The sequence below is a fragment of the Caloenas nicobarica genome, chromosome 1 (genome assembly GCF_036013445.1).
Source record: "Caloenas nicobarica isolate bCalNic1 chromosome 1, bCalNic1.hap1, whole genome shotgun sequence".
Classification (NCBI taxonomy): Eukaryota; Metazoa; Chordata; class Aves; order Columbiformes; family Columbidae; genus Caloenas; species Caloenas nicobarica.
The window spans coordinates 196,383,362-196,627,154 of NC_088245.1; the positions used below are offsets into that span (position 1 = coordinate 196,383,362).

General features: G+C 42.2%; 4 protein-coding genes across 13 annotated transcripts; 3 read left to right on the top strand and 1 right to left on the bottom strand.

The window, feature by feature from the left end:
• Window positions 1-26,459: 26,459 nt before the first annotated feature.
• Window positions 26,460-37,719, top strand: LOC135990709 (gap junction beta-6 protein). Of its 5 annotated transcripts, none has more exons than XM_065638699.1 (3): window positions 26,460-26,668; window positions 27,124-27,201; window positions 35,950-37,719. In XM_065638699.1, exon 3 carries the CDS (start codon window positions 35,972-35,974, stop codon window positions 36,761-36,763), a length of 792 nt encoding a protein of 263 aa, XP_065494771.1. In that variant the 5' UTR covers window positions 26,460-26,668; window positions 27,124-27,201; window positions 35,950-35,971; the 3' UTR covers window positions 36,764-37,719. The 5 variants fall into 5 exon arrangements, with proteins under 5 accessions (XP_065494771.1, XP_065494764.1, XP_065494780.1 ...); XM_065638692.1 differs by having other exon boundaries at window positions 27,127-27,201; XM_065638708.1 differs by lacking the exon at window positions 27,124-27,201.
• Window positions 37,720-58,928: 21,209 nt separating this feature from the next.
• LOC135994916 (gap junction beta-2 protein-like) lies at window positions 58,929-62,294 on the top strand. The gene is made up of 2 exons (XM_065645852.1): window positions 58,929-59,010; window positions 61,438-62,294. Exon 2 carries the CDS (start codon window positions 61,460-61,462, stop codon window positions 62,135-62,137), a length of 678 nt encoding a protein of 225 aa, XP_065501924.1. The 5' UTR covers window positions 58,929-59,010; window positions 61,438-61,459; the 3' UTR covers window positions 62,138-62,294.
• A 20,295-nt stretch (window positions 62,295-82,589) lies between these two features.
• Window positions 82,590-84,125, top strand: GJA3 (gap junction protein alpha 3). Its single transcript, XM_065634581.1, has one exon. It carries the CDS (start codon window positions 82,590-82,592, stop codon window positions 84,123-84,125), a length of 1,536 nt encoding a protein of 511 aa, XP_065490653.1.
• Window positions 84,126-128,451: 44,326 nt separating this feature from the next.
• ZMYM2 (zinc finger MYM-type containing 2) lies at window positions 128,452-221,235 on the bottom strand. Of its 6 annotated transcripts, XM_065657984.1 has the most exons (27): window positions 221,133-221,221; window positions 220,079-220,136; window positions 207,752-207,806; window positions 204,336-204,465; window positions 199,423-199,546; window positions 197,283-198,139; window positions 191,064-191,349; window positions 188,522-188,687; window positions 187,471-187,683; window positions 176,184-176,334; window positions 175,294-175,409; window positions 169,299-169,415; window positions 168,570-168,720; window positions 156,625-156,797; window positions 150,805-150,970; window positions 149,837-149,871; window positions 147,954-148,083; window positions 147,680-147,795; window positions 146,682-146,853; window positions 144,927-145,034; window positions 140,791-140,885; window positions 139,432-139,600; window positions 138,396-138,547; window positions 134,250-134,364; window positions 132,940-133,191; window positions 132,437-132,557; window positions 128,452-130,081 (listed from the first exon to the last, which is right to left on the bottom strand). In XM_065657984.1, the coding sequence occupies exons 6-27, from the start codon at window positions 198,130-198,132 to the stop codon at window positions 129,889-129,891; spliced, it is 4,047 nt and encodes a 1,348-aa protein (XP_065514056.1). In that variant the 5' UTR covers window positions 198,133-198,139; window positions 199,423-199,546; window positions 204,336-204,465; window positions 207,752-207,806; window positions 220,079-220,136; window positions 221,133-221,221; the 3' UTR covers window positions 128,452-129,888. The 6 variants fall into 6 exon arrangements, with proteins under 6 accessions (XP_065514056.1, XP_065514180.1, XP_065513996.1 ...); XM_065658108.1 differs by lacking the exons at window positions 204,336-204,465; window positions 207,752-207,806; window positions 220,079-220,136 and having other exon boundaries at window positions 197,283-197,376; window positions 197,641-198,139; window positions 199,453-199,546; window positions 221,133-221,235; XM_065657924.1 differs by lacking the exons at window positions 204,336-204,465; window positions 207,752-207,806.
• Window positions 221,236-243,793: the final 22,558 nt, after the last annotated feature.

Consider the following 243,793-nt stretch of genomic DNA (forward strand, 5'->3'; position numbering starts at 1 on the left):
AGCAGAGTGAACTTCAAGGAGAGCTGCTGGTAAGGGCACTGTTTCCACAAAATTCAGTGGACTTTTGAAATACATCAAACTGCTTTGTTTTCTAGTTTGATAGAAAATGGCATGACCTATTTTCTTAACATATATTCAAAGACATGCTCCATGGGGGTGCACATCCCTCAGCATTTTCCCTTCTCTCTATGATGTTTTTTGTTCCTTCAGCCAGGATGGATTGCCCTTCACCAAACACGGAAAGGGACGCTTGGATTAAAATGGCACTTAGCATGCATGAGATTTCTTCTTGAACCTGAGTGCGAAATGGAGATTTTAATGCGTGGCTTTGTAGACTTCTTCCAGCTACTTGTATTTCAGACCCATATTTGCAAGAAGTGGAGACGTGTAAGATGCAGAATCGTCCAGAAACTTGTTTTCCTTTTTCTATGAGTAAAATGCAGTCTAACATGGAAATGTCAAGAGCCCATACTTGCATGTGAATATAAGAAAGCTTTGTGCAGTAGCAGAGCTTACTTTTTTAAAAGATTCTACAAAACAGAGCTGTACATTTTCCCCAAATTGGATGTTTGCTCTGTTTAGCTTAAACCCAGACAACCCAAACTATTCTATGATCCTAAGACAACTGCTGTTATAGTGCTGCTTCCATAAGGGTCCGACACCTCCGTGTTGGCACAACAGATGGAGATGTTTTCCAACGGAAAACATCAAAAAGCCTCTGTAATTTAAAACATGGTGAAAGCCTTCCTTTGCATTTGTGATGTGCTTAAACTTTAACTTCAGGTCATGCAATAATTTTTCCAATATTGTAACAGTACATACTTTCCATGTGAAGCCACGGTTGCTTGTTCTTGGTCAGCTTTAACAGGTAATACACCTAAGGAATACAATAGAGGCATTTTTGCAGCCCAGGCATAATGTGATGAGAGTGGAAAATTGTCGGTGTCACTCTGATATTACTGAAGAAATGAGGTTGTCATTTAGCCAGGAGTTCCTGGGAACTGCCTCGATGCAACAGGTTCTTCTGAAAGGTAAATATTTTTTTTTTCTTCCTTGTCTTGCTCAATTTATACATAAATCAATTTATCACGATTAAATCAATTTATACATAGATTAAAACTGGCACCACTAGTGGGAATGGTTTACCGTTGCCTTGTGCTTCATGCCGGCAGCTGCCTCGGCGCCCACCGCGGCAGTTTCCTTGCAGCACAGACGAGCCCTTCACACGTGCATTGCTCCTGCGCGCAACAGCAGCGCTTGCACAGCAAAGTTACCGGTCAGCTTTACTCCCGCTTGTGTTGCTGTGGAGCTTGTATTCTCTTTTTAAGCTCTACTTAAAAACTTAATGAGGTGCAATCTGCCTACTGAGTTACTAGGCGTAATACAGAAAGTATTTCTGTGCAGTTAAAAACAAATTATGGGAATTACCGCTATAACACAAAGGTGGCAGGCCAAGAAGTGCGGCACTTTCTGCATTCCGCAGCACCTTACAACCACAAAACCAGATTTTCTGATATTACTCAGCAGTGTCATTTCAAACTCATGCAGTAATGGAGAGATGTAATTGTCTCATTTGAAACATTTGGGGTAGTGGAAATAGCGAATTGTGTAACCAGGCAATTTAACTGAATGGGCAGCACCTATGCCTGATCCGTATCGTATAGAAGCTTATGGAGTAGCACGAAGTAGCCTTGTGTAATTCTGTAAACCAGAAACACGTCTTGCATTTGCTTTTGGTTTTCCTTTTTTTACAAAGAAAAGTTAATTACAAATATCATCTCCCCCTGTCAAAATCTATATCTGTGCATAGTAAAGGGTGATTATAGAAGTCTGATCCATTTTTAAAATCTGAATATAGCTACAATTGCTGAAAGAGACATCATACTTCTCTAGCCTGTAGTTAACAAAACTGTTAAGGATATGACAGCATGAAAAATGTAAAATATAAATTTTATATCAAGATGCAGGTATTGTTTCTACTACTACAAATAAAAACATTTAATTAAGTAATAGCCTAAGCTAATGTTTTAATCTGATCTTAGTATCTGAATAGTTTATTATAAGGAAAACCATTAGATAGGGATTAACGCAATCTTATTTAATCATCAGTAAAAGTGAGGTATGTGTTTGTTAGTATTGTCCTGGTACACTGTACGAACAGCGCTTCCTGTTTCTGCATCTCGCTTTTGATTTCAAGTCTCTTCTTATAGAAATGCCAGTGCAGACTCCCCTGCCGGGGCCGCCTGGGAAGAGCGCTGCCCTGCCAGCTCATCGCACCTGCTGCCACAAACGCGTCACGGCAACTGGCCAGTTGCTGACTGTGTCCTCAGGTAATTACTGCCACGTCCACCCTGTTCGCAGTCCTGCCCCCATGCGTATGCAGAGCAAAAGAAAGTGTCATTTCCAGCTGCCGTCTTCTCTCCTGGGACCTGACGATGAGTTTGGTGAACGGACCTCCCTCTGACACCCAGCTCCTGGCTCTGCTGGTGCGGTTCAGGGAACGGGCAATGGGGTGGCCGTGCCCGCAGTCCTGGGTTTTGATCCATTTCTTACGCCTGATGGGTCTGTGTCAGCATCCTGCCTGGCTTGCCGCCCTCTTTCTGTAGCAAAGGAGGCCTGGTTGTAATGTTTAAATAGGCCAGTCTGCCCAGTCCAGCTCGCAGGAAGCCCCGCCACAGCCTGTTGCACAGCTGGAAATGGACGTTAATAGTTCATCCTCATTCACCTGTCTTCCAGGCTAGCAAGCTTGGACTACTCACCTGTAAAATCACCTATTTCCTTCCAAGATAATTTACCTGCAAAAGCTGAGTGAGGTCTCTCTGCCCTAGCACTGTGCTAGCTACATGATCCCTGCCGCAGCTTTTCCGATTTTCGCTGCTAGCTGGTAACCGCCAGCTGCCACCCATCTCATGGTGTTATTTCAGTGTGAGGAAAGCTTGAGAACTTGCCATGAGACAAATATCAACAGCACGTGGCTCTTTTGCCGAGATTTGCGTAGTTGTAGGAACTTCTTCAGGAGGTCAAATCAAAGGCTCAGAAACCTATATTATCATAATTAAAAGGCAGAGGTGACCACCACTGGATGGTAGAGCTGACAAGAAGGGCTTGCATAGGCTCATGGTCATGATTTATAAGTAATATGGCATAAACAACGGAGATAATTTGGAGGCTGTCTAATTAAGGCAGTGTTGAGAGACTTCTAGACCAGAACTGAATAAAGCTCAGCTGCCATGGGAAGACTGGTTTGTTTTTCATGAAGTCCGTAGATGTCTCTTACTTCTGGTAACACTCAGTGAGCTTCTTTTCAAGGGTGGCACTGCAACTGTGTTGCTCTGATTGCTTCTCATACCTCCTTTTTGAGTACATTTCCTCAAGAAGTTTCTCTGAGGGAAGCAAGACCTTGTATTTTCCAGCCCTTTTAAAATATATGGCCCTTTGCATAATTTCCAAGCTCATGTAGTGGTATGATTCTATATTGCACTTTGCTATATTTCTTCTTTTTCCTTTTTTTAAACCTTCCTTTGAATTGTCCGTTCACCATTTACCATCCACCTCTGTTGCGACATTACTCTCTCCTGATGACCATTTTCTTTATTACTGATATTTCTTAGCTGCTCAGAGGATCATTCATTTCAAAACTACAAATGTGGATTCATTGCTACTCAGATGTTGTACCAACCTCCCACTCCAGCCTCTAGAGGCCGGCTGAGTTTGTGGCGACCACTGATTTTTTTCGCTCAATAGATGGGATCCAAACACCAAGCTCTGGCCGTCTGGACCCTGCTTGGTCGCGGTTGACGTCTCGAGGGCCGGTTTTGGTCATTCCCCAGCAGCACATCGCAGTTCCCTGGCACAGCCACTCCTCCGACTCACATTCCTCCTGGGAGAGAGCCGTGTGCTGCTGGCCATGGAGAGCCGCACGCAGCCTTTTCCTAATCCTCTCTGTTGACGGGAATGCTTGGCTTCTCGGATTTAATCTCATGATACGTCCTGAGATGAAGCTGCACCCTGTTTTATGGCTGACCCAGTATTTTTCTGTCGCCTTGGTACCTGCTGAGATCATTGGCATCAACTGGTCTGTGAGCCTTAAACCAAAGTTATTGGCAGAAGGCCTTTTTGTACCACAGGGATTGTTATATTTGGAGCTACAAGGCACAGAGTGGAATAAGGACTCTGGTGGTCCCCGTAATGGGGGACATTATGTCCCCTTTTTAGGCTCCCAGGGCAGCTCTTCCAGCCCCTGGTTCCTGTTAGTCGCCTTTTCTAACTCCTGTGTCCTCCCGGAGCAGCAGAGACCCCGCTGCAGGGACGCACGTGGTGGCTGCACCGGGCTGCTGCCGCTGCCCTCGCTTCGTCACGGCTGATGCTGCAGCTTCTCTGAGCCGGCTCCCTCCAGCTCTCACTTTGTATTCTCCAGCCATGAGATACATTTTTGCTGTTTTCCAGACCTGTTCTGCAAATACCACCCTTCCAAACATGGTTTTCTCAGGGAATCCTTACTCTTTTTGTTACTTGAACTATTATTTTCACATGGTTTTTGCGGTATATCCTGCAGTTTCCCCTGGATAAAAGTACTTTTAGCAAATCTGTGACACCCGTTCCTCTTTTATATTCCTTTTGTGGGGAAATTATGAAATGCTTAATATGTCTTCTCCTTTTGTGAGTCTTTTTCTTGGTCTGGATGTGGGACCAGCTACGGTCACACGGACTTGACAGTATCCTCCATCCTTGGTCAAAATCCCCAGCTCGCACCCCTGGGAAAACCACAGTAGCTGGGTGGAGAAAGTATAGTCTCCACAACTAAATTACAAGCTGACTTAATTAAGGCAGACTTATTAGGGAGAATTTTTAAGGCAGATTTATTAGGGAGGTTTACGACAGTGTTTTCACCTTTGGCAACAGGCAGCACAGCAGCCAGCGCAGGGCTCGTTCACACCCTGAGCACGGCCCGGGACAGAGGAAGGCTGCCCTTGGTCATCCTCAGGTCTGTGCCAGCATCTCCTATCACTGCCCAGGGAGATGGGCAATGGTCCTGGGCCCCTCTCATTGTTTCTCTCTGCCATTTACTTACACATGGCGTGCCTTCTTCTAACAGCCCTTTTTTTTTTTTTAATATGTGGCATCATCTAGTTCCTGCCTTAATACCCCATCTTTTTTGTATGTTTGGTTTTTTTAAATCTATGCCTCTGTGGGGATCCTCGCTGTTTACCCTTTCAGACCCCCCTCGCTGCCCAACAGCATCCTTGCGTTGCTGCTTTCCCCCGGTGCAGCAGCCCTTGGGGGGGCCAGGCCATGGCTGGGTCACCCACCCGCGAACTGCTGCCAGGAGCCTGATCTGGGGGTGACAGCTCGGCAGAGGCTGTTTACTGAATCCACATTCTCAGCCCTGAGCATGGCAAGGTAAAAAAGCCTGGCTGGGGACAGAACCCTTGTCACCCTAAGACCGTGATAAACCAAGGAGATTTATCACCTGCTGCTCGTATTTCCATATCTCCTCCTTCTAATGCCCAGGATTTTGCCTGACTTATTTTAACTGTCCACTTGGTCGTGTGCTTTGTTTCTTTTTAGGGGCATGGAGACCATCTCACATACTTATCTACACTCTTGGGCTCACTGCTTATGAAATAGATTTAAAAATATTTTTCAAGCTTCCACATGATTGTGTGAAGTTCATCCTAGGTGAAAATATAAGCATCAAGAGAGTTTGATCCACGACTTAGATTTTTAAAACAACTCTTCCTAAGTGCAAATTAAGCAACTGAAAAAGCTATTTAGAACAGTTGCAAAGGTCTTTGAGTTCTTTTAGGGAAGGTTAAGATACACATCTCTTGGAGATGATGCAGATATAGTTAGTACAAAGCAGAAATCCTTCATCCCTACAAACATGCAAATTAAAAACAATTAAAATATACAGCATTGCCTAATGCTTAATGTAAGGATACACCCAGTGATCATGCAGCCAACAATTAGTTTATCTAACAAAAGAGACCAAGACAAAGACCAAGGAAAAGGTGGGGTGACACTTGATCACAGTAAGTAAAGGCTGGATCTGAGAAGGTGGTTTCCAAAGAGAGATTTTGAGAGAATTTGGGGTAATTAAAAGGAAAAAAAAAAATTAAAAAAAGCTCACTGTAAACCACAGGATAAATATTCGAAGAAGTGATCCAAGATAGCATGGTGGTGGGCATCACATAAAGATGCAAGCAAATGTGGTAAAGCTATGCAAGCAATACAATAAAATCATTCACAGAAAGGTATGAACAAGCCCGGGCTGTGAGGCATTGCCATTGCACAAAGTAATGAAGAAATCTCCAGGAGTGGATACTCACACCTTTTAGGAAGGGGAAGTCATGAAGGAAATGGGAAATAAAGTCAAGATACAGGAATGTAGGCCAATAACACTAGTCATAAGGGAACAAACACTGTGAAGGTGCAGGGAGTGTGGAAGGAGCACTCGAGTGAAGGACTGAACCATACAGTCCATCCCAACATAAGCACTCGTGTGTCGAAATAACCAGGGAGCCTGTGGGGAGGGATTGGTGTCAACACCGAGGCTGTGACAGATGGGGGAACAGAAGAGAGAAGCAGCTCCGGAGCAGGACATGTAGCACAACTAACGGGAAAAGGCCACTAAACATCAGAGAAGATCTCCAGAACCAGGCAGAGCGCAAAGAGGTACCGACTGGCAGGTTTTACCACACTACCCTAATTTTGTGGAGGGTCACCTCAGTGCTCCCTTAGGGATAGGATGGGAGTCAGTACTGAAAGAAGCCTTGGTGAAAGCAGCTGCCAGGGGATTCACACCAGCCGAAAGGCCGCGGTGAGCAAGGGAGGGCCGGGCAGGGAGCTGGGGATGCCATGGGCTGGTCGTGCTCATTCCTTGCAGGAGGCATCTGTTTCGGGATGCAGCACCTTACACGGAAAGCAATAAATCATCCTGACACTCAAATGGCAACACCGTCATAAAAAAATGATGTGATTGCAGTTTTCCATGAACTGGCAAAGCTTTAAGCCACTGTTTAAAGTCCAGCACGGGTGGCAGCCAAGGAGTTGTGGAGTTCCTGTGCTTTTTGCCATTTCTGTGAGCAAAGATTTGGCATTTTGGGCTGGGAGAGGTATTCCCATGGAAGATACGAATGCTGTTCCTTGGTCACTGCAGGTAACACAGTAAAAATAGCAGTCACATTTAAAATAGCAACAACACTCTTCATTGCCCTGCTAACATCTTTTTTGCCAGCCGGGATTTACAGCCTCCCATCTCTCCCATCTATGGCAAAAGGCAAAACGTTGCCATACAGCAGCAGGCATTAATAAAGAACAGGCAGATGCCATGTTTGCAGGAGCTGGATCGTGCACCACTCATTCCCTACTGTGTGATGGCAAATCGAGATGTGGCTCAGCCACCCACGTTGAACAGACAGTGGTACACAGAACCATTCTTTGAAACCTTTATTTGGTGTCAAACGTGTCCGATCCTGTGTGTGAGGGGTGGTATTCCACAGAGTGAGGATGACTGCAGCAGGCAGAAGGCTGGGTAAATTAGAGATGAAAGTTTGAAAAAGCCCTGCAGATTAAAAAAATTGGTTGTAACACAAAGAGAGTATGCTGTGAGATAAAGGTACATAATGGGCTACAGCTGAAAAGATTACAGAGGTGATACGTGAAGAATGTCCTGAATTAATCACTTCCTTTGTGTAGGTATTTATGTTTCGTGAATCATTATCGCTTAGCAACCTATGCTGTCCCTTTTTATTTTTTACAAACTTAAACTGTTTCCTGGGGGTATTATCTCTGTCTGGCTCAGCAAAATTAAAACAGTATCGCATTTAACGTTGTCTGTAAGTAGATGGAAATAGTTGGCTCTAGATGTGTTATGAATTGTGCTTACAGAATTAACGTGGTTTAGATCACAGAAAGTGAGGCATACTTGGTGTTCAACACTTTCTTATAGAGCAGTAATCCTTGTTTAGCTTTCTGGATCTTACCAAGTGCTTGTTCAAGCCAAGTTACAACTCTTGCCAAGAATATTTAATGTTGTGTTTCAGGCAATGACATGTAAACCAGGAAGGGCTGTGGTGGGATCGCTGGGTGCCCGCTCTGTACCACCCCCCCGCCTGCCAGAGACCCTGCTGGACCCTCGGTGCAGCGAAACATCACCGGGAGTTTTGGGCTCCTGAAAAAGCTCTCTGGACAGGGATTCTCCAGCCTCTCCCCACACTCCACACCTTGTACATCTTAGAAATGTTCCCTAATAGCCAGGCAAAACACCCTTTGTTGCAGAAGGAAAACTGATTTCTTCATGTCTTTGTGGGTAATAAAAAGTTATCATCTCCTCAAGAAGGTTTTTGTTTAGGATTGTTTCCATCTTTGTTCCTAATATTATATTCCTGAACTAAATGAGCCAAGTTCCCCAGTTTTTCCTTTTAAATCCTTTGGTCTATATCTCTCCTGACTCTTGTGCTCCTTGAACGCTCCTCACTTTGTCCAGGTCTGCAAGCACCGCGCCCAGACCAGGACCCAGCACTCCAGTAAAGTCATTCAAAGATCTCAGCTTATAGTAAATCTCACCAAATCGATGCTCACTTCTGTGTTGGAGGAGCGAAGGCAACACTTGTCTTCTCCCAGTCCTTCTCAGACCAATTTTCTGCCATCCCAGGGTGACCCACATGGGTGATCTCAGCCGACCTCCCGCCGGGCTGCGTGCACCCATTGCCCTTGCTCTCGCACGCTGTTATTTTCAGCCCTGTCTAGAAGAGCAGAGAGCGAATGGGTGGAGGGAAGGGAGTGGATAGTAAATGTGTTTGTCCTCCTCCCTGAAATCCGCTGCCTGGCGCTTGTGTCCGGCACAGAGGGAGCCCAGGCTGGGCTGCGAGTCGCCCTCGGCTCCCATTCCCTCCCCGAGCCGGGAGCTGCGCACCCCTGCCAGCTGCAAGCTACGGCCAAGGCCTCGGCCCCAAGCTTGTGGGGAAAATATCTTCCCTCGCTGTGCACACCCACTGCTGTTGCACAAACACGGCCCCATTTGGAGCAATGCTCCATTCCCGTTTTTCTGGCAGGGAAGCCCCGCGCTCCTCCGTGTCACCGCTGTCAGCAGACACCTCCAGCCGCCCTGCTGCACGGCCCAAGCAATGGCCTCGCCGTGAAGAATTTCGGCGTTAAAAATGAGTCGAAAAGTCTGAACAAAAACAGCAATCATGACGTTGAAATACCTGATGGAGAGCTGAGATAGTACGGGTCTGTGGTGTGGGCACTTACAAACCTGCAGAAAGCTACCATTCCTGCCCTGATTAATAGCAAGGAAAGCTTAACCATGCTGTGACATTTTACTGACAGCTGCATTAATGCCAGAGGTACAGAGCTGAAGGTAGAGGTGAAGTGAAGAACTGAGCATTAGATAGCTTTTAAGTGTTAAAAACAACATGTCTGCGGCCACAGCATTCCACTGAGAGCTCCCCTTAATGCCTGAGCCTCTCAAACCCACTCGCCATCCCTTGAGAGGTGCTCTCCACTGGTGCCTGTCCACACTCCAGCTGTGCGTGGGGCAGGACGGACCCCGGCCGGGCTGCGCTGGAGCAGCTGTGTGATCAGAAAGTGGTGCACACACCCTGGCACCGCTCCGGTACTGCCAGCTCAGGGACGACAACACCACACAACCAGGAGCCTTTTATTATCAATAACACTTTTTTATAGTTGTTATTAGCATTTTTTTTAATGAGTTCTTTTTATTAGAGCACTTGGCTACTTTAAGACGGCTTTTAGTTTCTTCTGTCCACACTCCGCAGGATTATAGATGTACTGTTGGAGCTGGTTTTGATTTGACTTTTTCTGATAGCAGGTGGTGTTTGCAGAGATTTTCACATACTCCAGGTGACCCTGTCAGCCCTGGCTTTTCAAAAATGGAATCTATCATCAGCCAATCCTTGTAAAATCCTGCAAACCCATGAACAGCACTGCACAGTCGTGCCTTAGCCTTTGCTTGGCATTTGTAAATAATTTGAGATGGTTCTGTTGAAGGTGCTGTGCAAGAAGAAGTGCCAGCTCTTGTGCTGCAGTGGTATTTACCAGTTATGTCTTTCCTGTGCAAAACCTAAGCCCCGGCCGTGCATGAAGGGGAGGGCAGACTCCTACCCGGCGTCTCTGACAGAGATGTCCTCTGCTCCTGCAAGAAGTGTCCTTCTCTCCCGTGCACGAGCGCTGCGGGGACCCACCAGGGTGGCATGTAGTGAAGCCTCCCTGGCGCAAACTGGGCCAGTCTGGGACCATCAGTCATCCGCTCTCCCGTGCAGTGAACAGACGTGTCTGACTGCCTTTATGTAAACCCCCCAAAAAAGGGCTGGCTGGTGCTGGGGGGCAGCCACTGCACCCACTGCCTGCCACTGCCCACCACCCCAGCACCCATCAGCTTTGATTGACTTTGAAGCCTGCCAAGAAAAGACAGAGGTGCCCATGGGTGAGGTGCAGGAGGAGCTGCTGGAACGGTGCCAGCCCTGAGCCAAAAAGCCCACCTGGAGCAAAAGGCCCCGTCCTGGCTGGTAGGGCTGACCCTCTCCTCCTGCCCTCCCCGCTGGGGCTGCACTGTTGGGATAGAGGCTCACCAGCAGTTTTGCTGTTGGAAGAGGTTGATGTGGGGCTCAGCCCCCCTCTGGGCCCCCAACCCACAGGCTCTGCCCCGTCTCGAGCCAAAGGTCTTGGTGTTTTTTTTAACAACTGTGTGGGATGTGGTTTGGTCTAATCACCTGTGCAGCCAGCAACCAAGTTGTTACCTTGACTTAACCTACAGGTAGAACGACTCTGGACATACTGCCAGCATATTTCATGGGTTTATGTCCACACCCCTGTGGCATATGTGCTCCAGTATCCCTCAGGTAGTCTTTCATAATCAGTTACGCTTCATCCTCTGCAATCAGATACGGTTATCTGAGCAACGGGAGAAATATTTACCAAAACTAAATTTAGAGGAGAAAATGGGGAAGGAAACAAAAGGGAGGAGAAAATAACTGAAAATGGAAACTCAATGTTATTTGAAATATGCACTAATGTTTGTTAGAAAATTAATTGGTTTCTCTTTTGCACATTGGCAGTTCTATATGTGAAGTTTTATCTCATGCAATATATTCTTTGCCTTCTGGTTTGCATGGTAATTTGATTTTTGAGATATTTGTTTCTTTCCTCTCCCACATGTTTAGCTCCTGGTGAGGGAGGTTGTTGGAATGTGACAAGCCAGGGATTTTGGAATTCCAGTTCTGGATAACATTTCTACATTTTTTTCTCTTCTTCAGTAAACATCCACTAATTCTTTCCCAGAGTTTCTTCTTATGGGATGTCACCTTAGCTATGATACACAAGGGATGGCTGAGATCTGGGTACAGATTGCTGAGCACGGAGACAACCGTATCTGCAGGTGACCAGCCCCAAATAACATTCACCTGCAGAAGCAGCCTGTTAGGCTGAGCAGCACCCGCTCCTCAGGACCTTTCAGTCAGGACCCTTAAGTCCTTGTATGAGAAAACAAGACCTTGGCTACTCCTGTGGCCAGGACTTTGGGCTGAGCAGCTCAGTGACCTTGTGTTCTTCTACCAAACTTTTTGGGGGTGGCTGACGACATAATCTATCCATGTGGTGTCCTGGTGGGAGCTAGGGGAGACAATGGAGGAGGTTCTATAACCAACAGCTTAGTAGACCATCACCACCTATCACCATCTCTGTGCACGAGCAGGCTGCTGTGAGGAAAGCTGCTCCTGGGGGCTGGCAGATGCTTTGTGCTTGCCTCTCCCCCCGGCTGGTCCCCTCCACACCCCACAATATCGCTTCCCCATGCCTGGTTTTCAGGAGGTGGTGTGTTGTGTTGTACCTGGCAGTTGGGTGGGATAAACCCCACTGCGGTCTCCTGCAACCGCACAGTGCAGGGTCGGACAGACAGTGACAGAATTCATCATCACATTTTTCTTGTAGCTAGAGAACAAAGAAAAGAGTGACAAAGCCTGAATGGTCTTGTGGAGATGACCTAAGGACACAAGTTTGCAGGTCACGGGCCTGTCTCCTGGTCTTGTGTTGACAGCTGCTTGATGCTAGGGCACTCAGGTTGTCTTCTCCATGCTCTGGTGTTCCTCACCTCTAAAAGGGAAATTTCTGTTTCCCTGACGGCAGATTCAGCTGGTTAATTCCGTGGGCTACTCTGAGCTCTGGAGATGGAAAGATGTACCAAAACTTGGTGGTGTTGCTGCTGGTACTGCCCACAGCCCTGCAGGATTCGAATGGGATTTCTGCTCACTGCAAAAGTTGCTCATCTGGCTCTTCTGGACGCACCCTGCCTTGTGACTGCCATCTCAGCGCTTAATGAAGGGGTTAATGGACATCTCCTCCTCCTCCCTGCTCAGCACAGTGGTAATGGCAGCCCGGGCCCTTCAGGGAGGGAGAGCATGAATGGATCTCATCAGGGATCTCCTTTACAACACTAAAACACATTCCTGAAATCACACTGTTGCCTTGTGAATATCTGATGTGGCACAGGTTACAGAGGCATCTTTGTGCACATGGAAAGTGTTAAAAAGTACCTACTTATTGTGTTGCAAAGGCCATGCATTGCAAACTTGGGAAAGTATGTTAGGCAGCATGAATTTTACCCTTAAGCAATAAGCAATATGTCAATTGCTTCTCAAAATTATTATCCCATGCTTGTTAGGATTTGTTTTTTCATTAAGTTCCTTCGCTACCTCCTCAGCCTGTGTACATCTGGCATGTGCTATTATTCTTTCAATTATTGCACATTTTCTACCAGGCCCACAGGGATCAGGATCCTCTCTACTAGGGTTTTTTTTCTCTTGGAGATTGCGATCTGCAGGACAAGGGCTCTCGAAGAGAACTGTGAGCACTCTGGAGCAGCCCAAAAGCAAGTAGCAGCTGCACCACCAGCCCCCAGCCCACCAATCCCAAGGTGAAAGCATCACCCTGACTTTGCAAGGGGGAAGAGGCTGAATCAAGGCGAGACTTAAGTAGTTTATGTAAAGTTTTCCTTCTTAAGAGTTCAGCCTCATGCCAGAGGGTCCCTCAAGGAAAAGCCCCAGAGAACGCTTGTCCTCAGGCTAGGAAACTGAGTGGGGAAGCCAAGAGGATGTGTGATTTCCCAAAAGGCTTTGGAAGACCTTCTACACATTCACAATGGTGCTGACAAGTGGGAGGCAATATGTGCCATGACAAAGCCACAGAGGCATGCAAAATGCAAGCTGGTCTGATCCCCACTCCTCCATGAGCTTTCCTGTATGCTGATGAGGTGGACTCAGAGGCACAGTGCTTAGCACAGAGAGGGCCTGAGAGCCCTCAGGGATGGGAGAGATCCTGACAGTACAAAGTGTGGGCTTTATTTGGATTGTATCTGCTGCAGAAAGGCTGTTTTCAGGACATTTTTTTATAAAAATTAGAAGAAAAGGAAAATAGAATAGGGTTCTTGAGGGAACAGCAGGAGTGGAAGGGTAGGTCTTGGACACCATTTGACCGAGCAAGACTCCAGGTAGCAAACCAGCAAGATGAGAAAATACTTTCTACCCCTGCTCATCTTGTGACATGGAGCAGAAGTTGCACAGGCTTTGGAGACACCAGTGTCCATCCAGCAACTGACCCAGCAACTGCCGATGCAAGCCACGGCTCTGCGTCCCAGGAGAAGCCAGGATCTCTCCTGGAGGTGAGACCCTCAAGCAGTCACAGCAGCCCAGGTCTTGGGCAGCTGGATAAGGCTGGTCCTGGGAGGGTACGGGCTGTGCTGGGAAACATCACAGAAGCACCTGGACAAACTGAAACCTTCTGGACATCTGTGCCCCATGGCTCTCCTTCCTGCTTGCATTTGGGATGCGGATTTTATGTACTGGGCTCATCTCTCATAAAGGCAGGGAAAGAGCAGTTATTTACCTCTGTCTTGTTCTCTGCTCTTGTTAATTTACTATATCATTTTGTTTTATAGGTAGGCAGTGACTTTTATTTTCTTGTTGGTGCAGTTATTTTACAGTTGAAAAAAGGGCAGAGCTGTACATGAAATACCAGGTAAAGAAGGAGTCCCTCACACTCAAGGCCCTGGCAATGGAAAACATAATGGAATAGAGAGAACTCCTTTGCTCACATAAAATACAGGAGGCTTTAACAAAAAAGTCTCAGGTTTCCCTTTTAAAAAGTCAGAATTTACTAGAGTCTCTTGAACTGAGAAAAATGCATCTATGGGAAAGGCGTGCCAGTAATAACAGGCCTGCACACACAGCCAGTGGTAAAAGAGAAACAAGCAGCAGTTTCCCCTGGGGGAAGGAGGATTTTGGAAGTTAAACAGAAATGTTTGTGGTTTTGAAGAGCTACAAGGCTTCCGAGGCACCCTGGCTTCCCTCTCTTGCCCTGAGCACCTCGAGGTGATGCATCGGCCCTATGGCACAGGCAAACAGCCCATCAAAGAGCTTAATTTCTGCTGCTCCATCTTCTGCAAGGAGACCAAGGAAACACCCAAGTGTGGACAGATTCTGCCCTCCAAAATTCCCAGTGACGATTATTTACATGTTCTTTCTGTGCAGGAGACCACTGGTATCTCTAGAGCTGAAGATTTTCTTTGTTAAATTTCAGGCAACTCACACAAAAATGAAGCAGTCTGAGTTAAATGTGAGTCATCCTTTACACACTGATCAACCCTCCCCTTCTCATTTCTGCATTTGAACTATTTTGTTAAACTTGCATTTAAGACCTTTCTGTGATGTGACTTTTGGCTTGATACCAAATATACATAATTATCCTGCTCTAATAACATCTATATTCTATAAGCACTCCTCCTGCAAATGTGCCATTTAATCTACACATGCATCAAAATCTGAGTCATTTCTTCTACACATTATTAAGTGTCCATTTTGGTTAAGACGGCAATAGTTGCCAATCCCATTTCATACCAGTCCTTCCCTTTTTTCTAATCTTTCTCTCCTCCTGGAAGAGGACTGCATAGATGACCAGAGCACAGTCTAATATGTCTTCGTGTCTGCCTCTCACTTGGCTTTCATATGGATTTCATCTCATGTCTTGTGTCAGGGATGCTCTGGTGGCCCCATTCAGTTGCTGGTCTCCCCTCTCACACATCTCTCCAGTTCCAGCTGAGATGAATGGCTGAAAATCTTGTGCAGAGAAGCTGAAGTCAATAGTTCAAAACAAAATTTCCTGGCTCTGTTTTCACTGCGTGGAGAAAAATATACAACCAAAGCAAATCTGGTTTCATGGCTAAGAGGCAAATCTTTCCTCCCCTGCAGCCATGGGAGACCCTCAACGTGGTGGAAACAGTTTTGCTGCACAGAGTAAGTGAAGAGCAGCGGGCAGCTTCCAAAGGGCCACCTTGCTTATTTTGTTCTACACAGCAAGGCGCGAAGACCCTGTGCTGGGAGGACACCCAGGAGGCTGGAGGTTTGCAACCATAGGAGATTGTGGCCAGGCCCTGTTATCTCTAAATCATACAAACTGCTGAGTGCCAGAATTGCAGAGATGTTAGCCAGTGCATGCTACAAAGGGGATGAGTGGCAAGACAAAGTAAGCAGGAGCCCATTAATTGCTGAACTGAAGGCTGGCAGAAATGGCAAGAGTCCTTCCTTGGGAGGCAAACTGGTTTGCTGGATGCCAAAAAAAGAGATTCTCCTGTAACCTAAATGTGTCTAGCATATACTCAATGTAGACCTTTAAGTGTCATGAGACAACAAGGCTTCCCACAACCTGAGTCAGCTCAGTAATCCCCACACTGCAGATTACCACCCAGACATGCACCCGAAGCAGCAGAAGAAATAGGAAATTGCGTCCCTCAGGAGCCATGAGTGTTCCACAGGCCTTCCTGCTGCTCCAGAATGTAATATCATCATGCAAAAAGAGGGTGCAACTGTCCTGCATTGCCCAACCTCCGCCCACTCAGCTGGTGTCTGCTTGGCTGTGCTGGTGGAGAAGAGAGAAGACAAGAGGGCTGGCTGGGCACTGGGACAGGGGGAGCGTGTTGGTGTGTTAGTCTGCGGTTAGTTAGGAGCAGCTGTGGCCTGGGGTCATTTTTGATGGGATGGGCTGTCCCCAGGTGTAATCCTGACTGCAGTGTCTGAGGAGGAGGCACTGGCTAAGCAGAGACCATCCCATTCTACTGAGAAGGTGGTAGATGAGAGGCACTTGTTGGCCGCTGAAAATCAATAGTGTTGGTTGAATCAAAACTCTTAGATAATACTAATGGGCTCAGCGGACGGACCAGAATAGTCACTGGCTGATCTCAGCACCCTCTCTCTGACAGTAGCCCACATGCTTTGGAGGATGGAGGACACCCCATGGGATTGCTGTAACGACCTCCTACATGGTGAGGGGTATATTTCTTACCTCTTCAGGTAGAATCTCATACAGGCCATGAAGTATGAGTTGTACCTGACCAAGTTAAAGAGAGGCTTTTAACTGGGACTGTTCTGATAAGACTGGCTCAACTACCCTGGCCCATCCACCTGGGGATCCTGACACTGAAGAAGATATTATCTCATTGACTTTGGTCAATGGGGACTGAGGATCATCACAGAGGGATGATAGACTCATAAAGGATGACAGAATCATAGAATCATTTGGGTTGGAAGGGACCTTCAAAAGTCATCTAGTCCAGTCCCCCTGCAATGAGCAGGGACATCTTCAACTAGATCAGGTAGCTCAGAGCCCCGTCCAGCCTGGCCTTGAATGTCTCCAGGGATGGGGCATCTACCACCTCTCTGGGCAACCTGTTCTGGTGTTTTACCACCCTCACTGTAAAAAATTTCCTCATGTCTAGCCTGAACCTACTCTCTTTTAGTTCAAAATCATTATCCCTTGTCATATCACTGCAGGCCCTGCTAAAAAGGGGTAAAAAGATCACTTCCTCCTTTCTCCTCCTGCCACGCCTGGCAGCCCAACTTAGTCATTCTCTTCTGAGAAGAAGAGAGGAGGTCTGTCAAGACCTTCATTAGTCGCCCCATCTGCGTAACTCCAGTCTTTCTAAATTTAGGCAAGTGTTGGGCCTGGGGACAACAGTGGTTGAGCTGGAAAATGCTGCTGGTTTTCTGCTCAGCCTGCACCGGTCTTGCAGACTCCACTTTACTCAGCTTGTGTAAGGAGTGTTTTCTTCTGAGATGCTTCTGTAAGCATGTGCTGGGAATGGCTCTTGTTCAAATCCAGCAGCTGACATAGCAAAATCTTGCACTCAGTTGTTGCAAATCTTAATTCAAAGTCACAATCCATTTGGAGTAACTCATGGAAACCCATTATTATTTTGCCACTGCTTGTTGAGCTGCTTAATCAAAATGCTTGTGAGAACAGGCAAAACCTCTTGCTGTTGGCCTAAAAGGTGGAAAGAGCAGTGACATGTCCCAAGCAAGAAGCAGCAAGATGTGTGGGAGGAAGGAAAGGATGGAGGAGGGTAAGAGCCATGAGACCCCCTGGAGCCTCAGTGACATGGACTTCGTTGTGGTTAAACCAAACACCTTCTTGAAAAGCTCTTACCTGCTCTCTCATTTTATTGGTAAGGTGCAAGTAAGGTAAGGGAGAAACATAATGTGATTGATTTTTTTTTTTTAATAGCTAGTAAGTCAAAAGCCCTTGCTGTGTTTTGGAAGCTCAGCACCCCCTGAGACAGAGACAACTCACTAGGCCTGGCCCAGCTGCTCGGAGAGAGCTCCAGGAGAGCCTGCTCCTTTTTCAGTCTGGAAGTCTGGGAACAGGCAACAAATTAATGGGGATTGTTTCCTTTAAGTCATGAGGAAAAATGTGAATTACTGTTAAGGTTTCCATTCTGCACTGGTAGGGAGTCATTGTTTCACTCTTTGGCCAAAGATGTTAAGGAGTATTTGGCATATGAGGACAGCGGTGACTTTGTGCATTTCTATCACATTGGCTTGAGACAGATGCCATTACTTATTTAGAGTTTGATTCTGCAAGAATGTAAGTAGGTCTTATGCAAATGGTCCCTTTGAATTATTTTGTGGATGTATGAAAACATGCACGTCAGACCCTTGGGTCCCCAGAGGTAGCAGGGAAAATGCCCACCTGGAGCTCTGAAGATTGACAGCAGTTTCATTATTTCCAATAGGAAGCTAAATAATAACATTTCTTAGATACAATCATTTACAAAGTAAAAATGTCAGTGTTACAGGTTATATTTGAAACAATTTTCTTATGACTGATTATACATCTGGAAGTGAATATGCAGCTGCAGTTACCAACTGATGGGGCAAAGTCAAAGTCCCGTATATATACTCTAACCATAATAATCCTTTTTGCCAACAGAAAGCATGGTCCTTCACACCTGAAACACATATAACAGTATAAAATATATATGAAAGCAGTGACACTGTGTAATTATGCAGTTTCCTATACAAAGCTATGGAAGAAGAGAGCAAAGCATGTGAAGGATCTTAGTCATTCAGGAACTTTGCTGCTAATTCGTTGCAGCTCTTTGGATTTCATAAGCTCCTGCACACGTCGTGTCTCTAAGGCTAAACTCAGTGGACCCTTGTCAGTTTACATCTAAGGTTTAATTTATAGAGTCTCTGTCCTGCTGAACGTGTTTCATTGTTCTTTGCACAGCTCCATAAAACATTGTAAACGTTTAATAGGAAATGGAGGTAAAAAAAAAGGCAAATCTTCAGAGGAAGACCAGGTTTTTGTGGTATGCCTGGATTTAAACGAAGAAACAAACTTAACAGCAGAGTCAATTATACTGTTAAGCAGGCATTCTTTATTTTATCAGTGCTGGGGAACACTGGGGATCATCCTCCGTAAGTGTTCCAACGACTGGATACTCTTGCATTCCTTATATTCACACAAATATTTCATATTCATTACAATTTTTGGAAATTTTGACATACATCTATACTAAGAAATAATTGATGATGTTTGTTATAATTGTTTAGTTTCTTACTTATAATACATCTGTTAATTACTAGTTAAATATAAGCTAAGCACTCTGCTTTTAAACAATGCATTACTTAATCTGCTCTCTCTCTTGTCATGCGGAAGGATCTAAAACTTGAAAAATATCCCCTCGTTTTGCAGCTGGTTAGAAAGCATTTGTCATGTCAACTGGTATACATTAATTTAGCAGCTTCCCTTCAGGATGTTGTGAAAGTAGAGGGTTATACATAAGTACTCTGACTGAGCCAGTAAGGAAAATGGGCAGTTCGTGTATTTATATATTATTTCCCAAATTGCTGTCTCTGACTGCCTGTCAAACGGAACAGATACGAATGGTTAAATCCCTTTGCCCAAACTCTGCTGTTAATCTATATCCAGCAGTGTTCACTTACTTCTTCCAGACATCGACTGCGTGTGGCTTCTTGGCTTTTGCTATGAGGGTATGTGTATGTGTAAGGAATGTGAGATGAAGCTAATTTAAATTTCTACAACCTACATAGAACCCCCTGACTTAACCTCTGAAATGCTGCCTCTATGAAATTCCCCAACAAGGCCCCTTTGGCTCCTTGGAAGTTGGCCTTCTTTCAGAAGAGTCTAACAATAACTCTCAAATTAGGAGTGTTCAACCACCCCTGTGCAGAGTCAGGGAAGATAATTATCAGCATGATTTAACTGGAAAAGTTTCAACTCTTTAACATACAGTGGTGACATTTACAGATGGTACTGTTAGTATGCATGGGAGAGACGGGGCATTTTGTTAATACTTATATCTAATGTATATGTTTGTCGGATATGGCCTTTTCTGATCGCCATAATAATGTTAACTAAAGGTTGGTGCCTTAATAGGTGTCCTGTGTTTATAAAAATCATCTGGCATAGATGTTACTAAGGAAAGACAGGAGGACGATGTGGTGGAAAAGGAAGTTGCTGCTGAAAATCGTTATCGCTGCTGCTGAGCATGAGGGGAGCTCCCATAGCTCTGGAGACATGGGGTGATGCCACACACCCACCCAGTGATCCCGACTCCCATCAGGGCAATCCACACATGATAATTACATCAACGATACCACTGAAAACCTCTGATAACCCTGCAGTGAAGTGACTTGCACAGATTTAGCTTCATTTGCAATTTCTGAAAGAAGTGCAGAGTTCTTGATATCAGTGTTTTCCCAAACTGCAAAAGTCTCTGAAGTGCAGGCTGAAACTGAAAAAGGGAACAACTTTAGGCTGTCGTTAACATTTTAGAAAAGGACAAAATATTTCACACCAGTAAAGGTAAAAGGCCATAAATACTTTGTTTATGTTAACCATCTATGCAGCTATTGTTCTTGCCACAGAGCTGCTTTGCAAACACAAATTGAAAGGCTGGTTCTACATTGAAGGGCAGTTGTCCCCATTTCTCTCCTTCTTAATGTGTGCTCCACACTATTAAAAGCCTCAAGCATCCATATTTTGCATGTATCAGCTCAGTGAATGGAACCACTAACAGAAAGATGCCTTATCAAATGCAGAAGATGAAAGATGTCAAGAGAGCCTGACACCCACTAATTCTAGAGATAACTTTAATGTTATTTTAATTACCATCATGGAAAATGCAATGAAGAATCTATGGCCCAGTCCTGTTCTCATGACATTTTATGAGAGGTTTGGCACCAGCTTTCATGAGAACAGGGCTGGGTGTCATACCTTCATATACTAGTAATGTGAGAGGGATTGCCAGTATCTGTATCATCTGTAAAGTCAGATGGCCTTTGTAAATCCAGCATATGAACCGAAGGCAACAACAGGAGGACCTGCAACAATGAACTCAAAGGGGGTCACTTATATAGGAGAGAGAATGGATGTTAGAGCACCAGGAATATGACTGTGTTGCATTAACTAGGGTATAAAGAAGCTGTGTATAGCACAGGTAGAGCTGATTTCACCTGTATGCACTGAATTGAGGTGGCCAAGGAGAAGCCTGGGCTCATGCTGATCATTAATGTAAATGCAGACTTACAACTTGACACACCTACTTCGAAAAACAGTAATTCTCTGCTTGCAGAAGTGTGTGTCTACTCCTAGCATTGACATCAAAGGGACAGTGGGCCAGAACAGGAGGGAAAAGAGGGCGAGATACAACCTATACCTCATTTTTTACTGAATGAAGACAAAGGGACATGCAGAGGGATAAGCCAAAGAGATCTGGGGAGACCAGGAAATGAACTGAGAGCCAGAGAGTGGAGGGCCAGTGAGAAACCTGAACCACGATCAGAACATTTGGGGTGAAAACAAAAGGCTAGGGTATAAGTTAAGGAGCAATCAGAGAATCTTTACAGTGGACATAGAAATCTCAAAGGAATGGATCCAGGGTAGGGAAGGAAGACCCAAGAGCCTAGATGATGCTAGGTAACATGCAATAAGGGGAGAGGCTTCTGGATGTTACGTTAAAGGAAAACTGGGTACAGGCAAGTAGTGGAAATGAAGGAAAAAGGAGAGCACCAAACGAGTGTTGCTGCCTGTGCAGGATTGCTAGGCAGAACACGACAAAAAAAATCCCACTGTAGGAAGTGCAATCTGGCACACATGGAGCAAGTGAAATGCGAAGCCTTTTGAGGAGCTCAGGAGCAGCTTTAGAGGAGTTGCAGCAGGGTGGGTTACCGTGGGATGCAGTGGTCAGAGCTCTGCAAGGAAAACTGGAGGCAGGTCCAGGGCTAAAGCCAGGGAGAAGCAGAGGGAAAGGAAGAGGAGGATTAGAGAATGAGCAAGAGAAGCTCCTTAGGCTGGGGAAGAGCTGCAGGAACAGAATGGAGAAGGAGGAAGGGAACAGAGGATGTGGCTAAAGGAGACCAGAGAGCAGGTCCCAGGAGAAGAGCATGTTGATAGAGGGGAAGGGGCAGAGGCAGCCAGCATGGGTTGGGAGCCATGAGCTGTGCTGGCAGCTGGCTGCAGGAGCCTGCTTATTCAGCAAGTCAGGCAGCAATTAATTAAATCAAGCCAGGCTGCAATCAGTCAGTTAAATCGGGTAACAATAACCCAATTAAACTGAACCGGGGAACAATGAAGTTATTACATCAAACCAGGGAACGATGAACTAATTAAATCAGCTGGAAGCCTCCATGGCTCCATCCAGATCCTGGGCTAGGTGCCACTGGAGCCAGGGACTCTTTCTGCAGCTGCCTGCTCCAGGAGAAACATCAGAACAGCAACTGCATATCACTGCTGACAGCCTTTCTGGTCCCCCTTTGCCCAGAGCGAAGAAGGACATGGCAGACTACAGCTGGTCGGATGAAATATTTGTAATAAACCAAAGGAGTGGGGAGATGGAAACTGTCAGCTTCCAAATTAGCAATAGTGTTGCAGAAATTACTGGGCTGCCTAAGGATGGAGAAAGCTCTGCCTCTCAAATCAAGCTGATGCTGGATATCCAGAGCTGTCAGCTTAAGAAATTAACTGACAGTGATTTAGTCTATTCTACCTAGCATGCAGGACAGGTACACTTTCCAATGGCATCCTGGAAGAGCATGTGCTAAAACAGCTGCTTATATCCATTTTGAGTTAATAAGTGTAAATTATCTGAATTGGCGTGAGCCAGTCTGGTCATGTACTGGCAGTGCTAGTACCATTTTCATCCCCTTTTGTTGGTCCCCCATGTCATTTGGGGTTGGGGTGGTTTTTTTTTGGTTCTTTCCTGTTTCTTCTTCTATCTCCACAAGCAGGGAACATCACTGAGCTTGCCAAGTTACCTCAGCAGGAAAGCAGCCAGTAGGTTTCACTTGGGATATTTAATGAATATCAGTTAACTGAAAATAAAAAAGGGAAGGTCTCATTGATGAGGACAACCTGAGGTCAAAAAGATAAGGGAGACAGCCACCTGCCCTATTATTCAAGGAAAGTGCAATCTTAACTGTTCCACAGGAGCATGTGTAAGGCCTGTACAGGTGGGAAAAAGTACTGTTTGTCACAGCAGTACTAATGCTTGAGGAGCTGTAATGGTTAATAAATAGCAATATTACATGAGCAACCTTTATGATACTACATGTTATCATTAAAGTAATTATATTGAAAAGGAAATGACTCTTCGGGTGTCATTTCTGGCTAGATGAGGTCCTGGGATTTGCCGAGAGTGTAAATCAAGGCCAACACAATCCCTGTAGGAATGCCGGCCAGTAAATTAAGCTGAAAATAAAAACTGAGGAAGAGCAGCTTCCTAAGCAGCATACAAGGATGAAGCTCGATCAGGGACTTTGTACATAGTATCAGTACCACATGCATGCCTGTTGTCCTCTGATAAATGTGCCACAGGAGACCGGGCGCTTGGAGACACACCTGCACAACAGCTTCACATAGAGGGACTGCGCTTAATTTTCTTTTTCCCCTCTGAACTGCTAAATAGCCAGAAGAGTGCCAACAGTCTAATTAGAGGTGTGAAGGTTTGGAAAGGAACCAGAAATTTTAGGGAAGAAAAACCTCCCACTTTCAGTCTTCACCACAAAGTTCGAGCAATGGTCTGCCATAGGAAAATGGAAAAGAAACTTCCTAGTGGTTTTATTTGTTTGTTTTCCTCCTTTTTTTATCCTTTCTGAAAAATAAGAAGACTGAGAAGTTGGGTTTGTTTTGTACAAATATTCAGTCTAACGAAATACGTGAAAAATCAGGTTAAAATTTCAGTCAAAAGTTCTAGTCATGTCAGACTCTGGTTTGATTAGACTGGTCAAGAGGAAAACTTGGACTACACCACTATTTTAAAAAGGGTCTTCGTGATTTAAATGCACTTACCGGATAGTCAGCCTTGCCTGTGATTATGACCTTATAGACGATGATCTGCGTTACTGAAGAGACTCGCCTTAAGCTAAAGTTAAGCTTTGTACCTAAAGCTACTCTTGGTTCTCAATATTAGGTTGTGACAACTATCTCTATTTTCCAAAAAATGTATTTACAAAGATGTTTATTTTGTATCTGCATTATCGTGAGAGTCATCTAGTAATACAGAATTCCTGAACCCTTTAACTTTAATTCTCCTTTTTGTTCATATGTCAGTAATACATGGTTTCTATGTTTATCCAACCATTTCTTCTCCCTTTCTACTTAAAAATTATGTCAACAAACAAAATATAATCCCGCACATTATAGTGCACAGCTGTGGCTATTACAGGAGGAGGGGTTGTCATCATTCAAAAGTAATCAATTTACATGTATTTATTTCACAGGTTTATTGAACAGTACTTCTTATATGCTGGCTAAGTAATATACAAAGTATTCCTCATTTGTAAAGGAATAAGTACTATTTTGCTCTGATTACTAAGTAGTCAATTACTAAATACATTTCATTTTTCTTCACGTAATTAAAGAGAAAACCCTGTGACTAAAAATAGGAAACCCTTTTTTCTGTTACTTAAATTTCCAGCATTGACACATCTCATTCTTTCTGTCCAGTGTCGCATCATTGCTTATAATCAAAGAGCACGCTGATGTTACCAGGTCAGAGAAGTAACATTCAATAGATGAAAAATACCCAGCAGAGGAGAACCCATCCCCTTGCTCCCCACCACCCATTCACCTGGTGCTCCCCACCACCCGTTCACCTGGTGCTCCCCACTGTGGTTCCAGCTAAAGAATGGTTTGTTCAACATTGTCTCATTTTTGAAACACAGAACATCACTGAAACGTTTTTCGTTGCTGCCAGAACTGGGCGTTCCTGCCTTGGGATAAACATCGGGGTTGGTCTCCAACCATAACACCCTTGCAAGGCAGTGCAGTGAAGACCTGGAGCAAGGCAGCTCGGAGAGGTCCACGCTGTACCCCTCCTGCAGCTTGTCTCCTTTAGGTAATTTCACAGCAAGAACCACAAGGGCTCGTCTCCACTAGTTTTTCATAATACTTTTCTTACTGTAAAAACCCCACTTTTTGGCAGCAAACAGCCTCGAAATGCTTGGCAAAACTTAAAATCCCCTGCTGCAGCTGAATATACCCAACATTTAAAGTATTTTGATCTTGGAATGACAGAGATGGGACATGTTTTACTTTTTCAAGGTCCCCGAATCAAGCTGGAAAGTGACTGGAGAGGGAACAACACATGTTCCAGATGTCTGTTCTAAAGCTTTTCTCACACTGGGAGGTGGGCTTCCCTTTTGCAAACTGCAGACGTGTGGCCAGGTCCGTAGCCACCTCCCTTCCTCATACACACCGTACACATGAACCTTGAACATCACCTGAGCACACGACTTCCCCTGAAGTCAGCGAACACAGGAAGACTCAGGCCTCAGGTATTTATGGCTTGTCTACCTCAGCGTAGCATCATATACCCTGGGCTTTGTCCTGCAGTTGCCACAGTGATCTGACTCCAGTTGCAGCAAGTGCTGAGTCCCCCATGGATGGGGTAAAGCTACTGAACGGTCCGAGAGATGAGCTGGCTCTGCTTGACCAGCAGGTTTGACTAGAGGCCTCCTGAGATCCCTTCCAATGTGAATTTTCCTGCGGTCCTCACATGCAGGTTCCAGGGATCCGACTGCAAGGTTAAGAAGGGGGGGTGGAGGAAAGACGAACACCACAGAGGCAGGGGCTAATATTTAAACCCCAACTGACGGCAGTCTCTTATCTTTCAAGTGTAAGATTGAGTTGCTCATGCTAGAAATTTCTACTTCTTCTTCCCGAGCATGAGATCAATTAAACCATTGACTTTTGCAAAAGACTTTCCCTGGTATTATTTTTATTCTAGAAAGCGGAGATAAAGGGCAGAAGAATTTAGCTGGAAATCATTTATGTTTAAGCCTTTATACTCTAAACAATCATGAACACACACATTTTTCATCCAAAGCCTGAGTAAATGTACTGTTGTTGTTGTGCTGTACGTTTTTACGTTTCCTTTGGAAATTTAGTTAAGAGAATTAGAAACCATTTATTTAGTTCGATGTGTGTGCGTGCAAGATGGAGAATTCCGTTTCGGGCACGGATTTTTGAACCCAAAGTAAATTGTTTCCTCAGCAACTCTATTCCTTAGAAACAAAAAAACTTTCCAAAATAGGTCTTTGCGCTGACAAGTATCTGCAACTCTGTGAAAGCCTGCGGGTTTGCAGGGCACTGCCGTAGCATTTCAATCACACTCGAAAATTAACCTCAAAAAGCCAGAAACTACTAGCTCTTCCTTCTGCCTTCGGCCAGTAATTCCTCAACAATTTTCAGGAGAAAAAGACGTGTTCGGGGGTTTGGGTTTTTTTTTAATCTCCCAAAGACCTTTTGAATACCTGGATTTGACAAGACGGGAACACGACCCTCTTATCTTAAATAGATATGCATTTCCTCTGCAAACCCCCCCCCCCACATCTGCAGTTATCTTCCCTTCCCCTCATGCTCTCCCCCTGCAACTTCAGACCGGCGGCGGGGGGCGGTGCGGGGGTGCGAGGAGGGTCCGACCCCGGCGCTTCCCGCCGCGCCAGCCGGGACGCCAGCCGGGACGCCAGCCGGGACGCCAGCCGGGACGCCAGCCGGGACGCCAGCCGCACGTCGGGGCGCTGCGACGAGCGCCCGGCGCCGGCTCCGCCCCGGGTTCGCCACCTCCTCCCCGGGCGGCCCGAGAGCCCGACGCGGGCGGAGGCGGGCGAGGGGCGGGTTAAAAGCGGCGGCAGGTGAATAGGGAGGGACCTTAAAGCGCTGGGGCGGCGGAGCTGGGACCGGCCGCTCCTCAGAGGCACCGCCGGAGCCTCATCGAGCCCGCCAGCCCGCCCGCGGTGCCTGGCCCGGCAGCCCCCGGCGGGGCTGAGCTCTCCCCGCGGCACTGCGGCGGCAGGTGAGGGGCGCGGCGGGAGTGGGGAGCCCGCGGCCGGGCCGGTGGGGGAAGCCGTTCCTGTGCGTCCTCCGTGCGGAGCGGGCCTGGCGGCGGTGGAAGGGGCGGGGGGCTCAGCCCGGCCCGCTGCCCCCTCTGCGGGCGCCGCCGCTGCTGCACTTGTTGCGCCCCAGCGTGGGGCCGGGGCGGCGGAGCCGGGCGCTCTGGCGGCGCTGCCCGCAGCGGCAGGGAGCGGGGCCGTGAGCGCTGCCCCCCCCCCTGCGCTGCCCCCGAGAGGGTTTACCCCGCCCGGCCTCGGAGCTCTGGGTTTCGCTTCCTGAGCTTAAGCATGAGGGGGAGCGCTTGAACCCCGCGATCAGTTTTAATAGGGAAGGAACGCTCTCGTTCTCTTACTTATGCAGTTAACTTCGAACAACCTCTTCTTTTTTTTATTTTTTTTTTAATTCACCTTCTCCCAGCAGCTCTCTGTAAGCACGTTATGTGAAGTACGCGACCAGCTAAAACACCAAGGAAAATCAAGGCCTCCGAAATTACAGGTAATTTGTGACACACCTATAGCTGTGAAGAGAGCAGCAGGAAGGTAAACAGCTTGCATCAGTAAAACTGACAGGTCCTGTGAGCGTCTGATCACACACTGGAAACATTCCTCAGAATTACGGGGAGAATAGGAAATGCGAGGCGTGAGTCAGAAATAAATGTATTTTTGAGTATCGGGGCTGGATAAGATCGCACAAGGAATTGAGTACTCAGGCCCTGAAATGAAACACGAGGTACAAGCTGGAGTAAGGGCAGGAGTGTTTGCTGAGCTCCTGTGGTAGCTGGTATTTGATTTTGTTCTGTGGCCTGCTGGCCATGGCTGGTTTTGCTGTCATTGGGCCTTCCTAGATTGTGTGTTACTCTTCCAATCTCTTGTGTTGAAGCATCTTTTTTTATTATTCTTTTCTTCCTTTCCCCCAATAGAATAATTAATTTATCTGTATTGTGTTCCATTACTTTTCACTATGTAGCCTGGAAATAAGAGAACAGGCAAAGGGTTGAAAGAAGGAAGTGGCCTTTTGTCTTAAGAATGCTCTTTTAAACCCAGTTTCTGTGACTTTGATCACTAAAAACATTTTATTGGCTGTGGCCTGTGTGAAATGATATGAGGGTTTGGCTCAGATCCTGTTTAGGATTACCGCAATGTACGTGTGCGCATGGAGTCAAGAGTATGTATATTTTTATCCTTGATTTTGTTAAAGAAGTTATATGTGGTTTCTAGTACCTCTTGCTCTCTGCTGTTCAGCCTGGAAACTCTGCTTGCCAGATGCTTGCCTTGAAGAGCCCCAGAGGAAAGGCAGCAGGCAGAAGGATGTCCATGTGGTTCTGTTAGATTTAACTTATAGGACAAAGCAATGGTGGGTCAAGCCTCAGTCTGGAAGGAGCATACACCTTCATGTAATTTTCCAGGTGGGATTTCCAATACATCTGCAGAACCATGAGGTTACACCTTTACTGTCGGGGTTTCTGGGAGACTTCAGTGCCCAGAATTTTCAGTCTCATAATTGGTAGAAGGACTACATATCACAGAGCTTAAAAATGGAACAATAAAAAGCCATGAATTAAAATATTCCTCTGGAGGAATTAATTTTGTCCTGACAGGGCTGGTTTTCTCAACTTGCTGAGGCTTGTGCCTCTGACTGTGTTGCTGTTTTGCATCCCTTGAAGCATAACCCAGGTAGATTATTTGGGCCGCCTCATTTATTTTGCGCAAAAAGTAATTGCACAGTGGAAAAAGGTATAGCAGACTATCTTGGTCGCTGGAAAAATAGCAACACTTTGAGATATACATACAAGTTCTTAATAAGTCATTGTGTAAGCTCAGGTGGTACCCGTGAGTAAAGAGGGTGCTTTACAAGTTGGTTCTTCTTGTTCATGTCAACAGTTCCAATGAAATCAGTGTTCCCAAAAGCTGCCTGAAACAGGAGCATGGGATGAATCTTTGTTTTTTCTCTTGACGTTTTTCCTTATTCTGTTCCTCGCTGGTTTCAATTGTTATTTAATGATGACTGAGTTATCTGAAAGGAGAACTGTGACTCTTGCCTGGCTAAACACCAGTTTGTAAGGAAAAGCCTGAAGTGATGATATGTGAGGAGAGATAACGTGCTTTCAAAACAGAAGGAATGTGGAAAAAGAGAAACACATCTCCTCTTGGTTGATAAAAGAAAGTTGAAAACTAATTCTATTTCTTATCTTGTACAAATGTTTCTTCCTGTAATAGTGTGTTTTTAAAGAGAAAAAAGTTGCTGTTGTCTTTACTTTTGGTGAGAGAAATTATAACAAAAACACACTCAAGGAAAAGCTGCACTGCTGTGTAATATCTTCGTGTTTATAAATTTAATTAGAATTTCCAAAAGGGTGCAAGTTCTGTCTGCATGTGAAAGAGTGACTTGCCAGTTTTGTAGGAAATGTTACATTGAAGTGGGAGAGGGCAGATTGGTAGAGGGGATGTAGACATTTGCCTAGGTCTGGGGGGAAAGAAATAAGAAATAATGGGTTAAAAAAACCACAAACAAACAAAAACCCCCCATAACAATGTCATAACTAGGAAGCTGCTGTTTTCATGACTGGGAGCAGGGCACAGTGTGTATAAAACTTTCTTTAAAAATATGAGAAATGGGGCACTTGCATCAGTGAAGACATAGTCTTCAGGAATGTGGCTTTCTTTCGAAGTGAGAAATTTAAAGTACATTTTGAAGGAAAGGTTTACAGGGGAGAATGGCTGAGAGGGGCCAGATTCTAACAGTACTTGTGCTGTCTTGTCACGCCTTCAAGTGTGACTGGCACTTCTGATTTCCTGTTTTCCACAGATAGTGAATTTTCTGTGGGGATGTTCTGGAGGATGGTAATCCTCCATTTACTGTTGTAGCCTAGTAAAATGGCTATGTGTATTTCCAAACGTGCTTCAAAAATTACTTAACTCATGTAGGGGCATGAATATGGGACAGTTGTAAAGGAGTCACCATGGGTAGAACTGAACCATTAATGCTGTTGATAGTTAACTAGCATACTTTTTTTAAACAATTAACTACATGCATATTGGATTCTAATGTGCTGCGTTAAAGGCTATCTCTTGAGTTTCACACTAGGTTTAATTAGAGCAAAGAATGCCTTCTGTTTTCATGAACTTGAGTAGAAGAAAAGTACAATGCTTGCAGTGTTCAGACCCGCAGCTCTCAGAGGTTTGCTGTTCCTGATTAGTCTTTGCCTGTTCTTGTGTCAAGTCAGATATACTGTAATTCCTCTGTCACGGCTCTTCTGTTCTCCAGTTTCCCCTGATCTGGAGATAGGTGTTCAGAACAAAGTTTAGGAGCTACTAGAGAGAATTGCGCAAGCTTCTGTGATTGTTAGACTGCTCTTTTGATCTTTATTCAACTTTTTAGGAAAGTAGATACTTCAGAGTGTTCCAGCTGCATGCTCCTTGAAGTTTCCAATATGCTGCTGTAAAATTGAAATAGCTGGAAGCTGCCTGTAATAGTGAAGTTAAAGGATTTTGCTTGCTAATGTCTGACTTCAAAGCTGTACCTTTTTACTTTTTGAACTCTGCTTTAAAGGTATAGCAATGTAGGGAGCTGTATTCTTTTTCAGGTATCAGGAATATCCTGGATGATTGAATTCAAGCTCTGTACCTCCAACTTCGAACTGGTACTTATCTGTTTTGGTCTACTGATAACAATGTATGAGTCTGTGAAGCCTGATTGTAGTGCAGCATTTTGGAACAGTCCTGTGAGATGGTGAGATTTTTGTTATCCCCTGTTTAATGTCTGGGAAACTGAGCCATGGGGCAGGCTGGCAAATTAGGTAGGAAGTCTCAGATAGTCAGCAAGTAATTGCTGTAGCCTGTATGCCAGCTTTTCTTGGTGAAATAAAAGGAAGGTGTCTTTGGAAGACGTTAACCTGTATTTATTAGTAGCTTCCTTGGTTTGGTTCTGTCAGTGCTGCTGTTCTTGTGATACAGCACCAAAACTAATTTGGCAATAGGAATGTCAAAATCTACACACTAGGGATTAAGAGCTTGCCGTTTTGCTTAGCGGTAAATTAGAGCCTAGGTTGACAGAGTGACAATACGCAGATTTGAAACTGCTGAAATCCAGATAGGATTTATCCACAAAGGATAAAGTGACTTTTGTCTTGGCAGACTGCTGATCTTGTGTCCGTATCTGGAGGCGCTACTGAAAGTGGTGGAGTGTCACACTGGACTGGTAACTCTTGGTACACCCTACACTAGAATTCTGATAGGAGTGGGAATGTTGTGTACACCTTCTACATTTCTATGTAATTCCAGAAGAATAAGTAAATTGGTATCCAATTTGTAGCTGTGGGGTGAAGGGTATAATCTTACTCTGAATTAATGTGTAAGTTAGCATACCATGGACCCCCTGTTTACTGGGACTCCTGGATGTTCCTGTAGTCTAAGCAAATATTGTAGCACTTCCTAACAACTATATTTTTTGCTTGATGATATCCTGTAGCAGCAAGTGCCATGCTGTATGTGTGAAAGGAATGTATCTTCTGTTGGTTTTACCTTCACTGTATTCTAGTTGTAGTTTGCTGAAATTGTGGATTTAACCATGGACTAATGATTTCCCAGTATAACAGTCTTTAACAGAGTCAAAAAAGCATCTGTTAACCCTCTGTACCTCATAAACACAGGCACTCAATGCTAATTGTCCCCACAGTGTTGTGAACTGCAGGGTTTTCACCCGCTTTGATTGCAGTTTAATGTAGGCTTACAGGAGCCAGCTTTGAAGTAGAAGGCAGTCTGGCCGGGGCAGCACAGAGTTCAAAACAATGCTGCCTGGAAGCTGAGAGCTACAGAAATAGAGAAAGCTGTAGGTTATTTTCTTGCTGCTGTCCAGCCTACTCGTGAAAAAACAATGAGAAACAAAACAACAACAAACCAAACCCAAACCAAAACACCTGCTTATGTACCTCTGTGTGTTGTGTGGCCATATAGAACCATTTTTCTCATAACTAACCTTTCAGTCAAGCATGGTGATCTTTTATGATCATTTTTAACTCCTGCTGTAACAGCCATATACTGTTGTGATCCTCTGATAGTTGAAATGGAACAGAAGGTTCAGCTGGTAGCAGAATTGGAAAGGCTTATTTTCATGCCCAGTTGCAATTTTTTTAAGGAAAATTTACCACTTAAAGCTAATACACTCCCGTGTTAGAATGGGTTCTAAACGCTCAGTTACTCAACTTCACTGATTTAAACTGTCTTCTGTTCTTCCAACCTTCCTGCTTTACTTCCCCCCCTTTACTTAAGCTTTCATGTTTTTAACTTGTGCTGTGCTGTACTTCTGAGACCAGCAAAGCATGTAAGTCCTTGACTGTCTATATACTATTATTTCTGTAGGCATTTACCCAGATTTGCTCACAGAAAATACTATCTGGACTGGCTCTGTGAAAATAAGAGTTGCCATCCATTAAAGGGAATTGGCTTTCCATCTTCTTTGGTCAGCAAGACAATTAATATTTTACTTGCTAGTATTAAAGGTCTTAAAAGCAAGTGTCTGGAAGAAAGATAGCCTATGATTGGGAGTCAACATACCAGCGTTTGAGTAAGTTAGGAGCAAATGAGCCATCGCATAAGTTCAGATAGCCCAAACTTGATGTCTAGCAGGAGTGATCTGCACTGATGCCTTAGTAGTGTGAAGGGCCATGCTCAGTTAACTTGAATTCTGCTTGGGTTGCTGTGTCTGTTTATTGGATAGAGGTGGGCACTTCAGCAATCTCGGAATTGCCTTCATTAGATCCTCTAAATTGTATTGATGAGATCTGTTTAAAGCCAGGTAGTAGGAAACATCCAGAGTATTTGGATGGCATTTAGGCTGCTTGAATATGGCCCTACAATCTTAACTGTGTCACCCTTCAGGGAGAACTTGGTCTGTGCCTGTATCAATCTCTGGAGTTTCCAGAAGTCATATGACTTTCCACCAGCATAAAAACAAGGCTGAGAGGCCATGAGGGTACAGCAAGAGGGTGCAAAGGTTGGTGACTAGCTCAGCAAGCAGCAGGAAGAATAGCGGATTGTGGCAGGAGGAGCCGAAGAGATAGCTGGAGGATTTGGAAAGGTAGGTGGGAATGGTGAAGGGGGAGGGTTTGGGCAGATATGAAAGACAAAGGCTTTTTTGGAAGGAGAGGAAGTGTCATGAGGAGACTCGAGGTGAAAGGCTGCCTCTCCCAAGTGTGTTGGCTTTTTCTGCTCTGGTACAGGTACAGCCATGCTTTTGCTAGCATTGAAGCACGATGTTTTGGCTTAGCAAGCTCAATATACTCTCGAAGGAGGTGGAGCAAGTCAGATGGAGGGTATACTTTCATGATATTGTCCTCAGCAATAAAGCTTTGTCAGCTCCTTTTCCCCACCGACTGCTCATTCTTACCCATGCTTTGCAGTTTGCAGCCTGTTTTTTAAATAAAGATGTGCTTTTCAGATGCTTTGTGGGGCTGTGCTATAAAGACAGATAAGGTTAAAAACAAAACACACATACTAGTACTGGGAATAACTTTTGAACAAGCCACAGAGTTTATAATGCACCTCTACAAAGTTGCAGGACATGGAGAACTGCAATGTGACCTCAGGAACAAATGGTGGTGGGCAAGTACCTTGAGCTAACTTTGCCACTGAAGACAAGCTACCCTTTACCTATACCCTGAAGCACTCAATTTGATTCCCCTTCTGCACAGGGAGTTGAGAAGGAGTAATTGCATGTGGAAGCAAATCCTTGTGGAGTTGTAACAGGCAGCAATACTGGTGTACAGTGAGGGGTGATGTGTAAGAAATGGCACTTATGGGGAGGGGGTACACAGGTCCCACTTAGGTCCCACTTCTCAGCCTTTCACACTGTAAGGAGTGACTGACAGGCAGGGAGAAGAAACGGTGAGAGAAGAAATGCAAGGATTCGGGTGGAATTAAAGCATGGGCGAATTATGTAATACTACAGTTTACATGGTGCCAGTCTTCCTCAGGCTTTATATTCAGGTGTGCATAAGTATTTCCAGTCATTAAACTTAGTTGTAATGTCATTTTACAAGTATTGTAATTGCAATATGTGTGTAATAGTAACAGAACACTAGTAAAAACACTAATAAGGTTGTAACTGTTCCTCTGTTTAACATGCAAGGATCTCCAAAGCAAATCCTGAAAGAAGGGCTGGTCTGATGAAAAATCAGATGGTAAATAAAAGGGGTGGAAACATTTAAAAATCTGGCTGGTATGTTTTGTAAGTATCTCTGGTATTAAGGGTCTTTCCTGTGCCCTCAGTTGTTAACCTACAGAGACTCTCTCTATATTTGTATGCTAATGAAAAATAAACATTCTTCTTAAAAAATAACCTAGCAGGATAGGAAGGTAACTCCGCTTCCAGGACTGCTTTCAGACAGATACAGAGGTAATAGTCCACATATATTTTGCATTCTGAAGGAGACTCAGGAAAAGTTCTCTCCACTCTGAAGAAAATCTTGGGTGCTCCCTTGGTTTTCACCTGCTGAAGTACAACCCCACAGTCAACCAGCATGGTCTGAGGGAAGTGCAGTTTAGGGAACCAGTGAAAGGAGATTACGCTTACGTTCCAGTAAGTCAAAGAAAAACAACAACAAAAATCACACACACAAAAAAAACCCCAACCAAACAAAAAGACCTCTTGCATTCATACAATGTGTCCTCATTTTCCCTGAGCTGTTGTGTACTTTTGACTGATGCTCTGTGTTATTGCATGTGACTTGCTGATTGTATGTAATTCTACTGTAAAGCAGAATACTTGTTGACATTACTCAGAATGGGAGTGTGACGTGGAAGGCAACTGCAGGGAAATGTCTTCATTTTCTTTATCATGCAATGTGACTCAGCTCAGAGTTAGGAAAATCTTAATTCTGCCATGTAGTGGATATGATGACCTTTGTGCCAGTGACCACTCTTCTCTGGAAACCTTGAAAATGTGATTTTTGCATATTGGTGCCCTGTGCTGTGAATGCCAAAGAAAAATGGTCTCTGAAATCTAAGTGAATTAAAAGTTGAGAAATTTCAGAGGAAAGAGGTCTGTGAACACTTAAAGCGTCCTGGCTCATAGGTATGAGAAATGCTGGTTTCCTGAATTCAGAGCAGCTTGCAAACTAACTTTCTGTAAATCTGCTTGAAGCGGAGGGATGAAGGGGGATGGAGTGAAATGCCTCTGAATGCTCTCTGTAAAAGGCAGCTGTTTGCAGAACCTGAGCGAACCTGGACAATTGTGATCCTTGTGAAGTATGTGGGAGACAAAGGTGAAATCCTTTAGTTAGGATTAAAGTCATTGTACTTTGAAACTTACCTTCTGGAAATGATATACTTCTGTTGAAAAGTCTCTGAACTGCTTCTGGCCTGTCTGCACTCCCAGCCTCTGAAATGTCTCCTGTATTCTAGGAGTAATGCAGTCTGTATTATAGTGGGGAAAAAAAAAATGACCTAACAGGCATTGACTATGAAGGAGTCTTTGTCTAGTTACTCTGGGCTCTCTTTGTAGTTAGTGGAGAGAAATGCAATTTTGGGATGAATCTTTAAGCAGTGATTTTAAACAGACAACTTGAGATGGATAATGACTAAGATTTCGCCTTCACCTCAAGCTATTGTGGAATTTGCTTCAACTAACAATATAGAGCCCTACAGTCACATTTTTTTAAAATTTGTGAATGTGTGTTATCCAGACCTGCTCATGGAAGGTGCAGAACATCAGCAACAGTTCCTCAAGGTCTGTCTTTATTGCTGGAGTGTACTCGTGAAAATGTTGTTTACACTCTAAAGTTAAGAATGGGCCAACTTGGCTTAATTTATATAAGAGTTCTAGCTAACACTTTTGTTTTTTTAACATAACGCCTACCTGAATTTTGGCTGATGTCATCTTCTATTCGTTGCTGTTATCAAACTACTAGAAGTTGCAGCTTCAATTTAAGGCTGTTTTCATCAATTTCCCTTCTCTGCTTTTCCTACTTGATGTAGCTCATAGCTGTTTTCAGTTGGCAAACACACACAGAAGTTGAATGAGTGTGATAACCATGTGTGTAATCAACTAATGAAATACTACCTGCTGATATGCAATTAGATTATTAGTTATGAGTGCTTATAGGTAAGCCCCCTTTGTCAACAAAATTTTACCACAGCCAATGTATATGCTGCGATTATATGATGTTGCCTTTATTTTATACCACGTGCTTGATGGTATTTTCTTGTCTTGATTAATCTTAGTTTTGTTTATTTTATATTGTCTTAGGTCGGACGACTAAAACGAGAGAATGGACTGGGGAGCTCTGCAAACCATTTTAGGAGGTGTAAATAAACACTCCACCAGCATCGGGAAGATATGGCTCACGGTCCTGTTCATCTTCCGTATCATGATCCTGGTTGTGGCTGCAGAGAGAGTCTGGGGGGATGAACAAGATGACTTTGTCTGCAACACTCTGCAACCTGGTTGCAAGAATGTTTGCTATGATCACTTCTTCCCCATCTCCCACATCAGACTCTGGGCCTTGCAGCTCATCTTTGTTTCCACACCTGCACTGCTGGTGGCCATGCACGTAGCTTACAGGAGGCATGAGAAGAAAAGGCAGTTCAGAAAGGGAGACCAGAAATGTGAATACAAGGACATCGAAGAGATCAGAAGACAGAGGTTTCGTATTGAGGGCTCCTTGTGGTGGACATACACCAGCAGCATCTTCTGCAGACTGGTCTTCGAAGCTGTCTTCATGTATGCGTTTTATTTCATGTACGATGGGTTCCGAATGCCTCGCTTAATGAAGTGTGATGCTTGGCCCTGCCCCAACGTAGTAGACTGCTTTGTTTCTCGACCTACTGAAAAGACGGTGTTTACTATTTTCATGATTGCTGTGTCCAGCATTTGCATTCTTTTAAATGTGGCTGAATTATGTTACTTACTGACAAAATTTTTCCTCAGACGGTCTAAAAAAGCTGGAAATCCAAAACATCACCCCAACCATGAGAATAAGGAAGAAACCAAACAAAATGAAATGAACGAGTTAATATCTGATAGCTGTCAGAACCCAGTTATAGGATTTTCAAGCAGTTAAGGTGGTGCCAATGCCCGTGTTCACTCTTTTTGGAGTGAATGGTTTTTGTTTAAAGGCTGCAAATGAAATTTGTTACATGAAACAATTTAAGTTGGGCAAGACTTTGTTACGTAGTGTCAGGTGTCAATTATGCATGTCTGAAAAAAGTGAGGGCAGCCTGAACATGTGAAAATTATGTGAGGTTTAAATAGGAAAGTATATCTTTCTATGAGTACCCTTACAAGCTGACTATGCCAAGTGAGAAACCCGCTAATACCTTCATGCTGACACAGCTCCTGAAAACTATGCAACAGCAATAAGAACAAAATTCTTTCCAAGCTAGGTATTCTAGTATTACAAAATGTTTTGTAATAGTGATAGTTTTTACTTGTGAACTGACAATTAAAATATTTTTCTAAACTCTTAAGATTCCATGTTACTTAAGGTGTCCTAGTATGCAACTGATGACATTTTTTCTTAACCAGGTGTATGCAGATGAGCCATGTAACACCATGTTCATAGGGAGGACACGGCAGCAGGCTACATATCTACAGCTTTGCAAGTGCTGCTTGAGACTGGACAGGTGGCTCAAGACACTTGTGTGCACGCTGCTGGCTGTAGGGGAGGTTGTGCGGGAGCCCACTGTGTGTGGTGTGGGTAACTGAGGTAGCTAGGTCCTGAGTGCAGAGTCATGCTACCACCAGTGTGAGAATATAGATACAGCCTAAATAGACTTGTTTTAAACATCTAGCAGACCTGGTGTTCTTCTGATCTTTCATTGCCTACTACCAGTTTTATGGCAACATACATAACTATATGTAAATGTTTATTTCTCTCATGTATTAGCTGTATTCCTTTATGCTCTATCACATCATGGAACTTTTTTTTTGTTTTGATTTGTTTGCTTTTTTTTGTGGTAGACTGATGGCACTGTTATGAAACTAGGGGCTCTTTGGTTTGAAGGACATGGAAAAATATCACTGGAAAAGGAACAAGTCTTCTGAATAAAAGGCAAACACTTTTCTCAATGAAGCGAGAGTCTATATGTGAATGCTAACGAGATCTTAAGCAGGACAAGCACTTAAGAAAAACTGTTTTCTGGCAGGCACTTTACATCCGAAGTGCACGTAGCCTACACATGCACCTCATTCCCAGCCAGAACACTGAGGCCCTAATTCTGTTGTCTGTACCCTAATGGAGGTACACACAAAACTTCAGTGCGCGGGCAGAGGGGTGTGCTGTTGAAAGCAGGGCAGCTTGAGGGCCAAAGGGGTGGGTGTACAAATCCCTAGCTGTAGTGTCTCATGTGTTTCCTATTTTGAGTCACTTCTCACCATGATAAAAATGTTACGGACATGCTGACCTCAGCAGAGTTACTTTTTTGTTGTTACACCAGGGCAAATGGATTAGCTTCATTGTTTTTTTCTATAACGGAGCTACTCTTTCAGGGGGTTTAACGATGAGCATGTTGTCCCTCTGAACAGAGGATACACTCAATGCAGTTTTCTTCCTGCTGTTAGATGTATCTCACTTTTTCTTGCAGGTGCCAGCACAGCTTTGTGTGTGTCCATGCTGCAAGTGGGGGTTGGCTGGTTATTTTGTGTGTGACCAGTGGGACCCTAACAGGCTGCAGGCACAAGCAGCAGGAGAGAGAAAATACCCAGAGTCAGCTCTGTCCATGCATGAGGGCCTGAGCTGAGCCCTGTCATTCATCTATTCTGCTGGCAAACTCCTGATCTTTCCTGCCTTTGCAGCACATTTTCTTTTTTAATTGCTATAGTCAAAAGAAATTGCTGCTAGTCTTCTGAATGTGTCTACCAGCAAGCTCAAGGAAAAAAAATACGAAAAACAGTATGAGTGTACTTGTATTGTTCTGTCTGGAGACTGAAAATACAAGCAGAAGTAGAAAGTGCTACAAAAGTTTGGCATTGTAGGTGTTGTTCCCAGTGGCCTCATCATGGCTTCCTCTCCAGGCTCCACATCTGACATGGCAATGGTTTAAACCTTTACTTAACGGAGCTGCTCCCTTAGGGTCAGGAAGGTGGGTGCTCAGACTGTTCCTCACTGAATTGCCCCACAGTCTGCCCAGGGGCAAACGGTGAGGGCTCAGGCCTCGCCTTGTGCTGGTCCTAGGGTGTGGAGACACAGCTGCTTACGTTCCAGACTTGTGCTTTGTGGAACAACTCAAGCTGTGGACTTTAATCCAGGGCATGCTGCAAATTGCAGGAATTTGAATGAAGATCAGCTAATAGTTATGCCTGATCGTGTCTCACCACCTTTAGTGATCGAATTGGAATAGCCCTATGTTGAATGTCAATAAACCTGGAAAACACCTTAAGGCAGGTATGTTCCTCAAATGGAAGAGGCGTAGTTTTTCTTGATCTATCATAAAGTGCAGCCTGTGAAACCCCACATGAGGATATGACAATAGCTCTCTATACGGTGTTTTCATTTCCTGCTTACAAGTTTTCCAACAGTATTTTTCTATTCCAGCAGCTGGATTTTTCTAGTCTGTTGTTATTTTAAGCCTGGATAAGTGGGCAAAGCTTAAATGAAGAAATTGGGCGTATGTGGTCCTTTGTGTGCCAGCACAGTGCTGTGCATGGCCATGCTGTAAATGGGTTTGGGCTGGCTGGACGTGTCCTGCATGGTAGCAGGACCTGGTGAGGTGCAGTCAAGTGACGCTGCCCCACTGCTGGAGTGTCCTGGCAGCCAGGAGGGTCAGGAGCAAATGTGCCAGTTCCTGTCCAGCCTATGCCAAGGGTGGCTGTTAATCAAAGAGCTGGAGCTTATCCAAGGCTTCACTAGTCGCTGACTCAGCAGGGAAGACCAGTGGTGACTGAGATGTGTTTGGCTGGGATGTTTCTCGTCACGCTTTGTGCAACTCTAATTACAGACGCTTCTTTACCTGAAACATCCCCTGACTTTTGTTACTGCCAAGGAAAAGTCCCTGGTGGTTTCAGTGCCCTCTTTAAATAATTCCTCATCTCCCCTTGTGTGAGGCTGAAGGAGATGGCATCAGGAGGAAATGGCAGCTTTCAGGGTCTTGTTTCTCAAGTCACCTTCCCACCGCCTGCGCCTGCCGTGGCCTGATCAGGGGACACTGCTGTGTTTGGTGGGGTGGTAGTTAAACCTTTCTGCAGAGACAAACTGAGCTGCTTGTCTGGGTTTCAGACCTCCTCCTGCATCCTTGCAAGCTGGCTGAGGCTGGTTGGGGCTGCTCTGACCTGCAGAGCGTGTCTGCTCCCAGCCCTCCTCTGCCCACTCTTCCTTGCTCCTGCTTTGTAGCATCCCCCGGGGAGAGGGTCTCCCCCCAGATCTCTGACCCACTGGTAACCGGGGGTTTGTACTACACTGGCACGGCCATCACCCTGCAGTAGTTCGGCCAGTTTCTCTGATGGCAGCCAGCTTAATTGTCCCTGCCCTGTCCTTGCTGCATTTCCTCACCCTCTGATTTCCCCTTTGTTATGCCTGGGGCAGAGATTGCTTAAATTGGCTGTGGTGCCAAACGATTAATCAGAGCCTCTGGAAAAACTCTCTTGCAAATTCTCTGCACCCCTGCCACCCTTGTGTCTCACTTCCCTATCAAACAGGCAGGAGCCCTGACCATACCCAGACACAGCAGCAGCAGTGTCCGCCAGACTCTGCTCCCATTACACACAGCAGCCCTTGACTCCAGCCCCACTGCACGCTTTCCTCCATCCCTCTCTCTTCTTCTCAGCCCACCCTCCTTGCAACTTTGGCTTTGTTTTTCCATTGACCTAAGCCCTTCCCAACAACCCTGCATGCCAAAGCACTGAAAGCAAATGAGACTAGCTGTGGGATGGTCTGAACCCACTCTCCTTTTGCATAGTTTGGCTGCCTACCTCTCCGCATGGACTGGAGCCGCAAGCTCTTTTCTGCCAGGTTGGTGTGAGTTCGGCTCCCCCAGCCCCTCTGCCAAGCAGAGACTGTGCTGGTGCATGTGGTGCTGGCCCAGCGCCTCCCCCACCCTCGCCCTGCGATGATGTGCTGGAAAGTGCTGCCACAGCCAACGCAAGGCGGACCTCTGCTCCCAATTGCTTGGGGTGTTTTTGTTTTACCTCTATTTCCTTTATGAATCAAGGCTTTATTACAGTGCTCCTGAAACAGATCTATTTCATAGAATAGTTCAGGTTGGAAAGGACCTTGAAAGCTCATCTAGTCCAACCGCCTGCAATGAGCGGGGACATCTTCAACTAGATCAGGTTGCTCAGAGCCTTGTCCAGCCTGCCCTTGAATGTCTCCAGGGATGGGGTGTCCCTGTTTCACCACCTTCATTGTAAACAGTTTTTTCTTCATATCTACCCTGAATCTCCCCTCTTTTAGTTTACAACCGTTACCCATTGTCCTATCGCAACAGGGTCAGCTAAAAAGTCTGTCTCCATCTTTCTTATAAGTCCCTTTTAAGTACTGAAAGGCCACAATAAGGTCTCCCCGGAGCCTTCTCTTCTCCAGGCTGAACAACCCAACTCTCTCAGCCTGTCCTCCCAGCAGAGCTGTTCCAGCCCTCTGATCATTTCTGTGGCTCCTCTGGCCCCTCTCCAACAGGTCCGTGTCTGTCCTGTACTGAGGGCTCTAGAGCTGGACACAGGACTCCAGGTGGGGTCTCACCAGAGCAGAGCAGAGGGGCAGAATCACCTCCCTTGACCTGCTGGCCACACTGCTTTTGATGCAGCCCGTGATACGATTGGCCTTCTGGGCTGCAAGTGCACATTGCCGGCTCATGTCCAGTCTCTCATCCACCAGTACCCCCGAGTCCTTCTCCACAAGGCTGCTCTCAATCCCTTCATCCTCCAGCCTGTATTGACACCAGGGGTTGCCTCAACCAAGGTGCAGGGCCTTGCACATGGCCTGGTTAAACCTCATGAAGTTCACATGGGCCCACTTCTTGAGTTTGTCCAGGTCCCTCTGGATGGCTTCCCATCCCTCAGGCGTGTCAACCACACCACTTAGCTTGGTGTCATTTGCAAACTAGCTGACAGTGCACTCGATCCCGCTGTTTACGTCATTGATGAATAGATTAAACAGTACTGGTCCCAGTACAGACCCCTAAGGGATACCACTTGTTACCAGTCTCCATCTGGATATTGACCCATTGACCACTACTGTCTGGGTGTGACCATCCAGACAGTTCCTCATCCACTGAACAGCCCACCCATCAAATCCACATCTCTCCAATTCAGACAGAAGGATGTTGTGGAGGACAGTGTCAAAGGCCTTACAGAAGTCCAGATAGATGACATCTGTAGCTCTTCCCTTGTCCAACTGATGTAGTTACTCTGTCGAAAAACCGCCATTAGGTTTGTCAGGCAGGACTTGCCCTTGGTGAAGCCATGTTGGCTGTCTTGAATTATCTCCATGTGCCTTAATGTAGCTTCTAGGGGGATCTTCCATGTTCCATGATCTTCCTAGGTACAGAGGTGAGGCTGACAGTCAGTAGTTCCCAGGGTCCTCCTTTCTACTCTTTTTAAAAACAGGTGAAATTTCTGTTCTTCATAAAATAGCATGCTCTGCCTTTCTGGTGCTTCCCATTGCCACTGTGGTGACTGTGGCATGGCAAGATGAGGAGGTGCCCAGCAGCCATCCTTGGAGAGTGGTCCCTGTTGTGTATATCTGAGTAATGATCGCTCACAGCTCAGCTTCCAGCTCATAGGCTGTGATTTACAGCAAAAGGAGTAGCTGGGGACCTGAGTTACAGGCGATCACACTGCTTCTTGCCTTTGTTACCTGATGCTCGCTGAGCTGCTCTCGCCATGGCGGGAAAGTAGAGGGGCAGGCATTTAAGAATTCTTCATGCACATTTTTATTTGTTTGGTACGCAATCATCACAGACAAATTTCTGCTGTGCTCTAGAAAGTGTGGCCTCTGAAGCCAGAGGGACTGTTGGATGTGAGATCTCACACCATACTGGCCACTGCTGTCCCCTCAGGCGGGCCTGTGGGCAGAGACCATGTCCACCTCAGCAGACTTTGTCACAGGGACTTCACAGCGTCGACCGCAGTGGCAGCACTACCCTTGTAGCAGCCTCTCCCCTGCCGGCGGCCCTGCGTACCCGTCTCCCTGCACAGCCCTGTATTGTCAGGCTTCTGTTTCTCAAGTTAGGCATGTAAAGGTCACTGGCCTCCTTTTCAACCTCCACAGGAGCCCAAAATTGGCCAGCTTCACAAAAAAATGGGGATGGGGTGCAAATAACACTTCTGCAACTTCCCACCTACCTGGCCCTGCGCCCTTGCTGCTAGTTGTGGAGCATGGCCGCTCGTCCAGCGTGCACACACAGCTGGGGGCTCAGGTGCGTTTGCACAGAAGCACCCAACGCTTTGTCTGACACACCAAGCAATGAGCGGGTGGGTCAGTGGGAGGAAGAGACAGGGAGAGGTTCTTGCAGAGCCCTGACTCAGCCGTCAAGTCCTAGCAAGAGCCCCAGTCAGCAACCTGCTTTGTCCCTGCCAAAAGGCATATGGACAGGAGCACCGCTCCCTGCGCCTTGTCACCACCCAGCTACCACCTGCCTGGGCCCCTGGGTCACCCGTCTATGCCAGAGTTTCTACCCCAGCCTCCCCTCAGCCTTCAATGCTGTGAAAACCATGTCGGCACTTTGTGCGAGCTTCCGAGTGTTTCAGGGCCGGATCCAAAGCTCCTCACTGTCACTCAGCAAATCCCTGTTGATCCAGCGCGCTTGGGCCAGGCCCATAGCAGGGTGTAACTCCTTAAAAACACCACAATACCACTCAGCCATTTTCCGCACAGCCCTCTTGCAACATCAGGTCCTGTTGCACACAGCAGCCATTACCTCCTCACAGCAGATCTACAAAATGGGTCAATAATTCCCCTGTGCCCACCCACGGCAGGCAGTGATGATGCCCTGGTGCCGTGCCAACAAAAGCACCCACGTGCGGTCACGCTCTCGCAACCATTTTGGCTGTTTCCAGTGATTTGATGGTGGCTGCAGAAAAGAGTTAATTACTTAAGAGAAGGAGGAAGAGAGCTCCCTAAAATGGTTTGACACTTAATAAATCCGAGGACCATTTTTTCTCCACTGGCTTGGATGTTGGGTAGCCATTTACTTGTGTATGAGCCCACAAATCAGAGGAGCTTGGGACAGCCGGGTCAGTAAAGCAGGAAGGTTTCACGCCCTACTGGCTCCTGACCTGCTGGGACTCCCAATCTGTGGGAATTAGGCTATTTTACTTCCTCCAGACCCGGGGCAGAGCTCGTTATGCTCTTAACTCCCCAGAGCAGCATGGTGCAGCCTCTGTGTTATCAAAACCATAGTGGAATCCTGGCTAATCTAATTTCTTCTGGCTTCTTAGACCACCCCCCCCCACCTTCTTATCTTTTACGTGATGGGTCCTCAGGCCGGGGACCCACCTCAGTGATGTCTTGGGGACATCTGGGAAATTTAGGCAATTGTTAAATAACAGTGACAACAATGACGGCAACATCATATAAAGCATGATGATGACCTCAAGAAGGAATCAGACTTTGTCCTTCGATGCCACTTACAGTATATGACAAGCCTGGAAAGAAAAGCAACTGTTGAACCCTGTGGCCCAGGTGAAATTCTCTGTGTGTCCCTGGGACTGAAATTCACAACAGTGAAACCCAGACCAGCTCTTGCAGCTTTTAGCTGGTCCTGAGCTACACAGGAGGGAGAATTTAATCCTGTTATTAGGGCTGATGGCTTGGGTTTAATAAAAACATGTCCCAGGTAGGCACACAGTATGTGCTTGGTTGGGGATAATAAAAAACAGTTAAAAGCATCCAACAGAGCTTTAATAGACTGAAAAAATGCCACACTCACAGTTACTCAGCTTCTGATTCCTTATCTCGTCAAAATTTAACTAATTCACCAGTCCTTGCAAAGTTTCCCAGTGCAGATAAAGCTTGAGCAGCGAGCAGGAGCGCTCATGTCTCACACACCACAGCCCCTGGATGGCTCCAACCCAGCAGTTCCTTGGACAAAGTGGGGAATAGTAATAATAATAATAATAATAATGGTCTGTATTAACAGAGATTAAATGCAGGAAAGAAAGAGAATTCCCAGCAAATGCTTTAAACTCTGGGTTGAACATTCAGTTTTATTTTGGCATCTCTAACAATTATTTATGTTTAAAGGGATATTTTCACAAGAAGAGGCTGAGAGAAGGCAAAATCATCAGATGATGAGAGAGAATCAGCTGAGATCAGAGAAGAATTAAGGCACTCTGGGGAAAGATCATTTTAGCAGTCACACAGTGGTAGGTGGAAAATAAAATGCACTTCAAGGAAAAATTTGAACTCCTCATCCAACTCCCTGGTTTCCAGTGTCCTGAACTGCTTTAGGAGCAAGAGCTCCTGGGCTGGCACTTTGGTGAGCTCTGCCCCATGCCTAGACGTGACAGAGAAAAAAAGCCCCAAATATTTAGGTGTATAAAGTAGGGAATTAATAATGAAATCGATTGTTGTGTCACCCGATCATGCTGGCGGGGGGGGTCTGGTTCAGCTATCTGCAGGGGGTCAGAGACACCAGGGGCTCCTCTCAAAGACATGTGTGGACCGCTAGCAAGGAGCTGGAAGATGTGCCCACACCCAGCATAGGTGATGGGTGATGGCCAGTGTCACCTTCCTATTTCATGGTCACTGTAAGGACAAAAAGGGACATCAGTAAGAGTAACTTTTTTACTTTTCACAGATACCTGAAACAAATAACCTGGAACCACACTGACCGTGGTATTTCACAGGGATTAGAGATGAAAGTGGAATACTACGTAACTCAGGTTTCCCACCTCACAACCAAGGGGGATAACCTTGACCCCAAGATTATTTTTGTGTTTACCCACCGCTTATTGCAAAACATAAAGTCATGCTGGAGCTTCCTCCAGAGGGAGAGCCTGACCCGCCAAACTGCTGCCCACACTTTCTCCATCCGGCATTTCCCCACTTCTTCCCCATGCCCAGATCAGGGAGGCTCCACCTACCTGACCCCTCCAAAGGGACACGGAAAAGAGGAGTGGTGGGTGAACTTGCAGGTCATAGTGGAAGATACCTGGTGAATCTAAGTGCCTGGAGGGCTGGGTAGCCACTGTGTGGGGGTTTTCTTTATTGCAGCTCTGAACGTGGGTGTCTGACATTTATTTAAATCCTATCAAGTACCTGAATAGTTTCTTGGAACTCTTCCCAAAACCTATCTAACCCCTTTATCACTGTGTAGGAAAACCTTGATTAGCAAAAGGATTTAACAGTCAAAGACACATCACAAACCCAAGGGAGCTCTTCAGACCTGCCACTGCCTCTGGAGCCTGACGCAAAGGAGGATACAGCTGCACATCCCCGGCCAGAATGATCTTGTGGCATCGTTTTGTTCACACATGATTGAACAGCTTAATTTGCTCCTCAGCAAGCTAAGTCTCACTCTTTTTTGTTGTTTTGGTTTGGTTTTGTTATGTTTTGTTTTGTTTAATGGTTCTTCACCAAAGAACTGGGAGGCATTATCCAATTGCCCACTGAAAAATTAATCACTGAAGAATTGCCACCTCTTTAACATGATTAAAAACCAGAAAATGAAAAACCAGCAAATGCATTTTTTCCTAATGGATCTGTTAGGAAGAATTCTGTTTTATTCCCCCCCACCCCACCCCAAACCAAGCAAAAAAAGTAATTATCGGAAGTGACAGATCATACAGACCAATCTGTAAATCTGAAGCAGAACCTAATTCACCTGGGTCATGCCTGAGGTGCATTTGTCTGACGTGGCATTCTTGAAAGATGAGGGCTATCTAGTTTTGCTTGGGATTTTTCTATAGCAGAAAGGCTGTTTGGATTAACTAAATTAATTTTATATTTATCTTGATAAATTCCTGGAAAATTCCTGTGGCTTCAATTAGTCTAAATCTTGTATACATTATTTTAGCTTGATTTGGTAAGCCATCAGCGCTGCTAAACAAATTTGAACACTGGATAAACTCTCAGCACTAGCTAAGCCCAGCAACACTGTCAGCTGTAGCCTAGATATATGTTATTTTTGTGATTAGTTATCAGTTGTGGAGGGAAGTTCTTAAATTCTCAACTGAAAAAGAACCCTGCTCAGGAGGTCACATTTCCCCTTGTGTGAACACATGTAATGTGATTCCTCAGGACACACTTCAGTGAGGCACCCTTGAGAAATTTCCCCCTCGCCCGCCAGCATGGCTGCAGGGTGCCCTCAGGACACCCCATCCTTTCTGCACCACAAACCCATGGTCATGAAGAAGGAGCCACTGATGTCCCCGAAGGATTTCATCAGCGTGCTGCAGACATGCCTGCATGTGCTTGGGCATGACCTGGCAGCTCACAAAACGCCTCCTTTTCTGATGGAGCTGGCTGGATAGTTGTCTGTCCCTCTGGCTACGTCTGTCTCCCAAGAAGGAGGAGACCCAGCCTTGTGTTTCCTTTAGACTGCAGGGTTCAATTGCACATCTCTCCTTCAATCCCACATCTCTCATTCAACCCCACATCTCCATCAATCCCACACCTCTCCTTCCCAACGCTGGCTGCCAGGTATGGAGGTAGGGGAGGAAGAAGAGACACTCTTCACTCCTGTGGTACACTGCACAGAAGGACAGAGAGCATGCAAGACAGGTTCTGATTCACCTGGTGGTTAAGATTGGCAGCTAGGAAAGTGTAACGCTACTTCTAAGTCATATTTGCAGCCTTTTATTTGGTGTTAAATATAAAATGCATAAACAATCCTGGGAGCAGAAACTCCAGATCCTCCTTCCCTTTCCCAGCTGAGTCCTTTTATCCTTAGGGAAAATTCTCCCACAGATTATCTCACTGTATCCCTGTGTCCTTTTGTCCTGCTGACTTCCGTTCTCCTCTGCCCAGCTGAATAAATTCTGTGGGAGAGGTGGAGACCAACAGCCAACCTGCAGCCTGGTGGTTATGGCATTGTGGGGGGAGTAGGGGACAGAGGTTTGAGTCCTCTCGGGTCAAAGAAAGTAAAAATCTCCAAATTTGGGCAGAGTTTGGGAAAAGCTAAGGATGTTTCTACATTAGCGTTCTAACTGGGGAGGGCAACATGTTGCTGAAGGGAATCCCCTGATCACCTCCACTCTGGTGTTTTGGTTCACACCCTCTCCTGGAGCGCAGCCCCTGTACCCCAGCTGCCCCAGCAGTCAGTCCACAGGGACTGGTCCAGAGCAAACCTTATTGACATGTATTTGACATGACTGCTGGATCCTCAGCACCAGCTGTTTCTACAGCCTGCTCTTGCTGGGCTGCAGTGGTTGCTGAGGTCTGCAGCTGTAGCCTCTGTCTGTAAATACCATATTGGAATGTTGTGTGCTGTAATATGGTGTAATGTGTTATAATGTAATGCAATGTAGACGTAGCCAAAAGTTATTCTGTAAGTTAAGCAAGTGTGAAGAAAAGAGAAGATCTTTGGTGCAGGATTCTGCATTTTACATTAAATAATCAGCACCAGCAGCTGCTCTCAGAAGAAAGTAAGCTGCTCAGCTTTTCGTGGGAAAAGCTGTGGGAGCCTCTTCCATGCCAAAGGAGCGGCTTCTGGGCTCCAAATGCAAAGGGATGGTCTAACCTCAGGAGAGAGAGGTGAGAGTACACCCCATCAGCATAGCTCACAAGCCCTCTCTGGCTGTCCTGGGGGGTGGAACAGAAATGTAATGCTTACCAGAAAGTCCTGGATTTCAGAAATCTGTCCTATAGGTTTTAGGGCTTATTGGAGAATATTTAGGCAACTTTTCCCATATCTTCCTTCACTCTCTGGAATCTCAAAGGGAGCACAAGTTGTTTTATTCCTGAAGCCAGTCTGTGGCTGCAACTCTGTCATAACGCTTATCAAATGAGCAAAAGGAAAAAAAGAAAAATTAATTTAGCTGGTTTTAGTGATCTTGCTGTGCTTTTTACATCAGCAGGCAGTGCCATTGCACTAGTGCTGGAAGTGTACTGAGTGCCATAGAAAATAAAAAAGAGAGGCAAATCCAATTAAGCAGACCAACTGGAGCTGTGCATAGCTAAAAGGACATGACCCATCTTGTTTTTTATGCCAACATTTGATGTCTCTGAGGTTATAGACATGCATGTATATTTTGCTGATTTACAGGCAAAATTCCTGTTCCCAGGATGTACAATAGGCTACATGGCAAGGCAACATGTCTTGACACAAGGAAGAATTACCTCACCTGAGATTGTGGGTTGCAATTTGGAAATAGTGTTTCGACAGCAATTGCAATCCCTGATGGGAACTGGAAACTCGGCACATTCTGATCTTGCCTGGAATTTCCTTGTAGCTTCACATAAATGCCATGGACCAGAATAATTTCCAGTAGATTATATCTCTTTTGAAATAATAGAAACTACTGCAAATGATTTATGATCACCCTTGCCTGACACTTTACCCATAACAATAAAATACCTAAGAGTGAAACATCTTGTGTGATTTAGGCCTGATTATTTTACATTTTTTCCACGAGCTAGACATGTACAGAGTTGCTGTAAGGTTGTTTTAATCCCATTTTTCTGTTGTCCAAACAAAACTCTTTATACGACTCAGGCCATCAGCCAGCCTGCATGGTACAAACGCTGGCAGAGCCACCACGTTCCCCTGCCAGTCCTAAGAGGCAAGTCCCATGGTGAATGTCTCCTGGCAGTGCCTGGTCCCATTTGGTTTTGAACCCCACAGCCTGTCGGTCACCAACACCTGAAATGTGCCTCTCTTCCCCTCCCTCTCCATTTCCTCTGAAAGCCCAGCATATTTGGGAACTGGCCTTTTCCTGCTTTTCACTTTTGCAAAAAGGCAGGCAGTACTATGAGCCAGGACAGCCCAACACTCAGTTCTCCCGTGCTGCCTTGACCAGAAAAGACACCCCAGTCCTTCACAGTGCCATACTGGGAAGCGGCTGCACACAGGTGAGAAATTGAGGTGTTGTCACCAGAGGAACTGTGAGCCCGGGGCTGTCACTGGGATGAGACAGAGCACCATGGACGAAAGCGAGTCTGCCAAAAGGGCTGGCAGCTACTCTGGGGCTCTCTTGGAGGACATCCTGGCACAGCTGTGGACAGCCTGTGTGACACACCAGAGTATGTGTGACACACCAGAGTATGCGTGACCCACCAGAGTGTGTGTGACTGCTGCGGAGCAGGGACACCGGAGGGTGCAGGACAGAGCTGCGGGCAAACGCATCCGTGGGCTGAGCCAAGAGGGGGATCTGGTGAGCAAGTCCCACCTAACACAGCACCACGTGCACTCTGTGCGGGGTTTGAGCATTGCCCCTCGAGGGTGCCCCAAATCCCTCCAACCTCTCTTTCTCCTTTTATGTAGCCAGATAAGAAAGTAATAGATTTACTCATTAAGAAGTCAGTTAATAGACGAACCACTTAGCAGTAGGCACATTTTGGTGCTGAGAAAGAATCTCAAGAGGGAGCACAACCTGTCAGAAATGTATTTATTAAGAAAAGAAATTATCTACCGACCCAGTAAAATACACCAGCAAGCCACCAAGTACTTGCTTAGCTGGAACACTTGACTTTTAGCAGTAAGTACTGAGAGTATATGAGTAATAAAAACATTGCAAAAGACAGTGGTTTTCTTGGCCATCCACCTTTCCCTGCCTGAAGCAAATCCCTTTATGGTGTACTTGAATAAAATGGAGAGCAGAGGCAGAAACATTCCTGACCCAAGGGAGTTTGTTTTATCTTCTCTTGGGTGCTGCTTGAAAGGGATATTTCTCATCTCTGCTGGAGTTTTCATAAACCTGAATGCATACATTGCTTAGGAACAATCTCAGTGGCATTTCTGAGGAGATGCTGTGTGGCTCTTTGTCATTTCTTGGCATGATGGCTCTGCTTCTTCTGTGTCTATAAGATCCCTTCCCACAAATCCCTGCAATTGCTGGGACTTCTGCAATTAACAGTATGATGACAAGAAAGGTGGAGAGACATTGGTACCTAGAACATTAACTTCCCCGGGGCTCCACCTCCCTTTGGAGTCAGAAATCACTGGCTCCTTCCTCATATTAATTTAGCAGCAATTACTGCTCCACTCCTGAATGATCTGGACCCTTTGGCTTTATCCAAGTCCAGCTGATTCAGTCTAAGTGTAGACTTGATAACCTCCTGAGCTGCTTTCCCTGGTTCTGTGCAGCTCAAAGGCACCTGCGGCTGCACAGAAATCCTGCAGATATCTTTCAGGGAACATCCTGGCAGTTCGCAGTTTATCTTTTCCTTTCAAGCCAGCCAATATGACTGTCTCCCCAAAGAGCCTGGAAGTCACCTTTCACTGTCTGACTCAGGGCGAGGGAACAGCCTTCTTTCTTTCTGGGGCTATTCTGCACACCAGGGACTTCTTGGCCCTCAACAAAAATAATTGCAGAAGTGAGACAAGTTCTTAATTTTTCCAGCCCGTGGCAGCTGCTCACAACAAGACTGGGGAGAGTGACAGGGCTGAAAAGACACTGTCCTTCAGGCAAGGAAAAGGGGCTATTAGGAATGTCAGGACTGGGAAGCACAAATGTAAATTTTTTAAGGATGTCAGGGAGAGCCTAAAATAGCAGACAGAAAATTCAGACTACCAGGGGAAGAGTTCCAGGGATTTCTTCGGCAGCAGCCTTGGTACCCCAAGGATACTGCCATGTTCAACAAGTTCTCCACCTCTTATTGCTCAAAGTCAGGGAAGAGCCAACATCATTATCCCTTTCCAACCTGTTACAGACAAGGGCTATGAAACTTTGATGAATAAAAAGCAACAACCACTTCACCCTTCCCACAGCTGTTTACAGTTATTTGTACTGTTATAAATTACTGATTATTAACGAACCACTGTTTCAGTCCCTAGCTGTTATCTCTAATTGTAGACCAAATTTATCAGTGAGGGTCATAAATCATAAGCATCGATCATTATCTAGCCCTTAAATATTAAAAGTCCATCTATTTATACTGAACAATTGTTTATCACCTGTAGAAATACAGCAAAGGAACATAGTAAAACTAGAAAAGTTTGGGCATGAAAAGGATCACACTTACTGGCCTATAAAAATTTTAGTCAACCGCAGAAGAATTACTTTAGTAAAAAGTTGGGGGGTTGTTTGTTTGTTTGGAGTTTTGTTTGTTTGATGTTAGCAAGGTATCTAATATTTCCTCTGGTTTTATGTGTGTGTTTATCAGGTTTTACATATCAGATACACTACCTGAGACTTGTGCTACTAGCCTAGGGTTTGCATATGCTGTAGAACTTGGAAGAGTCCTTCCAAGCAGCAATACCGTGCTGTAGTCCAGCCCCACCTCCCCCAGACTCGAGGGCAGCAGGACCTGCCTTTGACAGATGGAGATGCCCTCAGCTCAATAGCATTTTTGTGTACTTTGCTATTTGGTTTTGTGTCTGGCTGTTTCAGGTCAGCAGAATCACCCCAGCAAGCTGACTGCACTGCCCACTCTGCTGGTAACATTTCCCTCCTAGGTACAAGGTAGCGCATAGATCATCACTGGTATCTTTTCAAGTTTGTGCAACGCCAATGAGTAGACATTTAATGCTGTTTGGTTTCTAGCATAGACATTGATGAACTACATCTGTCACTCAAAAAACACTATTCACAAAGAGAGGGAGTGGATCTGGGCAGATACTGCTGTCTCACCTTTTTTGTGTTCTTTGAAGCGTGCGTGGCTTGTAGTTTCCCTGTTCAAACCCTGTTACTTTACATGGCAGGCTTCTGTTGACCTTCCCAGTATAGGTATAATCTGGGAATATACCCTTTTCCATTATATACTCAGTGGGCCTTGGGCAAACAGGTCTTCCTGAAACCTACTTCAGCTTCCTTTATTATTTCCTGTACAATGCACAGCCTCACAGTCTTGCATAATTTCTGTTGACTTTCCAGCTCCAAATTGTTGCCCATTGACTAACAGCAGTCAAGCTCGAGCATGCAGCTGCCTGCTTGGTTTTCTGTCATGATAAGAGCTCTCCTGATGTTGTCTCTGTACAGGGGCACTAGTGCCAGCTTCTCACGTAGTTTGGTGTGCTTCAGCGCCCAAGAACTCTGCAGATGCTGTAGATTTTCCCCGCTCAGCATCACCATCTTACCCTGTCACACTGTGCTCTTTTTTAATCTGCTCCACTGAATATAGATGGCCGCCAAAAATCAGCACATTTTGAGCATTCTCCAAACGATGTGCATAATCCCTTTGCAGAGTGCTAGATCATCTTCACCCCTCAGTGGCGATGGAGCCCTTGTTCTTGAATACCCACAAATACAAAACTGCTGGGCTTTGACATGGGAAGGAGCCATCTGATGGGATGAGTGACAAGTGCTGTTTGACAAGTAGTTGAATTGCCAGGAAAAAGGTCTAAAATTGTGGAATGCAGAAAAACTAGGGGATGAAGAAAGAAACAGTGAGCATTTGAGAATTTGACTTGGCCGCATTTCCTGGGACATTTCCCAGATGCATCCCATAGAGCTTCACAAGCCTGTTCCCAGGGGCACTGCTCCAGTGAGCAGCACTGGACTTGGGGATGCCACCTAAAGGGCCCAGGGGTTGCAGCTGACTAAGAGCACCACATGGACACAAGATCTCCAGGTCACAGCTGTAACCCACCACAGATCTGTTGGTGCAATGTGTTGGTGTGGACTTGACTGCAGCTTCTGGATGGAAAGCTCCTTTGTAATAGTCACTACCTTTTTTTTTTTTTTTTTTAACAGCATCACATTTTAACTTAATTCCCTTAGTTCCTCACGAATGTACCTTCCCAAACCCAGTTCAACTCCTTTGTCTCTGATTAGCTTAGCAAGAGGAAATGTTTCCCATTATGTATTTGCATGCAATAAATGACTTGGTTAATATGATGCATACATAGGTGCAACCAGGTCATTACTGAATCATCCTATTCTTGTTTTCAGTCTCATTCAGGACTTGCACTTGAGACCTCAGCAAACTCTGCTGGGTTAGTCACGTAGTCAGTGATTTGAATATTGACAAAAGAAACAAGCGAATATACTTTATTCAGATTGGATTAAAACAATGCAACATGTGAGTCCAGCCCACTTTCCTCAGAGTCGTCATACATCATTCTCAGATGCTGTCCACTCTCACCTCTGTCCCCTTTGAGCTCCTGTCACTAAGCACAACGACTCAGCAGAAATTTTAATTCCAATGCTTCCCTCTCATGTCTTCCCCTTCCCTCTGTGGGGTGTATAGGATCAGTCCTTCTCCCACTGTTGGCACCCAGTCTCTCTTCAGGCTTCACTGGCACTATCTTTTGTACTTTGCAGCCTTCATGGCTGCTCCATCAAAACTGCCTTTGGCAATTTCTGTCCCCAGGCTCGAGCATTGCCACTCATTGCCTCTCATTGGCTTCTTCCCATTCTTATCTGTGAATAAGTAAACTAGCGTGGGTTTCTTCTACACTCTGTGTGCCCCAAGAGATAAAGAAGAACAAAACCTCCTCAGATAAGCATCAAAGATTAAAGTGCTCTTGGCAAACCTGAGAAAACGTTGCTGGAATCCTACTAGTGCATTTACAGACATGTAATATGCATGAGAAAGGGTGGGAATTAGCCAAAAGAAAGGTCTGCCCCTAGCTCTGGCCTGTAGCCTACACCCCTCTCCTTTGGGGAGAGATTTTTTCTGAGGGACAGTGGAAAGCACCTTCCCGGAAAGCACCTTCCCAGAAGCAAAGTCATGACCCTCCTTTATAAACCCTCCTCTGCCTGTCTGTGCCTGGCCCTATGGTGCATCTTCATGATAGAGCTGTTGGCGAAATGGGACCCTCTCTGTGAAAAGGTACCATGAGACTCCGCTACTCTCTCCCAAAACATTTTTTGAGCAAGAGGTAGAAAATATGGGTTTTACTCACCAACTCTGATTTACCCATGAAAGGGTGTGAGTTTTTGTGCACCAGCAGAGCAAGGTTCTGTGGAGCTTAGGAGAATGGAGACCCGTGAGCTGCAAGGCCAGCCTGGGCAAGCTGTATCCTTCTCCAGAAGCCTCCTGAATTGTTTGAGCTGGGCAGTGAACATAAACAAAGGTTGATGTCTTCTGCACTGGCTTCTTTTTTTCAGTGATCTTAAACTGTCTGACAGAGAAGCTTTTAGAGAATGTAAGGAATATAGAATCAATGTCTGTGGCCAGAGAATTGAGAGTGACCTGCACCAACATTGACATAAACCAGGATCTTTGCAGCCCTTCCATTCAGTTGGGTTTAAAAAGCAAATTGAGTTCTGTTTTCACACTCAGACCAACCTCACATGCTCTCACCTTCCTCCTACAGCACTTAACCACAGTGGTATTTTTATCAAATTAACTTTTTACTACAAGAAAGCTGAAAGATGAGGAAGTAGCAAACAAAGTATTTATGTCAAACAATAAAAGTTTGTTCTTTGTAAATAAAATGTTCCTTGAAAATGACACACGAACCTATTTTTCTGTGCGGGGAGGTAGGAGGCAGAGTGTACTGAACATGGGGGCTGTGTAAGCTTTTAGAATTCTGTGTTGTGTAGGAGACATGGGAGCTACAGCTTTACAGATTTGAGCTCCTAAGACCATGTATTCATATTAGCCAGACCTCGCCAACAATGCCTCAGGCACTGTTCTGTAAAATGCAAATGCTTATTTTTTAATGACTGGGATGGCAATTAAAGTGAACATGAAAATAATGGCTGGGTACCTATTTCAGACACTAGTATGTGTGTAAAGATATCAAAGGACACAAAATGGTTTGCTCAAAGGCTAAACAAATATGGTATTTTTTGTCTCAGCATGACTAAAACAAGCATTTGAAAAGTAAACGCAGAAACAAACTGGTTACACATGCTGAGTCAAACCAGGAAGGTGCTTTTATTGCTGATGTTAGTGCAAAAATGTCAGGTGTAACACATGTTTAGCTCAGCCTCAAATAAATTAAAACTATTTCCAAAGTGCAATCTGAGTCTATAGCTGCATTTCCAGTTGATTAACAGCAATTGGGCATGACAAGTAGCAAGTAAGCTGCTAGGTGTTGAAAGAGCCTCATTTTAAGCAAAAATTATGAATAAGGAGGTTGCTACACATATGAATTAGCAAAAATCAAAATGCTTGTGAATAGCACATTATAAAAGTGATGCTTTCAAGTAGTCAAAACTACACCTGACCATGAGGAATAGCGGAAGATCTTATCCAGTGTAACTAGAAAATAAAATGGCACCTTAGCGTTTGCTAGGGCAAACTAATACAAAGTGAGAAAATTAACCCAAAGTACACCCATTCAAGCATGTGGGCATATATGTACCCAGGAAAGAATCTTGGAGTGACTATGAAAAAGCCAATTCATTGCTTTGAGGTCTCTGAAAAAATGAAAACAAGTAAATAGGAATGACTAGAAAATGATGGAGAGTGCAACAGAAGGCATTGCTCCATGCATATATAAACTGTGCAGGTACTTGGACTGCTCTTGGAAAAAAGACACAAAAAGTTGTGATGAGGGTAGTAAAGCCATATAACAGCTCCTGCATGGCATAGATTCAACAAATTAGGCCTTTCAGCACAGAATAAAAAGAATGGAGAGAGGATATGACAGAGTTGATGCATTTTTGGAGGAGATGAAGAGGTAAAGACAATTAGGTATTATTCCCAATGGTGAGGACTCAGGAATGTCCCACAAAATCATATAAGAGCAGGTTTTCAGTACATTAAATGTGTGGGGTTTTTTCTTTGTTTGTTTGCTGGTTGGTTTTTTTTTTTCCACCAAACTTAATTAGGCTATTGAGTTAATTAATCCAGGATCTTGTGGATTTTGAGATATGTATGGGATAAATATTAAGTATTTATATAATCTAGATACAGGTGATGTCAAAATATGGTTAGACAAAGCAGAAAGTGAAGCAAGGGTTATTAAAAGTATAGATCCAGACAGAGCCTCTGGAGGTGCCTGAGGGCTGTTGAATGAACGGATGCAGAACTAGTCTTTGAAAAGCTGTAAGACATTACTGGAAGATGATACAAAGATTTCTGCTGTCTTGAAATAAGCTAAAACCTGTTTCTGTGTTGAGAAAGCAACAACAGTATTTATTTTCCTATTTTTATGAAGCTTTTATTTTCACATTACTTCGCAATCCACAAGAATCAATATTTTGAACATATATACACACTTTGTAACATTCATCACCTTCAGTGCTACCAGAATAACCCTTCCTTGCACCTGAACCTTTCCAGATGCCAGAGTTGTTAATACTTGGCGCTCGCACCTCCTGCCAACTAGCCAGATGTGAAACAAAGCATAGCCTGCACCCTGGGTTTGTGCGCTGTTAGAATTCCTTGCTAGGATTCCTCTCTCATTCCCAAATAAAGCATTACATACTTCCTCACACGTACAAGCAAGCAAACAAAAATGAAGAAAAGTAAAGGCAGCACTCAGCTTTACCATAGGTTTTTTTGGTTATAAATGAAAACTGCTGTGGCAATACTGAGCAACATGAGCTGTGGATTTCTTTCAAGCATTTACATTTACTACTATCAGACTTGGGTATTTTCTAAACCATAGTTGATTCTTCCAGACATTTCTTCTTAGATTATTTAAAGATCTTAGATATCTGATTTCATTTTCTAAACCTCTGAGGGAAAAAACACATTCACTTTGCCATCTCTCAGATAAACATGCAAGTTCTAGTTACTCGTAATTGTTATCTATACAAATTACTAGATCAAGCTTCAGTTTTATTTAAATCCCTACTGATGAAAGCATTTCTACTTCCAGACACGTCTCATAAAACCACGCTCAGGACTAAGTGCAATATACGGGACAGATCTTTGCTTCAATATACGGAAAGAAACACACCATTTCCAGGAGTACTTCATATACTTAGAAAAGTTTTTATTATCTCACAAGTCCTATGCATGGCATTTCACGACCTTCTAGCTTTTCTACACACACTCTTTTACACAGCATTCTTTTCTGGTAGGATATTGGGTCACAGTGTTTTAAAAAGCAAAGACTCTTTATTGTGTTGCAATGAAGCATCATTTAATAGAAGTCGTTTTTGGTTGGATGTTTTGGGTGAAGCGCAGACTGTGTGAGCCTGCCAGCAATACCTGGTATACTTCACAAGCTAAGCCCAGGGTCAGTGCTGCAGTGCTGGTCCAAGTAATTCACACCTGACTGGCCATGGCGTCCATGCTCAGAAACTTTCCTTAAATATGGGATTTAAAGGATTATATAGCTAGAAGAGGCCTTTTAAATTTTTTTTTTTTTAATTGTCAACAGAGCTCGAGCTCAAGTTCCAGAAAAATAACACCTGGTGACTTTTCACACGGTGAGTAACTCTGATTCACTCTCTATACTTTCTACTAGATTATTTTATCTCACAAAAAAACAACTTTAACTCTCTTCTTTGAGCAGTAGCAGTGAAATCAAGGTTGTGCACACTAGTGAGAATACTAGAAAGGTTTCTTACAGCTGTAAGAATGCCCACAAGATTTCAAAAGGGAAAGCAACTGTCTTCTATCCTGTCCTTAGTTGTCAGCTGGCTGGCTACCAGTCTACAACTGGCTACCAAGATCATTCAATTGTTAGTATCAAACTAGCAGTTCGTTTATCTGCTCCTTGTCTTCCAAACTCAAGCCATCTAAGAAAGTCTCTGAGATTTCTTTCTCCAGCCTTGTCTCATGCTACAGAAAGTTCCCTGGAGTTGCATTTTGTCTGACCGAATTGGCTCACGGTGACGACTGGCCGAGCTGACACGACACAGAGGTGTTTTCGGAGGGACTCCCGGGACTGGATTTCCCCCCCGATACATGTTTTGTGCTGACGCTTGGGAATCAATCGCGGCGCGGGGCCGCACTTGCAGGGTACCGAGCCCGCTCTGCCCGATGCCCGTCCCTGGGCAGGACTCCGGGCAAGGACGTCCCGGACGAACCGGAGGGCGCTGCCCGCGGGGGCAGTGGGGGCTTTGGAGCCCCGCACCGTCCGCAGCAGCTCCCGCCCCGCTAGCACTGCAGGGCACAGCAGGGCACAGCAGAGCCCAGCGCCGGCGGCCCCAGCCCAGCCCAGCCCCTCGGTGGGGACGGGCTCCCCAGCCCCGCCCCGGGTCCCCGCCGCCTCCGCGGGCGGCCGGAGGAGCCCAGCACGATCAGAGGAGGGCGGGGGGCGGGTTAAAAGCGGCGGCAGGTGAATGGGGAGGGATCTTAAGCTTCGGGGTGGCGAGGCTGGGACCGGCTGCTCCGCAGGCACCGCCGGACCCGGGAGCGGAGCAGCGCGGAACAGCGCGGCGCGTAGGTTGCGTCCCGGGTACCCTGCCGAGCCGTGCCAGGTGAGCGGCCGGAGCGGCTCCCGTGTGCTGGGGCGGTGGGACCGGGGTTAAGCTGTGCGCCTCCTGGGCGGGTCGGGTTCGGGGAAGCGTGGCGGAGGGAAGCCCGGCCTGGGAGCGTCCCCGGCGGGGTTGGGATCGGGGCGGCCGCAGGTAGCGGAGCGGGGCGCTGCGGGGCCGGGGTCGTCACGCCGTGGCCCTGTCCTTCGGTTGCCTGCGAGGACCTGTCGGCGATGCAGCCGTGCTTGGGCTGGGACTGGCCGCCCTCAGCCCTGGGACTGGCTGAGGCTGCGGGGCTGCGGGTCGGGATGGGCGGCAGCCGGAGCTCTCCCGCAGCGCAGCCTGCTCCGGGGGGAGCCGTCGGGCCTCAAAGCCAAAACGGTGTCTGCTGACAGGATTCGATTGCAATCGGCCGTGGCGTTTCCGCGGCAAAAGGCTCGCTGCGGGCTGCGTGTCCGCCCCACGGTCCTGCCGCCCGGGAGCTCAGCGGGAGCGAAGCTGGTTGCGGAGGGAGGGATGGGCTGGGAGCTGCCTCAGAGCGTCCGGCTTGAAATCGCAAAGCGGAGATTTCGAGCGGTTCCCAACGCCTTGGTTCGCAGGGTGAGTGTCGCGGTAGGTTCACCCTGTGCCCACAGCCAATTTCAGTGTTTCTGTAGTGGCAGATGAGGAGGGAGAAACGTGGGGTTTTTGTGTGTGTGGGGTTTTTTTTCCCCAAAAAACTTGCAGCACTGGTTCAAAAGTGCTTTGCGAGCCCACACTGGGAGCCCAGGCTGTTCTTTCCACCAGGAAAGACACTAGAAATGCCTTCCTTCAGTCCTTATTAGCCCCTTGTGAAGGTTTCACTGACTTTATTTTAATGGCTATGCAACAGACATGAGGAAATTCTTAACAGAAAGGGTCAGGTATCTCATCATAGCCTAGAGTTAAGGTCACAGTAAAAACTTGCATAGAATGCTGCCAGTTTCAGCAGAGACAAAGCATGAGAAATCTAAGGAATTCCACCACCTTCTCGAAGCTCGGGTTTTTTTTAGGTTTTTTGGGTGGGTTTTCTTTTTTTTTGGCTTACCCGATTTCCCCTTCATCACAGTAAATCTGACCTCTCCCTCTTGCCTCAAGGCTTGTCTGTACAAGCTAGGCCCTTGTACCAAGGGTATCTGTTGGGGCACGTTGGTGCTTTAGTTGTGTTGTAACTACACCAGGGTAGAGAAGTTATTATGATTTTTTTTTTAATCTGTTGTGTGAGAATTCTCAGATTTGGAGAAGTTTGACCAGTGTGGTGTTGCAAGGTTCCATGCTCTCCCCACAGCACACAGCCTGCACCAAGAGGAGATGGAGCTCTTATCCCCAGGCCAGTGGCTCTCCCATGCAGCAAAGTTGAGCCCTAGCCCTGAGAAATGATGGACCAGCTATGCAAGTTCCCACCTCTGTTTTCAAAGTGTTTTCTCCAATTCAGTGTTAGTTTCTAAATGGCTGCAATCAGTGAAAGCTGAGCCCTGAGACTGAATTCTGACTTCAGCAAAACCTATGTTTAACTTTCAAAGGGGCAAAGAATGTGGATTTTCATTTTCAAGAGTAGGAGGGAAAAAGGAAAGCTGAAAGGGAGCTTCCCTGATGTTGCACCTCCTGTTTATTCTGCTGGGTGTGATAGCATCTAGAAAATCAACACACTCTTTAGCTGAGGGCTTTTTCCTCTATGGCTCTGCTTGTCTCCTTTCCGGAAGAGACAGCAATGAGTGTGGAAGGGCAGGCTCTGCAGTATCTTCTCCTTGGTTTGTGCCGTATATGAATACAGCCCTGACAGAACCGGCTTGAGGCTTCTCAGCAGTGTGGGCAAAATCAAATGCTGTACTTCTGAGGTGAAAGGCCTGCCAAGAAAGGGACATGTCTGAGCTACAGCAGAAAGCCTTGAAGGCTTATTGGAGGTGTCTAGGAGGACTGAGGCAAAGAAAGCACCAGCCCAGCCTTCTAGGGCTGGTGGCATTGGCAAAAAAATACTATGAAAACTAGAGAAGTCTCTACCATGTGTGGATGTGGCCTTAACTTGTGCAGTGATAATAATTTCTGTTGCTTTGGGAGATACACTTAGAGACAAAACACTGAAGAGAGTCAACCACAGAAAGGGAAATATCTCAGGAAATGGAAGGAGGGCATACAGGATGCATGGAGGAAATGTATTTGAAGATGTAACTTATTTACTGCCCAAAGCCTTGTTGAGAAATGTATCAAGGTATGCTTGTCCCATCGTAAAAACATGGAGAGAGTTTAATAAGCTGTTTGAATCCGTAAACATATGGGTGACATTAATGAAAGTGACTTGCATTTGCCAAGGGCTCTTGAGTGAGTACTAGGAAGTCCTCTCATTTGCAGAAGGTCTAGAATTGATTCTTTACCCTTTGAGAACTGACCATTTGGTGTGTTGTCATCCTGCAGGTAAAAGGGCACAGAACAGAAGATGGACTGGGGATCTCTGCAGGCCGTTTTAGGAGGCGTAAATAAACACTCCACCAGCATCGGGAAGATATGGCTCACAGTCCTGTTCATCTTCCGTATTATGATCTTGGTTGTGGCTGCAGAGAAAGTCTGGGGGGATGAACAACAAGATTTTGTCTGCAACACACTTCAGCCTGGGTGCAGAAATGTTTGCTATGATCACTTTTTCCCCATCTCTCACATCAGACTCTGGGCCCTGCAGCTCATCTTTGTTTCCACACCTGCGCTGCTGGTGGCCATGCACGTAGCTTACACCAGGCATGAGAAGAAAAGGCGGTTCAGAAACGGCGAGAAAATTGATATTGAAGAGTTGAAAAATGAAAAGATTCACATTCGAGGTGCCCTATGGTGGACATACACCAGCAGCATCTTCTTCCGGGTTGTCTTTGAAGCTGTCTTCATGTATGTATTCTATTACATGTACGATGGGTACCAGATGCCTCGCCTGGTGAAGTGTGACGCATGGCCCTGCCCCAATGTTGTGGATTGTTTTGTGTCTCGGCCCACTGAGAAAACCACATTTACTATTTTCATGCTTGCTGTGTCTGGGATCTGCATTACATTGAATCTGGCTGAGTTATGTTACCTAGTGATTAAAATTTGCATGAAAGAATCCAAGAAAACACCAGTTTTAAAGTAATTAACTGGTTTCAGGATTTTCTAGCTCCCCATTTCCCTCAAACTATCTTATGTGTCAGAAAAGAATCCACAATATTTTCACACTCAAGGAAAAGGATAAAAAAAGAAAGTTCATTCAGGTTTTAGAAATGATAGCCTCCCTGGGAAGCTGCCACTGAGGCGGGTTTTAAAGATCAAGAGCTAATTCAGTATTCCTGCATCTGCAAATAGAGAGAGCAGCCTTCTGGCAGCAGCTTTTCCAAGACAGGCCCACTTTTCAAAAAGTGGGAGTGGAAAGGCCCAGAGAAGGCTCAAGTGCCCAAAGAAGAGCCAGGAATCACAAATGCACTGTGTCATCCTCAGAGGCAAGTCAGTAACAAAGGGTTTCAGTCCAAAGTGGGGTGAAGGGTTTTTGTGGGGGAAGTTAAGGCTTGTGAAAGGGAAGACAGGGAGGTGATTGTGTTTATAGCAGGTGTCCTATTCTCTCAAATATTCTGGAGAACAAGGAAATGCAATATGGGTACTCCATGGCAATGCATGCTATTGGCTCTGCTGGGCACCTGTAATGGCTTTTATTTTTTTGTCTCCTCACCTGCACTGAGGAGCATCTCCTATAGGGTTGAGGGTGGTAAGTCTCAACTGCTTTTGAATGTCATTAGGTCGGTGCTGCCTCCCTCCACTCACAGGGGCTGCAGCAGTGGGAGGAATGAAGTTTGTTTTTTTCATTCTCTTGGTCAGGAGAAAAAAAAGGATTGTCACCTTTTAGAAGGTGGGGACAGACCAACTGTCTTCCTCCTTCTCTTGCTCCCCTCCAACACTTTGTGAAGGATCTCAATAAAGTAGATTTTATTTGACAGAGAGACTTTTACCACATGATTTTGCCTCCTTCAGCTGTGTACCTTTAAAGAGTTTTTTCCAGTAAAAGCCAAGAAAAATGGCTTTGTTTCATTCTGCTTGTTATCCAAAAGAAGTGCTTCAACACTTTACAGCATGATATGCAGTAGATTGCACCTACCAGTGCTCCTTCATCAGTCCCTTTTTCCTATCCAACCTGCACAGCTTTTCTTCAGGAAACCTCCCTATCTAAGGTACCTTTCAAGTGAGTCCATCAAACCACTCCCAGTCTCTCTGACATTCCACACTGTGAGGCCAAATCACCATTCCTCTTCTTACAGTAGGTCTAGCAGGAATTACACATAGCTTGCAGAGCTAAAATAGCAAAGGGACCTAATCAGAAATGAGGAGGAACTTGATATTTTTTTTGAAGTTTGCATTGCTGAGCTGTAAATTGCATATTACTAACATGAAGACCTATGTGAGTCAATGTGGTCTTGTCTCTCCAAAGTAGCCTCAAAACATGTTTTCTGCCTCACAGGCAGCTGCACCAGCACATACAGCAACACAGTTTATCTCCCAAGTGCCTGCCCACTGAACCCACTTCTAGAAAACTGGCTATTTCCCCTCCTTAGCTTTAAGAACAGACTTTTACCCAAAATGAATGCGTGCTATCTCAGCTTCTCAATTTGCATCCATCTCTTACTGCACATTTAAGTTTATCACTGATGGAGTAAACAAAGTGATGTTAAGATGTGTGACCCCTCACTGTGCACTGGAAGCGGAGCATGAACAGGACTCCATTGCTTGTGAGCTACACCCAGTGTTACCACTTGACTGCAGATGGAAAGCTGTCATCTAAGAGGGGAGCAAGAAAAACAAAACCACCATCCTCAGAAGCATGAACAAAAAGATGGAAAGTCGTTAATACTCAGCTGAATTGGAAACTTGGACTGTGAAAACATCCCTAATTCAGCTCTAAAGAACAAAGCTTGGCACATATCAGGTTTGTGCTTGGTAAAGTTCCTGTATTGTTCCATGTACGAGTATGAATAGAACAAACTATCTACACTCCCAGTGCTCTAGTATTACATTTCTTTTGTAACAACAGAATTTTTTTTTCTGAAATTATAAATAAAGCACTCATGTGGTGTCTGTTTTCTGTATTACTTGTATGTGCCGTGTATTACCTAATGTGTCTAATGAGAATCTGTTTACCATAGTGGAAAATGTATGCACCAACACTACATTTAATGACTACTGTAAGGATTCTAGCCTTCTGCTGCACGTTGTTTTTTCAATTGGTTATGTTCCTGTTACCCTGCAATCTTCATGAGCTAAAAGTGGAAGGTCACATATGTGACCCCTGCTAGAAATCAAATGTGCTGCCTAGGCCAGCCTTGTACTAGCAGAACTGCAGCTGGAAAAGGTTGGTGACAAATAATTTAACCATCTCCATAAGGAAGAACGTTTGTTTTTCCTGCCTGTTTTTGAGTTTAACCGTAACTTGGAATGCGATACACCAAAACTGGTTAACACTAACACAAGGAGGTTATCTTCAACTATCAGTTTGGCAACCAGATCATTACACAGGGAAAAAAAAAATAGAAATAGGGAAAGTGTTTGGAAGAGGCCAAAAGGGAGTTTTGATCCAGAACTGCAGCATCAGGTGATAACAGCTCTACCAGCACATATTTACTGAGATTTCTGTGTATATTAAATTTGACTAAATAGCTGCTTTGTAGGGAAAAAAAGTTCAGATACTTCATAGGAACATAGGAAGTGCACCTATTGACCTACAAATGAATTTCCTACAGATTAAAATCTAATGCTGTGTTGGAATTGTGTGTGTTCTTTCCTGAAACACACTATAAGTGTGTACATTTTTGGCACTTAGAATCATAGAATCATTTTGGTTGGAAGAGCCCCTCAAGATCATAGAGTCCAACTGTTAACCTAACACTGGCACTAAACCATGTCCCTGAGAACCTCATCTATGCATCTTTTAAACACCTCCAGGGATGGTGACTCAACCACTTCCCTGAGCAGCCTGTTCCAGTGATTCACAAGCCTTTCTATGAAGAAATTTTCCCTACTATCCAATCTAAACCTCCCCTGGAGCAACTTGAGGTCATTTCCTTGTGTCCTATCACTTGTTACTTGGGAGAAGAGACCAACACCCTCCATGCTATGACTTCTTTTCAGGTAGTTGTAGACAGCGATAAGGTCTCCCCTCAGCCTCCTTTTCTCCAGGCTAAACAGCCCCAGTTCCCTCAGCTGCTTCTTATCGGACTTGTGCTCCAGACCCCTCGCCAGCTTCGTTGCCCTTCTCTGAACTCTCTCCAGCACCTCGATGTCTTTCCTGTGGTGAGGGGCCCAAAACTGAACACAGGATTCAAGGTGCGGCCTCACCAGCACCGAGTACAAGGGGACGATCACTGCCCTGGTCCTGCTGGCCACACTATTCCTGATACAAGCCAGGATGCTGTTGGCCTTTTTGGCCACCTGGGCACACTGCTGGCTCACGTTCAGTCAGCTGTCGATCAACACCCCCAGATCCTTTTCCACCAGGCAGCTTTCCAGCCACTCTTCCCCAAGCCTGTAGCGCTGCCTGGGGTTGTTGTGACCCAAGTGCAGGACCTGGCACTTGGCCTTGTTGAACCTCATACAATTGGCCTCAGCCTGTTGATCCAGCCAATCCAGATCTCTCTGTAGAACCTTCCTACCCTCCAGCAGATCAACACTCCCACCCAACTTGGTGTCATCTGCAAACTTACTGAAGGTGCACTCAATCCTCTCCTCCAGATCACTGAGCAAGAGATTAAACAGAACTGGCCCCAACACGACAACCCCAGGTGTTCCCTGGGGAACACCACTCGTGACCAGCCACCAACTGGATTTGACTCCATTCACCCCAACTCTCTGGGCCCGGCCATCTAGCCAGTTCTTTACCCAGTGAAGAGTACACCTGTCCAAGCCATGAGCTGCCAGCTTCTCCAGGAGGATGCTGTGGGAAATAGCGTCAAAGGCTTTACTAAAGCCCAGATAGACAACGTCCATAACCTTTCCCTCATCCACTCAGCGGGTCACCTTGTCACAGAAGGGGATCAGGTTAGTCAATCAGGATCTGCCTTTCGTAAACCCATGCTGACTGGGCCTGATCCCCTGGTTGTCCTGTATGTGCTGTGTGATGGCACTCAGGATGATCTGCTCCATAACCTTCCCCTGCACCAAGGTCACACTGACAGGCCTGTATGGCCTTGGTTCCTGGACTCTTGTCAGAAAGATGATTGCCAAGAGTGTTGAAAACTGAAGCAGCAAATCTGAAGTGACTGTAAAGAGGCTGATTCCTCACTGTCCAGTGTCCAGTGTTACCAGGATATAAAGTGTGAAATGGCATAGTATCAGAACTGGGAAGTGTAGGAGTGAGACTGGCTAGGATTATTCCTTGATTGAAATCACCAGTAGAAATCATAATTGACTTCATCAAGCTAAACTGTCTTTCAAAACCTTGAAACCAAAACTACAAAAATGTTTGCCAGAAAGGGGGACAGAGGGAGAGGAAGCAAACTTCACTATCAATTCATTGACCCAGCCAGAGAAAAACCTCTAACTTCCATGGGAGAATGACTGATTTAAAAGGAAATCTGAAGTATAAATCTACATTTATGATTTCTGGATATAGAAGTACCTTTATTAAAGGTTTTCGTTAGTAGTAGTAGTAGTAGTAATAATAATAATAATAATAATAATAATAATATCCTTCATATGTTTTACAGTTATCATGAGCCAATGTACTGTGTTAGTTCCTATTTGACAGCAAGAATAAAAAAGACAAATTATATGGTCCATACAGAGAAGAACACTCCTCTACTATGGAGGTTCAATTCAAGCAACACTGTTAAAAGTTGCTTTATTTTATAAAAAAAAAGTTGCTTTATTTTATAAAAAGTGTACTGCAGCTAACAAGCATCAGCTAAGAGCACTTTACTACAAACTGAACTTGATGAAAATGAATCTCTTTTTTTCTGTGAGTGTAATTCCCTTCCCTGTAACTTAGGCTAATGTGTTTTAACAGGCAACAAAATCACACTCAAAGAATTGCACTATATTTTGTGGTCACCTTTTCTGATATTCAGGACAGCCACTACCCTGGGTGTTAATTACAGGTTTATTTGGATTTTCACCATCTTATTAGCTATACAGTAATTTGAATCTGTTTGTAGACAGTAGCAAGAGTAATGGTAACTGAGGTTTAATGAGCTAACACTAATGGTAATGATCTTCCAGATAATTCAGAAGGTAGACATACTTTTTTTCCCATCTGACTAACCCAGCTTTTCATTGTTATTTTCACAGAATGTATTCATCTTCTGTAAAGTGGGCCCAGCTGTGACCTGGGTATTTTCTCTCTAAGTCTTCCTAGGCACAAAAAAAAAAAAATCATTATAACTTCGGTTTGGAAATGTATTAAGCTTTAAGCAGCAGGCTTAGCTGAGGAAACAAGTCACATCTCTGACTTTCCACCTTTGACAATATAGCCTGCTATGGTTGGTCCCCCAGTACTACAATAGAGCTCAGCCTCAGAATTGGCCACATAATTGCACCTACCTTCTCCATTTTTCTGTCCATTAAGTCACTGCCACTAACTCAATGGCTATTTTACATCTGCTTGCTCTATGCTCAATTCATGTATCTGAATAAGCCATCTACTAAAAAATATCCTCTCCAAGAATATCACTAGGTAGCCAGACGGTTTCATAAGCCTTTCTGGTAAAGAAGTGAAATGGTATCAATATGACATACCGTTTAGGAAATTATGTTTTGAGTGAACTGATAGAGAACTTACACAGTTGAGTTGTGAATCGCTGCAGATTGTTGATGAATGTTTTGAACAGCCGTGCGTATTCTGCGTGCTGCTAATAACCAGCATTTCACTCATAGCCCAGCGCAGTACCCAGGATAATAAATACTCTGTGTGTGAATGCAGTCACACTGGTCTGAAGCAGGTGGCATTTTTTGGTGGACAAACTGTGCTGGGCAGGTTGACTTGCTCAGGCAAGGTGTATCTTTTCTGTTGTCTTGGCAATTATGGTAATACAGAATTGTCAGCTGGGAATGACAATAGCAGTCTTAAAGCTGTTTAAGTCGGGATCATGAAATTCAATTTAAAAGTGTTTTGCAGATCATCTTCTACTGAGGTTCAATCTTTAAGACAACACACAAAAATCCCTCCCACATCCCTAAGTGATCCACACATTAGCAGGAATGTTGCACCTCCTTTTGATGAGTGACTGGAAAACGTGCTGTTTGGTATCCAACTATCAGCACTTCTTTTGTCACAAGACTTCTTTCACTTGATTTGAAGGCATTATAGCAGTCCTAGTACACAGAGTTAACCCTGAATCTCGTTGTTTCTGAGTTTCCTCAACTAAAAGATAAAGGTGACAACTGTGTCATGTTTGCAGGGAGCAGAACAGTTTAATTAAGCATTGTTTGTTAAGATCACTGCAACAGATGCCAGGAAAAAAATTTATAATTATTGCGTGGTAAAGATTTCAAACCTATTTAATGTTGCATCATTAGTGTAATGTCTGCTTACAGTTAGTCATGTCCCTGCCCTAGATGTTGCATCCTTTCCGAGGGCTGAGTGTTTAATATACAGTTTAAATAGCTGCCACAATCGCTCCAGCACAAATAAGCAAAAACTATCTATACACTTAGCCACACACATGTGCACACAGACACAGAGGAACAAACTGACTAAACCATTATCTCACTTTTGTCTGATAGAACACTGAGACATTGCAACATGGATTTGTCAGGAATAATTTCTGCCTATGCCATGATAAAAGCTTTTGTGTATAAAAGTAAAATAGTTATTAATGACTCATTGTCAGAGTGTAAGGATCCACCAAATGGGATAAACTGTATGAACCTGGGAGGAGCTGCAGGTACATGGGAAGATAGGCTTAGAATTCAGTAAGATCTTTATCACCAGGAGAAATGGCAGTTTGAGAAGTGAGGAAGGTCTAAATGCTATTATTGTGAAACACTAAGCACTTGCAGAACTGTAGGATGGAGACCTGTTCTAAAAGAAAGAACAGTTTTGTAGATAAGAGCTGTAGTTTGTAGCAGATCTTCAGTGGAACATGAGTCAATAACATTGTTGACTTGGAAAAATATCATACTGGTATGTATTAAAGGTTTGTCAAAAATAGGATGTTTGAAATAGTGTTTCCACTCTTCTTAGCACCTGAAAGTCCTTATCTGGACCCCCACTTTGGGGCATCATCTGCCCAAAAAGCCCGTTTATCAGTTGGAGAAATCCAGGAGTCAGGAATAAAATGCAACCAAATGTCTAAAACAGGACCTATGTGGAAAGACTGAAAGAAGTGAGTTGGCCTGGAAAAGTCTGAGGAAAGACAGAACAGCACTTTTCAAATATGTAAAATATTGTGGCAAAGAAGATGAAGATGTTGCTTTTTACATCCACTTGCAATAGGACAAGAAATAATAGGCTTATGTTGCAAGGAGATGGAGGCTAGTTACCATAAAACCTCTCTGTGAAGAGGGCTAAGCATTGAGTTGGATGACAGACTTTCCATCACTGAAGACTGTTAAATGTCAACTCAGCCCAGCATCTGTTTAGGATGGTCTAGGCACAGGACTCTGCTCTAGGACAGAGGAAACTTCTGAAACCTCTGAGGAAGGGAACCCCAATTGAAAGAGTCAGTTGTACGGGTTCCTTTTGCTGAGCCAAAGCTCAGCTGCTGAATCAAAAACTTTTTCATATAAATTCAAGTCTACTTGTCAGTGCAGGGTCTATCCAGCATGATCTCTGTCAGCATGGTTCCTTTGTGCTTCTAACAATTGTGATAATACATTATTGTACCATAATAAATTCTTCCTGACAAAGCATATGAGGTGGCACTGTGAATAAATCAAATAGTAATTAATATAAATGAAGTTGGTGATGGTATTTATTTTTATGTTCTCCTCAGCACAGTGAATAAAAAGCTCCTCTGCCTCAGTTTTGTGTCTCACAAAACAGACATTCCTCCCAACAGGAGGAAGACCGAAACCCAAATCAATTTTCAGTTTTGCTGCCCAGTTAACTATGTATGCAAACATTGGTGGAGATCACTGAAGCCTGCTCTGCTTCCAGAAGAAGTTTCACAGCAACTGCATGACATTTTGTGTTACTAGTTTCTTTAATTTCAAAGGTAGACCATCATGTTGTGCAGCAGTTTGAATTTTGTAGAGAGCTTGTTTTTCCATTTCAAAGCAAGATATCCATGGCTGTTCCTTTCTGTGGAAGGCAGCCGGTATTTGCGGCCATTACAAATTCATCATGCATGTCAGCAAGGCATTTTCCTGGTAAAACATATTTGCTCTTATCATGAATACAATGAAAAGGAACATCCTTGTTTAGGAGCTTTGGTTGTGGTTTGGCACTGCGAATTGTTCACCGGTAGTACTAGTTTAAGGCGTTAACACTGATGTCATCCCTTCATGCTCATTCTTATCCTGCCTGTGTCTCTCTCCAACCTCACTCAACACAGTACCTCCACTCCAGGACCTTTACTGTGCCAGCACAGTTGTTTGCACAGCTGTGCTCAGCACTGCATTGGCTGACTGGTTTAGCTGATGAAAAACACAATGTTTTGCTTTGCTGGATTGTTTTTTAGCTAGATCAATTCCTTGATCTGGCTTACAGGCAGGCTACATCAACTTTTCTGCTGACGTGACTGTGGGGCATTAGGCCATGGTGTTGGGCAAGAAGAGCTGCAGGGAGCGAGTAGAAGGCGTGGAGGGAATGGCAACATGTTAAGTTGTATTTGCTGCTACACACACTGTAATTTCAAACCACAGCCTCTGGCTGTATTTTCATAAGTGACAGCTACTAGAAAGACAAAAGTCTTACCGCCTTTCCCTCTTTCGCTGCTGTGCCCTTCCCTGCTCCCTGCTCCTCTCTACTGGCCTTGCTTCTCACCCACTGGCCATCTTCTCCCTCATTCCGACACAATCTCTCAACCTTTGTATGAGTGGATTTAACTCACTAACTCAGGAGAGAACTATTTGAACTGTGCATTTTTATTTGTTCTCAGCCCAGTTAGCTTTCTGCCAGGTTTGTGGCAGGTACGAATGTATTTCAAATATTAGTATTTTTATCTCTTCTGATTTCTGCCAGTAAGCTGGAAAAAAAAGCATCACACCATGACAGAATGAAAAAACCTCACCATTCTTCTTAGGATTCTGCATGTCTTGTGTCTTTCTCCTCCTAAAAGATGCCTGGCTTGTACAGTTACCACTCTTCCTCTGATACATCTCACATGGAGCTTTTGCTTGCATGAAGATGGCCTGAAAGCATCTCACTGCTACCTATCCCAGAGCAGGCCAATTTTTTGTTGTATTAGGAGACTTCTCACAGTTTCCAAAGGATTTCTGAGAGGAAGCCTGTTCTGGTGGGTAAAATGCCAGCCTAGGATGTCAGTGCCATTCTCAGAACCATATAACCTACAATGAGTCACTAAGTTTTCCTGTGCCTCCATTCCTACAGACTAGCAGTCATAATAACTCTTCCTACAAACTAGAAATAAGAATAATTCTCCCTGTCACAAGTTCTTATTTGTTAATATGCTGCGTTCTCTGACATGCTTGTCAGTAGTGTCTAACAGAACACTAATCACTAGTTGTGACAATAATAATAATTACTATATAATCTGAGATTCAACTACTACTTCAGTCTTTTTATTACCATTTTATTTATTAGCGAATGAGTCCTAAAGTCTTTTGATTAATCCATGTAGAAAACAACTAGAGGAGAAAAGATTTTAACCTTAGTTTCAAACGCTGCCTCCTGAGGCAGCAGTATCTTTTCTTGGCATTTAAATATCTTTAGTGCCATCTTCTGTAGAGCAGCGGCATGTCAGGCTCAATTCTTTTGATTGACATACCACGCAGGGCCATGGCAAGCTGAAACCAAGGCATCTGTAGCTCTTTTTTTAGGCTGACCACAGGGACAGAACTGCTATCAGCACTGTGGAGCCACATACCACTTCGGCGTGACTTGTTTACAACTAAGGACATGTACGGCAGTTTAGGGGTCCTTCCACTAAGCTGTGTTTGGATGTACAGTTGTGGTAAGAGTGATCCTCTTTTGTATTTTGAAACAGATGCTTAAATTCAAAATAGCATTGGGTAAATCACTGTTTTGGACTAATACTGATCTGAAAAGGATTAATTTTCTTGCTGAGCAGCAGCTCAGGTTCAGACTAAGATCAAGATATATCCTTAACTTATGAGACCTTATAATTTCATAAAGCTTGGTGTCTTTTTTATCTTCTTTCTTTGTACCTTGCCATGCAAACCTGATTCTTCTGGTCTTAAAAATACCTGCCTGACTATTTTGTCTACACACTTCTTGAATTCAGTTTGTTTATGCACCAGCCAAATCAGACACTGCTAAACATCTATGTGTGGAACAGAGTTTGTCACCTTTGTGGAGGCTTGGATGGAAGACAGAAAATGGTACTGAAGATGATAATTAAAGGAAGGCTTAAAATTATGTAAATATGCATTTTAATGTAAAAATTTAAATGTTGCCTTAAGCTTTATGTTGCTTGTCTAGTGTTAATGATAATGGAGGGAACCCTTAAAACATGATAAGGACCTGGGGATTTGGAGAACACTAAAGTGGCATCTGGCCACTGGCAGTGCTGTGCACCTTTAAAGACAGAATCACAGAATCATTCGGGTTGGAAGAGACCCTCAAGATCATCAAGTCCAACCATAACCCCACCTAACTCTAGCACTAAACCATGTCCCTAAGAACCTCATCTAAACACCTTTTAAACACCCTCAGGGATGGTGACTCTGCCACTTCCCTGGGCAGCCTGTTCCAGTGCTTCCCAAATGACAGTGACAGTGAGGAAGCTGGCAGGATGGCTCTTCCATGGGAATCGCTCTCTCAGGATGTTCACATGAAGAGACACTTTTTAACACTATAGTTTAAATCTGAGCATATCTTCCTTCTGAATAGATTCCTCAGGGAGACAAGTCCTATTTTTTCTGTTTTCCCCTAACTTGGCGTTAGATCCTCCTATTCTAGTATGTGACTAACAAGTAGCTCTCCATACCTTCTTAACATGCTTTCATTTTTGTGCTTTCACCAGGATGTAATTGGTCCTTTATTTTTAAAGGTGCTTCCTTCAGTTTTCTCTCAGGGATTTTGTATCCTTGACTGTCTCACTTCCTATGAACGTCCCAGAGGGTTTTGTCAACAGCCCAAACCTCTTCTCGTAAGAACCCAGAAGGGTTATTGAAAAGGAAATTGTTAGCTGATGACTATGGTAGGCAGGTACTGCTTCAGATTAGAATTGTTTGAAATTTATTGAATTCTGTCTTAAAAACCTTCCGTGACAATACTGAAAGGCTACTCTAGAACCTCACTGCTCTCCTGACTCAGGATATTTTTCTTTCAAACAGGTGTCAAGGCCAGTTTATACAGATGGTGTGAAATGCCACTTGAAACCTTCCAGAGGCTGAAAAAGCAATCCTGGAAACACCTAGTGCTTCACGATATTAAACCTTTTGGACAGATGGTTGTAAATGAGAGATGTTTCTCTATCTCTCCCTAAAATCAAACCTTCTGCCCTTCAGCTGACCTGATGAGCCAAGGGAATTCACTGCATGAAGGAAGTTACAATGTCAGGAGTTACTGGGACTGCTGGGTTTCCTTCCCGTGCCGTAAAATGGTCCCTCACGCCCCACTGCTTCAGGATCCACACTGCAGTACTACTACACTGACAATCCTGGTACCACTGTGTTTTGGATATATCACCCATTTCTGAATAAAGTCATTTGTCCTTGTGCCACCACTAGTGCTTAGGTCAACAGAGATCTTCCTCCCTAGTGTTTTCAGCTGAAAAATTTCCAGGGAGCAACCAAGTGCTGCAAGGATACATGAACATGGGGATGGTCGGTTTTGGTTTGCCACCAGTCCTCTGCTACATACAGCTCATCAAAGTGTCTCGACATTTTTCTTGGGTGGTATTTTTACTAAACAGAGCAACAGAGAGCCTCGGGAATGACCTGAGGTGGTTAAGTTTTCAGCTCTCTGACTGTAGAGTAGCTATCAACAGAAACTCATGTTGTTGCTGAAGAGTCACTGAGTTATGCTTGTTTAAGTCATTCTGCCTAATGCTTTCCTTTCTCAGGGCAACACTAAAAACCACAAAATAAACTTTAACCAAAATGTAGGTGATAGTAATATTTTTGAGTACCGATGCTGAAAATATCAAGAGCCACCTTTAAATCATCATTTTGAAAATAGTTGCAACTGATCTGTTTTTTCAAATGGTCTGTGCACAACAGCTTGACAACTAATCTTGACTGAGCAGAGTCTGTGGGGAAAAAAAACTTTTCCAAAAGATTATCCATAACGTCTTCTTTTCCTGACATAGGCTCAGTCTCAGATATAAGCTCTCAAACTTTGAAGACACAGGCTTGTCATTCATAAAATTTGACAAGTGTCTTGACAAGCTACAAGGAGTTGATGCAATGCTCTGAAAACCAAAGGACCTGTCTGCACTGGGGGGCAGTAGCCTGTGCCTGTGAAGCAGCCCGGGTCGCGGGGCTGGCAGCTCTTTAGGGTTCTTCTGGTGAAGAACGTTTGGTTGCTTTTTGTTTGGTTTTGGTTTCGTTTTTAAACTTGGCTTTAAGACGCAGGAAAAAGCGGGACTCCCCGCTTTAAGATTCTCCGCTTTAGGATTCCCAGCCGGTGGGGCAGTCGCACCGGACCCGCCGCTGCGGCCAACCGCCCCGCCCAGCCGTTACAAGCCCGTCAACGGCCGGCGCGCGAGAGGCGCGCGCGGCCGCCGCTGGGCGGCGCTGCTCCGCCCTGGGCGGGAGCGGGAGCGGGAGCTGCGCGTTGTCCGTGCGGCGGCCCCGCGCCGGGCGGGGTGCGTGTTCCGCCGCCGCCACTGAAGTGCGGCACACGGTGCTCGGCGGCCGTGCCACGGGTACCGAGCGCCCCCCGGGCGGCCGGGACTGTTTCTGAGGGGGAGCAGCAGGCGGGGGCGGCGGGGCCGTGCAGGTGGCGGCTCCCGCCGCGCTGCCTTCGAGCAGGGCGGGCGAGAACCCCAGCGGGCAGGGCTTTCTTAAGCTTTTATCCTCTCAGAGGAAGAAACTGTTTACAATTTCTCAGGAAATCCCACCCTGGACCGCGAAGGGGGATGGATTGCCTGCACAGTGGCAACGTTTCAAAAGCCAGGGAGAGAAGGGCAAGCGCCCTGGCCGCTCCCCTCGGTGCTTCCCAGGGCTCCGGCCCGCCCCGCAGCCCCTCGGCAAGTGGGTGCGTGTGAAGCCGGCGGCTCAGCCCGCTGTGGGAGGCGGGCAAGGGGAGGGGAGAGAGGGAGGGACGGGTGCCCCGTGCCTGCCGGGGAGGCCGTCCGAGCTCCCCTGCCGCAGGCGGGCTGTGGCGGCCGTCCAGGGGCGCGCTGCCAGCCGAGGTAGCAGGTAGGGCGCTGGGCAGCGGCCCCCGGCAATCCCGCCCCGTCCCTGCGCTCCCCTCCGCCGCCTTTTTCCATAGCCCGGGCAAAGTTTGGGGGCTGCTTTTCCCCTCAGTTAAGTGAGCTATGCGCCAACACTGTCGGGACTCTTCTGAACGAGTTAAGCTTTTGCCTCTTAAAATAGCCTTGCTCCTGCAAAGCGTAAGTAGAGCGACCCGCGGCTGCGCCGCTCGGCAGGCGGCCCCGCAGCCCACCGAGGGGGCTCTGCCGGAGGGGCCGTGGCCGCGGGCGGACTCGGGAGGCGGGGGCTTGCCCGGGGCCTCTGCCGTGAGCGCTGACCCTCGGCGCTGGGCGCCAGGGAGGGGCAGGGCGAGGCAGAACTCCGCGCATCCTGCTGAGGAGGACTAGTAGGAAAGGCCCTACTGCTCCAAATACCTCTGTGAGGGACCCTGGTGTGAGTGTCCTCTGTTTAGCCCCACGGAGGGAACCGCCTGCAGGCAGCGGTGCTTGCAGATCGGACAGATAACTGAGCCTGGTGTGGCAGGGAAAAGTGCCCCAACCTCCCAAAATACCTCAGAAAATACAGTGGAGGGGGAAGCACCACATGTCGTTTGTGTCTGGGATTGTTGTGGCCCTTGCCCACCCAAGTGTGCATGCGTAGGGATATGTAATTTCTTCCTTAAGGGTTACCAGTAACATTTGAACATTAATGTGCATTTCAAGACAGTTTCACACCAGGAGTAAAGTTAAATCATAAATATAAAGCTGAGCCAGAATTGCTTTCACCCTAGTAAGTGGTGCCACACAGAATGATGGAGTTGACAAGTTTAACCCAGGATGGTTCGAGTGTTTTCTTGAGGTGAGCTATGAGTTACCTGGCCCTTACAAACGCTTTCTCTCAATAGTGGGGAAAATGGTTATGTAGCCTCCCTGCATTGACCGAGCTTTTATCTCACTCTGGTCATATCTTTGGTCTGAGAGTTACCAAGAACATGTCACTCTTTTGTTCACTTAGGACTCACAAGGGATGTAAGGTATTTAAGATGAATAAATATCCTTTGGAATTATTTGAAAGATATTTATAGCTTGATTAGGCAGAAGTTTGCCAATGTTATAAGCAAGAAAAGTTTCCTGTTTGGTTTTTTGTTGTTGTAGTGGGGGTTTTTTGTGTTTTTTGTTTGTTTGTTTGTTTCCCTGTAGGCAAAAACAATATCAGAAAAGTATTTGAGTTCATCACTGGATCACTGAAGGAATCACATAAGCCTGAGATTTTATTAGGAATCTTGAGTGCATGCTAAATCTTTTAAGACACTGGCGTAGATATGAAGAAGGAATTGAACTGAGTAGCCAGAGCTACTAGAGTTTCTCTTTAAGGGCGATTTAAAGGGAAAAGGGACATTTTAGAATTAAACTAGAAAGAGATTTAAATAGTTCCCATAAGACAAAAATATACTTTAAGAAGTTTGAGCAGCGTTTATAGCACCACCTCCTTGTAGTTACTGTAACTTGCCTGAAGTCCCCTCAGGCTGATACCTGTCGGGGTAACTGCTTCTCTGCAGTGAAAAGGGTGGGGGATCTTTGAATGCCAGAAGGGCTTGTCTTTCCTTTGTATCCCTGCAGTGGGGGGGGGCGGGACACTCCTTACTGCGCAGTTTTTAGATCTGTGTGGCTGATTGTATGTGGGCACCTGACAGATCTGTCTCATTCATGCTTCACTCACTCGGGATGTAGAGACTGTTGCCCTCATGTTTGACAGCTATTCCGTAGTCGCCTGGTAGTTCCACACCCTTCACACCTTTCAGAGTTTTACTGGTAAGTCACTGTCTTTTAATTCCAATGTAGAGCTCTAAGATGGCATTTGAGTATTCTGGGGGAGGAAAGGGGTTACTTTTTTTCCTGTTTTTCTCATGCAAGTAGCAAATCAGAGCAAAGGTTTGTTATGCCAGGGAACAGAGGATTTCAACAGGTGGAGTGTAGCTCTCCTCCTGGGCTCAGCCCTGCGCTCTTTGTGCTTTTCCATTACTCAGGCCAAACTTTCACTCAGAGTTTGAACCAAGTTAAGAAGAAGTCAAGAGAAGTTTTGCCTTGGATTTAAGGAAAAGGCTCCATAGCAGTAAAGTAAGTTTATGGTAATAACAAGATCATCTAAGGGCTTAATTTTTAACAAGTATTTAAAATACAATGAGAAGAATTATAGATGTGTCAGAAAGGATGACACTGTGAGCAAGAAGATATTTTTCAAGTCTTCATTTAAACAAGTTTATAAAGCGCATTATGAAACCTCAACCATTGTGTTTCATATATATGTACGTGGCCAAATACCATTAAGTTTCAATGGAAATTATAGGGGCTCATTCTGTCCCTCCACATCTGCCAGTTTGTATGGAATTACATGGTCATGCTGCAGACTTTGTGTGGGGTGACTACTTTTATCGGATTTAAATTAGCAGAGTTAAAAACCTGATAGCAATGGAGATTCCTAATTGTTTAGTGTAAAAACAAAGGAAATATTGCAAGTTTTCTTTTTTTAACAGCATTTTTTATCATACTGGTTTATAAAATCTGGATAATTTGGAAGATAAAAACCTAAATCCCGAGATCCTAGACTGTGACAAAAAATGAAAGAAAATGTGGACTGCATTTAAGAAATCTTATTCAGATAAGGACATGTTAGGTTTCTAAACAACTGCTGAAGGACATTTTTTAGATATGCCAGTCTAATAAAATCATAAATACACCAGGTATCATAATCAGTTGATGTATGTGACATAGCTGTGTAGTTATTTATCTATATGTATGTGTTCACATATATGTATATAAATACATAAATATATACATGTATGAGTAACATGAGAAATAAAACTATTATATGTTTCTATGAAAATATTAAAAATTAAAATATTGTATTTCACACACTTGATACATGGTGATGAACCTCTTTGGTGATGTCGTCAGGAACAGAAATAATAACTAGCAAGCTTATAGATGCCAGATGAGAATTATTTCTTCTCCGTAGAGGGATATGTATGACATTACAGCTTTTAAAATTTATTCTCTCTTTGCCTCGTTCTCTTTGTCACATACACACACCATCCACAAAGTGTATTTGTGCATGTACTAAACTTAATGGCACAACATTGATTCTTGAACAATGCCATGCCAGTTTTTATGAACTGCCCATTTTTCAATATTTGTTTCAGAGGGATTATTTTCTAAGCGACACAAACAATATACGACTCCCAGTTCTTAGAACATGATCCCAAGTTTCATGAAGTCCTTGCTTTCATACCGTTAGATTTCTTTCTGAGACATTTTCTGTTATTTGCTAGTGGATATTTCTGCATCAATGTTGTGAAATACAGAGGAAGATGATGATGTTTCATTTCTTAATCTGCATTTTTTCCAAGCACAGAAAGAAAAAATGTCTTCCTTCACAATCCATATGAAAGATTAGGGCTTAACAATTGCCTAGCTCTGTATTTCAGTAGCACTGGAAGTGGTACTGTGCAGCTGAAGTTCATGTAACACTACAAACGCAAGCTTGGAATTGCTCTCAGCTAAAATAGTGAGTTGTGGCTGTTCGAATTTAGATTTAGGTATTTTATTGTTTGACTTAATTATGACAACTTAAATATTGTGTGAGCCCTCTGGTTTTGTTTGGTGCCATTTAGTCATTATTTGTATCAAGGCACCCCTTTAAAATTGTTGATGCGATTTTTGGATGAGTTACGTTGGCTTAAGAAGTATTGACATCGAAGAAAAATATGGGATCTGGATTTCTGAGAACCCTTCAGCCGGCAGAGATATGGATCTTTGCATTGCCCTTGGGAATTATGTGCTTCCCGTATTTTTGTATTATGGGTAATACACATTTGTAGTTGAAGGCAATGATTGCTGCAATTCATACTAAGATGAACACTGACATTTTCACCTCTGTATAGTTAAGATGCTGTGAAGTATCCGCTCACTGCTTAATTTTTCTTTGTGTACAGGAAGAACTTTCAGACTCAGATATACGTAAATAAATCTTTTCATTAATGTAAGGATTAGGATAGCTTTTTAAAGTGTATCCTTTGAGAAATGTATCATGTCATGTCTTTGGTGTCCTGAATTATCTCAGCCTGGGCATTGCTGGCCTGTAGTAAAAAGAAAAAAACATCTTCAATGGTACTAGTCAATGGAGAATGACTGAGAGTAAATTAGATGGTATTATTTGTACTATTTCCTTTACTTTTTAGATTTTGCTTTGGTTTGTTTTTTCTTCTTCCGCTACTCAGTAGATAATTCTTCAGAAAAGCAAAAAAAATCCTACTTTCATTGTAGTCAACGTTGCCTGTTGATCTCAGTAAGAAATACACTACAGTGTGCCTATAGGCGAAAAAAAGAAAATAAAAAGATTGCTATAATACCTCTGTTCATGTTACAGTGCAGGGGTTATAATTTTTCATGAGAGCAGGTTGACAATTTTTTTAAACAATAGAAGGTAATATCTGTCTTCTTGAAGAACAATGTGTGGCCTCTTACGCTGTTGGAAGCAAGGGTAATGGCAGCTGTGCTGAAAATGGACCGTAATTAATGAGTTAAAGAAGATTTAATGTGCTAACTTTTACTGATTAATACATTTTCTATTACAAATATTAGTAACAAAAAACAGATCGTGACTTCGACTTCTTATTATCTGAGCTGCCTATTTTGCTTGATCTGGATAGAAGACAAAGAGTGAGTCAAAGAGAACTCAACTGAGAGGCACAGAACAGTGCAAAAGATAGCAGAGACATGAAATACTGGATTTAGCATTATGCTAAACTTCTTTAATCCATCAAACATCACATTATTCATTCTGCTGTTCCTACATAACAATCTTGACTACTCAAAATGAGAACATTCCCAAACAACAGTTTAATTCTGTCCAAAGATGGAACTAAACCAAGTATATCCTCAAATGATTTTGAGTAAAAAAGATACAAAATAACTTCATTATTGCCTGAAAAATTAATACTTCTCAAGGTTAAAATCACTTCATTGTCCAAAATAAGTAAACCTCATAGAATTAAGATCGAGGATTCAATTTTTAAATCATATAAACATATTAAATTAGGATTATAAAAATAAAGTATTCTAAAAAACATATTCAGTTTTGGGTTACTATTTTAAGGGGAAAAATACACTCCTTAAAAAAATCATAATATATTTCAAGAAAATGATTAAAAATTGTTTAGGACCAGGGTCATCACTACACAAAGTTGGTATTTCATTGTTAATATCATCATTTGCAGTTTATCATGCTATCCTGGAAAAGTAATCCAGTTATATTAAAGGGAATGTGGTTTTGTAAAATATCAAAGATCTGGGGTTTTTAGGGTTAGTTTTTGTTGAATTAACTTTGTGGGGATAAAAAGTGAATCAGTATTCTAGGATTTACAAAAGTGCAAAATACTCATGGGCGTGTTGTTGCTTTTTGTGTGAAAGCATGTTAATCACCAGCTACAGATATTTCATTGCCTCATAGTAAAATCAAGTTATAAAAAAACCCCACCTGAAATAACTTTGATTTCTTTAATTACCTTAACTAAAAGCCTGAAAGAAGTTCAGTATGGACTTTGGAAATGCTTCCTCTGGAAAAACAGTGACATCACTGTTGAAAATCACAGTTGATATAATAGCAAGAACAGTATGTTTTCTCAGTGTTATTTCCCACCTGTAATGATGAACACCTTTTCATACTGGGAACTGTGAGACATACAGGTATGTGGACGAGAAGTATAAGTTTAAAAATAAAGTGCAATTCAGTTATATTTATAAAATATTCTGAGATTTTTAAATGAGAGGATAATCGGTCTTTTCTGATAGCATTTTTGTAATGCAAATTGTTATATCTGAATTATAATTGTGATCAAAGTATTTCTGAAAGTATCAAAGTTATCTGAAAGTAAAGTTTTGTATTTTGTTTCAACTGGAGGTTGACATATAAGATATAGAAGTGTGTTCATTAGGAGAATGAAATGTACTTCTTACATATATTCTGATAGTCTTACATATCTTCCAATTAGGAGCAGGCCAAGGATAACGGAAGTGACATCAGCACGTAGTAGCTTGTTTCTCAACTGAACTTTTAAGCCTTTCCAAATCAGAAGTTGTGTCACTACCTAGAACTGGACATGGGAAGCCCATCATATATGAATTGGTGGAAACTACTGAGAATATATACTAGTTGCTTACCATAGAAATGAAGTCATAGGACATAACTTTATTTTTCCAAGATAATCTCTGTGCACCGTTGCTGAAGTGCCTTTGAGTGTTTTGGGTTTTTTAAAAAAATAAGGTTGCAGTACATGCAGCTCAGTAACAGCAGCTGGCAGGACCATAGGGGAGATGGCATAGAAACCTCTCAGAATTTCTATTTCCTCCCAATATCTCAAGTTATTAAAATAATTATTTCCTTTTAGAAATAAACCAACTCAAACATGAATAGGCTTTGAGAACATGCTTGTTGTTGATGTACATATTCTAAAATTAAAACTGTAAATTCCATAAGTTTGGAGTAATTGTTTTTCTGTGTTTGTACAGTATGAAAATAGCAGAGACCTGGGACATTACTAACCTCCTGAATGCTAGAGTAAATAAGTCCTGATAACAATAAAATTATTAGAGTTAGGCAAACTTTATATCACACACTGATACAAGTGCAGTCACATTAATAGCAGGAATATTCTGTTGAATTGAATTGATTTCCATCTGTTCTTTTCTAAAAATAGGCAAGAACCCTTAGAGACATCTCAGGTGCGGGAAACAGAGAAATCATTGCTTTAAAATATTTAAATCTTGTGGGACTTCTGGTTATGAATCTTTCTTGCCTGTCATTGTGTATAGACACTTGAACCTATATCAGCTAGGTGAAAGCACTAACCATCCCACTTCTGTGCTCACCAAACCTCCTGGCCGCACCATCACAGGGTTAGGGAGTTCTTCACATAGGTGTGCAATATTCTGCAATGGGAAGTGCACTTAAGAAATGTTATTTGTTGAGAATCAATCTGTTCTGCCCTGGCATTGTGTAATGATAAGATTTTTAAACATTGCTCTAATTGCTCTAATGTTCTTATTGTAGGTTAGAAATCTGAAACAATGGGTGACTGGAGCTTTCTGGGGAGACTGTTAGAGAATGCGCAGGAGCACTCCACGGTTATTGGCAAGGTTTGGCTGACAGTACTGTTTATCTTCAGGATACTGGTGCTGGGGGCAGCTGCTGAGGAGGTCTGGGGAGACGAGCAGTCAGACTTTACCTGCAACACTCAGCAGCCTGGTTGCGAAAATGTTTGCTATGACAAAGCCTTCCCCATTTCTCACATCCGATTCTGGGTGCTGCAGATCATTTTTGTCTCCACTCCAACCCTCATCTACTTGGGCCATGTGCTGCATATTGTACGCATGGAGGAAAAGAGGAAAGAGAAAGAAGAGCTGAAGAAGAAAGGAAATGTCAAAGACAGCAACTCCCCAGGAGCAGGAGCATCTGGCAGTGGTGGTGGAGGAGGCAGCAATAACATCAAGGATCCTGTTGGCAAAAAGGGGAAGGAAAAGCTGCCAATCCGTGATGAACGTGGTAGAATCCGTATGGGGGGCGCCCTGCTCCGTACATACGTCTTCAACATAATTTTCAAGACACTACTTGAGGTGGGCTTCATTGTGGGCCAGTACTTCTTATATGGCTTTGAGCTAAAGCCAGTCTACCAGTGCAGCCGCGCACCTTGCCCACACACTGTGGACTGCTTCATCTCAAGGCCCACTGAAAAGACCATCTTCATCATCTTCATGTTGGTGGTGGCCTCTGTCTCTCTGCTGCTGAACATGCTTGAGATATATCACTTGGGGTGGAAGAAGCTTAAGCAGGGCATGACAAGCCGCTACAGCCTTGAGATGCCTGTCGCAACAATGACACCAGTCGTGGTAACGGGGGAGTCCAAACCTGTTGCCCTGCCACCACCAGCACCACCCATGGTGGTCACAACGGCTGCAGCCCCCCCTGTTCTGCCTGATACCCGCACTGTCACACCACTGCTGGCCCCGGTGACCATGGCACCATACTATGCTGCAGCTGCTCCAAGACCACGGCCCCCCTCCAACACGACCTCCATGACCAGCTACCCTGTTTCTCCACCGGTTCCCGAGGAGAGGCACCGTGCTGTGACTCCCACGCCCATCTCCACTCCTGTCACCATTCCGACCCCCATCGCCACGCCCACGCCAGCAGTCATCAACTACTTCAACAGCAACAGCCATGCCCTGGCAGCCGAGCAGAACTGGGTCAACATGGCAGCGGAGCAGCAGGGGAAGGCGCCCTCCAGCTCGGACGGCTCCTCTACCCCCAGCAGTGTCCGGCATCCCCTTCCTGAGCAGCAAGAGCCGCTGGAGCAGCTACTCCCACCACCGGCTGCACCACCCATTGCTGCAGCCAACAGCCGCAGCAGCACCAGCCTGAGTGGGGCAAGTGGCAGTAAGTGGGGTGTGGAGGGTGAGGAGGAGCTGGCGGGGGAACAGCCCATCTCAGCTGCCTGCACCACTGTGGAGATGCATGAGCCGCCACTGCTCGTAGACACACGGCGCTTGAGCAGGGCCAGTAAGTCGAGCAGCTGCAGAGCCAGGTCAGACGACCTGGCCGTGTAGCGCAGTCGCCTCTGCTCAGAGGAGCAGGCGATGGAAGGCAGAGCGGGCAGGGGAGCTGCCCGGGGAGGCCAGGCCTGGCGTGGGTGGGAAGGCCTGGGTTTCAAACTTTGATGCTTGCTGTTTTCGCACTCTGTGAGTTGTAGTGGGGAAAAATATCAACATTTTCTAATAGGTCAGGGGTGGCCGAAGCGCAGCCCATGGGCCAGGGGACCAAATCCGCTTTCCTTCATGTCCATGGCAGATCTCCCAAGGGCAGCCACAGGGGAGGCCTGCACAGGTTACAGGTGGTGATGGTAGCTGGTCATGTGCCCTGAGGCTGACTTCCATCGGAGAAAAATGTTAATATCACTAGCGCCCCTGTGCCTGGCCATCATCTCCCTGTTGCCCTTGCCTTCACTTCCACCCTATTTCACATAAGCTCTACATGAGCGGAAGTGATGACTTATTTTCTTCCATTTAAATCTTACGTGGCCCTATGGCAAACATCAGGGTGGCATATTGCCTCTTGGCACCTGTCGTCTCTGCGGACCAACTTGCCATAATAAAAGTGACTCAGTCTCTTCCATATAACATGACTTAATGAAGCCTGTGTGCTCATGGCAAATTACCAGTGTGGTCCTCGGCTGGGCAAAGTTTAGGTGACCCCTGTAATAGATTTTTGAGCTTCATCTTCTATATTTTTTTTTTTTTACTCTTGACCTGTTAGGAAGTGTTTGGTTTGACCTTCTATTCAGTGTTTGCCCATCATGATCACACCATGTTTTTAAGCCCACAAATATGTTTGAGTATGTTTGATTATAATTTTAGATGACTTCTGAAATTGCTTAGAGGAGGACAGGAATTTAAAACACACCTCAGAAATTATTACACATTTCTCTTCAGAAGGCAAGGATTATTATTTCAATATATTGTGGCCCCATACGTTGCCCGTGGACAAACAATAGGATAAAGTACAGCTCTGCATTTTAGACTATTAGATATCAGCTTAAGTTTGTTGGAAAAATGCTTTTTAGAAGTAAAGTGGAGTGCATATTTTTAAGTATTTGAACATTTTGAGAATAATTTTGATCTGTAGGTTTAAAGTTACGTGACTCTGTACTTAATCATTTTAGTTTGATCTCTGATCTTACAAGAAAATGTAAGGGGAAAGAAAATTACTAATGGTAAAATTCCCCAAGCAACATTATTTCTTCTGGTCTTCTACCTTCTCCTTGAACAGCAATCTGTAGTGTCTTACAGGTCAGTGAAAACAGATTTAGACAGTGTTTTGTTGCAGAAAGGTGGCCAAAATATTGGGGCAACATGCTGGGCTGAAGGGTCTGTTCTGATCCCACTGAAGTCACTTGCAGAATTTCCGTTCAATTTAACAAGGAGCAAGATTTTGGGATGGATCTTGCAGGTCTTATTCAAGCAAAACTAACATTCACATGGAGTTTTGGGAGCCAGAAGGAATGTAGATTTGGGGCCTCAGATAAAGACATTAAAATCCTGCTTTTGAAAATTGTGTGTTTCCCTTAAAAATGGGTGGAAGAAATTACTGGATAATTTTGATTAAGGTGCAGCTTTCCTTACAACTCTCTCTGTCCTTCATTCCTTTGTGACAAGTACTCTCGCAGACATTAGTCAGAATTTTGAATGCCTAGTAAGGCTCGAGAGAGTTTGGGTACAAAGGAAGTGCAGGATTAGGCCCAACTTCTGTTCTAAGCAAAAGCCAAAAGAACTGAAGCTCGGAGTCAGTCCTGTTGCTGCTGTGAAATGGAAGTACTGTAGTTGGAGAAGAGCAGCCGAACACACTAGGATAGCCCTTTGCATCCTCAAAATATTTGGCCTGGCAGTGCAGTCCTTACTCAGGCAAAGCAGGATCACCCTGTAGCAAGTAGTTACAATTGCCAGTTACCTCTGCTGTTAAATGTTTTCCTGAATGTGTTTATTTTATTCAACAGTTAAGATATATTCCCACCACTCAAGATTAAACGTTTATTTTTAGCGCTTTCTGAGCAGACACGGAGAGTTTCTCATAATCAGAAGCACTGTTCTGCAGCCCTTGGGCATGTTGTCTCATGACTTCCTTGACCTGCTTGTGCTGAACCAGGGCAGGAGAAGTCTTGCTGCTGCCACTGATCTTGGGGCAGATGCTGCATTAAAAGTCAATGGACAGTGGTACAATAAAGATATTTTCTATTAGGTGTTTAGCTTCAAGCATGCTCTCGTGAATTTACTATGTTATAAGCCATAAAAACCTTTTCTGCAAGAAGGTTAAAAGCTAAATTCTGCTTTCTGTTGTATCCATGCAACTATGCTGTACTTCAGCTAAAGTTGATAAAGTTGCCTAGATGTAGACAAAGGCAGAGTTTAACACTCAAAATTTTTAGATTTATAGTAGCAGTTTTGTAAGTTTTGCTAAGTGCCAAGTAATTATATTGCTGAAATAATCCAGTAGGCATCTCTGTATTTTAGTACATCAAAATTCATGGGCTAAATTTTCTTTTATGCTTCTGAAGAATGAAATCAAAGTCTTTCTGGAGTGTATTTATATAAACCAGACCACCTGGATTATGTGCTTTTTTATAGCAATGCCTGAGAGCAAAACTGACTTGTTGTTTGATGGAGGTCTGAATCTTGCAGCCCTTACTTTAGTACAACCCTCACAGAGTGTGTCTTTGCAGGATTGCAATAATGCTGTATATAAAAAATATCGGAGATAGGTTTAGCTTAGGATCAACTGATACCTAGTCTGCCCTTTTCAAGTTAATGTGCAGAGAGTTCAGGTGCTTTTGTGGAATATATGGTATTTTCAGGCAGAGTAACTACTGGAAAGCTATAAAAGGTCATTTTTCCTGTTAGGTGAAGCTTAAGCGGAGAAATGTAATTCTACTGCAACCCCTAAGAGAAACTTGACAGAGCAGCCTCCACATCCAAGCAGTACTGGTCTGAGAAGGCAAAGCTACAACTCCCAGGTTGTGCTGAAAAGCACAGCTTAGGCTGCATCACGTAACTATACAGTGTCAAGGCTCTTGGTTACCTGCCATTTCATTTGGAGTCCAGTAATCGTTTCTTCATTTAAACCCAGGTAACTGTTTTGGCAGAACTCCCCGTTAGTGCTTACAACTGCTTTTAGTTGCCACATCACATCTGGAATCAGATTTGTTGAAAAAAACAATTACTGATGTGGCTGATTTTGAGTACTTTAGTCTTTACTCGTGGATGATCACTGAATTCACCATGCTAGGAGTAAAGCATAACTATGCAGACTTCCGTAGTTGTAGAAAATACATACAAACACCAACTCACTTGCACAACAGTCTGTTGGCAAAAATAATCTGCTAATTTCTGAGTTGTTTACTCTTTCACATCAATTAATTCCAAAGAGGGAACTGGTAGCAAGTGATAATTTGATTTAGCGTGGTCATATGGCTGTTCAAGCCACAATCCCGAAAGATCTTAGACACACAGCTAACATGAAGCCAGTAGGTCAGTTACTGCAAAAGTGGAAGTCAGAAAAGAATCATGCCTGATATTAAGCAAACTGAAAAAAGACCCTGAAACACTCAGTTTTGCTCTTTGAGTAGAATGATTGTGGGAAAATTGCTCTCTCTCTTATTTGAAGTTTAAAAGAATGCTAAAGTAAACTATGGAAAAGAAGGGAAGAAAACCAGAACAAGATACTCTCTGAACAAGTTATCAGGTGTATGATGTGCTACTCTTTTTGCAATAAGTCTGCTCACTGGTACCAGTTGACCCTGTTTGGAGCACAGGGGGTTGGGATAGATAAATACCTTCCAGAGGTCCTTCCAACTGCAATGATTGTATGAAACAGATTTTCCAAATCACTGATGTGGCCTTAAATTTTGACAAATGAAGACAACCTCCTGGAACCCTCCCTTTATTAAAGTGGAATATTTTATCTATGAAAATCAATCTCTTGTTTTTCCATAGACAAAAAAGTACTCCTTGAATTTCTTGGTCTGTGCTGGCATTGAAAATCATTGCTTCTTGAAAATAGGCAGCATGCACTGAAAAAGCAGATGTGCTCTTTTCTGGTAATTTGGAAGCCCGTTGTGTGAGAAGTGGTTCCAGGGATTTGGCTCAGTATATTTGTCGTTCATGAAGGCACTTAGAGCTAATTAAATGTCTGACATTTTGCAGCTCTTGAGATTATTTTCTGGTATGAGTACATAAGTGTAGGATCAGTAAAATAATTAAGGCAAGCTTTGAAAATCAGATCAGTACTTAGGTCCTTTTTTGGTTAGTCATGGATCCACTTCCTCAGCTCCTACAAACTGTTGTATCCCACTGAGTTCATGTGGGTGACAAGAGTCTGCTGAAGCTGAGCATCGAGCCCCCAGATCTTTTTGTTTACTACAGACACTAACACTCTGGATTTGAACAGGCTGTTTTTTTGGTTTTTTTTTTCTTTTTTAAAAAAAATTTCAAATGGTTTTGTTTAATTTACTTTGATTTTTCTTGTGAAAAGTGTGCTCTTGTAATTTTGATTTTCTGAAGTTTACATTCAGTTTTTTATTTCAGATTGCACATTCGGATGAAATAAACTGTTTTCTAAGTTTACATTTGTATAAGAAGTAAAAGAATGACTCTGCCAATTTGTTAAACCTAAGAGAGAAATGTCTTACTAGAACACACAAACTCTTCAGACAGAAGGCAGTACCGTTAAAGATGATTTAACCTGACCACACAGTACCAGTTTTCTCTGTGTATTTAAAGTATGGGAGCTGGATATATAGGGAGCACGCTATGGAAGGAGGTACTTTTCATCGTGAACTCAATTATTACCAAATAAACTAAGGTTCATTATTATTGATATGCTTTCTTGTGTGTTTAGAGGTTCAATGACAAAAACTAGCTGTGACATATGTCCTTTAAGAGCTAAATTTACAGCCTGGTTTAAAATTCCAAATAAAATACTCGTGGAGAAACACTGCACTGTTACACTGTAAAAGATTTTACAAAAGAAAAATGTTTTGCTTTCTAGCCAAAAATATCGTTCTGAGCCTGCAAATACAATTTCACGCAAGTTATTTTTACTCTTGCAAATAAGACCATTAAAGGTAATGGGACTATTTGCATAAGCAAAATAACCACCAATGTGAAAAAGAAGTTGTAGATTTGTATTTTAAGTGTGTTATAAGATGCCAATCAAATTCCAGAAGTTTCAGTCCTTTAAGAGTTATGCAAGATATGTGAACATTTTTAAGGTGGAGAATATATTCCTATTCCCATTGCAACTGTTTCTCATAGTTAAAGGGTTGTAAAGCATGAGAAGGCTTACTCAGAGCTTTCTTGTTGCTTAGCAGATGTTTGTCTTTTACATGATAGAGCTTTCTGAGCCGTCAGGAACTTGTAGTAACAATAAAAACAACGAACAGTTAAAAGTGCTGTCTTCAAAGAAGTGCCTTGTGTATTAAATTCTGTAAGAAACAAATTGATGTGAATGTCGATTTACCTCATATGTTTACAAAATTGTGACTAAATAAACTTTTTGTATCACAGCATTGTCTCTTTTAGATTATGTTTTCATGGTTGTGTAGATGGTGTTTTAAAATACTAACGTGACGGAACGGTTAACGAAAGTCGCTTAGCCCCCTCCCTTTATTCACTTGTGCTGCTGCTTCCCTTCTTCATATGGAGTGCTCACTGAATTGCATCTGTTGGAAAACTGGATGTTGAAACCTGTCTCTGTGCAGAATTCCCCAGTGGTTTCAAAGGAAGGTGACAATCCGGAAGATAGGTGTGGTCAGGACCCACTCCAGTAGGTGCAAGGGCTAAAATTCTGAACCCCTTGAAATCAGCAGGAGGTTTAACCTCTCTCTGCCTTCCGCCGAATACAGGTTGCACCCCTGGCTCTTACTTTTACACATGTGAGTCACTGTTCACCTCATGCCATGCGGTGTGGTGTTAATAGTGACTCGATCTTTTGCCCAGTGCTGACTCAGTAATTTGATTTATCCATCTAGCTGATGTGTCTAATGAGACCGTTACCTGTAAATGCACGAAGGATTGTAGTGCAGGGAAGATGTGTCCTTACTGGGGATAGATAATGCGGAGTTCCTGCTGCATTTGAAATTTGCTGTTTTGCCCCTTATAGCAAAAGTTCACAGTTTAGCATGCAGAAGTGTAACCCAATTGTGTACTGAAAATGTATAATGTACTAATGGCAAGTTAGTCTTAAGTATTGTATGGTCCCGTGAAGAGGCCAGGTCCAGGTTTCCACAAAGTTCAACTTGTGAAAAGCAGGAATGTGGGCAATACTAAGTGACTTTTGTAGAGGTCTTAAGTATGGAGGTTTTGTAAAACTTTATGTCATATGCTGCACTTACATGGACCTGGCAGGACAGGATAGTTTCTCTCCTGTAGTACCTAGTGTTTGTCTCTCTCATGTTAGTACAGTCAAGTGTATTTTTTTGGTGCCCCCTATGCTCAGGCAATGCTGTTTCTGCTTTACATGATGTATCCATACGGTAAACCAGATTATTCTTTGAAGACTGGGCAGGAGTAAAGCAAGCTGACAGGAGTATAATATAGATAGTACTAAGATGATGCTTAGCAGTAATAAGGAAGAAAGTGAATAAAGTGATACAGTAATACCAGCTATATTGCTAAAGATAACCCACTTGCCTCTGACCAAGAGCACTTTTTACTACCAATACATGTGGCCAGAAGATGTTGCATACTTTCTGTTTAGATGAATGTTTCATTGCAAACTTGCACAATCTTTTCACTTGAAGAATGGACAGTCAGAGTTCTCCCAGGAGAGCCGAGAGCATCAGCTGGTGCAGACGCAGCAGGGCACTGGGCTTTCCCTGCCTTGGGACGCAGCCGTCACTTTGCATCCACTGTCTCCTAAAGAATTTCTGGCTGGAGTATGAAATACCAATGTTGCTGCTCTTGATTTCTGAAGGCCTGTGTGATGGAGTGAGTACTTTCTGCTGCCACATTGAGCAAGACAGCTTGATGTGAGCATGTGGAGGAGAGATGAAGGGTGTGCCCCGCTCCTCCATAGCTGCACAGTGAGGATCAGGAGGGCAATGGGAAGAGGTGTATGGGGGGAAGCTCTCTAACCTCCAGTAAACCTCCGCTGTACAGTTGTGCTGAAAGCCAGATGAGGAGCATCTCACACATTCCTGTACTGCTGCTGTTGTCCCCAGGGAACTGGCAGAGGAACAATCATCTGGGCTTTAGCAAGCATTTTCACTGTGACTGCACAGAGAATGAGAGTTATCTAATTTCAGCAGTGCTTTCCCACTCTGCTGCAGGAACAAAAATTTAAGCAATACACATTGTGTGCCAAGGAAACAGATGTCAGATAGTCAGGCCTTAGTAGGACTGACATTTTGATCATTTTTGGTGACTGGATCTGTATCAGGTCTAACTGTCTTTTTGTCTATTTTCGGCCAAAAATAGAACAAGCAGATGCTTATCCAAAAATCCCAAAACTGAAGAGAAAGCCTTCTCATAAAGGTGTCCTAGGAAGGATGTGTTATTCTTGGAGTGTTGTAGTCCAGGAAAACAGGGTGTTTGAGAAAACACACATTTTAGCACTTAACAGGTATGTGAAAGAATTTATTATGCCAGAATTAAGTATGGTTACTGCATTAGTGGAACAGTTGGATTGCACCAGCTGCATTTCATTGCGTGGTGGGGTTATTTTGTTTGTTTGGTTTGGTGATTTTGTTTTGTTTTGGTTTTAATTTTTAGAAATAAATTAGTGGAATTCAGCAACAAAATTTCTCCTTCATGGGCAGTTACCTCCTTTTCTTTTTCTCAGGGTAGGTGATCTGTGCATCTTTGTGTCACCAGCAGTAGTACAGGGTCTATCAGAACTATTTTTAGTACCCTGAGGAGGATCTTTGATATGTGAGCTTTTGCCGTGCCTTGTTTTTAAGGGTGACCCTCAGCATTTAGGACAGTGGCTACAGATGTGGTTAAGGAGTCTGGTGCTGCAAGGACCGGGGATGAGTAGGCTGACGCCACCGTCGTGAACAGCTGCCCAGGCTCACCGTGTGTGCATCACTAACACGGCCAGCTCGAACCTGTGTGTGGTGGGTGCATTTTGTCTGCCAGACCTCTGTCATTTTAGAGGTTGTCTCCTGAGTGAAACAAAAACCAAACCACAAACAACAACAAAAACAAACAAAGAAACCAACCCAAACCAAGAAAACCCCACTATAACCAAATTAATATCTGCAATTCTTCATCATCATTATTTGTCCTGTGAAAGCATGATAAAATATGTTAAAATGTCCAGACCTTTGCATGTCTAAGTAGTGTGAGACATGGCTTTTTAAAGAGTTCCTCTGCTATCTAGAGAATGTTTTTGAAAATACAAAGGGCTTGATGAGTTCAGACTCTCAAAAAGACAATACGTTTTTCTGTGGGATACATTTTTCCCAGGTTTGCACAAGATTCACCAGATGCAGTGCGTAAATAAAGTGAAATAAAACCTTACTTTCCACATGAGAATATGGGTTGTATTTTTATACTCTTCAGTTAAATGAAAACTTAAAAGGAGGAGCAAACAGCTATCAGCTATTGTATATCTCACTTGGCAGTATGAGAAGATTAAACTTGCTAAAGATTTTGGCTCTAGGGAATGTTGTGATCTTCTGAGCAGAGACTAAGGGATAATTACAGTTGAACTATCCAGCCCCACAGAAAAAACTGTTGTTTGCTTTGCATGGCTTATGTAGTGGGGTTTGCTATGTAAATTCTGCAAAAAATGCAGAAGTAAGCAGCTGAGGATGGTTTGTCTAAGCAAACTCATTCATGTTTGGATTATGGATACTCTGAGGAGAAGGTACCTTCTTCATTATGAGCAGTATAGGAAGAGAAAAGGCAGCATCTCTAAGAGTAATTACATTTCTTTCCATTTCTCTCTTGAAGTATTTAATGCTGAATTGTACCAGGTCTCTAAAAGAGAGGTAGCTTTCACAGCCCCATGTGCCATCCCTCCTTTCTGTGTCTGCTCTGTAAGAGGGATTTAAATTTCTCTTCTTCTTTAAGTCATGAAGTTGCTTCTGTCTTTCAGACTGCCAGTACATCATTCGGGGCATGGTACACGCCCCTAAATAGTCCTGTGACTGAAATTTGAATATAGTAAAACCAACAAAATCAGACAACAGAATGAGCAATCAGAACTGACAGCATCAGCTCCACATTTAAGTATGACTGAAGTTTAGTTATAAATAGCTGTCACAATGGTGAATGCGATTTGTCCTAATTTATTTAAGACCATGAAACTCTACTCATCACTATCACATGTAACAAAAGTGTTCACATATGGTTTGTTCAAACAAAACAGTGATTTTTTGTAAAGCACCTCAACTATTTTCTTGAGAAGACAGTCACCGTTGGCATGACCTGCACAGAACTGAGAACAACCTGCGGCAGAGCCAGCCTGGCCGGGGTACCAGGAGCACACATGGCTGGCTCGCTGGCTTTTCAGCGTCCTGGAGTCTTTTGAACTCCCTACTCAAATTAAAGTAGTAAAGCCCAATGCTTTGGGAACAAAATTGTTGGCCAAGACTCTACAAAGCAATGCCCACATTGACATTTGCTGGGAGTGCAGTTGTACTAGTGACGGCAGTGGTTTGGGATTTCACAGCAGGGGGAAGGATGCAGTCTGCACCAGCCTCTTGCTGTGCCCTGCATGAGAGTCATGAGTCTAACTTTTGAGATATATTTTTAAAGACTCTGGTCTTCCTTGTTTACACGAGTGGACCCTTTTTTCAGCGTACCTGTGGCCGTAGGTAGAGTTCCAAGTGCCACCCCTGGGCTGCCTCCATGCCATTCTCCTCACAGCAAGTAAAGTCCTTCAGAGTGGCTCAGCAGCACGGGCTGCTCCAAATTCATCCAAGCTAAGTGTGGCTTAATTAAGGTTCAGAACTTAATTAAGACTAAGAAGAAATTATTGTCCTCTTGTGTAGGATAAAACCATGAAATGTGCCTCAGTGATTCTTGCATTGTCCATCTTTTTGTGTCGCTTCCCTACAATGGGAACCCAAATGTCTGGAGGTCCCAGCCAGCACAGTTCTGTGCAGTTGCTGCAACTGCAGCTTCTGGCCACAGCACACCCAACATTTCTTCATAGGAAAAGTATCTGATTGGTCCCAATGACACTAGAAATTCCGTAGAGTTTTGATTCTCTAGGATTAAAAAATAACAAGCAAGGTTGTTGCCCACTCGTCATGCTGTTTTTATCAAGTAAGATCAAAAAGAGTCCCTGTTTGTCATTCATGTGTTCATAGAACAACTGAAACAGCAAGTAAATCTTTCCAAGCATGTAAAAAATAATCTACCAAGATGGCTGTTCCTGTAGAAACAGTAGTTTGCTTGAACAAGTATGTTTTGAACCGGAAAAAGCCTTTTTTTTCACTGCACACAACTTAGGGAGTTTTCTTTCATTTGGAGCTGAAGTTTCTGGATTAAGTGAAAGAAGGCAAGTTGGAGACAAAATTGGTTGTGAGAAGGCAACTGGAGATAAACTCTTGTTCATATTTTAGAGCTACAGAACTAGAGACTAGAGCTGAACCCAGTAAATGGCCATTTTTTATTTTTATTTATTCTTCTTTACCTTTAAAAGAAAAGCCTTGGATGTAAAGAAAAAATCACTAATAGCTGAATTTTCACCACCGTCCTCAACAGAAAGCGAACTGTTAGTGAGGAACGGAACAACCTGTAGGCTCATTGCTGACAATCAGTTTCCCTCGCCTGGCTTAGTTCTGCCACCTGTTACTTTTTAAAAGCTTCTTTCTCTTACAGAAATATTAGAGGCCTTAGAAAAATGCTTTCAGGAAGGGGACTGTCCCTGCTTCTGTCGTCCTGGTCTGCGAAATAAGAGCTCATAACTGAAAAACGATGGTTGAACTAAGGACAGCTGACATTCAGAATTTCTGTTTTCCAAGGGATCCTGAGATTTCAAATCAGAGTGCAAAATATTTTCACATTTTGCATTAGAAAAACATCTAGATGATCATTTTGGAAGCAATGTCTCATTCTGGAATGTAGTTATTTTTTCTATATTATTTTAAAGTTATCTTGCAACATGTGAAGTGTAGCTGTGCGTCATGCCGCACCAAGCCAAGCAAAGCAGAGGTGGTGATGGTGAGGTGATTTCTGAGCTTTTCCCTTTAGGCACCTAAATTCCATGTATAGTTGTGTTTTGGACACCTAGCTGTTATTTCAAATCCTACTCCTTCACCCTTGAGCTAAAAGCTTTCATACCCAGAGCGCTGAAGTGCCATCTCTGCAGGTGTCCAGATGGGAAAATAATCCCATTGCTGCCCCATGAAATGGAGAGAGTATGGACAGCTTGCCGTCCCATGTAGTGGAAAAGGTTAAACGTATTTGCTTAGATGTTGAAATCTGTTAGAGCTAAAACCATGACCTAACTTTCTAACAAAGTTTTGTGTATCGCTCTGAATTCCTTTTCCCTACAGTTGCTATAGCAAGTCATGCATGACACTGAAATGTGCGTTAGAAGTTTTTTGGTGTATAGGAGAAGTGCAATGATCTGCATGTAATTTGGGCAGCTGTCTTTATTTTCAGCTGAAAGAATTCTCTCAGTTGCAACAACGTAAATCCAGTATAACTCCACCACACTGGTGTAACACAGATAAGACTTTCTTTGTGTTTAAATGACTACAGTGAGCAAGATGAATTGCAGAAAGAATAGTTCTTTTTTAAAGAAAGATCTGCAAGTTTAGTGCATAATGGGCCAAATTAATCTCCGCTGTAAGTACACTCATTTCAGTGGTGTTGCAGCAGGAATGAATTTACCCTGAAGCAACTTTACAATAACTCATATATAAGCATGCACAACTAAATGTATTACACTTTAAACAAACTCAGCATTGTCTGGAGCACAGTTGGTCTGCTGAGCCTCTGAAGCTGGGAACCAGCCATTGTGTGCTGAGCTTGTTTAGATAGTACCATTTTTGTTCAATTGGCTACATCCATGGTATTTTAGTGATAGCAGAAATGTTCCTCCTAGCTATGAAGTGACATTATAGCTGTCAGATATGATTTTTATTCTGGGATGTGTATGCCTTAACTCTTTTGTGCACTTTGAAATATAATTATAACCACATACGGAGAAATAGTTTACTTGTTTCACCGATTCTGATATGTTTCAGTTTAACTCTTTAAATGAGTTACCTCTTTAATTCAAAAGGGGTTGAAATGCTTTTACAGAAGAACCCTCAAAAGTAACAGAAGGAGTCAAAGACTGTGAAAAGTAAGCAATATCAGATCCAGAAAAAAATAACTCAGCTTTAGATAAGTTAATGTAACATTTTTTTTCTGGTTTCAGAATTGATTTCTGTATAGTTTTCAGTTATAACTGTTATACCAGCCATTGATACAGCACTGAGCCTCTCAGCCTACAGCGAGTGTAATTCTTTTGGAAATCATCGTCTGTTCAGACTCCACCAGAGGAACACATGGACCGCCTATTTTAGGAAATCACTATCTGTCAGAGTTTCACAAATGTGTTTTGCTTCTTCATGCTTTTTGTGTAAGGAGAGGAGATAGAAAGTGTCATGGATTCATAGAAATTCTGATTGAAGGGGACCTCCAATGATCTCTAATCCAACATCCCACTCAAAGTGGGACTATCCCGAAAACTAGATATGGTCAGCCAGGGCTCTGTCTAGCCAAGTCTCGAATACCTCCGGGGATGGTGATCCCACAAGCACTATCATCTGTGGTTTTCTTGATGTCCACTCTGAAAGGCCCAAACAACAGCCTCTGGTTGTTGTCACTTTTCACACCATCTGTCACGACCACGAAGAGTTTGTCTTTACTTTGTTTGTAACTCCCTTACAAGTAGTTTTAGGCTCCTATTACATCTCTGAGGCTCTAGACCCCTGACCATCTTGACCAACCATTGCTAGACCCTCTCCAGTTTCTCCACATCCCTCTTGAACCGAGGACCTTGAAACTGGACACAGTGCTCCAGGTCTGGCCTCACTGGTGCTGAGTAAAATCAAGCAGCGTGTCCTCACTCTGCTCCTTGAGCAGATGATTCCCAGGACAGCTGCAGTGTGACAATGAGCACTCAGAGAGGTGCGCGGTTACCTCTGCTGCGGCAGGAGTGAGATTTCTGATTCACACGTAGATTTGAAATAACCCTTTAAAAAGCTTCAGCAGCAAGAAGAGATCAAACACGAACGAACCCTGAAGAGAGTAAAGTGAAAGCGTTGCATATTATATTCCAGAAGAACTAATCAAGAAATATTTCTGTGTGAGAAAGGGTATTTGTAGATGTTTGGTTTCATGACTAGGGCCAGATTTGAACCTCTTTGAGCTGTTCCTCACAAGAATCTTTGCACTTAGAAGAATATTGTCCTCTACGTTGTGCACTGTCTTTTTTCTTGCATTGTCTGCTGAATGTCCTATATCCCCTCTTGAGTTTACTAGCTGTGTGTGTTGGCCAAATACCCAGTTGTCACCTCATCAGATACAGAGATCCAGCTCTGGCTGAAGAGCTGACTATGATTGTGTGAGGTCAAGTCCAGGCCTGGAAATTCTGCTTTTGGCTTGACGGGGTGGGGACAGGGGAGGTAGCTGAAGAGGTTTCAGCAGGCCAAAGGTCATTTCCATTTTTTCTTAGTTGGCCACTCTAGGAAGAGTAAAGGCATGCTTATCGCTTTGGATATTTATAGGGTTTCCTGCAGTAACATGGTTTATAAATAACTAGGCATCTAGATCAGGGCAGCTTTCAATAATAGAGAGAAAGGAAGTTTAGCCTTTCTCAGAGTTTAAAAAGCTGCTTCTTGTGATGCTTTGCCTATCATTAGTGCTCCAGCCACAGTGTCTGTGGTTCAGCAGAGCTGTCCAGGCAACTTGCTCACACACCCCCTTTTTTTAAAAAAAAATGCAATTGACTTTCGGGTCCTTTTCAGCACCCTGAGACAATCTTGCCCAAGGAGCAGTCTCATCTTTGCAATGTCAAGCAGTATTGTCTTGCAATGTTCAGCTCTGCTTGCAGCAAGGTTAATGTCCCCTCCCCGCCCCGAGCTTACGTGCCTTTGGCACATCTGCATCTTGGCAGACTTTCTCCTCTATGGCTGCTGTGACAGCCTGGAGTTTAGGCAGGAATGAAAGCACTGATGATTCTTGAGGGCTCCCAGCAATATTCTCTCATGCATTTATAGCTTGGCTGGACAGTGGCTGAAGTTTGCTTAAGAGCATTGGTACTTTGGGAATCCTCTCTTCAGTGGAAAGGACTCTGCTGGCAGGGACAGAGACAATATGCCATAGAGCTTGGAGGACCTCCGTTAGTGACTGCAATTTCTAGTCAGGGAGAAATCCATTAAGGAATCCAGCCAGGAGATCTCTTGCTGACCATGGATCCTGGGAAGCTCTGATATTGTTGGCTACAGGGGTCAGAGTTGGTTGGTTGTTCACCTAAGGAAAAGTCAGATCCTTCTGGAGGCTGGTTTTATGCACTGGTGGTTTGGTGTTTGTTTGTTTGTTTGGGGTTTTTTGGTTTGGTTTGGTTTTGTTTGGGGTTTTAGTGGTTTTTTGTTTTATTTTGTGTTGGGGTTTATATATATATGTGTGTATATATATATATATATTTTTTTTTTTTAGTGTGTGTCTGTTGTGTGTTTGTTTGTTATCCTGGGTGCTGGCTCTGGGTGCTGACACTGGCAATCCAAGCAACAAGGCTGTTGTGAAAACTGTGTCCTCAAGCTGTAAGCAGAGCAAGAGATCCTGGGGTGACAGGCGTTGTGACTGGCGTGGCAGAGCATTGCCTCTGCATTGCTCATCCTTTTCCCTTCAGTGTCTTTACTCCTTGGTATCCTGGAATGAGATGTAAAACCCTGTCCCCATCTCAACCAGCTACTGCCAGCGCTGTGGCTGAGGGACCTCTTACCTCTCATGGTGGGGGCAGGTCAGTGCCCTGCAGGGCCCATGTCCATGATGGGACTCGGGTAAATGCCAGCAGAAGTAGGGAGGCTCTGTTGCAGAGAGCGTACAATCTGGTGGCAGTGATCAGGACACATGTTTTGAACAGCATGGCCAAAGAGTGATGGCCTTCTCCTGATCCTGTGCTTGGTGCTGCATTGTTTTCTGCTGACGCTGCTGCTGGAGGGGCCCTGGAAACCAGGTGCTGGAGGTCGGTGTTTTGTTGGCACTGGCGTCTGCAGTAACTTTCTGCTCAATATCAGGCCTTTGTGAAAAGCCTGAGGTGAAGCGCAAAGAGATGATGTTTGAGTCACTATGCTGAGTATTAGGGAGGAAAACTGCCTAAGAGAGGGAGGATATTGAAGGTCGGCTGGAACCAACTTCCAGAAGGGCTGGAGTCCAGCATGTTGGTACCTCCTGTTGATAGCAAGTACATCATCCCTAGTTAGGGAATTTGTAGCCAGTCCCTGGAGCTCTGACAAAGGGAGCTGTGATGATATAGACTTGGGATCTACCTAAGTGCTTAAGAATTCATTATTAAATGTAATGTTCGGAAAAAGGGAGCTTATTTCTCAGTCTTGGCCTCTAAATTTGTCAATTCTAAATTTCACCTGACCACATGCTGTACAGCTGATCCTTGTTTTTGTATTTGCACAAGAACATTTTAAATGGCAGTATCACTTGCTGCAGTGCAGAGGGGCTCTTACTGGCTTGTTTTTCCTAAAACTTGACATTGTGTCAGGTGTTAAGAGGTTAAAAAAATGCTCATTTAAGAGAAGCCACCGGTACTCAGGCTGGAGCGAGGCTGCTGGGGAGCCCTCAGAGGATGGCATCTGAGGAGGTTCCCAGCCCACGCGGTCCTTCCAGAGGCAGAGGTCACTGCCTCCCGCCTGCCTGAGAACAGCTGAAAAAGTCACACTGACAGATTATTTTAGAAACCTTATCTAGGCTATTTTATTTGACTCTTTCTGTAACTCTGTGCTTCTTTCTCCTCCCTTTCTTGTCCACACATGCTCTGCAGTCCCATCCCTTTACAATTCCTCCCTCACCTCCTACTTTTCTACCTCCACCTTAACAGCACAGAGCTAGTCCCACATCCCCCTCCTTCTCTACTTATGGTGGCAACCACCATAGCCATTCCCCTCTTCCTGTTCTCTCCACCTGGCACTCATCCTCACCGTTTTGTCCATCTCTTCCCTCCTTTCTCTTGCTGTCTCTGGGACATTCATTTCACTTCTATAAATGTCACTGCTAGATGCAGCATTCCCTTGTGCTGCTCTTTGTGACTCCTCATTCTTCCAGATAAACATTTCACCTTTCCATGAATCTTTTGGCTCTTTCCTCAAGCTACTCTTTCATCAGACTTCCCCTCCATCCTGTCCCGCAAAGGATCTTACCAGTCCCTGCAGAATATAACCTAACTTCCTCCATGCCCCAGCTCACATTTCTTCTTCCCCTATCCCCTATTCGACAGCTGTCAGAGATGTAGTTTATCTTTTGCTCTCTCCCTTCCAGTAACTCCATTTGCCCGTCCCCCATCCTCTCTTGCTGAATTTCTTATTCTTCCTCACACCCACTCCATCTCAGCCCATGCTTCTTTCTTACTCCGTTTGCCTATCCTCAAGCTCTTTCCCTGCACACAAGAGTCTTTAGTGCATTCCAGCCTGTAAAACAATAAAAAGCTTTGGGTCTCCACTTGAATGTCTGTCACCCACCTTCCTGTATCTTGAAGTTCAAGCACCGTAGCTCAGGATTTGTGGCCGTAATTCCTTTTTTTCCCTTCCACTCTTGTCTTCCTCTGCTCTTCCTTCCCTACTGCTAACTCACCACATGCATCAGACTGCCCTTAATGCCTTCTGCCTGCCCAAAGCTCAGAGTTGGTCCTTCAGACTTATACTCCTCAGCCCCTCAGGAACCATGCTCTTCTTGAAATTTTGTACTCCTTTCTTGCTGAAGTTCTTTTGTTTTCTCCTTATCCTCTGCTTACCTTGCTAATCAGTCTTCCATGTGTCCTTTCAAGGAGTCATTTCATTTCTCTTGCAACTCTTTGCTGGAGTTTCATGGGTCCCTTTTCCTGGTGTCCCACTCTTCTCTTTACAGACTGTGGATTTTGGGGGAACTTCTTACAAACTTCACTATCATCTCGAGGGTATCACACATTCCCAGAGGAATTCCAAGCTAAAACCCCAGCCTGTCAGATACATCATCTTGGAGATGATCGTCAGTTCCAGCTCAGCTTAGCCAAAAGATGGTCTATGACCTTCACTTCCAAACATTTTGAATTACTAAGAGCTACCACGCACTTGATCGCTTACAGGCACTATCAGGGTGTCATTTTCTATGGAAATTTCTCTATACAGTGTTACAACTAGGCCCTGTCTACACTGTGGACCCTACCTACACTGTGGGTAATACAAGGACTGCTAAGAGTCCTTTTGGATAATATTTCTAATACATCATCAGTGTGGAGTGGAATTTTGTTAGTGCTGATCCTCTGAGCTTTCTGTGCCATCTGGTAGGATATTGTTACTGGTGCTAACTCTGTGCTCAGGGTCTGCCTGAGCTTGGCTTCTCGCAGCTGACATTGTTGAGCCATGTCCTTCTCTGCAGCCCTGGCCACGTCCCCAGGCACTGTCAGACAGTGTGTGGAGCAGATTAACCACCTGGGGAAGAGTGAAGCACATCACAGGAGTATCTCACCAGAGATGGTCTTCTCAAGACGGTGGGCGGCCAACAGTCGGACATATCTATGCTTCAGAAAGGACTCTGGAGGTATCACTTCCTATGCCATATGCTGGTGCCTGTACATCATAATCGTTATGGCTGCCTGACACGCAGGAGTACTGTGCCTGGTTCCTGGGTCTCGCTCACCAGGGTAGGTTGGCAGCATCAGTCTTGTAACAAAGGTTAAGCATCTTCTTCTGCTGACTGAGTTGCCAGACGTTAGACCCTGTGAAGGCCTAGCAAGGAGTTTTCAGGATAATGAGGGTTTCCAGGTTCTGGTGAAAGTCAGTGTTGATTTCTGCTTCTGAATCATTTCCAGCTTCACAAAATCCCTGGTTTTAAATTTGCTCATCAACACTGAAATATGAGTTACTTACAAAATTGAGAGACCAGTTTCAATTAGGACCAGGTGCTACTCAGCTCTTTTCTTAAACTAGCCCTCATGTAAACATGCCTACATATTGATTTAGCTTAACACTATTATGAACCTTCCCTTAGCATACTTTTAAGCAGAGTTTCATAGGTGATTTCTTGAGACCCACTTAAAATACAGCTTAAAAGATAACAGTTTTAAAAGATGCAACGCTGAAAGGTGCTTGAGTTGCAGTCTATAAGGTCAGTCATGAAAAATGAAGCAGGCACATGCATATTAAATATCTCACAGATAAACACACTTAATGAAGAGATCCAGATGTAGAAACCTGCTTGGTTCTGGGACAGCTTCCAAGGACAGAGAAGTCTGCCTGTAAAAACAAAAAAAATAAAATCCTGATAGGTTGACTAGTCTGAAAGTGTATTTTGCCTTCTTCATGGCTTGGAATTTTTTTTTTTTCCTTGAATGAAATGTTCCATCAAGAACTGAGTCCTTGAGTTGACTCTTAATCTGGTTCTGGTCCTCAAGTTATTTCATTTAACACTCTTGGGCATCTCTGCACTTTGCTGCAGTGAACAGTGTGGCCCCATCTACACACACTGGAAGCTGCTTGCTTCAGGATGCTAATCTGCCCGTGGCAGGAGCCCCATAGCACTGAGACCCTGTGCGACAGCGTCTCCGGCCAGATTTTGTGTGACCTGCATGATGAATCTTTCTGCATTTCCCCCCCAGAGCAGCCAATCATGGGACAGGTCAGTGGGTATCTTACTGCCTCCCTCGACCAAAAAGTGCACATTTACAGAATACATCCATGCCTGACTTATAAATATTTTGTACTAGAATAATAACAAATGAGTATCTGTGATATGCAAAGGAAACTTGCTTATGTTTAACCTTTTGCAGCTGCTGGCCAAGAATGGTAACTTTTAGCTGCAGGGAGTCCCAGCCAGGCTCCTCACCAGGGATGCTCCTCTTCAACATTTCAGACAGAGTGCTTTGTTGTGAATCATCACCAGCACTTGGCTAGCTGACTGGTCTTTTGGCCAAGCTCTGTTTTTCAGGCTAAGATGCCTAATTTTTACGTGTAAGAAACTAAGATAAACTTCTGTCTGTCAGCGTGAGAGCTGCAATTTGTTGGCTGTCCTTACGTATGCGCCAAACATAGATAACCCTGAAGAGGAGAGCTAAAGGGTTAAATCTAAAATGTAGAGTAGTCACCCAGCAACTATTTTCCTTTCTGTGTACAACGCTGTGTTATTGTTGTGCCACTGATAGGGATGAATGACATGGTGAAGTGGGCCCAGGAAACGCAACCAGCTTCATGTCCTTTATTCCTGCAAGCTCGGCTGGTCGTTAAGAAGAATAACTGCAAAGTACAGGACACCAAGCCAGAAAAGCACATCCTGCGTATCAAAAATCCAACTGATCTCTTGACTTAATGGAACATTTTTCTGTATTTCTGAGTTCATGTCAGAAAGGCGAGGAATTGTGAACTGTCTGCGTGAGTCAGCCTGGCATTTCTGAGGAGGGCTCGCTGGCCAGAGTCACCTTTTCTAAAAATGACCTTCTGCCAAGCCCAGATTCACACAGCAGGCAAGCTCTGGCACTCACTGCCTTCCTTATGAACTAAGTGTAGTAGCTCACTTTTATACTGACTCTTCTCCAAAACAATCCTCCAGTATTTTAGTGCATTCTCTTTATGCTCAGTGCTAACCCAACAGCTATGAAACCTCACTTCTCTTAGCAATGCCTTTGCATTAACCTTGAGAAAGTCCTGTCACTGCCAATACCTCCCTTTCCCCATCTGCAAAAGGGGGCCATGACTTTCATCTGCTTTAAGAAGTGCTTTCACATCTGCAGATGCGAAGATTTATGTTGTGCAGACATACTTTCAGCCACTGGAAAGGAGGCAAATTTTTAAGAACAGACTGTTGTAATTTTTATAAGCTTTTGCTTATATGCAAACATACAACAATATTGAAAACTCAGCAAGCATGATTCAGCAAATAGGATATGATGGGCAAAATACAAGTCTTGTGGAAAGCGATCTATGAAAAAACGTATTTCTGATTGTAGCACTGCTGATCCTGTATATCACCTCATCCCTTACTACAGCTCTAGAAACCCCTGCTGTGTTTCTATAGCTTCACTTTACTAACTAGGGACATTTCAAACTGTCCCGTATAGTTCCATGACAATTAGCATAGTCATCTGTCATTTGAATTATGTGCCAACAAGTCCCTAAGATACAAGCCAGAGTAATTTTAGAGGGAAGTCCCAAACTGAGGAAGAATTTTAAGACTTGCCACGAGCAATGGATGTTCAGTGTAACATGGAAAGCACCAAAGCATGACTGATGGGGATGTAAACAGTGTCGCGTGGGCAAATGAGCTGAGGCAAACTCTGTACGTCTCCAGGCTCGTTTTGTCCATCTTGAGAAGGCAACTGCAGCATGTTACTGGTTAACTATTTTTTTAGGCACTGGAAAACAATAAGAATCTTCCCACATTTTGAAATATTACATTTTGTGGGATCCTCCAAACAGTGAGATTTTATTTTTGAGGAAGCCCCATGTCTGTGGTTAAAAACAAGTGCAATGTCTTTGTGAAACTGGGGCAACTAACAGAGGCAAAAGGAGTTTATGTTTGTGTCTCAGGAGGCTATTGCTGAAAGTCTATTGTGGGATCAAGACAACAATTTTTAAAATGCCTTTCTACTAATTCTGCATTCCTAAGTTGTCTTTTAGATCCTACTAACTCTGCCGCCAAATCCTTCAGTGGAAAATATCTACCTATGGTTGGTTTCAAATGGCAGAGGGCAGTCTGTTTTTTGGAAGATCTCAGGAAGCGGAGAGCAAATGCTTTGGAGCAGGGTTGGGCATGAACTAGACCTTGAACAGGATGGTGCTGGGACTGGCGGGACTGGAAGGAGCTGCTGGGCTGTCAACATGACTCCATCCAGCCTGCAGCAGCAGAAACGGTGCCCAGCTGTTCATCTCCCCACCCCTGTGCAGATGCTGACACACTGAAGGCCACTGTCACAAGAGACAGCTTGCTGACAGTGCTAGCGATGAGGTCAAGCACAGAAAGGGCACCATCCTTCACTCTTTCTCCTCTCTTATGCTGGCACTTGAGATCCCAGCTGGAAGTACTCTGGGCTAGTGTGGATGGAAGAGGGTGCTTCTGATGTGTTGAAGAAGAGGACTTCAGCATCATAAAATTGGTGATCCCTACAGGTGATAACCTTCAGCTTTGACAGAAAACTTGAGGGAAAATGGTTAACACAAAGAGAGAGCTGAAATACTTTCAGCATCTTGTTGGGAAATTAATCTGGTGTTGAATTCAGATGGTAAAATATCATGTTTTCTTTGATGCTGTGCCACACAGAGGGGATTTGAGATCACTTATTCCAGAAAAAACTAGCAGTAGATGCTGCACAGACATGACATTGGTGTGCTGTGGCTACAGGCCAATGTTAAAGATAAGAAACTTGAATACAGAGAGATGCTGAGGGATGCAAGGATGGATGATGCAAAGACTGACAGATGCAAAGATACTGAGAGATGCAGTGATGAGAGATGTAAAGACAGAACCAATGACAAGCTGGATGTCAGCATATGAGATCTGGAGGTTGCGTTGTGGCTGCTGCCCAGAAAATAAGATGTTGCTTTTAGCTTTATTTTGAGAGAAAATGAATAATTATTCAAATGAGATAAAAAGTTGGATGCTCTAGCATTTTATCACTTACATACCTGAATCTCATTTAACATTACTGTGTTTACTGCAGGTTGTAAATTAAATGTCTAAAATGGGTAGAGGCAAAGCAGACAATGTCATTAGGGCAATTAGCGCAGGCTTCCCTGGCATTTTGAACAGATTTACTCTAACATCAACACAAACATCTTTTTGTTCATAGACCTTACACAGGATATTTGCTTCCAGGAAGATACTCTAAGATGGAGCAAGTTATTGCTGTCTTAGACACAAGAAATGACAAACGAAAGAAAACCACAATCCCTTATGCTTTTTGAGAAAATAAACCTGGTCCTCTTTTTCTAAACTGTTGGCATTTTTTAAAAGTATACTCTGTAATGACAACCCCCAAGCAAACCCCTACTTTCCTTTTTGCTTGAAGAAGCAGATGAGGCCGTACACAGCTATTGTAGGGTTTCTGTGTTTCCATCCCACCCCAGCCTGGGTGGACCATGTTAGAGTCACTGCAACAACCCCCATTCAGAAAATGGTGACTCCTTTGGTCAGAAAGGAGAGTCACGATGCTGTACGGAGGCAACTACACCTCCAGCCCTGCCGTGCTCAATATTTTTTTCAATTTGATCATCTCCATAGCTTTTGCAGTCTTACCGATCTGTGCTCTTGGAGATTTTTGATACCACTGAATCTGCTTTGCCAGGAACAGAAAAACTAGAGAAAAAAGTTTATTTGCTAGTATTTGGGCTTGTATCAAATTTCCTAGAATTTTAATTCTTATAAACCCACCGATATTTTACAGGACCAACTAATTTCAGGAAGCATTCATTTCCTGCAAAAGGATTCAACATGGCAAAAATCTGTGTGATGCAAAGTACCTGCTCTGGATTCTCCTTTCATAAAGGGTCTACATAATCTGGTACATGATCGGTCTACATGATCGGGTAGTGAGGTGGACCGCAAACTGGCTGAAGGAGAGAAGCCAGAGAGTTGTGATCAATGGGGCGGAGTCTGGTTGGAGGCCTGTATCTAGTGGAGTGCCTCAAGGGTCAGTTCTGGGACCAATACTGTTCAATATATTCATCAATGACTTGGATGAGGGAATTGAGTGTACTATCAGCAAGTTTGCTGATGACACCAAGCTGGGAGGAGTGGCTGACACAGCAGAGGGCTGTGCTGCCATCCAGCGAGATCTGGACAGGCTGGAGAGTTGGGCGGGGAAAAATTTAATGAAATATAACAAGGGGAAATGTAGAGTCTTGCATCTGGGCAGGAACAACCCCAGGTTCCAGTACAGGTTGGGGAATGACCTATTAGAGAGCAGTGTAGGGGAAAGGGACCTGGGGGTCCTGGTGGACAGCAGGATGACCATGAGCCAGCACTGTGCCCTTGTGGCCAAGAAGGCCAATGGCATCCTGGGGTGTATTAGAAGGGGGGTGGTTAGTAGGTCGAGAGAGGTTCTCCTTCCCCTCTACTCTGCCCTGGTGAGACCTCATCTGGAATATTGTGTCCAGTTCTGGGCCTCTCAGTTCAAGAAGGACAGGGAACTGCTGGAGAGAGTCCAGCGCAGGGCCACAAAGATGATGAAGGGAGTGGAGCATCTCCCTTATGAGGAAAGGCTGAGGGAGCTGGGGCTCTTTAGCTTGGAGAAGAGGAGACTGAGGGGTGACCTCATTAATGTTTATAAATATATAAAGGGTGCGTGTCACGAGGATGGAGCCAGGCTCTTCTCGGTGACAACCAACAGTAAGACAAGGGGTAATGGGTTCAAGCTGGAACACAAGAGGTTCCACTTAAATGTGAGAAGAAACTTCTTCTCAGTGAGGGTGACGGAACACTGGAACAGGCTGCCCAGGGAGGTTGTGGAGTCTCCTTCTCTGGAGACATTCAAAACCCGCCTGGACGCCTTCCTGTGTAACCTCATCTGGGTGTTCCTGCTCTGGCAGGGGGATTGGACTAGATGATCTTTTGAGGTCCCTTCCAATCCCTAACATTCTGTGATTCTGTGATTCTGTGTGTTTGAAAACCCAGGTGCCTGTAGGGTCGTTCTAAAATGATGTCCCCACACAGGATGCTCCCTTATGGGAATTTTCAAAATGGGATATAACCATGAGGAAAGGTCTATATGGTGAACACTGTCCCAGTAGTGCATGTTGCCCAGCTGGGTTGCCAGACATTAGTGAATTATTGTTAAAATGGAAAATAATTTTCCAGTTTATGGGTTTGACTGAGAAGGGTTCCTCACATTTCTACAAGCTTGGGATCACGCTGGAAAATTATATCCTAAAAGAATGAAACTGCTTTTAAAATACAGCCAAAACATGTATTTCCACTATTTCTGTTATTTCTAGTCTGATGCTTTATATTTATTCATATTGCCAATAAAATAAAGAATGATTCTGAATTTCAGAAGGGCCTACCTGCTGGAGTCGTGAAAAAGCTTTCCTGTGCTGGGAAAAGTACTTAATTCTGTCTAGTTTTGATCCTACCTGGCTCTTCTGTGTGCATAAACCAGAAGTCTTTGTTGTTTGTTCTTTCAAACCTCAGAAATATAGTCATTAATCTGCCTGAGATTTAAGTTTCTGTGTGCCTGGAGTCCCACACAGGCTGCCTAGGCTCCTACTTTCCTCAGAAAATGGCAAGGAACAACAATAGCCCCTTTTCTGGAAGTTCTGTGTGCTCTCCTCCTCCCTCCCTACAGAGCTGATAACCCCTGCTACAAAGTCCAAGGACAGCTGGCGGTAAAGCCCCGAGCAGTTTATCAGTTGCAGAGGGTGCCTGGGCTGGGGAATGACAATTCGTCTTCTAAAAGCCCGTCTACAATAGACAAACCCATCTTAGAGCACTAACATATAAAGGGTTAGTCCTCACGTCGCATCTCTCACTCCCACCCCCCAGTTTCCCGTGTGCAGGGCAGAACACATCCCATCCAGCGCTGGTCGCCCAAGTGCTGCACAGCTGGTCCATCCCACCCAGGCAGGCTCATCCAACAGGCAATGGGGACACAGTGGTGTTTCCAGACAGCGATTTACCCCTCAGTCCTCTGATTCCCCGGTGCACGACAAACTCTTTATTTCTCCCATGTTTTCCTCTGGCAAGTGCTTTCCCAGCCCAGGGCAGGGGTGTCAGAGATGCCCCAGGTGAGCTATGGGCAGGAAACCCACCCAGGTTGGGCATGAGACCTCAGTGTCCACTAGGAGAAATAAAACACTTTTCTGAGCAATCCTTTTTCTAAAGGTATATTTATCTAATAAATAATTCAATTTTCTGACATGTTTGTTTGCTTATTGTCATACAGTGACCACAGTTTTAGTGCTCTGCTGTAGTTATGAGCCTTTACAGGCATCCTTCCCGCCATTTAAGCTGTTCATACTGCTTTTGTTAATCACTGTTTTATGAAGGTCAGAGGCTGAAAAGACACTGATATCACATAATGTCCATACACAACATCAGCAAAATAGAGCTGCCAAAAGCAAACCAGCTGGATGTGGAGGCCATGGCTGCTGTATGGACATACTTGTGAAGTTACCTACAGAGCAATAAGGGGTTTTTGTCTGTGAAGCGCGTGCTGATGCAAGAAGACGCCAATGCTGAATCATCAAGCCAGGCCTTTCTGGTTTCCCAGGGAGTACCTGGGTTTCTAAACTTCTACTTACATGAAAAACATAATTCTTGCTCTTGAGGAGGTAACAAAGATAAATAGCCAGGTGTCCTCTGACACTTCTCTTCCTTCAGAAGGCAATGCCTTGCCTTGAACATTAATTCTCTTGGGATCTTTGAAGGAAGGCAATGTCGTATGCTGATTGCCCGATGAAGAACAAACATTGAACTCTGAATGAACTTTGAGTTGCTTAGGGATTTTTTTCTGTTGCTGAAGATTGGTCCTTCTAATGGTATCCTGCAGTCCCAGCATAAAGTCTTTCCAGCATGCTTTTCGTCCGCTGATCTTCTCCTTGGCTCCTTTAGTCTTTTTCAACTCTGTACTTTTAAACATAAAAAAATTTCCACGTTGATCATTAAGATGGAGCACTGTATTGCAATGTTCTAGCAGTATTGTCTTTAGTTCAGCAGAAATCATACAGCTCCAGGATATGGGAAACCATGGACATGATTTCTGATAACACACATTAGTTTTCCTTTCTTGTTGACCTTTATTTCCCTTGCCTTCTAACAGAGCTGTGTGAAAATGCTTCTGATCCAAAGGCCACATTTTGAACTCCTGTTGTTGTCATCACTATAAGGGAGACAGAAATCAATCAAGCAGAGAAAGTGCTGTGGGCACAGCGACCAGCAGCCACCTTTTTCATGTCACCTACACTTTCTGCAGTCTTGTTCTTCAAGTGCAGAACACTGTGTAATGCTCTTGCCGGGTATTCAGAGACTGAAATAATGGTATAAATGGGTTCACACCAAAAAAAAGACTGTATGAAAAAGGCAGGTGATACACAGTTGACATGTGATTCATATCCTGGCTGCAGTCGCCTGACCCTCGGGGCTATAGAAAATTATTTTCTGCTGTGCATCCAGGTCCATGTCCATCTTCTCCAGCAGCTCCTATTTCACTGTGGATGTCAGACTTCCCTGTCTCCAGAGAAAACAGTATTTGCATTGAATTTCAGAGATTTCATATGCTGACCTGAGGTAATGGTTTCCTCTGTAAATTTCGGCATACGCGAATGTTGATGGGCTGCAAACTTTGTAAATGGACACTTAAAAGAATTTGATTGTGGTCAGCATGAGAGACATCCTGCATCAAGAACTTAGGTGAGATTTTCCTTGTATAAAGAGGACAAAAATGATTTTATGGTTGGAGACTAAGACACAGGTTTAGACCCCAGCTTTGCTGCAGATTTCCCATCTGACCTGGGCTGAATCATTCACTCTCTTTCACTGCTTGTTGTTTGTAAATGTGCAGGATTAATGCTTTTTTTCTTTCTTCCTTTCTCACTTTCTTGCTTTGTCCTGATTTCTCAGATTAGAAACACCTCAACTTTATAATTCTCTTATTGTGCATTTGTAAAGCGTGAACATGACTGGACAGTGAGGTGCATCTAGATTACTCATAATTACGTAGTCACTCTTACACTTCACTTGACAAGGAAGTCAGTGCTGCAGAATGCCCAGTTATACACTGGTTTAATCTGGTTTATTTATAGCTGTTCAACAGGCCTGGGATAACAGGAGTCAGCAGCAGCCTGTAAATAAGAAAAAAAGAGATATTTCCCTGAGGATGTCAGCCCACCTTGTCTGCTGCAAGAAAAGGATCTTATTTTCAAGGAGAAGTCATGCTTGACCAATTTGACAAACTTCCATGATTAAATGAGTGGCTTGCAGTGGATATTCCCTACCTGTACTTCAGTAAAGTTTTTGACACAGTCTTCTGTAAGTATGGGCTGGATGAGCAGACAGTGGGGTGGATTGAAAACTGACTGAATGGCTGGACCCAGAAAGTGGGACAAAAATCTGGCTGGAGGCCAGTAAATAGTGGTGTAACCCAAAGGTCAGTAGTAGGGCCTATCCTGCTTAACATCTTCATTAATGATGTGGATGATGGGGCAGAGTGTACCCTTAGCATGTTTGCAGATGACACCAGACTGGGAGAAGTGGCTGAAACACCAGCTGATTGTGCTGCCATCCAGAGGGACCTCCACAGGCTGGAGAAATGGTCCAACAAGGAGAAGTGCAAAGTCCTGCACCTGGGAAGCAACAACCCCTGGCACCAGTGTATGCTGGGGGTGAGCCAGCTGGAAAGCAGCTTGGCAGAAAAGGATCTGTGGTTCCTGGTGGACACCAAGTTGACCATGAGCCAGCAATGGGCTCCTGCAGCAAAGGTGGCTGATGGTGTCCTGGGCTGCATTAGGCAGAGCACTGCCAGCAGGTCGAGAGAAGGGATCCTTCTCTTGTGGAGGTGTGTCCAGTGCTGGGGTCCCCAGTACAAGAGAGACATGGAGTTAGCGAAGGGAGTCGAATGAAGGGCCATGAAGATGATGAAGGGACTGTAATATCCCTTCTATGAGGAATGGCTGAGAGAACTGGGACTGTTCATTCAGGAGAAGGGTCAGGGGGATTTTATCAACATATCACAGAATCACAGAAATATATATAAATAAATAAATATATATATATATAAATACTTGAAGGGAATACTTGTAAATAGATATATATATAAATACTTGAAGGGAAGGTTCAAAGGGGGTGGAGCCAGTGTCTTCCAGTGCTGCCCAGACACAGGATAAGAGGCAACGGGCACAAACTGAAATGCAGGAGGTTCCTTCTGAACATCAGGAATCACTTTTTTACTGTGAAGGTGACCAAGCACTGGCACAGGTTGCCCAGAGAGGTTATGAGGTCTCCATCACTGGAGATATTTGAAAGTCATCTGGGCATGTTTTTGAGCTCTAGGTAATCCAGGTTGAGGAGAGAGGTTGAACTGGGTGACACCTGTAGGTCCCTTCCAACCTCAACCCTTCTGTGACTCTGAAAGATTATGAGACAAAGCAAACTCTGGTAATGTTTATATCATCTACCAGCAAAGATCCTGTAACAACAAAGGCCTGCATTTCTGGAAATGGAAGAAACTCTTACACTTTGTCACGGCAGTTTTGTTCACCGTAAGACACTCTGCCGTGGATACCTCTTCCAAATGTACATTTCCCAGTTCATATACTTTTAAAAACATTTCTTACAAAACTATTTTGAAACCCAAGTCATGAAGACTTTTTTGACACTTTCTGTCCAAATCAATGCATTTCGAACCTATGAAACCAATAAGGTCCTGTTGCCAAGGTTCCAATGATACACAGGGCTACGAGGAGTGGTGTCCAGGTAGTCTCCAGGACACCAGTGACATGTAGCTTTATAGAAATGTTCAGTTAAAATTTGATAATTAGAGAGCAGGGTGATGAGCAGCGCAGATTCTTGTTCCAGAAAGATGAAGAATCAGGGCTGTTGTGCTGTGCAGGGCAGGGAGGCATGACAGTCTGGTTTGGGGTGGCAGAAGGCAGTGGAAATCATGGCAGTTTCTTTGTACTTCCAACTAGGACTTCCAAGTGGTTTACAAGGCCACCCAGAGAGATTGTGTCCCCAGTTTTTTAGCAAACAACTTTACTTGGCTTCTGGCAACTTGAGTAAAGTGAGTGCTTCCCACTGACATTCTCACTCTCCCTGCCAGGAGTTACTGCCCTTTCCTAGTCCTGTGAATTAAACTAGATAAGAAATAAACTAAATTAGTCATATAAGGCAGAATATGTTCAACAAGCCAGGTCTAGGATCTGGAGCAACAGAAGTGGCTGGGCAGATTGGCCCCCACACTGGTGACAGTTTTGTAAACATGATTTCTGAGTGATGACATGGCACTGGAGTGTCTCACCACAAACCTTCCTTTCAAGTACAATGCTTTTTGCCTGTCTTGAACTCTAGAAATATTTTGTGATACATGGAACTAGAAGATTGGACGGAGAGTTGAAGATGTGTCAAAATTGACAGCAGCATTTACAGACTTTTCCTCCTCCATTTTGGCATAAAACAAAGTCTACAGCTTAAGAAAATTATAGTTAAATAACCATTAGAAATAATTTTAGAACAGAATTGGAGTTGAAGTTTTGTATTTACATTTTTAATAACATATCTTGAATTCACTATTTAAAATTTTGTATTTTTTTTTAACATAACAAACAAGTTTGGTTTTTACTTGAGCCCAGAGATGGAGGTGGATATTGATTAAACATCCCCTTTTCAGGAAATGAATCCTCATGCCCTGAAAAGACACTTGTTCTAACCGAAACCAGCTGGAAATACTTGCACTTATTTTAACTTCAGTTTTCCCTAGTTGTCTAAAAGATCACACTGTACTTGCTTAAACAAAACATTTAAAAATGCAGTTGTCATCCATTCTATTCCTCCTGTAGCTGAACACTTTGTTGTTTTATAATAAATGGTGACATTAGTTCATATCATGTGATTAAAAAGGATTCATCACACATTAGAGCCCATAATCGCAGCCTATACTCTCATTTTAACATTTCTCACTGGCATATCCTACTTGACCCCGCTTACTGCAGCACTTCTATTATGTTGTCTAAAAGGACAAGAGGACTGAACAGAAACAAAAATGCAGGGGTGAACATTGCTTTCACACTCACAACTATGTGTTCAGTGCTGTTATAGCTCTAGATGAATAGAAGAAATCTGGAGTCTGGCCAACACCGCTCAATAGAAATCTCCATCTTCCAAAAAAAATGTCCTGATGCGTTTAAAATAAAGTGAACAACTAAACCAGTGAGAAAGAGCCTTCTTTCACAGAAATATAGGACACCACTCAAGACAACCTGATTTAATTCTGTATCAGCTTCATACTTTATGCACTATCACTGTTCAGTGGTGTTTATTTTCTTTCTTGGCACGCTGGTAATATATGATGAGAATAAATATTAAAAGGTTGAAGGCTACTGGTTAGATCTTTCTGTCTAGTTTTGTAATAGGTAATGCAGTGTTGACATATTGCTAAGGAAAGAAATCAAGCTATAATAAAGCAAAAGCGCAAACCCAGTTTTGCTAGAGCTGAGCCGCTGGCAGGTTCGCGCCATGGGCTCTCGGGTCCGGTGGGGGGCAAGGGGGCTGGTGTGGGTGTTGGGGTTTTGGGGGGCAGGAGGGCAGCCAGCCCTGCTGCGGCCGAGGGAAGGAGCAGCTCCATCTCCAGCCCGCAGGGCTCGGCGCTCCGCGTGCTGGTGCCGCAGCCCGTTTGTCCCGTGGTTTGCGCCAAGAGCTTCCAGGTGGAAATACGGAGGGGAAGACCAAGCTCAACGGAGAGCCTGATGTTTACCCTGGACATTTTGGTTTCTCTTCTGCTTACACTTAGATATTCGTATTCATCATGACTCATTTAACTTCCAACCAGTCTTCACGTTTGCACCCATCAGTTCTCCTTGCTGTTGTCCTCTTTTACTGACTCAAAAAAGCCCGCATTGCCCTTTTCACATTGCCACAGTTTTTGGTCATTTTTTCTCCTTGTGGCCTGTCTGATGGGGTCACCTGCTGACAAAACTGAAGGGGCAGACCATGAGTGTGAGCACCAGGTGCCTGATGTCCACACTGTGTTGTTACGGGCTCTGCCGCCCACCTCTCCACCACAAACCTGCTTGGAGTGCTGCAGGTGCTGTCTGCCCGGTGCCTCAAGCCTGGCGATTTGGTCTGGACTCTATTTCATTTTGCAGTTTTAGGATAGCCTTAGAGAGTAGCAGGTCCAAATGAAAGCTGGTGGGTGGGTGCACGGTGCAAGTGTGGCCACCTGCATGTTTCTGAGCTACACCTCTGGCTGAGCCATTTTAACTCATCTTCTGAGCTGAATCTTCTCCAGCTTTGCTGAAATCCATGTACTCAGTCATGGCCACTCTCCACTCAACAGCAGTTCCCCTTCCTGAGGAAAAAAAATATGAATTGATCTGAATCACAACACCTCAGTTTCCTAATTTTAAAAGCCTGCTCCACATTGCTTGTTGCTCCTCTCTCGGTTGCTCATTGCTCACATTTTCTTCTGGAACGAAGAGACAGTCTGTTCCAGTGGCCTCTTTTATGCTTGGCAAAATCAAACTAGACTCAGGCTTTCCCTAAATCTCTCATAGCCCTCAAAAAATGATGTGTACAAACTCCTGTGCACAGAAAAAAACATGAGGCATCCCACAGTCCAATGTATTTTACATCTCCCCTGGGGGACTTTGCTCAGGTTTTCAAAATTAAACAAAATCTTCCCTGCTCATTTTACAAAGGCTGGTTATCTTGGCTGGGACTTTTTTTACACTGTTTAACTTATTTTTGGTTATCTCTTCTAAAGTCCAGGTTTCAGGGCTGCGTTACAGTGGATCTCTTTTATTCTTCCATCGTGGCTGATGATATCCTGCCTTTCTGTAGCTTTCACGGTCCTGTTGTGTCTTGGTTCTCCTGCTACCCGAGTCCAGCCCCACGGGCATCAGTCAACCACCATCACTTTTCGCTTGCACTTATGTCACAGGGCTCTGACATGTGAATAGGGTCCAGTATAAGAGTTAATGTGACCATTCCTGCAGCTGTCGGAGGCTCTGTCCCCATGGGGAGGGAGTCGTTTCTCATCTCCTGCCCAACAAAACCAGATCCTTTTGCCAGCTACCACAGAGATCTTCCATTTCTTCCGGAATCCATCCCTCGCTGGTTTTATTTTACCATTGAGTCAGCATTTATTTAGCAAAAGTAATAGTCAAATGATCATTTCAAGAAGCATCTAAGTACTTACCTGGTAGTAGTTACTGTAGCATCTAGCCAGCTCATACTCTGTAACACCTAGGCAAGGAGGGGAAATTTTGTCACTTTGGTTTTTCGGGATGTGGCTTTGTTTGTTTGTTGTTGGGGTTTTTTTGTTGTGTTTTGGGTTTTTGTTTTGGTTTTGCTTGTGGTTTTTTGTTTGTTTGTTTCCACACAGCCATACAGAGAAGCCATAGTGCAGCCAGCTCAGGACACCCAAACTCACATGGGCTATGAAAACAACTAGATGTGATATGGCTATTAACACGGAAATATTCCTCTAACACCCCTCCATGATAGCTTCTTGATTTTGACATGTCAGGATACATCTGTTACATCTAGAAAAAGAAGCAGATTAGATAAAAGAAATAGAGACCCTGAGAGTTATTTGGATCTTTTAAGTATATTTGGGATGGAACTCAACTCATCTAAGCTTAGATGGGAGTAAGCCTGAATTACTTTAGAGTACATAGTCAGACATGGGCACTTCTGCAGAGTGATTAATCTGATTTGCTTCAGATATCTGCATTAGGATTTCCACAACAGAGAGCTGTGCCCCAAACCTGCTTGTTCTCTTACTGAATTTGGAGGGAGTCGAGGGGATGAGCTGTGGTGGAGACCCCAGTACCACAGAAGGAGACTTTCCTCCTCACAGCCCTTAATCACTGCTCTGCTAACGGAGCAGCTACTGATGTGCTGGTGATTTCAAACACTGCGCGATGCTCAACCTCTCTTACTCCAAGAGCCACCACAGTGCTGTGTTCTAGCACTGCTGCAATGTTTTTTCTGTGTATCTCCAAGTCAAAAAAGGTATCTGTTATCCAAGTATTCCCCATCTGACCCTGCAGAAAGCCTGGAACAGGTGAGGCTGGACCCACGGGGTGGCTGCCAGCAGAGCACTAGCTTTTAGAGTAATTTCTTCCTTTCATTCCTTTGGAATGATTTTCTCTAGATTTGTTTCTTCAGCTTTTGATGCTATGGTCGCCAGTGCCACGAGTGCTGGGTAGAGACCTCCAGTCCTGCCTCCAGCCAGAGACCCCGCTCCCTCCCCAGCCTCCCCCGCATCCTTTTTCCCCAGTCAGTGGTTTGGGTGGCCCCAGACCACACTGCTTCTCACTCTGACTGCCATAGGTTGCCCAGGGCTCTTATCGTCAGTTTGGAGTTAGGGACTCCATCATAACCTCTTCCCATACCCTCTTGCCTGAAAGCCCCTCAGTGGTACTGGGTGTCTGTGGGGCTTGAGCAGAGACAACTGAGGGCCACGAACACCACACAGTTCCAAGAGAGATCCCAGCAGCATGCACCTTCTTTTTACTGCAATACATCTCCTCTTTCCTGATGAAAAGCATTCCCAGCCAAGACATGCTCTCCATAAAACATAGAAGGAAATGTGGCTAGGGCTTCCTCTGCCCTGCAGACTTCACCTGCTCTGGGCTCCGTGTCCATGGGCACAGCCATTTTAGCCCAGCAATTTCTCTTTGCAAGAGCACAATCGCTTTGTGTACAAGGGAGGATGTGGTGATGCTGTGTACGGGTCATCCCAACTCTCCTCTGAACATTTCCCAAAACTGCCACAAAAAACCCCTGTGATCACCATCCAAACCTGTCCACGGTGTGGTGCTCCCATACGTGCTCCTGCGTGCATGTTGCTCTCATATACGTGGCACGTGGTCTTCAGTGTGGTGCTCCTATATACGTGATGCGTGGTCCCAACGCAGTGCTCCTGCGCACACGATTCATGGTGCATGGTCCTCGGCGTGGTGCTCCTGTGGCTCTGCGCATGAAGAGAGCTCGGCCCCTGTGCGGCTGCTCATGAAGGAGCTGTCGGGGAAATTGCAGTGACTTTCACACGAGGTGGCAGAGCGCTCCTGTTAGACCGCAATCTTCCCCGTCTCGGACCCAGCTGCCTCTCCCGGGCCGCCAGGACTCAGCGCTGTCTCCCAGCACCTCTCCTTCCATGCTGAGGGAGTCAAATCCTTGCCACCCAGGTCAGTCCTCCTCCAGGAGTGGTACCCACAGGCCCCATGGCTGGAGGCAGCTGCAGGTCTCTCATTTCTCTCTGATCTGTCAAATAGGAAAGAGAAACGTGCAGTGTAAAATTCCCACCCTTCCCCTGACTGCTTTTAATTTTTTAAAAATTTGTCAGGTTAACATCGGCTCTATCTTGTCCTGCTTTATTGTAGCAAATCTGTATGTCTGGAAACCAGCAGCACTGAAACAGAAGGAAAAGAAGAGAGTTGAAATTAGATTGCTGTTTTCCCCCTCATTCTTAAATAAAATTGATTTTTTTGAAATCTTTTGCTTGTTAGCAGCACTATATAATTAATGTATCTCATTTCACTTTAATACGAAACTCCCTGAGACCTGCGTTGTTTGTGTTCCTGAGTTTTCACAGAGTTAACAAAAATGTGGTTACATCAAGCTTTCATTGTACGTGGCGTCAATCATGCGCTGCGGGCTTTGTCCTGCACTGGCTGCGCGCGAGCGCACGTGACCGTCTCAGACACCTCACACAATGGCATAAAAAGGCTCTCGTCTTGTCAGCAACACCAGATTTGTTTAAAAAAAAAAAAAAATTCAAACAATTGTCTTCTGTTGCAAGAGTGTATGTTTTAGCAGAGAGCTCTGATGCATCATCTTGTAACACAATTAATACAATACCACTTTAGGTGCTGACAGCATCACATATTATTTAAGGAACTGATTTTGATTGCCTAAATTCTTACTTTAAAACAAACTTCTCACCAATTGCCATGGATACGTGTAATTCTGAAATGTTTCCAGTCTGTACTTGACCATGCTTTTTGCCTCGCTGAGAAACGCGTGAAGGCGGCACTGTGGTCTGCCTTCCCTCACAGATCACAACCTGCCTTGAGATTCCTGTTTAGCCAGAATAGCTTTTACAACTCTTGGAAGATTGGACAGCTGAAAATTATATTGAAAATGAGTACAAATCATGGATTAGCATTATATGTATAATGTACTTGCCTGGTGGCACACATTGTTTCTTCTTCTATGAAGACTTCTTCTAACCCAGGACATATGCAAGTCGAATCTGGCAGAAACTACAGCAATACATAGTAAACAGAGCTAATATTCCCATTTACAGAAAAAAGTCTAACTGAATTAAGTCTTACTGTAACTGAGAAACATAATCACCACAATACATCCCTTGAGCTGTGTCCAAAGCTCATGGAAACCAACATCATTGCTTTCCTCTCCTGCATTCACCACTGCTTCAGGACCTCCCCGCGGCAGGCCATACAGCTCCTATGAAAGGAGCTTCTTGCAAAGGTTAAAAGACACATAGCAATTTTTGTGTTACAGAAGTAGTGTTTGATACTGGGTGAAAATATAATTATTATGCAAAATGCTTAGTACTAAAAGAACATTTCCTCTTAAAAGAAGAAATTATTTGTCTCAGGTGTGTTATATGTGCTCAGAGATCACTAATGAACATGATCCCAGTGGTAGAAACTGCCCAGAAGCACAAAATAATTTGCATTGGAAGGGACTATTGAAGGTCCAACCTCCATGCAATGAGCAGGGACATCTTCAACTAGATCAGGTTGCTCAGAGCCCCGTCCAGCCTGGCCTTGAATGTCTCCAGGGATGGGGCATCTACCACCTCTCTGAGCAACCTGGGCCAGTGTTTCACTACCTTCACTGTAAAAACTTTCTTCAACCACCTACAAGGTCACATAGGAGGAGGCGATCAACTCCATGCCTCCAAGACTGCCTCTGATAAAAAAGAAAGAAGGGTAATTGTAGTAGGCAATTCCCTTCTGAGAGGGACAGAGGGCCCGACATGCAGAGCTGACCCTCATCATCGGGAAGTTTGTAGCCTACCTGGAGCCCGGATCAGGGACATCACCAGGGCGCTCCCCAACTTGGTGCACCCAATGGACTACTACCCACTGCTGATCTTCCAGACAGATGGGGAGGAAGCTGCATCCTGTAGTCTGAGGGAAATGAAGAAAGATTTCGAGGCCTTGGGACGAATGGTGAAAGAGTCTGGGGCTCAAGTTATCTCTTCTTCCCTCTTTCCATTTTCGGGTGATGGTGTGGGATGGAATAGAAAAATTAAGTCCGTAAATGATTGGCTTCGGGACTGGTGCTACAGGCAGGGCTTTGGGTTCTTTGATAACGGCTGGTTTTATAAGACACCAGTCCGGTCAGTGATATGTGGGAAAGGTTTATCCCACAGGGGTAAAAGGATGCTGGGACAGGAATTAGCAGGGCTCATTTGCAGGGCTTTAAGCTAGATTCGAAGGGGGATGGGGTTGTAGCTGGGCTTGCATCAGTGGGGCAGCATGCTGGAATCGATAAAGACCAGGAGGCCCCCCAGGCCCCTAGGGTGAAATCGGTGTACTCGGCTCGCTCCCTGAAGTGCCTGTACACCAATGCGCGCAGCATGGGGAATAAGCAGGAGGAGTTAGAAACCTGCGTTCGGTCAGGAGATTATGATCTGGTGGCATTAACAGAGACACGGTGGGACAGCTCACATGACTGGAATGTGGTCATGGATGGCTATGTCCTTCTCAGGAAAGACAGGCCAGCCAGGCGAGGTGGTGGAGTTGCTCTTTACGTGAGAGAGCAACTACAATGTATAGAGTACAGTCCAGGTGCGGTTGAGGAGCAAGTTGAGAGTCTGTGGGTGAGAATTAAGGGGCAGGCTGGCAGGGGTGATACTGTTGTGGGTGTCTATTACAGGCCACCAGATCAGAGTGAGGATGTTGATGAGGCCTTCTACGGGCAGCTGAGCGTGGCCTCACAGTCACAGGCTCTGGTTGTTATGGGGGATTTTAACTACCCTGATGTTTGCTGGAAGGACTACTCAGCCAGCCAGCCTCAGTCTAGGAGGTTCCTCCAGTGCATTGACGATAACTTTCTGATGCAAATGGTGGAGGAGCCGACTAGGAGAGGTGCGCTGCTGGATCTCGTCCTCGCTAACAAGGAGGGTCTGGTCGAAGCAGTAAAGGTGGGGGGCTGCCTTGGCTGCAGCGACCATGAGATGGTGGAGTTCAGAATCTCATGTGGCGGGAGCAGAATACCAAGCAGAATTGCAACCCTGGACTTCAGCAGGGCCGACTTTGGCCTGTTCAGACAATTGCTGGAGGAAATCCCGTGGGCAAGGCTGCTTGAAGGTAAAGGGGCCCAAGATAGTTGGTTAACATTCAGGGACTGCTTCTACCAAGCTCAAGATCAGAGCATCCCGACACGTAGGAAGTCAAGGAAGGGAGCCAGGAGACCTGTGTGGTTAAACAGGGAACTGCGGGGCAAACTCAAGTGGAAGAGGAGGGTTTACAAATCATGGAAGGAGGGGCTGGCCACTTGGGAAGAATATAAGGCTGTTGTCAGAGGATGTAGGGAGGCAACTAGGAAAGCTAAGGCCTCCTTAGAGTTAAACCTGGCGAGAGGGGTCAAGGACAACAGGAAGAGCTTCTTCAAATACATGGCAGATAAAACTAACACCAAAGGCAATGTAGGCCCACTGATGAATGGAGTGGGTGCCCTGGTGGCAGAGGATACAGAGAAGGCAGAGTTACTGAATGCCTTCTTTGTCTCTGTCTACTCTGCCGGAGGCTGTCCTGAGGAGCTCCGTACCCCTGAGGCCCCAGAGGAAGGCAGGGCAATGGCGGAGTTTGTCTTGGTTGATGAGGATTGGGTTAGGGACCAGTTAAGCAATCTGGACACCCATAAATCCATGGGTCCAGATGGGATGCACCCGCAGGTGCTGAGGGAGCTGGCTGAAGTCATTGCTGGACCACTCTCCATCATCTTTGCCAAGTCTTGGGAAACGGGAGAGGTGCCTGAGGACTGGAGGAAAGCAAATGTCACTCCGGTCTTCAAAAAAGGCAAGAAGGAGGAGCCGGGCAACTATAGACCGGTCAGCCTCACCTCCATCCCTGGGAAAGTGATGGAACACCTTATCCTTGGTGCCATCTTAAGACATATCAAGGATAAGAGGGTCATCAGGGGCAGTCAACATGGCTTCACCAACGGGAAGTCGTGCTTGACCAACCTCATAGCCTTTTATGAAGACATAACAAGGAGTATTGATGATGGCAGAGCGGTGGATGTGGTCTTCCTTGACTTCAGTAAAGCATTTGACACCGTCTCCCATAGCATCCTCATGGCAAAACTGAGGAAGTGTGGACTGGACGATCGGGTAGTGAGGTGGACCGCAAACTGGCTGAAGGAAAGAAGCCAGAGAGTCGTGGTCAATGGGGCACAGACTAGTTGGAGGCCTGTATCTAGTGGAGTCCCTCAAGGGTCAGTCCAGGACCAATACTATTCAATATATTCATCAACGACTTGGATGAGGGAATTGAGTGTACTATCAGCAAGTTTGCTGACGACACCAAGCTGGGAGGAGTGGCTGACACACCAGAAGACTGTGCTGCCATCCAGCGAGATCTGGACAGGCTAGAGAGTTGGGCGGGGAAAAATTTAATGAAATATAACAAGGGAAAATGTAGAGTCTTGCATCTGGGCAGGAACAACCCCAGGTTCCAGTACAGGTTGGGGAATGACCTATTAGAGAGCAGTGTAGGGGAAAGGGACCTGGGGGTCCTGGTGGACAGCAGGATGACCATGAGCCAGCACTGTGCCCCTGTGGCGAAGAAGGCCAATGGCATCCTGGGGTGTATTAGAAGGGGGGCGGTTAGTAGGTCGAGAGAGGTTCTCCTTCCCCTCTACTCTGCCCTGGTGAGACCTCATCTGGAATATTGTGTCCAGTTCTGGGCCCCTCAGTTCAAGAAGGACAGGGAACTGCTGGAGAGAGTCCAGCGCAGGGCCACAAAGATGATGAAGGGAGTGGAGCATCTCCCTTATGAGGAAAGGCTGAGGGAGCTGGGTCTCTTTAGCTTGGAGAAGAGGAGACTGAGGGGGTGTTCCTGCTCTGGCAGGGGGATTGGACTAGATGATCTTTCGAGGTCCCTTCCAATCCCTAACATTCTGTGATTCTGTGAAGACGCATACTGCTTACTCAGCAAAAATACTAAGAAATAAAATAATATTTCATATTTAAAACCAATAAAGCACTTTTAGTGGTTTGACACAAATTAAATGTCAGGACTTTAAATTACACAGATGACTATAATGTTCCTGTTCATTTCCCAGAAAGGACAAAGTAGTTTCATGTTTTATGAACCAGAATTTTAGCGTAAAAACAGAGGACTTGCAAGTATCTATGCACACTGCACATGACACAACTCACTGATGCTTTGAAAACTTCCCTCTCCTGCGAGTCAGGAACAATCATTTAAATAAATAAATCAATAAATAAAGGAAGAAGATGCTAATGAACCCAATTGTCCTTGTACTGAGGAGAAGACCCTTTCTCGAGTTCTTCTGAGAGGAACCACAACAGCCTGCTTGTGCTTGGGAAAAACCAGTCACCGAAGCATTTTTTTATTATTATTTTTTAAAGTGTACAAACCAAAACTCAGGAAACCGCCATCGCTCAAAGAATGAGCTGGTTTAATTAATGTTGGGTTTTGTTCTTCCCAGACCTCTCAAGTCCAAACTGCTGCTCCCCTGCTCGGCACCAGCACGTCTTGCTTTCCAGAGCTTTCAGCTCCTGCATGGCTGTAAGCGCCAGCTGACAAGAGGGACACATGTTTTCAGCATCTGCCCCTCTGTCAAACTCTCACCATCTCGGGTAAAAGCAGGTAAAAACAGTACAATAAAGGTGTCAACTTGGGGAACAATTCTAGGAAGCTTTCAGCACTCGGGTCAGGAAGGCAGAGAGCTGCTTTCTGCTGCCTTGACATCGCCCCTGCCGCCAGGCAGGGTGGCAGCCAGAAACGGCCCTCGCCAAGTGCCACGAGCCACTTCTCCCAGAAACGCCACATGGCAGGGAAAGCAAAACCCAGGTCATGTTGAAGTCTCATTCATACTTACACCCTTGGAGTTTGAAAACTTACTTGAACAAGAAATCAAAGTGGAACTTGATCTTCTCTTTTTCTCTCTATGCTTTTTGTGAACATCAGCAGACATATTCTGCTCAGAAGTGTTTCCAGGACTGTCATCAGCACTGGTTTGGCCGAGTAAAACCATGCTTCATGAGGGTAGCAACAGATTCTGGGCTGCTTTTCCCAGCTATGACAAACAGAAGGGCTCCTCTGTTGCTCCTCACCCGTAGCCAGCTCATCCATCCTCCTGCCACCAATGGCAGAAATGACTGATGGTGTCATTGAAGCATTTTTCCAAGAACTCAGCTATCTCCAGAGATTCTCTTCCTTTCATTTCACAAAAACAGACAAGCAAAAAAAGGAAACTGGAGGTAGAAAAACATTTAATTAAGCAATTAGTTGAAGTGCTGTGATGCCCGGCCAGTACCTGGGACACAATACAGTGCTTTAACTGCATCCTTCCCTACTCAAATTACGCACATGCAAATGTGTTGTGACTGCTGTATCTATCGGTGGCTTTGCTCCATGAAGACAACTGCTTCTTGGGTGAGGAAATACAAATATTTCCCAGATATACGTATTTGGAAACACCAACATACTGATACCCTGAAAATACAAGCCAGACTAAGCACATTTAAATATAGACCTCACTTCCATGCCCAGTGGCAGCACACAGCAGTCACTGGGTGAAATCCTCCCAGCCAGGTTATGCGGGAAGTTGGAACAGGTGACAGAAACTTGTAAGGGATCATCAGATTATGAATTAAACCTGTGCTCCTAAACCCTGTTAACTGTTCAAAATGGATACAGTCAACCTTTTCTGTCCTTTCTCCTTGTGCTTTTGCTCACTTCTTGTCCACCAATACCAGCTTGTCTAGTCACCATCACATCTATATCTATATCCCTGATGCTCTTTACCATGCTAGTGTCTCACTCAAATCCTTTCTGGTATTTTGCTTGGCAGACCTGGGCTGGGGAGAGCAGAAGCTTTTGAAAAGGTAACGTTAAGGTGCAATTATGCCTTACTAAGGGCTAAGGAAGAGATGGAATTATCATCTCAGCTCCTTCCCTGCCCAAGGCTTATTTCGCACCAAATCATGAACTTGGCTCATGTTGTAGTCACGCGTTTTCCACCAGAGAGCAACAGCAAGGAACTCCGAAGCAACCTGACAGTAAAGGGAAGAGCACGAGAGAGGCCCTGAGCGCGGTGCAGGCCCTGCCCTGCCCACAGCCAACATTTCAAATTGAAAAGCTGCTAGAGGAAAGATTTCTGACTTGAGAATTCGGAAATTGCCATCTCAACCAAGCCCATGGGGACAGTGTGTCCAGCACTGCAGCCACATTCAGAGCCCATAAACCCCACGGCTTCGCTCTAATCCTAAACGAAGGGTAACTCAATCTTCAGTGCTTCCGAAGTATCATTAGCATTTTCTATTGTAACCTGAGGAGTCACATACGACAGCCTAACATCTTTTTACATCTTGATACCTTCTTGGCCTTAAAACACTTTGAATTTCAGTTTCATCACGAGTCCCCAAGCCCAGTGCAAGAGGAATCAAAAAGCTCCCACTCCACTTTCTCTGCATCACTGTTAGGGAATACACTGGCTTAGCTGACTGAATTATTTGGTATCCTGCTTCTTACAGAACTTGCCTAGAAACTGTTTAAATTCACTTACCATAACTTATGCGGGCTGTGAACCTTCGAAACATTCTGGTTTATTAAATAAAAAAAAAAACAACACCTTGGTCTTCAAGCTAGAAGGGGAGCTGCCTCTCTGGGGACAAGTAAAGGAACAGAACTGCATTTAACAGAAGACAAAACAGAAGAATGTTTTGCTTTCCCAACAACCTTTTCTCCAGCTGCAGGTGCAAAATAGCAACTGAAGGTCAGGACTGTAATTGACAGCCCACCTGATGAAAATGAAGAGATCCAATGAAGAATGGGGAGACCTAATTTCGCAGCTGGCCCAGAGTGATGCACGGGGGGCAGGGGCTTGGATTGTGGGGGTGTAATTGCCCAAGTTTGTTTTCTGCTGGGGGTGCCTCTTCAGGAGGCACTGAGCTCGAGCTCCTCTACGCTGTACCTTGAGAATAAGTTATTTCTTTTAGAAGGATTTCTGGAATCCATGCCTGAATCTCTGCTATGGGAAACCCAGGGAAAAGGAACTTTTCCTACACTCTGTCTTACACGTAATGTATATCACATAACGCACAACGATTGTTAATTTACTCAAAAGTGAATGTTTACTAAAATGGAAATTAAAATATTTAACTGCCCTTTCTAACAGTAATAGACAAAAATGGGAAAGTATAACATTAAAAACCCACTTCTACGTAATAAAAAAGGTCAGCAAAAATGGAAATGGGGTGAGCGCCTACCACCACTCATGCCTTTTCTCTTCCACGCACCTCCTCCTTTGGGACTGCAAGGTTCATGGGCCACCTCCCCTGTTTTCCCATCTATTCACACAGCCTCTTACGAGACGAAGTCCCAGATACTAGAAAAACAATTTTTGCTGCATTATAGAGTCACACCCTGAGCATTTTAATTAATATTGCACACATCAAAATTAATCCACAACCACAACCTTTTGTTCAATAATTAACTGTCATAATTTATGCTTAGTTCAGTAATTACAAAAAGCTGCATTTTCTTCAATGCCTGCACACAGTTACTTATAGAAAAAAAGATGACTAACAAAGCAAGTTTCTGAAAATTGCAAGAATTTTTCACTATTTCTCACAACGAACTGTATTTTGTATGTAATTTGCCTACTGCTGCCATCTAATTTTCTTAAGATCTTGAGGCTGCTACTTCACGTGTGAATTGTTCCAAAGCAGATCTCCAGCTGAGGAGATGCAGAGCACGCGCTGGCAGGATTGCAGCAGTCAGGGAAATCCTGCCCGCACCGGAGCGCGGTGCCAGCCCCATCTGCACCGCCCCCGGGCTGCGTTTCTCAGGTGAGCTGTGCCGGAGCTGCCAGGGATGCCCGGAACAGCCCGGCTGCCACTTCACGCCCTCCGAGGGTGGACAGCGAGGGCAGGATCCCAACACGTGTCATTAACTCGGGAGCTCCGTGTAGAACAGGGCACCACACGTTTTCCTGCACGGCAACCTGCAGGTAACTCAATGACACCAACCTGATTCCAGTCCAGCTCCTGACAGTTCTTACAAAGTAATGTACTTGCCCTGAACTCCTAATTATTATAAATTTGCATGTTTATTTTTTCAGACCTAAGGCCTTTTATTGCATTTTGCATCACCATTCAAATTTAGGAATAAAATGCATACATTGAGCCATTGAGCATTCTTGACTGCAATAGCTCAGCAGTTTACAACATTTGATCTAAAGCTAAACACTTGAAAAACATTATTGCTGATGATGGAATAGCTCCATCTTCTGGACCAAAAGTCATTTTCTTGACAACCATCTTTATATTTCCAACGTGGATCTATGTGTAAGAACTTCTCTTTCAAAACCTAACTTGTATATTTTTACCAATATGGAAGGTGAATCTTGGGTAGAAAATGGGAGGAATTTAGGATAATAATTCGATTTCTGATAAACTTCAGGGAGCATGATTTTCTACTGACACTGAAAACGCCTGTTTGTTGCACAGCATGCCATATTAAAACTGACATTAAGAAGTATCTGTAATCTGATTTTGAGAACAAAAATTTAAACTCTGTTTATGACTAAACACTGAACACACACACACACACACGCACACTTCAGTGCTGATTTAGGGTACTTTACACTTCACGTTAAAAGTTTGTAGTTTTACAAAGGTGTTATTTGAACATTGTCCTAAGCAGGGACTGATTAAAGCCCCTGATGAATACTTGAAGTCTGAACTACAGCAAAAGGGCTACAAGTGATCCTTATTGCTATTGATCAAAAAACTGAAATGCATATTTAAGTATTCAAGTTAAACACATGATGCGTTTTAGGCAGGTAATTAGCAACGATGATTCCCATACATTAAATTTAACTTATGGTCAAGTCAGGTGTTCAACTGGAGAGGCCCAAACAAAACCATGATTACAGTTTATGATTTTCATTTTTATGAACCGTGAGCACATTCTATGGCTGTTGCTTGAGAAAAACAAGCATTAATGGACTAGGTTTTTATGTACTCACAAAGGGAAAAGAGCACTGGAGCTGTTAGTGATCTATTGACTGTTGCTGGTGCAGCATTTCTTGATTTCACAGGAAGGTAGAGTCACCAGGAAAAAAATGAAAAATTAAACATGTACATCTCCGTCTACTTTTGAATTAGTGGTATATCTAAATGAATACATACTCATGGACACACAAGAATAGCAGAAATTTAAATAAACTTGCTTAACAAAACAAAGCAACTGAAGCTTTATTTCTCTATATAGAAAGAGGTGTCCCTATGTGCATTCTTTTAAGCTAAGGAAAATGAAAAAGCCATGCAGCCCTTGGAAGAAATAAATCCTAAGGTGGTAATATATATACAGAGAAAGTTTCCCCTTTAGTCGACGATTCCTCGCAACAGATGCTTAACGTCATTTAGGAGAGCCAAACTTATCACTACTTTATAGTAGAATATTCTACTACATTTTTTTTTCAGTACATTAGCAAAACCATTGCATGAACCGCCAGGTTGCTTGCATCAGTTAAACAAGAGCAAGTAACAAAACCTAAGCAGCTGAACATTTATGTAGAAATCAGACTCCTTATGCAAAGTAAACACAATGAACACAACAGAACAAATGAAAGGACTTTTCTTCAAAAAATATCTTTCAACTTTCTGCAACTTCACATCTCATATGGCTTTTGAATGGAGGCATTAGTTAACAGAATTTTCCCACCCATAGTCAAGTATTGACTGTATTTAAATACAGCAACACAAGGAGAAACAGAAGTTAAAAATTTAGCATACCATATTACTTTATGTAATACAGCATTAAAATCCCTTCTGCTAAGGCTACAAAGGACAGATTTACAGTAATATGAGGTACCAGCATTTATGGTCAGAAAAGATGGAAAAGAATTATATAGCATTGTCATCAGACATTTGTCTTTTTTTTTTTCAGGGGGTTTTGGTTATGTTTTTTTACAAAATACATGTCTTGATGACCACATGCTTTAAGCTTATATTCATTTATTTACACATATATATATTTTATTTGTAGGGGCAATTGAGAGAGAGTCACAAATAAGGAAAGGACACTAAGGTTTTAATAAGGGCAACAAAAAATGTTTTCACCAGAATAGATTCACATTACAGTACACCAATATTGACAGCATTCTCTTTTGTCTATTTTTGGTACATAAGATGGAATCTCTCTACATAACCTTATAAGGCTTCAGTAACTAAAAAGTAAAAAACCTACTAGTTTACAATTTATTTAAAAATTCTGAAAGACACGGCAAGTTCTAAACTTTAGTAGTGCTACCCATACACAACCATCCAGTTTAAGAACCCATTAAAAGAGCCTCCTTTCAAGGGAACTTCCAACAGCAGAGTTGTGCAATATGGAAGTCTCTTACTACAAGGGAAAAAAAAATTACACATGGCACATTCTCATTCATATTTTGCAATGTAAAAAGTTACAAACATACCTAATCAAATAAATAATAAAAAAAGAATCTGAAATGTGTTTGTTATGTCTTCTAAAACCACTATGCAGAATAATGGAAACTTTCACTCACAGACTATTTACACGGTAATACCCAGGTGAGGGTACACACTGCTACAAAACTCATAAAACAAAGGGTAAACTTGAAATGTTTTCCATAGTAAAGGTCTAGCAGCATGACTATATCTAATGCTCTTGGTTTTCTTGATGGTTTTTGGAAGTTTGTTTTAATCTATGTCTTCATCCAGTTCATAATTGTCTTTATCATAAATGTCTTTTACTAAAAGAACCCGTACGAGCATATTTTCCAAAGTGTTGCGGTCCAGTGAGGTGGCAGTGTACCAGATGGGACTCTCCGTGGAGACAGAGCACTCTGGCTGCAGGTAGAACATGTCCGTCCTCTGGTTCAGATTCTGTGGGCTGCAAAGGGGAAAACAGAGGGGAGTTACAAAAACAGCCTGACAGGACAAAACAGCACGTTAGCAGTTCCAACACCCTGCACGAACCAAACTCTAACTGTACCTAGGCAAGTTAAAAACCAAACCAAACCAAAACAGGTTAATGTGGAGAAATGCAGTTTTGTTCACAGAAGGAGCCGTGCCGGGTCTGCCCCAAGCCCAGCCTCGTCCCGTGTCCTCAGAGCAGCCGAAAGTAGACACCTGGGGCTTAGCAAGTTGTCTAGGAGACCACAGACTCTTCCAGCTTTCAAAAATTTGCAGATCCAGGACTTGCTAAACCACCAAGTACTTTCTATCTATTCAGGAACCCCCGATGGACAGATGTTAGGCCTTTTCGGCCTAACACCAACATCAGTAGTTCCTCGCATCGCTGCCTCACACAGCGATCTCTGAATGAAGAGCCTGGGGTTCCCTTGAAAACCACGGGCAGTAGTTCTGAGGGATGCACTGAAATACAAGAAGCTAAAATCCTTTCTCCTGTTTTACTCAAAGGGTTGGTCATTTTAAATCTTAAAATCTCTTAAATCCTGACCCTTTGCAGTTTGATCCAGTCCCTGGAGAACACCACTTTATGGAAATTCCAGCATTTTGTCCATCTAGACAAGTCTCAGAAAATAATTTTCAATTCTATGTGTGTAAGTGCTCATTCATGCTCCCTCCTTCATAAATACTGCAGACTTCAAGGGTCAACTCTATTTCATGTCCCTTTGGTAAAAGTGAGAATTTTTCCCAGCTCATCTTCCCAAATTGGCTGATAAGGTTTCGGGTGTTGCTCTTCACCCGCTGAGGTGAATGTTGCCTTGTTCTGCTCTCACATAAATCAGATTAAGAGTCAGATAAGAGGCAAAATATGACTGTTCAAAATATTATAATAATTTAAATATTTTAACCTTCTTCCTACTTTTTTGACAAGCCAGTATTTTTATAGGAACAAGCAATGATACAAATGTTGACAGCTGGGAATGAGAGGATCCTGAAATTCCAGCTGCAACCGTCCACTGATTGCCAAGTATATTTCAAACAGCTGGCATTACCTTAAATTTTACAATAGCTTTACAATATTACCTTAAATTACAACATTAAATTTGACAATAATTTTTAAAACATTAAGTATTTTATTAAAATTATGTCAAAGACACGAGGTATATGCTATAAGAAGTGGAACCACGAGAAGCAGTCTGCTGCTCTGGTTAGCAACGGTGACTGTAAGACAGCAGGACTTGAAACCATACCATGAATGATGCATCAGATGGGTTTAAGTGCATTCTTTTCCCTCAAACTGAGATGTTTCTAAAGAAAAAGAAATTATTTTTTCTCTCCCTCCTACTGGCTATACAACTTCAGTTCAAAAATCCAGCTTTAACTTTTTAACGATATATGCTCTCCAAACCATGACGGGAGATAGTGTGAAGGCAAAAAAACCCCCCAAGCCCCTGCAACAATCAGAATTAACTGAGTTTATGAAAAGCAGGTGCTTGTATTAACAGACCTCATTTCTCTCTATAACATGACATACTTGCACTTCTGCCTACATTATGCTGAAGTTCCTTCTTCACCTTTAAGAGTAAGATGTTGTTTCCTAACAATGTTTGGTCTCATACTTCATTTGATTTGTGTTATACATACAATGTGATTTTATTTCTTTGGTATCACCTGCCTGTATTTCACTTAGAGTTACATAAAATCTACATTAAAATCAGTTGCTCGAAAGGCTGTTCCAATTAAAGAAAAGTATTTCCCATGAAATCCTGTTTTCAAACACTTCCAAAACACTTAACTACTAAATTAAATTTTTTTAGAAGAGTTGCCTAAGCTTTTATTTTTAATATATTAATTTCTGCACAGATTGGAAGGAAACAAGCTTTTCTAAATGCTGGGTTACCATCAGTAGTATTTTTTCTACTACTAAATGTTTTCAGCGTGCTTTCAAACCAGGTATCTCAAAAATATCTACATTTCAGATTCCCAATGACTTAACATGAAGTAAATCCACTGTCTCAATCCAATTCTTACTGAAGAGACAGGGACCTCACAACCAAAGCCCTCAGTAGCAAAACCTACCAGATCCCTTGCTGGTAATTTTCTGCAGAGATACTTGATGTTTCCATGTAAGAAAACTGAATCATATTGTCATTCCCAGATGGAGTCTTTGACAATTAACATTGAAGTACTCTGCTGCTCCCACACTTCTGGACACCTTGTCCAGATACAGAACTGCAGATTTCAATGCTTTCATTTAGATATTTTTCAGAAGATCTCAAGCCATTCCCTTTGCTTGAGCTTATTTCATGTTGCATCAACCCTGTATCATACTTACCTTTTAGACAGATAGCACTCAAACATTTTCACAGGGCATCTAGCTGGATCGGATGTGTTTTCAATTTGTTCAAATACTGGTTCATCATCTTCATGTTTCCTTTTTCCAGTAGTAATTTTATCTTTAAGAAGAAAATCAACAACATCTAAGCTATAACTTGAAGTTATTTCACATTTTTCTGTATATTTCCCAGAGCGGGCAGCCCACCAAGTACCGCAACGCGGTCGCCACAACTGTGCATATCTGCAAACTGGAAATGCAACCCACAGCCACAACAACGTCACAGCATTTAGCATGGAGACCAGTGGGCTCAAAGGGATCATGTAACGCAGAGACCGTGTAGTCTCCACGGGCCACACATTCCAATTAAAGATCTGGGAGCTGAGAGCTGCTAAACCTTAGGCAAAGGCAGAACTCTGGCTCCTGGTAAGGTGCCCAGATGTCCCTCAGAGGAGCACAGTGTGGATGCTTCTGCAATGCTTATTTTGGAACTGCTGTAGTACCTTCACTATCAGCTCTGCACAGGGAAGACACTTGATATCGAAGACACGCTTTGCTTTCCATTGTTAGAGGATTTTTCTTCCACTGTCTAAAAACAGTGCCAAAAGAAAGTCTTAAGTGCTGCTCCACTGTTTTCAGGCCAAAATATTTAGTGTTAAAGTAGAACAGAGTATTCAGAAGAGCAACTGGTGAATGTGATCCTAGCTGTTTAATCCTCCAAAGGTAATCTTCCTCAACTCGGGAGAATATTGATCCTTCGAAAAAAGAATATTAGAGAAAATACATTATCCCATAAACTGTTCAGGTGCAAAAGATCAAGTTTCTGTTTATTAAAATTTAGCAAAACGCTCATGACAGAAGCCTCTAAAAGCATATTTAATTATATGTCCACACCCCCAAAACCACCTCTTAAAAGACACAGATACTGTTTCAAGAAGAGACAATCAATGGGAAATATCAGTACAGGCGATTTCACACAGAATACATTCCTGTTTAATTACAACAGCATTGCCTACAAGCGGCTCCCTCATGTTCTTACATAAAAACAAACGTTCAAGGGACTAATCTTAATCTCTTCAGAAAAAGTGTATTTTTAGTTAATTTTGCTCTGCTCAGGAAAGGTCTCCAAATAGTTATAGCTTCTTCTTTCTTATTACTAATGGATATCTCACTGGGAAAGCACTCCTGGACCGTACCAGGGTTCAGCAAGGGTCCTATACAGAGTCTCCCCAATGCCATACAGAGAAAAACCCATATCAAGAAGAGAGAGGAAAGGGGCTTGTAAGGACAAGCCCTCACTCAAGAGAAAACTGTAAGAAAGATGGAAAAACAGTGGATTCTGCAGTTCACCACCAGCATCAATCTGCTGAGGAAAATTCCTGTTTTCTCTATTAATTGATGATCCTCCTGAGCAGAAGGCCCATGGCAGAGAGTCCTCCCAGTTGAGCTGAGGAAGACTAAAACACAGAGCTTGTCAGCCCTACCCACACACAGCCCAGTGCTTGTCTGCCTGCTTCCCATCTGGGAAAAAAAAATAAACGCAGGTCGAAGAGCAGCTGCTTATTCTAACTTTCTTTCCTAAAAATGGATAGTCAATTTAAGATTAACAGGCGGTGGCAAAATCAACTCTTGCAGCATGGATGACCAAGAAATAAGAAAATAAGAACAAGTCTTAATTGAACTCTTAGATGATATCTTTATGATTTTTAATCAATTACTATTGCAATGCATAAAATGTCTGTATATATTTACATGCTTAAGAATACAGAACCATTAAGAGATGAAAAACATACATGACCAAAAAGAAAATTACCATCTGGAAGTATGCTTGGTTGCCAACTTCTAAGGATTTTATTTAATTCCTGTTCAAATGTCTGGTAGATTGGATCAATAAATATGTTGTCTTTTCGATTACTTCCATATAAATACTATAGAAAAGAAAGAGACACAATATTTACAATTTCACATCAGAGCAAATCCTGTGCTATAGGGTTCTTTTTCAGTACAATGCTTGCACTTCAAAAAAAAAAAATCTAAAAATAAAGCAATGACACTTTTCCAATATTTAGTATTTAAGTTGCCCCCAAAATAACGTATGCTGTAAATTTCTAACAGGATAAGAATCATAGATTAATTACAACTCTAACATTTTTCTCTAAATTTTCCTGTGTGTAACATTGTATCAGTGAATGAGAAGTTATTGAAAAAAACCACACACATGCATGAAAAACCCCAAACCTAAACAAAACAAAAACCAAAAAACCAAACCCAACTCATTTATCTTTTCCTCTACCTAGGTCTTCAAAGGAAAAAATAAATTAGCAAGAATCTGTCATTTTAAATGAAAATTCCGGGCACTGACAAAAGCATCTTCAACACAGAAGTGGGAGCAAAAAACCCCAACGATGTATTTGTGGTAATGATATGCATCAGTGCAAGAAAAACGACAGGATGGTGCAAGGCGTGTGCCTGTTCTGCAGTCTAATTATCTTAGCCCTCTTGACCTTACAGACAGAAACTCTTTTGAACCTTTACCAAGAATGAATGGCTGAGGTTTAAGACTAGTATTTGACATTATCCTCTCTTGAGACATTTCTAAGAAATGCAGGATTGGCTTCTAAGATTTTCCACCTCAGTGTTCTCTTTGCTTGAACAGACCTGTTGCTAGTGCATACAATAAAGTGACAGACACAAAAAAATGTATTTACCCCTGGAAATGGCATCTACTTCGTACACATACTTGAAATAACATTAAACACAATCCTCATTTATACTAGATGGTTCAGCATATCTTGACTTCCTTATCTTTGTACTTAGTTTTATAGGGAAAAATGAATGAATACACTTCCCAGAAGTCTCCAACACATCATCCTGATTTAGATAACTATTTTACATTACATGCTTGACTAATTCTTCAAAGCGCAATATTCCCCAAAATGTGCTTCTTTCTATATATATCAATTTTGATTTTATAAAGCAATTCTAAACCAGACAATACAGCTTACTATAAGCTTTATGGGGTTTGCCCATCTGTTCCCTGGCACGTTTTTCCTCCATGAATTTTCTTTTTCTCCAGTTTGCGTTAAACACTCACACTGAACACTGCCAGCGAAACTGAATTAAGACTGAAAATTGGTTCAAAACCAATTCCCACACAAGCCTGTGAGAACTCAACTAAGAATATTTCTGTTTCCTGGTTCAGAATGAGCGTTTGGCTAAACCCTGACGTTCCCAGTAGAAACCTGTGCGGCCCCCCAGACCACGAGCACCCCAGAGTCTGCAGAACGATGTCATGTTGCAGCCTCCCCTGCTACACGACACCCACCGCACATCCGCACACCTTCCTTTCCACACCACAACACCGTGCTCTGCCACTGCAAACTCCAGCCGGGGCAGGATGACCACAAGTGGTTTCCACCTGAGATGAGCTCTGCTGAAATCACAGCGAACAGGAAGGAACTGGACATGCCTCCAAGTCCCACAGTGGAGAACAGGCTCAATCACCGCGCACAGCACCTTCAGGCAAACAACTTTCAAGCTCCATCAGCCTGAATTTTGGCCAAACTACCCCATTATTGCATGTATGAAACCCCCTCAAACCTCCCCATCTGTACTGGGACAAAGAACGAAGGCCACAATGCATGTTAGCAGGACAGGCTAACACCTTCTAGATGAACCCTCTCCACGAGATGCCCACCTGGCCGTGCAACGATCTTTACTTTTAAGTGTGACATTTTTCAGGGTCAGTACTTCAGAGTTATGAAACCCATTATTGAACCATTTCTGGCTGGAAGCAGAACGAGTTCACCTGCGAATGAGCCTGAACTGAGAAAATGTACCGTGTGACCCAGGGACCAGTTTGCTGGAACAGATTTTCCAAGTGCTTCCTTTACGAAAAAGTTATTTTACAAAGTCAAAAAAACAACTTAAGACTTAAAGACTCCTGAGCACTTCCCCTGTGCGCAAACCATACTACATCCACGAGAAAAAGCTCCAACCTGAGCCCATACATAGCCACAATGAGTGCAGTAGTTCTGGTGGGGAGGAAGTTTTCTTTTTATAATTCTGCTCCTCTGAAGAGAAACTTACTCTAAGTTAGCAGAATACTGATGATCTTTGGCACAACTTTATCCTTAAATGGCATCATTTAATCTCCTCTGAGTCCCTTCTGAGTTAAACAGACCCAATACCTTTTAAGTAGCAATTTATGCTCTTTCAGTACTCATATCGGGGTTGTCAGACAGAAAGAAGGACTAAGAAAATACTAGAAGGCAACACAGTTTTGTTGCACATTGTGACAACTGCGTTGCATTTAGTGTACCCTTAACCTGTCTAAACCTGCTTGTTCAGAAGGGTAACACACATCCACGTACATGCCATTTGCCATTAGCACGCAGATGCTGGCTGCAGCCCTTGTCAGCTCAGCGCTCCCGTGTTTCTGTCTCGCTTGCTGCTGTCTGCCTTTGTGACACGCAAACTCCGCAGAACCGGGCACGTCCTCCTGCCAGCCTGAACAGCACTGGCACAACTGGGCCCATGAAATGGGGCTGTTAACATCACCTGAACTTAAACACTGGACAGTAAGTATGAGTGCTAATTACAGTAGCATGGCCACAAGATGTTCCTGTAACGTTCCAGAGTTGCGTATGTGTATTAGGGCCCATGATAAATGTGTTGTGCCACGCAAACTTTGCTTCTGATGACCTCAAAAAACCCCAAAGCTTTACACATAACTAGTTTCCACAGTACACAAACAACGTCAAAGGCACAAAGAGAAAGGTGAAAAAGAAAAAATATTGGTAGAGTTCCATTTTATAAACACATACCTCACTCTGTGTATTGTTGATCAGCTTAATAAGAGCCTTTTCAATTCAACAGAAAGATACAGAAACAGTATATCATGCAAGTGCAGAAGCAGAAAGCTGAATTTGAAACACGCCTTGTAGCAATACAGACTAAAATGCCAAACGGTGAATACTTGCTTCTCGGATTTCAACCAGGAGGGTAAAGATATCAGCTAACTCCTTAATTTCGCCTACTCGCAATACAGAAAAATAGTGGAAGTACTAACTATTTAAAAAATATTTTTATTTTAAAATTGTTATTCGATTCAAGTCCTCTGCCTCAAGTAGAAAACAGTTTAAGCAGGACGGCAAAGCCTGTGAACAGCTTGCTTTCCATATCATACGCATTTTTATTGCCTTTTAATTTAAATTAATTTTTCTGCATTCTAAGCTCTGAACACTGCTTCTTTTATCTATGATTTGCCTTATGTACCAACGATTAAGATATCTTCTAATTAAAAGATAAGTTGTGCAATAGCTTTTCTAATTATCTAGTTATACGTTGTTGTCTTCACATACGATACATCTAAACTGACTCCCTTTACCTTCGAAATACAATGTAATTGCAATTTGAGGGCGGAGTGTGTGTAAGACAGTCAATATAGCACAGCTGCCTGCACTCTACAAAAAAGCCTGTCCGGCCAGTCTGCAATATTCAGTAAATTAGACTCTCCCAAAAAGACACTCCAGATAGCTTGTTTCCACTATATGCTAAGTAACTGAATTAGTGAAACGTTTAGAGATCATGCTTCGTTTCATTCTTACATTCATTTTTACATTTAACCATCTTTAGCAAACAAACTGAAGCACTGCATTTGGAAAAACGATGTCATTTTATACTGCGAATTCCTTCCTTTAACCCAGCAAGAAGCTTAAAATGATTAAACTATACCAAGTTTACATTTGAGTTTTCAGGATAAGTCTGCAAACTCATTTTCTGTACGGACAGCTTTCTACAATGTCATTTACACATCAACCTCTCTGTGTTCCAGATCATAGTGACCATATCAAGAATAGCTCCTAGCCAATAAATCCACATTATCCTCATTCTTCCACCGAAATGGATTACAGTCAAATAAGCAGCTCTGCTTCCCATCTCTACAGCCTCTACTAACCTCCTGAATCCCAAGACACAGATAATAGATGCTGTCAGGTGCATAGTTCTCTCCATTTGGCCTTCGAATTTCATTGACAAAATGTGTCAACCCATAGTTTAACTCAGCTGAAGTATGTGATAACAGATCTTCCTTTAATTTCACAGACTTTGCTGCAAAATAGAGAAAAAATGCTACATTATACAACAGAATTATTACACGGTGAGGGTGGGATGGGTTATTTTTGGTTTGGAAAGCAGGAAAACAGCTTGATGTCCTCTCCACTAACGAATAAACAAGCCTCAATGTACTAAGTAGTTCAAATGTTAGTCTATTAAAATAAACAAGGCTACCAGAGTAAAGTCTGATCAACCAAATACAGTATCACCCAATGATGAACGTACTGTCACGCACAGCTGAGGATGACACACAAGTGGCCCAAGATGCTGAAGACAGTGCTGCAGAGGGACAAATGGCAATTTCTGAAGATCCAACAGCATAACACCACAGTGCTGAGATGCACGTGGGAGCTGAATAACAGCAGGAGCTGCAGCGACGGCCCTTTTCCCTCACTGTGCGAAGGTACCCACAGAGGAGCGCTGCAGAAAGGGCAGCTCCATGCGAGCGAAGGTCACCTCGCGTCAGAGCTCCACAGCCAGGTAATGCCCGTTTCAAACGGAGATCTCTATCCAGGACAAAGACAAGGATGCTCCTCCCTTGCAATTTAGAAGTCCAGAAAAGCTGTGAACTCCAAGGTGAGTTAGAGTATCAGGAAAAAACAGGATGTAAACAAAAAATCAAAATAGTGGTGGAAAGTCAGAAGAGCCAGGAAGGTGCTGTCCTGGCTTGCCTGTGAGATGCAGCATTTTGAACCAAGTAGGGAAAACTTCTTTAGGAAAAAAAGAGCTGGGTGACTCTGTGGTGAAATAATCCCAGTTGTTGTGGAAACATTATGGACATGTGAAAATTTCTGATTTTTCAACTGGAATAAGAGACGAGTATAGCAATTCTGCCTACCAAATAAAAATCTGAATGCTAGATTTTTGGAAGTACTTACTTGATTTCAGTTCCTCTAGTTCTGGCAGCTGTTCATCTAAATGTCGCGACTTTACCCAGTGCTTCCACGCATTTACACCGTATGCATATTTGAATGGAAAACTACACTCTGAGTTTTCAGAGCTGTCATCATGGGACTGGTATTCTGACACCGCTTTCCTCTTCACCCCCTGCCAGTGAAGAACAGTGGTTAACACTGCTGACAGCTGCTGATGGCAACGTCGCAAAACCTGGGCAGAATGAGGGAGCTGCCGGCCAAATTACGCATTTTCAGTGTAAAGAAACACGCGCTTCATTCAGCAGGTGGTAGATTCTGTGTTGAACATCCTTCTGAGGACAGTGTTTACTTAAGCTCACAGATATTTCTGATTCATCTTGCAAACTGGTTCATAACACAGAATATTTTCTGAAAATGGGATTTCTGTATTGCTTATATCATAGTAAACAACAAACCCATGATGTACCAAATAATTCAGTGCATCTATAGGATTTCGTTGTGTGAATGTGCAGGAAGTTAAAATTGCTACAAATTATGTCAGAAGGTCAACTTTCAGGCTCAGCTGAACTCATCAATGGAAAAGCCAGCATTGGTCTCCAGTTAAAGCATGTCCAGCAGAGGATATGCAGATAATACTGACGGTTAGACTCCAAATTTAAAATTAGAAAGACATATTTATTTTTAGGAACTCTTATTAGAAGTCATCTGTTTTTTCTAAAGCTTTTAAAGTTGGTGGTTTTTTTGCAACAAAACCACTTCAGCTTTGTGCCAGGCACCAGAAACACTATTTCCTGTTAGTTTTCTTCTAAATAAAAGAATATGGCTATTTTACTTGCAATGCCTAAACTTATATTTTTGACTGAAAATAAAACCTGGGAAACCTACAAGCAAATGAAAAAGAGGATTCTTTAAACCATTTTATGCAGCAGATGCTACGGCTCCCATTATAAGCCATGGTTAATACCAACACACTTCCATTTTACTGTCAAATTAAACCAAGAAAGTTTTCTTCAAAGTAGAAGCCAGGAAAGGATTACTGTGATCACAACAAGTATATAAACACCAGCACGTTACATCAACAGTTCTACCAACATGAAGCAAAAGTGGGATCAGAATTTAGAAATGACACTCCTATTAAATCCAATGGTTAACTGCAACAGATAGGACTGAAATAGTTTTATTATTTGAAGTATATCAATTTACATCATAAAGACAGGATATTAGGTATGAACAGGCAATAACATGTTTTAGAGCAGTATGAGAACTGAAGAAAAACAAATAAACAAACAAACACCACCTGGCATATTTCCACCCACTTAAATGTTATGTGGTTCTAGTTTTTTAACAACACACCAAAATTACCTTCTTTTTGGATCGAGGCCTTGGCTGTTCCTCATACTCTTCCCCAAAAACAGGAGGTAATAAAAATTCATTTTCTGTATCAAGCTCCTCAGTTGCTGAAAATACATTAACAGAAACTTATTTTTAAACATCTTTTGGATAATATTGGTTTGAAAGACAATGAACTATATAATTGTGCATAAACATAAGCCTTATGTCATAAGGGGTGTCCGCAAAAGCACATATACGAAACATTACCAAGGACTGGATTTCAGTACGAGGAAATAAACCTATTCTTATTTTGAAAGTAAGGTAACACTATCAAAATATTTATTTCTAAATAAATTGTAAAGGATGCAATACTGCACATTTTCAAGCACTATGTCAAGTCACTAAGGCAGCATTTCTTACTATGGACCCTCAGACAATTCTTCCTGCCTAGGCAGTCTTCACTATTAAGAAGTCTAAGCCATGGTGAAAATAACCAGCTATGAGTGGAAAAAACACAAATTATCTTACTATAATATATGCATATAATACATGTCCATGTATTTCCATAATTTCTATTCATGATTTATATTTTATATAGCACATTATACCTGGTTAAAAACATTAAGAATCAGAATGTAAACTCTTTCAGAGAAGATGGTATAGTCTGTATTTATATAAGTGGTGGAGGTCTAGCTCATGATGGATTACAGCAATTTTGGTAAAGAGATATATAGTAATATTTCAAAATACTATTTACTTAACATTTCAGGGGTAGGCTGAAAGACCTATTTCAGGCAACAGAGTGGAATGAGACAACATATGAATAGATTTAATGTTGCAAGTTCCAACTTTTTTTACTTTGCTGCAGATGGTTCATACCTCATTTAACTATCAAACAATTCCGTCATTCAAAACTGAATACTCTTCTGGTAGTTAGTCTGATTTCACCACCTTACTACTCAAGACACCATTCACAGAATCACAGAATCACAGAATGTCAGGGATTGGAAGGGACCTCAAAAGATCATCCAGTCCAATCCCCCTGCCAGAGCAGGAACACCCAGATGAGGTTACACAGGAAGGCGTCCAGGCGGGTTTTGAATGTCTCTACAGAAGGAGAATCCACAACCTCCCTGGGCAGCCTGTTCCAGTGTCTGTCACCCTCACTGAGAAGAAGTTTCTTCTCAAATTTAAGTGGAACCTCTTCTGTTCCAGCTTGAACCCATTACCCCTTGTCTTACTGTTGGTTGTCACCGAGAAGAGCCTGGCTCCATCCTCGTGACACCCACCCTTTATATATTTATAAACATTGATGAGGTCACCCCTCAGTCTCCTCTTCTCCAAGCTAAAGAGCCCCAGCTCCCTCAGCCTTTCCTCATAAGGGAGATGCTCCACTCCCTTCATCATCTTTGTGGCCCTGCGCTGGACTCTCTCCAGCAGTTCCCTGTCCTTCTTGAACTGAGGGGCCCAGAACTGGACACCATATTCCAGATGAGGTCTCACCAGGGCAGAGTAGAGGGGAAGGAGAACCTCTCTCGACCCACTAACCACCTCCCTTCTAATACACCCCAGGATGCCATTGGCCTTCTTGGCCACAAGGGCACAGTGCTGGCTCATGGCCATCCTGCTGTCCAGCAGGACCCCCAGGTCCCTTTCCCCTACACTACTCTCTAATAGGTCATTCCCCAACCTGTACTGGAACCTGGGGTTGTTCCTGCCCAGATGCAAGACTCTACATTTTCCCTTGTTATATTTCATTAAATTTTTCCCCGCCCAACTCTCCAGCCTGTCCAGATCTCGCTGGATGGCAGCACAGCCTTCTGGCGTGTCAGCCACTCCTCCCAGCTTGGTGTCATCAGCAAACTTGCTGATAGTACACTCAATTCCCTCATCCAAGTCGTTGATGAATATATTGAATAGTATTGGTCCCAGAACTGACCCTTGAGGGACTCCACTAGATACAGGCCTCCAAACAGACTCCGCCCCATTGACCACGACTCTCTGGCTTCTTTCCTTCAGCCAGTTTGCAGTCCACCTCACTACCCGATCATCCAGTCCACACTTCCTCAGTTTTGCCGCAAGGATGCTGTGGGAGACGGTGTCAAATGCTTTGCTGAAGTCAAGGTAGACCACATCCACTGCTCTGCCATCGTCAATCCACCTTGTTACGTCTTCATAAAAGGCTATGAGGTTGGTCAAACACGACTTCCCGTTGGTGAAGCCATGTTGACTGCCCCTAATGACCCTCTTATCCTTGATATGTCTTAAGATGGCCCAAGGATAAGGTGTTCCATCACTTTCCCAGGGATGGAGGTGAGGCTGACCAGTCTATAGTTACCCGGGTCCTCCTTCTTGCCCTTTTTGAAGACCGGAGTGACATTTGTTTTCCTCCAGTCCTCAGACACCTCTCCCGTTTCCCAAGACTTGGCAAAGATGATGGAGAGTGGTCCAGCAGTGACTTCAGCCAGCTCCCTCAGCACCCGCGGGTGCATCCCATCTGGACCCACAGATTTATGGATGTCCAGATTGCTTAACTGGTCCCTAACCCAGTCCTCATCAACTAAGGCAAACTCCTCCATTGCCCTGCCTTCCTCTGGGGCCTCAGGGGTACGGGGCTCCTCAGGACAGCCTCTGGCAGAGTAGACAGAGACAAAGAAGGCATTCAGTAATTCTGCCTTCTCTGTATCTTCTGTCACCAGGGCACCCACCCCGTTCATCAGTGGGCCTACATTGCCTCTGGTGTTAGTTTTATCTGCCATGTATTTGAAGAAGCTCTTCCTGTTGTCCTTGACCCCTCTTGCCAGGTTTAACTCTAAGGAGGCCTTAGCTTTCCTAGTTGCCTCCCTACATCCTCTGACAACAGCCTTATATTCTTCCCAAGTGGCCAGCCCCTTCTTCCATGATTTGTAAACCCTCCTCTTCCACTTGAGTTTGCCCAGCAGTTCCCTGTTTAACCACACAGGTCTCCTGGCTTCCTTCCTTGACTTCCTGCGCATTGGGATGCACTGAACGGTTCAGTTCAAAACGGTTCAGATAAAACAGCACTCATATGCAAAGATCTAAGAACTCTGTCCTAGACTGAACATCAGCTCTTCCCCTGCTTCCACAAAGAATCTTACCTCAGAAGCACTTCAGTGTAACCAATATCTATTATGAACTGCTATTATTTACTATTCCATTTTGATTTTTTTTTCCTCCCATGGTTTTTCTCTCTCATGTACCAAGCCTCACCTATAAAGACGGTTAAAAAAAAATCTAGTATGCATCTTGCTAATAAACTTCCCAAGACTAAGGTTGGATTAAACCCCAGATCTGATCTTTAAATTAGACAGATAGCAAACTGAGAAACTCAGTCTGGACATCTAGCACAGACATCTATGGCACAAGGCAAAAGGAGACTTTCAACATCAGATACAGAAGCTAGCCAGGGAAGGTATGAGTTATATGTCCAAGAGAAGCTCTGTCAAGGGAGATACTTGCTACAGCTAGGAACTTGCATGGATCTTGGATTGATTAGGACATGGTGCAAGGAAACAAACACTGTTGCCTGCATTCCGTAGAGAGTGGTAGAAATTATAATACCTAAAACCACGACCTACTTTAAAGAAAGGTCTCAAAGTAGTGATTTTCCTGCTAATTCAGATAACTCTACCTTTCTCAAATACAGTTATGGACATTAGTAAGATACTAAAAAGTAACAAGTGGAGCACAATATAACCTGTTTGCTATTTCCTAACAAACTTGACTGGGAAATTTGCCCTTGTGTCATTTCTGCTCTAAACCACCATTTCACTTGCCATGGAAACACCTGGTGATTGAAGAATGCATTCATTGTTTTCCACGATACAGGCCATCTGAGTCTTTAAGTCTCCAAAGTATCTTTCCTAAATTTGTGTCCAAAACCAAACAATGCAGCCAAGTTCTTTTGTGAAAGGCTAATACCCCTTTTTCTTTGCATTCTGTTTCAAATACTGTATTTATGAAGATGGAGGAACTCATTCAGAAGTCCCCAGTCTTGCAAAGGCACAACAAAGTTCTACCTAACAGAGTCAGTCAAGTGGATCTTGCAGTCAAATTGAGTTTCTCTGAAACGATGATGAATCAAAGTACAATTGCTGCCCACAATGTCTATTTCACAAATTTTATTAAAATGACAGAAAAAATACCTCTTGGAAAGTCTATTTCAATATCAAGGTCTGGTTCATATGGAACATCGGGCAAGTTGGTCTGTGCCTCTGTTTCCGAGTTTTGTAGATTTGACTCAACTATCACACCTGTAAATAAAAATAAATAAAATTTTAAAAAAGAAAAACCTCTCGTATTTTAACCAACACATGAATTAGTCAAAACAGGGCAGATTTAGAACATTAGAAGTTGAGTGGTTCTAAAGCTGTTTGTTCTGTTCATCACCATCCTAGGTTTCACTGTTCTTGGGATCTCAGATTTACTTCTCCAATCTGATTTCCTTCAAACAGAAAAGACACTTACTCGCCCATCTGTCCTTCATTAAGATGAGTCAGCAAAACACATGTAGACAGAATCAAATACTTCGGAATCTGGATCATATCAACCAACTCAAACAAGTGTGAGAAACCTATCTATTTTTCTACTCAATTCTGTCTGCAACAGAACAGACTTTCAAATCTGTGAAAGAGATGCTACAAAAGCAAACAAAGAAGGCAGGCAGAGAGAAACAAAAGCTTGACCTCTTTCAAACTTCTGGCAAAGAGAAACTTCTCCAAATTCAGTTCTCTGCGAACAAGCAAGCTCTGATCCCATATATCTACTCATTCCGCTAACTGCGCTTCGGAAAAGAGAGCAAGGATCTGCAAATGACAAGCTTGCAGCACTACCAGAGATGTCCAGCTTTAGTGAGGGTATGGCAACAGTTTGGAAAACAATAAGCCTCCTGGGACTGCAGCACGACTGGCCTTCTATACATCAGGCCTAAAGCGTAAGTTCATGTCATTTATCAACATCCTTTGAGACATGTTGAAAGAGCTTGAAAAAAAATGCAAAATTTCACCTAAGTCATGGAAAAACCTTAAAATCTTAATTTTAGAAGAGAAGGCAAATTCTTCTGGGAAGATACAGAAGAGACTTGAGGATTTTGGCAGGTAGAGCCAAGGAAGAGAGGCAAAGAGGTATGTGTACTGTGAAAATATCTTTACAGCGTATGCGAGACTTTTTGATCCTCAGCTGTAAAGTTGTTCCAGACAGATGTCTCCTTTTAGGTGAGCTGGTGGGATGACAAGTCATTCCAGCATCACAACCCCAATGACCTGTCAGTTGACGCACTACTGTCTTCAAAGGGATGATACTTGAATATCAGGATCAATCAAGAGCCAAAGCATCATTAGGTCATCTGGTTTTGTTGACCACAGTCCGCTTGTGAAACATACGCTTCTCTTAGTTTTAACAGTTCCCACTTCCCCACATGCAATGTAAAAATGTGCCTAGTAACGTGTTACTACAAGGAGATCAGATCCCTGTCATATCCCACCTTGTTCAGAAAAAGTTATGTTCACACCTGTAAGACACAGTTACAGAGATCACTTTCCCTAAATTTTTGACTTGAGTTTTTCTGGGAGGAAGAATGGATTTGGTATGGCTTGGTTTGACTTATGTTGAGAAGAAAACATGTGTGTGCAACCCTGGATACGACTGTTTTTTAAAGACTAAGGTCAGGTACAGCATACTGAGGTCACACAACAGACTTCAGAAGTTTTTCTGTATTTCAAATGTGCTAAGATGATCTTTAAATAACTAAGATTCCAACTTAATATAAGAACTCAATAATAGCACTGTTGTACTTAAACAACCTTTCCCTAAAATAAAAAAATAAAAAACCTAACCCTTCTCTTGATTCATGCACACAACCCCAGAACTCCAAAGAGTCGACAACTCGGGAAGAAACTCACCGGCCACATCAGAAGTTTCAGCTTTTCCATCATGTTCAGGTACCATCCCTGATAAGTTCAGTAGCTCAGTTTCCAGAGGATTCGAGGGCACTTTTCCCCTCAGCTCTTCTATTGCTGCAAAGATTTTCTCACTGCTATCCAGAGTAGTGGGCAAGAAAACTGGAACTGGCACCTATGCAGACAGGAAAGAAGAGATAGATAGTAAAGAAAAAATGCTGCAGCAAAGCATAAACAGCAGTCAACACAGAAGCAAACTCTATACCCCTCTTCTAAAAGACAGAGTTAATACAGATTAGAAACATATCACTTCAGTGTGAGCTAACAAAAGAGTGCTGACAGGTTAAAAAATTCAATATAAATGATTGAGAACAGAAGGGAAAGCAGGAAAATACAGAAAAAAATCAAATATGACAAAATATAGAGAGTCAAAGTAAGGACAGAAGGGACTCTGGAGCTTCAAACCTGTCTGACTATAGCTTCAGACTAACAGTTTAGACAAATCAGCATCCTGGGTTGGTGGCTTGCTTGTGAAACACAGAACTTTTGGAATTCATTTTTTTCCCCACCATTTGGATTAGATTTGGCACATAAGTGATACCAAATTTAACTTACATATATTTTCTTTTGCTGGTACAAGGTTCGCTTTGTTTTACTTCTCTTCATTCTGTTTATCCCACTCAGCCACCCCTCTCCAACACAATCCTTCAGTTTCCCCCTTACCACAACAAACCTCGCTGGTTTATGCTTATTCAGCAAACTCAAAAGTATCACTCGGAATCGTTTCTAAAAAGCTCAGCAGCACAAGATTTTCCTACTGAAAGCAGGCAGACAGGTCCTAAGGAACAATCAGGAAATTAAGTGCCACTGTTGGATTTCTAATGCTTTGTCAGCAAGTGGTGCTGCCGCATCCTGCAATCCTTCAGATGGGCCAGAACGACAACAATCAACACCACACGGATGTGAAAAGATGCCAATTTAAAAACTGAAGTCTCACTTACAGGAACAGGAACTGTTGTAGGAACAGGAACATTTTGACTATACATGTTCATAGGCACTGGAACGTAGACAGGTACAGGAATAGGCACTGGGACATATTCTTTTTTCCAATCATCTTCTATTAAAAGAAAAAAGAAAAAGGCAAACACTGCCAGGTACTTAAATATATTTTACACCTGCAGTTTAGGGAAAAAATCAGAATATTTGCAATATGTTCCAAGTCAGTAACCGTTAAAAAAATTTGCAATGAAGAAATGAATACAGTTCAAGAGTTACCTGTCTGACAAGATTTTGTCTGCATATGAGGTTTACAGTATGTGGCTTTTGTCATTGTCAAAGGCTTGCAAAGAACTGCCTTGTTCTTCATTTCTCTGTTAGGTGTTGGAGAAGGTGGCGGTGCTGAGCCCTATGGACAAACAAACGAAAGAGAATGTGCTGTTGCACCACACTGATTTCAAGTTCTTTATTTAATCTATCAGTTGATACTTTTCATATAAAAGCTAATGAACAGGAAGCTCATAACAGCACCAAATATTATTCTTTAATTGCAAGCTGTTCTACATTTCTAGCAATGAGCTGAGCTGCCACTGCCAGGAACATAACAGTTGTATTTTGCACAGTCAGGGCTACTACTTTGATTAACAACTTCTGGCTCATTTGCCTTTTTTTTCTTTTCTTTTTTTGTGTAATTTACAATACTGTTAAGATATTATTTTTACATTCTTGTTTAAATGAAAGTGTCATTTAAGCTCTAAGTTAAAAATAATTGTAGCTGTAAAAAGAATTCACTATAAGTAACATATGAAACTTTTGGCTCAAGGTCTAACCTTCTTGAACTATACTATAATCCAAAGATCATATTTTTTAAAACGCATGCCTAAATGAAATTTCGCTAAATAAGTTTTTAATGCCTAAAGTATGAACTCCGAGCTCCCCCTGCTGGCTCTACAACAGTGACAACAAATATTTGGGGACACCACATAATGCTCCAACTGCATCCCCACAGTAAAAAAGTAAAAAACCTCTTGTTCCAGACATGGTTTTTGTCCCCTAGCACCTGTTTTAGAACCTGATTTAAGAAACAGGCTGTCACTTTTATCTGGTAATATGTAGTAAGACTAGTCCCACATATCCTTTTAAATATGGAAAGTCAAGTCTTAGGAACAGTAGGAGACTACTTCACAGAGGAGTGCACTTTTAAAATATATTAAAAAATACAGTATCACACATACCTTTTATATGATCTTTAAAAATTTATGGACTGAATATCACTAAACATAAAATAGTATGTTTGTAATATGACAGTTTAGCTTGTCTGATGTCTAGTTAACTAAGCAATCTTATTTTCTGTGTTTTTCATTAATATATTTTATAATGCCATCAAATACTTCCACTCAAATCTAGGATTTACCTTGGAGAAGCCTATTCACATTAAAAAGGTGAGTCAATTTTATCATGGAAAAATGGGCAGTTCTGAGATCTTCCAAGTGACAAACAAACCAAAACAAACCTAAGTTTCAAACAAAATACACTAAGCTAACTGAAAAAAAACCCAACAGAAAAGAACAAAAAAACCACCACCACCACCACCAAACTTTTGACAGGCTGACAAAACCTGGCACTCCAAAGGAAGGCTGCTGCTCCACTCGTGATCCCACCCACCCAGACAAACCTGCACAAGGTTACGCTTCCCTCCTCTGCCACCTGCAAAGTCAGTCAGACCTCGAGCACCAATTTTTCTGCTCTTGGGAATTGTAAGTTAAGACCCAAAGCTTTATTTTCAGTCTTTCAAAGCTGAGATATAACCTTAGTATTTTAATCGACCAGTGAAATTATCTTCTTTTTCTACACTCAATAAATACCCCTTATTAGTCTAAACATGTGAACAAAATGCACATAGTTTGTGGATTAACTTTTAACCAACACTTTCATGGACTATAGACATAAAATACATGGCTGATGATTTGATTTCCCAGAAGATACTGAAAAGACAAAATATGAACATCCAAAAATTTAATTTCAACTACTGACTCCATAAATTTAGCTTAGTATCATTCAAAGTTACTATTTTTTAAAAATAACATCCCTTTAAGCTACCACAATCTTACATTTTAAATATATCTAATTCTGTTACAAATATGTTAAATTTATGTACTTACTGTTAGTTTTGTTCGGGGGGTTTGACAGCCCTGATCTAAAAATGTAAGAAGACATTTTTAGAAATTTCTTCCTCTTTTTCAGAATCAAAGAAAATTTCAGTGAGCAACTCAGACAACATCTGTCATCAGGATAACATTGAATTAATGGCACTGATTAGTACTGTATCACAGGTGAGAACTGCACATAAGACTTTGCATTTGTAGGCATCTCACTACACCAGCATTGAACCACACACAAAGGCAAATGCTAAATCAATGCTCTATCCAGATGTGAATATAGTCTCTTCCAGAAAAGTAATGACCAAAATGTTCAAATATTAAAATGGCCATACAAAGAAGTTGTGTTGCTATAATTACACTAATTAAAAAAGATAATTTATTTGAACTTTGCCTGACTTGCCATTTAAATCACATAAACATGCATTCAGCCCCCATCACCAAATTTAAATGGTACCTATTGCCAACAAGAAAAAAAGAGAGACAATATATTCCTCTTATCTAGATACTTTCATTCCATTCTCGTTTAGTTTCATTTCATTTATTTCAATTCCATTTAATTTATTTTTTCATTCATCGTGCATTTATCTGTTCTGTGACCAAAACACATTTTGAAAAGAAATGTTTCCACAGAGCAAGTAATGACAAACCAGAGCACAACGAAAGAGGAAAATATTTTCTGTCCCCATGATGATGTGAAATGAAAATTATGCTTAACCTAAAAAGATCTGTTTTTTGAAAAGCGAATTCAAAACTGTTTGATTACGTGACAATGTTTCAGCTCTTGAAAAAGCAATCAAGAGCTAAGATAAAAAATAGCAAGCAGCTCAATGATGTCTCTGAAAATAAAAGAAAAAAGGGTAATCTCTAACACGGTTTATTACAACAAATGAATAATTCACACAGCTTTAAATTTTTCATTTAAAGGAAGCATCTTGTTTGCCATTTAGCAGCCATAAAGCAGCACGTACCGTAGTGTAAGTTCTCGGGTCCTTTTTGGGTTGCCAGATTTGGTTCGTTTTGTTGACAGTAGAAACGGAGCAAACAGTGCTGATCACAGAAGTGTTTCATTTCACCACGCCACTGCACTTTCTCTTTGAGAGTTCCTTGAGATTTACAACAGTCACATCGTGCAGCCTTAATGCAAAGGAAGATTTTGACATTTTTAAACAAGCCTTGGAAAAAAATTATTTCTACATTTTAAAAGGTTATGTTTTTAAGAGTACTAAAGAATCATTACTGCTACAGTTAAGTCTCGCTCATGTAGGCTCCACGGTAGTTACCCTGCCTTATAACCCGTGTGTACAGGCACACCTGCCACTTTGCTTTCAATTGTCTGCTGGGGTTAACATGCAGAATCAATCTGCTTTGTTTCACTAAGTCTTTACTAAGTCTTTAAAAATTGCTCATTTCTAGACAGTCAGCAAAAAAATGATTTCTATGTATCAATTTTAATTAATTTCACTGAAGCATTTTGCAAAACAAGAGCAGAAAGTGACGGAGGCTCTTTAAGGACTCGCTTGAACTGAGGACGAGTTGTTTTTTCCCCCCAAAGTTTGGTGGTTTGAGTTTTAAGTCATAACAGAATCACTTCTCTAGGTATCACATCAGAGCCCTTTAGTGTAAATAATTTTAATATTCTCATTATTTCAGTAGTTCAACAACAATTCTAGTTTCCAATTATTTAGTTCATAAAGAACAGTAGCGCTCAAACCAAAGAAGTTTCCACAAAGTCTAGTTAGCATATAACCCGAAACTCAAAACTTCAATCTTCTGTACGCCTCAATAAACATTTAAGTAACATATCTTTCACCAGCCTACATGATAATTTCATGAGGTATCACTAAGAAAGACTTTGTTTTTCTCCAAAATAGATTCCACTGAATTTAACCAGCCATGTTATAAATTATTATCTGAACAGTGGTAGCCCCAGTTTAAGATCTTCAAGTAAGCAAAGAATTGTTTGCACTGCTGCTCCCCTTGATGTTGCTTGCAACCTCCATCCTAAAGCAGTCCTTAAAAAAAAAAAAGCTTTATGGATGCTCAGGAATCAAAAATAAGTCAACCTGATATTATAGCCAGGAGAGGAAGACAGAAATTATGATAATATGCAACATAAAACATTAATACGTAAAACCATACACAACATTGCAATTATGCACAAGGCTCTGATGGCTAAAAAAAAAGTCGAAGTGTAGTTCTCATGATTCAAAAAGAAGTATGAACAGGCCAATTAATTCAAATTTTAAAAGTAATTAAATGTTGAATTCCTTCTCTGTACTTGAACAGTCCAGCACCATCCTCTGGCAATGTAGAAAATTCAGCTCTCGATTGTAACTTTCAAATATTTAAGCTGCTATAGAGTGAGTCTCAGCTCTAAGGGTATAACCAGCTTTAAACTGGGAGCAATTAAAGCCACGGTTTCAGGATCACCTCACGCTAATCACCAGGTGCCTCTGGAAGGGCAGGTACGTCTGGTCCCCCTCCTCCGTGCAGGGTCTGCAGTGATGCTTCTGCACCCACAGGCACCCCGCAGCACCGCGTCACCTCCGGCCTCCCTCCGGTTTTGTTCTGTTTGTCACTTTGACTTTCTGCTGATGCTGATCCATGGTTCGTTTTGCAGCAGAGTGGGACAAAACAGCAAGAAAGTTGTATTCTTGGAAAGAAGTGGGGAAGAAGATGAAGTGTGGAGTGTCGACAAAATAGCCTAGATTTATCAGTTTGGGGAAACTGCAAATTCACAGCTTTAATGCAAATGCATCTTCCAAAGCCAGCAAATGGCTGAAATACCAGTAGAAAAAAACCATATAATTCACTCTATTCTGACCTGCTGCACACCGCTTGACTATCAACGCGTCACTCTCTGCTCCATTTTCCCTCTCCTTCAAACAAAGAAAACGGTGATGAATCTTGTCAAGATACAGCAACTACAGCCTTCCTGCGACTGTTTTCTCCCTTTCCTGGTTCTGTTGTTTAGGCCTCTGAATAAGCGTATTATTGTCTCTCCTGGGCTGCTGCTAAGGTATTGAGGTGAAAAAAATTTGGTTTACTTCCATGTGGGAATTATGATTCCTTAGCAAGTCCAAGATTCCTTTGTAAGGATGCTTCACTACTTATCCCTACACTTGCTACACCGTCATTCTACCATTTCCACAGTCATGCTTGTAGCCAATACTACACACCCTTCCATGCACTCGAGTTTCCTACTAGCTGCTTGCACTCCACACTTCCCTGACCATGAAATTAACTGAAAACAAAAGCGTAACAATGATTTTCTGCTCGCTCCTTCCTTCGGGGCACTGGCACTATATGCTGATTGAATCTCCAAAATACCTGCTTTCAAGTCTGCTCTACCTCTCTGTTTCCAGAAGTCCATCTCTGTGCACCACTTGAATGTAACTCCTCTGCCACTCATGACTGTTGGTCCAATTCTCTTCCCATGTCCAACTTCAACATGTTCAAATGGGCATAGTGATTAGTACAAATCACTTATGTTTGCCCCAAACATGGTTTAAAAACAAAGTTTTCACATGTGGGGCTTTTATTTACGTTTTTAGTCGTCGAATGACCAACCCCTAAATACTCTCCAGTGGTTTGGACTGGTATTAATCTGACCTAATCTTAGCTGGCTATTTTGAGTTCAATCCACGATAAATAGGAAGCAAGAGATGTTACAAGAGTGAGTGACTGTAAGAGGAAGGAGATGAACCGTTCTGCAACAGTACCTGTTTTAAATTGGGATGCCTAACTATGCAATGGCTGAATTCAGACAAGAGAAATTCCACAAGGTTGTCTTGCTGCCTTTACTATTTAGATTAACGCTGGCTCCATTGTTTCAGCTTTTACCACTGTTGACCACCACTGCCTTCCGGGCTCACCAGCCACAAACATTTTTCTATGCCTTACACTGTAGTTCCCCACCTCCTCAAGTCTATGTGGAACACATCTGACCTCCACTGAATATACAGTCATCAACATACCTGCTCAGTCCAACCAATATTCCACTGTAACCTTGAATGACCTGTAAGCACACATCAGCTGTAGTATTTTCAGCAATGTTTCACAAGGTATATTTAAAGAAATAGATTTCTATCCTGTTCTCAGAACTGTATACTCTTTTTCAAGGTACTTTCAATGTTCTAGTGTAAGTAACATCAAGTGATTGAAACTGCCATCAAGCATCAGGTTACTAAAATATCTGTATCAAAATTTTGCAGGCATTTTTCAGATAAACATCCAAACCACGGCATGTATTTGAAGTTTACAGAAGAAGCTCAAATAACTTAGGTAGCTAACCTCAAGACAACAAAAATGTTACCTCTTGTCTTAGAGGTGCATGGACACCATACAGTAGAAATTTCCTCAGAACTTGGCACCAACTGGTAACTGTAGCTGTCACCCAACAGATCATTAGGACTGAAATATTCTTTTACATTTCAATCCCTCATATTAGGTTTGAAGAAAACTTTTAAGTCAGTCTGATGTGCTTCTAATACATCTAAATAACAGTCTGTTGTGCTTTTATTACTACCTTCTTCTGGCTTTTTGAGAAGAGAATTTTGGCATTCAGGGAAGCTCTCCTATGATACTTAATTATTTTTAAAAGTTAAGATGTTTTCCAGATAATACTACATGAGAAAGATGTGTCTATAAAAAAAAGTAGACAAAGAAGATGGAGACAAACACTTGTTTAATGAACACAATGTTGGTGTTAAAACATTACTGGGTTATTGCTACTTATTTCTCTTCACGTATACATTCATTGAAACTCCAAAATAACAGTGGACATTGCATAAATGAGACAAAGCTCATACATATGTAACTATTCTTTTACGAAGCTAACAGACAAAACAGCAAATGAAGTACAAATTTGGGGAGGGGTCCATATCTATTTTGTCTTCCTATATTCTGATCATTATCTATTTATGGCTAGGTAAGAACATCAGCTAACAATGCACTACCAAATCAAGGTATCTGGAGTGACTTCTTATAAAAGAGGGAGAAATTACCAGAAAGGATGTAATGGAAAAAAAAAAAAAAGACGACAATTTTAGCAAAACACACAACTTTCCAAAACCTACTATTACATGTCTTCCCTATGTAATAAACCCCAAACTTTTATAATCAGAATTGAATTAGGAAATGGCTTTAAGAAGTATTTGGGAAAGAAAAAAAATGACAATTAACAATTCAACATCACTTAACACTAATTCCACTACCAAGCTTAAGATTCAAAAAGTAAAAATATCTACCACTTCAGTATCATCAAAAGTATCAAAAGTCACTAGTTACCAGCAAGTCTGTTTATATGAAATTGCCTTTTCATGGCATCACGTCTCACTTTCCTGTACCCCAGTACCAACAGGATTTCTTAAACAACTTAATGGGCCAATTAAATTATTATCTTATCCCATGGATCAGGAGGATAACCTGAAGTCAGAGTTTCCAAGTGGTTCTCAAACCTGATTCAGAGTACAAGCTTCCATAGAAGGTTAAGTATATGAAACTAGTTTGGTATGCACACCCTCAGGCTATATTCTTTCCTGAATTGCCAAGAGATTTCTAAGACACCCCAAAGCTTTATTATGTCCTCTGTCAGAAGGCACTTTTTATGCAGGGTTAAATTTCACCTCATACCCCAAGTTTTAAGGCATATAGGTTAAATATTATTGTATGAACATTTTAGTAAGTTTAAGAACTCCGCAGCCAAGCTTCATCACCCTGTTTTCACATTAGACATAAGAAATCCATCTGGTCTTCAGTAGTTTTTTTTCAGAAATGTCTAACAGGACCCTTCATACATTATTCAAAATAAAGACTTTACAATGTTTGGCTGTAGTGTTTCTGGAACCAGCCATTCCAAAATATCAGATACGTCTTCAGATTCAGTTCTTTTATAGTAGGTAGATCATCTTGAATTACAGGACTTGTATCTAGCCCTCTAGCATTTCAAGCTTTTTATTGCCTTCCAGGCTGTGCACAGGTAAGGTGATGAATTTTGTACTGTCTTTTTTTGCAATTGCATCCACAAGTGTAGTTCTTGTTTTGATATTATCAGTGCAGCTTTCCAGGATGTTCACACCAGAGATCAACTACTTTATCCATGCTACTAATCGCAGGTTAAACCCAGTCCAATTTCACCTTTATTTCTTTCAAAACATGAAAACAAAAAACCTCTTAACGTGAACTCTTTGCTGGTTGTGCTTCACAAGGTAGTTAAGCTTCCAGAGATTTAGAAACAGATGCCATCTGTTTGATTTAAACTTTTATTAGAAATCCATTTGGTCTTGCTTTTCACTTTGGCATCCTTTCCATTGGGGAATACTGAACAATCAAAGCCTCTGCAGTTCAAACTGTGGGAGAAGGGAAAAGGCAAAAAAGGAGGCAAAAACAGGAACAAGAAAGACTCTGCTAACCTAGTTTATCATCAGTCAACTCAAGGCTTCATTCAGTTGCTATTAACAGTGTTTTCAACATTCTGAATACCCATTTAAGAAGTTTTGACAAGAAAAATATGGCATCAATTGAGGAAAAAAAATGGAATTGTAAAATAACAAATATACATGGTAATTTCTTGTTTTTCTGTGATTTCCTTGCCAAATGAATTAATAAAATCAGATGGTAGAAATGCTGCTCTAAGAAAATTCAAGTGATGAAGGATTTGCTTATTGTGTAGCAAATGCTTTGCTGAAGTAAGCCATATTTGCTGCACAGTCCTTGAGACATCCTCACATGTGCATTTTTGGTTTTTTTAACTGTGGAGCTCTCGTCAAAAATTCTGAGTTACTTGCCTTGTAGTACCAGTCCTGAAATTTTTTACAGCACTCTTCACTGCAGAAATCTCTCACTACACCATCAAGTTCCTTAGTTGCTCCCTTTTTGCACAGCTGTGAGCAGTAATTACAAGTAACACATCTCAGTCCTAACCGTCTTGCAAAGTCTTGTTTATAAAGCAGCTTGCAGCCTGGAAACAGATTTTAAACATTAGGAACAAAGTAATTTTTACAGAGAGATAGCACAGTTAAGATTAAATATTGAAAATTAAATTAATAAACAACAGCTAACAATTGGGGCTTCAGCCAAATTCAGGTCACATAATGGACTATATTTCAAGACATTTTTACCTGAATACCTTTTGCTGCACAAATCTACAACTTTTTCAAAACATTATGCTTGAATCTGTGCTTATCAAAACCCTGAATAAACAATCAGAAAAAATACATAATTTTCTTTTCATATAGACCCATGCAAAAGCATTGACTTGGAATTACATTGCTCAGTGACCTATCCTCAGAACGCTAGATATCCAGACAATGATGAGAAGATATTTTATGCTAGACAACACTAGCCACTAAAACAATACACCTGTCTTCAAGGATCACCTTATTTCTATTACTACTTTCATTCATATTAATACAACAAACCACTTCAGACAACTCATTAATTTTTAAGAACACTAACGTACAAGATGACCTAAGAAATGAAGAGTTTCTTAAAAGATATAACTATAAAGTAAGCAATGATCAGTACTGAGGATAATTATGCAATGTTCGAGTTTACATGTGAATTTTGTGTAGGATTTGTATTCAATGAATTTTTTCTTTTCACATCAGGTTTGGGGGTTTTTTGCATTTGCTATGCAGTCATAATTTCAAGGTTGCCATAATGAGAGCTATATTCTTCAATAATCTGATCTTCCCTCAAGCAAATTAGAAAAGATTTTCTAACACAATAAATGCATTAAAATACGAATGCTGTAGCTATTACATAGGCTATTTTGAGAACAAAATGTATTTAAACTACCATGTATCTCTGTAATTGTGCTGATTTTACAGAAGAGAACAGTATGAGAAGATGAAGTAACTGTCTGTTTTAAGCACTGGAGGGATGAAAGAACATCTACAGAGACCTTCAATCTAAGGTACTGCGCCTGTTTTTATGATCTCCCACATATCACAGCACCACCAAGACCAGAACTCAACTCTTCCAAGTGCCTACGCTGCTCGGTGATATATAGTCTAACACAGTTATGAAACTTAATATGTAACATAGATGCTGCACTTCCTCTGGCACATAGAATACAAAAATACTATAATTATAAGGTATTCAGTAAATCCAATTAAATGAGTTGTGCTGCTATTAGGGTAGAATTTCACATGTGTAAAACTGAGATACTATTTAAAAATAACAACAAGCACAAGAATGCACGTGGAAGCTGCAGCAGACAGCATCTTCCAAAAGCAAGAGCTTTCACTTGTGATGCTATAAGGTTTGCTAACGAATTAAATTTGCTAGCAATGTCTAAAGAAGACAATTATAAAATATCGTACAAATCAGATACTGTAGGGAATAACTCTTCTAAACTGGGGTGGTTTTTTTAGTTATATATCTGATTGACAAGAAAATTTTAAAAATTACTAAGAGAATGGAAGTGCCAACTCAAGCAATCGTCCTTACAGTGCAACTGGTTTGGATGTTAAATACACTGCTCTGAAAGAAATAACAATCCTGAAGACAGCAGCGTGTGCAAGCTATTAATTAAAAGTATTCATTAAAGCACTGAAAATTTCTTGCCAGTATTTTTTCCTGCTGTCTGTATCTCTCATTACTGTACAGGGTATCAGATTGTTCCCACTACTTTACAATTCAGAGACAGCTCAGCACCACAATGTACCCTCCTCTTTGGCTGTGCCTTAGAAGAGCCACTCAGTGCTGCATCAACCTTTCAAGACCACAGACCAGTGGAAGTGCTCTACTACCAACCAGGTAAGCTACGTGCACCTGGCTAAACAATCTACAAAAAGGAATGGGCAAAACTGACATTTTTCTTGACTGCTAAACTATAGAAGTAAAATTGAAGAAGATACTGCTGTTGCATTAAAAAAAGTTATCAAGTAAGAAATTTTCCATCCTACAGTCAAACATCTCCCACTTCTCTGTGGCTCATGGAAAATAATAAGCAGTGAACATTAAGCAAAGGGAAACAAAAAGTCCAAAATTCCAGCCCTTAAGACTAAATGCCTGAAGAACATCTACTTTTTTAACAGATCACTGACTGCAAGGCTTCTTGCTGAAGAAGGCCTCTACAGAAGACAGAAAATCCATCTTTATAAAACTTTAGATGTTGACAGAAGATAGTTACAACCCTGAAGACTTCTAAATGGAAGTACAGGCTTCTCTTTCTACATCATCATGAGAAAAGTTCTTCATATTTGTCTGATACTTTTTTATGTGTTTGTAATATGTAACTTAATCCACCTGACCAGAGAACATTTGGCTGCTTCAGTATCTTGTCACTTCAGACAAAGCGAAAACAAAATACCTTTCTTTTTACAGGATGTATTTTAATTAGGTCCTTGGTACTCTGTGCATATCCAGGATATAACTTCTTATTCTAATGCTATAGCTTTGACTGGGATAGTGAGATTTCCTTTGAAGTATGGAAAAGGTATTTACCTCTAGCAAAACACATTCTGAGCTCAAATAATTTGCTCTTCACGGTTAATAATGTAAATCCTGAATCAACAGAGCAGTACCATCTATGCTGGCTTTGCGGATGTGACAAGAAGTGGGCTTTAACTGACAGTACATTGTGCATGAGTAGTACAAAAAGCACTGGTTGTCTGATCTTTCCAATATCAACACTAAAATCCTGAGGGTTTGCCCAGTCTAACTCCCTCAGGGACTTGGGGTTCATGAGTATAAGCGCTGCCTAATACAAACAGCTGACAGCCCTAACATTTTGTTCAAAAATATACAAGTAAAATCCTAAGCTCTTTGGGATTTCTCCTATAACACCAGACACACAAGTTACAGTGTGACCAGAAGAAAATTTCTAGTGCTTTGAAGTGATTCTACGAGAAAGTAACTCTTGATAAATTCAAAGAAAAATGTAAGTGCAGGTCATTTGGTTCAAGCTACACAGGTAAGCAATTATGTTCTTTAGCAAAGTTCTAACAGCAGACCAACCTGCAAGTCAATTGTCTTGGAAAGACCATTAAGAAACATTTTCAGACAATGTATCTCAACTCAAAATTTGAACCAGGAAAAAAGACAAGTGGCTGAGTACTTGTTAAATCATTGTAACATATCCTTAGTTATGCTACTAGAACTCTGGTTTCCAGGCAAAACCCAACACAAAAACCAACTCCTTCCAACAGCCCTGAACTCTGGTTTCCCACATGAACTGTAGAGAGAGGATAAGCATCTGAACAAATGCAACAGAGGTGTTCTGACAGGACAACATGGGAGCAGTTCCTCCAGACCTTTATTTCAGGCATGTTCCAGGTCAAGCGAGTTTCCCTTCTCTCGGCAGTCCCAAGAACTGCCAGGTCCAGCCCTGCAGAGCGACCCACGGTAGGAAATGCGCTTCACTTGGCTGTCTGCAGACTTGGTGCAAGCAAACCACTAAGAACCTGATCCTATTCCACCAGCAGTATCTATCTGAATTGTGGTATGTTCAGTACATTGACACATCAAGCAGCTGTGAAAAAAGAATGCTGATCTAAAAACACTTCCCAAGTCCTCAATGCCAGACTCTTTTTTACCACAGAGTATAACATTGTGGCAGATGCACTCGACTCCCCCTGCGACAAACATATTTCACAGAACTCAATTGTTCCATCCTAAAAATGATCAGTTTTTTACCTCTGAAAGGCTGTACTTGTTAGACTACCTTTCTCTTCCTTCAAGCTACATACAAGACTTGCTCTTCTCTCAATAACTTCAACTGTTATCCTTTAGCAACTTCATCTAGAGAAGAATAACAGCAGGCCTGTCATATCACAAGGCTGTAGTATCACGAAGCCCATAGCATTACAAGCTACGTGTTGAAAATTTGTGGAGTTATGTTCCATCCACATCTCTCTGCTGCCTTTTGTTGCCTCCCTCTGCACTCATTTGAATGCAACAGCCACCTCTTCCACATTCCTATATCCAGTGTCTCTGGCTTCACAGTAAACATCACTATCCTTAGGGAAACATGGAAAGTATCCAATTTTGGGTCTTGCTTAGATTACCATCAAAACAGGCCCCATCCTCTTTGAGTAACAGAGAGGCTGTGTATCCTGCTTCTTTCCTTGTCTTCTGCTTAAGAACCTGTTATTATTATTTAACTCAACTTCTATACATCCTCTGTTTATCCTGATATTTTCTGATACGGGGATACTAATATGGGTGCAAACTGGAACATAGAAGGTTTCACTTAAATATGAGAAGAAACTTCTTCTCAGTGAGGGTGACAGACACTGGAACAGGCTGCCCAGGGAGGTTGTGGACTCTCCTTCTCTGGAGATATTCAAAACCCTCCTGGACGCCTTCCTGTGTAACCTCATCTGGGTGTTCCTGCTCCGGCAGGGGGATTGGACTGGATGATCTTTTGAGGTCCCTTCCAATCCCTAACATTCTGTGATTCTGTGATACTAGCTCTTTCCTTTCTCTTCCCTCCTATTCCCATGCACTTACTCGGTTTCTGCTTGTCCTTAAATTTTTTCAAGTTAATTATTCTTTCAGATTAATAAAAAGCATCTTTATAAACTTTTTTCTTGTGCTCTTAATCTCAGCACCTGAAATTGTCATAATCCCTTACCTGCAATAGCCAACAATGTCTTTGCTTAAAAAATTGTCTCAAACCTCTTCAAAGACACAACAGTGGAATTAACACCAAAGAACACAAATTTAACAAGGATCACTGTGATCAAATAACGCACAGGGTTTCACTTGATAGTCTTTACCATGTTAGAAATTAGCTTTCCGTGAACAAAAACAATTTCAAGATTCGGCACAACCTGTATGCAAATTTAAGTTCAAATGATGTTACTTAACAGTATCAATATTCTCCCTCTATAGATAGATGGAAGATAAACATATAAAACTGTGCTGAGGAAGACATTATCTTTTGACATTTTCAACTACAAGAACGCTGCCAGAAGTATCAAAACCCAGGTTAACAAGTCAAACTTTTCAAGTCATTCCAGAAGATATGCATCTGACAAGCACTAACTGGAAACTAGATCTACACATTCCTAGTTGTGGAATACCACAAGAACTGAGTCTCCGGCTCTTCCATGTGCGTTTGTCTGGAAGTCACGGATCTTTGCTTTCCTTCAGCATCGCCAAGAGCCTTCACTTGGTACTTCTGCAGTGAGGGAGCCTGTTAAGTGAAGAAGCGGCAGGGTAGCCCTGTATGTTAAGGAGCATTTTGACTGTTCAGAGCTTGATGATGGTAACAGGGTCGAGTGTTTATGGGTAAGAATCAGAGGGAAGGCAAAAAAGGCAGATAAGATGGCGGGAACCTGTTACAGACAACCCAACCAGGACAAAGAGGCAGATAAAATTCTAGATGCAGCTGGGAGAAGCCTCATGATTGCTAGCCCTTGTTCTCATGGGGGACTTCAACTTACCAGATGTCTGCTGGAAATACAACACAGCAGAGAGGAAACAGTCTAGGAGGCTCCTGGTGTGCATGGAATACAACTTCCTGACACAGCTGGTCAGTGAGCCTACTAGGGAAGGTGCCACGCTGGACCTGTTGTTTGTGAACAAAGAAGGACTTGTGAGTGGTGTGATGGTTGGACACTGTCTTGGGCACAGGGATCATTAAATTATAGAGTTTTTCATTTCTGGAGAAGTAAGGAGGGGGACCAGCAGAACCGCTACCTTGGAGGGCAGACTTTGGTCTGCTTAGAAGTCTGGTTGACAGAGTCCCTTGAGAGGCAGCTCTGAAGGGCAAAGGAGCCCAGGAAGGCTGGTCTCTCTTCAAGAAGGAAATCTGAGAGGTGCAGGAGCAGGCTGTCCCCGTGTGCTGAAAGACAAGCTGGTGGGGAAGAAGACTCGCCTGGCTGAAGAGAGCTTTGGCTGCAACTCAGGAATAAAAGCAAAATTTATGACATCTGCAGGATGGGGCAGGCAGGTCAGGAGAACTACAAAGATGTCGCAAAGTTATGCATGGAGAAAATTAAAAGGGCCAAAGCCGAACGAGAGCCGAATCTGGCTACTACTGTAAAAGACAACATAAAAATGTTTCTGTACGTACACTAGGAACTAAAGGAGGGCTAAGGACAATCTCCATCCTTTATAGGATGTGCAGGGAAACATAGTGACAAAGGATGAAGAAAAGGTTGAGGTACTTAATACCTTCTTTGCCTCAGTCTTTAACAGTAATATCAGTTTCCTCTGGGTATCCAGCCCCCTGAGCTGGAAAACAGGGAGCAGAACAAAGCCCAAATAATCCAAGAGGAAATGGCTAGTGACCTGCTATACCACTTAGACACACACAAGTCTATGGGGCCAGATGGGATGCACCAAAGGGTACTGAGGGAGCTGGCAGAGGTGCTCACCAAGCCAGTTTCAATTCTTTATCAGCAGTCCTGGCCAACTGGGGAGGTCCCAGTTGACTGCAAATTAGCAAATGTGACGCTCATCTACAAGAAAGAGGATCTGGGGAACTACAGGCCTGTCAGTGTGACCTTGGTGCAGGGGAAGGTTATGGAGCAGATCATCCTGAGTGCCATCACACAGCACATACAGGACAACCAGGGGATCAGGCCCAGTCAGCATGGGTTTACGAAAGGCAGATCCTGATTGACTAGATCCCCTTCTGTGACAAGGTGACCCGCGGAGTGGATGAGGGAAAGGTTATGGACGTTGTCTGTCTGGGCTTTAGTAAAGCCTTTGACGCTATTTCCCACAGCATTCTCCTGGAGAAGCTGGCAGCTCATGGCTTGGACAGGTGTACTCTTCACTGGGTAAAGAACTGGCTAGATGGCCAGGCCCAGAGAGTTGTGGTGAATGGAGTCAAATCCAGTTGGTGGCCGGTCACGAGTGGTGTTCCCCAGGGAAGAGTGCTGGGGCCAGTTCTGTTTAATCTCTTGCTCAATGATCGGGAGGAGAGGATTGAGTGCACCTTCAGTAAGTTTGCAGATGACACCAAGTTGGGTGGGAGTGTTGATCTGCTGGAGGGTAGGAAGGTTCTGCAGAGGGATCTGGACCGGCTGGATCGTTGGGCTGAGGCCAATTGTATGAGGTTCAACAAGGCCAAGTGCCAGGTCCTGCACTTGGGTCACAACAACCCCAGGCAGCGCTACAGGCTCAGGGAAGAGTGGCTGGAAAGCTGCCCGGTGGAAAAGGATCTGGGGGTGTTGATCGACAGCTGACTGAACGTGAGCCAGCAGTGCGCCCAGGTGGCCAAAAAGGCCAACAGCATCCTGGCTTGTATCAGGAATAGTGTGGCCAGCAGGACCAGGGCAGTGATCGTCCCCTTGTACTCGGTGCTGGTGAGGCCGCACCTCAAATCCTGTGTTCAGTTTTGGGCCCCTCACCACAGGAAAGACATCAAGTTGCTGGAGAGAGTTCAGAGAAGGGCAACGAAGCTGGTGAGGGGTCTGGAGCACAAATCTTACAAGGAGTGGCTGAGGGAACTGGGGCTGTTTATCCTGGAGAAAAGGCGGCTGAGGGGAGACCTTATCACTGTCTGCAACTACCTGAAAGGAGGTCGTAGCATGGAGGGTGTTGGTCTCTTCTCCCAAGTAACAAGTGATAGGACAAGAGGAAATGACCAAGTTGTGCCAGGGAAGGTTTAGATTGGATATTAGGAAAAATTTTTCACAGAAAGGGTTGTCAGGCATTGGAACAGGCTGCCCAGGGAAGTGGTTGAGCCACCATGCCTGGAGGTGATTAAAAGACGTATAGATGAGGTTCTTACAGACATGGTTTAGTGGTAGACTTGTCAGTGCTAGGTTAACGGTTGGACTTGATGGTCTTAAATGTCTTTTTCCAACCTAAATGATTCTATTGTCTTTTCTAGACATACTCTGTTCCAAAACCACTTAATTTCCTGAATTTCTTGTTCCACTTGTCTGCTCTACAATATTGCAAAAGGGGTTATCTCTACTTAGATGAAATATCCAATGGTAAGACAAGGGGTAATGGGTCCAAACTGGAACACAAGAGGTTCCACTTAAATTTGAGAAGAAACTTCTCAGTGAGGGTGGCAGACACTGGAACAGGCTGCCCAGGGAGGTTGTGGAGTCTCCTTCTCTGGAGACATTCAAAACCGCCTGGACGCCTTCCTGTGTAACCTCATCTGGGTGTTCCTGCTCCGGCTGGGGGATCGGACTAGATGATCTTTTGAGGTCCTTTCCAATCCCTAACATTCTGTGATTCTGTGATCACAGCTGTCTACATTCAGTTTAATTTGCAGATTCCATAATCCCCAGAAACTCATTAGCATACTATCAAGATGACAGCACAGATGCTGGTGTCAGAGCTGTCCTTTATCTGTATTACCCATTTGAAAGGAACGCCCAAGCATCAGATAACTGAGGTACTTAACAGCTTACTGACCTCCTCATTCCGAGAAGTAGACTACTGGACATGAATCAGTGTTATTAGAATTTACATTATAAAATTATTACAAAGCTTGTCTTATATAAATCATAACACTTTGTTGTATTAAAAAGACGAATTAAATGCAAAAGAAGTCTACTAGTAAAAGAGTTATGGTGATACTCATCATAAAATAGTTCCATTGCTGGATTGACAAAGACTGATTTGTTCTTCTATACCCTCAGAAGTGATATACACTAAAAAACCACAACCAAAGAAACAAAAAACCCCACGAAAAATAAACCAAAAACCCCCCCCCAAATCAACCAACCAACAAAAAAACCCAACCAACGAAAAAACCACAATACCCCACCAACCCAAAATCAGTAACTTGAAGATTTCCTCAGGATTAAAAACTTGCACGGCCTATCTTCAATTGTCACTCATGCAACTGCACGTATATAAAAATCAACAAGCAGCTCTGATCTTCTCGCTTTAGCACATACAATATATATTTTATTTAATTTAGATACTGGTACTTTGGAATGAGACACGCTAGTGGCAAAACACCAGGACAGTTTAATTTCCAAAGCCTCAAAACCAGGGGAACAAATTAAACTCTTTCAACTAGCCTGTTCATGTTGTTCGTCCTCCACATAGCATCTGAGTTTTGGAATGAAACAGAAAAAGCACACTGTACTCCATGAAAGAACTGAAAACCATCTTTCACATGAATGACAGGTCAGTTCTAATTACTTCTTATTGCAATGGAAGTTTCAGCCGGTAACTGCACATTTTTAAATATATCAAGAGAAACATAAATAAACAGAGTTGGAATGAAACTGCCCAGAAATACTGATCCCAGAGACTTTAATGTGGGTGCCAGGTTTTGTGTGTAAATACATATGTATGTGCACGTGTAAAAAAGCCTCAGGTATGAAGAATATGAGCAAAGGAATGATGACATCTTCAGTACTCCAGCTAGGCAGGCATAAGCAGTCAAGGGGTATTTGTGGTTGATCTTATATACACTTTCCCAACAGTTTCCTTGAAGATGAACAAATAAGCACTTCTGCAGAAATTTCAATACTTGTTGGACGTTTTAGCTACGAGTCGTCTCTTAGGAATACACACCTGAGATTTTCCACTATGTTCCCTTCAATTTTTTCCAAAAATGCCAATAACCTTTGTGACTGAGCACCTTAGGTTATTTTTTCTCAAATCATAATACACTGTCTTCTGGTGAAGAATAATTGTATGCTCAACAAAATAATCTAAGTTGGTGAAGTTTCTTAAACACTTTGCAATACCAAAACCAGCATGGCCTCCAGATCCAACAAGTTTATTTTGTTCATCTACTAGTTTTTCTACTTTACAAACAGTCAGACATATTTCTGGAAAAAGGCTATGACATCAAGGAAAAACTGGTGGTGTTTGGGTTCATGGAGAGGGAGTAAGAGAGAAATCCATCACCACTGATGATGGAACTTCTATTTGTTGACCTTCACTCTGTCTAAAGACCTGGCCCTTTTCTCCCCACATCACATTCAAACACTGTTAACTCTTGGATTCCACTATTTCTGCAGCAATCAATGAAAATTGTCTGTTTTCCTTGAAAATACACAGGGCCTGGGGTGTTTCTACAGGGCTTCCATCCAGATCAGAAGTTTCTTTTCATCAGGTAACACAGATAAGCTTTTTTCATATGCATCACGAAGTAGACCTAAGCTACAGGTAGCAGATGTGTGCCATATATTTATTCAAGTTACATTCTACTTAATGGTGCTTTTGGCTACCTTCTCTCTGTTACTCAGTGGTTCAGATCCTCTCAGTAAGCCAATAAGCTTTGTTTTAATGGTAACATTTGGCATATTCATCCTCATAAAGATCATCTGTGCTCTCAAGCTGGCAGTCCAATACATGCGAACTCAGGACCTGCACTAAGATATCCAGCAATGTATTCCCCCCCATTTAGTAACTGTATTCATGCAGGAGAGCATGCTTTCATTTCTTTCTTTCCTTAAGTTTTCCAATAGGATATACAAGTCCTCACTTATTTCAAGCCTTCTCATACAGAAATATATCTACAGTAGTAGAAATATGACATAGTACACATTATGAATCTTACTGATTTGTGACAGCCAACAGACTTTAAAAGGAGGGAGTTTTAAGTATTCACAGTAATACCAGCATATACTGTAATCTCCAGGCCAAAAAAGTTTGCTCGTCTTCAAATATATTCTGTGGCATTGTTTATTCAAAGAAACAACTTCTAACTAGATGTTATTGAGCACCGCAATGATACACTGTAAAACTGGGTCTTGCCTTGTCCTTTTTCCTCTCCAGCTATCACTCTGCCTTCCAGAACGGAAGAAAGTAATGATGGCAAAGAAATTTAAGCCACCACGGTCCATTCATCAGACACAAAAGATTGCAGAGTCCAGAGCTCTAAGGGAAGGGCGTGGAGGGAAAACTGCTTCCAGCCCCGCACTCCACCCCCCCAGGTTAACACAACTCTGCTACAAGTAAACTGGCACATCTGCTGTTTGATCTGCTTGAAAGCAGAGAATCTTCAGCAAGGTTTATTCAAATGATAGTGAAAGTGTTATATTATAACTAAAGAAAAAAAAAATTCCCTATATCCTTCAGAGATAGGTCATCCAAGCTTGTACTTAAACTTCTACAATCAGGATTAAATATTAATAGCGGTATGAAAGAACAGCTCACCAGAAGTAGAAAGGATAGGTTCTTATTAACACTGTATTTTGCTGTTTCTATTGAAATAACCAATATTTTAATGCAACCTCAAAGAAAAATATGCCCATATACCTCCTTCTTAGTTTGTTTTCTTTTTGAAAATCCAAATCATTAGTCAGGAAAATTACAATGATAGCAATCAACATACATCAACAGGCATCATTAGAGCTATTGCTTGAATAACCATTCTAAGCCAATGCAAAAGAATTTCCACTGTTGTATTAAGTTTTGAAAATACTAATTGAAGAGAAAGCTTGGCATTCCTCAGTGCAGTTAGTGCTGGTATAGGCTCTGCCGCATACATTTAAAAAATTTTTTGTGCATATGTGTATATGCATGTGCATACACACATGTATGTGTATGTATTTATATACACACACTGAAGAGTGTTGCCCACTCCTCCTTATCCGGGATTAAGTGGTGAAAAACTCAAAAGACCATAAAAGCAGCTCAGATAAATTAACAGGTTCATGCACTAATAATAACAGGTACATGCACTTCATTAATAATAATATGAAACTTCTGTTTCAGCCTCAAGTACCAAAAAAAAAAAAGTTGTTACCTTAAATTTTAACATTAAATATCAATGTAGTAAGTCAATTGCAGTAAAACTACAATGATAAATACCTTGGAAAAAAACCAAACACATACATACCTTCACTACAAAATGGTCTTTTGATGCCAGAGAAATTCACTGTCTCATGTAGCGTTTTCTCCTCTTGACAGTATTCACAGTATGTAACTATGCAGTGCAGTTTCTTATAATCATCAGAACATGCTCTGCTGCAGAACTGATACACTTTGTTCTAAATGCAAAGTTGCAAAGTATCATGAATAGGTTTAATGGATAAAATCTTAGGATCTGGAGATTGTAAATTTAAATAATAGTTTGCTATTACGACAACTTTTAACATGCAAAGTAAACCGAAGTGCAAACTCCACTAGGGTATGACATCTAATGCTAAAAATTAATAACTCTCAAGCTAACAGTAAGTCCTACAAATAGTCCTTTTCATATGAAAATGCTAAACAGAAAATATGCTAATCTATCTTAGCACATCCTCTTCAGATACTTCTCTCAGTTCATAGAAAAGTGTAACAACGGTCTATCGTATCTGCAGTCATACAATAATTGAAGATGATCTGAGAAATTACATTTTTCTTTAAATTCCACAGTTCCTTTTTATTTGTTATTTACGAACAAAGACTTGTGCTTTTATCCATAACAAAGTTTAATGATATTCTACAGAACCAAGTAGATTTTATTAACTCAGTTTTTTAAGCTTCAATACCTTATGAAATAGCTATCTAGAAAAACTGAAGCTACAAGTTTAAACTTTTAAACACTTCATAATTCTGAAAACGCCACCAAAAAATCCCTTACCTCCCATTCCAGTATTTCTGGCTTTGAACAAAAAGAACTTTTGCAATAATTACATTTCAACTGAATATCACTGGGAGAGACAAACTGACCATTTGTTGAAGATTGCACACTGAGAGTCTGAAAAACATAAATATATATACATATCACTAAAAAAGAAAGTTATTTTTAAAATGTGTTTTTTTATCAAGTAAGCCTATAGTGTTTGAGAATTTGGGAGTTTATTTATAAGCTCAGGCGGATTTCTGGCAAAAGCACAGCAGGTTAGTCTTTTCCTTTAATTCCTTTTCCCTTATCATCGTAGGTTTTCCAATCTCAAATCTTTACCATTGCTTCCACCGTAATTACTTTAGGTCATTGTTAAGGCATTTCTTTTACCTTACCTTTCTAATGCCTGTTATTTAAGGGTAATTATAAATGCCAAAAAAAAAAGTCTCCCAACACTGAACACTTGTTAATCACAAAACTTGTATTTTCAGACAAACACGTTTCACAGCTTGACTTACTTTTGTCACAGAAGTTCAGACAAAGACCTACAAACAAGTATTTTCAAATAAGGCAGATTATCAACACCATACCCAAGCATACCACTTGAAAATACAAATACTAAAGTAAGAGACCTTCAGTGAGAAACCTTGCATCTACTCAGGCTAAAAGAAAACCAGCTAATAGCCCCAGCTGGCCTCAGTCACTATGGCAGGAAGATGCAATAATTCAAACAGCCAGCCCCTAAACAATTAAGGGTTTTCAGACTGACCAAAATACTCCAGATTGTGTGTGTAGGTATAAGAATTTAATTCTGTAACTGAGTAATTCACTTGATGTACTTCTGAGGCAATCAGCAAATAGAGAACCCAATGATACGGTATCTGTAGTCTTCCAGTAGGTCTTATACACCTACAGAACAGTCTTTCGCATGCTCCCTAGATCAAGCAACACATGCGATATTCAAGACAAAATCTGAATCAGTAGTGATTACACACACTTGAAGAATTCAGGACTAATCCCTATGTCCAACTTCTCAACAAACCTTTCCACATTGTTTGCAACAAGACAAACACATTTAAAGGTGACAAGTTCTCTTCTGACAGATTTCTTACTACCTTTCCACTTCATAACAGTGAAAATGTAAAACAGTTCTGTTACAGGACATTTTGTTTCAGACTCTCCTGTTACTAAAGGTTCACCTACACTAAAAAAAAAAAAAAAAAAAAAAAAAAAAAGAATTGTAATGAGACTGATTACTGATATAAACCCTCACGTAAGTGGACCAGTACTGCTGAGTGCCAGCTAGTATCAGTATCTTTTTATGCAGATGGACTGATTCTGCATCAGGAGTTGGCAGACATTTAGTCATGCACATTTCCCAGTTATGGGCAGGACCTCAAAACAAGATGCCATATACAGTAGAAATGATGCCACCTTTACCCAAATGGTCCGTGGTCCTATAAAAACTTGAACACAGTCTGATGCCTACATACAGTATATTGCCACATTTTTCTCACTATATCCAGCAAACATCCCTGTGGTTGAGAGAGGTTTGCTAGACTTTGGCTGCTCTAAATAGGTAGCTGAAGACTCCTAATAACATGGAAGCCACAAAAGCATTTTGAAATCAAGGTCCAATCTGTGCATTCCTGCATTTGCAGGTTTCCTCAGAAAGCAAACACCTTGCTCAACACGTGCTGCCATCATGTAAGCACAATGAAAATCCTACAAGTTTTGGTTGGGGGAAAAAAAAAAAAAAAAAAAAAAAATCAAGAAGCACATATACCAACCACCTCCAGTTCAGGAATGAAAGAAATGTTAAAGAACTAACAGATGTGACAACTTGTACAGAAACACTGAAAACAGAGGGAAGAACGAAGATGAAATATATTAAGTGCTCATCAAATGAAAAACAATTGTAATTTTGATGTCTGTAATTATCTTTAAATATGGGACCAAAACACCCTATTGTGAGAGTTTCAAGGTAAAAGTAAAACACGTTTTTATTGTTTTCTGATGTATGGCATCATTAGCTTCTTTTCTTTCTTTTCCCAACTGTTTGCTCTGATAGAAATTCAGTGCCTACGTAGTCTAGGGGGCTGGTAACTGAACAGTAACGAAAGATAGAGATGTGAGAACAACAGAGTTTGAGACTGTCCAAAATCACAACTTGTTTTGCAGAATATTTACATCTAACTGTATATTTAAAAAATCTAAACTATTCGGTATTACTGCTTCTAAACCAAAACCAATGTTTTATTATCATAAGCTCCTAAGGTCAACTAAGTACTTCCTCACAGAAATCCATAAAGAACTGAATTCATACTGCTGAAAGCTATAAACCAAGCAGAAGATGGTTGTAAAATCAACAGTAAGCACAACATGATTTTGTAAGCCTCCTTAAAGTTTCTATTATCCTGCTTACAATTAAGGACTGCTTCTGTGTTTTAATTAGTCAAGATGACATGCACGTAGTATTTTCATCATCTTGCTTTGCCTCTATCTTACAGTATGCTTAGAACAGAGAATATCCTCAGGAATTACTTTGAAGCATTATTACACACAAACAATAATGCAGGAAAATATCATAAATTCACTAAAATCTTTCACAGGTAACCCTGAACAACAAGGTTTTATCGATGCTATGCTTTATCAAAGACACCTTTGAAATAATATATTTATGTGCGTCTTTTTGAGTATTTTAAACTCAGTCAAAAAAATAGTTACATTTAACCTGAATTTTCTTGAGCCTGCCCTGAACAACAAGAGCATGGGAAGTGTCAAGCAGATTGAAAAATCATTGTAAAGTCCTTTTCACGCTTCAAAACAACCACCTCAAACTGCTTTAAGCTGCCAAGTTCCTAATGAATTACTTAGGCAGACATAGCCTAAGACTCTTCTGAGAAGACCAGCGTGGTCGCACAGCTTCTGGCCTGCCCCTGCCAGCTCAGCATCAGCGACAGAGGGGTTATCCTTGCTCACCACAAAATCAAGTTGTGGCAAATCAAAGAGTCACGTTTCTGTATATAAATCTATACGCGGAAGGGCTAGTGTGCAGCCAGACTGTGGTCGGTTTTTTCATAGTTGAGAAAAAAATAACTTTGAAAGAATCAAGTTGTTCTTAAACATGAAAAAGAAAAGCAAACACATACAAGGAATCTTTTACATATGGTCATCCGCTAGGACTGTTCCACAAGCAAAATTAAGTGGGGAAGGAACCAAACACTCCCTTTACACTCACACACACACAAACCTTCCAGCCTCAGCATGGAACCCTCAGTTATTATCATCAAATTTGGAAAAGTATTTTTGTGACAAGCATGCCAAACTTGCTCCACACTTCCCGCTGCAACATACTCTATTTTTTAAATACACGTATGCATGTGTGCAAGAGAGATGTAAGGTATAGAATGAAGAACACTTACAGACACCATAATGATGGTGAAAGACAACACAACAGCAGTGAATAACCAGAGTGAGTAACCTGCCAGAAAACATTGTACTTAGAATTCTTACACATACTGGTCCTACAAATCTCCACATACATCCATAAATCGGAGAAAGAAAACGAACAAACCACCATTTTTGCTTTAGCACAAATTTTCTGAAAACTTTACATATACTCATATTTTGCAAGATAGCTTGTATTTTAAGACGCTTATACAGTTGCTAATTTCAGGAAGACACTTGCGCTACAGCCTGCATGTCCACAATAAATAAATAAGCAGTTTCTTTTTCCTTAAGAGACAAGTTCAAAGCTGCATCTTCAACTGACCCCATAAAGGTAGTGATAACAAAACTGTCTTAAAACAATACAACTTTGGAACAGTTCTGTCCTTAACTCTGCAATGACATCTTGCAAGACAAAGCACCAAAGAAGACAAGCTAAGTCACACTATTCTGTCACCAACTACCAAACAAAAAACATATCCAGTAGGTTATTTTCCCTCTTCCTCTCTTTCTTACATGGATGAATGCTCTGGCAAGCTGTCCACATGAAAGAGAATATAGATATGGACACAAGTTTCACAACAAGCAGCTCAACTGAGTCTTTCAAATATTTTAATGCATTAAAAAAACAGTTAGCTAAAACCAAAAGATTATTCATAAGATAAAATGACAAATCACCCTAAAGCACTGTAAACAAATTGGGAATTTAAATATTCCAAACCCATTTGTAAACCAAAAGGACTAAAATTTTTGCAGAAGGGAGACACAGATCTGAAACAGCAGTTATTCTCTTCTGAGAAGGGTAACCCCAACAAAGAAAAATGTACAGGAAGAACACGAACAGTAAGAAAAAGGTACTAATATGATGCCAGAAAATTAAGCCAAGAATTTTCTACATTAGTAAAAAAATAGTGAAAAATATGGAGCACCATAGTAAATCGGCCATTTTTCAAAAGACCATTGTGGTAAGCGTTGCAATTGACTGAATGGATTAAAGCATTTTCTCAATTTAGGTTCAATGCCCTGTGTCACTTAGGCATAAAAAAGCCTCAAGGGAACATTTACAGTCCAACACTCCCTTTGTGGTACACCATCCTTTCCATCTAAATACTAAACGAACAGAACAAAAGAGCTGTTCTCATACAATTAACTCTTATCTAACAGTGGATACATTTTATTATTCTAGACAGTGGATATATGAAAACAATTGAAAGTTAGAATCCGACAGAGATGTTTGAGCAAACTAAGGGTAAGAAAGTGCCCACCCACCCATTCCTTGGTCTCTACTGAGAACTCACAGACGGTATGGCTGCTCTATTTAAACTCCACTACAACAGATCTACGTGTAGCACTGAAACTGCAGCAGAACCAACAGCACGGTCCCAGATCAGAAACCCACAGCCAGCATCAACTGATCTGGCAGTTACATTCAATAACATTGCTTAATGTTGACTTATCTCCAAATCCAAGAAGGCCCAGGCTGTATTTGTCATTCACTAGCTTTATTTTTCTCACTCAAATAGCAGAAAGGTTTTGTTCTGAGAGCTCTTGTGGCTCCCATCAATTGTAAGGCCATGTAGAATAAAACAGATGCCAAATGAGTTTGCAAGAAGTATTACAGATTTGTCATTACATACTAACAATCTGCATCTATTTTGTTAATCAGTTCCACTGACAGACATCTATTAAATAGGTTAGGATGGAAGCACAGAGCAGAGCTCCATGATGGAGGTCCTATCCGGGGTATATTAAGGAAGAAATTAAGAGATTGCTGTTTTCTATCAACTGGAAAGCAAATCAAAGTTTAATGACAAATGGGAAAACCATATATGGGTGTAATTGTTCAACAACACGAGGAGGTAATTATCAATTCTACAGCACACATCTGGGAAAACTGTTTTTACATACACGATTTGAAACATTGTCTTTAAAAATGTTCTTTGATCATGTAGACATTAATCACTACAACACATTTTACATATGCTTTGACGTTAAGTCATATTAAAAATACGACATTTTCAACAAGCATAGCAGCCTCTTCCAGTTGCCGATCATTAGTCTTGCACCACTCCGTTTTTTGGACATAATTTAAACAGGTAGTTTCATCCATAAACACACTAATAGCTTAGGCTCTAACCTTTGACAGCCACTACTCCCCATGACAAACCATTGTTAGTACAATATTACACATGAGAATTTTGTTACTGTACTTCGTATAGAAGAGACAAAAATTGTTGATCTTCAATGCAAAACAGCCAGGCTCACCTCCATGAAGAGGCTGGGCTGGTAAAAATAAGATGAGCAGTGATATTGCTTTGTGTTTTCTTATGGTATCACAGAGAAATGGGTTGTTATTATCCAACTTTTTAAGATAGCAGCCAGTATTAGCATCATGAAACAGCACTTAGATAAAATAAATTTTTATGAGCCAGAAGCATCTGCTATATTAATTATAACTCAAACATGTATATACAAGCAAGTTAGTTTAATATGCAAATACTTAACACAAACACAGGTACACAAATATTTAGGGAGGAAAAGATTTAACACAACGGCTAACCTGAAATTTAGCTACACAACTGGAACTGCAAAAGTTGTACAGTTTTCCATCAGGCATTGTGGCTTGATACTGAGGTAAAGAGTTTCGTTTACAAAAGTGGCAAATAATTCCCATACCTAAAAGAAAAACGTAGTTTACAAACAAAATAATCACAAAATAGTAGCTCAAAAAAAAATACTGGATTACAGGTCAGCTCTTCCCACCATTTAAATGTAAGAAGCTAAGATTTGTCTGTTTGCCAGTCATCTCCTACAAGTCACATAAAAGAAATTGCAAAGGTTTTGCTGAGTTCTTCCACTAAGGACCTGCACTAAATATGAAATAGCACCTGCTTCTATGAAATTCATTAGAGCATTTTCAACTTTGAGTTCACTGAGTTGAGATCTATACCTGCTTTGCACATTGAAGAACACACATTTTTGAGCTATTTACTAATTCCTTTCACCCAGATTAAAAATTCTACCTAGAGAATATCCACATATACTATAACTAACTCTATCCTTCTCCAATTGTTGCTTGAGAAGATTAAATGGGGTGGGGTTGGATCACATACAAAAGAATATGAATTCATACGCGTGAAAATTGCACTGCCATTCTGTGACACATCAGAGCACATTATGTCTCAACATTTTTCCCCTGGAAGCCTTAAGACAGCTGAAAATTGTTTCTGACATCAAGCAAAAGGCCAGTGGAAAAAAATGACCTCTCACGGGTCCATTTACTAGTGCTGAAGATAAGCTGATCTTACTCTTTCTGTTTTTAATAGTTTAAAAACCTGTGAAGTTACATCTGCATAGATTAAAACTAAACATCCCACCCCCAGTATTCAAACTTTTTTAAAAAAAGTCTACTCTTATCAGTGATGAAAATCCATCATCCTTTTCACTTACTTTGTGATTTTGCATATTTTGATTTGTGTGTGTTCATGCATGCAGTTGAGCAGTATGGCTCCATATATCCATTAGGTCCTATGCACTGAGTCATGTCAAAAAACTTGCACTGAGCTCTGCAGCCAGTACAAGATGTTAATTTGCCATATTTCTAAAACATAAAACAAAGCAAAACAATGCATTAGTTAAAATTATGTTTGGCTTTTGGTTTTAAATTATGGCGCAACAAACACAGAGGAAAACTTACTTATTTACTTCTGCAATTTGCTCACCCATTAGAACCTTCCTGTACTAACTCTCATGATCATCCTCTCAAGAGCATTCAGCACTATGGTTGGGTCTCTTACTCCTGGTGGGGTAAGCTGGCTAAAACTAAACTTCTGTCTGAAGACAAAACCCAACACACATATCCTTCAAAAAAACCAAACCACCAACCAATCAAAAAAACCCCCAACATCCCAAACCCCACCATCTGCAAACCGTGCTAAGAGTATACAGCAAGTTGCGCTGAGCTGGGGAGTTTGAGACAACTGTGTTCCCCTCTCCTAGTTGATGGGACAATAGCTGTAAAAAATGAAACAGGAGACTAGCACAGCAAAAATTAATGATAATGGTGCTAAACTTTGAAAACATTTCTACTCTCCAAATGATAACATCCTTAATATTTTCAAGTGTGAGCTAGGCAGAGCAGTTTCTTGTAACAGCACTGTTGGGAGAACCTCTAACTTTTCAACTCTTGAGTCCTCCAAGCAGGGAAAACACTGCAGAGCTCCTGTGCTCCGCATTGAATCCAACGAGGAACCGTGACTCCAACCTGATAACAGACCCGATTTTGACATCTCTCAACACAGCAGTCAGTCAATCAACAGTTTTCCACAGCAGGGAACAAATGTTCTATAAAAAGTCACACCAAGCAGAAATACCAATGACACAGCCAACACACAAAATCAATAGTTCTGATCTGCTACATGTACTACATGCTTCAGTGTTGGGCAAACACGTCAAGCAAGCTTCAGAAAAAAAGTGTCTAGACACCCTTCCTGCCCACAGAAATAGTGTCATGGTTTTGAAAGGGATCATAAAGAATTCCTCATCTGAACAGCAACAAGTCTCCCGTCAGACAGAGTCTCTCCTTATCGAGAATTAGAAAATACCCTATTGACACTTAAGCACTTAAGATTTCTTCCGTTCTGCTGAGGAATGATTTTGGCACTACCTCTCGCTCTTTCCCCCTTCTTAAGGACTCACGGGGAAGGAAAGGCAAAGCACATTTCATAGGTGTTTCACTTTGTTCATAGGAACAGAAGCCTCGGTGTATATTTTTCCTTTTCCTATCTTCAATTACCTGCATTTGAGAACTAGCTAAATTCAGTCTTGCAGACAGCCAGAGATGAAACTTACAGTTTTATAACACGTACCATCTTCTCTATATTACAAACATGTACATAAAACCGCACAAATACATGTCTCTGCCACAAACTGGGTGTCGCGCCTTGCAGAGAGCAGTAAAATTTCAAAATACCAAACAACTTCACAAGTTCCACGCGCTGCTTTGATGTAACCTTTGCTGTGGATTTCCTCCAAAACGTAGTATGTGCCAGATATCAAGCTCCTACTTAAAGTATTTTATACAACTCCAGGATCATTCCTTCCCATCTTATTTCATTTTTTTTTTGTTTGCCTTTAAAAATGTTACCCAGCACCTAATAATCCTTTTAATCAGTCACAATATTCACAACATTCACAGTGAGTACCAAGACCAAAATGCAGTAATTACACTGTTCTATGAGTTAGAGCTATTCTCCCAATATACATTCATCTTCTCTGACAAGCTAACAGATAAAACCAGGGCATCAAGAATACTTCAAGTTATACTATCAGTGAGAATACACGGGGTCACAATTTACAAAGGACTTCTTGGAACAAGCTTAATGGATAACAAGCATAAAAAAATCTGCATGCACAAATATCCTTGATACCTGAAGAATAAACGAAAATGTAAATCTAGAAGCACTGGTGCAAATATGGTGACAACAAACAGCTTAACAAAGAGCATTCACGAATATAACCAGAAAACAATGCACAGGTAAGTGAAAGTTTCACAAGTCCTAGGTCTGAAATAAAAATCAAACTGAGGCCATGATGACTTCAAGAGACAGCAAGATGAAAATATAGGTTGTAATAAATGAATTTACAGTAAGCTGATCAGAGTGTGATCAGAGTGTCATCAGACAATATTCATTTTGTCAGACTACGTTTCAACAACAATCCCTTGAAAGTAGAAACAACTTTTGCTAACCAGCATCTCAAATATCTCATTATTTAACTGATGTCAAGAAAGGATCACGCACAGAAAGTACAGTGCAGCAGAACGTCCATCACTGCTGAATTTGAAACATCATTATAATACTGGAGTTTACTGATTTCACCCTAGATCTTTGAGACTTAAAAGCAACAAAACTATTTATTAAAAGCATAATAGCAAAGCTCTCACTTTATTCTTGTCACAGCAGCTAAGAGTGTTTGAACATTTCTGCATTATTAGAAGTTTACACATGTTGTTACACAAGCAGGGATGGGACACCAATGAAGGAAAAAAAAAATTAAGAGGCCCAAAACCTCTTGAAATTTATTGCTCCCAAAATCTCGTAATCGTCATCTCCTTCAAGCTGAACTTTTTCCTGCATTTTTATTACTCTTGCCAGCACTCCCAATACTTCTAAGTCCCAATATTAAAACCATTCAAAAAACAAAGAGTACAACACTATTATAAAAAAAGATTAAGGCATCCCTGAAAGCATTAATCAATCAGCATTATATACCCATACCTCAGTCTAACTCCAAGGCTTCTTCCACTGATGACATCAGAGACCCTCATACTGTACTATGCCATATATTTTTAGATAGTCATAATGCAGCAAATCAAGAATCTTCTCTTGTTCTTAAGTGTCACACTTCCAGATGAGACTCTCTTCTCGAGGTTCTCAGATAACTTACATTTCTACTCTCACGTTCATCACAATGTTCTCTCCAATCTCTAGGAATCTGCAGTACTAATTTCATTCTGTAGCAACAGTAAGACTTGAGAATCCTTTCCCTAGAAGTACCCTTCTAGCTGGAATAAACAGGCAGAAGATTCACTAAAACTAAGGGGAACTATGGTAAAACATAGTGTCAAAGTGCATTCTTACGAGGTAAGGATTTTTGGCCTGAAAACAAGCTAACTTAAGAGAATAATGACCAAACCAACAATGGTATAGTGTGGGGCACTATGAGTCAACCGTTCATTGTCTTTTCTAGTATGAACAACTACAGGAAATCACATGAATATCAACAGAAGTAGATCCAAAACAAACAGGAGGCAGTTGTTCACATAGCAAACAGCAGGTCAGCAAAACTTTTTACCAAACGGTGTCATGGATGGAAAAACTGCTGATATGCGTTCACGAGGAGACTGTACAAGCACTAATTAAAGAGATTGGCTAAAAATAGCATACAGGAACATTGCATGAAGTTCAAGAGATCCCCTGACCTCTAGAGAGTCAGAAGCTAAGAGAATGCTCAGGGGAAAATATCCCAAGTACTTGCTCTGTTCTTACTCTTCCCTGCACGCCCACTTACCTACACTGCAGCAGCCTCAATCCCTGACCCGAACCACAACAGCTGTTCTCATGTTCTTACTACATTTTTCTTTTTAATTGAATATTTTAACCATCCTAAAGGAAAAGCTGTTGTTCAGAAAAGACATTAAGGAAAACATAAAGCTGTGTCAAACCACAAACAACCCACAACTTCCTGATTACTTTAAAGTAAAGATCAGAGAATCGTGTAGCTTGGAGGAGGCCTCCAGAGGTCAAGTACAACCTCCTGCTCAAAACAGGTCCAGAGCTGTTGCTCAGGATATCTTGTCCATTCAAATCTGAGCATCTCCAAGGATGAGTGTTCCAAAACCTCTCTGGAGGATTTCACTGCTTTTCAAAAAAAAAAAAAAAAAAAAAGAAAAAAAAAAGAGTGCTTTTCCTTCTATCCAAATCAAGTTTCCTCTTGTTTTCAAGTTGTCCGTTGCCTCTCATCCTTCCACCATGCACTTCTTAGAGTACAACTTTGTTCCCTCTGCATCTTCCCATTAGATGACTGATCCCCTTTTAGCCTTCTCAAGGTTGAACAAGCTGCGGTCTCCCAAGCCTGCCCTCCTCTGTCACGTGCTCCAGCCCTCTAACCATCCTGGCAGCTCTCCACTGAATGGGCATCAGCACGTCAACACCTTTCATCCTGTGGAATCCAAAACTGGACACAGTGCTCCAGGTGCAGTCCCAGATGGATGGTGGTGGAGAGGTAGAAATCACTTCTGTTTGTAACTGAAACTAATTAAAGTCTCTGTTCTTCAACTTTCTGGAGAAGTATTTCAAGAAAGCTATTAGTGCCTTGCATCTAGGCATCTGTGCTACAGACTTTTATTCTTGACCAAAAAAAAAAAAAAAAAAAAAAAAAATCAGTATGATCTACTTCACGTGCCTTTAGAAGGATAGAGAGCAGGATGAAGAACATGCCTGCAGAGTAAGAGAGTATTCTTGCTACTTCTCCCACGCAAGGGCCAGTCGACTGAGAACACCAGAGCACCAGCCGATTGCTATGATGTTGGTTACCAGCCCAAGACTTGTCTCCAGTTGAAGGAAATGCTTTGCAGTTAAATTCACACAGATCGGTGCATGCTTCTCAATCCGGGCAAACCTCTCTGGTAGATTTACAGACTAACAGTTCCAGATTAAAAATAAGATAAACACTGGGAAAGCCTCCGGAAAATAATATTCTGGGACACAAACACAGTCAACCTGTATTCAAATAGAAAGGTGAAGGCAAAAGAAAATACAAATTTTCTATAAGTAGAAAAGCAGAGATGAGGGTGGTGAGGTACTAGAACAGGCTGCCCAGAGAAGCTGTGGATGCCCCATTTGTGGGAGTGTTCAAGGCCAGACTGGATGGGGCTTTGAGCAACCTGGGGTAGTGCAAGGTGTCCCTGCCCATGGCAGGGGGGTTGGAACTAGATGATCTTTAAAATGTTTCTCTAACCCAAACCCCTAGATTCTGATGATTCAGTACATGGAATTCTATAACAGAGATCCATTAGTAAGGTAATCAAGAGAACAGCAACTAAACTACTTCAGATTTATTTTATAGAAGGATGGTCCAGATGGATCTGGAAGCAACATTAAGTGTCTAAGAAAAGAACCAGATGTCAGCAGAATCTGTAACAGTAAAGAAAGACACTGTACTATTTATTCAGTCTTTTGAATAATCTCTTCTCCAAGAACAACAAATGTAAACTCTTCCTTGCCCCAACAGATGACATTAAGATTAGTAACACCTCAAAAGTATTGGACCAAGTCTGAAGAGCAAAAGCTGAAGTAATTGCTTGTGTGGCCCTTGAACACCAAGTGATTTGTGTTTATCTTCCATCAGCTGCCCTCTGCAAAAAGCCAAATCAGTAACTTGTCCAATAACTTTTCCTTGGCAGCTCCAACGGCCAGTGTTCCCTCTTTTTGCCAGTTTTGTTCCCACTCTCAAGACACTTCATGTCTTCGAGAACAGAGCTGAAAATGCCTTCTTCCCCTGCCTCAAAAAGGAAGTTACTTTTACATTAACTGAATGTTTCAGCTGTTTGTTTTGCCTTTTCTCCCTGTTCCCTTCAACCCTATCCAATTAGTCCAGGCACAGCAGTGCACAGGTGTGGTTAGACCCATCCTAACTCTAGTACTTGGTCATTTCACCTCTTTGCTTCCTTGTCCAAAGAATTTCCTGTGCTCTCACACAGATCACACCTCATCATTTTGACTGCCATAAGTACTTTTATTCAGAACTACAAAGCTGTTTTAACATCTCTGATGTACCTATCTCACTTTATCTTCTAAAATATTGACAAAATAACATCCTGAACACGTAAGATGAATGACGTTCACATGCCTAAGGAAGCTGATTATATAGGTTTTATAGAAAAACAGCAAATTCTACAGTTGAAGACAGACCTCTGAACCAGAAATGGCAAATGGTTCCAGACAACAGAGTAAATAAAAGGCAGATCTGGATAGTTTATAGGAGGACTTGATTTGCAGAGATGCAAGAAACTAGATGCAAAAATACCACGAGCCTCCCCCCGCCAAACAAACGCACACCAGCAAGCAGAAAGCAAGCAGAATTAATTATTTATTGGTTGATAAAGATTTCTGATGGGGTAAAAAGCACCTAGCTAGCTCCATTTGTAGAAGTGTACGTAATATCAGACACCAGTATTATCACAGATTACTTAATATCAAACTAAGTATCACCTGAAGTGAGACAGAAGTAGTTTAGTACATGAGGAAGAGACTCCTCTATTAAACCCCAGTTTGAACTGGCTGAAACCACAGAACTTCTCTTTAGGGAAAACAAAACAAACAAACCAACCCACCCCACAAAACCAAAAAAACTCCAACCACACAATCAAACCAACAAACGCCAAAGAAAAAAAACCACACAAAACAAAACAAACCCACACAACTGAAAAGTCAGTATTTTTAATATCTCAATGTAAAGGAGCCATTAAACTCTCACAACTACTGGTTTTGCCAACAGTATTTACTCTTGAAACAGACACTTGGAAACAAGCGTTTACAAAGCAGTAACAATGGCAGGAAGCAGCAGATTTTGTAGTCAATTGTACTATCAAAATAAAAAGGACAGATCTGTCTTAATAGCAATGAAGTGCTGACAAATAACAGACACTGCATGGGACGAGAAAAAGTTGAAAAGCCCAGATGCTTCCACTGAAGTACTATGTGACAGGACATTCCAGGATAGCATTCAGTGAGATTTAAAACAATGGATAACAATACATTTTGTAAGATTAAATACAAACTCTACAAAAGCAGTGAATCATAAGCTGAAGAACTGATACGCATATTATTGTATACAGTGAAGGCTCCTAAACCTCTGCACGCAGATAAAGCAGAAGTGAGTTTTAAGAGAGTTTCACACAAGCAGTTGTTCGGCAAGGAGCGGAATTCAAAACAAGGAAGCACAGCTGCCTAGGCTGGGCTTTGCTGTTACTTGTAAGTCAGCATCTTAAAGGCATGGCACAGCCTGGTTAGTCTTGAAGCACCATTGGTAGTAAGTCTTCACCTAATCAAAGAAGTCAATCAAAAGCACTTTTATTCAATACAGAAGGAAAATTTTCCCTAGATGAAAAGACACTGCAAGCATCCTCTCCAACTAGGAAAACACTTAATTTGGCTTGCAGTCACCTGGCACTCACTTCATTCAGAGCTATTAAGAAGCCTATGAAGACTATTAAGAAGCCTATAAGAAATAACTACAGCTCCTTCCCCCTTTTTGACAGCACACAAAGACCATCACTTTTAAGAAGCACCCAAAGCAAGTGAATCCCAGGTCATATTCTAACAAGAGGAATTTTAGTTAAGGAAACAAAAAAGTAAAGGAACATTTTAAAGTAGTAAAACATTAAACACTTCCATGGCAAAATCAGGAGCACTGTGGACTGATCAGGCCAGTAAGCAAAGCAGTTAAAGGCTGTATTTTTAAAAGGAGACACAGACTCAACTTTATCTTAGTTGAACAGCTGAAAATTAAAAGGTATGGTTGGTTGCACAAGTCAAGTCACAGAATTCACTTGTTCCTTAGAACAAGGTTGTTAAGCCGGTTCCCAAACCCAGCAAACCAGGACACAAACAGCATTGCAACTGCCTCAAAAAGGAAGCCAACTAATTTTGCAGAGATAGAAAATACACAATAGTATCAGAAACAAACATTGAAACAACATATGTACACACTTTTGGTTAATATGTCTTCATGGCAGGCACATTTGGGGTCCATTTCAATTTCTTGCACAGTTACTAGTTTTTAGATGAATCACTAAAGTAATTTCTAAAATGGTTACATTCCCATTTTAATTATATGAAATGCCTACTCAAAGAAATATTTCGCCATTTGCACAATTACATAGACAATTTAGCCATCTCCTTGTCAGATGTGATCTTATTCTCTTCTAGCATCGCTTTGTTTTGTTTAGTGTTATTCTTTAAGTCCCTCTTGCCCCTCTACCTGTGAAGAGTTTGAACCTCAGTGCAACAGGTGAAGAAATTTGCAATCTAAAAGTAGTAGTCTTCTTTGGGTTAAAAAAAAAATCCACTTCCGATATGGGTTTTGTTTTGACATTTTATATAAATTATCACAGTGATTTCATTTTTGGAGGAAGCATTTTATTGTTGTTTTCTCTTTTTTAAAAAAGCTTGACTTGCACTGAGCTGTCTTCATGCAGAGCTCTTGCACCATCAGGAAATTAACATGCTCCGGCATGTAACCACAGTGAGGATTAGTTAGGTTATGTCTATTTAATTTTAAAATATTCTTACACTGTTTATTAATCTATTTATTTTTCATAGCTTTTTTTTTAATATGAAAGAAACCTAAGGTCTGCAATGACTTCAGTTTTAGGTAAGAAAGAACAGCCATCACCTCCCAGAAAAGCAAAATACAGGATGCAATATTCAAGATGGAGTTTTAAAGAAGGTTCTGAAACCAGCATGCAAAAAAGCTAAGTGCAACCATCACTTTGAAAGGTGACTTAGGCACTTCAGAATAATCCTACTCCCCATCCCAGGAACAACCCTGTTTCTTACTCCCATCAACAGCCTAAAGCAGAGGAAAGAAACCCTTTGTAGCTGATAGTTTATCTGCATTTGGTGACCATTCTGAGAGTCACAGTAATTTTTATTACCCACTTTTTTTTTTTTTTCCATTCCAGGAAGAAAAAAAATCCATGATAAGTTACTGAAAATTAACTGTTCAAATCAGTGTTATATTTATTCAAAAAATAGGGATGAAGTATATAGATAAGCACAAGTAATAAGCATCAGTTTTCATTTATTCCTACTACAAACGTATAGCATATTGATAGATGTATGACATTAACAATATAAACTGCTTAATACAAAGCTCATACCAGTAAGACCTGTGTATTTTACAACTGTTTGTAAGAAAACATTTGCTAAAACTGTTGTGTGACACATGATAATCAGTTGTACAACACAATGCTGTAATCGAATGACACATCAATTTTTCCTGTATTATAGATTCCATTGAGTATGTAACAGCAACTCTCCCATATTCTCTCCTTCACCAGTTCTCCTTTAAAAGCAAGACCTAGTTAAAAAATTCCAAGAAAACATTGTTATGACTGAATAAAGCAACCTACAATTTACCAGTTGTGGCCCAATGAGTTGGCAGTAACATTTTCCAAAGTCTAAATTCCTTTTATAAAAGCAGAATTCCTTGAATACATTCAGTTCAAAAAAAAAACCTTAATGCAAATGGAAGTTCAAACCAAAATAATCCTGCTACACAACTAAATATTCTCTAATTGTGTCCTGAGCAACTTTGACACCTACAACAACATACACTAAAATCCTCCTAATTTTACAGCTTGAGTTTTGCTTAATATCAAAAATACCCCAAACCCCCATACTCCAGGAACATTTGAAACCTATCAGTTAAGAATTACACTTAATCACCACTCCAAACCAGATGCACATGAGCACTAGAGTTAAGCTTCTCACAGCCTATTACAGTTCCCCAGTACCAAACATTTCCACAAAAGAACTTGCTTGAATAAAGGCCACTGTCAGGTTCTCTTAAGGATCCTCACAATAATGCACAATACCCGACACTGCTTGTGAAGATTCCTAGTACTGCAAACCACTCCTCCTCCCAAATCAAACCAGAACATACCACTTGCTAACCATATCCTTCTCAAATACATATCTAAACACAAAATACAACAATATCTGAACAAACAGTACAGTCTGTAATGAGAGTTAAGTACAGATTTATCATTCAGCCTCTCAAAATTCCATGTTCATTTCATAATTCCATGTGCAGTGCACGTTTTACTGGCTGTGTGGGAATTTCTCAAGTTCAAAGTTAATCTCATGCCTTTTTGTTTCGTCGAGAGACAGTATTCAACGTTTCTTCAAGTCTTTCCATGGCTTCTGGGCATGCCTATGTTTTTAGTATCTCGGAAACCTATCCTGTCCCTTTTGGTACAGCTGTGACAAAAGAATAATGCTTATGTTATGTTTTCAGTTACGCTGTTTACATATGCATGTTTCCAGATTTGCTGCTTGCACATTGCATGTACACCAAGAACAGCCATCCCCAAAAGCATAAAAACTGAATGTCCCAAGAGAAAATACAGACATATATGAAGCAACATTAAAGAACTTAAAAGCATTAAGCACTGCTCTCCCTTTTCTTTTGGATCATTGCTTTCTTAAAAGTGGAAAGAGATGAAGAAAGAACCCAAAGCAATGTGCAGCACTGAGACCAGTCACATATTCAAGTGTGAACTTCAAAATCAGATTAAGAAGTTTCTTGCTAGTGAAATATACTTTCATATTTCATAACACTATCCCTACTTAGAGCAGAATGTACCAAACAAGATCAAAACAAATGCCCAGACTGCATACCCTCCCCCTAAATATTTAATATTTCAGAGCTATCTTATTATATGATAAATACTGTGATTAACATTTAAACCTTCCAGTCAGCATTAGCAATGGTTCAGAGCTAAGCTGGCTCTGTAATATGCAAAAGATATCACCATCAGATTTCTTGATGTGGAACTGTTTTTAACCACAACAATTTTTACTATCTTATTGGTCTCAAGAATAAATAGAAAACCAAATCAAATAAAGAAAATGAAAGCATAAAATTTAACATATGGAAGGATGAAAGTAACAATAAATTTTGAAACCCTATGCTGTAGAGTGAACAAGATTAGACATGGCACAGGTACACAGCCAACGTGTGTTCAGTTAGAACATTCTCACAGCAATGTCCAATCTGCGCGCTCTGCATATTTTGAATGTTTTGACTGCATACAAGCGAGCTTTTTATCTAAAACATCACTTAAGGACCAGTAAGCTTGTGCATCAGGCTTGCTATTAATATATTCCTAAGTGACACAAGTGATACACCCATTAGAAAGAAAAATTATTAACATAAAATGTAATTGCAATGATGTTCTCATTAGTAACAAATATGTATTGCTATTACAGCAACATCAAAAAGAGCCAGTAGTAAAAGATCCATTCTGGCTAGCTTGTCCTCCCCAGCGTTAATTGCATTTTTAGAAGTATTTGTTACTTAAGACTTCTAATGAAAAGTAAAGCTATGTTATGAATAACAAGGTAAATTTGAGTATTAATGTTTAATTTATAGGTAAAGTAGTAATTACCTGCTTGTATTCACCAACGCAGTTCTGACAGCAGAATCTTTTCTGCTGACCATCGATAGTGAGAATATTGTTTCCAGCTCCTTTACTAGGCAAATACTCCCCACAATGCTCGCAGCAATTCATTATTAAACCATTTGCCATTCTGTATTTATTGAAGCAATGGTCACTGCACAGCTTATGAGTCATATTTTTAAAGCTAACTTCATGACGAATCTAAAAAATAAAAATAAAAAATAAAGTATCACCACACTAGCACGAAGTTTCCTGAAACTACTAGACAAGCTACAAGTCTTCTATTCAAGTACTACAGCTAAAACCAGATTTTACTAGCTCACTATCCCAGAACAGAGATGCTCTAAATGACCATAAAATACAGAAACAGAAATTGGTATTTCTGTTTTCTTTGAAGTTCTAGAAAAAATCTTGGACCCGTTTGTTCTTGTAGCCTAGAAGCAAAGCTCACAGGGAAGGATGTAATAATTGCATATTAGAGCAGAAGGTCAATTTATACAGTTTTATAAAATACTCAATTTGCAGGCTAACAGCACGGCATATAAAGACTGGCCAGGCACATACGCTGTGTAAAGTAGTAGCCTGAACTCTGGAGGGCCCAGTAATGCCATCGAGAGTAAAATTAATAGATAAATGAGAATTTAAAACTACGTATATTGTACGTATCTCTAAAAAAATTGCATAATCTTTCAAAATATACAATAAAAATAATTAATGCAGTAAATCTTGACCTTTTTAAACAGCAATTGTTCTACAGGGGAGATATGGGTTATAATTACAAGATCCTATGCTTAATAAAGGTGTTGACAGTAGCTACAAGATAGCACAAAAAGCACTTCAAATTTCCAAAAAGATGAATGTATTTGAATTCTTTATTCATTCAGTTGCTCTTCATTGATATTACGCCTGAACGTCTTAATATCTCATAGCATATGAAAATACTGAATCCTGTTTTAAATTTCCTCATTTTCAGTTGTCTCACTTCAGAATGTGTTATTAATATTGTCATTACTGAGAAAGAAAAAACAGTCAACCAGACCTCAGTTAGTTTACCACAGATAGTGCATCTTGATTTATTCAAAACTCCTTTCGAGGGATTCTGTTTATCTTCATAGAAGGATAAACATGATGTGCTGCAAAATTCCTGGAAAGACTCACTTGAATCAACTTGAGCAACAATGGTACCTTTCATTGTTGTTATATCTCTGAAAGACAAAAAAGAACGCTCTAGTATGCTTGTATATTAATACGTATGTGTATTTAAACAAGAACACTTTACATCTTACAAGATTTATTTTTGCTTTTAAAGCTTACACTACAAACTGTTTTTGTGGGTGTACAGTTTTTAGTCACATTAAAAAGTTTAATAGTATTTTTATAACTACTGTACATACTGCAATAACAATGTCTTTCCTGTGTAAAATTTGCTTTTTCTTTAGGAAAGAAAACATACCATAAATTAGAAACAGTAAGGAGAATAAAAGCCTCCCACTTTGCTTTCTAAGCAAAAAACCTATTCTTCACATAGGGGAAATGTTGTCGGGCAGAATAAATAAAAACCTGACTGGGCACATCTGAATCTCTATTGACATCACAGTGGATCACCCGCTGGAAAAGACGTGCCTCAGACACTCAGACGGAGGAGCCCTAAAACTAGGACGAGTGGAAAACACTAGAAAAATGCTGTAAGCTTCCCTAGACAGACTCCCTTGAAAATAAACACGTACTGCCCCTGGATACTAACACTTGTGAGCCTGCCTGCTTCCAGTACAAGAAAGTCAGCAGATTTTGGGTTGCCATTTGGCAAGTAAGTCCAGGATTTGTTTTGGGGGGGTGTTATCACTTCTGTTCTGCAAAACAAAGCCAGAGCTCCTGCCCTGAGGAGCTTACAGGCTTCTGGCTGGATTCCACCAGGACTTACAGACACTATCAACTTGTATCAAAGGACACACTGCAAAGTCAAAAAAAGTAACACAAGTCAACAAAAATTAAAAACACTGTGGAGAATGCCAGATATTTCCTATACTTATAATTCCTATACTATTGATGTAGTTACATAGATTCAGAAGAGTCCTAGAAAAGTGGTTTACAATAAAATATGTAAGAATTCTGACTTTTCAGATGGGGTTATGCTTTTTTTTTTTTTTACAAAAGTTATTGTAGGCTTCATTTGGTTTCTGCTTAAAGTAATTTACATATTTAAAGACAAATCTGTGCATTACCTTTGAAAGTCTGATCTATGACATATCAACTACTATAATCTATCCAAACTACATTCAGGATTTCCTGGATTTTGCTAGAGGTTCATTATCCTTTCACTGAACTGAAATCTGACAATATTATGTCTGCTTGAGTAGGAAGAGAACACAGGAGCAAGCATGGAGCAAAGAGTACCTGGTTTGATACCACCAGGTAGCAAAAATTTGGTAATAAAGCAAAAAGAAAAAAGCCGGATAAGATTGGGCTTCACAACATAGCCATGCTAGAGAGGAACAATTTCACACATGTATTGCCTTCAATTTAACTGTGATTGAGTGAGCAACTGCATACCAGTGAAAGAGCAACGACCAACATCACCTCAAAAATTGTCAAAGGTGACTTCACAGAGGTTCTCTGGAAATCAAATACACTAAATAAACTATTCCAAGTACCTCCAAAAGCTAGAAATAAAGTATTTCTCTCATCATTTAAAAATAAAGCCTTTTCATTTAAGGCAGTCTGGTATGTAGCCTCTTACAATAGAGCGCGTGTCTCCAAAGTTGGAAAACAGCACCAATTTAGCCATGAGTGTTCAAGACCTCAGGCAGAAGTAAAAAGATTAATCTTCATCTTTATATATAATACATCTAGCTGAATGTGGTAGTCACCAAATTACTTCTAAAAAAATACCATATAAAAACGTACAAGCCAACAAAAACACTACAGAGTGGTTTTAACTAGCTCTGTAGAGGCAAGGGTTGAAATAATTTGAGCTTTTACATGTATTTTTTTAAAAGCTAAAATATGTTAAATCTGCTAGGTTCTCAGTGTACTAACGCATAAACACATAGGATGTCAATACTTCCTATATAGTTTTACTGAGTCTGAAGGAAGAAAAAAGTACTCAGATCAGTACCTCATGTGAATACAAGCCATTAATCTACCACACCACCTACTTTTTCACTAGTTATAAATGTGTCATTAAGCAAAGACCACCTTCTCCAAAACATATATTAACGAAAGCATTCTTTACTGCAAGCCTTCTTTAGTTCAGCAAGAATTCATCATTAACCTGTGTCACTGCAAGGCGCACTGGACTAAGACTGAATTGAAAAACAAAACAAAAAAGAACCAGTAATTTTTAGTGTATTGGCTTTCAAAGAAACAATCTACCATACTTGACATTCAAAAGCTTGTAGACTTTTTGTTACAGCAGATATGGTGAATTCAGCATTTCCAAACAACATTAAAGTGACACTATATAAACTACTTGCATAGTCAGATTTTACATCATTAATGTAGCAATTCTTATATATGCATGAGCATTTCAAGTATTCCTGGATTTAGCAGCTAGTATGAAACAAAATTTTAAAATCCCTTACTTTCTGCACATAACACAAAGTTTCTTTGGAGTGGGTTTGTGTGAGAACGATGAGAGGCAGGCAGTAGAACAAAAAAGGTGAGCTGATCCTTTTCGCTGATATGCAGTCTGTCCCTTTTGTAAAGGCTTTTTGCAGTTTGCACAGGTGACCTTAACCTGTTTAGAAGGCTGCTGCTGGGCAGAAGGCTGGAAAATCTGTTTAGGAAGTGATGCTACAGGTGACAGGGAATCCACACCTGGTTGCTTCTGATTCCTAGGGAAGGAAGCTGACTGGGATATCCAAGAATCTTCAAGACAAAAACAAACAAACATAAAACTAAATGAACAGACATGTACATGACCATAAAATATTTTTTTCTGTTGGAACTGACAATTAACAATAGAAATATGATATTTTAGAAATTCAGGTTTAAAGTAAAATGCTGTTTGATGGTACCACTCTCCATTGTTACAAAGCTTCAGAACATGAGCAAATTTCAGGATGATCCCATCCTACATCTAGTGACAAGTTTGCAGACCTCAATTCACTTGCACTGGGTTTGCAAACAGGCAATTTTATCTTCAGACAACAAAACTGCAATTATCAACTGCAATAAAGAAAAAAAGAGACCAACAGAAAACATGGAATCTCTAAACTAAGGTTTGAAATATAAACTCTGCAAATTAATAATTTTAGATTTTCATTAGTTATTTTATAGTAAAGCTTTAACAAGCATCTGTGAGAGTTCACGTGTCCACCCTCAGTGATAAACCCTAGAGCTGGGGCTCCCCACACCAGTTTCCCAGTCTATCCTGCAGCTGTTCTACAGTTAGGGCAAAGCACAGTGGGTCCACATCTGGGATCTGCATCTATGTCACTGGCTCTGAAAAAGTTCCTGTTTTTCTCAATAACCTTTTCAATGCAAAGAAATACCACTTAATTTGCAAACTGGCCAAGTCATGAGAGTTCCAAGTCTTCCTCAGTAGAAATCAACGAACCTAGAAAATAATACTTCATTAAGATCTGGCAGTACACAAATCCATGTCCTTGTGTTCCAGACTCCACTAGTCTTCTGTATTTCTGGACAACAGACCACTATGGAACTAAGTCATATTTGCCCAACCTTTTGCAGCATAACAAGCTACAGAGTAACATGCATAACAAGAACTCAAGCAAAATTTTTTCTACAACAGAAATACATCTACAAAGATCACACGCTTTAAGTTACATGCTTGCTATCTTGGTTTGGAGCAGAATATAGAGCTCTGAGGGAAAAAGGTCCCCCAATAAAATATAGTTTCCAGGCTTTTCTCTGGAATCTATGCTTTTATTTTAAATAATTATCATTGGATTTTAGGAATATTGAGCTTCTGAAGAATGTCAAGAATGGTAAGTTACTTATCCATGAAAACCTGAATAGGCACTTCTTTCCCTTACAAAACACATATACACACATTTTCAACAGTATGTGTCAGTTATCCCAAATCAGTGTCGCAGCACTTGGAACTTACCTTTCAAGCTTTTTATTTCCAGCATCTAGAACAGTCCTTCGCTGTTACTTACTGAACAGTAAACATCTGCAGAAATATGACTGTATTGGGTAGTACTTGTGCTACTACTTTTAAGTAAAGAGTAAACACAGCATTTACTGTAACTAAATAAAAATATTAAAACCTTCGATGTCTTACTGAAGTAACTGGGTATATTCCTGGAGTGTTATTACAACTAGTATTAACAACCAAATAAAAGAAAGATTATTTCAAATTCTGTAATTCCAGATAACAAAAAACCCTAACCTATAGACTTCAGCAACTGCCCATACCTTATTCAAAACCATACCTTATTCAAAATCTTGGTGAATAATCATTAATTAAATCCTCTCTTTCCCCAAGACAGTTTTATTAACAACATATTCTGCTGCATAGCTTTAAAACTACTTTCAGGGACAAAGTTCCAAGAAACCTTGTTACAGCAACAAGCAATGTACATTCCTTAGCAAGCAAAAGATCATTTTCTGGTGTGACTTAGTAGCTAGCTGTCAAGGATGTTCTACTCCTCAGACATGTCAGAGAAGTTGGAAATTTACTCATTGTAATGCTTGAGCTAAATAGAAGAGCTGGAACAAAGAGGTGAGGGGAAGAGGGAAAAGAAGCACAACACCACACATTCCTCTTTAAACCATTAAATAAGTCTACCTTCGAAGGCAGGAGTATCCATACTGATGAACCACGCTACCACATTGCTTAAGTTAAAACTTATTTGAGTGCCCTCTGTACTATTGTCTACTACCTCAGATACATTTATATTCTGGTAGCACCTTAACACCCCAAAATATCCTGAGATTTTCATCTTTTCTCATAGGTTTCAAGTGGGAGCATATTGAAACTTTTACCATGACCTCCCAGTACCTCAGTAAGATTATTTCTTTAGCATCTTAAGGCTTCAGACAGCTTCCCTTAACTGACATTTTGCTGCATTTCTCCTTCCACAAACATACCACGAGGACATCTAAAGATCTTCTTGCTTTTCCTTTTTTTGCTTTTACTTCTTCCACATCACACCTTCACAGGCATTAATTTTCATGTTTTCTTCACATCTCACCTTTTAACTATGTTAGCGCCTTCACTTTATATTCTCTGCAAAGTATGTGTAAAATCTGTTTTTCATGTCCTTCAGTTGAGGTGGATCACGCTTCCTCAGTTGACTCCTGATGAGTTTCCACACCTCACTGCCCCCACGTCTTCATCCTTTGGTTTCCTATCTGCCATTCTTTAATGGCCAAGTTTGAGATTGTACAGTTTTACATTCAATTTCTTCTTACTATAATGGCTGTTCATGGTGTTCCTGTTCTTTCTCACTCATTCCTGCTATAAAATTATTCTTTACTCTCATATGCACCAGTACATTTATTTGTGGAGCCATCTTGCAAAAATGGCTCGATGAAATGATTTTTAAAAAAAAAAAAAGCTTAAAAAAAATTGTATTGGCACAACTTCGGGCAGAAGTGAGGAGGAAGACAGTTCACAGTTTTACAGAGGTATGTAGCACTTGAAACATATTCAGCTACATCTACATTAATGACCTGGTTCAGATCACAGCAATTCTGAATAGAATCCTCAGTTTACTAGGTGTCTTTGGAGCAGTTTTGATGCACGAAGGCTAGATTCCATTCAGAGAAACAAAACTTAAGTTCCAGTTCAAAAGCACTTGAAACACAGCTACATGGACTTCTGTTTATGAGGTTCACACCAGCCCACTTGCAAGCCTGCCAAGGGCTGTCTGGATGGCACCCCTTCCCTTCGGCATGTCAACTGCTCCACACAGCTTGGTGTCATCAGCAAACTTGCCCAGGGTGCACTCCATCCCACTGTTCATGTCGTCAACGAAGATACTGAGCAGCACCAGTCCCAATACCAACACCTGAGGAACGCCACTCATCGCTGGTCTCCACTTGGACATGGAGCCATTGACTGCAACTTTTTCAGTGCGACCATCCAGTAAATCTCTTATCCACCAAGCGATCCATCCATTACTAACACTGATCCAGAAATCTTCCAAACCACATACAGAATCATAGAGTCATTTACTTTGGAAAAAGGCATTCAAGACCATGAAGTCTAGCCATTAACGTAGCACTGCCAAGTCCACCACTAATCCATGTCCCTAAGCACCACATCTATACATCTTCTAAACACTTCCAGGGATGGCGACTCCACCACTTCCCTGGGCAGCCTGTTCTAATGCCTGACAACTCCTTCTGTGAAGAAGTTTTTCCTAACACCCAAGTTAAACCTCCCCTGGCGCAACGTGAGGCCATTTCCTCTTGTCCTGTTGCTTGTTACTTGGGAGAACAGACTGAAAGCCTCCACACTACAACCTCCTCTCCGGTAGTTGTAGACAGCGATAAGGTCTCCCCACAGCCTCCTTTTCTCCAGGCTAAACAGTCCCAGATCCCTCAGCTGCTCCTCAGACTTGTGCTCCAGACCCCTCACCAGCTTTGTTGCCCTTCTCTGAGCTCTCTCCAGCACCTCAATGTCTTTCCTGTGATGAGTGACCCAAAACTGAACACAGGATTCAAGGTGCGGCCTCACCAGTGCCCAGTACAGGGGGACAACCACTGCCCTGGTCCTGCTGGCCACACTATTCCTGATACAAATACGTGTATTTGCCAGAACCTAGCTATCAACGATTTTGATCTACTATTTTCTCTAACAAGATGTAGATGTCACATGTCCTAATTCTTCTGTCATTAGGGAAATAAAAAAGTACCAGGAAACAATACATGTTTACATCTTCGAGGCTTCAAAATCCTCTGTATAGAAAGCAAACACGAGTAACAAGTCTTGTCCAAGATGCAAGCTAGAATGTCTTTAGGTAATGGACTAGTTCAGAGATTTGCAAAACTGTTTTGTAAATGGATGTATTAAGCCCTTATGCAAAGTTTTGACATTGAACAAATGCTAACTAGCATATCCTAAAGAAAGTTCTGGTATCTGAAAACGAAGTTTGTTATCCAACTTCTTACATCCTATCTCTGAACTACAAGCAGTGCTTTTCAATCCATGATCTTCAAATTACGTAAATCAAAGCATTTTTATCATCAGTAGGCTTGAATTAACTAAGCAGGAGTCTCCACCTCCATAGGAAGTATTTTAGAAACCCGGAAATCAGAACAGATGGAACACCTCTGATCCAGAAAAGATTAAAGTTTCTAACAAGCAGGGTTAATGTCTAGTGACAAGATTTTCCAGAAGAAGGTTAAGTTCCAACGAAAAAGAACAAAATTAAAACTTGTATCTCGAATACGTTTCCTTTACATCTTTTTAAGTAGAAAACCCTGTAAATGGGGCACCTACCGTGTTTCAGGCTACTGTAGCCGTCTTCCCTCTTTCCTCCTCTTCTTTCTTCTCGCATTCTTGATCATTTTCCTAATACCTCTCTTGTTTAGCATTTTTCTCCTTGCCTTTTACCTGTGGCACTCCTTCCTGCTTCCTTTGGAACCTACCGCTCTTTATTTTTCACATATAAAGACCATAGCCATAAAAAATTCCTATATATGTACACCTTGAAATACATCTCTCATATCCACCATTTTGAAATCAGTTTCAAGACTAATACGAAAAACCTCACAACCTAACATCCAACTTAAAACTTAGTTTCCTACTGCCATGTCCATAATACAATATGGCAGGTATTAACACTCGTGCAGAAATACATTTGGTAGCATGACCGAATTGAAGAACTGTGCTATTTCAATATTCATTGAAAAACAGGTTAAAAATAAAGAATGTATTTTAATCAGTATATGAGCAAATTAAGAAATTGTGCATTAAAAAAGGTCTACTGCACCTAGATTCTAACTGTTTTAAATTTTCCTTTTAAAATGATCGTAACTAGTCTAAAGCTAAACCTGTAGCAAAAGTGATAATTTGGCTTTTTCCTCAATTTCCAGCCTAACAGGGCAGCAGAGTACCAGTATATGTTGGAACTTAGAAGGTTTTAAATTATGTGAAAGCTTGAATTTTGCAGAATAGCAACTCAGAAGATAATTAATGGCTGCCCCATTTGGCTTTTAGCAATACCTGTTTACTTGCTAAATCTGGAGACAATATACTGCTATTTACACAGAGATATAGAACAAAACCAGCCAATTCAAACTAATATTGTATGATATAAATACATATAAACACAGGCAACTAATAGCAATTATAAAGTGTGTATAACTTACTACAGGAATATGTAAGTCCACAAGTAACTTGGACCCCATTTTGTTAAGTATTGTAAATATTGAGAATTCCTCAATATGCAAAGAATTATGAAAGCTAGCTACTTACAACTTGGTATCAGACTTTCAAATCCATTTTTTTTGCATGTCAAATGATATTCAGATGGCAAGACAACAGATCAGTAAAATAATACTTAAGTAACTTAGATGCATTATACTAGTCATAGAACTCCACAAAAAAGTACAAAAGTTACAGAGATATACTGACCTTTACTTATGTCAATTAAAGGAGTACACTTAAGTAATAAAGCAAGCTTTGCTTTAAATAGAAATACTTGTGTCTCAAAACATCTGAAGGTACAACTAACTGCTGAACTGGATAGTTTACCTACTTAACATATCATGTCACTGAGCGTATTTTATTCTGGAGTCACAGATAAGGTTGTGATGGGGATGAGGGGAACCAAGAATATTTATTTTCAGCTTTAAAGGAAATATTCAGAATTGCAACTTACCAGGATTATGATGAGTCCCAGATTCTCCGTTTTGAAATACATCTCCAGCCACGTTCATTCTACCAGGATTGAAAGGTCCTACACCAGTCTTGGTCTGTGAAGTCAAAGATGGGGTGTATGTTTGCATATTAACACCAAAACTACTTGACTGCAGTCCGTTAGATACATCTCCCAAGTTGGCATTCTGCAGTGATGTTACATGTGTAATCATTAAGTTCATGTCACGCCCTTCAGCATTTTCTAAACGACCATCACTCACAGAGCTCATAGCACCTGTTTCTAATGTAGTTACATTAGCAATCTGAATTTCAGAGTCTGGTTCTGTGGTTATACCACTATTACCTATTCCTGGATTTACCTTACTTCTTGAAAAACTGGAAGCTGAGAATTCCATATCGTTGGTTCTATTTTTACATTCTGGAAGTCTTCGCTCATTAAAACTGGAAGCATTCTTCTCTTGTCCTTGATTTGTTTCAACGTCTTCTTCATCATCAATAATAATAGTTTCACTTATACTCCCTTTTTGAGAATTTAAGTCTTTTGGAGGAGGAAGCATTTTGCAATCATTGCCTTGAAGATCTTCGTTTTTTGACGATGTAAATGCAGTGCTCCTTTGATCTACTATCAGCGATGTAGAATTTTGCGGAGGTTGTACTGGTTCAATGAAAACTACATCATCGTCGTCATCTATAGGCGAGTTTTGGAATTTACTAGGTCTAGAAACTAAAGAACTTGGGGGACCTCCAAATGTATTTCCTACATTTGCAAGACCTGCTGCCATGGTGGTATTCCCCAGTAGACCAGGAGTATGTTCAGACAGTTCTAATCCTCCCAGAGGACTTGTGTCCATTCCAGATCTGTTGTTCAAAGAAAAATAAAGCAAGACAAAACACACCCAGCTTCAGTGTAAGGTATAACTTTCCAGTAACAGCTCTTAAAAGTAATTACAGAATTAATAGTTTTGGCTTTTGCTTTGTTTCCTGAAATCACGTAAAGAAAAAAAAAGTTTCTCTATGCTCTTCCTTGAATGTCTTAACATCCATGCACTTTCTAATCCTATACCAACAAAAGAATACTGCCATCGCCAACATTTCCCACACAGAAGTTACACATTATTTTTGTCAATACATACACGCACCATCAAAAATTCTATTTCCTGTATTTATTACATGATTCTGACTTCTCAGTCCCTTTCCTACCCACCTATGCACACAAAGATCCTGCAACATTGCTTTTGCTAGACCGCAAAGCAAGATCAAAAGTTAGACATATAGAAAGAAAATCTGAATTCCTACTGAATTTCATTCCTATTAGAAATGTTAGTTTTAATATCAGTACATTTATAGAAGTGCATATCCAAATGCCTAGCAAAAAACCCACAAAAAAACCAAAACCACAAAAAAACCCCACCAAACACACACAAAAACCCCCTCAAAGCAGCATCATTTTGCATATTAAAAACTGTGAAATTCAACTGATTCTCCCCAAACTCCACATTGCCCAAACTCCTTAGGTGGCTTCAATATAACTGGAACACAGAAGTAAGAAAAAGAGATATGGAACTGCTGCACGTGCTGAGAACAGATACATTACTGAGCAGCAGAAAGTGCACAGGAACCTCTTGTTTCTAGCCACTACCAGAGGCAGCTCTTTTGAGGTCCTGACTTACTGCCTCGTGTTTCACTGTAGCTTTCAAGAACTTTCATTTCTTTTCTTTTTAACACCAAGCGATACTTCTTTGGTCTCCTTCCCAACAGCTACTTTGCCTGGAGGTTTCTGTTTGCTTTTAGTAATTGTCTGGGGAATCTGTTGTTTATCATTGTCAACTCTACCATTAATTAAAAAAAATTATAAAAGGCAACCTGGACATAATATTTCTGTACCTGTAACTCCAAACCAGTGCTAAAGGACCTACGATCTCTCCAAAACATCTCTCTACTAAAAATTAAATTGATCTTGATATACACAAGAAAAACAGACATAATTACACGAAAATTTGGGTATGTCTTGGACCATACACTCGTGTGACATCACTGAACTTTTGTGGGACACTAGAAGTAGCTTTCTGTGCTTTTTTATAAATCCTTTATAAAGGAAGGTAAATAGAGGAAGCAGAAATATCTGGCTCATCAATACTTACCCATCCAGAAATCCACTGCAATCTGTTTACCTTAATAAGTTGCTCCAAGAGCTTTTATTTTCTTTCCTGTGGGGAACCCTCTCTTCTTGTATCAACTTGCTGCCCTCCACAAAAGCAATGTGTTCTAAAACAAGGTTAAAACAAACATTAGATATCCATAACAGTTTCTTCACCTCAAGCTTTTTCTACCAATTATGTTCATTAAACTGATTTCCTTCTAAATTTACAGTTTGAGTTCAAACATGACTTTTAGCACTATCATCCTACAACGTTAGAGAATGTCTATCAAGTCACTGCCATGAGTAAACCAACAACAGTACTGTTTATTCTAGATTTTTCACTATCACATTTCCAGAATCGTTTCTTTGATGCTTTATAGACAGATGGAAAAAAATATAATGTTTAGTAAGAGACAGACAGACATAACCGCAATTAAGTACCCAGACACTAGAATTAAGTATATCTGTAACAGAATATTAAGAAAATAAATGGTCCAAGTAAACTGAGCTATGGAGAAAAGAAACTTAACAGTTACATTTCTCTGCCTTTTATTGTGTCAACCTCCTTGATGCTAGGAGCAGAACATACTATGCCAAAATTAAGATACAGCAAAAGGAAAATTACTGAACATACATTATCAGTCAGGTTTACAATGCAATATATACCTTACGTTGCCAATAATTTTCGAAATGTATATATGCACTGCAGTGATACTTAGCACATGTTCATGCATCCATAGCTTAAATTAACACATGATCACTCACAAGAGACTTAAAATGTTCAAAGTTCAAGCCTATATTTATTCTTCAGGTTTTATAACAGTCGTCAGGTTTCCCAGACTTGGCAGCATTTCTAAAATAGAGAGTATCAACTTGTGTAATATTTAGTGTTTGAGGACGGCCCTTAAACTCTCCAGACAAAGAGGCCCAGAGGAATAAAGCTCAAATGTTCTTCAATGCATTTACAAAATTATTCAAGCCCATTAACTGAACTGGAGTGGGGCCGGGGGGGTGGGACACATAATGACCAAACAGCAGAGCTGTGAACCAGACTAATCTTAGAAGAGAGGCAACCACCTTTAAATTCCTTCATATGTTAGCCTTACAGCCAAATGCCATTATATAATAGCATTCAAACCACAATAAAGGTAACATTCAATTGGAATGAAAGAGGTTTTCTTTCAAAAAAAACCCCAAACGCACCACACTGTTATCAATGCAGTTGGCTTGTACATCCTTCGAAATCAGTTATTACACCGAAGATTAATTTAATGCAATATTCTTTTTTACATATCTCAGTTTTCCCTCTAAGGCTGAATAATTCAAAGTTAGATGTCCCCACATCTCAGCTTTTGCTGAAAAGAATTAATTCAGTTAGCTGATTCTTAAAGTTTCCCAGGTTTATTCCATATATTTTCTTTCTCTAGAAGGACAAAAGCATTACAAGCACATAAAGCTTTTAATAAAGTTTTAAATATACCTGAACAGATGGGAACAAAGAAGAAATGAGACCATGCCAAGACTATACCTCAGGCCTGACTCAAACCTTTGCTATTCCTATTTTTACAGACCCTTGGTAGTAAGACAGACTTAGGCTGTATTACATTACATACACACACATGTTTTGAGTCTTGCCTTTGCCACATTTATCTGTTTACCTATTTTTTTTTGACAAAGACTCTTAAAAAGGTTTCAGTGACCTGTATTATTAGGTATGACATAAAAATAGGAAAAGTTTGGGGTTAACTGTTAGTGCATCGTCATCAGTAAAATCTGCATATATTTCCCCACAAATATCAACTCATTACCTCTGTAAAACTCAGCAGCAAAATTATGGCAAAAATCAATTTTTTTTTCCCCCAAAAATTTGCAAAATTAGGTAGTTTGTTTCTAAAAATATTAGTACCAAGCAAGAACACAAAAACTACATAGGCAATGTCACACTCAATATTTCTAGATGAACAACTACGGAAAAACGAATTAACTAGAGTGACAAGGCTTAGAATGGGAAACCAGGAAAACTTCGCACCTGGTAGCAGCAAAAGATACTTAACAATAGAAATACAATTGCTAAAAACCTTTAAGATTGATTAGAGTGATCACTAGATGAACTGTTGAGACTTGGGGCAGGGGAAGGAAACAACCAACAACCCACCCACAAAACCACCCATCCCATCACTCCCACCCTCTCCCTCCCTCCCAAAACAACCCAAACCAAAATCTGGCAAGATCTAGTCTGCAGAAAAAACGTGTTCAGTTTTGCTGCAGAACGAGCTCAAGGCTTTGTGGTAGCACCCAGGCACCAAACTACAGCTGGGTGGAAACAGAGGCACTACCAGTGTACAACAGCCCTTCCTGACCCAGGCTTTGTGTGCTCTGTTAAATCAGGCTACATCACTCATCTATAAAGTTCTTCATGCTGAAATAAATTACAGTCCCATAGCTACATTCAAGGCCTAATTGCTGGAAGAAAGAAAATGCAAAATGCAGGCACTTCTCCAGAAGGATGGCAAATATTACAGCTTTTAAGAGAGCCATCTAGGTAACACTCCATAGGCCCAGTCTCAACTCCATTGTTGGATGATAAAAAAGTTTTAAACCTATCGTGAATTGCAGAAATTGAGGTGAGGTGTTTGTCCAACTAAAAATTATCAACTATACTTTAACAAAAGCAGAAACCGGAATTTAAAAGCCTTTACTAAGCGCCATTAATAACACCTGGGATTAAGGTGACACAAGAGCACAGTCATGACACTTGGAGCAAAGTCACAAAACCCAAAAAGATTCCCTGAAATCCAGCCAAAACTAGATTTCCACCAGCACAGGGCACTTGAAACAGACATCCAAATTAGGCCCAGCATGTGCAAGTGCTTCCAAATAAAGGCTAAAAGCCTAAAAATCAAAAAGGAAAACTTGAAAGACTGCTTTTGAGAGAGCACATAACCGAGACATCTTCAACAGTGAATGGATAAACAAAATTTATGAGACTGTATTATACTAAAGTACATAGGAACAAGAACAGAGTGATTGACTTGCCCCAGTGAAGGAATGCTACTTTTTGGTACAACAGCACAGTATTCTAACTAAATTATTTACCTCAACAGGTACTGTGCTGCATTTAAATTCCATATCCAAACTAGAAGAAATGGTGTATTAATGGTATACTATCAATCACTTACAGTCAACAGTGACAGCATGTGTGAGATATGGAGAGCAAGAGAGACTGCAAAGTAATAACTAAAGATCTCAACCACTGTTGTGCTGACTAGGGGAGGAGGGCAGACCAAAACAAAAACAAAACACCACCACAAAAATAACCCCACACCCACCACTGAATGATGGACATAAATTCTTATAACACAGCCAACTGCAAACAGCTAGAAGACTAACAGAAGGGAAAAAAACTCCTGATTAAGTTCTGAGCCACACAACACAGTACAATTCATAGGTTTAATTATCCAGATCGGACTCCAGAAAAGCATACTTAAACTCCCAGGGGACTTAAAAATAATTGTAATTCATTACTTGACCATTTGACTTGAAAAGGAGAACAATATCAGTGTGAGGAACCGAGTTGAAATCAAACTGAATGGAGCAGCGAGAACAAAAAGCTTCTTGACAGCATACAGGCCATTTAAAAACTCCCCATATTAAGTATACGACCAATCTAAAAAGATGTCAAAAAAACCATGAAGACTACTACCAGGAAGCCTGAGCTACCAAGATGCTGGAATTGTACAGGGCAAGTTTCATATACATTTGCCCCATCCTTTACCTTTTGCTAGGCATGGTTTAAGACAGGCTACCAAGCTACGTCAGAGCAAAAGTTTGTCTAAAGCACTAAATCCTGCCAGTTTTACAAACAGTAAAATTTCCTAAAGAAAAAGAGTACCCAAGAAGCCTGAACCACAACAGAAACCACAGAATAAAGTCTTTGCACTGAAGTTCAGTAAGGAAAAGATCACGGAAGACCACATCTAAGCTCTCTTTCAAGAGGTCAAGTCAGAAGAAAAATGTCGTATCAAAGTGCTAATAGAAGACGATTTTAGAATAAATCACTAGGGCCACATGACATTCACTTAAGATTTCTAAAGACAGTCAGCAATTTTATATTTAAGTATCTGTAACCAACATTTAAGCAAAATGTGGTGACATTACTCAAATAATTACACACTACAGTCCTATCTTCATCTCTAAACAGACTGATAGAAACTACAGCTGAATAAACATACAAAAGAAAACATAATATATGAAGAGAGAATTAACATGCATTTTGCAATGAACACTAATGCTTCACGGGACTACTGGAGAGATTTTCTGAAGGGTTCACATACTTGTTGACCAACCCTGATTAAACTGGTATACAGCACTTAAGACTTCTAAAACTCTTTCAAATACATTCCTCACTGAAGACTGCAGTGGCAATTATAGTAAAGATTTGAGAAGGAGTTCTCTGAGGGATTTGTAATTATTTGGAGAGGAAAATATCATGTGGTGTTTGCTGTTATCACAAAAAAAAGAAGTCACCTGACGGGTTCCAAAATAAAATTATATAGCTCAACATAGATAAATCAACCATAAGAGACAGTGACTACTAAAGCAACAGTTTCCTAATCATACAAAATTACTCACAGCAGCTGAAAACACCAACTTGTTGTAAAGAACTACAGAAGGATATCACAGTGCTGAATGCTCCATGAGTTATGGTAGGCAAAAGCACTAGTGATAAATGAACAGGGGGAAAAGAATACCTACATACATAGTAGTTCCTCTGAAGTGGAAGTTGCAACTCTTTTAAATCAAAGCTACTCAATTATCAATGACCAAAGTGGAAAACCAATATAAAAGCAGCATCAAGAACAATACAGAACACATTTGTCACTACATAAGATGCTGGTGAACTATGTTTCTTACCATGAGATGTTCAGGTCACCTCCTTTTCAGAGAATGGGAGAAACAGATGAGTTACATGACATGAACTATCTATATTAAAGGAAAAGTCTTCTTGTTGGAAAAGACAGACTACTCAAGGAAGATGATAAATCTGCAAGGGAAGAAAAAAAAAAAAACCAACCAGAGAAGACAGTTATGTCCAGGGCCTAACAATACACAAAAAGGTGTCCAGTGAAACAACTAAGCAACTTTAATAATCTATGGTGCAGGAAAACATTTTCTTAATTGTGAGAGCGAGAGTCACTGCTGTAGAAGGCTACAGAGGCCAGAAACACAACCAGTTCAAGGACTGGGCAAACATGACAAATGCACCATGGCTCTTAAGGACAGTGGTCCAAAGGCAATTCTACAAGTAAAGCTCCTAGCCAGCCAGCTGCTGAAAATCAGATCACACCTGCAGAAAAATCATGCTATAACTGCCAAGTTTCTTTTCCTAGGCATCACTGTTGCAAACAGGTTACTGAATTGTCTACTAACTTAGTACAGCAATTAATCTAACCTAGTAGAGGAATAATAATATTCTGACATGCAGAAGAAACCTCATGGAAGCTCTACTCAACCAAAACCTGAATTTTGGCCTATGGCTGTCAGGCTGACTTCAGCAGGGGGATGGGTCTCAACACACAGGCAAAATAACCAGGTAAGAGACCAATCTGAACTCATCTCAATGTTCTGTGAGGCTATACAGTTCAAATGATAAATTCCTGACCCTGACGTTTCTTTGACCATAACATCATTTAATTCCTTAATTCAGCTACTTCCAAGAGTTCTTATCCTTCCCTGTTACAGAAAGTCATTATTTATCACTCGACTTTTCGTTAAGTCTGATGATAAAAAACTCAGCCTATTGTCAGGACTATGGAGTTACGAAGCAGCTCTCTAGCTTAACCGTATACTGTAACATCTTGCTACAACTCAGGAATGTTCATTCCCTACACAACCAGATGCGACCTACATACTTTCTTGGGGTATGGACCATCCACTGAACCCCAGTGGCTGACTGAACATACGCCACAGTTCACCCCAAAGGCAAAGTAAACTGCTCCAACTAAAATCACCTTTAAGTAGCTGTTTCGCACTGCAACTGAGGCAGTCTAGTAGCCCAACTATACCCACTCATAAGGACTGAAAAGTGCTAGAAAAGCAGAAGTAATCCAACATTTTGAAAAGTTTGCAATTTAAGCCAGCTTTAAGTTAAATCAGAATGTTGCTATGGCAGTCCAGTCTCAATTTGGGTAGTGAATATTATATACTGTGTCTGAACAAACACCTACCTATGTGAGCAGAACTCCATGTTAGACAAAAAAAAAAAAAGGGAGTTGTAAGGCCCTTCTGGGTCATGAGACAAAACTTTTACCACAGGCAACCACACAATAAAACCATTTTTGTCAAAAACATTCTTACTATAAACATTCAGCACTTTTTGTTTGGTGGGTGTTTTTTTGCGGTTTTTTTTCCTCCTTATATCTTTCCTGAGGGGTATCTAGTCATCAACTCTAGCATTTTATGCTCAGATATCCCGTTGCTCTTACTTACTGTCAACTTTTACATCTCTGACTTTAACAGAAGTTTCAACAATTCTGAAGGTCCACCTAGTTATCAGGTCCACAGACTTCTGTTATGCTATCATGTGGCACAGCTGATTCTGCAACCACACACATAACCAGACAAAAGTTGACCCAGTTGAAAGAGATGTTCCCGCTGAAGTCCCTTCTGGCCAGAGCAGTTCTCCAAAACAAAAATATCTGTGCAACACTAACAGCTCTGCCTGAACATACGGTTGGTGCCACAGCTCTGAACTTCAGCGTGGATATCACTTCAGCGGACAGGGTAGTAGTGACAAGCCAACAGCCACAGACTGAACTGCACTACCCTGATAGCAAATACTATGTAAAACACTCCAAAAATTCATGTGCTACCCAACAATGACGCAAGCAGCAACAGACTGAATATTAAAACACGTGTATAACCAGTGGTCACAAACAATGGGGTATCTAAAACTTGTAAGGCTTTAAACAAGCCTAACATACTGTATGACAGCAACAAGGACACAACTATTTTATCAGTTTACCAGCTTTGCACACAAATCATGCCAGTGTGTTCCACACAAATACTTCCATACTTTTGGCTAAACTCAAGTGCAAGTATGCACAATATCAAAGCAAAACAAAACTATTTCTTAAAATATTATACCAGCTGATTACAAAGTATCACCCAAGAGTCTGAATAACATTTAACATTAAGCCATCCATGTATTTATATTGTTTTTCAGAACACAGGTAAGGACTTTTGGGAACAGGACACCAAGTTTAGGTCCACACATCTAACTCATCCACTGTTTGAGTACCATCATTTAAAAAGCCTGAGATCTCATTACTTCAGCCTAAAGACACTATTCCAGAATTTATTCCCCAGTAGGTTTGGAGCTGATTCAAATTTTATTCTTTCTCCAGATTTTCAATGCAGTCCTATGTATCAAATAAATCAGCTTACCAAAAGTCATTATGTAACACCCAAAATGTGTTTGTAACACAGATTTCAGGAAATTTAAGAGAAAAGCATATGCACATGAAGACCTGTATCCAGCAAAGACAGCAACTAAGAATACTAAAAAGGCAAGATCTAAACAGCAAAATAAATATTTTGAAGCACCTAAGTCAGTAAGTTCTGGTTTTATTCAAAAGAGAAACTATTTACACACAAACTAAAGCTTACTGAAAACATGCAAAGCTCGTTATCTCCTGAGCATCTTAACTGTATGGCAGCCACCAGCGTTACATGGAAATCAGATGTCAGCATTCACAACTGATGTTTCCAGGAATATTGAATACCTTTACTTAACACAGCCTCCACCTTGGGTCTTCCTACTCAGCCAGTGCTAAGAATTGCTCCCCTGTATGCATGAACAGAATAAAAATTCAGGGTCACTCTCAGACTTGATTCTATTCAGGGTCAATCTTGAATGCACACGTATCCACACCAACCACCTATCATTTTCAAGATGACTCACAGGGGAATGGCAATTCATGGCAAATCAAGACCATAATGTTGACTAACTATGTATAAGCTTTAGGGCAGCCATACTTTCATGTACCCTCCCCCCCGCCTTATATACACACTTCCAAAGTATTTCATGGCTGTTTAATCATGAAAAGGTGCTGATCAGCAAGAACCCAGCACCACTTCTAGCCTTAAAAGCCATTACATGTAATGCAATAAGACAGTAAATTTTCTCTACTACTCAAGCAGCAACATGCTGCTTAAGGATCTCCTTTATTATAAATGGAATAGAAAGGTGAAACAAGACAAAGAACCAAAGGAGCCACAGAAGAAGATATATCTAAATGTTTATCTATTACTTATATCCAAATGCTTACCTATTGCCAGGAAAGTAGGTAACACTAGACCACAGCAACAGACTTGAAAGATGACCTAAGTGGAAAGGGAGCAGTACAGTAACAGTAAAGAAACACTATGCTAAAGATATGAGAATAGGAAAAAGGCAAGTAAAACACTGAAAAATAAATAGTAGAAAGTAGCCCTACTACACGATGCAAAGAGGCCAAATTGTCATTTGACATATCTTCATCTTAAAAGATGAAACACCTTGTAGGAAAAAAAAATACATACTGAATGGCTATATCAGAAACAGACCTGAGAACAGTATAATTATTTAGAAGTCTGGAGTGGGCAATAGAACACCGGCCACTGATAAATGTCAGTGGGTCACAGCACACATTTCTAAAACAAGCCTTACTCTTGTTCCACAGGGACCAGTGAAGATTAACTGAGAATTCAAATCTGTGAAGTCCCTAGCTTTTGCTAGCATTCAAGAAATTAAATTGACATAGTAATATACAAAATGTATAATCCCTTTAAAACAGCATTTAATTATTACAGGTTCTAGGAAGCAGGGCTGGAAGTACTCTGTTAACAGATATATTACAGCAAGTGCTACAAATTTAGTATACATACTAATGAGAAAATATTCTATAAGCAAATATTATATTTCTCTTTCATAAAAGGTATAGTTGCATTGGCTATACTTTTGACACTGTTGTACTGTGATTATAGTGACTATACTAATCTGTAAACATCTCGTATACACAAGTAGCACGCAATCTTTCAAATTTGTAAAGTTACAGGAAATTGGGTGTACAGCCACATATAAACCAATCAAATAAAAAAAAACCACCAGAGACAGAAAAAAAAGAAATCTCAAGTGTGAGAGGATGAGATCTACTAGATCTAATGCATCCTGTAGAACTACATGTCCAGAAACACCAATTTATTAACTACAGTAATGCTGATTCTGCTAAGAAGCTACCCTTCCTTGTAAAATACACTGGTTTTCTTAAGTAAGTAGATTTAAGATATTTTTAAGAAGCAGTTTTAAAATAATATTTCATGCATTTGCATTTTATTAATAATTTTACACAAACAGCGGAGGGAGGGGGGAGTGGGAGGCAGAAAGTAAAGCACTGCACATAAATTGAGAACTTAAGCACTGCTAGTTTAATAAAACAGCCGATGTTGGAAGGCACCTCTGGATATCACCTTATCAAATCCACCCCAGCTCAAAGTAGTGACAAATTAGAAATGAGATCCATCTTTGAGGTTAAGTCAGGTTGTTAGGGTCATATCCAATAGAACTTTGGATATCTATTAGGACACAGATTTCCCCACCTCTCTGGACATCTCTTCCAGTGTTTGACTGTCACAGTTATCCAGAATTTCCCTTGTTACAACTTAAGCCCACTACCTGTCACTCTTATCAATGTGCATCTCTGAGAAGAGCCTGGCTTCATCTTATACTTTGCCATTAATTAGTTGAAGATGGCAGCAACATGTTCCTCTAGCCTTCTCTTCAGACTAAGCACACTCATCCCTCCCAGCTTTTCCTTCTTTGTTATGTGTTCCAGCCCTCCCAGCTAGTGGCCCTCCACTGGGCTCACTCCAGTGTATAACTGGACAAGACACTGTAGATGTTGCCTCCCAAAGAACCAAACAGTGGGGAACAATCACTTTCCTCAAACCGCTGGCTCCAGCCTTGATTAATTCAGCCCAGTATGCTGTCAGCATCCATTCCTGCAAGGGTGCACTGGGCATGTTCAACGTGCTGTCCACCAGGACTGCCCAAAGCCGCTTCCATCACACCAGTTCCCATACATTCCAGATATGAAGACACTTTATTCATTGTCAACAAAGAGTTTTAATATTATTCTTCATTAGTGCTTCCTCTTGTTTGGTTGGGTTTTTTAATTTTTATTTTAGACAAGTATACAGTCTACATTTTATACATACAGCCCACAAGACAAGTGGCTCTGCACAGATAACTGGTAATGGCACACCCGGCTTCTCAGTGCCTGATTGCACAAATGTTTTTTACCAATGCTTTTTAAAACCTTTGTTTTTACTTTGTCATGCGCTTAGAGGAAAAACTGTCATGCCACAGTTCATAAATGAACAAGAAGTTTGTAGATCGACCATTTTCCTTGCCTTTAACAACAACTAACACCAGCTACCCTATTTCCCTGAAAATAAGACAGGGTCTTATATTAATTTTTGCTCCAAAACTTATTACTTTTTTACATGTATAGCTGCCTGGACACTATTTAAATTGATCTTTTTTTATGAACTGTAACAGGGCTTATTTTTGGAGTAGGGCTTATATTTTGAGCATCCTCAAAAATCATGTTGTGGCTTATTTTCAGGGAAACAGGGTAGTAGTCTCAACCAGATTTTTCATCCCTGAGAAATATCCAAGTATCAGCTAACAACCTAGTATTTTTAGTCTAGTATGGACATACTTCTTCAACACAATTTACCTGCAGTGATCAGCATTCAATGCATCTAGTAATTCAGAACGTAGAAAGCTGAATTTGAGTACATTAATGCTATGCCACATATAGAAGGGAAGCCCATGTAGACTATGACCAAGTAAACAGCCAGTGAAGCTACAGTATAATAAAGGAAAGAAAATCTTAACATCATAAAAACTTAAAAAAAAAAAGTGAAGAAAAGAAAAAATAACCACAAAATAGTCCAAGTTCTACGCTGACCTAAGGTTGATGGGAAATGGGATCCAAGAGAAAAATGGGTACAGTCGGCAAAGCAAGTTTGGTAGGTTTTCACAGCTGCACTGGCTATATAATGTAATGTAGAGCCAGCCAGTCAAGACTCCAGTTTATCAAAGTAGTTTTAAAAAGTAAAAGGCAGCTTTACTTTTAAACAAAAAGATACATATTGTATTAATATTTGCTAAGGCTGGAGTTCCACAACAATAAACCACAGCTGCTCTAGGACAGGACTACTATGGTTTTGAATTTCCATTCCTCTCTCCCAGCAGGACTCTTTCTCCCTATTTACAGGCCTTAACAGCCAGTCCACCATGGGAGCTAACGTGGTAGAAAGCTGGAATACAAAACCAGAGCAAACACCCAACACCTACATGCCTCTTCCCAAACATCTGATTGCGATGATTCATGGAGCTAAACTGACACCCCCTGCCCCTCCCCCCCCCCCCAAAAAAAGAGAAAAGGCCAGTGTTGGTACAAAGAAGAGAGGACAATAACAACCCTAAGTTGGACTGGTTTAAACGGTCCTGTAATTAAGTATATACACTTACTAGAATGTAACCCCATGAAAAATACAGTATATAGTATTTGTTCTAAGCCACTATTTTGTCTTTCAAGTCCAAATCTGCAACTGGAATAAAGAGCTGCACAACATAAAGTGTATTCCAAGCCTTTAAAAAAATAAAACAAAAGGAAGGCAGGGCAATGGAGGAGTTTGCCTCAGTTGATGAGGACTGGGTTAGGGACCAGTTAAGCAATCTGGACATCCATAAATCCATGGGTCCAGATGGGATGCACCCGCGGGTGCTGAGGGAGCTGGCTGAAGTCACTGCTGGACCGCTCTCCATCATCTTTGCCAAGTCTTGGGAAACGGGAGAGGTGCCTGAGGACTGGAGGAAAGCAAATGTCACTCCGGTCTTCAAAAAGGGCAAGAAGGAGGAGCCGGGCAACTATAGACCGGTCAGCCTCACCTCCATCCCTGGGAAAGTGATGGAACACCTTATCCTTGGTGCCATCTTAAGACATATCAAGGATAAGAGGGTCATCAGGGGCAGTCAACATGGCTTCACCAACGGGAAGTCGTGTTTGACCAACCTCATAGCCTTTTATGAAGACGTAACAAGGTGGATTGACGATGGCAGAGCAGTGGATGTGGTCTACCTTGACTTCAGCAAAGCATTTGACACCGTCTCCCACAGCATCCTCACAACAAAACTGAGGAAGTGTGGACTGGATGATCGGGTAGTGAGGTGGACTGCAAAATGGCTGAAGGAAAGAAGCCAGAGAGTCGTGATCAATGGGGCAGAGTCTGGTTGGAGGCCTGTATCTAGTGGAGTGCCTCAAGGGTCAGTTCTGGGACCAATACTGTTCAATATATTCATCAATGACTTGGATGAGGGAATTGAGTGTACTATCAGCAAGTTTGCTGATGACACCAAACTGGGAGGAGTGGCTGACACACCAGAGGGCTGTGCTGCCATCCAGCGAGATCTGGACAGGCTGGAGAGTTGGGCAGGGAAAAATTTAATGAAATATAACAAGGGAAAATGTAGAGTCTTGCATCTGGGCAGGAACAAACCCAGGTTCCAGTACAGGTTGGGGAATGACCTATTAGAGAGCAGTGTAGGGGAAAGGGACCTGGGGGTCCTGGTGGACAGCAGGATGACCATGAGCCAGCACTGTGCCCTTGTGGCCAAGAAGGCCAATGGCATCCTGGGGTGTAATAGAAGGGGGGTGGTTAGTAGGTCGAGAGAGGTTCTCCTTCCCCTCTACTCTGCCCTGGTGAGACCTCATCTGGAATATTGTGTCCAGTTCTGGGCCCCTCAGTTCAAGAAGGACAGGGAACTGCTGGAGAGAGTCCAGCGCAGGGCAACAAAGATGATTAAGGGAGTGAAGCATCTCCCTTATGAGGAAAGGCTGAGGGAGCTGGGTCTCTTTAGCTTGGAGAATAGGAGACTGAGGGGTGACCTCATCAATGTTTATAAATATATAAAGGGTGGGTGTCACGAGGATGGAGCCAGGCTCTTCTCAGTGACAACCAACAGTAAGACAAGGGGTAATGGGTTCAAGCTGGAACACAAGAGGTTCCACTTAAATGTGAGAAGAAACTTCTTCTCAGTGAGGGTGACAGAACACTGGAACAGGCTGCCCAGGGAGGTTGTGGATTCTCCTTCTCTGGAGACATTCAAAACCCGCCTGGACGCCTTCCTGTGTAACCTCACCTAGGTGTTCCTGCTCTGGCAGGGGGATTGGACTAGATGATCTTTCGAGGTCCCTTCCAATCCCTAACATTCTGTGATTCTGTAAAAAAAACACCCCCTCCACACAACTCACCACCATCTTTGCTAGTGGAGAACTTTTCAAATACTCTTTAAACTTTTGCCTAAAAAGAAGAGAGTGATGCCTCAGTAAGTTATTCCAAGTCTTAGTTATCCTATCTCCTCAAAGGCTACACACTGCTCCCTGTGTGAATTCATCTTGTTTGGGAAATAATCAGCACTCAGAAATTAAGCCTTTAATACTGGAGGAGTGGGAAAAACACCCTATTATCTAATGTGTTATTGGATACATAGTCTCTCCTAGATCAGGACTAAGTCACACCCTAATCTATTATCTTCTAATTGAGGAGTAGACTGAGTTTCTGATGTCTGTTAATAGAAAGCACATTTTCCACTCCTTAAGTCATTCTTGTAATCTCAAATTCTTTTTAATTATGAAAAAATACTGGACTTAGTTCAGATCATAATTGCTGTACTATACACAATATTAGTCCACCTCAGTTCTTCCATTTGTTAATTCTTTGCATAGAAGTATTCAAAATGATTGCCACAGGGATAATGGCAACAGTTCCAGGATATATCCAACATTCGTGTGTGGTAAGAAACAACCAACCTCTGCTGCGCTTTCCATTTTCTGTCACTTCTAAATGGCATTTTTTTTTATTATATGTACTACAGAGAACTTCTTCGCTGGCCTTTCTAGATACTACTTTGCTTCTTTAATGAGGCACCATCTACCAGAACAAAACCTTCTGAATTAAGATTTTTCAAAAGTAACACAGCAATCACAAGTAGAACAAAACAAACAAAACCTCCCAAAACCCATTCAAAAGATGTCTGATAAATTCTTCCACCTTAGTAAGAATTCTTAAACATATATAGGTTGATATATTAATCACCAATTCTTGCTCCAACAAAATGATGAAGTTATTTCAGAACACCAGGACTTCTTCCCCTTTCCACACATACATTAAAAGAGAGAGAAAGGAAAAAAACACACTGATACCACACTCATATAATGCAACTCTTACCACGGGCTCCTAGGAGCCAAAATTATGGAGCACATTCTGCTAACCTCTGTGCAACCATGGAATAAGACTGTTCTAAGAGCAAACAACCTAAACATAAGGGATAACAGACACAAAAAAGGAGAATCCAAGGAAACAGCACCACCACAAGCAATGGCTAGAATTACTTCTTGTTCCAATGATGGTGTTTTGAGTCCCAGGGTGACAGGAAAGGTGGTGGTTTGGTTTTGCTTTAGTAGGCTTTGTTTCCTAAAGTTAGCCTCTTTTGCACTACCAGGTTGCAACTGCTTTAAAAGGTGCACACAGGGAATTTCTCCAAGCAGAAGGGGCATCACAGGAGAATGAACAAAGTGTTTAACAGCCCATAGTGTCACTTTCTAAGGAGCACTTAAAATCTCATTAACAACAAGATAGATAATACCTCTCACAGCTAAACCCCACATTTAATTTAAAGGGAAGGAACCTGTTACTTTTACAACCATAAAATGTAAGATGCAAAACCAACAGCCAGTCAGAACAGAAGACGAGGAATACACCCTTGTTCATGATTCTGAATTCATATCAACATAGCAGGACCACTTTTACCACAACTGTAAGAAAAACTGTTACCACAAGATACAGAGAACAAAGGCAAGGTCTAAGATTTAGTCATGTGATTTATTAATAAACAACTAAGTGTTAGTTTTATTAACAATTAAGAGACAGCTTACTACGTGGAAGAAATCCGTAGTCTGTTAGAAGGGCAGCTAAAACAAGGGCTAGATCAAAGGCTTAAGCCAAAGATCTCATGACAACGTTGTCCACAAGTGACAGCAGAGTTTTCCTTTTGGGAAGGAAGGAAGGCTTGCCTTTGCAGGAGTAGCCTGAGCTAAAGGTCAGACATCCACAAAGAGAAGTCAGAAGCACACACTGAGATTTAGCTGGTATAGAAGGCAGCAAGTCTGGAAGAAAGAGAGACTTGAAGGTCATCCATACAGAGATGACAGCTGAGTTTATGAATGAGATTAACAAAGTAAGTTTTAGAGAAACCTGATGTAGTACTAGGGGTAAATGCCAAATCAGAGAAGTCTTACAGAGATCTAAAGAAAGGGAACTCTAGAAAGAAGTAAGGGTGGGAGGAAGGGAGGAAGGGAGGAAGGGAGGAAGGGAGGAAGGGAGGAAGGGAGGAAGGGAGGAAGGGAGGAAGGGAGGAAGGGAGGAAGGGAGGAAGGGAGGAAGGGAGGAAGGGAGGAAGGGAGGAAGGGAGGAAGGGAGGAAGGGAGGAAGGGAGGAAGGGAGGAAGGGAGGAAGGGAGGAAGGGAGGAAGGGAGGAAGGGAGGAAGGGAGGAAGGGAGGAAGGGAGGAAGGGAGGAAGGGAGGAAGGGAGGAAGGGAGGAAGGGAGGAAGGGAGGGAAAAAGGTTGATTGCCTCATGAATGGGATTTTGTTTAAAGTTCAGTATGGTTACATTGCACAGAAGAGCCTAAAAAAACACAAGTTGCCAATATACTTCCAACAAAAGTCTGCAGGAGGAAAACAGGTCTACGTCTCTAATAGTGACTATGAGCCATAACAGGTCTGTTATAAATCAGAAAATCATGCAGATAACAATTGTATACTAAACTTTGCCATCTTCTTCCAATGCCCTCTTTCACAACAAAAGAATTGAGGAAACTGCACGTAGAAACCCATACAAACTCTTCCATAGCACCACTGTCCTCTCATAATGATCCACTTTCTTTGCTGGCTTGCCAAGACTTATATCGGTGAGCTATGGTGCAAGTATCTAAGCAGTTGTTGTCCTACCAGTAACAGAGTATGTGACGAAGCGTACATCACTACTTTGCACAATCTATTAAACAGGGGAAAACATTAGGAAAAACTTACAAAGCATAAATACCCTCTGAACACAGAGCAGTTTCAAAAATACATTGGTGGCAATTGTGTCACTGGAGATTCTCAGTTGACCACAAACCTGAATGATGTCTGTTAATTTTAATTACACTGGACTAGTAAAATCTAAATTTGTCATCTGCATTGTAACCATTGCTTGAAATTATTTTGTTCTGATAGCAAACTGGAGTAAGAAAGCCACCTTCATCATTGGCATGTCCAATCCACAAGATACTTCAGGTGAAGGTGTGAGAATCCCTCAGTGGAAAGTTACGATCTAATCTGTCTATAAAAGACAACTGTTGATCTCATCTAATGCAACTGGAGATGTTCTCATCCACACAGACACATGATCAAACTTTTCATACATGTGTGTGAATTCTAAAATAGATGATTTCTGGAAGCTCACAAAAGACAAAGGCCTTAAATTGTAGTATAAACAAGCTGAGTTGAAATCACAGAATCATTTAGGTCGGAAAACACTCTTAAGATCATTGAACTCAACTGTTAACCTAACACTGCCAAGTCCACCACTAAACCATGTCCCTAAGCACGACTCAACCACTTCCCTGGGTAGCCTGTTCCAATGCCTGACAACTCTTTCTGTGAAGAAGTTTTTCTTAATATCCAATCTAAACCTCCCCTGGCACAACTTGAGGCCATTTCCTCTTGTCCTATCACTTGTTACTCTGGAATTACACTAGTGACCCTTTGCCAGCTTCGCTGCCCTTCTCTGAACTCTCTCCAGCACCTCAATGTCTTTCCTGTAGTGAGGGGCCCAAAACTGAACACGAGATTCAAGGTGCGGCCTCACTAGCACAGGGATACAGTGGGACGATCACTGCCCTGGTCCTGCTGGCCACACTATTCCTGATACAAGCCAGGATGCTGTTGGCCTTCTTGGCCACCAGGGCACACTGCAGGCTCACGTTCAGCCAAGCCACCCAGAGTAGCAATGAATGCTCCTTAGCCACCTCAGCGGGGGTAAGGGATGGAGATCCACACAGCAGCAAAGACGCAAGGCCTGTTGATGCATTAGGAACCACAGAAACACCTTGGAACAGTCACACAAGAATTAGGACTTCTCCCTCACAAAAGGCAGAAGGATTGATAGCCCAACTGAAGTGCATCTACACAAACGCACACAGCATGGGCAAAGAGGAGAAGTTGGAAGCCATTGTGCAGCTGGAAAACTGTGATATAAAAACCAACATAATCGAAGTGTTAACTGAAGAGGATATATCATGCAACTCCATTCCAGAAGTCTCCCTTCTACCCCAAATTTATCTTCGAAGTAAAAAACACTATCTGACAAACTCACAAATCTTGGTCCAAGATCAAGAATGTTAATACTAGCATCTGAATTGAGCAGATCATTCAGATCCTGAGTTAGCATCTACTGCCAGCCATATTTGCCAGTGTCATGTAGGGCAGGCTACAAGCATGGAAGAAAAGCTAAGTTTCCACTGAACTCTAATCTCTCGGAAACCCAGTTATTCTCCTGGAACACCCACCTAGTAAGATTAAATCACTGAAACTAAATTAAAGTTTAAAAAGCTGCAAAAAAAGTGCTTTCGACTGTTGAATTAAACTCAACAATTTATGCAAACAAAGCTCCTGCAGCATACAGGGCTTTAAGAACCCCATGAGGCAAGTGCTACTGCAAACTTTTCAGAAGGGACACCTTACTAGTCTTTTGAACCTCAAATTTCAATCCCTTTCCACAGCTACGTTGAGTTCACTGTTATTTGTGGTGTACATGTCTTCTGGAAAAAAGAAACCATTCTCCACAAACAGTGGATTTTCCATTAGGAACAATACTTCAAAGAATTCCTCGTTCTGCTTTTGTTGCAGAGTCTATCAATTGATTGCAAACTCTGACACAAGACAACAGAACTTGAGTAATTCTGTATTTAGTCCTTGCAACCAAAATGAAAGCTACTATAACAATGCAAGACTGTTCTTGATGCCACTGGAAAAAAAAAAAAAAAAAAAGACTGCAAAAATCTGAAAGAGGTTGTACCAGTCTTGGTCCCACATCCCTCTGTATACTTGAACAAGCTCTGCAGAAGACAAAACTCGCTTTCACTCTTTCACTGGCGTTTGTGTATTCTTGCTGATGCAAATCCCTCTTAGCATATTATTCTGGGGTGAGCAACAGTAGAATGAACTCATATATTTGGGGTCAAAGAGGATTAATAACAATAATATAAAGCAAATTTATTAGATATTCTAATCAAGGCAGTCTTTTATTAAAACAATTATTTCATCAAATCATAGAATGGTTTGGGTTGGAAGGGACCTTAAAGATCATCTAGTTCCAAACACTTTGCCATGGGCAGGGACACCTTTTACTAGACCAGGTTGCTCCAAGTCCCATCCAACCTGGCCTTGAACGCTCCCAGGGATGGAGAATCCACAGCTTCTCTGGGCTGCCTGTTCCAGTGCCTCACCATCCTCATGGGGAAGAAGTTTACCTAATAATGTCCCATCATCACCTTCATTTCACAAACTGAAGAGTTTGGTTCCTAGAGCTGACCTTGCAGCAGTAAGCACCAAATACAGGCCTTCATGCAACAGCATGGCCTATCACCCGCCACAGGATATACTTTTTACCTCCAGTCATGCTAGAGAAAAGGCTGTACCACCACCACCACAGCTGGATGAGCACAATGTGCAATCTGATAGGATGCTTTTGTGCAACATGTTAGTGTAATTCACAAACCAGCTGGCAACTGCTTATTGAGGTTTACTGAATCTTAGCTATACAGATGTTCTTGGCAGTATTCTCATCTTTTCATAAGCAGCCACACAAAGTTGCAATATTTTTTTTTCAAACCAGCTCCAGTACACAACGCTCTTTTTCATTCCCTTCAAAACCAGCCACCTCCCTCTTCCCAAAACATTATTTGCCTCGATCAATCTCAGGTAACTTTTTTAACATGAAGAAGCATCAGAAAAAGCAGAACAGCTGTTAGACTGCAATGTATAATGAATCAGAAGTAAAATCAAATTATAGGCTTACATCCAAGACACGGTAAGAATCAAAAAAATTACAACTAAAATTTTAAAATTACAGTAATAAGTCAAGGTTTAGAACAGACCACTTAGTGAAAACAGGCCATACAAGCTCTCAGCATCTTTTAAGAGGTTGGTAATTTTAGAAGCTCAGAATAAATCCAAATCTGATGCCTTCCTCCTAAGCAGTGAGGTTCTGCAGAGAACCTCTTACCCTTTTGTATAGGTAAACCACCAAAAAGTGACAAAGAAAGTTGCAAGCTCCACAAATCTGGGAAATCCGCTGTCTAGAACGACGAGGGAAAGAAAAAAAATATTTCAAGATACAACTGGTGGTGAAGACTACACCACCTGAATCCTCCCCGCAGCCAACCAAGTGCAGAACCCAGAGCACAAACCAGGCGCTGCCTTTTTGTTTTGTTCTCCGGCTGCACGTTCCCACCGGCGCCGGCCGCGCTGGGCGGCCTCTAGCGGCCAGACCCGCGCAGCGCGGCCGCATCCCAGCGCCGGGGCACCCCAAACCTCTCCCCGTGCGCACACCGCCTTACTTTCTCCTTCCCCGCACTACTGTGCCGTTTCAGAATCCCCCGTGCAGAAAAAAAACCCAAAAAAACCCACAACCAAAAACCAAAACAACTTCATTATTAAAAGGGGCGCAAACCAGAGTCAAACTACACCCCAGTCCTACAGGCATTGATAATCAACCTCTCCTTAGCCGACCTAACAGAGATCACAATCTGTTTGAAAACACCACACAAAACACAACACCAAAAATGCTCACTATTAAGAAGCTGTGGGTTTTCCCAAAGACCTCCAGCTTTTTGGGGAAAGGGCAAAGCAGATGGCTCAGAAGCCCCCAAAAGGTGCCCAAACTACCAAAGGCACCCAACAGAATCACCCAAGCACATCTGTGGGTGTAAAGGAACCAGCCTGAATGCACAAACGAGAAACGCTGGAGGACGCTCTGCACATTACTGGGTTATTTTAAACCTCTCATTTCCTCTTCTTTGCTTCAAGATATGCAGGCCATAGGATTGCAGAAAGAGGATAAAAAAATTCAAGATGGCTAAAGGTGTCTCGTCATGGATTTTAATTCACGCTGTAAAACTCTAGAGGGCACCCGAAATATGCCCTCCCCCTCCCTCCCGAGCCGGGTAACGTGAGCAGCGGCAGCAGCCCGTCGTCTGCCTGCCCGAGTTGGTATTGCAGGAGCGATGTCTGCAGCAGCAGCGCCCACCCCGAGGAGGAGCCGCCTCACAGCCATTACTGGGGCTTCGCCCCAGGGCACCAGCTGCTGGACCCAGGAATTTCCCCACCCAAACCTGGAGGCCTCTCCTTCTACCCCTGCCCCCGGAGAATATGGGGGGGTGGGTCATGCCCTTCCCAAGCAGGTCTAGCAGAGGCAGAAATAGATACATAAACAGCACTCACAATGGAGCTCCCTCTCCTTGTTGGTCTCTGCCAAGGCTGCACCAAACTGGGCTGGAGCCTAAGGGAAAGACCTGGGGTTAACAAGGGGCAGCGAGGAGCAGGCAGCGCCCCCAAGCAGCGTTTCCTTTGCCTGGCCAGGGCAGGTACCTCCTGCATCACCCACCACTTCCCTTTAATCGCAACCCAATAAATAAATAAATAAATGCTGACCTCCCGGGGGCGGCGGGGTGCCCCCCCGAGCACACCCACGCCGCCTGCCCCCGCTGAAGGCGGGGGGACACGAAGCCGCCCCGGGCGCAGCTGCACCGGGGGCTTCTCCGCGCGAGTGCGGGGTGAAAGGCAGCGGCGGCACCCACGGCGGGGAGCGAATATTACCTGCTAACTTGCCTAAGGAGCCCTGAACCGGCGCCCCGGGGGGTCGCAGGGCCCTCAGCGGCGGCGGCTCAGCGCCGGGCGAGCGCCTCGGCCCCCCGCAGGCTCCCGCGGCAGTTGCCCCCGGTCTCGGGTTTGCCCCCCTGCAGTCGGCCAGCAGCACTGCCGCCTCCTGTCCGCCATTAGAGACACCCAGCCAAACAATACGGGAGGGGAGCAGCGACGGCGGCAGGATCCGCGGAGGGCCGCGCCGGGCAGCGGAGGGAGGCACCCGCGGGGGGGGGCGGCGAGGGCGGTGGGTGGGGGAGGCAGCGGGGCAGAACAACAGCCGAGGGCCCGGCGGGGAACGGAGGGAGGGAGTTAAAATAGGAGGCGCTAAAACAGAGCCGTCCCTTCCCCCAAATGCCCCTGCCCCCCCCCTCAGGGCAGCCCCCGGGCGCCCCCATTTGCCCCCGTCGCCCACCTCCGGGCTACGATGGTTATCCGTGGAGCTGCCCCCGGTGCTGCCCGCGCCCCCTCCGCTGCCGCCAGAGGTGGCGGCGCGGCTGCGACGACACCGTGGGGCACTTAGCCCGGGTAGCTCGGAGGCACGGCAGCTGCTCTCCCATCCCCGCCCCGGGGGTAGTTCTGCGCCGCCAACCGCCCGCCAGCCCGCCTCTGAGGCGCAGCACCCCCACCTTACCCGGCTCCCCTCCGCTCGCAGGCATGGACCCCCCCGCGGGGGACGCACGCACTCTGCGTTACTCCTCCGGCGTCTCAACTCTAACTCGGTCCAGTCCCGGGCGAAGCGCAACTGCTAGCGAAGGGGAGGAGGAACCGGGCCAAGCGAGCTCGGGGAGATCCGCCTCCCTGCCCCGCCATTGGCTCCCCCAGAGGGCGGGCTCTCGCGCTGGGCCAGCGGAGTGGGTGAGCCGCCCGTCCATCAGAGCCGCCCGCAGCCGGTTGACCCTATAAACTGCCAATCTTCCTCCTGGCCATGCCTGGGGTTCTTCCCACTTTGATCCATCAGGTTTGAGGAACCCGGATCGTTGCCCACCGGCTCGTTACCCGCGCCCGAGGGCTGCGCTCGCTCTCCCTGCGCGCTCCTTGACAGCCACAACTTGCAGAAGTTTGCGCTCTGCTGGCGGGGACGTTGCGCTGCCCGTCCCAGCGTGGCGCTCGGTCCCTGTGGGCGCCGCAGCCCCGGCCGTGGGGCACGGGCTCACCTCTGCCTCTCGGCCGCCCGTCGCCGAGCGATAGGGCTGGCGGGGCTTCTCCGTGGCCCTCCGGGAGGCGCCACCTCTCTCCTTCGCCCAGCAGGGCTTTGGACCTGGGGCCATTCCCATGAGGGACAGAGCGTGGATAATGGCAGCGCTCCCACAGGGGAAAGAGGGAGAGCGCACGTATCCCAGGGAGGGCGCCTCCCCCGCAGCCTGCCCCGCCGAGCAGCGCCTCCCCGCCGCCATCTGCCTAGGACGCCCTCCTGCCCCCACCCGCTGCGGGGGAGGGCGCCATGTCAGCCGCTGACATGGCTCCTGGAGGAGCTGCTGCTGGTGGTGGTGGTGGTAGCAGTGGTGGCGTCCTCCATTTTGTCGGAAGCTGCTGCGGGGAGCTTGGGACCAATTCGAACCAACGTGAGGCGCAGCGGGGCGTCCATTTGAGGCGCCTCTGCCCGGCTCCCCGGGGGAAGAGGAGCGGGGTGCCCCCGGCAGCGCCGCGGGGTGGGGAGGAGCGCTCCGGGCGGCGGCCAGGCGCCGGGAGCCAAGCTCTCCGCCCGCCCTTCGCCAAAATGGAGGATGCGCACGTCCCTTGCGCGGCTCTGCCCCGCGCGCTGGCCATGGCAGTCACGCCCGCTCCTTCGAGGACCTGTCGAGCTCAGCCTCTGTTCTTGCGCGCTGCTCCAACTCTGCCCCATTCACTCATCCCCTCCTGCCCAGAAGAGGGAGAGCGAGCAAGTGCCCGCCCAGCCTCCTCCGGCCGGTACCAATTCGTGTCAACCACGCGGAGCAGCGTCCCCTGCAGAGAGGAGCCGCGTTCCCGCCGCGGGCGCCATTTCGCGCCCCGGGCCGCCCCGGAGCAGCCTTGCCCTCGGGCAGGGCAGAATCACTCAAGGGCGGGTCGTTCCTCCACCACCCTTGATGTGTTCGGTTAATATTTTTCATGTGTGGGAGAGACCAGAAACTTTTTATCTTCTGTTGTCACAACAATACGTCTAATTTCTTCCTAATGGTCCCACCCGGACACACAAGCTCCAGCCAACAACTCAAGACAAAAGCTTCTCCAACACTGTTACTGGATGTTGTTGATAGGAATTAATGGGGTTTTTCACACCATCCTAGCTGTCAGATCAGCTCGGAAGGGCTACATGGTGTGGGGGGGACAGAGTTACCTCATGGCTGTTGGCAGTTTGTGGTGCAGCTGCTCACACCTGAAAGAAAGAGGTGAGCTGATGGTGGAACAGCTCCAGCACAGCCGCTGCCAAGGAGGAAAGTGCCATGGAGAGGAATCACCGTCCGTTCTGATGGCCTCATCGAAGTCGCCGTGTAAATTTGTAAGCTTTGTTCTACAGAACAGCTGATTATATTCATAGTGACCAGACAGCTGTTGAAATTTCCACATCTGATCTCATGCTCCATCAGATCAGTTGGCTCCATTATTAGCCTTGAATATCTTCTAGGTTGGTAAAAGTCAAAAAACCACAATAAGTCATCCTCCACACTGAATATTTTCCAACCTTTCCAGTTGTACATCTCAGGAAGATGTTTGTTCTACAACAGTGCTTATCCATAAACATTTAAGTTCTGAAGAAATTCAGAAAGAAGTTCAAGAGGACATAAACACGTGTTTGAGATCTTTGATGCATTCAGAGATGAATGATAGAAAGAGCGGTTTTCTAGTTTAGAACACATGAGGTGAAACCTATCACTCTTAATAGTCATTGAAAAAGTAACCCAAGAGCATCGTCCTCTTACCACTGCTCTAGCAATAGACATTACTTAACAATGTTATCTAGGACTTTGTGTAGCAAAGTACCAATAGACCATTTTCATTAATGTTTTAGATTATAAACTTCAAACAGAATTTTTAATGATTTTTCTTTCAACTATGATACTGTACTGAAATGTGTGTATATATAAAAGTCCATAAGTCCAGAGAACCCCTGTTTTCCTATAGACATGTAACCCTGTTTTTTAATTAATATGTTCAAATGTAGATAAAAATGAAATACACTATTATTTTTCCATTATTTTTTCAACTGACGTCAGGAGAAAGGAAAAAACGTTCAGATAACTGTGTAAATTTCTCTTCATCTGTAAAACCATGTATAATTCAGATTATTTTTAAGAATAATCCAGATCAAGTAATTATTTGTTATCGTTTGAAAAAGTTAGCATTAGCTCAAACATTAAGCAGTAAAATCCCATCATTAACCCAGGAGATCTGAAATTGATGTATTTATAGGCTCCACAACACTGCTTTCATGGACAGGCCTGATGTCAGCAACTTCACTAAAAAATGTAAAACGTATTGGCTGGCAGTAGATAAATTCAACAAAGCTGAACCAACAGTATGCTCAATGCTTTACAAGAAGAATGACATCCCTCTATCTGTCATGGAGTAAGATTGTCTCAAAAAGCAGTCAACTGTATTTGAACTAGAGAAGGAGAAACCTGATGTATTTTAAAGAGTTTACATTTGAGCAGGAATCTTAAGAACACTAACAAGCCAGTATTTAAGTGATGCATCATAAATTGTAGGAACAGAATGAACATAGTTTAAAACTACCTCCCGCTACCAGCAATATTTATCTATGATAAACAATAGTGACGCTTGCTCCAGAATTAGAAGCAAACATATTCCATTGGCTGTAGGACTTCTTCAGCCTGAACACTGTTTAGGTTTACATCCATCTAATTGTCCAGGCGTCTAGAATATCGTTCTGAGGAATGAAGAGGAAATACTTGAAGATGTCTTTCACTACTTCATATGTGTAGCATTTGGAAAGTAGTGGTTCATGAAACCCTTCAAAACACAGTTTATTACAGCTGGTTTGAAGATGGACTTGGAAAAAAAATGGGTTTGGAATGCAGGTAAAATTGATGTTTATAGAAATGTCTGTGTGTTGCCATCACATGTGGAAGTGAAAATGGAGTCTAATCCTTTGTAAAATGTGTGACCCCAAAATTTATGTTATGTCATCGTTAGCTTCTATACTGCCCTGCCCCACAAATCTTGTAATCTCTGCCTTACACTTTTATTTATCCTCTTATTCTTTTCTCTACTTTCTCCTCTTACCATTTCTACCAATATTTATTTTTCTTTTCTCTCCTTAATTTAACTGCTTTGTCTGTTTAGCCTCAATCCCCCTTGCTGTCACAAAGAAGAAAGATATGGACAAACTGTATTTGTTGATGGAACATGTCTTTTCATGCCAATGGCATAATTGAGTTCTGGTCTACTAGTTGGTTGCCCAAGACAGCTTCAAGAAATAGTAGTGGAAGGAAAAAAAGATTAAAAACAAACAAACAAACAAACAAACAAAAGTATAATCTTAAAACACCTATGATCAGTATCACCTTGATCATTTTGGTTTTATTCTGTAGTATTCCCTCTATCGGTGTTCCGATTTTTGAGTTTCATTACACATTGCAGCTATTCTTTATAGACTACAGCTCTTAATGAAGAGATACCATATGTGTGTATATGTTTGTACTGTGCATAACAGACCCCATACTATAAAAAAATGAAAAAAATAGCCTTCTACAAAACATCACCTGTGGTTTTCATTATGGTTGTAGAGTTACATATAATTTTGATAATATTTATAAACAAATCAATATGTATCTATAAATAAATTGCATTCATCTGTTTAATTTGTAGTTTATTTAACCAAAAGGTATCCTTCAAAAGGTCAAATATGAGACAATATATGCTATCCTATAAGACTACTATTCAATGTGTGATATAATATGTCTTCAAATGACCTTTATGCCACATCCCACATTTCAGTTTTGAAAAAGTAAAGAATAACTTCTGTTCTAAACTGGGTGACCTCTCTGTGGAAGACATTTCAATACAGAAAAGACTGAGGATGTAATACCCAATGAAGTGTCATTGTGAAATCACTTGCGGTGGGTTTACAATAATCAACATAATTTTTACTTGCAAAATAATTTTTATTAGTTTTTAAAGATTTGAGGGGTTTAGTTGGATATTTTTGTCTTTATGGAGAAGAAATAACAGTGCAAAACAGAATACAGGACCTTAAGACTGGAAGAGACTTCCTAGGTTGCTGAGCCCGGTTTCTTGCTATTACAGGAAACTGTGTCATATAATCCCTTCCAGAAGCTTTTCAAGGTCCATCTTAATGATAGTTTGATATGTTTACCCCCTACTCCTGTTGCAAATTTGTTCCAGAACTTCATTGTTTTGGTGGTTAGAAACCTTCTTCTAATTTCCAGACTAAATTTATTCAAGAACCCATTTGTTTTTGTGCCAGTATTCCTCCTTCGGCTTAAATAGCTCTTCTCCTTCCCTGATATATTTATAGACAGTAATCATATTCCCTCTCAGCCTTCCTTTTGCTAGACTAAACAAAGATCTTTTAGTCTCTTCTTGCTCAACAGATCTTCATTCCCCTGGTCATTTTACTAGCCTTTATTGCCACTTGTCCCAGTTGGAATTCATCTATCTTGAATGTGTGTTCAAATTCCCATAATATTCCATTTTAAATCTAATTACTACGTTGTACGGTACATTAATATTTCCACACCTCCATGAAATACCATAGTCTTGGGTGCACAGTTACCTTTTTGCCCAAATACATTAGATAACCACCATCTATTCTAGCAGCACCTATGTTCTTTTCTACCTCACTCATTTGCTGGGAGAGTCCTCCATTAACAGCAAATTTATGTTAGCCTCCAAGTGCATGACTTTGCATTTTGTATCACAGCAGTTTGGTTAGTTTCCATTAGTTCAATCACTGAGGTCACTCATTGTTTTTCCATATGACATCCTACTGCAGCTGTGTTGATGATACTGCCTAATTTTGTGAAACCAGCCAATGCAATAAGCTTATTTTCTCTTCTTTGCCAAACAGTAAGGTCAATCCCAAGAATATCTCCCGAAGAAATCTGCTAGCAGACACTCTCCAGTTTGACACTCTACTGCTCAGTACTACCTGCTGCCATTTCCCTCATTCTGCTCTGGAAATACCATCATATCTCTGTGCTTCTTGATGTGTAGCAAAGCTTTTTTGCTGGTCAGTCCCTCTTTCCCTGAAACCTCTCTGCTTATTCTCAATTATCTTTTTTATGCGCTTTGTTAGCACCTGCCGCTTGAAGAAACAGTAAATCGTTTCCATTTCAAACTTCTGACCTCCTCAGTTCAGTTGACTTGATTAACTAGGTCTCTTAGTTTACCAGAATTTGCCTGATGAAATAAAGAGGCGTAGATGTAGGCCTGCTTTTGTTTTCTTTCCATGCAGTCTACACCAAATCAACTTTAGGATAATTTTCCACAACTAGCTTTTCTATACTGTCCTCAAACTGTAAGTCCAAGTCTAAAATAGCATCATTTCTTGTTGGTTTAGTGACATTTAGCTGAGAAAAGCTGCCAGCTATGACATTTAGCTATATTTGAGCCCCACTACCATTAATAGCATTTGTTCTCCAAGCTAGTAAACCAATTAAAGAAAAAAAAAGTGAACAGCTTTTCACCACCTTAGTGAGTTGAAGTGAGGTATGTGTCAGACAGGTACCGAAGTCCCCACAAACACCCTGAAGAGTGCATAGCCTGAAGGACAATGGAACTACTCGGTTTCCACAGGAGGGAGTTGGTGGAAGACCTTACCTTCTCATCTTACCATAACATATCTTTGGAGTGGCATCTGTGTATATATTTGTGTATATGTGCATATGTGTATATGTAAAGAAAAATCCTTATTCTTTCTAAATTTATTTCTTGGTTTTCATTAGTGGATCTCAAAAACTATTTGAAAACAATTATTATTAAAGTACTGGATTTGGTAAATCAAACCTTTTATAGTCTCCTCCTAAACAAGATCTTTCTACTTAAAGGTTGAAGATCTCCTGTGAGGTCTTTAAGAACAGTATTGAAAGAAAGGGCTTCAGTACACGGGAACTTTCAACTCTCTTTCCAATATATTTGGTATATGGTGTTCCTTCATTTTCCTGGTATTTCTTGTACTGAGGAGCTTGAATAAGGTCAGGCTTCGTGAAGTTTAGTGTGTGGTTTCACCACAGGCAAGTTGCTGCATGATAAAGCTGCTGCCCAAAGTAGCATTCCTGTCCTCACCTCAATTACTGGCTAAACATTGCTGTCACCTTTCTATGCTGACATGAACATTCATGTGGCTAAAAATTGGCCAATTTTCAGTTGGACCAACACATTGATCTTGCTGCATGTGCAATCAGATGGGTGACAGTGCAAGATAAAGGGGCGCAGTGGGAAGCACAGGGGAACAATGTATATGCCATTTGTGAAATGGCACTGCTAGCCCACATAAATCAAAATGGTATATGAAAAGGAATTAGTAGTTTTTGACTGGTGGTCTGGCTTCTGCTTTATCTCAGTAAGATCCACAATGTCATTTTTAATTGGTTATTAGCATCATTTAGAGCTGGCTGAGAGAAAACCTGCAAAGTATGAAGTTGTGAAATGAACTCTATTTCATAAGGCTTAAAATTGGTCAGTTTTTAAAACATTCTTTAAGAAACTACTTGTAGGAAATGTAATTTAAAAAAATCAAATTATTAAAAATTGTAAGATTCCCTTACTGCAAATTACTGCGATGATAGTTTTGACAATATTTTGACACATGCTTCTTAGACAAAAAACAGAAAAAATGGTAATTTTTTGCAAACCTTTTCAGAGCAAAGCCATTTTTCTTCAGTTTCATTTGAAGTGTCTGAGCCTGTTCTAGCAATGAAAAATGTTGCTTTTTTAGGCAACTTGTCCTTTCCTGTTGGATTAGGACTGTGCCATGGTCATCAGTACCTTCAGATTGGATTAATGCATTGCTGGTGTATATGCTAAAAGGCCATTTGGAAAAATGGGCAGGACACAGTCCAGAAATTTACTATAGGATCTTTCCACTAGAGCTTCATTGAACTGTAAGGTGGATGAGAGAGTATGCTAAACAGCACAGTCCCTCCCTTGCCATGAGACTCAAAATATGTGCCCCACAGAGCCTTGCAAGTGCAAAGGATCCAACCCTACTTTCCACAGAGATTGTGTGATGAGACTGTGGCAGTTGCACACAGCCTGATAAGGTCCAAGGCTTTCAATACAGCAGTCGCTGGCTCTTTCACACCTTTTGTGCCCCACTGTGGCTGTCCTCACGTATATGCCTTGGTTGGATGCCAGCTGTCAAGTCCTGTCCCCTCCAGAGGCAAGGTAACTCCAGTCACGTACACCCTTCTGTGGGGGGACCCTCCATCAACAGATAGGGTCCTTAGCCAACAAGGCACCGCAGCTCCAAAGAAGCTTCTGGATCATGCTCATAATGACCAGAGCTCAGATCCAACCAGGCAGTAAAACGGGGCATCTGCTGAAGACCCCCTTGGAGTGGTCTTCTCAGAGCAGCAGGACTGTGATTGGAACCCTTCCCTTAGGGTGGGACACCATCTAAGGAGACTTCCTGGGACTGAGAGCTCTCACCTTCTCTTTGGTGAGTGATTATTTCTTCTGGATATATCCTTGAGTGCAATGCAAATTTGAGTGTATGCATTATTCCAAAATTGCACTAATACTCCTTTTTCATATCACCTCTGTCTCATTCAGCATGTAAGGTGAATGATATTCATGAATACCCTTCAACATTTTGTTTTATCCCCATGTTCAGGTATTCAGTTCACGCTTTTTTAAGAAACACCACTCCATGCTCTAAAAAATTTTCCTTGGGATGATGTCATCCTGGATGTACATATGTACTGGGAGACAAGAGCCTGGAGTGCAAGTGCAGCCCTGCAGAAAGGGATCTGGAGGTTTTGGTTGATGGTAAGCTCAATATGAGTCAATAATGTGCCCTGGTGGCCAAAAAAGGCAACCATATCCTTGGGTGTGTTAGGCACAGTATAGCTAACTGGCCAAAAGAAGTCGTAGTCCCACTATACTCAGCATTGATGTGGCCTCACCCTGAATACTGTGTGCAGTTTGAGGCTCCACAACATAAAAAGGATGTAAAAAGATTCAGATGTGTACAAAGTAGGACAGCAAAGATGGTGAAAGGACTAGAGAGCATAACTTAAAACAGGAGTGTCAAACTCATTTTCACCGGGGGCCACATCAGCCTCACGGTTGCCTTCAAAGGGCCGAATGTAGTTTTGGGACTGTATAAATGTAACTACTCCTGCATTTACACAGTCCTAAAGTTACATTCGGCCCTTTTAAGGCAACCGTGAGGCTGATGTGGCCCCTGGTGAAAATGAGTTTGACACCCTTGATTTAGGAGGAGCAGATGAGAATACTAGGTTTGTTCAGCTTAGAGAAGAGGAGATTGAGGGGTGACCTCATTGCTGTCTACAGCTTCCTCATGAGGCAGAGCAGAGACAGATGTGCTGGTGTTCAGAGACAGGACATAAGGGAACGGCTTAAAGTCGTGTCAGTAAGTTCATGTTGGATATTAAGAAAAAATTCTTCACTAAGAGGGAGGTCAAGCACTGGAACAAGCTCCCCCGGGAAGTGCTTATGGCCCCAAACCAATCGGTGTTCAAGAAACATTTGGACAGTGCTCTTAGATATGCAATTTAATTTCTAGGTTGCCCTGTGTGGAGTCAAGAGTAGGACTTGATGATCCTCATGGGTCTCTTTCAACTCAGGATATTCTCTAATTCTATGATTCTCTTGACACGTGTCACTGGCAGATGACAGTTGCATAAACATTAGTCCATTTATCCCCATGTACTATTACACTAGTGTCAAAAATATGTGTTATTTTGTCTGCCTGTTTTGGATAGCCATGTTCATCACAATCACAGAATGTTAGGGATTGGAAGGGACCTCAAAAGATCATTTAGTCCAATCCCCCCGCCAGAGCAGGAACACCCAGATGAGGTTACACAGGAAGGTGTCCAGGCGGGTTTTGAATGTCTCCAGAGAAGGAGACTCCACAACCTCCCTGAGCAGCCTGTTCCAGTGTTCCGTCACCCTCCATATTTAAGTGGAACCTCCTATGTTCCAGTTTGTACCCATTGCCACTTGTCTTATCATTGGTTGTCACCGAGAAGAGCCTGGCTCCATCCTCGTGACACTCACCCTTTACGTATTTATAAACATTAATGAAGTCACCCCTCAGTCTCCTCCAAGCTAAAGAGACCCAGCTCCCTCAGCCTTTCCTCATAAGGGCGATGCTCCACTCCCTTCATCATCTTTGTGGCCCTGCGCTGGACTCTCTCCAGCAGTTCCCTGTCCTTCTGGAACTGAGGGCCAGAACTGGACACAATATTCCAGATGAGGTCTCACCAGGGCAGAGTAGAGGGGAAGGAGAACCTCTCTTGACCTACTAACCACCCCCCTTCTAATACACCCCAGGATGCCATTGGCCTTCTTGGCCACAAGGGCACAGTGCTGGCTCATGGTCATCCTGCTGTCCACCAGGACCCCCAGGTCCCTTTCCCCTACACTGCTCTCTGACAGGTCATTCCCCAACCTATACTGGAACCTGGGGTTATTCCTGCCCAGATGCAAGACTCTACGCTTGCCCTTGTTATATTTCATTAAATTTTTCCCTGCCCAACTCTCCAGCCTGTCCAGGTCTCGCTGGATGGCAGCACAGCCCTCTGGCGTGTCAGCCACCCCTCCCAGCTTGGTGTCATCAGCAAACTTGCTGACGGTGCACTCTAGTCCCTCATCCAAGTCGTTGATGAATATATTGAACAATACTGGTCCCAGTACTGACCCTTGAGGGACTCCACTAGATACAGCCCTCCAACCAGACTCCGCCCCATTGACCACAACTCTCTGGCTTCGTTCCTTCAGCCAGTTCACAGTCCACCTCACTACCCGATCATCGAGTCCACACTTCCTCAGTTTAGCTGTGAGGATGCTGTGGGAGACAGTGTCAAATGCTTTACTGAAATCAAGGTAGACCACATCCTCTGCTTTGCCACCATCTATCTGCCTGGTTATGTTCTCATAAAAGGCTATGAGGTTGGTTAAGCACGACTTCCCGTTGGTGAAGCCATGTTGACTGCCCCTGATGACCCTCTTATCCTTGATATGTCTTAAGATGGCACCAAGGATAAGGTGTTCCATCACTTTCCCAGGGATGGAGGTGAGGCTGACCGGTCTATACTTACCTGGGTCCTCCCTCTTGGCCTTTTTGAAGACTGGAGTGACATTTACTTTCCTCCAGTTCTCAGGCACCTCTCCTGTTTCCCACAACTTAGCAAAGATCATGGAGAGTGGCCTAACAATGACTTCAGCCAGCTCCCTCAGCACCCGCGGGTGCATCCCATCTGGACCCATGGATTTATGGATGTCCAGATTGCTGAATTGCTCCCTAACCCAATCCTCATCAACCAAGGCAAACTCCTCCATTGTCTTGACTTCCTCTGGGGCCTCAGGGGTACGGGGCTCCTCAGGACAGCCTCCGACAGAGTAGACAGAGACAAAGAAGGCATTCAGTAACTCTGCCTTCTCTGTATCCTCTGTCACCAGAGCACCCACTCCATTCATCAGTGGGCCTACATTGCCTTTGGTGTTAGTTGTATCTGCCATGTATTTGAAGAAGCTCTTTCTGTTGTCCTTGACCCATCTTGCAAGGTTTAATTCTAAGGAGGCTTTAGCTTTCCTAGTTGCCTCCCTACATCCTCTGACAACAGCCTTATATTCTTCCCAAGTGGCCAGCCCCTCCTTCCATGACCTGTAAACTCTCCTCTTCCACTTGAGCTTGCCCAGCAGTTCCTTGTTTAACCACGCAGGTCTCCTGGCTCCCTTCCTTGACTTCCTACGTGTCGGGATGCACTGATCTTGAGCTTGGAAGAAGCAGTCCCTGAATGCTAACCAACTAAGTTGGGCCCCTTTACCTTCAAGTACCATTGCCCATGGGATTTCCCCTAGCAATTGTTTGAAAAGGCCAAAGTTGGCCCTATATTGTCAAGGATATAGCATTTATTTTTACACTGCATTTGGCAATCAAATCTGACATCAACTGCACTTGCAGTTGAGAAGGCTCCAGAGCATGAGGCTGGGTACAAAGGAAGTAAAAAATACGTAACTCTCATTGCCTATCCCAAATCCGAATTAAAAGAGGTTCAGCCTCAGGCAGGATTTGTTGAAATGAGACAAGGAGAGAATCTAGTTGCTCAGGTGATACTTTTCTATGCAGAACACACAACCAACTTTCTCTTCTTGGTATCTTCTGCCTCAGTCACTGCACTGTGTAGCTTTTGCACTAGATGAGGAAAGGGTCATACAAACAACAGGCTACATGGGTTGGGGCGATCCCAAGCACAATTACAGGCTGGGTGGAAAATGTTTTGAGGGTGGCCCTGAGGAGAAGGAGTTGGGGGTGTTGGTTGATGAGAAGCTCAACAAGACCCAGCAATGTGCACTTGCAGCTCAGAAAGCCCATCATATCCTGAGCTGCAGCAAAAGGAGTGTGACCAGCAGGTTGAGGGACATGATTCTCCCCCTCTACTCCATTCTGGTGAGACCCCACCTGGAGTACTGCATCCAGCTCTGTGGCCCTCAGTGTGAGAGGGACATGGACCTGTTGGAGCAAGTCCAGAGGAGGCCCATGAAGATGATCAGAGGGTTGGAGCACCTTTCCTATGAAGAAAGGCAGAGAGAGTTGGGGTTATTCAGCCTGGAGAAGAGAAGGCTCCAGGGAGACCTTACGGCAGCCTTTCAGTACCTAAAGGGGACCTACAAGAAAGCTGGGGAGGGACTTTTTACAAGGGTGTGTAGTGACAGGACAAGGGGTAATGGCTTTAAACTGAAAGAGTGTAGATTTAGATTAGATATAAGGAAGAAATTCTTCCCCATGAGGGTGGTGAGGCACTGGAACAGGCTGCTCAGAGGAGCTGTGGATGCTCCATCCCTGGGAGTGTTCAAGGCCAGGCTGGACGGGGCTTTGAGCAACCTGGTCTAGTAAAAGGTGTCCCTGCCCCTGGCAGGAGGGCTGAAACTAGATGATCTTTAAGGTCCTTTCCAACCCAAACCATTCTATGATTCTATGATTCCATACTTCATTATTTCATACTCTGAATACTAGGTATCCTGTGGTAAAAATAGCATGTGGTCTCATAAATAAAAGTCTGTATCATAGTACATATATTCCAGGAGTTCGAATTAAGTTTTCACAAGCAGCTTGACTTTGAGTGCTCTCTGCTTTTTGAATGTTTCTGTAATCTTAACACAGTCCAAGTTACTTTTAGGAGGTAACTTCCTGAAAGGCAATCTAGAAAAACAACCATCAGAAATTCTATCTTGTTGAAGCAAATTTACATCCCTGTGCCTCACCTAGAAAGTTGAAAACTCGGGAGTTTATAGAAGAAATTCTGGTGACATGAGTTAATAGCAAATATAAACAGGAGAAAACGATCATCTATGAATTCTGTGCAGACCAGTCATTAGGAAGAGATAAACTGATATTTTACGTTGTCTCTTTACCATGTAACTCAGGAATCCTGGATCCTAATCTGCATTCAGAAGGACCGTGTATTTCCTTTTCTTCTCCATCACTACCTGCCCTGCAGCCTATGTCTCAGTCTTCAATTTTTTCACGTATGTCCTGAGTTCTAGTTTGAGGATGCACATCCTTGCACATATGGGGCTTATATCCTCGTCCACTGTCTCTTTGAAATCTTGTTCCAGCTCCCATCCTTTCCTTATCTCAGTCATCATTGAAGCCCCTCAGCATATCTTCCCACATTTCCGTATTCCAGCACCACTTTCCTTCTCTCAGTTCTTGGCATTATAGCAAGCTGTTTGCTTTGCTTGCTTACAGAGTTTGCACCTCAGACTGGAGCGTATCAGTATGGATGGAATCTAAGAATTTGACAGTCACAAGCTAACTTGGGCAAACAGAGAATTTTCAGGCTTACAGGAACATAGAAACTTAAAAGCAGTCAAACCAACAGCCTGGTAAGCCGAGGATCCCATCTCTCACAGTGGCCAATGGTGGATGCCTAGAGAACAGCAGAAGACATCAGTAGAGTGATATCTACCCAAATATTCTCTCAGCCTTCAGCTTATAACTTTTGCAAATGTAGGTTAGTGGATAGAAATCAGGAAGGAGAAAGGTGGGAAACAACAGGTTGCATATATTACCATGGATCATAATTGTTAAATACATAGGTTTCAAGGTTTCTTTTGGAACAAACAGGAGATATGGGTTTCCATGGGCTCTGCCCCAGGCCTTTTGGATAATGTTGTAACCCGTGTGTCACATTTTCAAAACTCAGGATTTCAAGATACCTAACATTGACCATATTATCGAAAGAACTCCAACCAACCCACCCAAAGTCACTGTTCTGCTAGAGAACAGACAATCCACTGAGGTAAGTGGCTTGTTTCTCTAGACAGATAGAAGTGAGATACCAGTTAGTTAAATGATAGAAAAGGAAGAGGTACAACTTTGATGTAACGCGAGAGAGGAAGCTTACAACCAGATAACCTACAGGAGAAGGCTTTATCTGAACTTTAATATAAATCCTTTTACAACAAAGCCAGATACCATAAATTTTAACTCTCTGCAGTTTATAGACCTTTAATTTAATGGGAAAGTGTCAATGGATGCAGTTTATGGATTGAAAAAATAGAGTATTTGTCTCTATTTCTGATTATGTTGATAAAACAGAAGTAAAAGTGTGGAACAGAAGTAAAAATATGAAGACACCTGTGAGGAAAGATCCTAGGTTGAAAACTTTGCTCTACAAAGTCACTTTTCAACACACGCAATTTAAACGGCTAATTAGTGGAAAATCCCTATTATGCAGAGCTTTCCAGCAGCAGAAAACTATGGAATCAGAGAGCAGGAATTAATGTAATCATGTAATTCATGCAATATGGGAATGGGAAAGAAAGGAGTATCAGAGTTTTCTTACCCTATACCTGATGGGTCACTGATAATGAGAGCAAAACTTATGATGGCATACTTTAGAGAAACTTCTGCTTTAGCTTCTGTGGGGACCCCAAAGTAAGAGGTGAGAAGTGACTTTCCAATGTGCACAGGAGCAGCATGTAACACAATGTGATCCAGTAAGACATTTATAAAATGTAATTGGGGGTCTTCCTTGTTTTCTGACTATAAGCCAGTTAATTAATACAGTTAATCTGTAAGGGCATGTCACTAACATAGAATGATATAGTTATTTAGTAGGAGAGTGCAAGGAGGAAACAAACATTTTAATATTTCTACATGCAAGCTCATCAGTTGGGAAGAAATGTTACCATCTTTAAGAGTACAGGTGCTTCATCCTGCCCAGTGCTAACTGGGTCACAGTGAAATGTTATCCTTCAGCACTGTCTTGTAGACAAGAGGACCATTATAATCCTTAGATATATAAAGAACAAAATATTAAGAGGTTGTAGGGAAGTGATATTACAACTGTACTTGGCAAAGTTGTGGACCACTACTGAAGTATATGGTCCAAAACATGAAAAAAACAGATGTAACAAATGAGAAGAGTACAGTGAATAACTAAGAGAGTGAAAAAATGGACTTACAAGGTGGTTTTCAACTCACAAAACTGCACTGCTCTGTAGATGGTACAGTATTTCTGCACATACTTTTCTCTCACCATTGATTGTTTAGGGTCATCTTGATGCTTACTCATTCTAAATGCCCAACTTTTGGATGTCTGAAGAGAGCAAAGCCAATCCGTAGTGAGAGACGCCATTGTACTCAGAAGATCAGGTGACTTTAGCTTTGTACAAATCCTAACTTTATTTAAGATTTCTCCCATGGGAACCTTATATTTGGTAGTACTAGAGCTCCTTGTTTATTGCCTAGATGTTGAAGGCAGACACCACAGAACAAAAGAAAGGCAGCCTTAGCACTGGAACTTCTTATCAAGCTTCACCATGGATTCTTCATCACTACAAATGTTCTGGGTTTTTTTTCCTAAAAGTTATATTAAAACTCATGTGGGAATTAATTCCAAGAAAGTCTTTGTTCCGTGTTGATTAGGCAGCCAAGGGTCTATTCTAGAATCAATCGGGAGAGGGGACACAACAGCCCTTCCTGGCTTTCTGACCAGTGAAGCCATCCTGCATATCCTTTTGTCATTAATAGGGCCCGGGTAGTTTAACTAGAATCAAAAATTAGAATGAAAAATAGAAAAATGTCCTGTAACACTTAAACTACATGTGGTCTAATCAGTGTGTCAGAGGAAGACTGATGAGCTTCATGTTTGTTGAGATGTGATTATACATAAGTAGATGGCACATGAAGGAACTGGAGAGAAAGGAATTAAAAATGCAGAACTGCTAGAGAAGAATTACCATAACTTTCTTGTTCTTCTGCTATAAAAGAAAGATAAAATTGTTTATTCCTCAGAATATATATATTTTTATTTCTTTGGAAATAAGTGAGATTACATCAAGAAATAACCAAGTTCATTTTCAGTTTTTCTTCTGGAGGAAACAAATGAACACCTAAAGTTGTTGTGAAGGCCACTGAAATTAAACAGAGATTTGTATTTTCCACTAAACAGCTTTTTGGTTTTTGTTGTTGGTTTTGCTGTTTGTAGCAATCACTCATTTTAGTAAGAGATCTTTTAAAGGGTGATTAAATTCTAATATAGGCATATCAGTAAAGACTTGTGGTTTCTTTACAAAGAACAGTTAATAACCGTTGACTAGTTATTTTTCCTGAATTGGGTTTCATTTTTTAATTCCGATCTTCCTCCAGCAACAAACAGCGAGGGGCTTAATTTTCTTCACATTTGCCTAGATGCAAACTTGGATAGATATTTTAAATTAATAATGACATTGTTGTAATCTACATTTGATAGAGAAAATAATCTGATTCAGACATTTTTGTGTGGATTAATGGGTGCATTCAGAATTTGTTGCAGTTCTATATCAAGTCTGTCAGTGCTGGGAATGTCATAATCACAACAAATATATAAATCCAATATGATATTTTCAGAATTAAAATGAAACTAATTCACTAGAAGCAGTGAGATAAACAGGAATTTGGATGGTACAAATGAAATTAAATGTGAAACCTTCATTTGAATATTGTAAGATGTGCACTTTTGTAGTAAAAATTTGTCAATATATGGAGTAAAAGTCAGAAGTGTTTTGATTTTCTTTCTCTCACTGACCCAGAAGAGGATTCTGAACCTTCACAGGATTCCTACCTCTCCCAGTTCCCTCAGTTCTAGAAAATCTAAACCAAGTGTTTCTTGGGCATTGATCACTTTTAAATTTCAGACTAAATGTGAATCATATAAATTAAAAAATATAGAGATGCTGCAGCATTTTCCTGTTTTAGTGTTACCACTTTCTAGTTGTCACTCAGAAGTTGATGCACTGAATATTCCCAGGTATATACGAGCTGAGGTAGTGGTTTCCTTGTACCTTTGGCATTGGCCCAGGGAACCATGATTACACTTCTTTGCAATGAAATAAAGCAACTGTGTACTAATTGACAGTAAGCGATGGAGGAATATTCAACTATGTTCATCATTTAAAAAAAAACTCCAGAGAAAAAGAGAATTATCTGACTTTTTAGAAAAAATCACTATGAAATTTTCTGCATAGCACAGGACTTTTAAGCACAAGAATGCAATATTGCTTGAATATGGAGCAAAGCTAATTCAGTATATTTTGCATTATAGAAAAAGAAACATAAAAGTTAAGAGCTTGGAAAGTTCTCATTTTATATGCAAGGTTAATAATACTGTCTTGAGATCAACCCTCTTTGCCTAAAATACTGCATGTATTTTCCTTATTTGCTGTTGACGAGCATTAATCCAAGATGAGTGGAGCCCAATCCAATGAAATTAAAACTCTTAAAACCATATATGTATTAATAGCTGAGAATATTTGCACCTACTATTCCTCAACAAAAAATAAACCATGCAAAATAGGCCACAGCAAAACCCACAGGTTTTCATTGTAAATGAAGAAGATGCTGAACTCAGGAAGCCAGAATTGCCAAACATTTTACCAAATTCAGTAGTCAGTCAAGAGTACATCCACTAACAAAGCTAAAAAGAACCAAATACAAGTTCTAGTGTATGCAAAGGGCTGGAGTGATCTGGTCAAAAACAAGTGTCACTACCGGAGTGGGAGGAGAATAAACGCAGGACCAGAAAGCAGATCTCAAGAATATCAGCAAGGACCCAAGATTAAAAGTCAAGAGCATTATTACAATGGAAATGCAAAGAGCAGCAAAGAATTCCAGTGCACATGAAATGTGTGGGGTAGATCTCCTTTAAATACAGGGGGCAAAGCTCCGGGATCAGCTTCTTGTCTGCTTGTCAAGACTTGCTGTGATCAGCTACGGAGCTATTAGCCCAGAAAGTGACTCCCAGAGCAATCCCGCTGCAGGACAGAAGACGTATAATCCTTAACGAGTTGATGCTGCCTAGATTTCTCAGTGGCACAGCTGAGAAACGGCACTTCTCAGCTCCAAAATATATTTTGCAGCTGAGTACGGTCTTAGAGCAAACAGAGCAAAGGGTTTAAAAAAAAAAAAAGTAGAAGTTCCACTGTGGACTGTGGCAACACCAGTGATTAATTCCAGCAACGAAAAGCTGTCCTTAGCCATTTTGACTACACAGTATGATTTGTTTGGGTTTGTTTCTGGGAAATTCAGTCATTGCAGCAGCTCCATTACCTAACACTGGGACAGACAGCTAAATTCTAATGAAACATTATACAACAGAGAAAAATGGAGTTGGTCTCTGCAGACTGAAGTTTTCAGTTGTCATTAATTTTTTTTAATCGGAAATGATCCTTTCATATAGTACATATTTGCACATAACTTGTCATCCTCCTGTGGAGACAAGATAAGCAGTATTTTTAAACATCTTAAGACGATACTGAAGGTTTTTATATTTTTAACTGTAAGCCGCTTACCCCTGTAGAACACAATCATGTTTGTATTGATAAGAAGTCCTGAAAACTGGAAAAATATATCCAGTATCGATATGGAAAGCAACCTCACCTGTAGGTAACATCCACAATTTTTTGTTTTCAAGGTTGGAGACAGATCCTATGTTGAGTGGTAGCTGGGTCCAGGTGTCCTCTTATCCACCACATGATAGAAAGTGCACCTCAGCAGGGGTGCTACTGTGAGACTGGGAGGGAAGCTAGGAGGGATGGGACGTGGATCTTCTACGCTGATTTGTAACTGAAAAAAAAGGAATACCTGGAATGGCAGATGTTAAACCAGAGAAACAAATGGTTTTGGACACTTGCTGATAAAGATACAGAGATAAAAAGTAATGACCAGCAGAGTAACGGACTTCTCACATTTGCCATCAGAGATGGCAGGTGAGACTGTCGCGAAACACGACGAGAAGCAGCTCATCTGTTGTGTATGGAACGAACTGAATCCTGTGGAAAAAAAGAGATGCAACGTGAAACCAAAAGTGTGCTGGTACTGGCTAACATATATGGTATTATAAAGAGAAAAAGGACTTGCTTAAGTGAACAACTTATTCCCTCTTTATTTGCTTAAAATTAGTTTAGAATATACCAAAGATTGTGTGAAGCACCAGAACAGTTATTCCTGGGAAACTTACCACTAGGAGTGGTAAAAACAACAGTCATGATTACAGACATAGTGTAGTATCTTCTGCAAATAAAAAGAAATGACACAGTCAAGGAGAATCACAACCACGACACATGCAAGAGAGACTGTCTTGCACCTCTGGGAACGGCTCATTACTGCGCAGCGGCCTGTGCACATGCAGTGATCAGAAGGGGTTGGCGTGTGACAGTGTGCCGCACCAGCTCTTTTAGAACGTCGGACAAATATTCTGGCACTTTTCAGGTACTGATTGGAGAATGAATAATTAATTCCATTTCAACTACTGTGCTGTATCTTTAGGTGCAAAAGGTGTCTAAAATAGTCTTAAGTATTCTATGCAAAGAAATGGAAGTATTGAAAGTAACAAGGCCCCAAACCAAGAATTCCCTGAGCAGACCAGAAGTGACAACGGCTCAGTTCACATGTGAAGAGTTCCAGCTGTTTTTTGAGGAAATGGTATCAAAGTGTCACATCAGCCTCTTACCCTCCTGCCATGAATGGATTAATGAAATGATTCATTCAGTCATTTGAGAAAGCAATCTGTGCTCCATTCCTGTACGGTATTAAGCTAGCTAGCTCCAACACAATAATCTTCTGTCTGTAGGAATACACTCTACCACTATTGTTTATAAGACTTTAATTTAAGACCTCACCAGGGTGTCCTAATCCTTAGTCTAGAGAAGGATATTGAAAATAAATATTATGACTGAATAGTCATAGCTAAAAACATCTGAGCAAGCATTTTTCATATTAAAAAAAATTATATATTTCTGAGGCAATTTGGAAAGGTGGCGTGATTCGTACTGGTCCTCTGTGTCACTAGGCTGAAATCTCATAGAACTGATTAGGTTGTGGAGAAGACGTGGAATGCTAAGGATGAAATGGATCTCTCAGGGTCATGGAACCCATCACTTTAGCCCAATGCAAAGTGAGTTATATCTTTATCATTCCTAACCTGCTCTTTAAAACTTTAGTTAGCTTTTTTAAAATCAACCTCTACAACCTCATGAATTTTATTCCAACACTTTAAACATTTGGAAGGTTTCTCTAACATCCACTTTGAATCTTTCTTGCTTTTTGATAACACATATACCCAGACTATATTTCTAACTTTTTTCAGACCATATTCTCTACAGCTCTAGTCATTCTTTTAATTTTCTCTGGACACTTGCTAGTTGATGCATGCCTTTGTTGAGTGCCTTGAATTGAACACAGTATTATAGTTGAAGAGTTTCCAGTACCACATAATGCGGGAATATTTCCTGTGTCTTCTAGACTATTCCTTTTTAACCACACCACTATTTATGTTTTATTGTAACACCATTGTATGTTGGTAATACACCAGGAGTCCCACATCCTTGTTCGTAGAACACTCACCGGAGCACTTCCTTCTTCTCCATCCTACATTTGATTATTTTTGCCCAAAGGTAGCATCTTGCTCTTTGCCCTGTTGAGTTATATCCTTTTTATTTTTTTTTTAATTCAGGTGACTTCTCTGATTTACTCTTTTGAATTCTAATCCTGGCTAAACATAGTTAAAATCTCTCCAATTATTGTGTCATCTGCAAAGCTGTATTTTCTATTTAACTACTCAGGTACCTTTGGACATAGTGAACAATACTGGACCCTGCCCCTGCAAGACGCCAGTCAATACATTCTCTGCTCTCTCTCTTGGATGGAGAACAATCAGTGATGACTCTAATAGTACAGTTTCACATTACAGTCATTTCATCTAGATTATGTTTCTCCAGGTTACTTATTAGCCTTTCACATACAAAACATCAACTGGTTCTTCATCTATAAGACTCATTAACCTAACACAGAAAACGGTTAAGCTAGCTTGCTATGATTTGCTTTATGTTGGCTGTAACTTTTGTTCTTTCTGATTCTTATAAGTAGTTTGTTCCAACATTTTTACAGGAAAAGACACTGGGCTGATTGGTTTAGAATTCCTTAATTTCTCTTTTCCCCCTTTTTAAATATAAGCATGATGTTTTTCCTTTTCTAATCACAGATTCACAGAATGTTAGGGATTGGAAGGGACCTCAAAAGATCATCTAGTCCAATCCCCCAGCCAGAGCAGGAACACCTAGGTGAGGTTACACAGGAAGGCGTCCAGGAGGGTTTTGAATGTCTCCAGAGGAGACTCCACAACCTCCCTGGGCAGCCTATTCCAGTGTCTGTCACCCTCATTGTGAAGAAGTTTCTTCTCAAATTTAAGTGGAACCACTTGTGTTCCAGTTTGAAGCCATTACCCCTTGTCCTATCATTGGTTGTCACTGAGAAGAGCCTGGCTCCATCCTCATGACACTCACCCTTTATGTATTTATAAACATTAATGAGGTCTCCCCTCAGTCTCTTCTTCTCCGGGCTAAAGAGACCCAGCTCCCTCAGCCTTTCCTCAAAAGGGAGATGCTCCACTCCCTTCATCATCTTTGTTGCCCTGCGCTGGACTCTCTCCAGCAGTTCCCTGTCCTTCTTGAACTGAGGGGCCCAGAACAGGACACAATATTCCAGATGCGGTCTTATTTAGGCTGAACACCCCCAAGCAGTCATACCTCATTCATGACTCCAGTATTTCCTTCACAACCACAAGACCAGAAATTTGCTTTTTAAGTTTTAAATACAAGTCAGAGATTTTTATTCAAGTACATTGTTGCATGAGGTAGACAGCAGGCACTGGGATATAATATCTAAGTTTTAATCCTACCCCAGATAAAGTTAGCTCTCAATGTCCTAGAAAAATTCAAGAATGTGTATTCAGGTAGATTTTCTATCATGTTATTTGATAGGCTAAGACAGTAAGATAGATACTGAATAAGCAACTGTCTTTTCAAAAGTGACACCTAATAGTTCCTAATGAACTCACTGGTAGCTGTTAATTACTACTGCCCAAAACCAAACTATGCATTTAGAAAATGAAATATGGACAGAAAACATTCATTTTAGATTTCCATTAGAAAACTGACAAATTTTTAAGGATCTATAAGTAACTGTACAACCAGTTTACAGCATACCAAAATTTTCTCCTGCACCCTGAGATTAAATAACTTTCCATATGACACATTCTATTGTGAGAATGAAAGTTTACTTGAGAATGTTCCTATTTAAGTAATTTTCACAGTACACTAGCTGAGAATCATTCTTGTTAATAATCTTTATATAGTGCAGCTAAAATTGTTACGCAGGTGCTTTAATTAAAACAAAACAAACCCTCAAAACCTGTAGTTGTTTTCTGAAGACACTCTTACTCTGCATGATTGATAGGAACAGACCATACGGCCATAGTTCTACAAGGCTGTAAATCTGTTCTAGGAAATCTAGTAGTATTGGATCAAAATCATTGCAGCCATCTGATGCAAAGTCCTGAGCTTATACAAACTCACCATGCAACTTCTAGTGTTTGTAAAAAGTGCCAAGGTTAGCATTAACTCTGCCCTAGATGATTTGATGTTGGATCGGGTATTATCTCACCAAGCTGCTTTTGGTTTCTTGCTGAATCACGCATCTTTTGTCCTTCTATACACAGTATGAAAAAGGATATCCACCATAAAAGAGGCATAAACACTGTATCGAGTGCTCTGGTAGTGTAATGGAAATGCAATGCTGTATTCATGCTTGAT

Excerpts from the sequence above, each read along its gene's own strand:
- LOC135990709 (XM_065638699.1), top strand. The coding sequence starts at position 35,972 with ATGGACTGGGGAGCTCTGCAAACCATTTTAGGAGGTGTAAATAAACAC.
- LOC135994916 (XM_065645852.1), top strand. The coding sequence starts at position 61,460 with ATGGACTGGGGATCTCTGCAGGCCGTTTTAGGAGGCGTAAATAAACAC.
- ZMYM2 (XM_065657838.1), bottom strand. The coding sequence starts at position 221,157 with ATGCCTGCGAGCGGAGGGGAGCCGG. Across the intron at positions 191,350-197,282 it reads TGGGACTCATCATAATCCTG|ATTCTTGGATATCCCAGTCA; the intron begins GTAAGTTGCAAT and ends TTTGTCTTGAAG. Across the intron at positions 175,410-176,183 it reads AAAATATGCAAAATCACAAA|GTATGGGAATTATTTGCCAC; the intron begins GTAAGTGAAAAG and ends TTTTTCTTTTAG.
- GJA3 (XM_065634581.1), top strand. The coding sequence starts at position 82,590 with ATGGGTGACTGGAGCTTTCTGGGGAGACTGTTAGAGAATGCGCAGGAG.